The 269,225-nt window shown below is 45.3% G+C and overlaps 2 protein-coding genes across 3 annotated transcripts; one reads left to right on the forward strand and one right to left on the reverse strand.

The window, feature by feature from the left end:
* The first annotated feature begins 1,682 nt into the window (after nucleotides 1–1,682).
* Nucleotides 1,683–12,363, forward strand: PGPEP1L (pyroglutamyl-peptidase I like). Its single transcript, XM_044444988.1, has 5 exons — nucleotides 1,683–1,862; nucleotides 5,053–5,105; nucleotides 6,446–6,562; nucleotides 8,916–9,145; nucleotides 11,625–12,363. Exons 1-5 carry the CDS (start codon nucleotides 1,829–1,831, stop codon nucleotides 11,791–11,793), a joined length of 603 nt encoding a protein of 200 aa, XP_044300923.1. The 5' UTR covers nucleotides 1,683–1,828; the 3' UTR covers nucleotides 11,794–12,363.
* IGF1R (insulin like growth factor 1 receptor) lies at nucleotides 12,334–208,679 on the reverse strand. Of its 2 annotated transcripts, none has more exons than XM_044444981.1 (21): nucleotides 207,214–208,679; nucleotides 178,446–178,991; nucleotides 63,509–63,821; nucleotides 59,753–59,898; nucleotides 55,655–55,799; nucleotides 52,186–52,400; nucleotides 49,665–49,791; nucleotides 46,800–47,038; nucleotides 43,657–43,824; nucleotides 42,050–42,254; nucleotides 38,588–38,874; nucleotides 36,185–36,321; nucleotides 35,451–35,610; nucleotides 34,692–34,794; nucleotides 32,629–32,699; nucleotides 31,358–31,587; nucleotides 29,772–29,882; nucleotides 27,881–28,040; nucleotides 27,188–27,317; nucleotides 24,821–24,955; nucleotides 12,334–21,364 (listed from the first exon to the last, which is right to left on the reverse strand). In XM_044444981.1, exons 1-21 carry the CDS (start codon nucleotides 207,305–207,307, stop codon nucleotides 20,998–21,000), a joined length of 4,089 nt encoding a protein of 1,362 aa, XP_044300916.1. In that variant the 5' UTR covers nucleotides 207,308–208,679; the 3' UTR covers nucleotides 12,334–20,997. The 2 variants fall into 2 exon arrangements, with proteins under 2 accessions (XP_044300916.1, XP_044300914.1); XM_044444979.1 differs by having other exon boundaries at nucleotides 34,692–34,797; nucleotides 207,214–208,678.
* Nucleotides 208,680–269,225: the final 60,546 nt, after the last annotated feature.

Genomic DNA, 269,225 nt, shown 5'->3' on the forward strand with positions numbered 1-269,225 from the left:
TGCCGGGAGCCGGGGGGCACCCGGGGCGCGGGGCGCCGCGTCTTCCGAGCAGGGGCGCGTGGATTCCTCGACCCTGGCTCGCCGAGGTTTTTACCCCCACGCAAAACAGGCCATGGCGCCTGGGCTCGGACGAGGCAACGGGCCCTGGACGCCGGGCAAGGAATGAGGCTGATGGGGCCTGACGTGCGTTACCAGCTTAAACGAGCCACCTTGGTTGGTTTGATTGCAAATAGAAGCATTTTATAAATAGAGCCTTGATCGGGGTTGTGTGCAAAGTGAAATGGCAGGAGAGGATAATCCCTCGACAATGGGCTACCTGGCACGATTTTGCAGGCTTAATTGAGTGCGTGCTTTTCGCACACACCCTGGCAAAAGCTCTGCCTTAGGTCTTACACTGGATTGTTTAACTTCATGTGTTTTTATTCCCATCATCCCACAACTGGCTTAGCCCTATTAAACATTATAAGCAGTACGTTCATTTACTTCTAAGGATGTTAGTTGATAAAGTTTCTTTATTAGAACCAAGCAAAGTTCCACAAAACTGTGCAAGCTTTTGAATTCTACAGAACTCCATCAGGCTACATGGTGCAAAGAGGGATATAAGAAGAATAGTAAAGCCCAAAGATTGTGACAAGATGTTTCATGGAGCTGTGAGAGCAGCATTATTAAATCCACTCTCAAAATGGAGATTTGCAAACTGAAGGAATTAGTCATGGATAACTATAGCGAGACTTGAATTGCCTTCCGATTCATGCAAATACGATCACGGCTACTTTGATTTCCCCTGAAGAGGTGTGTGTTTTCCCTGCTGCCCAGCCAGCTAATGCTGAGCCAAAATAGGTTTTCGAATGCCTGAAAGTTTTCTTTCCCTATGAAAGAGGCTTCCATTGTTCTGCCTCATTCTGAGGATTTTGTACAATTTATTCCTTCAGTATTTTTGAGTTTACCGAATCCATGTGAGGCAGCCAAGGCTGCTCTATGTGTTTTCATTACACAACTCTTCATTGTTTTGCTGCCTGCACCTCGCAGTCTGAAAGGAGCTTTATGGGAGGAATTAACTGAGCTTTAATCGAAGTGTGGAAAGCTAAACAATCTACAGGCTTCTAGAGAGATGATTGTACACAGGAAAGTGATAGGTAGCGAGCTGCATACAGCAGTGCCTGATACCATGGAAATATGCAAGGACTCTTACCTTTCCTGCTCCCTTGTTCATCCCCATCAATTTGAGCTCCTTGCTAAGGAGCTAGCATGGACCACTAGCAAGGATCTAATACTTCTTATGGTCTTGTAGGTGCCGGGAATATCCCCCCCCCCCCGCCTTCCTTAGTCGTGCAGAATTTTGCCTGGCAGATCCGGACCGGCAGTCAGTCCCTCCTTGCATGATTGTACAAGCCAATATTCTATTGAACCAGGTGGCAATTATAAATCCTAAATATATAAATACATAAGTTAGCTTATTTGAGCTACAGAGGCATATAAAAATAAAATGGATGGCTTGTTTCTAATCAAGTTTCAAAGTTAGGCTTGCAATCAATAGCTCAGATTATGTAGTTAAGTCATTCTGCATGACTGAGAGGAGAGAAAGTAGAATGAGTTGTGTAATCATCAATATTCCAGGGACTTGTGTAATTAAAATTATCTCACATCATGTGAAATGAGATCACTCCGTGTTTGGTGAAGCATTGCTCCACTGACCAATAGGAAGATGGACAATTTAGAACAGATGGTAAAAGAATATAATACCCACAGCTGCAGTCAGGCATGTTACCAATGAAGAGAGAGCTGGTTATTGGGGTAGGAAAGTGAAATACTTTCGGTTCTAAGCTAAATGGATGTCAGTTCCAACACTGTGGTTGTTACAGGTAAGACTTTTACATACGAAAATGTCCGCTTTCAGGCATGGCATGTTCGTATCTTGGCCTATTCTCCAGCATAAAATCTTCAAGGCAAAGGGGAACCTAGCATCTTACCATTAGACATAGCACTTCCTGATGGAAAATAACTAACTACTGCAATTTGCTTTCAAAAATAAGCATGATATGTTAGCAGGGTAAAAAAGAGAAGAAGAACAGTTTATTCACAGTTTGTAGTTTATTCCTGTTACTTCTGAAAATATCTGTTGACATCTTTTCCTGTCCGACCTATGTAGCCTCTAGGTAAAACTAGTTAAGCATTACCTTAAAAGGACCACAGAGCAAGACTGCTTCCCAATTCCACATTGGGGTCCAAAATTAGAGCAATCACATGTCAAATTTCAGTTTCTCGGTGCCAAACCAAGAAAGGGAGATAAAAATCAGAGGAAACCACACAGATTTCTCATGTCAAAAACAGGCTGCTTGTTACATAAACTGGGGTGCTGAGGAAGCATGCTTGAATATACCAGTTGCCAGATTTGGAGATTTCCATGCCAGTCATAGTTGATGCTGAATCCCAGTTTTAGAACGAGCTGGTTAGAGAGGGAGAGCTTTAAAAGGCTGAGACTCTCCTGGAATGCTGCCGCGTGCTCTTGCCCTCTCTTAGGCCGCTGGCTGCTGTAAAGGCAATAATTACGTAGAAGCTGGACATGTGAGTTACTGGATAGTTTTCCACTATAAGCCAGCTAAGGTCACTGGATTGAGTTTGAAGTAACATCAAAGAGAACGTGAATCTTGCCACTTTCAATTAACACACAATTTTAGATCCTTGTGTTTGTTAGAAGACATGTAAGACAGGCAGAACCAGTTCGGATGGCTCCAAACATAACTTTGGCTGGTTAAGATGGGGAAGGAAGAGAATCAGAGAAGTTGCTTGGCTTCCCATAAAGCGACTAATCTGACCTTTAACAACAATAATCAGCGACAGACTCAGCCCAAAACAGTCTTCCCTCTTCACCCTACTTAATGGACCCTGAACAGGCACCCCCAACTCAGTGTAGATTATGTAAATGTATTTTATTTATAAAATGGAGATCTAGGACTATTTTATCTCTGTAGTGCTCAATAGCTGGAGCACTCTGGGAGATTTATAGCACCAGCTTTCCTAGGGTGGAGTGAAGCAGAACTATATTTATACAGGACTTCTAATTAGTTTTGCAAACGCTGCTGGTGTCTCTTTTACCATAATACTTCAGGTAGGGCTGGTAGGCCAGAATCAAGAGAGCTGCACTTTAAGTTCCATCCATCCCAAGCACTCGCAGTGTATCTTTCTCAAACAGACTCCATACCGCATACCAGGGCTGCTTTTGAAGCAGACAACACTCGTAAAAGCGATTTGCATGGTGTTCTGGCATTCAGAACAGGAAGACCAGCGCTGTGCTCAGCCAACCTTTTGGGGGTGCTCCTTCTGTTCTGGCTGCTTTGGGAAGCAAAGTTGATCTAAATGGAATTGCTTAAGGCTACGCAAAGACAGCAACCCCATCCCAGTGTAACGCTCCTCTGCAGGACAATATCCATTCTCCACACTGTACTCTGTGGCTATGAAACCTGTCCTTAGACGGTGGGCTTTTTCACCAATCTAGTGCCTTTCGCGCATTTTAGATTACAGTTCTCAGCAGCCTGAACTAGCATGACCTGTCAGGGGCAGTATTTGTCTAAAACGTCTGGGGGCATCAGGTTGGGGAAGGCGGGATCCCACACCTTTCCACTGTGCTCACCTGGACTAACGTTATCCCTGTGATTCAGTAGGGCATGTGCAAAAGCAAGTCCAAGAATGCAGGCCTTATGCATGGTTATTGGAATTACTGCTTAGCGTTGGAAAATACCTCCTCCCTACTCCCTGTTTTCCATTCCAGCGTGCTTGGATAAGACCTCAGAAGCACCACTGAACCGGTTGCAAAACAGTATAAATCAGTGTGGCGATTTCTTTGAGTTGGGAGAGAAGCATCTGCCCATGTGAAAAGCTGAATCCAAACAGAAAGTTCCCTGCCTTCCCTCCCTTTCAGAAAAGATTCCGGCGCCACCCTCAGGGTGGTTCCCAGGGCTTCAGGCTAGGCGGAAGATCAGGCCTGTCTTAACAGGTCCACTCATCTCTCCTGTCCTCCCCTGGCCAGGTTAAGTTACTCCCAATCTCTTTGCCTGCCAGTTCTGAAATGCCTCCCTCCTTTTCCGAGGCTGGTCCTTGCGCGCTCTGGGGGAATCCTCACGAAGCCTTCCTGGAGCTGCAGAGCCACCTCTGGCTCTGTCCCTGAGCATCACTGACCAGACTGCAGCGTGCCAGAGCTGGGCATCTTGAAATTACAAACCGAGAACACTTTGTATTGCCGTTGTTTCTAATTTGATCTACACGGGGCTTATTGTCGAAAATCATTTAATTTATATGATGAAATTTCTTTCTGTGAAATGAGTGTCTAGACGAGGCTGCGTGTTACTACATGGGCTTTTAAGATGCAGTTTTGCAAGTGTTTGAAGTAGTCCTCAAGCCAAAGGCAACTTGTAGTCCCAGTCTGGCACCCTCCAGATTCACGGAAGACCAACTCCTCTCTCCAATTTTATGATCCTCTCTACAGGAATCTTGCATTATTCTATATTGTAGGAAGGCAGAATAAAGTGAGTGATTTAGTGATGGATAACTTCACTAACCTCGTTAACAACATTTTAACCTGGTTAGCAAGCATTGAAACTAATTATACCAACTTTGTACGTGCATAAAAGTTATAATTCTGGTGTTGACTGCAGGTGATGTTGCAGGAGTCAGAGGCAATCTTGGAGAAAGCTTTCTTTCTAAGCTAGCAATGGGGAAACTGGCCTCCCAGATGTTGTTGGAGTCCAGTTTCCATCAGTCCTAGCCAGCATAGCTGATGGGCCGGGTTTACGGGAGCTGTGCTCCAACAATCATCGGAGAGCCACAAATTCCTCCCCTCCTGTCCTAGACAGAGGAGGTGGTGCTTCTCAAGGTGAGATTTTGTAAGTATTGGTATTGCCTGGTGGCTAGCGATTTGAGGAAAAGTTCTTGCTTTTCAGTCAGAAATCCCACCCTGCCCCTTCTGCACAGGTTGCCCGTAAGCCTCAGGAGAGACGAAAACTCAAGAGTTTGAAGAGATTGTAAATGTAATCATACTTTTTAATTTGTGTGCAGGATTTGGTCCCTTTCGACAGCATCTAGTGAATTCCAGCTGGGAAGCAACAAAAGTAAGGAAGCTTTTCTACTGATGTCTAAAAATTAACTGCTTGGGTGGGGAGTTTAGAATTTAATCAAGTATTAAACAAGCAGTAAGCAGTTCTCAGTTACATAATTATACATGCAGATAATTACTAGGAGATGACAGGTAAGTACATTGCAGAGCTGCATGGATAGTTATCCCAGACTTAAATGTGTTTCAAATGTAGCAAAATGGAAGGAAATTGCTTTTAATGTAATTTAGAACTTTGGTATGTTTAATTGTGGGCTCTTTTAACTCATCTTACATAATTTGCTGATATCACAGAAGCTTGACAAAAAATCTACAAATATCCCCAGACAAAAACACCTTTTGTGTCTTCATTTGTGTGTGAGGCTGCCTCTTGAGCTTGCTGCACGTAAAATGCATTTTCTTCTGGTCAGATGGGCTCCACTCTTGCTTTAACTATAGGACAAATTCATTTCAGCATGAACAGCCAAAAGGGGGTTGTTTTGCCATCCATTATTCTTGGCTTTGGCTTCCTGCACGGAAGGGTGGGATAACTGGTCAGCTGACCATTGTCTGACCAGTCACAGGAGAGAGTCTCATTCAATACAGAAAATAGAACGTGTGTGAGAAAATGAAATGCTAATTGTACGCTGGCATAGATTGTCCTTCTGGAAAAACGGACACACAACACTGCATTCTTATGCTAGATGATGCAATCGCCTCTCCAAGACCATTTGTGGCACAGAAAAAACACAGTTGGCAGTGTTCCCCTAATGTGTTTACCTCACCTACAAGAATTGTTTGCTTGTTTGTGTCAAACAGTTTATTGAGCACAGCTAATCAATGTTTCCGCTGACAAGGAAATTGTAACAGTTTCCCCAGGAAGCCCAGCCTTCAAGAATAAGTTTGCCCAGTCACACACAGCATCAGGGAAATAGACATTTGTGGCAGCTTCAGTGGCAGCCCGGACTGTTCCGTGCAGGACCATTAGCTGGACACTGGGAGGCTTCCCAGCAACTCTCAGCCATCTGGGCTTGAGCGTGACATTGGTGGGAAGTGTCTTGGCTAAAGCCCTTGGGGCAGAGCCTTTCTCTCCAAATATAGGTTGACAAAGTGTTTAGCCCCCGATATCTAATTGGAAATAATGTATACATTGAAGCCACTCTGACTACCATTTACTTGATAGAAATATACAAATCAAGTCAATTAAAGTACACAAGCACAGCTTGGTAGTCTATTGCTAATCATCAATAGTAACATGGACCATCTCCTCCATCCTTGACATGCTCATAAGTGCTGGATTTTGTAGATTTTCACTGCAATGAGTCCAGCATTTTTTATTCTCTCTCCTGCCCATCACAGAAGCTTTTTGACCTTGGCCTTGGCCACGATGTAGACCTGCACATCATCGAACTGCCGGTGGCTTATCGAAAAGCAAAAGAGCTTGTATGTAAAGCGTGGTCCACCTTCCAGCCCCAGGTAAGTGACAGAAAAACTAGAGGGCTTTATGTGGAATTCAGTCACACTAAAGCACAGGTGAGGAATACAGTTTGCAAATCCAGGGTGGTGAGCTTCTGGGACAGCCGATATAGCCTGACTGCTCAAGCAGTTTCGTCTCCCTCGCACCATGTATCAGCTGGGCCTGAACAAGTCCTCTCTGGGGAAGAGCTGGGCGGATGACACCAGGAGTGCCTACGCCAGGCTCCTTTACCTCCTTCCTGCCCAGGTACTATGTAAAGTGCGGCCCAGACGATGGCACCTGCTGAAGGGGAGGAGCACAGGGGGAGGCAGAGAGCCAGCGGGAGGCAGATGTGGCTGCAGTGGCACCTGGAAGGAGTGCGGAATGGTTTAGATCTGGTCTGGGCCTTGTGCCAGCGTTACCATGTGCCCGTGCCCCTGTGGAGTGAATATTTTGTCTGGCTTTTGGCAGTGGGTGCTCTTGAGTGAGAGCAGGGGGCTCCTGAGGGGGCAGGGCGACGTCTTAGCCTTGGCTCTGGGGAGAGCCGAGTTTGATGGACAGCAGCCATGCTGGAGGCTTGGCTGCTTTCCCTGAAGGCACACCTTAAGACGGTGGCCTTAACTGCAGGAATGGTTGGGCTAATGGTCCCTGAGGGCGGGCAGTGTGAGGATTGTTTGATGTGGCATTGTTGGGATGGGTCTGGTCAGGAGGGACAGAGCACGGAGAGCGTTAGAGGTGGGATGGGGGCGGGAGCAGAGGGGAACGGGCACTCCAGTGGAGTACGTCTCTTAATTTGCGGGTCCCCAGTGGCGTGGCTACTGGACCTTGGTGCCTGGTGCTGCTTCTAAGTCTCTCACTCATCCATGATCTGATCTGGGGACAAGAGTGCTGATCTGGGATGCCACCAAGTGGACTCACTGTGCTCTAGAAGAATACCGTCTTTCTCACCGGGACCAGGGCAGGCTATAGGGCCTATGCCCTGGGAAAGGGCAGTGAGAAGGACTGCGGATTTTGTTGATTTCCCCCTGCTCTCCAGCATCCTTCCGACCGAACTAGCTAAGATAGTCTTGAAAGCAGTGCGGGAGAAATCCAGGAGATACAGCATTCGCACCAAGATAGCCTTGACTGGGCTGGCCTGGGATTTTATGGCCTCCGTGGCAGGCTTGGAGCTGCCCCCGCCTGGTTATTGGCCCAGTGACTAGGCAGAGCCTAATCTCAGTTTCATCCTTGGCTCTGGATATGAGGGGGGTGGTCCAGATCTTGAGCAGGCAGGGTGGAAATCGCTCCATTGCCTCGGCTAGACCACGATCTAGTGAGATTAGTCTCCCCTGCTGCGGTGGGGAACACATGAAGATGGTCCACTCCTGGAACCATTTGGGATCCAATGGATTCTCAAATGCATTGAGGGAATTCCCAGGTGTCCCGTCAAGCTTCTTGCCTCCCTATGGCCTGGTGAAACATGAGCTGTTGACAGAGTTGCTCTGGGGCAGCAGAGTCCGAGTGATCCCTGAACCTCTGGTGAGCTCTGGGCAAGAAAATGGGCTGAGAGCCAGTGGCATGTAAGCCATTGTACAACCAGCTGAATATGCACGAGGGCACACCAGTGGTGTGCTACTGTGCGGTAGTCGGGTGGCAAAGAAGACCTGCTTTGCTGCCTCCACCACACCCTCAAGTCGCTGTCCAGTAGTTGTCACCTTCTGCAGCAAAGTCCTTGCTGAAGCCCTTGAAGGTCTGCCATGGTAATTGTGTGAGGCACTTCCAGGAGAAAATCACCTGGCTTTGCTGCTTGAACCTGCTGAAGTGTCCCGTGCATTTCACTGCTTGGTTCCTCTGCACGGAGTCCATTTCAGCTTGCTGAGGGCAGATTGTGGAAACAAGATGTAGTTTACTTGTTCTCTTCCCCCTCCTGGCTCGCCTCTTCAGCTAAGAACACATCGGACAATCTGCTCATGGCATAATTTCAAAACGTGTGCATTGAAAGCCCACTGAATTGAAATAAATCATTCTGAATTGGCAGGAAGATGTTTGATGAAACTTCAGGAAAGTGAGGAAATGGCAGGTGCTATTTTTATGACAACAGAACTTTGGTAAAACAGTCTTAAAGTATGTATAGGTTGACTGTTTGACAAGTGTTTGTGTTTTGCTTATTTCCAAAATGAACCAGCTCATGCTGTGATAAAAAAAACAGTGTACTCACTGTGGTGAAGTGTCTGTATACAGGATTGCTCTCACAGCAGACTTTTTCTCTTTGGACTAGGTTCTTTACTCACATTTCACATGATAGGTGGGCATAGAGCAGGAGGAACTTTAGATTTTAAACAATGAAATCAGGTCTTTAACATTTTGTCCCCTTTCTCATTGGTCATCCAACAGCTCATGGTTCACACTGGGCTGGCTTCTACCTCAAAACCAACTATAATTCTGGAGCAGTGTGGAAAGAACAAAGGCTATAACGAAATGGATGTTTGTGGGTTTTGTCCAGAAGATGGTTGTTGTTTCTTAGAAGGCCCGGAAAAACTAGAGTCTACAATTAATATGAAAAAAGTCTGGAAAAATGTTCAGGTAGAAGGGATAGATGTCATTTTTTCCAGAGATGCAGGAAGGTAAGTATTTTGTGCAACGAGACAACATAATAGGTTGTGGAAGATTTAATTAAAAAATCAGGAAATTTTCTCTGAAGGATGACAGTTGCTCCAAAACAAAATGGTTTTAAGAATTGAAATGTTCTGAGAAAGCAGACGAGCTGGAAGGCTTAATATGAGCCATGCTATCTAACCTGTGAAAGCTGAAGGACAGGTTTAACCGTCAACTGTGGGGTTTTGAGTGGAGAACTCACACATGCGGGTTATACCCTGCACAGAACAGTCATTTGGAAAATTTTAGAGCTAAGCAGATTTTAGGCGGGAGATTCCTCTGCTCCCACTCTAGGTGTGGCTTTTGCCCATATCCCTTGCAGCAGGGGAGTAAAGGCGAAGCGTCCAGGTGGGGAGGAGGCCAGGTTGTACGAGGTCACAGGTGGCCACTCCAAGAAACAAGTACTGGTAAGTAACCTGGTTTCTTGCAGTCTCTCTTACATGCAGGACATTTGGGCCTTGAGGGTGGATGAATAAACAGGACCAAGTGCTCTAAGCCGCCATGGAGCCCTCTGCTCAGTGGGTTGTTGGGTACTTTCTCTGCCCGACACCTTTAGTCGTGACCAGTAGCACCAAAGATTCCTTCCAAGCTGTCACTTGAAGAGCGCAGCCAAAGGTGTGGGCACTGCGAGGCCTGGTTCTTGGGTTACCAGTGGTGGCAGCCCTGGCGTGCAGCCCATCAGGCTGTGCTGGAAGAAGCTGAGAAAGCATCACGGCCGGTTTTGCAGAGGCTGTTTCGTGCAGCTGCATCGACTGTCCTGAGGTCTGGTTTGCATGACGGGGCGTGGCGGCATGCCGTTGTTTCGTCTGTCCAGTTTTGTAAATGCTTGATGGCGAGTTCAGGAATACACCATGCGTATCTCTGAGAAGCAGAGGAGGCAGCCGGAGTAGCAGTGCAAGCTTGGGAGGCTGCTTTGTAAGGGCTCAGAAGGAGCAGTGAAGAAAATCTTGGGCAAGATCTGAAAGGAAGAAAATGGGAGAGAGAAAGGAACTATGTCTTGGGAAGAGACAGGAGTTGTTTTAGAGATTTTTCCCCCAAAAGAGATGAGAAAATGTTCCAAATGTTAGTTGCTGCAGCAGGTTAGGAAGTGCACTTTTGGTAGAGCTCGTGACTAAAATTTGGTTTAGTTCTGGAATATTCCAAGTGGATATTCTGCACAGGTTTGTAACTCGCATGTGTCACAAAAACCACTGAAGAAAATGTCTTTCATCTTCAGATTAGTTGATACCATAATATTTAGTTAAGGTCAGTGACGTGTCTGAGTTATACACAAGTAAACAATGAAGTGGTGAGGTATTTTTTTCCTGGCCTCCTTTGGCGTGGCATAAGGAATTCAGAAAACTTTACTGTTTCCTCGTGCCCATGCTGGGACAAAGGGAAGAGAGGAGCACATGAGTTGGTGTTTACGCTGGCCGGTCCTTGCAAAACAACCGTGCTTAGGCGTTAGCTGTGACTGGGGCCATTCCGTGATCCAAGACTTCAGGCTTCTGTCTCTTTTGAAGCAGAGGGCCCCAGTTAAGGCTGCCACTGGGGAGTACAGAAAAGAAATGAATAATGAAGTGTATGCAAGCTACTGGGTTTGTCCAAATTCATTCTTAGGTTCCCAAACGTTAACCTAACATTTGACCTCAGGCATGTGGCAGATCTCAAGGTAATGTTTTCATCCTTGCATGCACTGAGGCGTTGCTCCTGCAAAGATGTTCCATCAGGGCCAGTCGCAGGAGAAGATCTGCATGCAGAAAGCAATGCATATTTTATTTTGCATCGGGTTTGATTGGATGGCCTTATTGGCCATTCTAGTTATACCATTCTATGATTTCTCCAACTGACAAGAACAGAGAGCAGAGCTCTCATGAATGAACACTTAATTGAGGCTACCAATTCTGAAACTGTTTTTCCTATGTCATTTGTTCATGCAAAACAATGACATGCATGTCAATACTGCAGGATTCCCAGATCCATAGGGATAGGCTCCGAGACCCCAACAGCAGATGCCTGACACCCCAGAAAGTAGCATTTGTGGGAGCTGGGGGCACAGAACACCTGCAAATGTGGAAGAGCTGTGAATATCTCTGAACGGCTTTGTGCCCACCGAGTGACAAAACAAGTGAGACTGGCTAGTACGGAGGCAGAGTGTGGCATCCCCAAACAGTGCAGAGCTCCCTAGAGAGAGGTGCAGTTCTTTCCACTTTCACAGGGGTCCTGCGCCCCAACTCCAGCAAATGTGGAGGGCCGACTGTCAGCCTTGGTGAAGTGAAACCGTGGTAATGGACGGTGGATAGATACCCTGCTGTATCCTGGTGACTCAATGCACTGAGATGGTGTTAAGCTTTTGGTAGCCTTACTATTTCTGATGCAATGTCTTCAAGAAAGTCATTACTACCAAGATGGTGCTAGCAGCTAGCATGTATTATTAAACCTTAAATATATCCTTTTCCCACATTGTAGGTACATCTGCGATTATACCTATTACATTTCACTTTACTATGGTAACGGAAGAGCAGCGTTCATCCACGTGCCTCTTCTATCCAAGTGGGTAACAGCAGAACTTCTAGGAAGAGCACTGCAGAGCATCATCTTGGAGATGTTAAAGCAATGCAAACAAGGAAAAATATAAACCCAAAATTAGAAGTCTTACACGAGACATTCGTTTTTGTCCACGAGTCACGGGAACATTACCGCCAGCCACAGCTTCACACTGAAATCACTGCAGCCCCTCGTGATCTGGCGATCAAGTGTGTGTGCACTGCCCCACGTGGTTCTGCATGCACTGAGGAAGGGCATGGAAAGCAGAAAATCAAAGGCGCTTCGCGTGTGTATCAGAGGCTGTAGTAAGAGTTTGCTAGGTGGGGAGGCATCACCTTCCCCCCCCCCCCCCCGTATAGGTGTGTGCATCTCTGTGTGTATTTGTGTGTGCGTGCGTGCATACACACAAGTGTGAACAGTTATGGAAACAGAAACAAAGCTAAAGGGGACCTTTGTAAAGCAAGCTTCCCTACTCTAGTTTCATGGAGAAAATGTTAATGATTGCTGCAGATCTGGAATGATCCAGATGGAGAACCAGAAAACGGATGGAAAAGAAAAATGTTTTCCTGTTCTGATCTCAGTGTACTTTAGAAGTGTCTTACTGAATAAACGGCAACACAGTAGGCACAAATGCATACAGAATCCTTTTTATTTAACTTAATCATGTAGTACTGTAACTACTAGAAAAAAGCAGAGTAAGAGAAACTAAAAGAGCCTTAGCTTCAGCCATTCAAAATAGACAAAGGTTCTTTTTTCATAATGTAAAGAATCCAGAGTATATCGCAACAGGAATAAATTCTTACAACAGAATATACAAAAACATTTTGAATTTTTTTCATCATCTACTAATTCATTTTAATATAAACACAGGAATTTCTTTAGGAATAATTTATACACAGCAAGTCTTTATGTAATAAATTGGCCATGTTATTACTGTTTTATTTTTTTATTTTTTAAAAAAACTTACTTTAAACAAGCTAACTTGGAAAATGTTGTGTTTGCAAATGCATTCAGTTCCATAGCACTTTCTAGTTATTGTGGTTTTTGATTTTAACTGTTTTTGTCCCAGAGGTAGAAGATCTCTGGCCAGTCCTTTCTTCTCAAACCTCACTGATTCAGAAAACAGAAAAAAAAAAAAAGATTCTCAAAATGGCAACAAAACCACACAAAATCCTTCAGGGTAACAAGGGGAAGCCTTTTTAATTTGATGAAAGAAATAGGATCTTCGGTATTCTAATTTAAATAATTATAATAAATAGGGACCTTTGTTGGTCATTTAAAACAAAGCTTTAATGTTGCTAAATATCTACATAAATTGCATAGGCTGCGTTCTAAATCACCTTTTAATAGAAGCGATAAGCTATCCGTAAACACAGTTGTCTGTCATTCAGTGATAAGCACTGAAAACAGCCTTTCATTATGCCACCTACTATGCAGTCAAATCCTTCAATCAACCTAGGCAACAATGATGCAGGAACTTAAATAATGCAAACAGAATTACAACCCCAAACACATTTTCTTGAAGTAAGCTTCATTGATTTCAGTGTCATTTACTCCCAAGAAAATGCACTTAGATCTGTTGCTAAAGACCACTTAGCAGCAATACTTGTTCTGTTTCCTTAACCAGTGAGGTTTTCCCCAACTTGCACCCACACAGTAAAACTGAAATGACCAGTTGAGAACGACAATCCCACCCCTCCGTAGGACTCTGGAAGACCAGGCTACTGAAGATACAGAACATATTCTGGGTTTACTGTGGACTCGGGGCAATAGATGAGCCATGATTTAGAAGTTGGTACGGCATCCTTTTTGGCATAATGTAAAGCTAATTCATAAAACCAGTACCCTAAAAAGAAAAGAAACCTTCGACACACATCCACACACAGTAAAAAGTGCCCTTAAATTATCTTTAGGCATTTAATAAACTACAAACATCTTTATAAAAATTATTCTATGTACTTACAAAATGCAATGAGACATGTAATTAGTTTTGGTAAACCAGATCTTTGTCAACTGACTACCCGTAATCTACTGGACTTAACAGCCCTATGGAAAATGCTAATGGATTGCTAGTTAACAAAACAGATACAAAATTAAATGATAATCATACACATGTACACACTCATTCCACATGCACACCTAATGAAAGCCATCTGGAACTTGTGCAACACTTAATAACAGCCAGGTAACCCAGTCCAGCAATCCCTTCCAAATGCTCCAACACATACACAAAGCTCACTGCCCCAGCAAGGATTTCCTCATTTACTCCAATGGAGCTGTCATCTATTAGGATGAATGGAGAAGCTCGTGTGTGCAGGGTCTCCATGTACACATGGGGCTCTGGATCAGGGTAAACATGGTATAATGAGAAATAGCCTACTGAAGTCCTACTTCGCACACTTGACTCCACAGTAAAGATGCTGAGACTGAAGTTCAGCTCCACAAGCTCGAAATAATTCCTTGTGAAATTCGAAGCACCGATGTTGCCATGCTTGTAAGCCACCCTGAACGTCAAGTCAAATTGTGTCTTTGTAGATCAGTGCTCCTGCCCCACAACTGCTTTTGCCCTGCACTGCATATTTTCTTCAGTTTGGATGGACATCATGGTTCTTAAAACCTACTAAAAGAAATTTAAGTGCCTCAACTCAGAACCAACTGGACTTCCGAACCGAGATGCCAACCTAACAGCCTACTGAGTATAACCCTTGCGTTCTGTATCTTCAGCACCTCCAACAAAAAGTGTTCAACCTGTATGAGCATGCTCTCATTTTAGTTTGTGCCAACTATTTATTCATTTAAAAACAAAAAGAATGGAATTGCAATGTCTAGCATTCCATCACTGGGATACTCAACCATGGGAGGAGTCGACTATTCTAACCGATCACTCCTTGTTCACCAGTGATAGAATACACAGCTGACAAACAAAAAAGAGAGTAACAAGAAAGTGTTACTGACTACTGGAATGGAAAGATTTTTTTAAAAATATAACTATATAGAACATTATACCAACAACAGGAGTGTCATTCATACAGCCACGGATTGTGTGAAACAATCCTCAGCAGTTCCCAGAGATCTAAACAGCAGTTCCATCTTATGACCAGTCCTGGGATAACTGGTTGTTTATCTTTTGTATCAACAGGAGCATCAGTGCTAACAGATTTTGACAGTTTAAACTTTACTGGAAACCCTATTCTCAAAGAACAGAAGTACTGTGCACTGGAAGCAGCCTAGCTCTTCTCTCGTGTTCTGCTTTCATGTCTAGCTGTTGTCTGAACAAGCTTGGTTACAAAGTCAGATGTTTAGCATGCAATACTTCCGCACTGATAGAAGGTACCCTCCTCTGAAGCCAAACCACCTTCTGCACACCACTGAAAGAACTCAGTGACAGATCGCTCTGCCTGAACAACTTTTGGGGGGAATAGGGTGCATCTGAAAACATTAATTCAAAAAAGCCATGGAGTTCTAGGACTGACTGCTAAATGAGAAGTTAACAAATCAGACAGTGAGGGTTCTTTTAAAACTAAAAACGTGAAGTTGCTTATCCGAATGAACGTATCCAAGTTGTCATTAAAATTAGTCTCTGTCCTGGAGTGTTAGAAGGTAACCAGCCTACCAACTATTTTTTAAAAAGGAAGCCAGTTATCTGGTAAATTATACATCCTTCTGCCCCAGTAAAATTCATGTCAGGAGTTGAAGAATGATTTAATAGAAGCTGCAAAGAATGGCTTTTGCAGAGAAGTCCTGCCTCACCGACATTCTTTGAGAATTTCATCAACCTGTAGTTGTGGATAAATTCAAACTTATGACAAATTCTTTCAGAGGCTCCTGAGTAAACGTAGCAGCCATGGAATAAGAGGCAAGATCCTCTTATAGACTGTTGATGTGTTAAAGAATAGAAAGCAGGGCACAAGGAAGGAAGGTCAATTTCCCCAATGGACCGTGACGTCAGTCCTCCCACAGGTCTGCATAGCTGCTACTTAATCAAAGATCTGGAGTCAAGGTAAATAGTGAGGTAGCCAGGTTTGTTGACTGACACCAAGTTTTTCAAAATGGTGAATACTTTTGCTGACTACAAAGAGCTCCCAAACAAATGTCTCCAAACCTGGTATAGAGATAACAAAATGGCAACTGTGATTCGATATAAAATGGTGCACACTCTGATAAAAAAATCCTGAATATATGTATAAGTTGATGCAATCTTAACTCTCTGTGGTTTTCAAGAGTAGATCTTGGGGCTTGTGGTGGCCAGCCATTTGCTGTACCCATCAAAGAAGCAAATTCAGTACTATGGATTATTTGGAAAGGAGATGCCTATATCACAGCAAATACCATTCGGCTTTGTTATACATCTAAGGGGAAAGTGCACTTGAAATAATGCGTACAATTTTGGTCACCCCATCTTAACGATGTATGTCACCATACATTGTGAAATGTGTGGTGCCAAAGTAGGCGACCCAAATGATCAGGGGTTGCAGCATCGTCCCCTGAGGGAAAGCTGTAGCTAAGCTTCTGTTTAGCCTAAAAACATGGGATAAGGAGGGCGACAACAGGTTTTAAAAACACGAATACGGGAAGTTCTCCATCTTCTGCTGCCAGATCTCTGGGTCACCCAATGAAATTGGTAGTAGATTCTGGACATGCACGAAATACCAAATTCAGTGACAAGGTGTGAGGACTATCACTGGCTTGCATGGCTTTAAAGGGGGACTAGATGCGTGTAGGGAGGGCAGTTCTGTCAAGCTGTGGCCATAACAGTTCAACAGAACCTCTTGGTATCACTTGTCTTTATGGAAAACCACTCAGCGCGCTAGGACTGGAAGCGAGCAGCTCAGCTGGACAGGGCTCTTGTCCAACCCAGCGAGTTATGCTCATGTTCTCAACAAAATATGTAATGAATCAGTTAAGCCGATATACTTCTCTACCGGATAGTTGCATCTGATGAATGAAGGAGCCAAGATCATCTAAGTTTCTTATTAAGAACATGAGTGGGTATGTATGACCTTAATTCAGGCCCATCCAAATCTAAAATAAATTGTCCATCCCACGCAAGGCAATAACCTTGCAGGAAAAGCCACCCTTGTGCCCACATCACGCCAACATTGAGTTTTTGACATGCATCAACAGTAAGGTTTACTATCAAAAGGACTGTGTAGGAAAAGCCAGGTAGATATTAAATTCTGGGACATACAGACACACCATTCCAATACAAAAAAGAGCTGGGAAACCAAAATGGATTTCTAAAAACCTTGTGAGTGCAGAAGACAATGGTGGAGTCAAGGTGGTTTGATTCAGACGGGCCGACTTGCACTTGAGTCACACGACTGCCCTACACTCGAATGCTTCTGAAATGTGTGTTCAGACGGGCACTATCACGTTAGTGTTCTCTCCTAATACTTTTAAACCACCTACGTACAATTAAAAATAATAACTTGGACAGTTTTAAAACAAAACCCTTTTAGCCAGCTGAAAGATCTGAGGATCCATACAGTTATGAAGAGTACTATGTGCAAGAGAGGAGAGGCACACTGCAAAACCAAAAAGACCACCAAGAAGAAAGTCAGAATCAAAGATATTAACAATGGAGGAGCTCAGCAAATGAGGCAATCCCCTCTCGACAACATCCACCCACACCCCAGAATTAAACACGGGGGCTAGACAATCACGCGCTCTCAAACTAGCCAGGTCACATTCAGATGCCATTAAGGAATACCTGCAGATTTGGGACTGCAGGCCAAGCCAGGGAAGCAGAATGTTCTTCTCTAGTGGTGAATCACTTGTTAGTTTCTGAATTTGTACAACTGTTACAATTTTAATTGGCTGATTAGAATCTACAAAAGCTTTTGACAAAGCCCTTCATTAAAAGCTGTGGTTCCAAACCTAATTTGGAGGCATGGAAAAGGTCTTCCAGACTACCGGCACACTAGATTATCGGTGCAGAATAAAACACGTGCAGGTGTTCAGGCTAAACAGGAGCACCTCGTCCCCAATTGGCACAAGTGATTCTGCGAAGAGCAGGCTCCTGCTTTTAAGGGGATCCCATCTCATTGTTTGATCCTGATCTCGCCAAAGAGCCAAACCTTCCACACTTCTGCATTAGCAATTATTCTAACAGCCCTTTGAGAATTTGGGGCATCTGAAGAACAGATCTGCTTGGCCCCTTTTCCTTATTTAGCAGTGACCACCCAAATGTAGTTGCTGGCTAGCAGATGACCATTACTGGAACGTTTTGTCAGCCTCGGCAGGCAGCTGGCTCTCCCTTTGGAGGGCCCGGCTCTGCCATTCCCCTCTTCCCACGCCTGTTCATTGCAACAAGACTTGGAGCAGCTTTCAATTTTAGTGTCAACTGGCCGCTGACAGCTACTTGCAACTCCATCCAGAGAAAGTACACTGTTGTGTTTAAAAGCAGCACCCACCAACTCTTTCAAGTGACCTTTTTGATTTGGCAGTGGCCTCCCTTCTCCAAAACCGGGGTGAGTGTGGTTTGTGCAATGAATGAGGTTACCGGTATTCAACAGTATATTGTCGGCTGCTGAGAAATGTGAGATGTATATTTTTATATATACACACAAAAATAAAAGTGAGGTAGATACATGTTTGAAAAAAATAAAATAAAAACTGTCCCCTGTCATAACTTGAAAACCCTTATCTCAGTATTTAAAATTTATTATGGGGCATCTCTACAGTGATTTAAACTGATAGCACAAAAATAAATAAAAATCCTACATAGAATACCTTTTTTTCCTTTTTCTAAAAAGGGAAAAATAACTAACTATGGGAGAGGTGAAAAGAAGTTGGTAGGACTGAAGCTACAAAAGCGAGAGAAAAAAGCACTACAAACATATCTTTATCTCCAGTCACATCTAGCAGTTATATTCTTTGTTCTTACTCAACCCTCCCCCCCCCCCCCCCCACAACAAAAACATGAGTAAATTCAACCTTCCATCCCAGAACAACCCTTCTTGTCACTGCCAGGCTTTGGTCAGATCAGTGCTAATATATAACTTCAATGCAATTAACTACAGGTGAATTAACAACTGTTAAGGCACCCTGATTTTGGAAACTGGGGGAGGGTCCCCTCTTTCTCAACAAGATGCATGCAATTCAACTAACAAGTCCCGGACAAATTTTGTTTTGGAAGTTTGGTGTAAACTTTTGCAGAGCTGCCCCAAGGAACAGTTGACCCATCCTTGTGGCACCCCAAATGCTCAACACCTTTTGCGGCCTGGCTCCATTTGGAACTGTCCACCATTTTAAAAATAAATTTAACTATCAAGAACCCTCTTTTCTAATTTGGTAACATCCAGAGGATATTAAAAATCAGCAAAGGGTTCATGACCATGTAAAAGTTACTATTGGCTAAGAACCAAAGACATGCGTTGTTCACAGGATGGAAAGGTTACCACATTCCATTTCTTACTTTAAAAATGAGCCAAAAGCTCTGTATTTGCAGCTCAACAGCTGTTGCACCCAATAGTGAAAATACGTATTATGTACTTTTATGTGTGCGGTGGGTTGTGTGACACAACCAGGACGACAAGCAAACGGAAAGCAAGGTGAAGCTATCTATCGCACATCAATATGAACACTGAGTAAGAATGTACTAAATAGTTAACTTTTTTCCTGACCTGAGTTTCCGTCATACCTTGCACTGTAACAGACATGGGTGCTGAATGGGCAAAGGGTGAGGCGAACGAAGCAGGGCTGATTCACACGCAGTCTTGGAATAATTGCCAGAAATGTATCCTGCCCCCGTTCAGCCCCACAAAGAGTGCTTTAACCCAAACCGCCTAGATACTGTTTAAAAAACTAGCAGAAAGGGGAGAGAAAGAGAGAGAGAGAGCAGGAATATATTTATAAAAGGCATTAAACAGCTGATGGCAAATCATGTTTCAGGTATAGCATCTTGGGAAAGTGGTGGTGGGTGAAGAATAGAAGTCACACATTATAGTACAAAGCATAAGAAATTTGTTGGGAATGGGGGGCGGCAAGGGAGAAAGGGGTAGACCTGAAGATTTCTCATAGATTAAATCCACAAAGATAAAGAACAAAAAAATAGCAGCTTTTTTCTGTACAGACATATAGATGAGTATCTGAACTGTAAAAAAGTTATAAAAGTGACACAAAAGACAATGTGTATGCAAATGATCCATGGTCTAACATAGAACTGCAAGACCCTTTGAAGTCTTAATAACAGAGAGAAACAAGGTCAACAAAGTGTTGTATGCTTGAATCCGTTTAATTGGCTATTCTTCTCCATTTTTGTGTTTCGCTATATTTTTTCCCCCATAAGCCTGCCAAAGCCAGCAGGAACCAACTCATGGAAAACCCTTCTGTTTTTTTCTGTTTATTTCCTTTTTGGAGTGCTGCTGAATTTCTGCACAAGATATATCATTTTCCCCCTCTGATTTGGCTCATCCGTGCCAGTTTGTCCAGAATGTAAGGGTGGACCGGTTATTCACCCTCTACCCCTTCTGTTCTCAATCGCATTAAACAAACAAACAAACAAACAGGTTTTTGTCCAGTCAAAAAAATCTACTAGACAATTTGATCTTTCTTTAAATGCCAGTGTATGATTGGAGTGTATTGGTCTGTATATTTCATTTAATTGGAGCATATGATTATTTTGCTCCTTCCATGCCTACAAAAACGAAAACAAAACCCCTAAAAGCAAGTTCTTTTTTTGGCAAAATTTGGCAGCGTTGAAAACGGTTACAACCTTGGACAAATAATGGCCCTTCAATCTTTTATATGATCCTAAAAAGGTTAAGGAATAATATTAAAAATCCAGTCTGTTTTCTTTAAATCCTGTTTTGTTTTTGTAACAACCTACAGTGTTAGGCAGGTACTTGCGGGGGAACAGAGAGCTGCGTGGCCTGCAGTTTTCTTTGATGTGATTAAAAAAAAGTGCCATAGAGTTGAACTTCACGCAGATATGTTTCCCATTATGAAGCAGAGAGAAAGGAGAGAAAAGGGACACACACATCAGATTCTCAAGTTTTCTGTTGCTATTAAGTGTTACCAATAAAGTTTTAGAAGGCTGACTGTGCGCCCCACATAGAGTTCTTTTGCTTGAAACAATCTTCTGCTTGCATATTGAAAAAAGAAACAGTTATTTCAACTTCTAACTGAAGAGAGGATTCTCCTCTGTGTGCAGCTATGACAGTTCCGAAGATCCACTGAGGTACAGTAGGCATTTGAATATATTGTTATTTTTTCCTTGCTTGCTTGCTCGCTCTCTTTCCCCCACCCTCCCCCTGATGCACACGCATGTGTTTGCAAAACCTGTTTCCAAAGGTCAGCAGGCCGAGGACTGGGGCAAAGGTAAGGCTCGCTCGTTCTTGCGCCCCCCATTCATGTGCGCGTACAGCTGCCGCTCCTCGAAGCTGGCCCGCAGGACCACCACGCCAGGGCCATTCTCTGCTTTGTGTCCTGAGTGTTTGTCAGAAGGCTGGAGGGTAGAGGAAGGATCCAAAGGAATGCTCTCCATGTTCTCTGTCTCCAAGTCAAGCTCTTCTGTGTCCGGTGGCTTGTTCTCATCGCTGTAGAAGAAGGAGACCTCTTTGAAGGCTGGGTCAAGCTCATCTTTGATGCTCCCAATGATTTCGAGGAAGGAGGGCCGCATCTTGGGGTTGTACTGCCAACACATGCGCATCAGTTCAAAGCTGGGAAGAAAGGAGCAGAAGACAGCATTCTAGTTACTCTTGTTTCTGATGCACACCCTGGCTGGGAAAAACCGATAGCCGACCCGCACCCTGCAAGCCACCGTCACAAAGCCACAGTGAGACGGAGACCTAGTCACAATACCCGCCCCAAAGGGATCACACCAGCATAATCCAGATGGCAAGACCACGTTGCCACAAGCAGATGCCTGCAGCAAGCACAGACTTCCGGGACACTTCACTCGGCTGCTGCCAGGAAATGGAAAAGGCAGGTGGCTTTCCTCCTGTCCAAGGGTCTTTCTTGGAAGATGCTTGGCTGCCAATGAACACACAGCCCACTTCGTTCACAATGGGGCCAATTGATTTGTGGTCCTGCCTAGATTTTGGCCTACAGCTCCCATGAACCGTTTGCACTGGCTCTACAGCTAGGGCCGAAGGCTGCTGTAGTCCCTGTTGTGACGGAAGAGGGCAGAGCCAAAGGCAACCACGCTTGATCCACAGCAACTGGATGCTCTGAATCCAGCATTTAAAGAATATGACTGTGCACCGAGGAGCCAAAGTGTCTACACACGAGCAGCCATTTTTCCACTGAAATGCTCTTACTGAAAAAACAAAAGGAGACCTGCGTTTCAGCAGACTTGAGGGCTATTACTCAAATTTTGCCTTTTCAGACCAAGAATGCTATGCATGGAAAAACAGAGTCAGGGCACAAATGTGAGAAATGCTTTTACGAAAAAACAATCTCAATTCTAGCATCAGATCCAACTCATTGAGGTGGTGAATACCAATCCCCTCTAAAAAAAAAAAAAAACCCTGACAGATAAACGGAGGTTTTGGAAGCTTCCCTTACTTGGAAAGCAGCTCGCTGCTAACGGTGGCCCTCGCTCCGCTACCTTCCCACCTGCTCACAGTCGGGGAGAAAGCCTGGGACATAAATATCCCGGACCCGTTTCTGTTACTTCACTGCTGTCCCTCCCGAGCTGACGGTGCCGTTTCTGAATAAAAGTGCGAGCCAGGGCCAAGCAGACGGGCGGGCAGCTGGCCCGCTGCCCCGTGGCCAGAGGGGCACTGCTGTGAAGACGCGGCAGCGAGCCACGCAGGGCACAAGTGGCACTGGTGCCAGCGAACTCACGGCGCTTCCTCCAAGCCACTCCACCGCTTCCCATAAAAGGAACTGGAGACCATGCTTACACTGCCTTGGAAACAGAAAGCTTTTCCCGAGATGGAGGGGAAGTGTGCTCTCGCTTGCAATGAGGGGGGAGCAAAGCAGGCCAATGGCTCATGGCACCCAGTTTTCCATAGGGAATTCCAAATGGAGGTAACATCTTAGTTGCCTCGTATGTGGCCACTGTCAAAGGCTATCATTACCTTCATGGTCATTCAAATATGTATACTGCTTTCCAGAAAGGCACCAAAGCAGTGAACATGCGCTACAAGGGCATCAAAGCAACGGTGAATAGAAAAATAAAAGCAAAAAATATTTGGCACAGAACCGCACACTTGGTTGTGTGCTCCAAACCACAACCCTGGCACAGCTGAGTGTTTCACCCTGAGGCTGGTGATGTGTAGATTCTCCACCATGACTCTTGGGCTCAAACGCCCAGGACTCAACGTCAGCAGCACAGATGTGAGTATGTTGGGGATTTGGACAGCATTCCGCATTCAGGAAAAGGATTTGGTTCAGGCCACAAGCTAAGCCATGCTTGGGCTGAGTATGGGTTGACTGCTGAGTTGCTCTTGAAACACGGGTTATTGTGTTCTCTGAACCCAGCTAACAAGCCATGGTGAACAACTCCCGGTTCACAATCCAAGAAAACCCATGGATTCTCCTCAAGGTGTTGCTCATGGTAACAAATCATGGCTTGTCAGCACAGCTGGACCCAGACAACACCTTAACACTTAAGCAACTCTTGGTTCAGATTAATCCTTAATCAATACTTAAATTAGTGTGTTGACTGAACCCGATCATGATGTGTGGCTCCATCCTTAAAAATTTTAAAGCAAAGATTAAATGCATTTATTTTTTCCCTAACCATTGCGCTCCCCGCAGTTTGTGCATTGTGTTTTGTAGCATATGAGAAACAGTGCGGTGCAGTGCGGTGGTTAAGACTGTAGGACTGGGACTCGGGCAATCTGGGTTCCAGTCCCTGCTCAGCCATGCAGCCCACTGGGTGACTTTGGCCTGGACACACACCCTCAGCCCAGTCTATCTCACAGGACTGTTGTCGTGGGGATAAAATTGAGAGCAGGAAGAGGAGAATTACATATGCTGCTGTGAGCCTGTTGTAAGAAAAAAGCAAGATACAAATCTAATAAATAAACACCTATATTCTTGTCATGGTTTTAATGACATTTTGGATGTTGCCCTGGGAAGACAATTATGTCGCAAAAGGCTGTTGCAGCAGCGGCAGCTCAGAAATTCCGCCATGCCCAAACTGTTTTCTGTACACGCAGCGCTAGCTGCAACAGCGACGTACTTGGTGGGTGGGGATGGCATTGAAACACCTGCTGTAATCAGTTGCTTATTCTATGAACGATTCCAAAGAGTAATTACATAAAGCTTGGCCAGCCGCTGAAGTAATTTGATAAGCCTATGAAATAAATAGTTTCTTCATCCAAGAAATTATGTCAATGTATACCTATTAGTAGCTCTGTGTTAAACTGCAGTCAACAGCTATTCCCACCCAAGTTCCCTGCTTTTATCAATTGTTAACTTGCTTAGGAATGCCGAAGAAAGCCAAAATGTCTAAAAAACGTAATTCAATTCTTGGTTCTGTGGGGAATATTTCAGAGTTAAAACTTGGAAAATTAAAATGGGAAGCTATTTTTGCCGCACAGATCTCCACCCACCCCACATGCGGTCCTTCCCTTGCTCCCTCATCAAATTATTCCCACAATGTCAAGCATAATTCCAAAGCCATCTGAGGCTGCTGGAGTTTTCCCATCCTGGAAGGGAAAGAATGCAAGGTGGGGGAATCCAGTTCCGTGGCAGTCTCCCACCGGCCTTCCTCCTGCCCAGCCCAGCCCAGCCCGCAAGGAAGCTGCCAAAGAACACTGCACTGTCACCTGACACCAGCCAAAGCCTTCTGGCCAAATAAGCTCTTTCCTAGGAATCCCAAGCAGCTGAGCCCCCTAACCTACTGCATCCCTCCAGCGGGCCTCCAACAAAAAAAGCAGTGAGACATGGCATTTCTGTCCAGAAAGTGACTTCATTCAGAACTAAATCAAACCTGAGCCTAGTTAATAGGAAAACTCTACTCAGGGATTTGGGGACTGTGGACGCGACACGCGAGGAATCAAAGGGTGAATGAGCAGGCAGTGTCATTCCCACTGTGCCACGGTGCTCATCCCACCCAGCGCGCTGAAGGGACAAATGTGCAAAGTCTCCTCTATGCACAGAGGCCTCCCAGAGGTCCAGAACTGTGACAAAGTGGGATGGAAAGGTCTGGCAATACATACAGCATATCGGGACAGTTGTCAGGCTTTTCCAGGAGACCACCCTCCATCACGAAGCGAAGAACTTGCTCGTTGGACATGCCTTGGTAAGGCTGCTCGGCTAGCGTGGCAATCTCCCACAAGACAACCCCAAAAGACCTGGAAGAAAAGTCTCGGCGTCAGCACACTCAAGCCAAGCCCTGTGGACTTAATTTAAGCAGAAGTGACAACTCCATTCCCTTTGTAATGCCAACCTGGGGCTGTTCTGTGGACCTTTTCCCCATCCTATGCCTAGATCAAGTACAAATCAAGGCACAGTCACTAAAAATGTAACACAAGAACATTGTCACTAGTGTGGGGAACTTGCGCACTTCCAGAAAAATAATGCAGTCGCTGTTTACATTATCTATATGCAACAGATCTGATGATCGACGCTGTTGCAGAAAGATAAGCAATTTCTGCAAATGTTACTTGTTACAAAGTGATATTCATCAGAACTTAAGAAGATTTTTTAAAAAATGTTGCAAACTTTCCTGGAACATTATCTTCTCCCCAAAATTGCAGGGGAGGGGGAGGGGGGAGTTTCACAGAGCACGGGTCTTGTGCATTCTTGCAGTATTCTTTAATATTAAGTATGACTGCAGCTATTGCAAGGGAAGGCCTGTGAATATACTGAAATACGACAAGTAACTAATAAAGGTTCTTTTCAAGTAAAGCTTTGAATGTCACACATAAATCACATTAAGTGTGTTATTGATTTCCCCACCCCCACAGCCAATCAAATGTTTCAGTTCAAACTACTTTTGGCTGTGGAAAAAGAAGTCTCTGAAGTAAACATATAGCATGTGAAATTAACTTAGCATTTTGTTTATGGATCATAACACAGAAGGTCTGCAACAAGAGGAATTCCTGCGCTTGAACCCCATAATCGCCACCAAGCATCGCTGCCGCTTGCTAGAACGGGATATGCAATGGTCGGACAGTATGTCACCTCCAGTGGAGGCGCATCAGGGTGAGAGGGTAGAAAATGCAGAGAGGGCTTGAACCAGGTACAGCCTGAGGACCAAAAGGCCAGAATGGGATGCCCCTCATAAGGAAAGACTGTTTTCCTGCATATTTTCATATATGCGGATGAAAAGCTTGAGACACTGCATGAGAGGTGCTGCTGATAATGGGCCGTAGAACAAAGCTTGTGTGCTCACAAGCATCCATCAACACATTGCTGTTTTTTCTGGGAAATGCTGAAGGTACAAAACTGATTTTCTTTCTCCCTTGGAATAGATGGAATGGAAGTGGACCCAGACGCCTCAAGAAGCCATCCACACCTCACAGGGGGCACGTGCTTTTTCTGGGATGGCAATACACCCGCTGCACCACAAAATGGAGCGAGCGGAGAAGCACTTGGCAGGGTTCTGGTTCACTTTTGGCCGCTGTGAAGGCCTCCAGAAAGGGAGGAGCCGATTCCAACTTTCACTCATGGACATAAGAAGAAAAGTTATGATATCGGCTGCTGTGCTGACAAAGATCTACCAAGAGGAAATGAGCTCCTGCCCTATTTTGCTCATAAAAAAACAGACATAACTTCCTCATGTGCAAGGAGACTTTACGGTCTGTGTAACGTGTTGCAACACTGGAATCCCCTTCGATGCAACATCACTTCCATGAATGGCTCTTTGACATACATTCAGATGTGGGAATCAATCCTAACCGAAATTCCTGTGGTAGATGCTGTAACCTCATTACTCTGGGGTCTGGATTCAAATCATCCTACCCCAAAATGTCATTTCTGCCTTGGATGGAGGTTTATTTTTACACTGTCAGTGGAATTTGAAATAAAAGCTATGTAGCAGAGTTCCAAGTTAGCCTTTCCAGAAGAGAAGACTACAAGGGAGCAATGGATTCTCCCTTCCCAAGAATTCTGCAATGGGAAGCCAAGTGGTTTCAAAAATACACAAGTCTATGTAAGGAGCACGACTGCCAAGCTGGAGTTTCAAAATGCTTCTCTGGGGTTGTGGGAAAATAGTACAAAAGCAAAATGACACAATTTTTAATTTTATAGCTTTAAGTCTGTTATGTCAAAGAATTTAATCCAAAGATTTTTTTAAGTCTTGCTGTTTCCAGCTAGGTTTCTGGTTCTTCCATATACTGCAGCTGCCAAGCCAGGCCTTAAAATAACCATACAGGTATTTGTTTAGACTTGCTCTTGGGGCTTTAGCATGCAAGGAGTTCCAAAGAGGAGGAAGCAGTACCCTGAGAGTACAGAACTTGTAGCAAGGACAGGAGAAACCAGAGTCATTAAGACCTGACATGCTGTTTTCTTTGAGCCATCATCAAGTTGCAGGGGCCGAGGGAAGAACACTTCCTAGGGAAGAAGAAAAGCACTTTCATTACCAAACATCCGAGTGTGTCGTGAACACGCCATCCTTCAGTGATTCCGGGGACATCCAGCGGACAGGAAGTAATCCCTTCCCACCTTTTCGGTAGTAATCTGTCTCGTAGATATCTCTTGTCATGCCAAAATCTACACAGCACAGAAGGGACAAATATGCTCAACAAACCACAGTAGGAAAAAAAGCAAGAGCACAAACAGCTGAGGAACGTGGCAATCTACCTCTGTACAGTGTCTGACACTGCAGAGCAAAGCCAGCTTGTGTTTCGAGAGTCTCTGTGCGGAGGGGGTGCCTTCGTGAGCCTTTTGCATCTCGAGTCATAGGGAAGAACAAGGAGCCAGACAGAGAATGGCAATGCTACCCCACGGAAAGGGACTTTTTGCCCAACATACCTCTTAGTTTCTGGAGCTTTTACAAAGCCCCAATTACAGGCTTATGAGCCCTTTCTATGCAGCCACAATAAATGGATGTAAACTTCCTTTTGTGTGCTTTTTAAAACATGAAATAAAATTCTTAGGATAACGAGAGATGCACCAACTGTGTTGATAACAGCATGCGTAAAGACGCTGTTCTAACAGCAATATTAGGAAAGCCTACTGTGAGCTCAGTTTTGCCAGATTCACCCTTTGGCGTTAAGCCGCTGCTTCTCTTGCACGCTTCATGCGGGGGAGAAAGTGGGGAAGGAAAAACTCACCTCCAATTTTCACAGTGAAGTCCTCTGCCACCATGCAGTTCCTGGCCGCGAGGTCCCTGTGGACAAACTTGTTGGCATTCAGATAGGCCATGCCATCTGCAATTTCACCTGCCATCTGAATCATCTTCTTTAGGGCCGGAGGAGTTTGGACAGGATTATTCTGAACAAGGAAGGACAGGAGTCAGGCACAGCATCAAGTGAGAAAGCAGCTGCTTTCTTCCTTGCTCTTTCTTTTCGTTAGGGGCGATTCCTCTCCCTGGCGGGCCATCCTTAACAAGGGAAGCTTAACAGTGAAATAAGAACTCTTCAAGTCCACCTAATGATTCTCCCCTCTGCTCTCTCCAGCACTGATTAAAGAAACGAGCTGGCAAAGGAAAATGGAGGGAGTGGGAGAAGGGAGGAAGCAATCCCCTTGGGCACCCCCTCAACCACAGAATATCTTCTTTCCTCGAGAACACGAGTTGTGTTTTTAGTGGCCAGGGTATTCCTTGCCACCCTTTCAAGAAAGATCCAAATAGGGTAAGCAAAAAGCCACATGTAACAGGGAGGAAAACATACACCTGTGAGTTTTTCTTGGAAGTTATTTTAAAGAATACACCCATGCAATCAGGGCCACCTATCACATTTCTGAACAGCTTTTCATAGGTAAGGCACTGGAAGCACAAAACTGGGCAGGCTGTGATGAAGTTTATGTCGTCAGATGATTATTTAGTTCATGGACATGATGTGCAACTCATCTTGAGTTGGGTCACTTTCCTCCAGAATTTACAGGTGTGTTAATGGAGGCCCGGGTGACCTCGGGGCATAGAAAGCCTTCACCAGCCTCAGCCAGCACACCTAGTGTGCCCTCTCCTAGTCTAGGCAACGCTATCTGCTCCAGCAGTCTCCCACTTCAGATCATTCCAATGCATTACCCTTGAGGCTGTCCTTGATGACAGCTCAGAAACTGCAGTTAGTAACAGGAACAGTATAAAAATGCCTTACATAAATACATCAAATAGTTCAAGGGGTAGCTTTTAAACCTGCCCACAAACAGAAATAATCTGCTGATCTTCCCTTCTGTAGCCCTACTCCCTCTGGGGAGCTGGGTGGCAAAGCAGAGAACGGTCCTTCTCAGCTATGGCACACCATTTCTAGGATTGCTTCTCCATGTAAGCTTTCCCAGTTCTACTTGTGCCTTGTTCTACCTTGTTCTCCTGTGGGTGCCAGGCAAAAGCTTCTATTCTTCCAGGCCTTTTAAGCACGGCAAGTAGTTTAAAATGCTTGGGTGCCATCGCATTCTACCAATATGGCTCTTTGCAACTGCAACGTGTCTCAAGCTGCTATTGGGGGAGGGGGGGGGCAGGCAGGTGTTTCAAAAGCCCACAGCCAAATCTTTTAGTTACATATATGGAAGATGAATGCTCTTGAGAGATCAGAATGAAAGAGCAGACTTCCAGTTCAATAAGAATGATAACTCCATAAGATACCCAGCTCCTATAGCATTGGGTATCCAAGTGTATCACTCACAGATCAAGACGGCTATTTTCCAAGTATTTCTTAACCTGTATTAGATATATCCCTTAATAAACAGCAGAGTGCAAGAACCCATGGATAACCATTTGCTCCAAGACCACCTGGCCTTATGCATTTTGAAAGGAGACCCTGCGATTTGAGACTACAGCCTGAGAAGATGTTATCTAGGCATTACCAAGAGACAAGGTGAGACATCCATGTTTCACATCCTTGCTAACTGCAGAAGTTTACCCAAAGCAAAGCATAGCACAGCCAACTTTTCCAACCAAAAGAACAGAAAGAGCTCTCCAGACACCACTGCCGAGTGCCTGAACTGGGGAAATCCCAGATGGTTTCCAAAGAGCATCTTCTCTTGCAAAATATGTGCCGCTCTCACCTCCGTGTCTGGTCGAAGAGACCGCAGATAGCTCTTCAGATCTCCACGAGTCATGAGTTCCATGATGACCAGCGTGGGCTGGCCTTGAGACACAACTCCCAGGAGTCGCACCTGGAAGAAAAGTGCTCTGATTATACCTCTGAAGGACATCCTTGCCACCTTATCCCTGCTATTTGTAAGGGTGAAGCTCGCCCATGTGCACCACTGGGAGAACAGGTATTTATTAGAGACCAAGTCCTGCTAGGTCCAACAGCACTTACTTCCATGGTCTGTGCAGACGGTCCTGGCCTTCTCCAGCCTTTGCTGTCCCAGGGAAGATATAGGGGCACCCCACACCCTCTCCAGGAAACTGCAGCCGTGTTCACAAGCAAGCTGCTTGTCCTGGAAGCGGCCTCTCTTTAAGTAATGGCTACTAGAGAAAAGATGGCCAGCTTCTTTGCCAGGATAACTGCAGTTGCTGAAGCTTGGACACACTGACCGGGGGGGGGGGGGGACCATTAGCACCATCTGCTCCGGAAAGAGCACAAGGGAAAGGTCCAACCACTCCCCTTTTCTCCCAGTCAGCAGTTCAAGGCAACAAAGATAAATCTGAGTTATGTTCCTATCTGCAGTTACAATCAGTGAACTTTGTGGGATCCACTTTTCAGTCAACAGGGGTATCATGGGACTGTTTAGCTGCACACTTTACTCAGAAACTTCCCCAAGACAGAATCTCAGATCACGCATGGAACCCAAGGGGAGGCTGCTTCCAGGTGCAGAGACCAACCAACCCCATCGCAGCAAGGTTAAGGGCTTCTGCAGCCACCATCAGGATGTGGGATTGCGCAGCTTTCTGCCTACATAGGCAAGCCTGAAGTCCCCAGAAGGACCAAGAGCAACCAGAAGCTGAGTGAGATTTCCCTCCCGCCCCGTCCATTACAGTGACCATTACAGTCTGAACCCCTCTGGATTCAAGCCAAGTTGGTTGTCCTGATAAAAATGCTCTTTCTTCTTTAGCTCTCAAGGGGAACATCGACCCCCAGTGGCAGCGAGATGCTGAATGCTCAGTCTGACTGGGAGTGTACCATTCAACTGCAAGCAGTTGCCACATCAGTCCAGATAACATCCTCACTTCCAATACTTCAGGCAACTGAAGTTTTTCTTTGCTCCATCAGAAGGCATGCTAAACCTTCTCTCTAGATTCCATATGGCCCATCTCAGTGTCAGCAGCTTCTTCCACTGCTTGACAATGTATTGGTTTATCTACTTCCAGAGACTCTCTCATTACTGTGGGCTTTGAATTTCTACTTTTTAACCTACCCAATAGTCTCATGGACAGCACTATATCCCAGCCCACAGCAAGGATGCATACGCCACGAGCAGCCTATCCTTAAAGCTAAAAGGAAGAAGGCTAATATCATTTCCTATTTAGCGCACTGCTTCGTGTTTGTTCAGGCTGTATACCAAGACTTCACGAAAGCACTTGTTCCCCTGCCCAAAACAGCATTTTTCAGTATTCTAATAATGGGGGCAGGGGGAGGATGGAGAAAACAAACCATGCTACGCACACCAGCAATCTGGGGTTAGCACAGTTTACAGCAACTTACTACATGATGGCAGTTGAACTCTTTCATCACCGAAGCCTCGTTCAAAAACTCGATCCGTTCTCGCATGCTCGCTGACTCATTGACTGTCTTGATGGCCACCCTGGTTTCTGGCTCGCCCTTAACCACACCTTTTGCTATCCCTTCGTACACCATGCCGAAGGAGCCCTGCCCCAGTTCTCGGCACATGGTAATCTTCTCCCGGGGCACTTCCCATTCATCCGGCACGTACACTGCAAAATCACAAGCAACCATTTCACTTCTGTTTGGAACTAAAGCTTTAACAAGAGGACAGAATGAAAATAACTTCCTCCTCCATTACAACATAGGAGAAAGCTCTGCAGTGTATTGGCCCTATTTTGAAAGACTGGATGCAGGGGCAGGGGGAAAAACACTATACATGGGAATATACAGGGAGTCTGAAACCCAAAAATGGGGCCATGAACCCAAAATGGGGGGCAGGTTTTTTAAAATAGGGAGTAACATAGTTAGAAGCTATGTCTATTCACTTGCTTTGATGTATGAGTGTTCCCAGCAGCCAGAGCCATGGTCAGGAGCCCTATCCATCACCACATTTCACCTCTCCTGTGTTTTTAATTTTTTATTGTAACTGAGCAACGAGAAGCATCCACAGGCACATCTGACTTCAAGAACAAAACTTCCCCTCCAAAATGCATGCACATTTTTTTTCCTCCTGCTATGCCAGAGAGGAACCACTGTCTCCCACATGAAATCCAAGTGAATAACCCACAGATGTCCTGCTCACAGTCTGGAGGATGTAATCTCCATTCCAGGTCAACAAAATAAGCACCACCTCAGATGTGTGCAGGAGAGGGAAATAAGATGACAAAGAGTAAAGGAAATGGCTGTTAGCCTTGCTGGAATGATTGCGAGGAAAAGTTTAAAAAGGAAGAGTTAAAAAAGGAAGCTCACCTCTGTTTCTGCACCCGCTCTGGAAAGAAGAGCTCCTGAGCCCCCCTCCCCCACAAGTAGCAAGAGGCCAGGACAGCCTTTCAACTTGCTGGCTGAAATACCAGCTCTTTGAAGAAGCAACCTGAGCAGTTCAAGTATTATAGGATAGGCCTAAGCCCTTGAGAGAGCAGCCAAGCAAGAGGGGGCTTCATCTCCCACAAGTTCCTCTGTCTGGCTCAAGGACCGAAGGAAACGCTTGTCTCTGTAACCATTCCCTCAAAGCTTTCTGTGATTCCACCTGAGGACATGCACCTTACTGCAAAACTTGCAGCAGGTGCCAGAAGCCAGGAGGAGCAACTCACCATCTGAAGCGCTGAAATATTCAGGATTCACAGAAGCGTACAGCACGCCGTTTCCAAGCCTGTCACTGTTCCTGTTGAAATACAAGAGGGCATTTCCTGACTTCAGCACCCGCCTCTAAAGAGAGCGACGCTTCACCTTGACTCAGTTCTCACACTGCGAGCTGTTCCGGGACTTGCTTTTCATACACACACTCCCTGAAGCAGCATTTGGCAGGTGCTTGGAGGTGTTCTGGATCAGCCGGCCAACTTCCCACACGTGCCTAGGCTCAGGGACAGATCCCCGAGGCATTCCCTGCGTGTCGCTGCGTTGGTCTACAGCAGCAAAATCAAGACTGCAGAACAGGCCTGCCCTGAGCCCCTTGCTCAAGGGACTGTCAGGAAACATCCCACGAATACAAAAAGGGGAGACCCTCACAAAGCACATTCGGAGGCAAGGAGAGACACACTGTAACTCCTCCTACATTTCGCAACTCAGACGCTCCCAGTTTTGCCACTGCTTCTTATTTACCCCAGTTGTTCTCTGGGCACAAGAGCTGCAATAATCCCCAATACGCTGGGGCTTCACATTCTCCCTGCACCAGAATGTTAGAGTCATGAGGGGATTAATATAAATATTGGTACGGGCAAAGAGAACAGGTGCCAAATGCTGCAGGGGGGAGTTCCCGGGGCAGGGAGCCAGCCCGTCACCCTCTCTTGCAGGCTGCTCCATTGCGTCCCTTCTCGCTCACTTCCTGCCCCCCCCCACCCACCACCCCTGTCCATCTGCAGTCCATCTGCCTTCCCCGTATCTCCCACTAGTTTTACCTACTAAGACAACTTTTGGTACTCCTGCAAATTTTCACATTCCTGCTGTGCTCTAAAAGCACGTCCTCCGAGAGCCCATCTGCCATGAATGACTACCAGTATGGAAGGAGGTCACAGATTGTTCCTATGCATACTTATTAACATCTTCTCACACATTTCCAGCAAGGAATTCAAGGTGCCACCATGCAATTCTCTCTCTGTCTCCCTATTTTAATCCTCACCACCCCCCATGAGTTAGAGAAGACCAAGAAGTTGGATGAGTCACTCTTTCTTAGGCCTGAGTGGAGAACACCTAGCTCGGCCCCCACAGTCTTGTCACACACGCAACAATTCATGGGCCTATCACACCTGGGGAATTGTGCCAGATTTGCTTAACAAAATTGACACTTGGAGGTCATCGCCCGAATGCCACCTCTGGAGGAGCTGGGAGAGCAGGCAACAAGTGTAGGCCCCCATCTGTGAATGATCTCCCCAGAGAGGCCGGCCTGACACCATCCTTTCGGCCCCAGGGCAGGATGGCCCTCCATGCCAACACTCTGAAAGGCATCCCAGGACAATTCCTGGGGGCCTGTGCCCATCCTAGAAGGTTTACAGGAATACCCTGTATCACATGCTGTTTTAGCTGCCTTTAAATCGTTTCTAAATGCTTAGATTTTGGAAAATGTTTACAGTGTATCATTGCATCGTCTATTTGAGAAAATTTAACTTGTGGCTATTGGGAGCTATAGAAATTTATTAAATAAATAAGGCACCCAAGGCGGGGTTTTTTTTTTTTTTTTTTTTTTTAAGGCAGTGATGTTGTGACAAACTGGCAACTTCAAAGGAAATTGTATGCAGTGCAAGCAAAGAAAACGTGGGGGAAGACCTAGAAAAGAAAGCAAGAGATCCACATCTGCTGGTTACATTATGTGGAAGTATCTGGTGCCAACAACTCAGTAAGAGAAAACACAGAATGTAATAGCAACAGCAAAGCTAACTTCTGCAAGAATAGTGGGAAGCAGCAGTGGTCCCACCGAAAAAGAATGGAGGAGAAAATACAGGAAAATCATTTAACATGGTGAAACAGACTGTATATCCACACTGGGCCCTCTTTTCCTCTTACATGCAATCTCCTTAATCACTGGTATCAGCTGTCACCCATACAGCACAAAAATGCCTGTTTGTGTATATGGATCTCCTTCACTCAAATGGAGTTGAACCCATAAATCCACACCGACTGAGCCTCTGTCCCCAGGCCAAAGCCTCATATTGCTCCTCACCTCTTTTTGTTACAGACATACAGCATGATCAGAAGTCCTCCGACAATCAGCAGGACCGCGATGGGGAGAACTATGATGAGATGCAAGAAATTCCCATAGTCGGCTGCTGCAGCAATCAAAAGAGAGATGAATTTGCAAAGTGATTATTCATGTGCCTGTATTGTTTGCGCTGCTCAGCTAGGCGTGTGTGCAAGACACACTGCATCAGGCTGCTTAGAGCGGTACAGGCATGCTGGTTCCCTCCAGGTGCCTGGGAATCATAGAATCTCAGAACAGTAGAGTTGGAAGGGGCCATGAAGGCCATCGGGACCAGCCCCCTGCTGTTGCAGGACAACAAGTTACACCATCCCACTCAGAATGCAACTCCCATAAGCCTCAGCCAGCCTGGCAATGATGAGGATTATGAGATTTGTAGTTGAAAACATCGGGACAGCACCCGTTTGCCCATGAGTGCTTCAGGAGAAAAGCACAATGCAGCATTTTTCTTCAGGAAGGTGTCCTACCCCACTCCCACCTGACTCCTGCAAAGAGCTTGAAAGCAGCAAAGGGCGGGCACAGCTATCTGCCAATCAGAAATATGATGCCTCTAAACATATACTTTCTATTCCAAATGATGCTGCTAAATAGCAGAGCTCCGTCCTCCACGTATGTACAGAAATTCAGTAAAAGCTTTACGTCAAGGAATGCCCAAGCGAAGGGGAGGAAGGTTGCATGAACGAGCTTCCATGGTGTGCACAGAGACCATGAGGAAGAACATACGTTTTGGCTGAACATAGAATGAGATTGGCTCAGTCCAGGATCCATTCCCAGCCAGAGAAGTTGCTTGCACTCTAACAGAATAATTTCCAGGGTTCAGATGGGTCAGTTTGGCTCCTCCAAGTTTCTTGTATTCTTGCCTGGAAACACATTCCCGTTTTTCCTACAAAAATGTGGGGAGGGGGAGAAGAGAGAAAGAATTACATAAATTGCTATCCCTTTTGTTACATCAATTGTTATCCATGCAGAGAGAGCACTTGAAAACAGCAGCTCTGGTTTCTTCTGAACTCTTTTCGGCTGCTGGGACAAACATTTTTCTTTTAAACCTTTTATTATTGACATAGGTTTTTGAAAATGCAAAGGATTGGGCAATCCTAGAGGAAGTTATAAAAAAGGGGGAAAAAACACATAGTTGCTTGTAACACAAAAAATTCATTTAAGGGTAAATGCAACACACACTGGCAGCATGAGAGAGACAGTGCTGTCCAAATGATCCCCGGCTTTGGTCCTTGGCCATGTGGAAATATCCATATTATCAGGCTTTTCCCTGCTATAAGGTGCATTTCCCCAGGGAATTCACCGGAATGTGAGGAAGCTCCTCTATACTGAGTCAGGCCACGGGTTCATCCAGATATGCACTTTGCCACCCAATTATGACCATGCGCACACACGCAGTGTGCACACACAAACGAGACATCTGCAATAGAGTGAGAGGAAAGCTCTGTGGCCCACCTTACCTCTCCATTTTGCCCATATTTGATTTCATACATCAAAACCAGCCCATTGGGACTAACTGGCTCAGGCCACTTCAGGTATATCGTGTTTTCTTCCTTGGCCTCCCACGTTACTGGTCCTGGAATGTTATCAGCCCCTTCTGTGGATGGAGATGCAAGAGCTCATGTAATTTGAGACATGAATGGCACAGCAACCTCGCTCAGCTGGCATATGCCCTTAACCCCAACCTATATCAAGTGTCACATATTTAGAGGGAAAAAAAGGAGGGGAGACAATGTGCTCTCAAATGGTTTCCGCCGCCCATGGCACAGAGCAAGGCAAGAAACGACAGTGCATCTCTTCCTAGGGCAATCCTTGTTCACCAGAAAAAGCCAGCCACACAATTCCTAAGGGCACACACAGTGGTAAATTTTAAACCGTGGGCAGCCATTGTGAGAGCTGGGCCGACAAGCAGAGTCCAAACAGACAAGTCGTGTGTCTGTCCATATCAACAAACCCATTCCAACCTTGTTCTGCTCTACCCTGGGATGATCTGCTGCAAAGCTAATGGATCTCAAGTGCTGATTCAAGACCAGGCCACCCAAAAATACTTGACATTTTGGGGGTTGGCAGGAAAATGCATTTTCTCCCAGCTGAGCTCAAAGAGAACAGCAAAGTCTCAGGAAGCAGAGCCCCTGCGAACAGAAAATGTGGGATTGCCGTGAGCCCTGGTTCCACCCCACCCCTGCAAGCAGCCATTCCAGAATCAGATATTCAACAAGGGCGCAGTCAGAAGCCATGCCGTGCACGTGCATCGGGAGGAGAAGCCTCTGAGTGGGTCTGCGTGGCACGACAACCCCAAGAGTGGCCGATGAACCACCTGGGGGAAGATTTTGCCTGGAGCTCTCGGCAGGCTCAACACAGTTGGGCACAGTGGTGGTCCAGAAGAACCCCCTCCCCTCTTCTTCCCTTCAGTCCTCCCACAGGCAACATCCTGGGAACCCAGTCTTCCTTTCAGAACCACCAAAATCCATTACATACTCACTGCAGCTTGTTATTAAAACAAAACGAAGCCAAGCCAAGCCAAGCCAACCAGGGGAGGGGCCATTTAGAAAAGGCAACGTCAGTGGCCCCTGGGGGCTGCCAAGCCTAAGTGGACCGGAGGGGTGCGCAAGCTTGGGTGGGCACCCAATCCACCACCCCACCATGCAGTGCCGACCCCGGGCTGCATGTAAGTATTCCACCCATGACCACCACGGACCCTTGCAAGGAAGGGGCAGGAATGATTTGGCAACACCTATCCTCTCCTGGCCAATGAATCCCCAGCAGACCATGCTTTGCAAAAAGCAGCTCCCCCCACCCCGACTTCTGCAGTGCCATCCCCTGCTTTCATCAGGGGAGATCAATGGCCCCCAGTTCTGAAATCCCCACCACACTGATAGCATCACAGAAACCCTCAAAGCTGGGCCAGGTTCCCACTGCCAGGAAGGACTCTGGGCACACAGCAGCTCAGGCCCCGTGAACTCCTCCCACTGCCGCCACCTTGGGATCGTATCAGCTTGGAGTAAACGGCAAGCGCAGGTGCTGCTGGGGCTTCTGATCACCCGCTGGGAGGTGTTGCCAGGAAGGGGGTGGCCCTCCTAAGCACCCGTCCAGCAGGATCCATGCGGGGGGCTGTGGGGGGTCCTTGTGCATTCAGAAATGTGAGGGCAAGCCAGGGTCACACGGGCATCCAAACCCTCCATTCACGGATTCTGCCTCAAAGGCTGCTTTCCCCGAAGCACCTGCAAAGCAGTCCTGCATCCAGCTGGGTTAAAGATATATATCCGGTGTGTCCCATTTCTTGCTCATTGCCGTATTTTTTAAAGGGAAGGTGCCAACCATAGGCAACTCCTGCAAGGCTCCCACTGAGGATGGTGGGGGACAGCTCACAGGCGCTGCAACACGGAATTATTAAAGTTTCCCTGTCAATCAGTGTTGACAATCTAAACAAAGAACAAGAAAGAAAAATCCCTCTGGGAAAGGGGGTGGGGGGCGCTCAGGTACTTCTGGGTTGCGTGGCTTCGCCTTTGACCACCCTTGCCCAAGCGTGGCTATAGAGGAGGTCCCTTCCCTCCGTTCACAATGACTGCAAGCTCTTGCAGGACCGGAGAAAGGACAGACAGCTTTGTGGGCCTCTGGAATCATGCAGTCACACCTTCAGCGGGTTGCTGAAGCCTTTTCTGATTTGTCAGAAGATTAAACTGCTGCCATTTCCTGCCTGAACTCCATTTGCATGCTTGTAAATCTATCTATCAGCTGATGCTTATGATGTTATATCAAAGTTTATGTGCAAATGCAGAGATAAGAAGCATTTTTCTTCCTATGGCAATGCCGTTTACTTAAGGAAGTGGGCCAAAGTGCCCAGTCGGGCTTCGAGACAGTACCTGCAGGCATGGTTCTTGCGAAAACAAAGTTAGACGCGCTGCAGCCCAGGAGTGCGGCTTCATGGTTGCAGCTGTGGATGTCGATACGGTAAAGCGTGAAGGGCAGGAGCTGGGAGATGAGTGTCCGCTCCCTGCCCTCCACTTTGCTTTCCGAGAAGAGAAACTCCACTTCGCTTTCCTCTGTGTCTGATGCATTGGCAAAGTGCTCTGGGACCGTCAAGGTCTGGTTCTTGCTGGCAGAAGTCGTATTTGCAATTCGGTACAAGTCTCTCCGCTTCCGGTCAGGCCTGGATAGGAAATCGAGAAAGGCCTGTAAAAGTGGGGTAACTTTAAGTGGGGTGGGGAGTGAGGAGGCAGTTCAAAGTGCTGCCACTGCTTGGATAAACAAGCACAAGAAGAAATATTGCAACATGAACAAATGGCAGGCATCTAAGCCATGTAAGTAACACCCATGTCAGGATAACCCTACGTTCCAGGTAATGTCACTCCTGAGTCAAATTACACTTCAGAGACACACTGAAGCCTAATCAAGACAATTGACTGGCAAGGAAAACAGAAAGGAGAGAGTGAGGTCAGAACACAACTGTCAGAAAGCAAAGTTAGTTCAAGCACCAGTGAAGTTCAGCAACAGGCAATGCCTGTCGGACAATCCCCAATAGATGCCTGAAAGAGACAGATGGTCAAATACATCCCAGCAAAGTCTCAAGCTAGGGACAACCTATCTTGGACAGCTGGGACTAAATACTAAGCCTGTGATCTCTCCCTCCCTTCCTCTCTCTCTCTCTCACACACAGAAACTAGGTTCAAACAATATGATAACCCACATATAAGGTTTAAATATAGATTGGAAGGTAAACTGTTGTTGAAATGTGGGTTGGTTAGTGTGTTTGGGTTCAGCCACAGCAACAAGCCATAGCTTGTTCTCTTGGCTGGGTTTAGGCCACATGATAAACCACTTCTAAGCAACAATATGGGGTTCAGAACAGTCAATGTTCAACTGATGCTCAGCACTTGAGCAAGGGCTGTCACACTGGCTAACCTCCAGGCCTCATGAACACATACGTACGCAGTTTTAGATTCTGCGCTGCTTTAATAACATTGCAAAAATAAGCAGATCCCTGCAAAAACATGAGTGTATCATGGGGGTTGCACTCACACAAGAACTGCTTTCTCCCTTTTGTGTGTGTGGTATGTGTGCAATGAAAAGGACAGACAGATGTGTACAACAAGTTATGAAGATAAATTCCATGGAGAAATTTTATCCAGGTCACGATCTCACATTTTCCTGTTCTTTGGGGTTCTTAACCATCACTTTGACTGCACAGCTCATTATAAGCCGTTAGCCTCAACTACTACAGCTCTTACAGCATTGAAAAGAAAAATGCTCCAATTATGAATGCAAGCTGAGCAAAGAGGAAGAAATAAGTAGAGGCAGTCAAGATTCGTATTAGCAATTTGTTCCCACTTGTGTTAATTCCTCTACAGAATGTCAAGATTGCTAATAACTTGATACCACATCCCCCCAGGGTCAAGATGCTTATTGTGTTTGCTTACTTTCTCCTACTTGGTACCTGCAGAAAGAAAACCTCGTTCCAAACACATGCGGCTTTGAAATTAAAAGATTCTTAAAAATACATATCGGAATGAGCAAAGGTATTCAGTGTTGCCAGAAAGCTTCTACCAATGATTGACAGACCTGCCCTGATGTCAGCCATGAACCAAGGTGGGCAACAAATTTATTTCTAAAGAGCACAGCAGGAACAGAAAAGGGGACAGATTAAGTGACTCAGAAGAATGAAAGGTTGAGAAGGATGGAAGGGAGAGAGGCAGCAGCAGGACAAGGATAACATAAAAACAAGCCCACAAAATGGTTTTGCTGAGGTTGGGCTACACCAAGCTAAAAGCTGTTTTAAAACATAGTTTTGCTTTACTTTTTTAACATATATTTTCTCTTGCGAGGCAGCTGACACCCCCCCCCCACTCTCCCCTCTTCTTCCTTTTACCCTTTTATGGTGGCTTAGGCTGCGAATCAGCAAAGATGCCCAGTGAGGATTGGACCCTGGATCTCCCAAGTGCCCGTCAGTAACCCCAATACCACACTGGCTCGTTTAGTATCACATTGTTACCCAAATGAGGAGTCTTTAAAACAAGCATTGTTTGTAGTAATCTTAATTTGTGTAGTGCTTTTCAAAATCTCCCTCAAGCCAAGCAAATTATTTGTTGATTCAGTTCAGGCATCTGTTAAACTGCTGTGAAGAAACTGTGTGGAAATCAGCAAGCTCCTCATCTGTGAAACTGACAGAGGAACTGGTGCTTTGATTATCCTGGACTCTGTTCACAGGCAATGGTCAGGAAGGACTTTGACCAAGGAATGAGGACGAGCACAGTATCTTTCACGCAGGGAGACACAAAACTGCAAAGCTGATCCCCCACTTCTTGGTGGAAGCCTATGGATGTTGCAAATGGCCGGGCAGGGTGCAAATCCTGCTATTTTAGCACTGCCTTTTCACTTCCAACCCTAATTCACAGTTCTTCAGCCTTACCTTTAAAAGCTTGAGTGGCTTGGAATTCAAAGGCCAGGTGGAGCACTGAGTCCCAAAGCAATTTGCTCCCACGGTAAGGTAAGGCTTACATCTTCTTTGAGCAACTCTTCCATCTGATTTCACAAGGCAGATGCAGCAGGCCTTTTTGGCAGTGGTACCCTAAAGAGGCCCAAAGCCCCCCACCCCCAAATTGGGGAACTTTCTTCCCAGTAAGGCTGCCTGGCACCAACACCTGTATCTTTTCAACACCAGATTACAACCACCTTCAAGTGACTGTTTGAAAACTGTTTGGATATACGTCAGCCTGTGTGCTGTCTGCATATAAATACATTTTTAATAATGATTATATTTTGTCAATCAGCCAGAGCATTCCTGTTGGGCAGTGCAGAAATCTAATAAATTAACAGGTTTCATAAACCAGGCATGATTATCTTTTACGCACCAGTCTAAACCTTCCTATTTGCTTAGGTATTTTATGGTTTGGCTGACATTTCATCTGCTGCTTGTAATGACATTTATGTACCTGTTTGTTGCCAATACTGTTGCTGTTATTGCTTAGGCTCCTGAAAGTGCAGCCCTATGCAAGTTTGATCAGAAAAAGCCCTACAAAACGGTCCACCATCAGAAAAAGCACTGCAGGCTGAGGCATGCTAGGAATTGTAGCCTTTGTTCTGCCCCAACTTGTCTAAGATGGTGCCCTTTTTTTGGTCCAAAAAGGCAATTTTCACTTTAAGGTCTTTTTTAAAATAGGTATCACTGGGTAAATGTCCTTAGATTCCACTATGATGAATGGTGGCGTATCAATGTTGTAAATAAAACACAAAACAAACAAAGCATTACTTCTGTACTGGGCAAAGCAACCACCATAGCCTCGAGCCCCGCCAGGTCCCCAAGGAGGGCTGCAAAGGACAAGCCTCACCTGGGCAAAAAGATGGCGTTGTGCAGAAAATTCTCAAAGACTTTGCGGTACTCGGCTTCCTCCTTCTCAGCCTGCTTCTCCGCTTCTGTCTTCGGGCAGGCACAACAAGGGCCCTTCTCTCCCACAGATCCCTCCGGCTTGGTGGGCTCAGTGGCTTCCTCTGTGTCTATGGTCCCATCAGCGTGCCTCCTAATCGGGACTTTATCTTGGATGGAAAAGAGAAGTATGCCAAATATAACAAACTGAACTGACGACAGAACTGCCTTCCTAACACCCTTTACAAAGGTCCTGAATGCAGGCCAGGCCGCTTCTCTGCCACACAGTATGGAAGCACCAAGCCTTCCAGGAAGCAGTGGGCAGAGAGCAGCCACCGCCCCCCAAATGTGGCCAGGCAGACCCTCCCCGCCCCCCACCCACAGCTTTCCCACTCCTGAAAGAAGCAGCACTTCCGAACCAAGGCAGCTGCCTTATGCCCACTCAGGCCGCATGTGTCCATCTTCCCCAGCACTGTCTATGCTGGCTAGAAGCCAACCCCGCCCAAGTCTTTCCCAGCCCAGCTTGCAGAGGCTGGGGACGGTGAGCCTGAGTCCCGCTGCGTGCAGAACACATGCTCCAGCGCTGCGTGGCGCCTACCCACGCTACTGCTCCACAGCAGGACGGGATTATCCAGGCTGCTCCCCAAAGGCCCCGACTTTAAATGACTGCCATCCATTCATCTCGGGCAGCAATGGGGAGAGGGGGCCAGGCAAAGAGGGGGGAAGGCGTTTTGGGCTGCAGTTCTACCCAGGGGAGCGCAAACACAACCATGCTTGCCTTCGTTCCCCCACCCTTCAAACAGCGCCCACTTTTCCAACATGAATGCAGGGAGAGATACATTATGTGGCCACTGAAGACCAAGGCCTGGTCTTCGAGCAAAGCAAAATGAGAAGCCAAACAAGCAGAATGGACAATATTAACTTTGGACTCTAGGTGAATGAAATCACACATCTGAATATCCCTTATGTATAAAGAAGTTCATCACGAGAACCTAGAATCTCTCCTTCTCTGACTTATTAAGAGTTCTTCTCCTTCTTATACAGAAAAGGCAGTTTCTGATATTTTTTTTAAGGGTGGGGGTGAATGCAGCATGTAGCACCTGCAGGCAGACATGGTTCAGCCCACTCCACCTCTTTACAGGGCTCCACACGCAAGCCAAGCCCTGGTGGTCTGGTTTGCGCAATACAATAGCCCAACATGGGTTACACTGCATCCAAGGTGCAGTGATACGTGCAGGCTGCCATTTTAAATATGGAACTTCTGACTTGGGTGGACACAGCCAGAAGGGGTAAGTAACCAGCACTTGAACCTACCACAGCCCTCAAAGAACAACTGCCGGCCAGTTTCACATGACACTGTGATTCCTGATAGGACGGTCCATATTCCTATCTGCAACTCATCAAGAGTAAATGAAGCCTGGAGGAAGGGTCGTGTCAAAAGAAACAGCCGAATGACTTGCAGTTGATACTGTGAAAAGATCTACATTCTAGGCAAATTTAGGAACTGGCCGGTGCTAAGCTGAGAAGGAGCCACCTCAAAAACACCCATGCACATTCCAAAACTGGCCTCACCTTTGGAACAGTAGTTGTGCCTGTACAGGTAACTGTCCTGGGGCTGCTGCTGCCACCGCACAATGTAGTAAGACAGGTTGCCATTCGGGTGTGTGGGGGGATTCCATTTCACAATCAGCTGAGAGGAGGAGTTGGACGCTGAGATGACATCCAAAGGAATGGAGGGCACTGGGGAGAAATGAGAGCTGTAAATATTTCACCCAACAGCATACAGTGAATGGAAGTCCACAAACCTGCTAACACACTTTTAGAGTTACAGAAGTCAGGGGGTGCGGTGCAGAAAATCTTGCGCCTGCTTCAGAGTTCAGGTACTGGGCCACCAAACACTGGACTTGGACTGCCAGCAAATGTGACGAAGAATCAAGGGTGATGGGACTGCAGTGCATCCAACATCTGTATGGCCAAAGGTGCCCCATCTCTGCCTTAGAGCAACATAGGAACATTCTAGGACTATATGCCCAGAATGCAGGAATTATCCTCCATTCTAACACACTGCTTTAAAAGCAGCCGACAGTAAACCGTGTTCCTGGGAGCTGAACGTTCCTCAAAACTTAACAGGCATTCTTTACCAAGACAACCAGTTAAGTTTCCTGGATGGAAGTCATGTTGTTCATGATGGGATGCCTCTCCCAGTCACAATCAACACTACACTCGACAACAACTCAACTCCAGGTATCACCTCCAAGGGAAACCCACCTGGCAGCAACAAAGAAAAGCACTTTCCCTGCGACAGCACCATAAGTATGGAATGGAATTCCCAGTGAAGCCCAACTGGCCCCAACTCTACTATCTTTTCGGTCCCAGGCTGGGACATTTGATGCTGACATTTGATGCTGACATGACATTTAATAGCATTACATAGCACATGAGAGACAAGGAATGTCGGCTCTTTTTAATATGTCTAATTGTATTAGCTTGTCTTAGCTATCTAAGTCATTTAGATTTGGATTTTTAATTCTATACTAAAATTTTAGGATATTATTTGTATTTTATATTGTATTGTATGACTTGCTGCAGCTATACTTTGGGCAGTACTGGAATAAAATTAATAGTAATAGCCTTCTAGTACAAGCACAGGAGAGTTCCATTTGTTGCATTCTAGGATGCACTAGCTTCTTTTCACACTGAGGAAGAAAAGTGTGGCCCAGAGATCTGGTCAACACCCCACACAATGAGAACATGCAACTTAAAAGTCCCCCAGAAACTCCCTCCGCCAGCAATCCCTCTGCAGTGCACAGAGATTATTCAGCAAATCAGCAGTTGTGCAAACAGACCCTTGATGGAGGAACACTTCAAAAACATGTCATCAAGGCATAACCGGGTAAGCAGTTTAACCAAGTAAATTGTGTAGTATCCAAAACTATGGAATGAGTGAGGTTATGGACCTGGATGTAATCACAACTGACTTTTCAAGAAAAAAATGGAATCCAAGCATAATGAAAGATACTGAAGGGAAATAAACAAACGACTCATGCTACCTCAATTATGGAAAGGAATTTAACTGCTTTGTGCTAAAAGCAACCCTGCTGTGCACCTAAATTGTGCAAATCTGCATAATTTATTTAGCTTCTGCTCGCTGGGGTGGGGACAGGGGTTAGAAGAAGAAAGCATCACACACTCTCATTCTCAATTTCGATAAAAGCACGAATTGTATTTATCTGCCTGCAAACTTCACAAAGAACATCAGGGATCAATCCCCTCTTCCTGGATCAATACAGATGGATGGCTACCTAAAACTCCAGCCCCAAATCAGATACCATTTCCACTCTCAATTAGGGAGACTTTGTTCGAGATGATTAAATGCTGTTGGGTATTTCTTGGTGTTTGATTAATCAGACAATTACCACCTCTTCACACAGCCCTTGCACTGGATGCAATCAGGTTCTGGCAGGCCAAGGTGGGGTGACATTGCTCAGTGAAAGCAGCTTTTCCTAACCTTGGTGCCCTCCAGAGGTAGGCTACAGCTCCCATCATCCCCAGCCATGCTGGGGGAAGCTACATTAAAGTCATCAGCAGTCTGTGGGAGCCTTCCATTATGCAAATGTGCAGCTTGCGGGTTCAAAACAAGGCAGGGAAGCAACGAACACTAAAGTAGCCATAGCACGTACGTTTTTCAGGCAAGGGGGTTTAACAGCTGCATAGCAATTGTTCCTTGATGGAGCTAGATGACGCGTCCCTGCTTCTCTCCTTATGCATCCAATGCCACCCAAGTGCAGCACAGAAAGTCTCAGGGATCCAGCTTGTCTTCTTAATACAGCTGCTATTATTTTGAATGGAGCTCCAAATTGCTATTGAATCATCACTTGGCAAGCATTTGGGAAGCCCAGAGGCAACAGACAACTAAGAATCCACTGACTGTTAGCACCAGGAGGCGAGCTAAACTCATGGATATCAACAGAAGGCCGGCAAGAACACAGAAGCATGAACTGGCCAATGTCTCCATGGGCTCTACTTCTGCCCTTCAATGGCCTCGGTATAGAATTCACCCCTGGAAGAATCCCAGACTTGGCAGCACTCCTACATCCTGCTGCTGGTGTAGGAATGTGGTGCAATGATTAGAGAAGGACTAGAGACTGAGGGAACACAGATTCTAGTTCCCACCCAACCACAGTACTCACAGCAGGACTCTGGTCCAGTTACTGGCTCTCAGGCTAGCCTGCCTCCCCCACCCATTGCAGGGATGGTCCGAAAAGAAGAGGCCTGGCCTGAATTCCTTCAAGGAAAGGCAGAACACAACCTGAACAAGTAGGTGCCTACCTCACTAACATGGCCAATTCTAAAACCCACCACCATCTATTGTTATATCAATGCTATCTTTGAAATCCTGAATCAGAGCTAACAAGCTTGGACTAGACATTGCAAACCATGCCTTCAGGCCATCCTCTGGAAAGTTTGCGCAAAGCTCCCCTTTGTAATAGAAGGAAGGAAACCCACCAGGACTTGCTAGGAAGATACCAGACTTGCCTCTCTGTATCTACATCCATGGCCAAAACGTAACGAAGCCAAAAACACTTAGATTTATTACATTGAGGACATCATGCTTATTTTCAGAGCACAAAAGCCCTTTCTGTCAAATCCAGGCCAATCTAACCAAGGCCAAATCCTATTTACCTTGACTGAGTGATGCCACACTGTTTTCTTACCTGCAGCTTTAGTTCGGATGTAGACGATCTCGCTCTTCGCTCCATGGGCATGATAGTTCTCCATCATGGTGAGCATAACAGCCTTGACATAAATAGCATACTGAGTCCACGGTTTAAGTGCTTGCAGCAAAATCCCAGGATTGTCCTCCTTACTGGGAGGCAGGTCCACGTCCACCATGTTCCAGCTGTTAGAGCCGCAGGCGTCCTGCCCGTCATATTCCGTCACGTTCTTGAAGGCTCTGAAACGGACAGCCCAAGAGGCTGTGAATTTCAACTCTAACAAAAATGCTCTTAAAACTTTTAAGGGAGAACTCTCATGCTGTCTTTTGCCCAGTGAAACTCATAATAATGAAGCACTGGCTTTTATGGAGGGATAAAGGCAAAGAATCCCAGCACTTAAGGAGTTTCTGCTTCTCAAATTTTATTTTATTTTTTTTAAAGGGAGATTCAGGAGAGGGTGTCTCTGTAGTTCCTGAAATAACAAGGGAGCCAGAAGAAGCAGCTTCTACTACTCTTTGCTTCCAACAATGGGAAGATGTTTATCGTAAGTATAGTAATAATGATAAGGAACACAAGCAACAAAGTTTGCTTTTCAGTCACTCCTTGGCTAAAGCAGATATAAAGGAAAGAAGGCTTTCCACTCTCTCTTTGTCATTAAGATGAATACTAGCAGCCTGAAGTCAAGGAATTGGCTAATTGGTTCAAATTAAAACATGGCATTCAACTCTCTCCTCTGCACAAGCACATCTTGGGTCAGTTTGCTTCTTCCAGAGTGCTAGATACCAATGCTGAAATGACAGTAAGCAACTAACATGGGCAAAATTTCCTTTCTGCACTGCAGTTCCCAAACTTGTTCGGTCATGAAATCTTTCTGAAGACATTTTTTTTCCCTGCAAAACCCTAACTCTATCTCTGATGTTTACTAAGTATTGTGAACACACAGTGTTCCTCCTCCTTTCATCTGCTCCTATTGCCCGAGTGCTCTGCACAATGCAGTCGATTTGGAAATAAAGAGAAAACATTTTAAATTTAACGAATGAATAAAGTGATTATACGGTAATATCCCAGATGAATTCTTTCAATTATTCCCAGCACTATGCAATAGAGTCCTAGGAACCAAATGACCTGATGCAGTTCCTTGTTTGCTGCTTGGATGCCAACTGACAATAGAACAGTTGGGCTCATGTGGATTTAAAGTCCGTTTTAAATTTGAATTTTGAGATTTTTTGCAGAACCCACAGAACACAGTTTGGGAACTGCTGCATGAGGGATTATCAAGGTCTATAGCCCATCAATCTAGCTCAACATGAGGGTTTTTACTTGTGTTTCCATGCCTTAACTGTATGTTTTTTAATTCTACCATGGTTTGCCACTTTGAATGCAGTTTTTAGCAAAATTTAATTTGTTGTACATTCAACAACCCTACAGCAAGAACCTCGCAGATGTAGCTACAACTATAACTCCAATAAGCTCCAGGCAGCATGTCCCTTACTTAGTGTAATACAATCCCTATGCTGTTCACATATAAATATTAAAATCGTATAAAAATTCGATACTCAAGACCATTCTTATTCCAGTACTAGTACAGAACAACACCAGCAGCAGCAATGTAGAGTAGCTTGATTAACAGCAATTAATTGTAAGCCAGGGAAAGCCTGGTGGGGCACATGCATTTTCAGAAGGCATTTCCTGAAACATCTGCATTTTCTGTCTCCTGAACTGCAAGGGGGAGGGGCTTTGGGGGGGCACCACCACCAAGAAGGTCTGCCATCGAGGTGTTAAGCGGAGGCCTTCAGAATAACAAGCAAGGCCTCCTCTGATTTTAAAGGGGGATCAGGAATATCTAGGGAAGCCAGTCTGAGAGATGCCCTGGTCCCAAGTCATGTAGGGCTTTGTGTGACAATAGCATACCTTGGAATATGACTTGGTAGCTAATAGCAGCCAGTGCACTGGGAGGACGTGAGCTGGTCTGCACAGGTAGTCCCCCAGTTGCAGCTTCTGACCAGGGACAAGGGCTGCCCCACACAGAGCACACTGCAGTAGGTCATCAGCAGAGAGGCCCCTGCAGCGGCCTTTCCTCTCCAGGATGCACCAGAGATGACGCATTGGTAATGGACACTCTGGGCCATTAAGGTTACCTGGCCAACATACAACAGGGACAGACCAAGAAATTCCCCAAACCACACCCCTTTTTCAGAGGGAATGCAGTCCCATCCAGAACAGGCAAAGAGCCAAATTCCAGGTCTTGGGATCTGCCCAGTTTGAGTGCCATGTTTTGCAGAGACAACAAATAAACTAAACCCTGAAGCAGGAGGATTAAAGCTGCCATAATCACAGGATTATAGTCCAAACATTTGGAGAGCACCAGGTTGCAGCCCCTGCCTGACAGCCACTAACGCTCCCGAGAGTGCAGCCTTTGCTACTTCTTATCCTGGCCGAAGTGCACAGCCCTTCCAAAGATTTGCTTCCCCTGTCCTTCACCCAAGCTGTCCACTCAGCTGCCCTTCCATCCTCTTGGTCCGTCTTCTAATATTGTCTCCTGGTATCACGCAAAAGTTGCTGATTCTGCCAATGAATCCTCTTGGCAGCAAACCCAAAACCAAGTCCTACACCAAGGAAAGAAAAATGAAAAGGACCCCTTAGCCATCACAGCTGCAATTTGTTGCTGGGTTGGGAACCACTTCTTAATTACAGCTTCTTAGCACAGCTGGATTCCCACAATACGACAACCCACATGCAGCAACAAAGCACGGTTCAGTCCATACTCATGTTTCTCATGTTGTGCAAATCAAGTCCATGCCTGCCTCACCACCACTCCCATAAACTTATGCCTGTCTGTGCCTTCATCTAGATCTGCATACTCACGCCTCTTTGTAGTAAACCGTGAAGCTAATCAGATCTCTGTAGTCTTTCGGGCGATACTGTTCCCACGTTAACTTGATCCGGTTCTTCATTGTAGTGTTGGAAACGAATCTCAGAATGTGGCTTTCGCCTACAATGCAAGACACTCAATTAGTTGCAAGTGCCAAAAACACTCTAGCACAAGCCTGGAACATTCTGACCTCGTAACATGGCGGATCAGTGTTCTGTTTTTGGAAGTGGCTATGACAGGGAGCGCTGCATCCAGGGCCTGCTTGCAGCCACTGTTGTGACAGATTGTCATATTTTGGTGCGAAATAAGCTCTTTCCCTACTAAAAAACTGTCTGGTGTTTTGTCTGCGGAGTGTGACTTGAGCCAGGTGTGCAAGGAAGCTACCAGCAGTGTGGCAAATGCACACTCCTATGAACTGGCAGCACATAGGGACTGTTTTCCTACACCCACGCATAGAAAACAGAGTCTTCCGTGTGTTAGCACCTTAAGTGCTGTTTCAGAGGAGATCGGCAATGCCTTTGTTTTCTTTTTGATGTCAAGTTAAAATGTTTCTTTTGTTCAGGTGCTTTAAGATTTTAATATTTCTGAATTCTAATATACATTAAAATGTAAATTACTTTTTCTTTTAATTGATTGTTTGGTATGCAAGTTAAAGGGTCCTTGTTGTTTCATTTGTTCTTTCAGGCATGACTGTATTGTTTTACAGTGGATTTGTTCAAGTTGTATATACCACCCTGGAATTTTAAGATCTAAGAGTGGTTTATAATTTTTTTAAATAGCCAGAAAACTATAGCAGGGGTGTGTGAATCAGCCCAACAACCATCATTTCATGCAAAAACTGTCCATTCATTCAGTGTTGCTGGTTCTGCAGATGAATCTTTTTGGTAGCAAAAGCAAGTCCTACACAAAGGAGAGAAAAATGAAAAGGACCCCTTAGCCCTCGCAGGTGCAATGTGTTGGGCTGTGAACCACTGGTTATTTGGGGCTAGAAAACCACGGTCAAGCTTATGTGGTTTGCTGCTTCCACTGGAAGAAGGCACCCAGTGAAACCTTCTCATTCAGCAAAGAGCCTGGATTCTTGAACTGAGAATTCAACATGCAAAGTATGTCAGACAATGGAGGGGTTTCTTGGCGGTTTTCTTTTGTGGGGTGGGGGGATAAATTGGAAACAGCCAAAGAACAGAAAGCCTTTAAGCCTTTTGTATCCTGACAGATACAATGCCAGCATCTGAAAGCCCATTTGGCTTACTTATGAAATCTCTGTTTTTTTGCAGAAAGGCAAACAAGTCCGAAAGCATTTTTCCCCCCTCACAGGGGTGGGAAAAAAGCTAAGACTTTTAAAGAAGTGAATCCTGGCATGGGACGAGAGCTAAGAGAGCTCCCCAGTTCTGTAAACATCAGTGCAGAAGGGGAAAGCTGCTTTGTTTTTATGCCACTCTTTCAATGCACACCACCAAAGGTTGCTCTGTGCTTAAGGAAAAGGAGGTGGCTTCAGTTTATTTGGACAGATGCTACTGAAACGAACAGAGGAAGCCACATCCACAAGTGTTGTGGTCACATCCGTGTGCCCTGGGACTCAGAATTCATTAAGAGCCAGAATTCCTTAGGCACCCACATACAAGCTACGCCTCTCAGCCCAAGTTTCCCCATCTGCCCCACAAGCAGTGTGTCTGCCCTAAAAAGGCAATGTGGAAAAGAAGGAGGCTTTTATTTATGTATTTATATGCTGCCATTCCCAGCCCCTCTCCCCTAAATAGCGCTCAAAGTAGCTAGCCTTCAAGCACAGGTTAAAACCAACACTTCACTGAACATTCCGCAGAAAGTGAAACACAGAATTGCAGCACTAAAGGAAGAAGCAGCACCCAAAGCATTAAATGTCGCTCCAAAACAGGGTGGCCAAAGCACTACCTGAGGAAAAGAGCATGAGCCTGTCCCTGGAAGGAACACAGGGCCAGTTCACACGTAACCATGGACAGCTGTGGATTCTTCTCCACAGAAGGCTTAAAGGAGCAAACCAGCCATGGCTGGGAACACACGTGCATCAACACGCCTGACTTGCCACGGTGCGCAATTCCAGAACTGTGAGTTGGGCAGTCCTGTCTGCTCCCTCAAAGCCCCACAGGGGGACGCTCACATAAAAGCACAATCCCCAGCAAGCAGGAATGCTGTGTGTGCCCAAGCACTGTGTGAGAGCTCCAACAGGCTGCCATGTCATGGGAACCAAATCAGCCACAGGGCTGAGCAAGTCTCCTTTGGTGATGAGCTCCAGAGCTTGGGAGTGGCCCCCGAGAAGGCCCTCTCTTGCACCTCCTGCCAAATGTTGAAACCTTAAAAGCCATATACCCGTAAGGGGGTTTCAACACTGCAAAGGAAAAGCCACACAGAATTGCATTTTTATTCCTGTTATCATTCCTCCTTTACCCCCCATTGCCACAATTTCTTCGATGAAAGCATGATATTTATCTCAAGGTGACACTCCCCTGACTGAATGCATTCACAAAACTTCTTACGTACAAGAGGCTCTCTCCCCATTGTTCCTTGGATTTATATCGCCTTTGCTTTGCCGCCCTTTGGTTCCAGTAACCTCCTCCATATGGTAAATCTCAGAGACGCACAGCCTGGGATTAAATGCAAAGTACATCTTGCCCTCTTTGATGGTCAGGTTATGATGGTTCCAGTCCCACAGTTGCTGCAGGTTTTGATTGTCCAGAACATAAAACGAATAATTCCTATGAAAGAGGATGTTGTGAAGCAGGTCAGTCTCTGTCAGCAAATGCATCAATTTCCTGTTTTGTTAGCAGTTTCCTTACAAATAATCAAAATTCATATTCTGCTGGGAAGCACCTGAAGCTGGAAAACAGCACAGAAGAGGGGGATGGGGGAAGAGTTCCATCTTTGCTCCCATGGAGAATCCTTTGGGAGCGCCTGGAGGGACAAGGAGGAATGAAGCTCATCCACCACCCCATGAAAAGCTGCAACCTTTTAATTTAAACATCATTTTATTATTATTATTATTATTATTATTATTACTACTACTACTACTACTACTACTACTACTACTACATTTCTATGCCGCCCCTTGCCGAAGCCTCGGGGCAGCTTACAACACAATAGAATACATTGAAATACAATAGAACATCATAAATTACCACTAAATACAAAAACCTTTAAACATGGTCCAACAGCACAACAGACCATGTTTCCACCACAACCTATATTCAAGCCTGGACTGTGAGTTCAAGGCAGCAGAGAGGAAAATGGATGGCAGGCAGACAAAAGGGGCGGTGCATTCAGTCCTGGTTTCCTATCTCTCACCACTGACATTCGGCCCCTAACTGATAACTGATATGAGGGAAATGCAGCCCTCTGCACAGAAAAGATTGAGCATCCTGGTCTCATGGGGTAGACAAATGGATCCCCTTCAGATACTCTGGACTATAACTCCCATGTTTCCTGACCAGTCTGGCAAGGGCTTATGGAAGGTGCAGCCCATAGCACCTTAATTTCTACTAGTAACTTAGAAAAAGCAGTGGGGATGAATCAGTGCTGGTGACAACTCTACCATGGCTACTGTTAAAAAGTCAATGGCTTTCTTGCCCCTGGGATTTTCTCCTTGTGCTCCGTGTGGGATCTAAAGATGGAAGTCTTCAAAGCAGCAACGAAGACGGGGTCTGCCTTAATTGAGCCAGAAAGGCAGGCCCCAGAATCTGTAATTACATTAGGGTGAAAAAACCCAATCTTGCTGATGCCCTGAACACCAGGCAAGCGTCGTTATTGAAACAGACAGTGGGATTTTTCAAGCGTGGAAACGAGAGCTGCCCTTTACAGCTTGTTCCATCACACTGTGGAATTTTAAGAATTTAAAGCTGACCAAAGCACAGCCTGAGAAAAAAGGGAGGTTTGCAAAGAAACCCTCATGCTGTAACATAATCCTTTCAGGTCAGATAAATCAGACACACACAGTGCCTTTCCCATGACCTTGCTACCACCTTGTTCAAACAGTTTTCCCAAATTCTTGTTTATTAACTGCCACCACAGCTTATATCTGAAAGGAAACATAAGCATGGGGGAGACAGGACAAAAAGCAATTCCCCAAATTTCCCTGCCCAAAAGAGTTCTGAGAGGCTTTCCCTTTCCCCCACTGCTGATGAATCTTTGTTCACACATATAATACAAAAGTGAGAGATGTCTCTTGATCTGGGTCCAAAAGGAATTAAGTATGTGGCACCTGGATATATAAATATGCCCCTAAAGAGCACACATGCCTATCAGTGAACGATTACCAAGCCTTCTTTCTTTGAAGGTGTGGCTGAAGTAGTATAAATGCCACTATTATACACAAGCCCAGAGGATGTTTCATCAGGTGCTAAGTTTAGTCCCTGAGAATGTCACTGAATTAAAAGCTTCTAGTCCTCATGGCTGTGGAGATATACTCGGAATCGCCTGGGAAAGTTTCAGAAGCTCAAGGAGGCTGAACAAGGTTCCCAACAGTTTGGAGAAGGGCATTTGTGTTTCACAGAGCTCCCCTGTGGACTGGCCACAGTGCATTGGTGCAAAACACGCTTGAGAGGCTGAACACCACAGATCCGAAGTTGGAAAAGTTTCTGGTGCTGAGAAAGACCTCTGCCTGCGCCCTGGGTACCCAGCGCATCTGGAAACAGACAATGCTGTGCCGGAGGAACAAAGCTGCCTGACTTGGTACATACGCCAGCTTCATACGTTTCTATGCTGGTGGCAGTATGAAACTGGTACCAGAACAGAATCTGAGCGATGCAGGCAGAGAAAGCAGGTGGCTGTTTCTCCCTTTAAGGCCAGAAGTACACTCAGCTGCGAGTGCCACTTTTTGCTCCATTTGCCATCCTTAAGCATGTCCCCAACGCACCCCAGATTCTCTCATGCAACACTGCAGGGAGTGCCTTGCTGGACCAAACCAACATGTATTCACTCCAACCTTCTGTTCTGCATGTGTGACCAGCCAGGAGCAATTGCTTCACTAGCATTTCCTTGAGCAAAGACCACCATTTGAAGAGGAAGGCACTAACAAAGAAGGAAAAGAAAGTATTCTGTTGACATGCTGATCTACGTAACATTAAATACCCTCACCACAAGGTCTAGAGATGTGTTCAAGACCCTTTAAGTCTTCCAAAACTCTTTTTCCCTCTGTACTGGTACAGAGCCTTTTCACACTGTATGTTTGTAAGTAAACACTGGACAAGCATAATGTATAAACCCAGATGTTTTAAGCACCTAACTACATATGTAAAATGTGAATGCAACAAATGCGTTCATGCACAGCTAGATGTGGCAGAGAAACTGGACTACCTGTAACTGCTTCTTGAGTATACATACTGTGGCAAATCCAGGTTGTCCTATGTAATGAACCTGTTCACATGTAACATAGGTGAACTGCAGGCTAATTCACCTAGGATTTTGCCATAGTATGTGCTGGGAACGTTCCACCACCATTTCATGTATGCAAGCTCCAATCATTCTTACCTGATGCCCGACCCTGGATAACTATAGGTTAATCATGGGTTAAATAACCCATTCTTGGTTGTTACGTTAGTTGTGGACTCTTTAACCACATGATTAACCTGCTCAGCACATAGCTACCGCCAATCGGAGCAACTGGAGCTTGCATATGCAAAATGGTGGTGCAATGTTCGCAGCAAATCCTGGGTTAATTAACCAATTATGTGCAAACAGGCTCGATATCCCTCATGTATCCAGACAGATTCCCAATCAAACCTGCTGGCTGAAAGCTTTCACAGGAGGTTTTCATTCACAGCCCGGAGTTTGCTGAACCATTTACAATAAGAGAGCAAGAGATAAAGCTAATTTGCACCTTATCATTTTTGTTTAAGCTTGTGTAGGTCATTCTAGCAAACCAAGAATATTTGCTAGAGGATCTGTCTCTAATGGCAACATATCCAGGACAGACGACTGAAACAGAATCATCATTATACGCTGAGTAGATGCTCACCCTTCCAGTTGCTCCTCTCCATTAATATATCTCAGATTCTTCAAGAAAGAGAGGGACACCAAAGCATGTGAATGCCGGATCTTCACATAGCCTGTCACTGTTTCTATCAAGCCCATAAAGTTCTCCAGTTCTGAGGCAATGTTGTCTGAAAAAAGAATTCAAGAAAAATACTAGCAAAAAGGTTTTCTCATATGCACATTTAACTTAACAAGGTGAACTTCAGCTCTCCCTGTTCAATATGGATGCCACGCTCAGCAACCCAACCTCTCCAATTTACCTATGAAAAGTGAGGCAAGCGGAATGCAAAACTAGATACCGCTACAATTTTGCACTGTTAACTTTTCAGTTAGTACGACAGCCTTCTTCTCCCATGAATGCTCGCTACTACTAATGCCAGTGTCGAATTCTGAGCTTTCAACAGCCAGAGTTTTGGCAAGACTCTCTAACAGTTGTAAATCTAAGCATACAGGAAGCTGCAACTCTGTTATGCTCTGTGACAGATGTAAGGTTTACCATATTAATGCTGGTAGAAAATGCCCTTCTGAGAAGCACCATGGCCCCGTGGTCTTAAGTTATCTTGACCATTCTAGACAAAATAAGCATGCCTGTTCCTTCAAACTGGAAGGCTTGGAAGAGCCATCTAGGAATGAGGAGTCCTTTAGTCCAACCAGAGATGCCTCGGAAGGCTCAGGAGGAGGACACGATCACCAGTGTCATCCCCCTGTTTAGTCAAGGACTTTAATTCTTCAGTGGTACCTTTTTCCTGAGCAGAGAGGTTAGCTATCGCTAACCGCTGTGGCTAAGCCCCACAGTTTCTGTTGTGCCAGCAGGAGCCACCTTCTGCTTGACAGAAACGGGTGGCTTTGCCAGCAATTCCAGAAATGAGTGGAAAGGGGCCAGCCAACGAAGGTCTCTCTTGACCTACCCAGTTTCCAAAACTGGTGCTTTTCTTGGTATCAAGTGCTACTAACTCCACACTGTGCTAGGTGTTCAATGCTGCCCAGAGGTGCCACGTGGTGATCATGGGAAGTAGAACTTCTTTTAGTAGTGGCACTGGGGCTGCCAAAGAAACAGCTTCTTTGCGTGATTGAGAGACAGTGGAAGCTCGAGTATCCCAAGTCATTTTGATGAGGCACTGACAGACTCGGAATCCTCTTAGTGTGAGTGAAATTTCTCTGAGACAGCCATTCATGGGGGCCATCTGTGGGAGGGGGGCAAACAAATGTGATGAGCAGCCCAGCTCACGTGGGAATGTTCACAACAGAAAACTGAGCACGGTATAGGTTCTCCACAGCTCTTAAGCAAATTGCTCTAAGTTCCTTGTGGGAACTATTCCTTGTAAGCTTTGCTATAGCTCAACATAAAGAAAAATAAATGATGTTATTTCTAGGGTTGGCAAATGACTCAGGCCAAAAAGAACGTTTTTTTCCCTAACATATCGCAGCTTTTAACAAGGTACCTTATCTCGGACATTTTGTTCTAGCAACTCTAACTGAGACAAATTATGAGCTAACTTAAAGACACTATATTAAACGCTATTTAAAGATTGTGAAACAAGTGATCAAAGAAAAACAAGGGCACAAAAACACAGAGCAAAAGGCACCCAACTTGGATTCACTTTGGCAGCGTTGGTCCCTCTCCTTGATCCAAAAACCAAACTCACAATGTTCCACCCTGGACCTTTCCCCTCCCACACCTCTACTTAAACAGAGGTGCAGCGTGCATTTTGAGAAAGAAAAAAGAGGAACACTTCTTAAAGATTAGCGTCAGTTGGAATCTTCCCAGAGGATGAATCACCACTCCAACAAATCGTTAACTAAACACTCATTTTCTGTTAAGACACGTACTGGCCCTGGCCAGCACAGCGCAGAGGAGCGCTGGGGTGGAAGTGATGGCGCCAGTATTTAAAGAGGGCACCATGTACACTGCAAAGAAAATTTTGCCACCAGGCAAATACCTTAATTCGCAGACATGCCACCCAACGTCTGCGTGATAAGAGGTGCCAACTTCAAAACGCAGCCTTACAAAAGAACCCAAAATGGCCACACCTCCTCCCTCTCTTTTCCAGGTTTGCACCCAAAGCCCTTATCTCAGGATCCACCTCCAAGGTTGAAGTGGGTTTCATTTCCCTCTTCCGAGAAATCTTCTAGTTGTCACATGGAAAAATCTTTTCTGTGCTGACCAGGAAAAAGGCCCTCCTAGCATAACAGAGGCCTCATTTGCTGGAGTTTTGTGGCTGTTCTTTAATTTTTATATTGATCTCTCCCTGTGCTGCTTCTTGTTTACACTGCAATACATTATTTTAACTAGTTCTATTATATTGTATTCTTTTAACTGTCCATAATCCACCCAGAGAATGCTCATTATTGGGAAGATTAAAACTTAGAACAGATAAATTATTGTTCTGGAATGTCCTAAGTCTATACACTCAAAATAAATGCAAATTTCAGCTGCTACAGTGATGTGAATTTAGAATATTGCATACACCTTGCTTTCCCTACCCTTCCAGATATTCATTTGGGAATGTGTGCATGCTGGGTAATAAATGAAAAACTGGATGGAGTGAGCCACAGCCACGTTTCCAAATTGTGCCAATCATTTGTTTCCTAGACTAAGAGCTTCTAAAAAGCAGCTTGCATTACAACCAAAGCAGAACTTTAACACTATATTAATAAATGACTGCAAAAGCAGTTCAAAATGTGAAACACATATGAAATGCAGGGAGTTCAGTATTAGTATTGAAAGGAGCTAGGAATAAACATGCATTTAAAACTAGTTTAAAAGCTGCTGACAGTGGGGGATGCAAGCCCTAAGAGAGGGCCACCCCGAAACTGCACTGTTTCCACCAGTCCAGGTGACCTGCATGCCATACCTGCAAGCAGAGACTCTGCGGCCGACCTGAGGGCCTAGGCAATTCCATCCGAGTGCTTGCAGACAAGGAAGCGTCCTGCTGGATTAGACCAAAGTCCCAACTGGCCCAGCATCCTGTCACATAGCAGCCAGCCACCTGGCCAAGGGGAGCCTGACACCCTCCCTAGCAACTGGTGGCATACCTCCTCTGAAACTGGCACTAATATATACCTTTCATGGCCCTTGAAGGCCCTTTCTGACATGCAGTAGCAGTCCAACTCCTTAGGGCTTGGACAGTGATGCCCAGTTGAGCCAGGAAATACCCCTCCAGTCAGAGCAGCTGTTACCCAATCAGTGTCCTATACACCAAAATCCCACTTCCTCAGCCTGCTGGGTAGCTGCATTCTGCACTAACTGCTGATTCCAAAACCACTCAAAGGCAGTTCCCCACAGAACACATGGCAGGAATCTAGTGGGATCTGGGTGTAAGCGAGGCACGAATGAGTGAATTTTGGACTCCTGCAGCAATCAGTATGGAAATACGTGAGCTCATACAGAATCATAGAATCATATAGCTGGAAGGGGCCAAGAAGGCCATCGGGTCCAACCCCCTTCCAGCAGGACACTTAGTTACTCCATCCCACTCAGAGGACTGTTCTTGAATGCCTCAAGTGCAGAAGAGTCCACATCCTCCAAAAGCAATATATGTACCCAGGCCATGAACTGAAGCAATCCAGCCAAAGCCAAAGCTTCTCTTTTGCCTCCCTGATCTAAAGAAGGAAGATATGAAGTCCCTCCTGCTGGCTAGGCAAGAAATGATGCAATTAAAAGGGTTGGTAATTAAAGTGACATAGCAGGCACTTCTAACTAGCCTGCGATACATTACAGTCATTCAGCTATTTTCTAGATGTACTGAACTACTGTTCCCACGATTCCCAGCCAGGATGCCCACTGGCCATTAGGGTAGGGAAGACTGAGCTACCTAGGCTGATTAAGCAAAGGAGTGTTCAAAACAGCCTTGCCATTCCTACAAAGCGTCCCATCTTTTTCCATGCAGGTTCCTAGAACTGGAGAAGTGCATCAAACCAGAGAAGGCAATGAGAGCAATGTAAACCACACACGTGCACATGCAAGCAGGCAAGCAAGCAAAACCAAGAATTAGTTCTTCACACTGGGGACTACAAGGTGACCTCAACAGAGCTAGCAAATGAACACTCAACATTCCTCCACAGAGGAACATCTACATACTGCCACGACGGATGTTGATGAGCAGATTCCCTCTGATTTCTGTGCATCCTTGTAACAACTGTGCTGATGTGACCGAGTCGATGGTCATTGTCTTATCGTCTGCACACACTTTTGGACAGGGTCCTTCACAGGGACTGCAGAACATGCTGGGTAAGAGAAAAGGAAAATCAAAAGATCAGCAAACATTGGCAGATCTGCTTTAAAAACAGGTTTGTCCTCAACCTAATGGCCCCACTGTTTTTCCATGTATGAAGAACCCAAGGTGGCTAACATAGTTTTCCTCCACTCCATTTTGATCCTCATGACAACATCCCTGTGAGTCAGGCTGGGGATGAGTGACTGGCCCAAAGTCACCCAGTGCTCTTCATGGCCCCATGGGGACTAAAGCCCAGATTGCCCTGAATCCCATCTTAAACATTAGCCAGGTATGCACAGGGACCAGTGGTCTGATCCCACCATGCTGGTGATAATGAACTCGCTGCTCAAGTCTTTGAAACACCATGAAGAGCTGCTCCAACAGCTTAGAACAGAGCAGCGCTGCACACAGACTGGGCTCTGAGCCTGGCAAACTCAGATGGGATGGGGCCTTCTACCCTCAACTGCAACTGAAATGAAGTGAACGTTCATATTTGTTCTTTGTTGCCTCTGCCTCCTTCCTCAATAGGCTAAGACCACAATCCTAGGCATTCTCTTAGCTGAGACTGCTGGAAGCTGTAGAATGCTTTGCTTTCTCAATGCACACAGGACTGCACCTCAGTGCCATCGAGATTAGACTGGCAGTGGTTGGGGCAGGACCTGCCTCCTTTTTGCTTCGTCAGCTGACGCCGTGGCAATTCTGAAAAGCAGCTGCCCACATGGGCCGCTACATGAATTGACAGGCGTGTGTTCCGAAGCACGGCTAATGCACGCCAGAAATTGCTCGTGGAAACACACCAAGGATTTTTAGTGCTTCACTTGCAGCGACTGGTGTTCCATCGCAGAAGATTAGAGAAGAAGAAAAAGCACAAGCATGCGTATCACTGGCTCTTGATTTGCCACTTCCTGCCCATCTTTCCTATTAGCACACTGAAACTTGGATAAGATAAGCCATGCTTTGCTTTTTATGAGTGTTTTTAATCGCTTGAAAACACAAGTGGTCAGATAATGGTGAGGAAAAACATTTCCCAGTAAACATTTGGTTTCCAGCTAGGGGCAGAGATCACTGCTTTGCACCTGTATGTAAGCTTGAAAATCTTAGGGGAAAGGGGAGGTTTGTTTGGACAGCTTTGTACAAAAGCAAGAAAAGCCAGGTGTCACTGGGAACTCAACTCACAGCCCGCATAGAAGGTAAAGAAGAAGGGGGGGGGGACCAAATCACGGCTCTGTAGAATGTTTTATGTTTTCAAACCAACTACTGATGAGAATGCCAAAGTTCTCAGAAAGAGAAATCCAATGCCCCAAAACTGCATCTGCTGAACTCTTCCTCCGAGCACTGAGAAGGAGAGCTAGTCATGGATCTTCCTTCCCAGCTGTTGCAGAAAATGTCAGCTGCGAGCTCACAACTGCACTCCGTAGAAGTTCAAGAGGGAGAAAAGGGGGCACTTTGGAGGATGGGGAGAAGAGAATACAACACAAATACAACGTATCCTATAAAATTATCTTGTTTCCTCCTCACTCACCAAAAGAGAAGTCAGCTAGACTGGCTCAGAGGCTTCCACAGAGGAGTGGAGGTGAAACTGCCTCTGACCTCCACTCACCTTGCCCAGCTCCTGCCACCATCTGTCTATCAGGTGGGCAACACATAAAGGTCGTGTCCTCAGTCAGGCATGGGACAAAGACATGCGTTCTGGCCCAGGAGAACTCCTGTCCATGAGGTAAGTTCGACTGTGATTGCAGCATCAGACCAGATCTGCCCCTCTGGAATTTGTCACCAAAGTTCTTTGGCAAAAGTTTAAACCAAGCACTTTGGAGAACTCAGAAAATGCAGCGATGCCAAAAGGAACTGAGTGTTAAGTTCTCACACGACATTTTCATCGGTCAGTGACAGTGATAAGAAGGAGTGGCAAGTCCACACAAAGCATACACATATAGACAGACCACGCAGGTCAGCGATAGAGAGACAAAAACACTGATCATGGATTGCTCAACTTAATCGATTAAAAACTGGTTGCTGCATGATTTAACATTCTTGATATCTGAAAATCCACTGTGCATAAACATCACAAAGGAGGAAGGACCTCAGACTAGCCTCTTCTTGGACATGTTAGTTTTCTATGTGGAGGAATTTTAATCATGAAAATGTTCAAAGATGATTTGTTGAAAGCCCAAATCCTGCTCTTTAACCAAGAGGCCCAAAACAAATAAAGAGTTCCAGAGCAGATTACAAACATTAATACTAAGGCAAGTTTATCATCTAGAAAGGGTGGCACAATGAAGGCGTGATCAAGGAGAAGAAGGGAAAAAGAAAACTTCCAGTACCAGTTATGGTTCCTAATACAAGCAGCCCCTTCATGCCACCCATACAAAGTGGAACAGTCCATAAATGATTACAGCACATGATCTGCAGTTTGACTGGGCTGGCCCTCTCTGATCAGTTGCAGGTGGGACAGCTGCAACCGACCAAATGCCAGAGGGAGAACAGATTCCTTGAAACACATGTTCTTTCTTTGATTTCCATAGATTCATAGCCATCTCAACTGAAAAGGTTCAAGGCACCTACAAGTATATCCAGCCACGAACCTCGGATGCAGATACTCAACTCAAAGCTGATTTCAAAAAAGGACCTCGCATGAAATTAACAGAGACTGTTCACATGCTGAGGCTGCAGGACTTTAAATGTCAAGACCTCAGGAAGAGATGTACTTAGGAGCAGCCTCAATCTGCATCAGTGTATACTATCAGCAGAATGGGAGGGAGAGGTATGTAAAGAGTTGTTTGGGTCCCGTCCAGCTGGACTTCTCTCCACCATCAACTGCCCTGCAGGAGCACTGCAGGAGAGGGAGACACTCAGTAAGCATACTAAATATGTGCCCCAGCTTTTTCTGCCTTGGGGCCATCTTCCATCAAAGGCCTGTGGGAAGGATACTCATAATTTTGATACAGACAGAGTTGTGATTTTAGCATTCTTATTATTTGTAACCTGCCTGGGTAAGAGTTGTCTCTTGCAAGATCACATACAAATAAAACGCAATAAATAATATAAATGCACAACTGCGGGGGGGCAGAAGTGTTTAAAGCTGCATGATGCTTCCCCAAATGATCAAAACAACACCCTTCTCCCATAGAAGGAACTCGCAGGGAGAGGACAATCAAAGGCAGCAGAGCCCAGGGAAAGCCCTATCACATTGTTGTGCCATCACTGATCATACAATGAGGTTTAATAGGTAACAGGTGGAGTCAACCACATAGAGGTGCATCACACAGAGGTGCTTAGCACACCTGCTAAGATCTGTACCGCCTTATTTCTGAACGGGGCATCTATTTCCCATGCTAGCCCAGACTTGTGTGTACAGCCAGATTCCAGATCAAAGCACCTGCTAAAGGCCCATGCCTCAAACATGCTAGTCTTGCTCTACTCCAGATAATGGTGACCAATATAAGCAGCAGCGCAATAGTCCATACCCTTGATGTGTTTTTGCACACACGGATCATCATATCTGAGGACAGAGGCAGAGAGCTGCACTCAAAAGTTGACATCATTCCCCACCCCTGCTTTGCAAATGACGAGGCTATGTGCACTTGTGGTCTGCATGTATACATCTGTATGAAGTGTGCTACCTCTGGGTATCATTGCGCACGAATCCGGGGGGACACTCGGGCACACACTCGTCGTCGTGAATCACAAAACTCTCGAATTCATGCAATTCCGAGGCTGGTATCCTGGAGCAGTTCTCCTTCGTGATGCAGCGCCAGCCCTCAAACTTGTAAGTGTTGGGCGGGCAGGTGGGGACGCAGGTTCCATCGTGATAGTAGTTCCGACAAGCCACACATGCCGAGCTGTTGTTCGGAGCGGTGCAGCTGCCCAAGCACTCCGGGTGGCAACATTCGTTCTGCTCTGTGCAAGCGTATTTGCCACAAGCACTGGGACACACTGTGAAGAGACCAGAACAGTTTCAATAAAGTGATACTTGAAAATGACAGATGCAATACCAGAGGTCCCCTATCTGTTTATATCTTTCCTTACCCATTTATTCCACTCTTCTAGAGCATTCAGAGTGATTTCACAATATAAAAGTTTTTTCCACTCCTTCCTGACTTGAGTTTGTTTTGCAAATCAGCAACACCACCAAATATAGAATGCAATGCACATCACTAAAAGCAAACACATTAAATGTGTCTTTTTAAAATTAAGTACGGCAGTTTAGCGATTCAAAAGCAAACTAAACAGCAGTGAAATGAAACATTAAATCCCAACTGTAAAAGAGAAAGGTTTTCAGCTTCTGATGGAAGGAAATCCGAGAGAGTGATGGATCATGCCAAAGGCGTATTCCACAACTGGGAACCCCAATAACACAAGACAGTGGCAAAGCAAGCAAAATTCTGAAATTCAGTTTAAAGGACAAGAAAGCCTGTTTGAGGAGGAAGAGTCCTGGAATACATAGGCCTTTAAAGGCCAAGCAATCAAGGGCATTGATACACAATTGGCATATGCTTTGATTGACAGGTTCAAGTCAAAACTCTGGAACTCTATTTTGGACCAACTAGATTTTCCCAATTTTACATGGCAGTCCCACACAGAAGAACTGGAGCTGTCTACCTTAGTTACACTAGGCACACAGGCTAAGATATACAAGGTTTGCCTTCTCTATCAGAGGCTTCCTCTCCCATTGCCTGTGCCATTACCTATCAAAGTCTGTTCTGGTCAGCAGAGTTGAACCTGTTTGACTCAGACTCCAAACCAGAAGCAACGGAGGTGCTGAACAACTCCACTGAGACTCTGCTGAGTAGGAGGGATGCGAGGTTCCACAAGTCAGGCAGGGGGACAAGCAGAACAAGATCCTGGATCCACACCAATGCCTTACAGCTCACGCTACATTCCAGGTTCAAATTCTAACCCAGACATGACCCAGCTTTCTGCACTTATCCAGAAGTCATCATCCCAGCTATATGCTCTGTCTCCAGTATGCAACAAAGGACTTTCTCTGCCAATCTTCCACAGGAAGCTGCCTTGTCTCTGCCCATTGCCTGCTACCACATTCTAGTTGCCAGTCAGTGCCCCTGGTAATTGTGTGCGTGCAAAGCAAGTGCTCTGTCCCCGGACCATGTCCCCAACCCTTACATTAGCCCTCCGTTCCTCAACATTCCTTTGCTGACGTTTTCTCCCTTGGGAAGTTTGAAGGTTTGGAACACTGCTGTGGGAGACAGTGACTTACTTATTCTTTACATCAGGCAAGAGAGACTTAAGGACCATTCTCAGTATTGCTTGAACAAGTAGTTCGAAGAGCAAACTGGTGTTCGCTTGATGCTACAAGGACTCTGCTCAGATACCAAACTTGTTGGCCTGCATTGAGCTGGCCTGATCTAAATGGATGTAAATATTAGAAGCTTCCCAGGCTATTAAGGGGCTTCCATAGCAGCAACAGTGCATCTTACAAGCAGATGGATTGGTGCGCCCCATGAGTGGCAAAATGGTGCCAAAATTTAATATGGTGACCTGATTTTCCATTTGCACAAGGAAATCAAGCAAAGCCACACAGGCACATGCCTTGCATCTAAAGGCTTGCCTGATGATACCTAAAGAGCACTGTGTGCCATGATGAGCATTTATTCAGGTCTTCACTTTGCAAAAGGCAGAGGAGAACGTTCACAAATGCCATGAACCGATCTTCTCCATCAACCCACAGATAAATGGCACATCACCTCAAATCACAGAACACTCTTTGCATCTCACATGTTTCAGAAAACCCTGAAGATGTAATTAAATGGGAACTGGTTGTTCCTAACACAAGTGACATTTACTGTTGTTCCTAAAAACAAATTAGCAAAAGCAAATGGACAGTTTAAATAGCAGGAAAACTTTCTTGTCTTTCAAACACAAAACTATGCCATGGGACGTTCTCCTAGTAAATTACAAACTTCAAAGAGGCCACGGCAGCAGGTATCTGCTAAAGCACAAACTTTTCTGGAATATTTAAAAAAAAAAAAAACAAGCAAAGATTTCTCTGCACCTTTTTGAGGTCCATCACACTTTGCTGAATTTGCCTTAGAGTTTAGACGGGCTAATTATTCCCACCACTTTCAAAACGCCGTGACTGCAGCAAGGCTGAAATGGAGCAATTGGGTGAACAAACAGTCCATCAAATGGAACAAAAAATGGAGCCAACAGGGCAAGACTTCTGGCAAGCAAAGGCTACAGCCTCCGCCAAGGTTGGCAACGTGCCTTTTGCACGCGGGCAGATGCTGTGTTGCCAAGTATGGAGTATTTTTTATTTTTATTTTTAAAAGATCCTTCCCTTTTTTGTAAAATGATATTGGAGTCTTCCTCTCCTGCCCCCTTCCCCCCAGCCTCACAATCCTGCTCCCCCTCCCAAGAAAAACATCAACATCCAACCAAGTATTTCAGTGAAAACAAAAATAATTAGGGGATTCAGGTGACAGCCAAGCTGTGTACATAAATGCTGTCTGATTTCACTTCTGAAAAGTAAAAGGGATTTGGGAATATCAACTTGTATAACTCTTGGAAGAGTCTTTCCTTTTCAGACAAGGTTTCTGTAACTGCTTGCACAACAGCTTACAGGAAATGCCATTTGAAAGTTTTAATTATGCTCATTAAGTGCCTTTTCAAAGATTCTAAACGCTTCAGGTGAGTTATATACCATGTAGAGGACCTTCCTTGTTTCATTTTGTTTCTTGTCTCCTGAAAGTGCCTAACGGCTAAAGCTCTCTGGGCAGTTTACAAAGGTTAATTGTCCCACTCTTGTAGACTAATGAACTTTGAAAAGGTGTTAATACAGACAACCTTCTAAGCCAACCTACAGCTCTCAGAGTAGTACCCACTGACTGATGCCCACCTGAGTGAAGCCATGCCTGCTAGCATGCTATGCATTGCCCCCCCACAGCACCCCCCCCAAAATCCCGAGGAATGATTTGTGCACTCCATGACTCTGAAAGGGGGCAACCCCACTGCAGTGGGGGGCAGAATATATCTCTGTCCCTCTGACAGAGGGCTTCTCATTGGATGAAATGCAGTACTATGTGCCCCTAAAGATATTGTTGCAGGTTTCAGCCACATGGACATATTTCTAATTAATTATAATTAATGTACTTTTAAAAAAATACCCTGAGATTCACACACATAGGGTCCCCCTATTATGCAGACCAGTATTCAGGTTTCCACATTTCACAATGTTGGGGCTAGGGCATAGATAAACACACACGCACATGTCATTATTGATAAGATACTGTGGACAAGAGACATTGGCTTGCCTGAGGAGCCAAGTAAAGTTGTTGGCAGACAAAGAATTCAGACCAGGAAGGTCCTACATTCATAGCTCAAGTTTCTTCCCAGCCTGCTGCATTTGCAGGCCCTTGTTGCTCCTTGACGGGACTCAAACTCATAACCACACTTGTCCAAAGCAGAGGGAAAGGTACCACGCTTACTCCACTGCAGCTCACAACCAGAAGAACAAACATTTACAGAGACGCTCCGAAGAGTGGCGATCGCCCCACCATCTCTCCAAAGTAACCTGCCAAGGCGCTTTCAAGTGATGCCAGCTTCTAACGAATTCAATGCAGCCAACATGCAGCGCATTCAAACACCGGGCTGATACAGACTGGCACTCCAGGGACATGGGAAAGGTGGGGGACTTCTGTTCATATTGTTTTCCTTTATCATGACAGACAAACTGCAGCGACTAACACAGGGGCAGTTCCATGGACATGCCGTGTGAGGCAGAGAGGCCAGGAAGAAGAACAGTGGGGTGCTTGGGGAAAGGACAGGGAAACAGACAGACCTCTTCGACCTCCGTACAATCAGCGGGGAAAAGGAAGCGTGGTGCCGTCGTTCCCTGCCTGGCATGCACTCCGCACAAGCTGCCATGTCCTTCAGAGTGAAGGAGGTGCAGAGCAGGGCCAGCTTCCAGACACCTCAGAACCCTTCCCTTGGCCACCATGTTGTAGTGATGGGCGTGATGGGTGGACCTTGGGAAGTCCAGGCTCTGGCACCCACTCGGCCACAAGTCTCACTGAGTGGCTCAGGGCCAGTGGCTGCCTCTCAGCCTAACCTACCTCACAGGTTTCCTGCTGTTAGGACAAAAGGGAGAGCAAGAACAGAGGGATCACAGAGGCTCCCATGGGTTCCCTGCAGGGCAAAGGAGGGTTAACAAATATCATAAATACAAAAAATAACAAAACCTATATGCCACGAGGTTATTACGCCCTGTGCCCTCTCCTAAGTTAGGCTGCTAAAATCAAGCAAGCATATAGGAAAACAGGAGACATTTGAAAAGTACATGTACATGAGTTCTGGTCCCAGAAACCAATTTCTGGGCTATGTCTGTGCAAGCTCCATGCCGCCCTTCCTACGACTCCATTTTGACCTGGCTGCAGTTGCTGCTACCCTTGCTAAGTTCTAGCAAAAAGCAAGATTGTGTGTGCCCTTCCCTGGATCGAGGTATCAACCAACTTGAAGAGGTCCAGCAAGATCAAGACTCCACACCTCCCTCCCTCCATTCAAAGCCTCAGTTCTCATAAGTGGTCACCACAGGAAGACTTGTCAGTCCCGCAAAGAAATGCATCACTAATATTTAACTCAAACATATAAACTACTATCATTAAACTAAACCCAAAGGCCTCGGAGATATGCTATTTCAACATGTCATGCCACTTTATTTTATAAGTCCAAAATAGGCTGCTCATTTGGTTTATCCAAACACAAAATGTTTTGTTTTTTTTAAATTTTGAATTCAGGTTTAGATCTGCCAGTATGGGAACAAGAAATTTGGGGTGGGGATGGGGGTAGATACTTGATGTGTTTTAGATGATTGTGTACTATTTTAAAATGCACTTTAGTAATAGATTCTGTTTTATGTTCTCTAATGAATACATACGAATGAATGAATACACAAACAAACAGGCCACTCCTAATCAAGTTAAGAAGCTAACTGGAAGCAACACTTCAAATACATTTAAAAAAAAGAAGTAGCCACAATGTTTGCACAAATTCCTCTCACAGGGTTAAGAAATCTCATTCTGGATTTCAGCGACCCACAGTTTTGTATTTATTTCTCAGCATGATGTTGTTGCCAAAATAAAACCTCCATCCAAGTTTTGGAAGTAAAATTCATCTCGGTGACAGATGCTCAGAGCTCTTTGTGAGAGTCAGAACGGCATAAAAACCAGGTGAGCTGCTAAAAATGTCAAGGGATAGACCATTTTCATTAAACAAAGCTCAGAAACTCATTTTCTTTCTCTCTATGTCCATGCCTCTTCCCAATTAAAGCTACATCACCAGCATGAATTAGAGTGAGCACAAGCCTCTGTGTGGCTTAATTCACCCAAACAGACTATAGAAGCTTCCTAGCCACAAACCACATCAAGGTAACTCTCTTGTTTGGGAAGAAATACAAGAAGCTGGGAGTCCTCTAGGCTTCATTAAGAAATGGCAGGCAGAGCTCCGTTACACGCAGATGCCCAGAGCACGTGAGGACACTGACTGCGAAGGAACCAGTTTTTTTCCAGAAAGGCATAGGTGAATGCTTCGGGATAGTTCATTTAAGCAGGCATACCGTAACTGGGTAAATTTCATCTTCATTCACGCTATCAAAGAAAGCAGTTCCTTTGGGAACATTCTGTGGCAAATGCTGAGTTGTTCTTTTGGTAATTTTACACACACACACACACACACACACACACACACACACACACACACAGCGTGTGCTATTTCCAAATCTTCTTTCTTGTGGGAGCTGAGAGAGAGATTTCTGCCTACAGCGAGCTTCAGTTAGGGGACATTATGGAAATGATAAAAACAAACAAACAAACAAACCTTTTTGCCTGGTCAACCAGGTATTCCGATGAGAATATTCCCATGGAGCAAATAAATACCTGGGGAACAAGTGGTCCTTGTCAGCTTTACCTACACAGGGGTCCAACACCTCAGTCAGCTTTGTCCGTTCGCACAGGCCTCCCAGAGTCAAAAGGCAAGCAGCAGCCACGTGGCCAGTAATCTTCTCCCTGGCCCATGACATTCATTCCCACCATAGGCAGTGAGATCCTTCCTTACCCAATACAGCAAAGGAGGCAGAATCACAACTTGCAACATGCAAGACAATGCAAGGTTTGTTCCCTCTTCCCATGCACCAGTGGCCATTGCAAGAGGCAGAGGAATACGACAGGGGAAGGAGGTCCAGTCTCCCAATCCCATGCCATGGTTTTCCTCATCCCTTCCCATCCCCTTCCCTCACATTGGATTGCCCTTTCAGGCCGTAATTGGCAGGCAGGCAGGCATTGCCTTCTTTCGCTTGTTCCATGTAAGCCATTTTATTGGACATTTATTGTCCAGGAAAATATTTTCTCATCTCACACAGGTTCTCTATCATTTTTTCCTAAACTGAAGCATGGAGGGGTGGAAAGGAATCACTCACCAAACATATAAGCCATAAACTATTAATAGGATTCTCACAGGGGTCTCCTCCAAAAATATCAACTGCATTTTAAAACTTTAAATCAGTCAAGTTACTTGAAACATGCAGAGGGGTATGAATTATCCCTTAAAAGCTGGTTAAACCTTTATTGCCATACTGCAGCTATCGGAAGTGGAATTCAGGGGGCTTTTTATACTTAGTCACTCATCAGGCTCTTTGCAGCGAGAACACTTTGTTGCTGTGTGCCTAGGTCTTCTGAAGTTTGTGGTCTTCTCAAGTTTGCAGTTTTCCAAACAAGGCAGATTTATGTCCAGGAGAGAAACAAACCCAGGGCTGCCTCATGCAAATACAAGCCGAATTCAGAGCCATGGGAATTTGGAACTCAGCTCCAATAAGAGGCTTCTGGCAGTCCCTCTCAAACCCGGTCTCAGACCATTTATGTGTAAACGTCATGCCACATGTAATTCCACATCAAAATGTCCAACCTTTAATTCCATCACTTGTTTCTGTATTCTCCCTCTCTGTTTTGGAAACTTAAATGGTAGGACTTGCATACGATTTCTGCTTTTATATTTTCTGTACAGCTCAAGGTTATGTGGGGTACTAGCAAGTAGCATGTGGAGAAATGCCAAAACTTACTGCCAAGATCAAATGATCAAGAATCAGGCAACTGGCAGCCTGAGAGGTTCAACTGGACCACTCTGGAGGATTTAATGCTGGGGTCTCCAACATGGTGGCCACAGAAACTAATGTGCCCACAGACACCTCTCTTCCGACTTGCCAGGGTCCTCGCCCCTGCCTAACTGTATTTGTATGATATTTATTGTGTGAGCCATCCCAAGGCTATACAGCAAGGGGACGGCATACAAAAACTTTAAATAAATAAATAATAAAAATAAATAAATTTAACGTATGGGAAAAATAACTGGAAGACTGGCACACTGCAAAATGAAGCACCTCCAGCACCATCTTAATTTGGATTCCGAAGAGTGGTTTTATGGTTTGGCGCTCCAGCCCTGTCTCTGCCTTATACTTCAGTTTTTGGGCAAGTCACCCAATTTTCCCTTCTGGGAAATGAGTGTTTTCAGACTTTCAATACCTACCACAGTAGCTGTTTAATAAGCAGACAAGCCCCTTCAGGGCAGCCATTTTGTAAGAAAGTCCCAAGACACTCTCAAAATTGTAAATGTGCTAAAAAGACCTAAAAAGATTGGAGACCACTGATTTCTAACCAGATCCACAGCACAACTTCAAAAATAAGGGATTCCTATTTAGGCCTCCAAATCTGAGTATGAACTCAACAGAAAGGGCTGTTTCTCAGCACAAAAAGCAAGATCACAGTTGCTGCTCCCTCCCAGTGCCCCACGTCGTAACTTGTTTGGGTCTCTGGGTAGAGTCCATGCTGAAGGCCTTTCCATTCTTCCTCAGGACAAAGCTGGTCCTGCTACTGTTGTTGTTGCTGCTGCTATTTTTTGGGGGGATGCCACAACCACATGGCCTAAGGATTTACTGCAGGGCGGTCATATTAACCTTCAAAGCTGCTCTTGAAGACGGTCCGGGAATTAGAACAGGTACAAAATAGGGCCACTCAGCTGGTGACGGGAGCCGCTAGAGTTGTCCACAGAACACCTATCCTGACAGATCTTCATGGCCTAGGCCCAATTCAAGGTGCTTGTGCTGACACAGAAAGCCCTAAACGGCTTAGGCCCCAGTTATCTTAAGGAGCACCTGCACCCATATGCCTGGGCCTTTGAGGTCGACACAGGGGGCCCTCCTGTGTGAGCCACCCCTTAAGGAGGTGAGAGGGATGGCCGCTAGGAGGAGGGCCTTTTCTGCAAGTGCTCCCCATACCTGGAATGCTCTCCCCAAGGAGATTCACCTGGGACCTTCCCTACAGTCTTTTCAGGGTCAGAGGAAAACCTTCCTTTAAAAAAAAAAACACATTTTAATAGTTAATCCCATTTAACCTTTGTTTTGTATGTTTTGCTGTATTTTATTCTTGTTTTTAATGTGTTATAGTTTTTATTGTGTTTTTATTTCATGTTGTGAGCCACCCAGAGGTGCTGTGGTACAATTTTATTTATTGGGCAGCATACAAATGTTTTAAACAAACAAACCAGGTTTGCACAGTCCTGCAACTGAGCCATGAGGACATGCAGAATTACCCTCACCAGCCAAGTCATGCAAACTCATGTGAGGATAACTAGTCTCCATGGTTAACAAACCACCCAGGACTCATGGGCTGCTTAGGATTCTGGGGTGGCTTGGTTACCACAGCAACAGGCCACCCTTGCTGGGTTCACACAACACAGCAAGCTGCACTGGCAAGACCAATTAGAGAGCCAGTGTGGAATAGTGGTTAAGAGCGCTAGGGACTGGGACTCAGGAAATCTGGGTTCTCATCCCCATTCAGCCATGGAATCACAGACTCTTAGCCTAGCCTACCTTGCACGGTTGTTGTTATGAGGGAAAGACTGCTAGGAGGAAGAGAATTTTGTAAGCCACCCTGAGGTACTTGAAAGGAAAAAATAAGGGATGAAGATGTAATAAATAAAGAAAATAAGAATTAGGAAAATCCCCTCAGCATGTATGTGGACAGGGCCATTCTTTGTAGTTGATGGTGTGTGTGTGTGTGGGGGGGGCACGATGCAGCTCCCCTGCTAGAGGATGGGGGGGGGCACTCACCAGTGCCTGGATGGGACACTGCCTGATTCTGTCTTGGTGTGAAGTTTGTGGTTTAAACCCTGACACATCTGGAAAATGGATCGGATAGCAGGCAACAGCAATGGCAGAACATGCTACAGATGAGACAAGCAATAGTCTGATAAGTGCAAAGTGGTTTCTTTAGCCTAGGTTAGGACTTTTCTTCCCAATACACTATGCAATTGCCTGTCCGTAGATGCAGGTATACAGCCGGTAGAACGTGAATCATCTCATCCAGCGTGTATGCGCAACAGATTTTCATGCTTCTACGTAGGTTTCCCTCAGCACCTTCCCCAACACTCCCTCCCCACCTTCCTTCTAGATACCTGCTGTTTCCATGGAAAGTCTGGGTGGTGTGGTGGACTAGGATTTGGGAGAGCCTGGTTCCAGTCCCAATTCAGGCATGAAGTCCACTGCACAACTTTGGGTCTGTCCCTAACATGTCTCAGAGGGTTGCTGTGAGGATAAAATAGAGGGTGAAGACCATGGAATCACCTTAAGTCTCTTGCAAGAGGGGAAAGTAGGATATAAATGCAAGTTAGTAATTACTAAAGTGATGGAAACAGAGATCAAGCACACTTTTAGCCACCCCTTTCACTGCTTGGTTGTGCTCCTCGCTGCCCCATTCACCCTTGCCACCACGCCCTGTAACCTTCCTTTCCCCAAATCACAGAAGGGCCCAAGAAAACAGATTGTACCAAGCAACCGAATTCAGATGCACGGCTCCGTGGCCTCTGAAAGGAGGAGGGGAGCCAGCACTGCACCAGCTCAGAGCAAGTACTGGCAAGTGTGTCCAACCTCAGAACATGCTTTGCAAACAATTAGGAACCCCTGAAACAAAACAAAAACAGCCCTGGGCTGAAGTCATCATGGGGATAATTAGCGCTGGAGACATACCAGTCCTATTTTGCTTGCAAATTCAGTTCCTATTAAAAAATCAGAGCTGAACACACCCATCCCAGCCTCCCTTTCATCCAAGATTAAGGCAACTGCTCCCAAGCAGAGAAGGATGCTGTCACAGTTCTTGCATGAGGGTCACGTGGCCACTAAAGGGTAGCTCCCCCTTTGGGGGGATGAGAGGATGGGAAGTGGAGAAGAGGCTGTTCTGAAGGCAGGAAAAGAGGAACCAGCATCCAGTATACGCATGCTTCCCTCGCTGGATCAAGCCAAGAGCTAGGCATGTGAAGGATAGAATTTTACAATTGCTTTCAGCGGTGTAGGCAACATTACAAAATTTAAAGCAAGCCATTTGAATGTCTCTGAATGTTTCAGATGAAATAGCAAGCTGAGTTTCAAAAATGTTTTTTAAGCCAAACCACACTTAACTCACCCAAAAACTGTAAAACCCAGTGACTGAAACTAAAACCAAAAGCATATACACATCCTATTATTCTGTATATGCAAGAAAGGTGAAAAGGGTCTTTCTTTTAATCCACACAGCACCGTTTCCAAAGAAGCAGATGGACCATTCTCTTCCAGAGAGGAACTCACTGATGGTCATGTTGGCCATTTCAACAGGTAATCTCTCCAGCAGAGAAACGAGCTGGTTTGATCAAAAAGGGCACCTGTTACAACAAACCCCAAACAACCCATTGGCATCTCACAACCAGGGTTAGGCAAGGTGGTACCCACTGGCCTCAGGGCATTCCAAATGATGATTTTGGTTAATTGGAATACTTTAATCTTCAACCCCTAAGAATGACTCACCCCAAACCAGATGCCTCGGCTTTCAGAGCTGAGTTTAAACGCTACCCATTTGTATGTTATGTGCCACCTCTGGCTCAAGTGAAGCCTGCCCTTGTCCCACAGTGGTTCCTAGGGCCCAACAAATTGGAACACCACCTCCAAGCGCTAAAACTCCTCTGCTTAGCCAGTCTAGCCAGCCCCACAAGTGGAACAGGTAGCATTTCGGAGAAAACCACCCTGGCACGCCTAGATTTCAACCTTCTACCTAGCAAGTCAATTTTGCTTCCAGGACTTCACAACTGCCCATATGCTTCTGAGCCCAATTCAAGGTGCTGGTTCTAACATTCCAAGTCCTACATGGAATGTTTCTCTGGACCACTATCCACCCAGAGTATCTGAGGCCGACCTTTGCGGGAGGCTTGGCTGCTGGCAACATGGAGAAGGGCCTTTTCAAAGGTGACACCCCCCCCGCCCCTGTTATGCAACAAGTCCTTCACTGAGGCCCACCTGGCACCAGCCTTAACGCCTTTTCAGCACCAGATTAAGACTGTCCTCCACCACTGGACATTCAACTCAACTGGGGGCTTTGTTAGCTGTTTAAACAGGTTTTAAGATTTACTTTGATTAAGCTATTGAAATTTTTACATGTGTTTTAAATTTGGCTTTGCATTTTTGTGTGGTAACCCTTTTATTATTTTTAATGCTATTTGTATTTTATACTGCTTTTTAAATGTTGTTGAACACTGCCCAGAGAACTTCAGCTATTGGGCAGTATAGAAATTAAAACAAAATGTTTTCCCATCACTGGTGCCAACGCAAACCATGCCCATTAATTCAGCTCCACCACTATCCACAAATCTATATAGATGGCACTTCTGCACCAAGCAGACAATGTCCATGCCCACCACAAATGCAGCTGTTCATGGGTTTTACGATTCAATCTTCCACTACCCTGAAGCCCCATCCCCACCCCACAGGAACACCCTCAATGCAAGGGGATCTTCACTGCTGCAGCAACTCACAACTGTGGTGTCACCACTAGGAGGTTATTGGTGTTATTAAGCTTTTGTGTTTTTAATTTGCCACATTTACATGAGCCACTTTACCAGCTGGCATGCCTCTGTCTCTTTTCCACATTTGAATCTGTAGAAGTCCCTGCAGCTAATTAATTCTCTCCCTTCCCCCTTTCCAGTCACTTCAGAAAGGTGCTCAGGGCAGTTAACAAGTAAATCCAGATTAAAAACAAAAATTTAATTAAAACATATCATATGGGAGCTGACTGGCTTGTAAGAACAGGGCCTCTGCTGCTGTGGCCCTCCAGGTTTTGAAATATGCTTCCCAGAGACTTGCCTGGTGCCCACATCACGCTCTTTAAACAATTTTCCCAAGTAGTTTAGTTTTGCACTGTGTTTTAAATCTTTGCATTGCTGCTGGCTCCTATTTGGCAATTTTTGTGTTTCTATTGCAGCTTTAAACTTTTACTTTGTGTTTTACTGTCCTGTTATTTTATGGTTTTAAATACTGTGAACTGCCTAGCCAGTATAGAACTGTAGTAAATAAATGAATGCATACAAACACAATTTTGATGCATGGGGGTTCCCAGCTTCAAAATGGAAAGGACGTGTTTTGGCTTGGCTGTTGTTGCCTCGGCAATCAAAGTGGCTTGGAAAGGCTCCCACCTCCCTTTCCTGAGCTTCATGAGATGGGGCAGGATTGCGGGGGGGGGGGGGGGTACTCTGTCCAAACCAGCAAAGGCCAGCCAAAATTTGTAGACCCCCACTGACGAATGTAGGCTGCAGCCCACAAAAGCGTAGGACGACAATGGAACTGTTTGTTAAGCCGTGAGCACTTCTTACACTTGCCTGTATCTGCTGAAGAGTTTTTCAGAAAGGAGCAAAGACTTCCCGGTCAGGGAGAACAGCTTTTCATTTGCAGTGCAGAGTTTACTGGCAACACAACTCTGTATGTTTTGTGCTGGAAAGACCCTCAAGTTCTGCTTAACACTAATCCGAACTCTGCTCCAAAGAAAGTTCAATGGGATGACCTGAATTCTGCATGCAAAGCCAAGAACTGGTTAACTCTGCCAGTTTCTATTTTGCTTGCTTGCATGCTTGTCAGTTAAGTCCTGGGGAGGGGATAGAAGATAGAAAGAGACTAAAAGTGTTTAAAACAAACAGAAAGGTTTTTTCTGCCACCTTTAAAGGTTTTTTTCAGATTTCAAGCAGCCACTGCCCACACACTTGTGGGTGCATACTGGTTGCCATAAGGACTAGCAGCTTGCAGTCAGTGAAGAAATTGTGCTGGGGGAAGTTCTGTTCCCATAGAATCAGGGTGCACAAAGACCTGGTCTTCATACAGTTTGCAGCACATTTAAGTTCTCTTAGGTGCAGCTGGTTTGTGATGGGTTTTCATACTGTTGTCCCTCTTCTTTCTTGTTCACTGCTTTAAATTTCATAAGGAAAGACACGTAAAATAACCATAGTAATTTGAGTTGTTACTGAAGGATCATAAAAGGAACCTTCATCTCACACACCTTGACGGGCACAAAAAGGGCACCATGGTCTGAGTTATCAATGAGAAAGAACAGACAGAGATGTGCCACATTTTCACCACCTATGAGAACGATCAAGACGAATAAAGCAAAACATGGCCACCCAGGTTCCCCAAATGCCCTTTTTCCTTTTTTGCTTTTTATCAGCCCAGTTTGCAGCCTTTCCTCTAAACAGCTGCTATTGTTGGAGGGTTTTTTCTGCTTCACAAGATGATCCCAACCCATCAGGGACCAGTCAAGAACACGGATGTCACTGGGCCAAGCAGCCCCCAGAATGCTGGCTATGTGAAAACGCTTGTGTAGCATTCCTTGCCTTATTCCTTTGTGTTCACTCTGAATGGTGGGGTAGAAGGCATGTGTTAACCTGCACCCCAAGTGCAAGGATTAAAAGCTGAGTAACGGAGGGAGGGGAGGGCAAAAGTTAAAGGAGACTAAGATTTATGTGGTGCAGTTTGCATTTGTGTACAGCTCTCTGTGTAATGTCACACTTTCTGTGCTCCAAATGGTCCCTTCAGAATGCTGAAGTAAGAGTATTAAAGGGAACCATCAGTACATGCAGCATATCAGACGGTACCAGCTGATGTTTTGAAATCCAACCATAAAGCCCTTTCAAGCCTAATTTCTTTATCTACACCATTAACTGTGCTTACACAAAGTCCTCCAGGTTGTAGCAGCACGCAGGTAGAGTTACAAGTGATACTGCGGCCTGCCTATTTCACTGAGGACTGAAAAGAAATCAGACAGGGTGAAGCGAGTGGAATCCAGCCACTGGTACAAAAGCCTCTTGACTCCTGAAGGCAGCCCCCGCCCCCGCCCCACTCCCTGCATGTTGGAAAGATCCGATTACAAAAAAGCGCAGGCTAGCTGATAATTTTCTGCCGCCCGTTTAAAACAAAAGAACCCTACCATGCAAGGCTTTGCAGCTAAAAATACAGGGACAAGAGATGATCTGGGCTGGGGCGGCTGTGTTGGCGAGCTGGCCTCACAACACTACACGAGCGTAAGCATCACTTCGATGGCTGAGAGAGGAGCGCAAAGGCGCAGTTCTTTCGTATTCTTTTACGCTGACGCTTTGAAGGTCTGGGCAGACCACATGACACGGTTGTTTATGAGTCTGGAACAGGGTCACATGATCCTCCGCCGCCACTTTCCCCCTCCACTCCACAAGGGCTTTGGAGCTTCGCCAACCCAAACAGCAGTGACCTGCATGTAATAAGACGACGGGTAGGAAATCAACGGCAATGGCACTGTCTCAACGCATCTATCGGGGTGCACCATGGGGCAGCTCCACCACAACACAAGGCTGCAGGAATGACGGGGCCTCACCCCTGCGCTCCTGGAAATCGGCACTGGGTGCTATGTTAAACACTGCAATGCATTTCAAAAGGGAGAGGAAGAGTGGGCAGCACACACAGAGATGGTTTTGCCAATGTCGCTCACACCTGCTGCAAGACACGTGTGCACAGCATCAGCTTTACAGTTACAAGTCTGCAATGCCCGTTTGTACACACATGCGCATGCGCTCTCACAGACTACAAACACCTGTACAAACAGCTATCAATGTACCAATGCTATACTATGTATTCTTTACGAAATTACAAAGAATCTGCTACAAGCTATTTGTACTAAGGTCTTTCAGAGCGAGGGAAAGCAATTTTGCCCATTGCTGGCAACAGCTAGAATTATCTGGTTGGGTGAAAAGAGAACATTTTACACAGAGGCAAAACAACAATGACATATAAAAGCAGAAAATTGGATTAATGCACTGAGGGTAAGGGAATGTTTAGCAGCTGGAAAGTACATGGAGCAAAAGGGTGGCTGCTTTTAAACCTGCACCGCTTACAGATAAACTGCAAACACAGTGGAAGCAATCCGCCAACCAACAACTTCGTTTCATTTCGGAAGCTCACCAGAATCCTTTCCTGAAACAGAATGGACAATACACCTAAAGACCGTGAACAATGCATGCATGCTTGCTTGCTTGCTTGATTTATAACATTTCTATGCTGCCCCCATCGCAACAAAGCCTCGGAGCGGCTCACAAAAAATACACAAGTACATAAACAATAACTATATAACAATTTAAAAGAAAAAAATTTATCATCCCCCCCCCCGTGCATTCTCAGCTAATTATGGATTTTAAGGTTTGCAATAAAACAGCTCCTGGCAATGTACATACAAAGAGTGCACAAATCTGCCTGTCAAAAAATTAAACTCTAGTCACCAACCGGGAAATCTTCCTGCATGCATTTAAAGTTAACATATTCTTATGCAACAGCCAGCAAGAGAGGGAAAGAAAGTGACCCTCTTTCAAAGCAGTGGCAGGTGGCACAGTGCTGAAATTAGACTGAAGTCAGGACAGATTAACAGACTCACAGCCTGGCATTTTCTCCATCAAGACATACAGCTAAGAAGCATCCTTTCACACTGGTTTGTCCTTTTCACAGATTAGGGGTTTCATTTTTTCTCTCTGTATATCAGCCAAACGAACCTACTGACACAGAACGCTGCTAGCAACAACAGAAGTAAAGCCCACGTAAAAAGGAACACACCTTGTTTGCCCTTTCAGAGACGTAAACAAGTGTGCAGAGCTGAGTGGGCTAAAAGAATCTGTGGTGAGCCATCACCCATGGACCTGTGTGGCTAAAGCTTTGACAGGATGACTCTTTACAAAACAAGGCTGCTATATTCTTTATACAGTCTCCAGGTTATGAACCTCTGGTTTACAAGCAGCCTGTACTTATGAACGAGAAAACCTAGAAGTCCCACTTCACCCTCGAGTGGCAAGCAAGTGCCTGTGGCTGCCAGAGAGCAAGGAAAAGGAGGAAGGGAAGAATATTCCTGAAACGCTTGTTCAGCATCTTCAGATTTATATATTGGAGCAAGCGATCAGGATCAATTGCACCTCCAAAGGCCTGGAACAAGATAGAAGTGGTGTGTGCATGTTTAATTACACTCATGCATACATTGATTGGCTTAGCTAGGAGTGTCTGTTATCAGCAGCAACTGTACTGTGAATGACCACTGCTAATAATGTCACAATTACTGCCAATACTTTCTACACAGAGGTTCCTTCTGACCTCATTGTTCACAATTCTCCTTCCCAACCACCATATGTACTGCATATAAGCCTGTAATGTTCTTGTAACACTTACGCATCTGATGAAGTCCACAATGGCTTCAGCTTACTTTTAACTACTCATCTAGAACACCTGCCTGCATTTTTCAATTCATGATTGCAGGAAATTTTACAGAGATGTGCAGAAATAATTAAATGTCAAGCTACATGTGGGGTTTGCAGGCTCTTGGTTCATTATTGTTGCTATTTTTAAAAAAGAATCCCAGCCACTTAGAGATGACTGCTGTACAGAATAGAAATCCTTGCAGTTTTTTAATGCCTTCATAATCCATTCAACACATACTGGTTTCTGATTCCAAAAAGGTTATTTTCCAGCCAACATTCATTTCATATTCATAAAAAATTTCAATGACAAGGAACAGAACAAAGCAGTAAAACCCATAAACAACCTTGAACTGCCTGGAACACACCTCAATACTGTGGTACCCCCCCTTCCCTCTGCTATTGTTACATGTGGTTATCAGACTGCTTTTTTAATCTACCGGATTTTCTTGCCTCGTTTATTGTCAACATTGTTCTTAAAAAGTCTAGACAGAACAAAAAGTTCCATTAGCTTGCTTTTGCCACGCACATCCCTACTGTAATGTCGGGTTAAAGCCAAACCTTGGAAGGGTGGAGTGGGAAGAGACTAGGAAAAATAATGCAAATATGCAGCAAAACACTTTTTAAAGAAAGCAAGGTGCCCTCACAGCGGCCTTGCATTTGACTCTGAGGGCACTTTCCTATGCACATTTAGATAGCGGAGGTCCTCAGCATGCTGGGAATTGTAGGAGTTGTTTCTGCCTAGGCATGCACATGCCTGAGCCATTAAGTGGCTTGCAATTTCTGCATTTTGCAACCTACTGAACTATGCTGATGTTGTAATTCAATTTATTTGCTGATTAGTACTGAGCATTCGTATTAGCTTATGTCAACCACTCACAAAGCTTCACACACTAAATAACTTTTCCACCAGTGCTGTAAGATAGACCAGTGCATTATCAACGCCTCCATATTGCAGGCAGAGAGATGCCAAGAAGGCAGCTTCGCCTTAGCCATTTTTAGACCATGCTCTCGACCACCAGCTTTACAAGGCTGGACAAGGAGGAGGGAAACCCTTCTTTAACAATCATATATGCAAATGAGCTTCCCTGGAGGGGAGGAGGAGGAGAATGCTATTCTGAGCATTCCAAAATATAACACTTTGGCTGCTGGATAGTTTTGTGGTGGATGCTAGAATGCATGGACTAGATGGATGCAGGATCCTGTACTCAATGAAAACAGAGCGGACTGATTTGCTCATAAGGAAGGAATTAGGGTTTAGGAAATCTAGCCATTCCTCTAGCTACTAGATTCATATGGGAAAGGGTCCTAGCTGAGTTTCTGCACCCTCCCAGGACCAGTGTCAAGGACAGGCAGGGCTGGGGCTGTGTTGAAGGTCCAATGCCCCCCCGCCCCAAACACTGCTCTTCATCACCTGCTTGGTGCTCTGACTGGGCCAGTGACAGTGATGACAAGCAGAGCAGGAGATTCCCAGTGCCAATGACCCCCCTCTTACCAAGCAAACAGGTGCTGGCAATGCTGAGGAAGGGGAGAGGAAGGGGAGGATGAGGAGCAGCAGCAGATGCTGGCAATGGTGCCCATGGAGAGAAGAGGGTGCAAAGGGGGCTTTGCCAATGAGCCGCCAGCCAACACTGGGCCTCCCTTGCAGCTCGTCTTGAAGCCTGCCTCACCCATCCAGAGAAGGTATGAATGCCACCAAATTCATGCCAGTATGACTTGTGGCCATACTGGCTTCTCCACTCATGTACCCACACGGTACATCTGTTGTGCAAAACCAGGTGATTTACTGAATACTCTGGTAGAGAGTTAAGATGTTTTTCATGCTGAAACTTGAAAAGCCTGACGTAATCCTTCCCTGTCTCCTCCAGTCTGGCGATCATCATTCTTATTTTACAAAGTTAAGGAAGTCGCTGACCGTGTGCTCCCTTCACTCTTGGCAAAATTACTGTTTCCAAACCAAGATCTAGCAGTAAATTTTCTTCTTGATAACCATCCCAAAATCATCATGGATCTAGTTTTTTTAGGCATTAAACATTTTTTAGGAAGTTGCTCACACTGTAACAGGCTTTTATACTGAGCAAATCAACCCAAGAACTGTTTCCTTTCTTATAAAAACAGCATCAGTTGAACTCTTTCTTTTCACGCATTCAAAACTGTGATTGGCTGACCTAGGACTAAATCTGCTCGATTAATTTCTGACATACAGGCTTCCAGAGATGCTATTAACATGCCACTATGAAGCCTGGTTTGGAAAATTAGTGCTGTATGCTAATCAGAAATCAGTTGATCACATTCCTAATAAACAGGCTAGCTGGCATTTGATAAGAAATGCTCCAGAACACAAGGAGGAAAGATGCAACTGATCTAGTCAGGAAACTGAAATTTAGGACAAATACATGTGCAGGCCAAAGCAAATATTACTTTGGGACAAGGCTGTGAGCTACCTCTTTTCATTTTAAAGCAGGAAGGGGAACTTCAGGCTGGATCAGAAGCTGGGGGGGAGGGGGGCTTTAAGCCTCCCCACTGTCTGCTATAGCCCAGATCCTGGTTCCGGGGTTACCCACCACAATTTCTACACAATTTCACAAAAGAAATTGCTAGCATGCAGGGAGTGGATTGGGATCATGCCCACAGGAGGGGGGAAGAATGGGATAAAACCCTCCAGCATCCTCTCCTTATCTACTCTAAAACAAGAATAGGAGACAAATATAAGCCAGCAGCTCCCCTTTTAAAGTGAGATTTGTTTGGGTCCTGCATAACCCTCACAGCAACCCGAGCACTGATATTTTCTTATGGTTCAGTTGGGCTAAGACACAGCCTCTGCCTGTGAGAGCTTCAGGGAAGTCCTACCCTGCAGGTCCCATTATTATGGAACTGTGACAAGTTTCGAGACAAAGGTATTGCAGGAAGAGGAATCGTTAGCATTCAGCTGCATTTAAAAAAAATTGGCAGGCTTGGGAAGGAACTATACCACATCTAGCTTTCTCTCTCCCACTATTTTGTGAGAATTTAACTGATCCTAACAGATGTGATTTTTTTTCTCCCAGAAGCTGATGCAGCTGCCTAAGTTCTTTTGCAGAACAAGAATGATATCAGGTCAGCTACAGGGGTAGGGCTTGATTCTAGGTTGTGTGACTCCAGCTAGTGGAATTAAATACCCCTTCCATAACCCTAGAACAGGCCATTTAATAAGCCACAAGGTATCACTCAAAGCCAATCAACTAGGCAAATTCAAAATGCCAGCCTTACAGTGGGTTTCCTGTCTTCACCATTCTCCTGCAACAGATTAAATCAATCCACCAATTTCTCTTATAAATAAATGCCTAATTACAGTGTATAGCATTTATTAGAACTTCTCTAGTTCAATGAACACCTTTAGTACCCTCAAGAAAGTATATGAAAATCAACTAATCTTTCCCCAAAATTCCAACTACAACCCTCCTGTAAAAAAAAAGAGGAGGGTTGCAAATGAAACACAGAAGCCAACGGAGCAATTTTGTTCTGCGTGAAGACTCCATTCCACATGTTCCAGGCAGCCTTGTCACAAATAATTCATATCCGCTACTTCGCCATACTGAAATACAGCCTCATTGTGCTGCCCAGAAATAAGAAACCTAATTCAGGTCATAGCAAAAGCTTTTAAAACACACACACACCCTACATTGATTTGAACACAATAACGCCTCCTACTTTTCTACAGCCCACTACAAACGCAAAACTTTAAAGAGGAAAGCAGTGAAACCTAAAACTATATGGGGGGGGGGGCAAACCACCCAGCGCTTTGTTTTCCCTGCCTGCCAGCAGCCCAAATGGTTCTATGCGCATTTTAGCAGCCATGCTTGTTTTCGGCGCTTTATTAATAACCTGATTAGGCTTCCAGTCTACTCTAAGGAACTCCTTGTTAGCATTAGCTGAGAGGTGAGCAGATAAAGGAGACACAAACAAACTGGAACAAAAGCCTCTTTCGCTCGCTTTTCTGTGCCCTTCCCTTCCCTGCCCCTTCCAAAATCTGCCGCTTCCCCGATGCAATTACTCAAGGAAAACACTGCATTTAGAATGGAGGACAGAACAAAAATAAAACTGGGGAAAGGTGTGAAGTGGACAGCTACAATCTACAAAGCGTGTTTTCGAAACTGTTTTGATGCATTTCTTTTCAAATGCGTTTCGGGTGTGTGCGCGCGCGCGTGCTGTTTCGTCTGAAGCCAAGACGTGACTTTCTTCCTTGGAGCCCTTCCTATTTTGCGATATGCGCGGAGACCCTCCTTGTTTACTGGAAGGAATCGTTTTCCTCCCGCCCAGCTCGCCGCGCTGCCCGCTCGCAATCCCGCCGCGCCGCCCGCCCGCCCGCTCGGCCCATTTGGAGCAGTCCCGCCAGCCCGCCAGCCAGCCAGCCAGCATTGTGCAGCCCGGCTGGGAAAGGTGGAATTTCCGAGGGAACCAATTGGATGGCACGGAGGGCGGTTCCAGATGACTGGCATGTTATTCAGAGTAGAAAGTAGTAAACAACCTCTCTCTTTGCTGGCTGGAGACGGGAGGTGAGCACAAAAGGCACAGTGATTCCCCCTCCCCAACCTCTCCCTCGGAGCGGCTCGCTACAAGACAAAAGAAAGGAAGCAAAAGCCGTTTGGAGGTGGGGCTGGTGTCACGAGAAAAAAGAGGAGACCTACATTCACACAGCAAAAGGGTTTTTAAGAACCCCTTCCTCCCCCTGCCCGACTTCAAAGGCTCTTTAGAAGCAATGTCCGGTACTTTAGAAAGAACGCATTTTGCATGATTGCCATTTTATTCCTGCAATAAATCGTTGGGGGGGGGTTCCTGGTTAATTTCTATGCAACTACAGTATCTTCTCCCCCTTCACATCTTTTAAAATAAAACCAATGTCACTCTAAACATTTTATGTATACAATTGTTGGGCACACACATCCTGCATCTGAAATTTTACAAAAGATCCAATCTAGGAAATAGCAAATCAGAAACAGCTTTTTTGCAATAAAATCATTTAATACTGCTTGAACAACTTATGTATATTCTCCTCTCTCCCTCTCTCTCACACACACACACGCTCACTTACCCCCCTACCCTCAATGGGGTATTATACAAGATAGAAAGCTTTCTTAGGAGCACGGGAATAAAGAATGAATCTACCAGAAGCAGTCCATAATGCACCCAGCTCAGCACAGTAGGGCTACTCTGGATGCTGCTTGGCTAGAGTTTTTCAGGATTTCAAGAAGGTCTCCCAGCTGGAGGTATCCAGGATTGAAACTGTCACCTTTTGCATGCAGAACGGGGGCTGTCTGGCAAAGACCGGCCACCAAGGAATGTGCAAGAAAGTAATGAGCTGCTGTAACACATTTGAGCAAGGGATGCCTGCGTGATTCGGCCTCGTGAAAAGAGGCCCACAGCGAGGCTGCGAACTTCGAGGAGGAGATGCTGCAGGCTGTGTCTGGGAGGCAGAGACACCTGCACCATTTGCCGTCCAGGTAAAACTGCTCAGGACAGCTAACTGCTGGGCACCACAGTCTTTGTGATCCAATTCGAACAGCTGCTCCAAATGAGATCGTGGGTGAACAGGAGGTTACCAGCTCAGGTATTCCACCTGGCCCTCGGGTTTCTTTGCATCTAGTAAAGTTTGAGGTACCACTTCCCTTCTTTATGATGCCCTGAACACCTTACCACCGAAATTCAAGAATTAATGGAGACCAGGGGTCTAAGCAAAAGGAAGAGGACAAAAGATGGCAAGGACACTGTCAGTGAAGTACTCCTTGGGTTTGTTTGTGCACACTCAATGTATTCCTTGAAATGGAGCCATAAACAGCACAAACTTGATCAGAATCAAATATAAAGTGAAATAACAGAAATGTGACGCAACTAGTACCTGAATATACTGACTCATCTAGGGGACGGGAAGAGAACAAAAGATTCTGAACATCTACATTAAACAAATAAATCAAACAAGTTGTATTCCAGAACTTTGCTTTTGGGGGTGCCACCCCCATGAAGGAAGCACATCATGTTCTGAATCCCTGAGGCACAGTTTTATTAAGACCACAACCCTACTTGCTCAAATACTAGAAAATATGCATGGTGCCTATAAGAAAGGTTTGAATTAGCTCTCTTGCTTAGATTGCATGATTTACTTTTAATGCATTTATTTAGCCAATTCCATATTCTTTAAAATGTCATTCCACATGTTGCACATAATCCCCCCTCCTCCAGGAAAAAAGTTATTACGATGAAAAATATAATGAGCCTTCGCAGCCAGTCTGAAAGATTTAGCAGGATAGACTGACTTAAATCAAGGATAATTAAATCAGCAGGAAATAAAGTTCAGCTTGAATCACTGCTTTAAATCAAGTTTCCCACGGAAACTTTTTCAGATGTTCCTTCAGTGATAGTGCAAGCCTGACCATGAGGTCATGTTAATTTACCCACTATGTTAATTCTTACAAGCAGGCTTTCCCTGCATCTATTTTGCATGCTCCCTTTGCTAATTAATGTCATTAAAATTTTCCCATATGCAGTCTTTCTTATGATAACCACCAATGACAATCTAAGGATAACAGCAGAGTCCTGCAGCTGTCTCCTCAGAAATAAGTTCCACTGCATTCAGTGGAAGTTACTGCCAGGCAAGTGGGTGTGGATGGAGTGGTGGTCAGAGCGCCCTGGGAGATCGAGATCGAGGTTCCCAGCTCTGAAGCTCACTGGGTGACTCTGCGTCACTCACGCACTCTCAGCCTAACCTACCTCACAGGGTTGCTGTTCTGAGGATACAACGGAGCTATGCATGCCACCTTGGGTCCCTCGCAAGAGCTAGAAAAGGCAGGGTACAAATGCAAGGTGGGAGCAGCACCAGGAGTAGTAGTTATGTGGTACTGCAGCCTTCGTATGAGACTACAGGAGGACTGAACGCTGGACTCTGTTGCTTTTAGTATTGCTTTTTTCTGCTTCACTCTGGTTTGGCTCTGCTTTGCCATCAGGAAAATAAAAGTTCAAAATGAAATGTCCATGACTGACAAGTCAAAGCAGGTTGGGGGGGATCCCCATTTTTAATCCGTTTTTCCATCCTGCAATACTGTTCTTCTGTCTTAACGGACTCCTCTGTCTTGATTGGCCCAGTTCCACCATCAGACAAACACAGGGGAACAGCAATCCTACCCAGCCAGGCAGAGAAACGGGAAGCCCAGGACTTTCAAGAAACAAGAGCTCCTGGTTAAACTGCACAAAAATGTCCATGAAAAAAGGAACTGAAATGGATGTCTGTGTTTGACTGCTAGGTAACTTCTTTGTTATAAGAGTGAAAATGGAAGTTCAAGCAAATTTCTGGTAGGATCTCATTGTAAATATCCCTTTCTAGTTTAAAAAAGAATTTCAGTAGTTTTAAATTGAGTTAAATTTAGAAAATAGCATGTATTTTTTATTATTCTTTTCAAAAGCCATCGAGTTACAGGCCTCCTGGGCAGAGCTCAGCTTCCAGGTTGTTTGCAGGGGACTGGTGATCACACATAATTGCCCTAGTTCTGAGAAATGATGTCTTCTACTTTGTCAGGCTACCTGCCTGCACAGCCTAGCACTGCCTTCTCTGACAGGCAGCTGCTGTCAAGGCAAAGCTATTCCCAACCACGTGTTGGTCCTGCAGACTCCTCTAACATGTTTATTCCCTATCTTTCTGCTCCAGTGACACCAACTGAAGTCAAGTCCCTCCTAGCAACAGTAAAGAAGCATTTCAAACTTGTGTACAGGTTTACTGAGTGTCATGATCTAAACAAATCCCCAACAGAGCCCCTTGCCAGGCACTAACCATGTCCTTGCCTCTGCCAGGACATCATGCAATGAAAAATAAGCGCCTGAATCCTAAAGGATTCCCTTTAAAACACTATAAAGTGAAATTATCGCCTGCTTTCTTGATTCAGTGGAAATTCAGGGGAATTTATCCACACTGAGTACATGCCTTTCTCCGTGATCTGGAAAATGCTTATGAAATCACACTTGACGCTGCCCACTTACTAATCTTGGAAGGATAACGGATTGGCCACTGAACAATGGCTACATGCCTTTTATCACATTGCACTGAGCACCAAACCACAATCCACTGGAGAGTCTTTTTGTTGTTGTTATACATCCAAAATAAGAATCTGGGACAACCCAGGGTGGTTTGGTAACTCCAACCCAATCTAGAAAAATAGCAAACAAAGAGCATGACGTGTATACCCCTGGTCCTTCCAGGTTTATGGCAGTCCCCAAATTCCAGTATTTCGGCTTAGCATTCCTGAACCAAGCTGAACCCAGGATCAACTCGGCTTCTCAAAAGAACCATTCCAGCTAAAGGGAGGGATAGAAATCTAATAAACAAACAAACAAAATAATTTCCCCTGCTATCTACAACCAGGGACCTCTTTTACCACTTGACTTGGTTACTGGGGTAACACACACCTTCACAAGTGCCTGGAGGGGCTGAGGGGCTGTGCCCCAGGGGCAGCCATGAAGCTGTGTAGGGATGCCACAGCAATGCCTCCCACTGGCCACCCTCTCCATCTGCTCACACAGAGAGATGCTTTCCAGGCTGTCCCAGTGCTCACACAGAGGAGCAGAATGTGCCAACCCCCCCCCCCCCGGTCCTCAGGCTGGCAGACACACCGTGGGCAGGCATGATGGCCTCTCTCACACACCTGCAAATTCATGCACTCTCTCCTGTTTGTCCCAAGGGCTTCTCAATGGTGCACAATTCACGCTGGCCAGCTAGGCCTCCAGCGGGCTCTCTGCCAGAGTCACTCCCTTGTAGCGGTGCATTTCAGGCTGTGATGGAAGGCGGACCTTCTGAGGAGCCTCAACACCTCCCCAAAGCACTGCCTGAAAAATGACAGCCGCACCGCCTCCAAAGAGGTAAGCTGTGCTCGCTCTCAATCACACTCCCTGGGCTGTGAACACTCCAACTGAAGAACCCCCACCTACTCATTTAACGTCCTGCTGGAAATGTTCTAGCTAATCTCATTTACCTTGCACACTCGGAACGCCACAGAAATTCTTACTTTCCTCCTCCCTTTACAATAGTTAAACCATTCCTTGACACTGTCCACCTTCACACTGCTTAAGACAACATTACACACAACATCAGCATTTTAAAAAGAAGTACAAGCGCTCAACTCAAATTCGGTTTTATTTTCATACTGGCCATATCTTACAACGGACAGACGTAGGTCAACCAAAACACATTTGTTTATGAATGAAGACTGGTCGCTTGTTCACACTTGAGAAATGTTTTCTTATTTACAACAGATAAAAGGGAGAATTACCTGTGCCACTTAACACAGAGTCATAAATTGATTCTTTTTATTTAATGTTTAACCAAAACCAAACACACCCATCTGTGACAAAGAAAGAGGGCCACTTGGCTTGAGTGTTCATGGCAACTTACTCCGTGTTCGCTTTCTGAAGCTACAGGATATCCTCCCACCTGCCCCCCACAAATTCACCTCCAGTGCAGAACCGGAGTATTTTAATAGCACAAAACATATGTTTCACTTTTGAAATGAAATTTGCTTTAAAGTTCTAGAGATCCCAAATCTCCAGATCCCAAAGTTCTAGAGATTTCAAGAATGCACTTCTTTGTCTTCTCGACTCCCACCTTTCCAACAAAGGTGAAGTCTATCTTGCTCATTAAGGTTCACTTCCTCTATTTCACCAGCATTGGTCAGGTGTCACCTGGGGGGTCGGGTGCTCTTACAAAATCAGCATCACTTGCAAGGGGGACTGTACAAACTGCTCAGGCTTAGAAACCGCCATCCACTTGCACACCTGTGGCAATGTAAGCCAGAGGAAGCTCAAGTGCTTTGCTTGAAGCCACAATTTTGCTGAGCTAAGTGGATGCATACACACTGCGCCAGGGAATATTTTTCTGGGCACACGATGTGTGGCTTTGCATGGCTTCTCTCTGAGTGCTGATGTGGATGCATCTGCCCTGGGTTTTAACCCAATCCCAAGCGATGGAGAACAAAGAGGGCCAGTGCAGTAAAAGTTCCAGGTGCAAATCTCAATGCAGTCATGAAAGAGGTTCACACTTAGGTGGACCTGAATCCAGGACTACTTTCAGTTCCAGCAGCCCTTTGAAAAGGCTGGAATCTTGCATGTGAAATGTTTCGAAAGCTAATAACCCGTCCCCAACCTGGCACCTTCCAAGAGTGTCCGACCACTGCTGATGCTGGCTGGGACCAACAGAAGATGAAACACTAAATATCTGAAGGGCACCAGGTTGGCAGAGCTTGGTTTACTTAGAACTTTAGTATTTTTCTTCAAAACATCGTTTCAACTGCAACCTGAAGAACAAAGCTGTATTTTGAATTATTTGATAGCTCAAAGCCACTCTCAGTAAAAGATGCCAAAGGTCTTCCTGAGTGAAACATTTCTTCCCCTAACTAAATGCATTTATCCCTGAGGGGAGATTTTGAAAATTCTTTCCAAACTGGTTCTTTATTTGTAACAGTAATCAAATTTTCATCCTGCCCTTCTTCTGCAGAGCTCAAGGAAGCATATCTGTCTTCCTATACAATTAATCACCCACAACCCTGTAAGGCAGCGTCTGGCCCCAAATCACCCAGTAAAAGCCTGCTCACTAACCCAGGTCTGTCCAAGGAAATTTGTGGCACCTCAAATTTTCACTCACTAAAACAGATCTCTGAGAAAGGCAGGATATAAATTGAAAATAAACATGTCCACTCTTCATTTGGCACCTGTGTGTTCGTGTTTGTTTGTGCACTGAGGAATTAATTATTTCCCTGAAAATTAATGCCGGTAGAATGGACGCTGGTTTTGGTGCAAGGGCCAGCTTCTACCGTGCCAAGTCATAATTAACTGTGGACTGCCAGAAGAGGGAGAAAGCTGCTGATCCATTTATGATGGGTGTGCGCAACCTTTCTCTTTTGAATTTGCACAGCCACACATGGTTTTGCAGTGTTCGGGGTGAGAACTCAGAGGCTTGCTCTGCTATGTACAGGGAGTCCTTGAGTTACCAACATCCGAGTTACAAACAACCTGTACTTAGAAGCAAACTGCCATAAAGCCTATTGATTTTTTTAAAAAAATCCTGTGGAAAATCATCGCCACCGCAGAGAGATGAAGTGAAAGGGTAGAGAGGGGGACCTCAAAAGGATCACCACAGAGAAAGGAAGAGAGGGGGGGAGATCCCCCCCCAGCATGCCTTCCTGCTCATCTGGAGAGGGAAATCTCTCCAACATTTTCTCACTGCAAAGAGGAAGCTCTCTCTTTGGGTGTGAGTTTGGGTGGGACAGTTAGAGATATTTGCATTTCTTCCATTTTCATGAGGGTCCTGTGCCCCTAGCCCCTGCAAATTCGGAGGGCCAACTATACATGATCCAGCTTACATACAAATCCAACCCAAAGTCACATTTCCATTTTTTCAGGAATGGAACTTATTTGTAACCCAGAGACTGCCTGTAGTTACTTTTCAACAACTGGAATCGCAACCCAAGAATAGCTGAACTGTTGTCAGAGGACAGAGTACCCACTGACAACATGTTTGTCTCTTTCCCTTGCTACCTCCCAAAGTAAAATCAAAACAGTCAAGGATTCCATTCCTTGCATTTTCAAGGGAAAAACAAAATGCTTTCAGGAAGCTCAGTTCCTTCCACGCATGACAGAGTTGGAGGATGCCAAGCCTGGAACAATGCCAACCTCAGTCTTGTTATGGGTGGGTGGGTGGGTGGGGGATGAGTTCTGAGAAATAAACCACCAAACAAGGAATGCTTCCTAGCAAAGCTTTCCTCAGCCTGGTATCCTGCAGAGGCACCTCCTCCCATTGCTCATGCTGGCTGGAACTTCTAGGAAACCTGAATCCCACCGGGTTGGAGAAAATTGCATTACATCCATTCACATTTAAGGTCAACAAAGGGGTATGTAGCACACACTTTTGCAGAAAAAGACAGAACAAGCCAAAGACAAAGGAAGCATTTAAATGTATCACAACCCAAACATTCAATTCTGCATGGATTTAAGAAAGTGAAGTGTCCTCTCATGCTCGAGGAAGCAGGATTTATTCTCATGTGTGCCCCAGACCGTATGCTACACCATTTTGCAGTTTTTCAAAACAGCACCTCAAGAGAGGCACAGTCATGGAGTGGGTGCCTCTGTCCTACACTTCCCCAAACTGTACAGAAGGCAGCTGAGATGCTTCACAAGACAGGTGTGCAGAGAGCCGATAATCACAGCATGCAAGTGCAAAGGACAAACAAAGCCAAATGCATCGGTCCTCATACTCATTCCAGCAAACCAAGCCCCAAACAATCACATTTCAATCCCCTGAAACTGCTACAGCTTGCAGGAAATTCCTGTTATATTTTAGAAGTGAGACAGGTCCTGATGCATATTTAGGGGAATAAAAGAGGAATTAAGTTGTTGTGCTAATGTCTAGACCACTTTCGAGGACCATACAATCACACTAGCATCCATGGCAGCAGTCACATTATCAAACCCAATTTTTAGCCACCAGTATGAGATGCAGATTACAAATAACATTTATACACTTAGGAGAAGGCAGCACTGAAGAACTGGATTTTTAAGCCTGTCTAAACCCTGAACTAAAGAGGCAAGGTACAATGCATACCAAAGGGAACCTGACACCCAGGGGGCATGGAGAATGCCTCATGGCTTGTTCCAGATGACCTGACAGAACCCACCCAAAGGAAGGTACACAGATTACCCGCTGCACATCTTCATAAATAGGGAGGGGGGATATGGGAGGGAGGATATGGTGAACGTGATCATTTAAGTTTGGCAGGAGAAGTCACGATTGCAAATGCATTTCTAGTCTTACCTTCACAGGAGGAAGGTGAAAACACAACAACCTCCCTTTGCATGAGGGCATTCACTGGCAGGTTCGCGCAAGTAGTCAGGGTTGAACAGGAGTTGAGGATGGGCTGGTGCTAAACCATGCATGGGTGTCTTGTACAAACTCGCTACACCAAAAAACCAGGACTTGTGAACCACAAACAAATCACAGTTCACAACCCAATGCTATTAGTGGTTAACAAACCATGGTGTGTTAGCATAGCTGGTTTCACACAGCACAACAACTCAAAGTTCAAGGACAACCCACATTTTTATTTGCTGTTTGTACATTGCTATTGTACATTGCAACAGTTGTTACATTGTGGTTTTCTGTTTCTGTTTTTTGTTACATTTTAAATTGGAAGGAGAACTTTAATAGTTAAATTGCTGCCTTGCTGTAAGTCGCCTAGGACTCTTTGGAGATGAGGGAGGTTATAAATGTTTTCAAAATAAACATCTGAACTCTTAACCCATTCTCTATTGAGTAGAGTCTACAGAGGTCAAAAATAAAAACACAAATTACCAACAGTTTAATATCAATGAAAAGGATCTGGGGCGACACTAAGACTACTTTTTAAAAACTAACAATAAAAAATTAAGTTCAAGGGGTATCGAGGCATGAAAGGGGCAAGAATCATTCAAAGGAGGGAAATACTGCATAAGGAGTAAGTATTTGTAAAAGAACTAGAACATCAGTGTGGACACCCTAACTTCTGAGAAGACTGCTTCCATCTCCTTGCCTTTGCTGCATCTTTTGGTTTTCGTTTACAGCATTTTGTTTTGTTTTCTTTAAGTCAAATAAGCACTCAAGCCAAGCTGATGAGGCTTCGCAACGCTCCCTGGAGTGGATTGACAGAAGATAAATTCTTCCTTCTGGCTGCCCAAGATACACTTCATGGTAAAGTTAGATAAACAGGACATTTCTGTAGAAATCCCAGCTTTGGTGAATTCCAAAAAAGCCAACCATTTCTATTTGCTTGATGAGGCATTCATGAGATGAAGGAGTCATCCAGGAGCCCAGTATCTGCAACAGCTCATAAATAATCGGAAGTGTGATGTTTTGTTTCTTCACACATGGTTAAAATCACTTTCCTAGCATATGTGGGTCTAAGATTAAACACCTCCAACTTGCTTTATGGGTGGACAATATTCTCAGGGCTCAAAAAAACCACAATCAGCAAGGACAGGAGGTTTCTAAACGTGATGTTTTCCTTGCATGCATGTGCTCTACCAAGCTGTTATTGGTAGGGAGTATTTTACATGGTTCCAATGTTGGAGGAAGGAAAAGAAGAGCCATCCTCATACTGATCTTAGCTTGAGGCTGGTTCAGGTAGAAGGGGAACTGAACTCTGCCCTAAAAGGTCTATGAGGCCAAGCCCTCCCATTTGCGAGCTCTGCGCCATGTCCTTCTGAGATACATCTGTTCCACATGCTCAAGTTGTCAATAAATAATGCAGAGATAATCACATAAAGAAGGGCTGCCAAATGAGGTAGAGGCTTATGTTGAGCTAGGATTGATGCAAAAGGTTGGCAGGGGCCCACTGAAAGATCTCCTTGAAAGATCCCAAAAGGTCCCCTCCCCTTTGCCACTGCAGCCTTGCCATGACCATACAGTGGTGGTGGTGGTGGTGAGAACAAAGAGCAGGAGAAGCCCCGGTCTCCATGGACAGCAACCTTCCGCCCGTCAATCACTGAGTGAGTGTGGAGAATGAGGAGCAAGAAGAGCCAGTGAAAATGGCCATGTGAAGGAAAATGACTTGCTGGCAGAGAGGGCCCATGAGGCAGGTTCAGCAGGGGCCCTCAACACCCCTGCAGCCTGCACTGCATTCCGGATTCAATAAACTTTCAAGCAAATCTTTAACTCCTAAAGCACCCTTCCCCTTTCAATGCCCACAGAAGAGGCACAGTAACCAGGTGGTTCCCAACCCACCAAGAGCATATTTAAACTAGCATTATAAATTTCAAGCCATCCGCTACAGCAACCCATTCTTCACTCAGGTTCACTTAAGGACCCTCATTGTTTGTTTTGGCTGCGACAGGCCACCATGTTTAAGAAAAACAGGTTATGTTTTTGGCACCGGGCTCTTTCTGCAGAACCTCAGCCTTTGAAATCGTGCCCTTTTTGGAAAATGTTTTTCTCCCTTGAGGCACTGCGTCTTCTCCTTGGAGGGGCACACCACTGCCACTCCAGTCGGTCCTCCTCAGTGCCACTCCTTGGATTTTGCTGTTTTTATATTCAGAAAGAAACGGGTGAAACAGTCCCAAGCAGCATCTCAGTAAGGATGGGCTGGATAGAGAGGAGCAGCCCAGCTTAAGACACATGAAGATACACTCATTCTAACAGTGAGTGCCTAATTTGTCGATTCGGAGCGCTCACCACCGGATATGAAGAGTCCGTGACATTTGTTTTTAAAGATTAGGCAACATAAAAGGAAAAGAAAGGAGGGAGAAGGGGCCAGTCTCCCAAGGCACCTTCTATGTCGAAAGGACTTATCCAAGGACACCCAGCAAAACATTCCAAGGCTAAGCGCAGAAACACTGTCTAAGATTGTTAGATAGCTGATAGTTATAGTATTGATAGTGATCTCGCTTGTAAGGGCAAATGCAGAACACAAGTATATTCTTTTAAACCTAGCCCACAGAAGGAACGCTTAAGAGTCCTGCCTAAAATTAAATTGTCTTGTCTCATTAAGCCCCTTAAGCAGAATTAGCATTTTTTTTTTTGACAAATGAAATGCCTTTTGAAATGTTCAAAGAGCTGTGTCCTGCTTCGTGCTGCTCACTTATCACTGAAGAATCAGTATTCCGGGTGGCTTGGCGTGTGTGGTGCCTTTTGGGAAGCAGGCGGCTTTCCAATACGCCTGCTTGTAAAATGCTGTACGGACGGCACATGGCAAAAGCCACCTTGCACCATTCTGCAAAATTCTGGTTCAACCAATGAAAAGAGCCAAGCTGAGGGCTTTGACGATCCAACAAAAACAATTATTGCCCAAAGTGGGAGGCCTATGAAACAGCTGGAATGTACACATGTTGGCTCATTCCAAGCACACATCTTCCTCTTCTCCCATAAAAGTGAATAGATCCCCTTATTTTTTCCCATATGAACTTTTCACTTGTACCAGGTGGGATGGACGGAGGAGGGGAGAGGTATATAGAGAGAGAGGCGAGCACTGCGCTTGACATGACACCAATGCTTTGGTAAGGGATAAAACCGCCTGCCAATTCCAGCCAGTTTTCTGTAAGATATGCACACAATTTGTCTCTCCGGGCAAAGAACCCAATTTCCATATAGGCTAATAAGGAATTAGAATTCTGTGCAGATGTGAGTTAAGGATATTTATTGCCGAAGCCCCTAATTATGCCATGGAATGTACAGCTTTGGGGTTGATGGATGATTCTTTCCCTCATCGCCGCCCTCGTGCACTGCCATCACAGTTCTACGGGAAAACAAATGGTGTACATGTACACAGTGCAGAAACAAGGGGGTCAGTGCACCTGAGCAGAACGTACTGCCAAGCACACATAAATCCTAATATCTGGCAGTGTGCTCACTTGTTTTGTAAAACCAATGCACTCAGCCAACACAAGGGATACCACTTTTCAACTTACAATAATGGCTGCCCTTTTGGTCTGTAAGCACATTTGACAATCTGAGCAAGTGTTGTGGGCACCACCACAAAATGGCTGCCAGGAGAAGTGTGGAAAATGACTGGTAACCTGCCCAAAACACTGGGTACAAGGCAAACGTGGGGGGTCAGTCCCAACACAAAAAAGGACCAGTCCATTCTTTTCCATGTCAACAGAAAGCTATTTCAGAGGAGCTGCTGCTGCTGCTGATTTATTATTATTATTATCATTTAGAGCATCATGATGGGTGGCAAGGAAGGTGTCCAGGGCATAATACCTACTGGCTCTTTTCACTCTTCCACCACCCAGATTGTTAGAATGAGGAGCAGTTCAAAGTGTGCTTAAGGTTATCCAGGTGTGTGTTGTGCAGGAGTGCGCGTGTGCACATTCACACACATGCAAACACCTCAGCAAAAAGAGGAGCAGCAATGCCTGACAATGAGGTGCAGTAAGGGAGCAATTATCAAATGTGTTCCTAGCCATTTTCAATGTGAATTGGACATTCATGAAGGACCATGATCCTGGGCCATTGCTGGAAGCCGCAAAATAGTGCTCTGGCCCTAAAAAGTCTGGATGCTGTATTCCCACAGAGCACCAATATCTCTACACAGAAGCTTCAAAATGCCTACTTTCCCACAACGGACTTGGTGAGCAAAAGCAAGACAACTTCAACTTCGTCTGTCTCTGTCTCTCCCCCCAAGGGCACGCAAAGCATGTCTCAACGGGGAAGCCAACACTGGCTTTCCGGATTGGTTAGCTGTGACATCACTTTATTATTGCGCTGTCTCATGCTGGCGTCTCAGGTCCCACCCCTCCAGTGCTCCAGGACCTCACACAGCTCAATGCAGGCAGTTCAGAGAAGAGGCAGCAGTTTCTCAGGTGGCCAAGCTGTAAACATGTAGGGGTTTCCCCTCACCTGCTACATGGGGAGCTTCTGTGGAGGAGCAACATCCCGGCAGCCAAAACTTACAATTTTTTTCCACAGCTGCAAAAAGATGAGAAGGGATATATACAAACACTCAAAGCTCAAGTCAGAAAAGGTTAAAAGGTAAAAATGGGAACAATGCACAATCCAACCAAATGTGTTTGTGCGAACCACACACTTCAGAGTTGCACACATTTTCTTCACAAGAATATATATAGGCTAGGCTTATATGAGGAAGTGCCCCCATGAAGGCCTGCATTCTTTCAACCCGCTCATCATGACGAATAACCAAGAATAGCTGTGTTTTTTGTCAGGGAAGCTGAAAATAGATTCGGCATATGATCTTACAGTTTCTACATTTTCCCTTAAAGACTCTCCCTTGTTGTTCTAATACAGCCAGATGTTTCTCCTCACCCAGTCACATGCTAAACTATGCATGTATATAAGTTTTTCCCCTCCTGTTAATCCAAGAGTAGGCAGCTTGTGGCCCTCCAAATGCATTGCCTGCAATTCCCATCACGTCTCACCACGGACTAGGATGGCTATGGCTTGCGGGATCTGCATGCCAAAAATTGGGAAGGCATCGCCTTAAAAAAAAAAAAAAAGGCTTTCTTCCATAAAAATCTATGGGGGGTGGGGAGAGAGAGACTAAAAACAACAGCTCCTTCTTTCCAAACATTCCGCATAAATACACAAAGGTGGTTCCAAACTTATATTCTTCCTGCAATGTCCCTTTCAACAGATGCTTTTCCACAGAGCTGAGTAGCAAAGTAAGCCATTTGCAAACCTGGCTGACAAAGCCTGGAGAGATTAGCCAGACTAATTCTTAATGGCCCATCCTATGCCACTCATTTGTGGCCAGAAATGAAAAAAGGCAAGGCATTTGCACAATTCCCCTGCGTATCACCTGAAAGTGATACTCCATCACCAAAGGTAACCAAGCATGCCATTATTCACAGGGTTGTTGTGGAAGATTGTTACTTGCTGGACTTGCTGCACAATTGTTGGGAATATGGGAAGGAATGTCACAGATTCTGCAACCAGCTTAAAGTAAATTTGGTGTTTTAGATGCTCAGTGAAGACTTTCTATATTTTCCAACAACCTTTAACAGAAGCGCTCTGCCTTGATTTCTTGTTTGTCAGCTTATTTGATGTTTTAACTGATATTTCATATGGCCTTTGTTCTATTTGAGTGAGTTGCTTTATCTGTTGTGTTCTCTGAATTCTCTTCTTTTAATATGTTCATGTGGGCTTTTACACAAATGTATTTATAGAAATATGAAAACATACTTTGAAACTAAGGGGCAAGGAGAATTAAAGATTCAATATGCTTGCATTACAAAACATGGCAGTATTTATACAGTCAAGTAAACATGTCCTTGGTTTAGAAAGCAAGAGAGCAGGGGGCTACAATTTTAATCTCCCATTTGCTGGCATCTACATACTCATAGAATTTCTCTACTTATGTGGAGAATACAAAGGCTTTCTACTTGGGACTGCCCTTGAAAGCTACCAAAAACCTGTTAAGTTCCAACCCTGAGGTTGCCCCCCAATTCAGGAATGATCTCTTCACCGAGGGACATTAGATGCCAATGTTTTCATCTCTTCCAGGCCACGTTAAGAACACCCTCTCAACTCCCAGGCATTTAATGCCCTATGGGGGGGGGGTCTTTTTGATATGACTTTTTTTTTTAGTGAAACTACTTTTAGCAGCTTAAAAGTATTTTAAATTCTGTATATTGAAATTTCAGTAGGAATATCTGTATTTGTGCTTAGTAATTTCAGGAAAAAGAAGACCAAGAAAGAGACATCTTCACTCCATAAAGGAAGCCACAGTCTTGAATTTAGAACATCTAATCAGGGCTATTAAGGACAGGATGTTTTGAAGGACTTTCATTATTAGGGTCCCTATAATTCAGAAATCACTTAACTGCACGTAACAACAATGATTTTTAGGAATTGCTGTAACTGCCCAAAGAATTTCAGCTATTGAGAGGTACAGACATGGAATTTAAAAACAGACCAAAAATGTACACGATGCCCAAAATCTGGATACCCGACCTGCAGGTGAAGCTACATTTGAAGTGACTTTCGAAACTGCAACTCGTCCAGAATGTAGCACTGAGGATGCTGATGGGCACTTGCTATTATACTTGTTCTGTAAGAGTCACAGAAGTTACCTTTTTATTTCCAGGCATCAAAGTGAGGACGATGACCTTGAAGTTCTAAGTGGCTTCGGTCCAGGTTCAACTAAGGGGGATGAGAGAAAAGATTTTCCCTGCAGCTTCACCTAAACTGCAGGAATCTGCCTTATGGGGCCTGGTTACCCCTTTCATTCACGGCATTTCGCTGCTTTTGCATTTACTCAGACTGGTGCATAGGCATAGAAAGGTGGGATTTAAATAATAATGTATATACAAACAATTTCACCCAGTAGCCTTGCAGATTATTTTGGGTTTGCTTTTCAGCCAGAGCTCCTTTTGCTCCCCAGCTAAAGTCAAAAGGCACAATTGACAGAAAGCTCAAGTGCTTGGGAAATACAGCAACAAGCTCCAGGAGAGAGGACCTCAGAGCTCAAAGGGGACATTTAGAAGGCAGAAAGAGAGACTTATGGCTAACATGACAGGGCAAACATCAAATAAATAAATAAATACTAATTCAGAAGGCACTCTGCCTTTGATAGCACAACAAAATGGCAAGATGGCAAAATAGCAAAGCCATGCAAAAAGGCACTTAACGCAACAGCCACTTTTCACAGAACAGTGCATATACCCAGTGGAGTTCCCAAAGATATACAAAATATAATGCACCAATGATTACTAGCAAGACTTTTTATGGCAAAGTAAAGCAGGCTACAAAATAGCCACTTAACTAGCTGTGGCTGCCAATTCTCTCCAGAAAGAGAATCTTCTGAAAAGTTATTCTGGATATTCTTTGCCACACGAGAGGCATGGACAGACCAATCAGCTAAGGAAGCACCCAGGAATTCTTTGCAAATGGGTCAGTGGAGACAAGCCATTTTTCATAAGCCAGGGGGCCTTTTGTGGTGCTTCCCCCACCCTGCAATTTCGGAAAGCTCTGCCCAGTGAGGTCTAACTGGCACCAACATTGTTATCCTGCAGCACCAGGTTATGTCTTGTCGGTCCTCCTAGGAGTTTGTCAGCATATGATAAAGCTTTAACAGCTCCTGGAATTTTTATTGTTCATTGTTTTAAATTGTTTTTATGAGCACATGGTTTTATTGTGTTTTATATTGTATTTTAAGGCTTTGATCTTTTGTAAACCATGCAGAGAAAAGAGCCATTGGGCAATATGATAAGAACATTTGAAGAAACACTTCAGCCTAGGAACTGCAAAACAAGAACCTGGAGACCTATTGATGTTCTTTTGCCCAGGATCAGTTAGATGGATTAGGAATGACAACTATGTTGGAGAGGTTTCCAGATGCATTTGCCAAACAGAAAATATCCTAAGAGGCTTATTTGACCGGGAACCAGACAGACACACACATACACACACTATAGAGGAAAACTAGACAAAGATGTACTGAAAAGCAAAAGTTTTTAGCTTTGGAGCAAGTGAACCAATTCCTTAAGGGATGGAAATCAATCATGAACAAGTTTCTACTGTAAGGCTATTTACACAAACCCTCTTGCCAGAACACAGAATTTACTTTCTGGAAGCTATGAGTAAGTCACACGGAGGACAACTGGAACAAAACATAAGTTTCTAAGGGCTTGCGCATTAATCCTTTCCTTTGGCAATTCCTTCTATCTGGGATCTGTCTTCATCTTGTTTCCCCCTTTCGCACTATTGTCCCATTACTGAAAAACAATTAACTCTTCAAAAAGAAAAACAGATCAGAAAGAACAGCGCACCAAGTCAAAGACTGATCCGCTCCCACTGGGTTCCCTTCCCACCATGCACAACCTGATGCCTCCGGGAAGTCCACAATGCAGCGGTGCGCCCCCATTCACTCTCCCCAGCTTTACTACCAGAGGTAAGACAGCCGGCTATGAATCTGTTTCTCACCACCCCACCCAAAAGAAGGAAAGCTACAATTGCCAGGACTCTGAACTCTTCAGTCCTATAAAGTTTTCTAGTTTCATGGTGTAACTGTTAGGTCACAAAAACAGGGATTTGATCTCAGAAGCTCTTCAAGATGTACTGGGCAAGAGAGTAGACCAGTTGGCCCTAGGGTCCTTGGTTCCCCCTCTTTAAACTGGGAACTGAAGAACACTGGAAAGCACTTTGGGTCAGCAGAAGTAATTTTATCAGGCTTGTAAACAGCTACTCGGGACAGGGAAATTGGAGGTTTGCTGAAGCCTCTTCACACCACTGCTACCCATAAACGGACTAAAGCAGCTGGACATTAGCAGTCCTTCAATTCAGAGCTAATCCTTTGTAGAAATTTGCTTCTGAGACAACCCTATCTCCAAACAACCGCAACATTTAACGTCACTTCAGAATGGTCTGAAAGTTCTTGTAGAATCCGCTAGTTTTAATGAAGTTTGCTTTCTTTTTCTTTTGAAGAATAAAAGGGAACCAGAGCTTTCCCACCCTCATCCACCCCCTAGAAAAACATCAAATATTTTGTTCCATAAATAATTGCAATAGGATGCTGTAGCTTTTCCCAAACAAACAATAGCTCAATTGTGTAATGTTTTGCCATGGGCAAAGCGAGTGGGGGGAGAGGAAGGGGGACACACAAAGGATTGCTTTGAGAACTGGGGCTTCTCACTACTGAAATTTCTCTTCCCCATCCCCTTCAATGCTACCAAACTCCCCCTCCTCAAATCCAGCTGGAACTGTGTTTTCTTCTTCAGAACAAGCAAAGGAAAAGTTAGGGTAAGAATGCTTTAAAAGAAATAGCTTGATTTTAGCCCTCACACACAACCCACTTTTTATCTGCTTTTTAAAAAAAGATTCAACAGAAGGTGGCTTCCCCTATCCAGAAAGAAACCCAGAATTACTTTTGCCATTATTGCTGCATAGTTCATATTCAAACCACAACACCTTTCCTGCCAGCACCACTCAGAACACTGTTCTGGAATCAGAAAAATGCCTCCCTGTTTAATTCTTATCATTTAAATATTTTAAAATGGCTTTTCATCCTTGCCATGCCAGGGTGGTGCACAAAAGCATGCCCAAAATTAGCCACGCAAAATAAAACAACATTGTAGTGAAATAGCCGAGAGACAGCTAGAACATTAGAACAGTCCGACATTAAAATGCTTGAGCAAATAAAATAGTTTAATCTGGCACCAAAGGGACCATGTTGACGCCAGTCACAGCATCAGTGCCAGTGGTGCCTGTATGGGAAGGATACACAATCAGAGCAACTCTCCCTCTTGGGTTCACATCATCTGCTCGCCCTGCAGGGAGAGGATGCCAAAAGCCTTTCTCAGGAAACGGGCAGATGGACCTTCCCCAAACAGGGAGTTGTTGGAAATGCAGCAAAAGCAAGACCACTTCTTCAGTGTGGATCACAGCAGCCAAAACCAGGACTCAGGGCTGTTGAGGCACCAATAATCCAGTGCATGAACCACCAACTCACAATACATAAAGGAGTCCCCAGGTTGTTTAGCACAGCGGGAGTGTGCTTGGAGGGAGCCGGCCTCTTTTTCATTCATGCCCAGCCCAGGTTTGCTTAAACCCCAGGCTGTTCTTCTGGTGTGCAAACTGGATCACAGGTAATGCAAACATGGGTCCCATATCAAAGTTCAGAGCTGATGTACGATCCAACTGTTTCAGAGAATACACACTCATTAATTGTCCCAAAGCAGCCTGGCCATTGTCCCAAAGCGCACACCCACCATCCCCTCTGACTCCACACAGAAGCTCAAGAATGGCAACCGCAGGCGGTCTCAATTTCCAGGACACAGTTTGAAAAACACACTCCATGTTGCATTCCAAGATCCATCCAAATACGGGGCAAAGGGTAGAGGGGCAGCTCACGGTCCAATGATCCTGGAAGGTTGGTGCGTCACCAAATACAGTGTCCCAGGCCATTTCTCAGCCCAACGAGAAAGACCAGACTTGATTTCGACAGGTCGTTGCTTGTTGTGGGAATGGGAAAGGTTTCTCCCGTTCAGAGCCATGTTCATTGGAGGCAATCCACTGAGGGTCACACGCTGGCTCTATCTATCTATCTATCTATCTATCTATCTATCTATCTATTAAAACATTTTTATGCCGCCCCATTCGCCGAAGCCGAAGTGACAAAAGCAAGCAGTACCGCCCCTGTTCTCTCTCTCTCTGTCACCCGCTTTGCTTTCCTATTCCTTCCTCTCTTCACAGCAGTCTGTCAGGGAAAGGATATGTAACTTTGGGCAGAACTAATCATTTGCAAAGGGCTTCTGAAGTGAGGTCAAAGTTCCTTGGGGGACCTTCTTAAGGCCGCACATCAGAGATTCAACAGACAATTAACAGGAAAATGGCCCTTTCCGTGATGGCACCTGGTTTGCAAGCACTCTCTCTGAAGGGCTTTGCCCTGTGCGCCTTCTGAAGTATTTCTGGCAACAGGTAAAAACCTCGATTTTAAGGCTTTTAACTTTTGTTCTTCTGATTTATTATGTGTGGAATGTTTTTATACTGCTTTTATAGATCTGTTGGTGTTAACTCAATTTAATGCATGAATTATTTTATTGTATTTAATATTCTGCTGAAAGCCACCCTTCATAATTGAAGTAAAGGGATTAAATAATAAATAACTAAATAAATTATCATCAAAACGCACCAGGCACACACCAAAACAGCTAGAGCAAATCTATTAAAAATGCAGCTACCAAGTAGCCTTCCGTCCCTCCCAGTTTCCAAATTTCAATTTCTAGACTTAAAAGCTTTAGATAAAGCAATAAACTCTTATCTGCAGTTGCTCTTCTACTGCTTTCTTCCCTGGTATCTCTTAAGTTTATTTGCTTAAACTTTGCAATTTGCTACTATACATGGCTGTTCCACTTTGTCCTTATGCATAAACTCTCCACTTACCCAGGGCCTTTGTAATCAATTTCCCATTCATGGAAAGGTTAGAAAATCAATTTCCAGTGTAAGGGAATGCAGAGCTGTACAAGTATTAACAATGGCCCAGTACATATTATTGTGAAAGTGAGAAAAGAACCAAAAGGTAGTCTTTAAGCTATAAGGCTCAGTGGTGGGGAACATGTAAAGAACATACACATGTATAGAATCTCAATTTGCCCCATAGTAAAGAGCTTGGCCATTACTTGTGTGTGTGTGGGGGGGGGGTGCCAGGAAGCAGGAATAACTGATACTTGCCCCACTGGCGCCCAAAACGCTAAAGATTGAATGATTGATTGATTTAAAATATTTATAGGCCGTCCTATTGGCAAAAAAGCCTCAGGATGGCTTACAATATAAAATATAACATAAATAACGTAAATAAATTCCGACCCACACTGGCTGCAGTTAAAAACATAGAAAAGACAATATTAAAACTTATTAAAATATCACTGGAATAAAAAGGTCTTAACCTGGCGCCGAAAAACAAATAACGACGGCACCAGGAGGATCTCTCTGGGGAGCGCGTTCCATAGACGGGGCGTCACCGCAGAGAAGGCCCTCCTCCGGGTACTTTGCCTCCTAATATCTTTCATGGAGGTTTCCCAGAGAAGAGCCTCTGCTGCCGATCTCAAGGGATAATCCCAGGAAGATGCAGCCTGCTCCCTCTCCATCAATTCAGTAACCCTCAATCTGCTGAATTTGCAATGCCCATGATGGGAGAAGAAACCCAGGGACAACTTCCCTTTGGAGGGGATGCTTAGTGAGGAACATCAAGGCTAAACAGGCAGCTGACCAATTTGGATCCTTCCATAACTGTTGATTGGTCAAGAAAAGAAAGAGCAGGAGTGGCAAAATTCTACAAGCTCACACACAACTCCAATCAACTGAGGAGTGGAGGGAGTCTGAAAAGATGACCAAGCCTCCGTTGAAGAAGCAAAAAAGGAGAGAAAATGCAACACAGTTGATCAGCAAAAGGGTGCCCTGGGTATGGAATGCCCACCCCAAGGAGACTTGCCAAACACCAGTTTTGTCTGTACGCATGCTAGGCAAAATTCCTTCTATTTGCCTAGACATTCTGATTTATTCTCCTTCCATCCATCTCTAGTTTGAACTTTAAAGCATCCTTTGGGAACCCATCCCAGAATAAATCTGATACAGGGCCACAGATACATTCTCTAAAAGAAGCCAGCAGCCTGTCCCATAATGGTGTTCCACGGAGTACGCGTAATCAAAACATGTGTGCATGTATAAGGCAAACAGAAGGCGAGGAGTATAACCAGCCCTGCTGGTGTTGCACTATTTCACACAAGTGCACAGGAACAAAACACAGCAAGCTCGCTGGGATTGTGTCAGACTCAATGAACTGGCCGTGTGCAGGCAATGTTTTGAATATTCAATCCCATTCAGGAGTTCTCATGTCATGAGAACCTAGATATCAAGGGTTACCTGAGGATTAAATAACCCTCACACAAACCTTGTTTTGTTGTAGGGATATATGAGGGTTGTTTAACCCTCAAATAAACCCTGGCAGCTGAGTGTGCATTCTTCTTGTGGGTTCATTGTGAGGCAGCTGTATTGTGTGAATTGCCATATTGTGTATGTGACACAAAGTCCAATCTCTGTTTAAGCTTTTTGTTTCTTCTCTCTGTTCTTGCAAACATTCTCTAGCCTTTTTAGCCGCAAACACAGGTTTTAAAATATGTAGAAACAAGCTAGTCAAATCCCTTGACCCAGGAATTCTGCAGAATGAGAATTCGAATGTGCAGACTTCATAAAATTCAGTTTTCCGTGGCAGATAGACCAAAACAGAGACGTTGTTGTTGTTAGTTGAGAAGTCGTGTCCGACTCATCACGACCCCATGGACAACACTCCCCCAGGCCCTCCTGTCCTCCACCATCTCCCCGAGTCCACTCAAGTTCACACCAACTGCCTCAGTGACTCCATCTAGCCACCTCATCCTCTGTCATCCCCTTCTTCTTTTGCCATCTATTGTTCCCAGCATTAGACTCTTCTCCAGTGAGTCCTTCCTTCACATTAGGTGGCCAAAGTATTTGAGTTTCATCTTCAGTATCTGGCCTTCTAAAGAGCAGTCAGGGTTGATCTCCTCTAGGACTGACCGGTTTGATCACCTTGCGGTCCAAGGGACTCGCAGGAGTCTCCTCCAGCACCACAATTCAAAGGCCTCAATCCTTTTCTGCTCAGCCTTCCTTATGGTCCAGCTTTCACAGCCATACATTGCAACTGGGAAAACCATAGCCTGGACTATACGCACTTTTGTTGGCAGGGTGATGTCTCTGCTTTTTAGCGTGCTGTCTAGATTTGCCATAGCTTTCCTCCCCAGGAGCAAACATCTTTTAATTTCTTGGCTGCAGTCCCTGTCTGCGGTGATCTTGGAGCCCAGGAAAATAAAATCTGTCACTACCTCCATTTCTTTCCCATCTATTTGCCAGGAAGTGAGAGGACCGGATGCCATGATCTTAGTTTTCTTAATGTTGAGTTTCAAGCCAACTTTTGCGCTCTCCTCCTTCACCCGCATCAAGAAGCTCTTTAGTTCCTCTTCACTTTCTTCCATGAGTATCATCTGCATATCTGAGGTTGTTGGTATTTCTCCCAGCAATCTTAATTCCAACTGGTGATTCATCTAGCTCTGCCTTTCTCATGATGTGCTCTGCATATAAGTTGAATAGACAGGGCGACAGAATACAGCCTTGCCGAACTCCTTTCTCAATTTTGAGCCAATCAGTGGTTCCATGTCCAGTTCTCACTGTTGCTTCTTGACCCGCATACAGGTACAGAACCCCTAATAAATGTTTTAAAAGTGTAGTTCCTTTGTCCCAATCCTTAAATAGCACGTAGAAGGATTTGCAGCTTCAGAGACTACAGATAAAAATAAGTTTATTGCACTTAAGGAAAGAAAATACAGTCACTTATAATGCAGTACATTCAGCCCTATTTTCAGAAAATAATCCTGGGGCCAGAGGGAGAGGGATGTGGTATAGGGCTGCACTGCTGTTTCCAGTTTTTCTACCAATATTAAAGACTCTCCAAATTTCCTCACAACCAAGAGTCCCCTCTCCACATACTGAAAATGACTGGGCCTTTGACAAGCCTTAGGCAATTACATTATCAACCCTTTGTACCCCTCCCATCAACCCCGTGCCAGGAGACGATCCCTGAGCATCTCAGAAGTGTCAAAGCACCGCTTCAGGGACCTGGGGTCCTGCGCTATACCAGTGTCACATTCCCATTCCGTCATGCTATCCTGCAGTGTGAGAGTCGGCCACCACCACAAGAACCTTCTTACCATCAAATCTTAAGGGAAGAAAGGGGTTAACACCCATATAGCCAGCAGTTACAGTGCGGGTCCCCCCTACACAGTCCAAGAGTTCTCATGGCATCACTGCAGGTACCGCAACACTGAAACCAACCTGTGGATGCCATCCAATACTCTGGCGTAAGTGGGATCCTGAACATTTGTTGTTGCCGTTGTCTGCCATCAGTTCATCTCCAACTTATCTTGACCCTGTGAATGAAAGCTCTCCAAAATATCTTAAGCATTTGTGTGTCTATTTTTAAATTCCATATCTGTACCTCTCAATAGCTGAAGATCATTCACCGGGTAGCAGCAATTCCTAAAATCCATTGTTACATGCCATCAAGTCATCTCCAACACCCTTCAAAATGTCCTGTCCATGACAGCCCTGCTCACCTCTTCTAAATTCAAGGCAGTGGCTTCCTTTATGGAGTCCATCCATCTTCTACTTGGTCTTCCTCCTCGTCTTCTACCTTCCACTTTCCCTAGCATGGTGGTCTTTTCTGGTGTGTCTGGCCTTCTCACTATGTGCCCAAAGTACGACAGCCCCAGTTCTGTCAGTCTGGCTTCTAGGAACAGTTCTCTGCACTCACCACTTCCTTTCCGTGTCATCCATAAACCAGTCGCCCAGGGGCATCACATTCTTCTATTGTTTGGTGGGATGTCCAAAATGGAACACGTTTGTTGACTGAACATACGAGTGCTGATGAGCAGGAGGCAGTGCAGTTGCTTCTTCAGGTATGGCCCCATCAATATATGGGCAGAACAACTCATGAACTGGCACTGTATGCAGACTGGGTCAGAAAATGGAAGGGAGCAGCTGCTGAGGGGGAGAAGAACATGCCGGGCCCAGGCTGGGGCCCTGGATCTAGCAAACTAAGCAGCACCACACATGTAATTATTGACAAATCGTCACTGCCCCCAGATGGACTGCACGGTCGCATTCCTGCCAAGCAGGCTAAGAGATCTATCTTAACAAAAGCTCTGGCATTTTCCATCTAAGAGGGATTTTGTAGAGAGAGGCCTTTCCAAAACACTCACACTAAAGTGAAAGAGAGGGAAACTGCTCATAAAATATTTGACAAATCACAGCAGACTTCAATTAGTATCCTGAATGCATGCACAAGCAGTCATTATCACAACTTTGAAGCTCATTCTCTTAAACATATTCTCGTTTCCTGTCACACAAATCAGCCCACTTATTCACCAGCATCCCTGGTTGTTATTTACCAGTTTACGGCACCGTGACTTCAAGACATCTCCCCCTTCCCCCTACACACTCCATTTTTATGGTTTTATTATTTCCTAGAGCGTGCATCCACTTGGAAGCTAGAACAGCTGCGGAGCAGGAGGCCTCGTACAAGTTCTTCCCCTCACCAGGCCCCCCTGACGGGCAGGGCCATCTGAAGAACAACAACCATTTGCAATCTCTGCTGTGGGAGCCTCTTAGGTTCCTCTGCAAACACTGTATTTATTGCACGGAGTGGGGGACAGGTTCAACCCCTTCTCTCCCCCCACACCAAATACCCTATAAATATCCTTCCAGTCGACTGGTCCTGAGAAATGAATGCTGAGTACAGTCACTGCTGGGTTCGTAAGAGTTCTGTTTTGTTTTAATCACACATTATGGAATCCTTTCTATAGGTGGAATGGATGCCAAATACAGCAAGAATTCTTGCCTTCCCTATCACATTTTGTAAACAGACAAAAACACAAGGACCTGCAGTCCATGTGTTTCCCCCAAAGTGAACGAGTCTAGAGCTAACTATTTGCCACGTTCCTGTTTTGCATACATAGCTGGATATCACCTGAAGATTACAAATTTGAACCCAGCAGCGAAGTATCAGATTCCAATAGGCCATCAAAGAGATGGTCATATTTAAGAGAGAAAAGAGATGAAACTACAAAATCAATGGTGGGGAGAGGTATGGAGAGGAGACAAACACACATATTTTGAACATCTAAGCTAAAGAAAAACAACTGTTTTGAAACACACAAAGAAGCATGATAGTTCCTTTCATGGTCACCTACCAGACCTCCCCCCCTCCCCCACACACACAAAGTTAGTACTCCCAAAACATTTGGGATATATTCAAATAAGCAGCATTCCTTCCATGCTCAAAATAAAATGCATCACTCCACTTAACAGAACACAGCAGAAAGGTGAAGTTACAAGAACATAGTACGGAGGGATAATGGTTGATCCCAGAACTCAGTTCTCCACATCTAACAAGAGGTTCCAGACCATAATTTCCGTAATTTCACCCAGCCAATCGTTTTCAAAACCTGAAAAGCTTTCAAATGCTCACAGGGTTACTGGAACATCTCTCTCCATATAATTAAAAGGCCCATGTTAAAACACCCACAAACCAACATCCAAAAAGGTGCAAAGGCATGCTCTGTGGAGTCATCAGCATGTCCGAAGGCTTATTTCAGCAGAGATGGACAATCCAGCAAACTGGATGCTCACAGGAACCGAAGCATGTGATCATGGCAGCCCTTTCGCAGAAGAAAAGCTTCAAGACCAAACAATTCACTGTGGAACCTCATCAGCTATACTAATGACCAGTTTGTCTGTCCATCACAAGCCGCCACCCTCCCAACCCGCCCCCACACACGTTCTATTCTACCCTTCTTTGTTTATAAGGCTATACCTTTAAAGTTGCAGGTATTTGGCCCTCAAACGACAAATAATGAAATATTAACAATGTATAAAGCACTCATAGGCAACCTTTTTGCACTGTGTATGCATCCAGCAAAACTGTGCTGGGTGCTACCACAAAATGGCTCTCACTGGGGCCATGGGTTTCCTGCCCCATAGACTGAGTACAAAGCAAAGGTGGAAATCAGGCCCCAACCCTAAGCAGTTCCTTTGATTCCACAACTTTCAGAGCCAACAGAAACTTATATTCTCATATAATGCCAGTCCTCTACCAGCTCCACTGGCTTCCAGTTAAGTCCGGGCCCAATTCAAGGTTCTGGTTTTGACCTATAAATCCCTAAACTGCTTGGGACTGGGATACCTGAAGGAACATCTCCTTCCTTATATGCCCTCACACCCCTTAAGATCTGTGGGAACCCTCCCTGAAGGAGGTAAAAAGGACATCTACTTCGAGTAGGGCCTTCTCTGCGATGGCACCCAGATTGTGGAATGCGCTCCCCAGAACGGTTCACCTAGCACCGAGCCTATATTTTCAGCACGAGGTTATAATCTTTTTATTTAAATATTATTTTAAAATTTAGTAATTTTAATAGTTTACAGTCACTTTTATGTATTTTATTGGTTCTATATTATTGTATTGTTTTATTGATTGCTTTTATTTGTCACAAGCTGTCCTGAGATGATTGTCATAAAGGGCGGCATATAAATGTTTTAAATAAATAAATAAATGTACCACACACATGCAAGCACTCTGCAAGAAAATATGTTTTTACAAGAAAGAATGTTGGCAGGGAAGGGCACTTCAGTGAGTGAGCCACAAGGAAGGTCTCCATGGCCGAACCCCTCTGAGCAGGGGTTCACCTAACTCTGCTCCAAAGGACTCAGAAATGTAATTGGACATGAAACCTAGAGAGAGAAGCAGGGAGCGGGAGAGATTAACCAGACACCTGACTGCCTGGTGTGCAGGTGCAAATCAACTCCTCCCTGCTCACCTCACATCACAGAGATTTGCATTGCTCACATTCAGATAGAAAGCCATCTGTTGGCAGAGCAATGTGGCACGTGGTGGTCACTCCCCAAGCAAAATGTCCTAAGAAACTTCCAGCAACTAACCCTAGCCTGTGGGATATAGAGGGTTACACTTGGAGTAACAAAATTAATAAGAGATCCTTAAATAAGGAGTCTACTCGGCTTCCCTCAGCAGTTCCTTTCCTTTCTCTGGCCTTTTAAGAAGCTGGTTATGACAGCTCAGCCTCAACTCAAAACTATAACAAAGCCATCAAATTTCCATTTAGGCCCAAGAGATAACACAAGTGCAGGGAACCTAGGTCAAGTGCTAGACAAGCCTTGTTGTAAAACAAAACAATGCTGGAGAAAGCAGAGCAAAAATCAGATAAATTCTAACTTGCACTCCAAGTATACATTCAACAAGATGAAAACACTGAAGAAGATGAAAACAAGGAAGGCAAGCTTGTACACCTTACACAGAATATAAGCAAGGCAACGGGTGCTGCAGGCGGGCTGATCAAGCAGACAACTGCCTAAGGCCACTGAGGGAATGTGTGTCTGCGCAAGATCGGACTAATGAGCAGTTGTTGTTAGGTGTTGTTAGAGATGTTGACAAAGTTTTGGTAGAGCCAAGCTGAAAAACAAACTTCAAGGGGGGGAAATGTGTGACCCTCCAAATGGCATGACTTATTCTCCAATTCTTAAGGTCCAATATGAAAAACCTACATGGAAGTCACAGGCCAGGGCTTAGGATTCCCGTTCCTGATTGCAGAGATGTAGGGAGGGAGTGGCATGGCCCAGGGCCTTTGAATCTGAAAAGTATGTAGTTTCTCCTTCCGATTTTTCTCCTTCCAATCCCTTTCTTACTGAAACTTAGACAAAGCCAAGCTTTAGGCAAGCCTAAGATAAACTCACAACTACCACTTCTTAATAATCAAGCAAATTACTTGCCCAGTATCAAACACGGGAGTCTCTGGCAGAGATGGGGCATGAAAACCATCTTCCCAATATTTTAACTTTTAAACTTAATTTTAACTTTTGTTAATGGCCCAGAAAGCTTCAGCGATTGGGTGGCATATAAATGAAACTAACAAGCAAACATGGAACAATGCTGGTATTTCTCAGGATTCACATATGCCCCCAAAAGCCCACTGACACAATGAAAAAAGGCACAATTGTTTTGAGGGGCAAGCTTGGGAATCAAAATCTGGGGACCATATTTAGCCGTATTCAGGTACTCAATACCTCACCTGGGCTGTTGGCAGCACCAACAATGGCAAACAGAGCTATTTCCACAACATTGTGGGTATACACACTTCTCCCTCTCCTCCCTGCCCCACTCAGTGGTTGCCATGCAGGTCCTTATCTATAAAGGGGATACAGCGCAAGCTTCAAAGAGTTTATTGTTGGTAATTAGGTTTCTCGTCCTATGCAGTCACCACTGTTAGTAGGCTCAAACAACCAGCTTTCAACTGGACTGCCCATCTCTTTGTTTTTCTGTTGTGATAGAGGCTCAATTATGCCTGGGAACAATAGCGAGTCTCTTCATTCCCCCACTGAATAGGAAGAGGCGGGAGCCATTGTCGGGGAAAGCTTCAATGCCACCATGAGCATGGAAGGGGCTGAAGTACCACGAACAATGGGTTCCCAAAGGAGCAGCACGGAGGGAAGGACTGTGACCCCAACCCATAGCCGCTCCCCTTCTGGACCATTCCTCATCATCTAAGCAGGACCTGAGCTTAAAGGCAAGTCAGGACCAAAGAAGCTACCTGGACTGAATCATACGCTTGGCCCATCTGGCCCAGTGTAGCCGACACTTACTGGCAGCACTGGTAGTGCAGAGTTTTAGGAAAGAATCCTTCCTTAGCCCTACCTGGAGGACAAGAATCATACCTCTCCAGTATGTTCTTCCTTCCCTAGTGCAAGTTAAAAAAAAACCCTGCATCTAGCAAGTCCAAAATCCTTATGAATTTTGCAAATAGATGCCACCTGCTTAACTTATTCTCAATTTGCTGGGCAGGGAGGCTCTTCACACCCTGTGCCTAAACACAGCCGAACAACTCAGCCGCCTCTCCGGTCATCAATACACTTTCAGTGATATCTGTGCAGCTGAAAGGTGGGGGGAAGCCAGTACCAGACTTTTTAGCAGGGCAGCTTTGGGAGGGAGGAGGCAGGAAGCCAGAACAGGGGCAAACATATTTCTCAACACACGCACGCAGGGGAAGCAAGTAGAACTGTCCTTCTGAAGAGGCATTCAGGTTTAACTGCAGCATCAGGAATCAATTAAAAGATGAAATAAACGCAGCCATTTATTCTCCAATTTACAAACCACTGAATGAAACCGAGTGCAGGGCTGTTATTGTATCTGGAGATTGAGCTGCAGAACCAAGGGGTGGAGAGAAAGGGTGGAGGAAGGATGGCAAAAACTGGACTAGATTTCTCTTTGAGAAAGCAAAACAAATCTGCTCAGGGGGAAAGAGGAACTGTATCCTCTCAATCAGATTCATTTCACTGCCCCCGCACCTCTCCACCACAGGGCTAGTCAAAAATCTGCAGCTTCTGTTATTCAGCTTGGACATTTCAGGAAAGCCAAGAGTTACACGTAAAACTGGGGCGCCATGGCTAAGAGGGCTGCAATTTGAGGTGGTCGTATGTCATTCATGAGGAATTCTGGAAGGGTGGTTTTTTTACACAGTACCTCCTATATTGCTTTAAAGAAATTCTTTTCAGCTGTTGCCTAAAGTCATCAAGAAATACAAAGCATAACCTTTCAAAAGCAACAAGGACAAGATTAAGATTTTGAAAGACACCAAAACAACTTAAAACTGGTTTGTTCAGAGGAAGAGAAAGAGGTTGAAAGCACAAGTAACAACAACAAGAAGAAAATCATATCTCGACACAGAAGGAGCAAGAACTGGTGACTGCAGGAGAAAAAAGTGAACACAAATGAGAAAGACACAGAAACTCTCCACGCACAGCATAAAATTCCAAGCACTGCTCTGTGACAAGAGGGGCCACAACCCATGCGAAGTTTTGAAGCCTGCTCATGTGCCATCTGCTCTGCTATTCATTTATAAAATCCATTTCCGGCCTTTTTTCTCTCCCCCGACCCCACATCGGGGATACAAGATGATTGAAATAATCTTCCCCATTTTATCCTCACAACGACCACCCCAGAAAAGAGGTTCGGTGGAGGGTCAGTGAAGCGGGGAGCAGAACCAGATCTCCCACACCTCCTCTGACTCTGTAACCACCGTGCCACAGTGGCCTTCAAAGCCTTTGGTTTTATTTTGTTGCTTTACCCCACAGCAACGCAGGTCGTTTTAGTATTTTCATGTATCTTGTAACCCTGGTACCCATTACTGGCTGTGAAGAGCTTAGACGCAGGTCTGTTTTCGGTTTAACACAGTGTTAGGACTACACCCCAAATGAGCCAAGAACGGTGTGCTAGGATGATGTGCTTGCAATTTACTAATAAAATAGGCAGGCAAGCAAATAGCTGCTAGCCAGGGCACCTTCTATTAGGCAAAATGGGTGAAAAAACCAGGGGCACTTGCCAATCCAAGTGACCTTCCTGACAGCTACACTTGCAAGGCGTTTACATACATGCCACGGACAGACAGCCACATACTCAATCTCCGAGTTGAGTCAACTGAACACTGCAGATGCCAGTCAACGACAGGGTGAAGGCACACTTGTGAACATGCAAGAGCCAGCAATGCCTCCTGGCATTCAGAGAGAAAAGATGACAGCGGAGCCCAAGGCCCAAGCTTACCTCTTTCAGGGGGGCCTGCATTGCAATAGGAATGCACAGGTATGCACCAAAGACAAATTAAGCAGGGCCATGATTCCAAAGGGCATATTTTAGCTTAGTAGCGACAGTAACTATGCCTTGAGAGAAGCACTGCAAACCATCAGAATGGGGAGACAGTTCAAAACCCAGAAAACTATCAGTGGTGAGATGGCTGGAGAGAGACCCTGGCAGGGACATATTTGGTGCTCTAGCCCAAAGTTCTGCACCCCAATACAAATCTATACCCCATTTTGCAGCATGCACCAACTCTGTACAACATGAAAACTAAACCAAAGTATCTCATAGAAGACAGCAAAAATATCCAAGCGGTTATCTATACTCTAACTGTGGGTAAATTGGCTTTTTTTCCAAATATAACTGCCAGAAAAGGATCAACAAATCATGAGATTTAACACTCTCAAAATGAAGGCATGTCTTACCCTGGAAATGGTTATATTAGCAGAAAGCAAGAGAACAATTTCAGACTGGTGAAAGAAAGTAGCATTTTGTGGAGTCAAACACTTTCCCCACCAAGCCCTAAATATACTAGTTCAGAATTTAAAAAAAAAAACCCAAAACCTAGTATGGCAAAAAGATGGAGTAATGATTTGTCCAGTGGGCAGAGGGACATCTGAAATCCTTGAATGATTAAATATAAGAACACGTTAAATAGTGTTACAAAGAATTTTTACATACCCACCGATATTAACACTGAAAAGAAAGCAAGGTTTGTTAACCTTGACATGGTTTCTCCTTACCCAACTCTCAACCTCGCAGTTTCTTTCATAAGTGCAAGGCCTGTGTAGTTTACACATCAAGGAATGCTTCAGTATGGAAAACTCAAGATGCTAAATTGAACAATATAACAATGAACAAGACTTAACGGAGATATGGATTTTTTAAAAAATAAATCAACAAGCTCGCTGTGGAAAATTTCCACTAGCAGAAGAGTCTGAAAAGCTGGCACATTTCATATCTAAACTTTTGTTCTTATGTTTGGTCTGCTCGAAATAGTATGATTATGTTTTCCCCATAAATGCAGCCATATCCTTTTCTTTATGAAAGGTCAATATAATGAGAAAACAATTGCTGATATATTTCTATTCTGGAAGAGAGAAAAATGTGTAGAACTGCTCTTAGGACAGAAACATGGCTTGCATTTTTTCCCCTGGCCTCTAAAGAACTTAACAGAATACCCAATGGGTGGTCAGTTTTTAATTTCGTTAAGGAACCAGGAAGCAATCTGATCTTAGTCAAGTTTAGGGGTTTGAGAACAAGCTGTACGCTTCCTCTCCCAGAAATCAGCTGTTCCTTTTCCTTTAAGAGCTAACTGTGGTTAAAAGTTGCACTGAAGTTCACCAACCAGGGTTAGCTTTGATCTCTTCCAAATTCCAATGACATCAGCGCTGTGCATTCTCATCTCCTTCTTTCTTCTCATGCATCCAAATGTCTCCCTCACTTCATAACACTCATTTTACAGCAATGCCAAATCAGACAAAACTATACCCTGCATCCAAAGCAGAATGAAAAACTCAGAACTAAAGGCAAGCTATGGTTTGGGTGAACTAGGGGTTGCCAAATTCAAACACAAGGCAAATTCTGGTTATCATGGACAATGGACAGAAGGAGGGTGGAGGTGCTGAAAACATGTGAGCACATGGCCTGTTTGTGATGTTTCACCTATAGTTTGATCTGAATTGAACCAGTGTGTGCAACATCTGGTTCAAACCATATTTTGAAACTAGCCATGGTTTCCTTTAATAGTGATGCAGATGCAACAGTGCATCGCAGTTGGCTCTACAGGACCTGAAGAAGTTCCACAAATCGGAAGAAAAAGAATCAGGCCAGTACAATGTTTTCATTCTTTTACCACACATAACAGAATCAGGATGCCTGTACCATCCAAACAAAAAGTTAAGGCACAGGATCACATGAAACCCAAGAAACCAGCTTTAGGAAAGAGAATGGGTCCTAGAAGGTGTAAGATTCTGAAGACAAACCCAGACTTACAGTACTAAATAAATAAATACACAGAGCCAAACATAAGCCATGTTTAAATTCCACTGATTCTCAACCAATAGAGCAGCAACTCTAGGACCCAGTGTGATGTAAAATTTAAGGATGCTATTAAGGCTGGAAGTAAGGTAAAGGTTTCCCCATGACATTAAGTCCAGTTATGCCTGACTCTAGGGGGTGGTGCTCTTCTCCGTTTTCTAGCCGAGGGAGCCAGCGTTTGTCCGCAGACAGTCTCCGTGGTCACTGGCTGGCATGGGATGAGAGCCAGTGTGGTGCAGTGGTTAAGAGCATGGGACTGGGACTCAGAGGATCTGGGTTCAAGTCCCCACTCAGCCATGGAGCCAACTGGGTGACTTTGGGCCAGTCACAGACTCTCTGCCCAACCTACCTCACAGGGTTGTTGTTGTTGTGGGGTAAGATGGAGGAGGAGATGTAAGCTGCCTTGAGCCCTTTGTAGGAAAAAGGCAGGATATATATCAATCAATCAATCAATCAATCAATCAATGGCTAAACACCAAAGTGCATGGAACGCTGTTACCTTCCCACCGAAGTGGTACGTTTTAATCTACTTGCATTTGTATGCTTTCGAACAGCAAGGTTGGCAGGAGCTGGGACAGAGTACGGGAGCTCACCCTGTTGTGCAGATTCAAGCCGGTGACCTTTCGATCAGCCAGCCCAGCGGCTCAGCGGTTAAGCCACTGTGCCACCACCCAGGTATAAATCCCCACCTTTGCCACAAAGCTTCCCTGGGTGACCTATATCTTGGTCTATAGCAGGGGTCCTGAAACAGGGGGCCAGTTGAAAAGCGGGGTGTGGGCCGGCGAGGTGGCAGTGGTGCGCACGGCAAGGCGGTGGCTTGCTCGCTCTGAGATCATTTTCTCTGAGTGAGTCCAAAATGGTCTCCAAGTGAGCAAGCCGCTGTCTCGCCGTGTGAGCATCAAGGTGGCGGCGAGTGTGTGTGCAGCGAGGCAGGCGGTGCTGGCAGGCACGGTGAGTCCAAAACCTCTGAGGTGGGCCTGATAAATGGCCACGTGGGCCGGATGAGGAGAGAACATAGGGGTGGACGAACAAGCATGCACACTCCCTCCAATGAGTTCCTTGGCAGTTGGATGGGATATAACCGGAGAACAAAATAAAACAGGAAGTCCATTTTCTTTTATGGGTTTAGTGTATAATATTATCCTCTAACTAAGCCATGGTCAAAAGCATCATGAACACCAGAAACACACAAAAATTAGATATTCACTTCTTTCTTCTCAGGAGGAAAGCAAGTTGAAGGGATTTGCCAGGGATTGCCAAACTCAGAAACAGTTATTCCTGGTCCCTGGCAGAATGGTTCCACAGAGGCAAAGCACTGGGTCAGTGAAGTTAATGTGGGCACAGACGACCACTCTGTGAAGCGGCGAAGGCACTCTGCCCACTGCAGCAATGGCCACCACAGGGCTGCCCAGCTCTTCCCCGCTTTCTAACGAACGGGGGGAGATCAGGGATGGAGAGGCCCCATGAAAGCAGGCCCGGCTTCCCCCACTCCCTCCCGGTGCCCTCAGCAACAAGAGAGAGTGCTCAGTTCGCGCAGGGGGCCGCTGGTGCCCCATGGAGAGGTTTTGACCAAGCGGTCACAACAAGCAGATTTCAAGGTTGCCAAGAGGGCTGCAACCTGAGGCACCTAGCTAGGGAAGCCGAGCAACCAAGCGAATGGGCTACAGGTTCCTGGGCAGTCTGCAGCGCAGAAACGCCCCCTTCTTCCCCAGTACACAAAGGGAGGAAAGAGACCACCCCTCGTTTCGCTACTGCCACCCCTTTCGAGGTGCCTCACTGACGTGCAAGGATTCCAGTGCCTGGAGCAGCGTGAGCAAGCAGTGGGCCTCAGAAAGGGGTGGGGAGAGGGAAAACAGAGAGGCACCAGCTCCACCGGCCCTGCGCGCTTTCCCTGGAACACACCGCAAGCCCGCCTAACCGTTCCTGCTGAAAGCTTGGCTTTTACGGCAAGCCCCACTTTCCCCATCCTCTTTTCTAACTCCGTGGGACAAGTCAGCACAAGCAGAAACCGCTGTCAAGGGGAGCAGATGCCCTGCTGTTCAGTCGATCGATCACACTTGAAGTATGTGTACCTTACAGAGCAGGGCAGATCCTGCTCCTTATGCTACAACCAGGACGTGAGACTTTTGTTTCAAATACGTTGATTAGTAGCAAATCCCTTCCCCCATTTCTTTTTCTTTTGTTTCCAGTAAAACTACAATTGCTACAGACACAGTCTTTCTTGCTTGCTCTGTTTCTTTTTGTCAAGGCTTCCCTTTCCCTCCTTTGTTTTTGTTATCATTGTGCGCTCTCTCTCTCTCACACACACACACCGAGTTGTAAACGATGCTCTGTCCTTTAAATAAATAGTCCTGTTATTTTAGTGCTATCGCCTGGTCCAAGAGGAATTGAAATTACTTGAACAGGAACACTCCTGAACATATACAGAGTACCAATCAATTATCATGGAATATCAGCAATTTTCTCCCCATACACACCTGTGGTGATAAAAGAAGAGTGAGATGTCCAAAAGATTGAGTTAGAGCAAGATTCCAGACTGACAACTCCCACACTGAAGAGAAACACCATAGCACACCTGCATGTATAATTTTATTTTATTTATCTGTTTTTATATAATGCAAATGAAGGCTGTTTCTATGCTGACCATTCCAAACAGGGGCTGATCACAGATGGCAATTCCCACAGTCAATATGCAGCACAACAGAACCCATGTTCAATGCACACTTTGGATTTTACAAAATATGGTTTTCTATCCAGAAACTCGTAAGCCTGCATTGATTATTCAGTCATCTTGTTAAGATGTCAAAATATTTATACTTTCAGCCTTGGAAGGTTGGAGTGAGGGGGGAGGGGGAAGGCTGCACTGTTAAAACTCAGGAGTAGTTACTGCAGGCATGTCACACCTCACAAGATTTTATTTATTTATTTTTATTTATTTTTCAATTTATATCCTGCCTTTTTCCTACAAAGGGCTCAAGGCAGCTTACATCTACTCTGCCATCTTATCCCCACAACAACAACCCTGTGAGGTAGGTTGGGCTGAGAGTCTGTGACTGGCCCAAGGTCACCCAGTTGGGCTCCATGGCTGAGCGGGGACTAGAACCCATGTCGCCTGAGTCCCAGTCCCATGCTCTTAACCACAAAAAAGGGTAAAGAACTCTGTACTCACAGGGACTTGAAAACTGAATGCATGCGTAATAGAACAGATTCCTCTAGGTAGAAATCAACGGATTAAATTTCTTGTAAAACACTGTGACATGGGTCACAAAAGAACTGCCTAGGAAAACTTACATAGATTTTAAACCTCAAGATAGCTAAGTATCTCTGAATACTGTGAAGATCTCTCAGGGATCAGGACTTTTGTGCAAACTCTCCTTTGCCATTTTTAAAAAACACATGGTACAGTCCTTTCTGGAGTTCAAAGAGCAGCATACTGCATAAAGACAGGGGTATATTGAAGAGGATTCAATCAAAGGGCTGAAGGAATGGCTGACCCATCTCCAGACCTGATTCAAAATGCATCAGTGTTTGAAAACATGAGGAAGGAGGGTCCTTCTGTAACAGACGCTCTAGCTGGCTTCCTGGCACTCTAAGGAAAAGGCAGTAAACCTGTTTACAGGCCGTGGAGAAGGCCTTGTGCTGCCGTACAAGCATTTTAAGGGAACAGCCTTCAAAATGCTCCTGCGAAGCCATGAGGGATGCATTATCCAGCAAAATCATTTTGCAACACAGTAAAGGTCGCAAACTCACAGCCAAGTACCACAGGCAGATTTTGAAAAAAAGAAAGAAAGAAATGGCCATGGGACACAGTCCAGTGATCTAACGCAACTTAAGTGGGCAGGAGCATCCAAGGTCTCTTAAGAACAGGATGATGGGCAACTCTCCTGCTCAGAAACATCAAAAGAAACAGAGGACCACTGTGAGTTTGCCAGGTTTGGCAACCAATCTGCATTTAAACCCAATGATTCTTTTGGTTATTTCTATATTTGTTCAGTAATGTATTCACAGAACTTCAATACTGCTTCATAGAATAAAATCTCCATGTGGCAGTCACTGAAGTCACACAAGTCAGACAACTGGCACGACCTCAAAGCTAATACTAGCTATTCCAGTCTTCCCCAGACAAGTCTTCCCCCTGTAGTCCAAGATGTTTTGGACTACAACTCCCAGCATTCCTGGCCATGCTGGCTACTGCTGGTGGGGACTGCCACCCACAACATCTGGAGGGCACTAGAAAGGTTGATCTACTCTGACCATCAGTGATTCCCCAATGTCGTCCCCACACCTGCTATCAAGTTCGTTTTATTACTCGTTGATCAATGAAAGGTTTCCCCCTGCCAAATTAAACAGTAAAAAAGAATACCCCCCTCCTTTCCAATTATGCCATTGCCCATGTTACGTTCCAAGTTTTACGTATTAAAACAGTGGCAATTTTACCTCTCACTGCATGTCATTAAAGAAAGATGACACAGGCACAGACAAATGGGGGAAAGCAGGAGGTTAAGGAGGGGAAGCACCTTTTTAACCAGGGCCTTATGTATTCAATGCACCAGGGAGGTACAATCTTTCTTCCTGACAAAAGTTCAACACCTCAGATGTTGCAGGGGACGTGTTGGGTGAGGCAACCCCAAGGTACCCTCTCAAACCCATAAACCTCTATGGACAAGCCTTTTTTGAAGGCTTCCTCAACCCTCTCTATTGCATTCATGGAGTTTTGTGTGGCACCATAAGAAGGTGAGGTAGCTCAACTACTGTGCCCTTCCCTTCCCTTCCCTTCCCTTCCCTTCCCTTCCCTTCCCTTCCCTTCCCTTCCCTTCCATTATTGCAATTTACAATTCTCGTTCTACAAGGAGCTCACCCAAATCCATACCAAGACTCCACATGGAACTGAGATCCAACGCGTCTTTTTGATGGACCACAATAATGCAAGCTGTGTATGCAGAACAAGCCTGCATGGGATCCACCTCGAGCCACCCTGCAAAGACTATCCCTGCTTTCCCAAATTTCAGTTTGGGAGAGACTGGGATAGAGGGGAAAACTGTTTCCATGAATTAAGCCTGACTTTCTCACACACAAGAAGGTTTCTTTTTGCAAAGTCCCCATGATTCACCTCCTCTCCAGGCAGCTTTAAGAGGCTCTTAAAAGTGAACAGCAATTATCAAACACAGATGAGCTGATGAACATGGGATGTGGAATGCAACTGGGCATGGCTCACCCCAGAAAGGGTAGCAAACCCAGTGGCTGTTCTAAGAAAACTTCCTCTTTCATTGCCCCTTTCTAGAAAGTTAAAGCAAAGACCACCTTCCCCACCCCCGATTTTCTCTGTACCCAACCCCCAAACAACCAATGCCTGGAAGACAAATACTTAGTTTAATTTAAATACTAAAAAAAAACAATCAAACTGATCCAGTTAAGTTTGGGAGGTAAATACACCAACGAAAAGATTTTTAGAAACAACTTTCTTATTTTGTCTTCTAATGAACAGCCTCTAAAAAGGAAATGGCAGATATAAAGAACTGTCAGGGAGGGGAAGGGGAAAGGGGGAAAAATAAGACATCTTCCTCTGGAGGATGGCACTCTGCATTGCTCAGCATGGATGAGTTAGTCATTATCAGCTTTTTATACTCCAGGCACACTCACAAGATTTAGCTTGCAATCGTGTGCCCATCCCGACTGAAACAAGTCTTGCAACTCCCAGTAATCCCCAGTCAGTCCAGATGTGCACAGGTTTGCACTCCTAGTTAAAAAGGGGACTTCTCACCTTTAAAAATGCATGCTTCAGAGACTAATGGCAGGTGGGACAGAATGAAGGTGTGTGTCTTTCATCTAAGGTAGGAGTAGGCAATGCAAGACTTGTCAGGACATTGGGGATTACAGCTCACACTGGTGCCAGACAGCATCTCTAATAGTCAAGAGTTTTTAGGAGCTCGAATTTAAAATACTGGGAATACACAAGGTTACCTCCTGCTGCGTTTGACCTAGGGACTTCCGAAGGTCCAGGCTGGGGCTGAGTACTTTCAGGGTCCTTTCCAGGCACACACCGGAATACAAAGGTACATAATGCTATCTTGAGATGTATACAGCTTGAGTGGTATAGTGATACTCAAGAGTTACTAGAATCTGGGTGACTTGGGTTCCAATCCATGGGGTTCTCTAGATTAGTTGGGGCAGTCATTCTGTCTGTGCAAATCACCCAGAATGGGTCTCCCAATCTCCCAAGGGATTACCTCCAGGAGCTCTCCTTAGGGACATGCCTGGGCTCCATCCTCTTGCAAGGAGCTTTCTGAAGGTGAGCCCAGCTACTCTCTGCAGGCTGCTCTTCGATTGGGGCCCCACCTCTGCTGATGCCTTGCCACGGGGTTGGGAGCAGCAGGGCTGGGGCGCAGCTGAGCATTCCTCACCCTCGGAGACCCCTCCGACTGGGCGTACATCTTGGTCATTCCCAGGAGCCACCTGGCCTTGAGGTGATCACCCCGCCTCCTTCATCTCAGAAGTTTGGCCTGGCCCATCCTCCCCAATCTCCCTGCAGTCTGTTTCACTTTCTGATCCCAAAGTATTTCCTGGGACGCAGCCAGCAGAGAACGACTGTCCAAGACGGCCGTCCTTCTCACTCCAAACACTAAGTTGCTGGGAAATAAAATACAAATGAGAATAAGATGAGGAAGGAAGAGGGTCATTTTCTCTCAGAGTAACTACACAACCAGATTCAACACCAGGCACTGGAGGGCCGTACACCTGAGCATTCAAGATGGACTTCAACTTCCAGTTTCATAGACTCACAAATGTAAAACAAAGCCAATGTTTACGCATATAAGAAAACATACTTTTTAACAGGGGAATATGCAAAAGTTAGTTCTTCTGCACCAAAGCAGAAAAGATATTCCAGAAAGCTTTCACACTTCTTCAGGCAAAAAAACACTAAAAGAGGCAGGAGGAACACAGTAACTGGGTTCAGATGATAGACCAGACCTTGTTAAGGATGATTTAACCCATGATAAAATGTGGCACACAAAACCGCACATACCACCCCGCTCGGAGGTTATTATGCTGCGTGAACATGCCAAGTGTGTGTCGGCACAAGCACGCAGCCCTTGCACTACCGACAACAGACCATACTCAAACTGGCAACTGCATGTGCTTCAACCTTACCTGGGTTAAATAACCCCAAGGTAGGTTGTCATGTCATGCTAACAATACGATCTCCTGTCAGCAACTGCAGGCAAGAGCAAAGCCTATCCCAAAGAAGCAGCTCATCTTTCTCCTTTCTTTTTTCCCTTAGGAAAAATAAGGCAACAGCTCTGTTTCTGAAGACAGAATGTCTCCAAAAACAGTCTGCAAATTTATGACTAAAGTGGATTTCAAAAGCTGCAATATCCTTTTAACCTGTCACAGAAAACAGCTTCCTAATATTCTGTGACACATAACTCCTACAGAGAATAGCAAAGCAAAATTTCAGCTTGATAAAAGGATACACTGCATCCAAGTTACTGGCATCTGCTGCAGTGTGTGGACATGGTTCTGGGGAAAATGCACGCTATCTTACTGTATGCTTGACTCTTTGTTCAACTGGTTCATGTGGCAGGAGATAAATTCCCCTTCAGAATGGAAGCTGGTCTTGCCACCCTGAAGGCGACTGTGGGGAGATTGCTTCTGGCAAGCTCTCCCTATACCAGGGTTACTGTGTTGTTTATTTTTTCATCACTACTCTTTTCCTGGAGTGGTTGCTCCTTCAGAACTCCAGGACCTCTTGTGTAAGACCAGTTATTGGCCTCCAGATCTAGCTTTAACCCCCAGTTTGGCAATGGGGTTGCTTTTATCGCCCCAATAGATTACCCAACCAACGAGGCAAACATGGGAATCACTATTTTTAATGGATCTCACAGCAGTTTTCGATGTTGACAATATGGCACAGGTGGGAAAACGCCAGATTTATTTGTATGTCTGTGGGTGATCTGCACTGAGGATTTCTAGCTATTTAGCAGCTAAAATACCCCCCCAAGGCTCCCCCCATTCCACTTCTAAATTAGGGTGCTGAGATGGAAGACTACTTAGGGTGAAAATGAGGAGCGAACTTTTGCGTGCCAACAACTGTTTGCTCAGTCTTGACACAGGAAAGCAGTTCTTGGATTTAGAGATGCCTTAAGTCTAACCCTCTCCTGCGCCACTGCTTGTACCGCATCTGTCTGCTGAGAATCGGGTACTGTTCTATGGTATTCTGACCCTACAAGGGAGGCCAATTCCAGGAGGTGGTACTGCAGACCTTCCTGCTGCAGCATCACACAAGAGCCCTCCCTGCTCCCCACGCTTCTTAAAATCATAGGAAACCCAGAAATGAGATCTGAAACAGCGCCACCAGTACACTTCACTTATGGCTCAGGTCAGGAAGCAGAAGTGTTGCACTGGTATTCTGAGTTCTGCAATGGATTTGGTGAGGGGTAATAAACCAAAGCTCCATGCAGACAAGATGGAGGCACAGCTGGATCTTCAACAGCCAATGGTGATGCTCGATCTATCAGGTTTTATGCCACTTAACTGAATTTTATTATTTTTAACCATGTGCATTGTTTGATGTGGACTATAAATTGCTCTGGAAATTTTTATTGGAAAATCAGAGTGCAGATTTATGACCACATAAATGATCCACAGAAAAAAGAAATCCATTTTTGTTGAGTGATTTTTGTTGCTTTCATGTTTTTGACTTTGTTGCAGATATTGAAACGTGTGTGTTAAAATAATCAGAGGAATAATTTCCTTTCAAGCAGAAAAAAAATTGAATTTTCAGACTCCTCTTTTAGAACAAGCAGGGTTGACACAAGGTATCTGAGGTTTTCACTGCATGTGGTGCAAAAGCATTGTGCAAGCAGGCAGAAGTGTTTAAATTATACACTCACAAATATGAATATCCTTCGTACAAAGACACACAGACATAAGATAACTCTGGTTATATGAAGAGTTCTCACAGCAGGTATTTTACTTAAGTCTGCAATATGTCAGGAAAATTTAACTTACCCCGGCCCAACAGTGTTATTTTCTAGGTGTCACTAAGTTTTAGCCATTACAGAAAAGGGGCACAGCAAATGGAGAATATAAGGCACAATCTCATAGAAAAGGGAAGTCAGGAAGGTCTCGCTCTTGGCTCCCAGTTCTCCCAACCGTTGACCTTGAGACTTGCCACTTTACAACACACGGACATTCATTCACAAGAAGCCACTTACAACAAGATTTCCTGCCAGAGGTGTTGCTGACATGCAAAATTTCATGGAACCAACAGCTGAATGGCATGGAAGGTATCAAATTAGTATCATGAACTGGTTTCTAGGCATTTAAAAGGCCCAAAATCTACATGAAATCTACCTACGTGCATATACTAGGACTTATTTAAATTACATACAATGCAGAGTCAATCCAATTTTCTTATTCCCCAGTTCATTAAACATAAAATGTATTTTTGCTTCAATTGAAACTTGAACAAAACCATCCAAAGCCAAAAGGAAATGCTGTTCCTTCACACATCAGGATCATTGTCACTCAAGGCAAAAAGGGACACGGCAACACAAGGGAAAGACTTAACCCAGGGGTCCTCAAACTTTTTCAACCGGGGGCCAGATGCAGGTGCAGCAAGTCCAAAGCCTCTGAGACGGGCTGGATAAATGGGCATGGCGGGCCAGATCCGGCCCGCGGGCCGTAGTTTCAGGACCCATGATTTAACCCCTCCCTCCCTCCCTGACAGTAATCCCCACTGAAAACTGTCCCCATGTGGCAAGTAAAACTTCCACCAGCACCAATGAACGCTTGGAGCTCTGCAGAAGAGATGTGAGACCCTAAGAAACAGATTCAGGGAGATGGCACCAGGGGTGCACGCCTAGCAACACCCAACTTAGAAGAACTGCCCAAATTGTCTTTTGGAGACCTGACAGCTTCTTAAACTACAAGATGACCGGGGCACCGGTATTCATTAAACGGTAGGAAAGGGGCAAGAGTGCATAAAATTGCGGCACAACAGAAAGTGCAGCGTCCGAGAGCCAGTGGCATGCGGCTTAGACTGCTGGACTGCCCACACTTGGCCATGAAGCTCCCGGGAGGCTTGGGGTCAGTCACTGGCTCTCAGCAGACCAACTTCATGGGCTTCTTGTTGTGAGGATAAAATGGAGAGGAGAAGGACCGAGAGCTGGGAGTGAGAAAGAGGGCTGCTTTGAGCACATGTTCTGCTCGCTGGGCTTCGAAAGACTCAAGAGGGAGACAGGGAAGGGGGAGAGGAGCAGGAGGAGGCTTGGGAATGTGACCGTCCCGGGACTCTGGGGTGAGAGAAGTGAAGAGGCTCACTTCAAGGCAAGACTCTCCAGGTGGGCAGGCAGCCTCTGGGAATAACCAAGATCTGCAGCTGGTGGAAGACGACTCAGAGCAGGGGAGTTCTTTGGACTTAGATGAGGAAGGCACAGCTCTTGACCCCATGATGCACTGTCAGCTTAGGAGGGCGGCCCAATTACAGAATCCGTGTGTGCAGCGGAGCTGTGCTTGTTTTCAGAAGGCCCTTCCCGAAGGGACAGAGTAAAGCATACTCATAAGGAGAGGTGAATGCTAGATTGGAATCAATAAACCACTCTGTGCATGCTCAGGGTTTCATTCTGGGTGTTTCCTGCTTTTGGTCAATGAAGAACATTTTGCAAGGAGGAGCCCTATGACTTTTGAATGTAAAAGGAGGAATCTCTTCTCGTTACAGCTAGCTGCTTAGGGTTCCTCACCAGATGCGAAAAAGGTGCAATGTCTAAACAATACTGGCAGCTCTGATCAAGCCACAAAGGAATGCCTGCAGAGATAGTCTAGTGGTGCTAATGCTGAGCATTTGGGGTTTGGGGTGCTCTGAAGTATGATGGCCACAGCCCCTTTCCCATGGCACTCTGCAAATGGCCCACATTTGTTCGCAGCTTTGCCACAATCTGCGCCACTGGCCAGATGGGGAAAACCCTGATACTTGCTCCAGCCGCTGCTTAATGGCTTCAATCTGGCAGTAACAGCAAGGAGGAGCTCTGGGCTTGGCAGAAGGACCCCGCTACAGCCTGTGCTTTATTTTTCCACGGAAATTTTCCATTTCGTAAGTCCATTAATAAAAACAAACGTTTGCCAATTGCCAGTACAGTATTAGGCAAGCTTGGCATTTTCAAAGTTGTAATGAGCGTTTCTCAGGTGACTCTCCTTAGTAATATAAGAGGGAGCGCTTGCACATAGCAGAGCAAACAGAACTGAGCAATAGTGATCATGAAAGTAAAGGTGTCCCAACAGCTTCGGTGCAAGAAAGATCAAACAGGTGAGTGGCTGTCAACTCATCCTGCACACACCTTTGGGCTGCTCACACTCATCAGCCTATCAACCGTTTTTGGCACTCTCCCCACAACCCACTTATATTTCAATAATGTAAGGGTAGAACATGCTATTGATTTATGTTTTTAGAAGTACTGCAATAAAATATCTACATAATGCAACACTGGAATACATTGGCTGTGACTGAAGCTTTTTTTTCTTCCCAAGACATCACAGGTAAAACCCTTGTGGTGCACTGGCAGCAATATTTAATCTTTTAAAAGTTTCGCTGCTAAATGCAAAGAAAATAAGCTTGCTAAACTGAATCTCCCTAGGGCAGAGGAGAGCAACATGTGGCTATCCCAGTATTTTCATCTGCAGGCCTAGCAGCAAAACCAACCATGAGGAATCATGGCAGTTATAGAGCCAAAGATCGGGAGGACGACGAGTTGTTCCCCTCTGTTCTGGCACGCATGAATTCTTCTGATACAAGCAGAACAGTTCCTTATGCAAACGGCACTATGCAAATCAACCTGATTTGCACTGGAAACATTTCCAAAATATTTTCCAGGCAACACACATCATGGGCTACAGGACAGGCCTCAGAGGAGACCCAGCAATAGTATCTATTACTTAGCGCTCAGATCATGTGAATGTAGCATCTATTGAACATTAATTCCTATACTTAAAATACCGGACCTTATTAGCACCTGCATATTATATGCTAGAAGACTAAAAGCCGGGCTTGAATACCGAGGGGCCAAGAAATGGGTTATTCAGTTCATTCTCATATTATGTAAGAGGTTAGGCTTAGACTAAGAAACCTGAAGCTGGGAGAAAACAGCTATGCGGGGGGGGGGGGGCTATTATCAGCAGCATCATTTTGCAGCAAAATTTAAACAAAGACCTGTAACTCCCAACCAAAAGGGACAGTACAAGTCCCAAGACCTGAGCAAACAGGTCAACACTGAGCCTGCTTCCAGAGCCCGCAAGTCATGAGGTCCACGATCCAGAAGCTGTTCCAGCCATAACATTCTGAATGAAACATCATTTCCAATTAATTTAAATCACAGCTTCATAAAAAAGTGCAATAAAATAAACCATGTCTGTTTGAACCTTGCATGCCTACTAGCAATGCAGAGCAAACAGGGGTTGGCCATGAAAAAATGATCGCTAATTTGAAAAATTAGCCAAACTGTTTGCTTGTTTACAATATTTTTACCCCAACCTTAACAAACATCTCAGTTTTAATAAACGTGGAGGGGAAGGATGTGTCCAGCGTTCCCGAGCCGCTTGGCTCTTTCCCTCGCAGCGCCTGCCTCTGCCTCTCACTGCAGACCAAGACCTGCACGTTCACAGCAGCCACCGCACTCTTAGCTCGGCATCTCTGCCCCTCTGTCCATCCCGCTAGCACCAGTTCTTCAGGTGTTCTGCTCAGCAGGTAAGGAAGGGGGCACAAAGGCCAGAAGGGGCTAATTAGGTGAGCGAGAAGGCACTGCTGCCACTACATCAGGGGACGAAAAGGTCTCCGCACAGGCGAACAGTGGCAACCGATCTCACACTCCAATCCTCCAAGGCATGGGTCCCCAAACGAAGGCCCACGGGCTGGATCTGGCCCGCCATGTCCATTTAACCAGCCCGCCCCACAGGTTTTGCACTCGCTGGGCGCGTGGGTGAGCATGCTCAGGCGCACGGCTTGCTCGCGATAAGATCATTTTGGAGTAGCTCAGAGAAAACGATCTCCTCGTGAGCGAGCCGGGGCCTTGCCGTGTGCACCAAGCTGCAGCTTGCTTGCGGGGGGATCGTTTTGGACTCAATGGGAGAAAATGATCTCCTCGTGAGCAATCCACCTCGCCCCCCCCCCGCCGCGACACCGTCTTGGAGGCGCACGCTCACCGCCGACACCTGTCAACTGGCCCCTTCAGAAAAAGTTTGAGGGCCCTGCTCCAAGGGGTGCTTGTTCCAGCCCAGAGAGGCGAAAGTGTGTGGACGTCCAGATGAGTGGGCATTCAGGAGCCAGCCTGAGCCCGCCCTGTCTTCGGGGATGCAGCCACTAAGAGGCTGTTTCTCCTCGCTATTTTCTTGCCTCTCACGGGACGGGCACTTTGCTGCGTTGGTAGTGCGACGGATAAGGGCATGCCAGGAGGCGGAGGGATGCAGCTATACTGGCTGGGGCAGGCTAGAGTGGCGATTCGATGTGGAGGACAGCAGGCCGGGGCAAGTTGTAGTAAATCTTTCCTCTTGGATGGACTGGATGGTTTTTGTGCGCAACCCAAACACCCGTGTTTTTCATGTGTCAAGGACAGCAACGGCAAAGCCAAAAGAGCAAGGTGGCATCAGGCAAGCCTGTATGCCTGGATGGCTCCACTGTGGGGACACGGAGTTCCTGCATGTGGAGCAGGAGGACAACTAGACAGCTCCTGGGGGGCTAGTTAAGGCTGCGGTGCGTGTACCTATCGTTCTGAATATGTAAGCCACTTGCCAATGCTGTCATGTCATCCAAACCCAGCCAGCAAGGGTTATGCCAGGGTTAAACGCTGCCTGCTTAACTGTAAAAATGTGAGGCCTCTTTGACTCCCAAGTGCCAGGTTCATACACAAAGTGTCGCAAATGCACCATGAAACATGAGGAGCTGGTCCCAAGCCCCGTCCATTACTGTGGTCTCGAGTAGTGGTGGGCAGAGAAAGGAAAATCTGTCTAGTTTGATTTCTTGTTTTTCCAGCAGCCTTGTTCCATCCTGGTTCTGCACAGGTTTGTGTTCTCCCCCAAACAGAAATTTATTTATCTATTATATTTAAATCCTGGGCTTTTTTCCTTCCCAGGAACTCAAGATGGCTTGCATTAATTCTCTTCTTTCTCTCAATCTTATGCTCACAACAGCAACAACAACCCTGTGAGGCAAGTCAGGTTGAGAGCCTGTGACTGGCCCAGGGGCACCCAGGTGGCTCCACGACTGAGCAGGGAGTAGAACCCAGTTCTCCGGAGCCCCAGTTCTGCATTCTTAACCACTCCACTGCACTGGCTCCCAGTTCACCCCCGTTTCTGTACATTTTTTTTTCAAGTGTGTTTTTCAAATACATGCATTTTTCTTTGCTCCTGGACATGCTGATGCTTTTTTATTGCTGTTCCTTTTTGAAAGAATACATCACACACACACCCGTGAGCCCCCTTGCAGCCAGCCCGGAAAGAACCGTGCTGGCTGCTCTGTGTGTTCAGGAAAGCAACATGGAAATGGACAGAAATGGTTGTTCCAAGGGGACAGGAGAGGCCGAGATGTAAGTTATCCTGTAGCCACTTCAGCCTACTTCCCATTCTAAGAGCCTCTTGCTAGATGGCCAAAAACTATGCCTAGTGAAACTGTAAAGCATGGAGGGAAAAACCAACATCACCGCTCTCCTCACTCTGCATTTCACGAATACAAGCCTCCAAGTTCGGAGGATTAAGCTATCTCCATAAGAGTATACCTTTAACAGGGCAAATTTTGCACCCATCCACAATTTTCTCACTGTCAAGTCCCGTTTCTCCTTTCCTTTTTAATGAAGACAGGAAAATCTGGCCAGTTGTGGAAAAAGAGCTTTCAGAAAGTCAAAGCGAAGGAAAGGAAGCTACTGCATTTCATGATATCTGTGCTCTCCTTACTCCTGGTCCAGAGGGTTGCCAGGTTTTAAGATTGTTTCACGGTCCTGCCAACCCTGTTTGGCCATAGAAGCCGCTCTGGAATGGTCCTATATGCACTACACTCGGATGAGTAAAGCTTGCGTGTCTCAAGAAACAAAAGTGGGTTGTCTCCATCTAGAAGTGGAGCAGGTTTGCAGAAGTGTTTTCCCCACTTTCCCCTTCCTTTTAACGTGGGCTGAAGTACTGGGTGATGGGAAGAAGCACAAAAATGATTTGCTACTTCAAAAACACACCAGCCAATGTAAAGTACAAGTACCCCATTTTATTGCCAACAGTGTTTTTGCTTTTATGCTGGCTGCCAACACTGAAAAATAAGAAAGTTTGGTTTGAAATCAGCAACTCTCATGCTTTAAAAAAGAAACATTCTTTCAAGCATAATCACCAAATGGAAAAGGAGTTACAGAACTTCCTACAGGTAGCATTTTTTACCACCTAACTTTGATTCCCAACAGGTAAGATGGTGCCTTACATGCAATTTGCATGGCAAGATACCGTCTTTCTTGGATTCCTTTCTATTTGCTAGCAGCAAAGCTATCCCTTAAACAAACTGCACAATTTTGTGACTACCTATAGTACATACTGGGTGGCAATTAATTTAATCCTGAATCCCCTTCCCCTCTCCTTATCTCTATCTAGCTATACCCCATCTATATCTATGGGGTATCTCTATCTATATCACTGTCCCAATCTCTATCCTTCTCTCTACCCCAAAGCCTGAATTTTTAAAAAGTCTGTTTATTTATACTGTACAACAGGAACAAAGACCATGGACTACTATCTCTAGTATTATCATTATCAAATTGCATTAATGCCCAACTTTCGTTCTCCTCTCTCCATTTTGTCCTCACAACAACCTTGTGAGGTAGGCTAGGCTGAGAGTCCAAGATTGGCACAAAGTCACCCAGTGAGGCCCACGACTGAGCAGAGACTCGAACCCAAAGTCCCACACTCTAAGCACTATATGACACTGGCTATATGACAAGGCAGAAATCCACCCTCTGTAGGAAGCCCTACATTTAAGCCTCTGTTTGGCTCCTATTAAGGGACTAGGCAGTGCTCCCACATTTTTAGTTTGATCTGGAAATATAAAGGCTAGAAAATTGCTGCTGTTAATTTTAAAATGGAGACACACAAAGCTGAATCCCACATCCAATGTTTTGCATTTTTTGCTTCCTGTGCTCCTCAGAAACTGTGCTAGTGCACACATATACCCCGCTCTACCTAGATGGACTAAATGTTCCCGTTTGTCCTATGAACACAACACACTGCATTCTTTTCCAGTTGCTGCACTCATACCTTTGTTTTTCATCTCTCTAGTAAAAGCTACTCTGAAATGGCTGGATGAGGCAAGACAGTTTTTGCCTAGTTCAACATTTTAGCATTAGCTTTTTGTATTTATTTGCAATTTCCTACTTCACTAATTGTTACCCTACCAGCAACTCACAATCTCGCCGGAAAGTAAAGTGATTGGGAGCCAGGGGTAAGGAATTCCTGGAATCTTTGTCCCTGACAACTTTTTTAATCCTGCCTAAAGCCCCAAATGGCTACAGCAGGCACAAGTGGCAAGACACTGAAAAAAAGAGCTTTGTGGTACAAGCAAAGGCCCTGAATACAAATAGCCTGAAAGTCCACTCCATTTCAAAGACCACCCTGGAGGAAGCCAAGGAAAAGGTAGCTTCCAGACCATTTAAAAAGGCATGTGAGAATGGACTTGTATTTCAGATATCACTTACTTGGCAGATGGTGACCACCATCTCCAGAGAACCAGAGCGACATGTCCTGGTCACTGTATCTGGAACAAATTAATAGATAAAGCTACTGCAGATAAAAGTGCAGACTGGAGCATTGGAAAGTTGTAAAATGAAAGGAGGAAAATAAAGAACAAAGTTTAATGGAACCATTGCGTGATTCCTGTTACTCACTCAAGAGTCACATTTTTTTTGCTCTCAAGAAGTAATTTAAGCCAAGTGAAATTAAAGGTAAGAACAATTATTTCTCTGCCCCATTACTTCAAGTAATGATTGCTTTCCTTGATAAGAAACCATGGGCTGACTCGTGGTTGTTTCTCCCACAAACAACCCTGAGTGCCTGTGTCCGGACATCACAGAAACAACCTATGAATGCCTCCTTCACACATAGAAAATCGTCAGTCATTGCAGCCTTTATGTCAAACAAAGACCAAAATCTACACTGAGAATTCCAACTTGCCCATACAAGTAAAGCTAAGCTTTATGCTGGGCCAGACAAAGTTTCCTACACAGGAACATGGTGCAGAAGACAAGCAGGAGTCCATTAGACTGGGCAAGAGGAAACTAAGAGCAGCCCATTATCAGCTCTTCCATCATGTCATCATAAGGTTACTGGAGTTCTCTGCAAAGCATAATGAAATATTATGGTAATGACATATACTTTCCCCAGCATGTTCCCCCAGGTTGCCAAACATGTCTTCTTTTCAACAACAACAACAACAACATGTAACGCTATCTGTGCACTTTAGGCTACAGAGATTCAGGGGAGAGTGCCATTGTCCTGGCCTTTATTCCCACCAGTTCATTTGGCTGCCAGTTCTTGACAGAAGGGCTCACTGGTGCTCCGCCCACTGCATTCCTTCCTTTGGAGTGTCTTCATAAGCTTATGCACTGAATTCATATTTGCCTCCAATTTATATAGTTAAGCGAACAAAGCCAGTGGGGCATGGATAGCGCAGAGACCCAACCCACCTTCCAAATCAGCCACAATTATAACCTTCTTGCCAAAGGAAGGCAACATGCCACCAAGTGCCAGGTCTATGCTTACTGCTCTTTAGAAGGCCAGATCCTGAAGATGAAACTCAAATACTTTGGCCACCTAATGAGAAGGAAGGAAGGACTCCCTGGAGAAGACCCTGATGCTGGGAACAATAGATGGCAAAAGAAGGAGGGGACGGCAGAGGATGAGGTGGCTGGATGGAGTCACTGAAGCAGTCGGCCTACGCTTAAGAGGGCTCCGGGAGATGGTGGAGGACAGGAAGGCCTGGAGGAATGTTGTCATGGGATCGTGATGGGTCAGACTAGCAACAATAATGAAAATGTCAGGGTGAGGCTGCATGCGACACAAAGCATGAGCTTGCCAGGCCTTGCTCCTGACTCCATGAAGCTTCTGGCTCTTCTCAAGGTGATGGCACTATGTTGTACCTGGTTCCTTCCCGCAGCCAATACAGCAGAACAGACATGTGTCATAACAGCTAATGCCACTTTAAGACTTAATCATCATACCAAACAATGACCACAGAAACTGAGCCACTATTTGGGGGGACATGAATTGACAAATCATAGTTTGCAGAAAGCTGGCAAGCCAGACTCCAAAACCAGAGTTAAGGGGAATTGCAAGCCATGGCTTGGCATACTGGCTCAGTGAAAACTACCCTGGTCACTCTATTAGCCTAAAACCAACATTTTATTTAGTTTAGACTATTCTCCTGTGCACCTCAATTAAATTTGGTTGCTGCAGGCATCACATTGAGCCCAAAAGCAATATATGGATGAACTTCGATGACCAGCACCACTATCTCTGGGATTCATTCAATTAGTTTCCAGTGTGGTCTGAACCAGCAAACTATGTTTGACTCAGCCACTAGCCAGGATTATAACCAACATTTTAAACCTGGATTAAAGACCAAAGTTAGGCTGGAATTTGTGATTTCAGATGTTCCTGAAAACTGATGTAATGGACGCTGTAAGCACTGCAGCAGGGCTTGTTCCTAGCCTGAAAAACAAGGCTTTATAGGATCAAGATCATTACCTATGAACCAGGCTAAAGTCCAGTTGTTTTTTTTAAAGGCAGGTACAGCTGCTGTTCCTGTTCCAGAGGCACACATACAGAGATGGGAGTGCCAAGAACTCAAAATAGCAACACATAAATGGTTCCAAATCAGGCTTGGCTGATATTTATGTATTTATTTTAGAATATTTATGTGCAGCTTCCTTTTTAAAAATCCCAAAGCACTTTACAACAAGTCATAAAGCAATGCATCATGATGAACAGTCCAACATTTAGACAAGCAAATGGCTGGGAAAGGCCAAGATAAAGGAATGCCATCTTCAGAATAGTAAAATCTCACGACCTGCACTGCCTGTTGTGTCGGAGAGAGGAGGTCATCCGAGAGGAAGGGTGCCACCACAGAGCAGTCCGCAGACAGGTTTCTCTGGGAAGCAACACAGATAGTGAGGTTTGCCCTGTACACTGCAGTGGCCTAATCATGGCCTGGATGCACTTCCAAGTTTCAATTGGAAGGTTGGTACCTTAGTGGCGGAGCACCTAACTGTGGCACAGAAGACATCGGATTCGATCTGTGGCATCTCCAGGTAGGATTCTGTCCTGAAACCTGGAGAGATATTGCTAGCAGCCTGTGTCTTGGTCTGATTCCGTGCACAGCAGCGTCCAACTTTCTGGGGCAGCCGAATGTTACTCTGATCCATGCAGCATGCTCCACGGAAAGGAATGCTGCAGGAGCCTCGTGGAAATGAGTAACTATTCTGCTCTCGGGCAAACCACTTCTAGCTCAGGGGAATGTGGGGGGCAGGGCTGCCATCCAGATCTTCTGCATCAGGCACCAGAAGAGTCTTGGGCCAAGTCTTGCCTGGTGTGTTTATTTAAAACAGGAGGGTCCATCACATGAATAAGAACTATAATTCCAGGGCTCTAAAATTAGGGAAAATAGTAATTTTCCTATGATACATCTCTACTTGGGCGGTGACATCCTCCCCAGTTCATATGCTGGGGGTGGGGAGGGGGGAAGAAAAGAGTTAGCATCCTCATAATAAGAGCCGTATTTAATTAGAAGCCTCTTTCATTAACTCGAAGAAGCTAATCATCATGCACTGGAAAAGGTGTAGGCAGGAGGGTGGGTGTTACTTATGGAAATCAACTATCTATTCATTCCAAACTCCACAGGAGTAATTTGTCATGTGGGAACAGTTCGGGGATGTTTCATTCTTGGGAGGGAGGGAGGGAGGGAGGGAGGGAGGGAGGGAGGGAGGGGGAAAGGGGGAAATATTTGCATCTTGCTTCTTCCAAGACACCCCAAGCTGTGATTTTTCTTGCCTTACAACAACCCTGTGAGGCAGTTCACAAATGTCTTGTTAAAGGCTAACAGTACAATTCCTGGCTCAAGCAACATTATCCAAGACAAGGCTCACAACTCCATGTAAGCACAGAGCAACCAGAAATAAAATCTGCAGCTCCAAAACGCCTCTTGTCCAGCCCCAATCATAGCTCTGTATCCTCAAGAACCAGCACTGCCCATTCTCATTTCTTTATTTCTCAGCATTATTTCTTCTGCACAAGACTCCCGTTGGTGGGTCTCAGGGACCCAGTAAAGCAGATCCGGTCACTACACCAATAATACATACAAGTTTTCCAGATTCCTTGCAGTAACCAGGCAGTTCTGGCTGTTTATTCCATTCACAGGTAACACTGAGTCAGGATTTATACGAAACATGGTTTGTTACCTTAGACATGAATTGCCTAGAAGACAAGCAAACGAACCATACATGGTTCTCCCCAGAGCACTTTCACTTGCAGGCTACTAATTCCTGCAGCCTCTATGCCATGGCAGAGTAGCACAAACAACCCAGGGATAACCTAAGCTTCAGGTTCCAACATAACAAGCCATTGTTTAAATAAACCCACAGAAAATCAGTGCTTCTATTTGTAGTTTGCAACTGGTTAATGTGGTTTGTTTGCAGAAGTTACAGCAAACTACACTATGATTTGCACACTTGAACAGCTCACTGTTACACACAAGCCAAGACTGCTGCAACAGAACTAAGAAGCTGCACCAAAGAGACAGGCTCTGCCAAAACATCACCCTGCTGTTCACACTGGTATGCAGGACTCAAGAGCCCACTTCCTGTTTCACTGCTAATGTACCAAGCAAGTCTAATTTGCAAGGCATCCACAAACAGGACACACTCCGAAGTTATAGAACGGCTGCAAACTGTGCTAGAAATGGAAAGAATGCTCTTTAAGGAAGGCAGTTTTCCCACTGCTCAGCCTAATCAAGAACTTTGCATGAATTATGTGCATGAATAAACTTTGCATGAATAAACTGGCACCCTTTTTTATATTGTTGTATTTATTGAATTTTGTTTGAAAGACGTCCAGAGATGCATAGAGATTGGACAGGTTAGAAATATCACAAATAAATAAAATAAAATAAAATAACTAGCTATCCCACCTGTATGCTTCCAGGCCCAATTTAAGGTGCTGGTTTTAGCCATTAAAGACTTCTGGGGCTTGGGACCGCACTACCTCTTGGAGCACCTCAACCAATCACGGACTCGGATACTATACTCGGGGGCCTTCCTTCAAGTGCCCATTCCAAGGCAGGCTTGCAAGGTGGCAACAAGGGGAGCGCCCCCTCTGTGGTCCTCCAACCCCATTTATATTCCAGCAACCTTCCTACGCAGCCTACCTGGTGACAACCCTTTCAGCACCTGGTTACGACAGCCCTCCATGTCTAGGCTTTTAAAGATATACTTGGCTTTCCAGAGGTTTGAGGGAGTACCCCTCCCAAGTGTTCCTACTTTTACAGGGTCATTCTTCACTGCATGTTTTAGCTGTTTTAAGTTTTAAATGTCTCCTTGATAAAAAAAATATCACTGTATTTTTATGGTATGTTATTGTTTTGCTTTCATGGATTGCTGCAAACTGCCCAGAGAGCTTTGGCTATGGTGTAGTACAAGGATGGAATTAACAAGAACAGCAGCGGCTGCAGCAGCAACTCAAAACGTTCAGACTTGAACTCAGGAATCCAAAAAGGCCTACTGCTCTCCCCGCTCCCACCCCCGGTCCAATCCACCTAGAACTTTGCCTCTGTAGCAAAGAGCATCCAAGGGGACTTGGATGTCAAGGGTCAGGTGGGTTGCCCCATGGGAAGAATATGACATCCTTCCCAGGGGGCAAAACACTAGTCCTGTGTTGCTGAAAGGGCCTTCAGCAAGACCTTTTATGCACTTCCAAGCAGCCCCTGACTTTCCTAAGGAGTTACAAGCCATAATCCTGTGTGAATGTCCAAGGGAGGAGGTCCCACTCTGTCCCATGGGGAAGAATTACCCATTTCTGATTTGCTATGTATACAAACTGTCAAGCAATGGGTGTTCCTGGGGAAATCAAGAGAATTATGCATTACTGATGAAGTTGAACATAAAAACAATCTTTAACACTTACGAAAGGCCATTGTGATGCTGTAAGTACATTCGCATGTTGTGTGCATGTGTTTAGTAACAGGTTTGGGCACAGGGCCAAAGCTACAATAATGGTACCAATAAGTTATACTATAGCACTACGTAAACTGCCCTAATGCTTCATTCAGACAGAGAAAAATGAAAGAGCCCTCCGTGGCATAGCTCAACCAAGTATCTTCTCACCAAAGCTTTGGTAATTAACCCTCACTGGCATTTTTAACTAATCTAGTTTCTTCTTCTATTATTATGCATTTATATCACTGTCTTTCTTCCTCTAGCAAAGCAACTCAAAGGTTCTCCTCCTCTCCATTTTGTCCTCACAACAACCCTGTGAGGTGGTTAGGCTGAGCATCTTGGATTGGCCCAAACAAACCCAATGGGCCTCATGGTTGAGTGAGGATGAAAACAAATACATCACACTGGATTGTACCCTCACCACTTCATGGCCAATACATGACCCAAAATGGCCAACACTGCCTTCATAACTGCACCTCTTGTATCACAATCCTGCCACATCAAGCTTAGTTCACCAAATAAAAGAACACAACAATTATGCTCCACCCTTCCAGTGAATGTATTCAGAGAACATGCAAAATAATGGTAACCAACTTCTGATAATCAATAAAAGAGCAACTGCAACAAAATTGTTTTTATAAGCAACATATACCTATATTTTTCCATGACTAAGACAATACTTTTTCTTTAAAACATTTACTGAAAAATTGAGCGGTTTCTTATACACAGGGGGTCGATAGGAGAACCGTGGGTGCGCTGGGGGGGGGGGGTGACGGGGAGGGGTGCGCTGGGGGGGCCTGGCGCAGGTGCGGATGCACTCAGGGGGCTGCGGGCATGTAAAGCAGCAGCTTGCTCACTTGGAGATGGCAAGAAAAGTGGGTGGCATCCTATATGGGGGCGTCTTATAGGCGGGAAAATGCGGTAACAACAAAACACAAAAACCTAACTGGAAGGTGAAATGATGGCAGCAAAAAAGACTGGGCGTTACACATGAAAAGTTTGTAGAAGTAAAAATGCCTTCAATTTTTGGGTAAAAAAAGAAATGTTTTATTTAGTATTTATCTGTTTGCAATACTTCTGTGCCACTCAGGATATCAAGGCATTTGGGCAGGGATGGCAAACAAGCCCGATTCTGAACGGGAGGAAAGCATCCCCGTTGAGAGGGAGCTGAAGACACACATTAATAGCCTGCAAGAACGAAAGAGGCCGTTCAAAGGAGGGGGGATGCCTGGGGGGGTGGGGATCCTCCTTCACAAAAAGGACCGCCCTCCACTATCAGAGTAGGAGAGACACATGCAAACTGCAGCACAGCCTTGCACCCATCCCCACTCTTTTTAAATGCCTGAAGCTAATGAGGGCTTTACCCTTAAAATGGAAGAAGGAAAGCTCTCTGGTGAAAAGAAAAGCAAGATGGAGGTCAGGAGGATAACCGACACAAGGAGAACTAGCAAGATTTCTTTCCAACAAGGCAGGAGCTGATGCCCTTTAGAGCAGAGCTGGTGGGCATGCCAACCCAGGAGAGCACTCCTCAAAATCAGGCGCTGTTTTCTTAATAGCCTGAGCATTCCACCATTTTGTTGTGCAAGTACGACAGTTAGCATTCCAAGTATGATTTTGATGTTCTGAAGAATCTTGGTTTTCTGCGTTAGAACTTCTTGCTTCTAGTTATCAAAAAGGTACAATGACCAGCATAAGGTCTGGAGAAATGACAAGACTTCTACGTTGAGAGGGGACAACCCAACCAATGTCCTGCACTGGCCCTCCCCACCTGGAAACAAGCACACAGATCAGCTACTATTTTGTCAAGTAAGAGAAACCTGCCCTGTTAGAGGCAACAAGCAACACGGACGGATCCACACCTGCCAGGTTTTGATTAGTGCAATCTTGAGGAGGGAAGAAACTGCTTGAAACAACTTCTAAGTTTTGTGCTGCTGAACACTCCACATCAGAAGCTGTTAGGGCCACTCCTGTTTGCTCAAGAGAAATGGCAGAGTGACCTGAAATCACAGTAAGCTTTGCTCTGAACTCATGCAAACATCAACTGTTTCCTGCCATCAGCCAGGCTCCCTGGTGCTTTTGTTGGGTGTCTGGCTGCAGATGGCAGTGCAGTTGTGCGGCAGGCTGCCCACACACACCCAGCGTATTCGGACACAGGACTTTGCAGCCAGGCATCAGTTCCAAAGCATGCATTGAACAAAGGCAGCGGGGGGGGGGGGGAGGGGGGGCAGAAAGCCCAAAAAAAACAGGGGGTTTTAATCACTATTATTAATCGTAGTAGCAGTGGCTTTTTCCTTTTTTTTTTTTTTTTTAAACACAGCCGCAAAGAAGATGAATTCACAGGAAGGTTTGCAGCAGGTTAATTAAGCATCTTTTTCCCAGAATGGTTGTGGCATTAACTCTAAAGTCTGCAATACAGCATAACCTGCTTTTGGCAATTGCTTCCTCTGGTAATTGCCACGTGGGGAACTGCTAATGAAGTCATTCCCAAATAGTGTACCAGGTTCCACGTTTCTCTTTACGCCACAAAGGAAAATACAGCACACCAGAGGAATAAATTAAACAAATACTGGCTGGTCCTCCTACGTGATTCGCCACTGTGACCCAACTTCCTTCTAATTCACCTGCACTGGGTATAAGGAATACGCTGCAGCCGCAACTGAGGTATGCAGTGCTTTGCTTGCTCCTACAATCAGGCGTCTCGCTCATAAACGGCAACAGACACACACTGGATCAAGTCAGCTTCCGAAGGAGTGTAGTCCTCATACACTTCACTGATATTAATGGAAATGCCCAAAACTGGCCTGCTTTTGCCCACAAGACAAGCTGTGCTAATGATACTGGTCAAGAGGCACAGCAGCTCACTTTGCGGTCAAAAAAAACCCAGATGCTTTAAGGGCAGAAAAAGATCCTTAGCGAAACAGCAGCCCAAATACAAATATTCAGAGGAGGCAAGGAGAAGGGACAGAAAGAGAGGATGTCCCATGTTTAAACCAATTTAAAAGCTGTAGCTGAAAAAAGAACGAGGTTAGGGGGATTTTGCACCATGAGTGCATCTGGGTGGAGGTCAATGCCAATTCAACCAAGCAAAAGCCTATCAGGTTGTTCTCTACTACAAGACTCTTTTCCAGACTATTTTCTAGAGGACGTTCTGGCCATTAGCAGGTGACAGAATCTCAGTTTTCAATCAAGATTAAAGTCCCAGGTTCCCTGCAGGTTCTACTCATGATAATGCATTACTGGGCAGAGGTAGACTCAACTGCTTGTTTCAATACAAGTACAGAGCATTTTATACTCTCCCGTCATGTAGTGCAGAGTAATTAATGACAGAATGCAGACATTACAATGAAATTCTGAGGTCATCATATACAGAACAGTTAAGGAAGATCAGCCAAAGATACAAGTGACAATACTTCTAATTGCAGTATATTGAAATTTCAGTTGAGTAAATTCCAGAAACTTGAACCCATCCCCGGGTCTGCTTAGACATGTAAATTCCGGCTATTGAGGAGCCATTCATGAACTCATAAACTCATCTGTTGCATAAGCTCATCTGTTACCAGGAAGACTCAGACCTTGAGTAATGAATCCCCACCTTTCCAGTTGGCTACAGCGTGGGAAGTAGCTCTGGCCTAGTAAAATAGATAATTCCTGGTAAACTGTGAATTCCTGCAGGGATTATGCAGCAACATTGTAGCAGTGATTGTGTATTCGACTGAATGGACTGACTGTTCTGGCTTACAGAAAGAGAAGAGCTGAGAGCCATTTTATTTATTTAAAACTTTTATATGCCATCTCTTATGCATGGCATCTCAATTTTCTTAAAGCTACAGCAATATTAAACAGTAACATGGCTTGGAAAGCCAATGCTTTTGAGAAAGAGTGCAGTTTGATTTTATAACACAAAAGCACGTATAAGCAATGTCTTTCTGCCAGGATTTATCCAAATTTTCCTAACACAGCCAACTACTTAGGGGAAGTCAGGAGTTCTGTCCAGGAACAGAGAGCCAAAAAGGTCATGAAGAGTAACTGCAGATCAGACAGGTAACTGCCCAGATAATGACCCGCTATCCAGTGACAAGCAGGTGCCCTCTAACCTATTAAGATTTTCAATCTTTCAACAACTCTAAATAGCACGGCATTCCATCCTGAGCTAACCAGTCCTCCATAAAGGCACCGTGCCTTCTTCTGCAGTGTTCCACCATGTGCCAGAAAGGAATGTACCACCACAGCAACCCTGTGACTTGAGGTGCTGACAACTATGAGCCCAAGATTATGCTGTGTGTTGAAACAACCTTCCTATATACCCACAGCAAGATTTCAACAAAAACAAAGATCAACCAGATAGGCTTCTCTTTTTAGACTCCCGCTGCATACTCTCGAAGAAATGTTTATTGAAACCTTTTGCTCCCTCGGCAACAAGGAGCATCCTGTTCCCCCATCCCACAGAAAAAGCAGCAAAGACAAAATCCTACCTGGGAAAACCACTGTGAATCTCTAAACAAAACAAGGAGGACAAGGCTGGTCCTAATACTTAGCAGCACCCTTTCCAGACTTCTGCCAAGGGGCCCAAGCTGGCTGCACAGTGATGGGTAACGTGCGGCCATTCAGATGTTGCAGCGTGAACTGCAACTCTCACCATGACTCAACACTGGCTGTGTTCACTGGAGGTGCAGCCCAGCAACATTGGGGTGGCCTGGTTTGGGCTGCGAACAACCAAGGGGCAACCCTAGAAGAGAGCGTAGCCTGGAAGGAGAGCTCCTGAGAGCTCCTGCCAAGTTGAGATAAGCCAGGTAACAGCTCAGTGCTCAAGTATAAAGACGGCCATCCACTGAGAGTCATTTTAGCCCTGGTTCTTACTCTTGCCATGATGAGAGGCCACATGCTTTGCATCAAGAAGGTCCCAAGTTCAGTCCCTGACATCTCCAGATAGAGCTGGAGTAAGTCCTACCTGTGACCCTGAAGTTCCATGGACAATACTGATTAGATGGTTTGATAGAGTCCAAGGCAGAAAGTTTCTCTACATTCCAGTCTTCCTTTTCCAAACAGCCAAGGTCCTTGGTTGGCTCCAGCTACGTTTGCTCTTCATTAACGAGCTTGGGATGGCTGCACTATGCACCGATTTGATATGGAAGGCTGCCAAAGGCCTACTTTTTGGAGTTACATTCTGAATGTTAAATATCTCAGTATTAGTGGGCTTCCACCTCACTTACAGCATTATTCCATATTAAAGCATTGTAAATTAACGAGTAACTCCTTATTTTATTTTTTTTATGACCCACCCCCATACATCAGGGACCACTCAGCCTGATGACACTTTCTGCTGAACTCAAAAGCTTGCACCATCTTTTGCAGCATTTTGGTTATTTCTTATAAAGGTGCCACCTAATTCTAGATTTGTGGCCTTGAGTTATTCTGCTTCCTCCTGGATTTTGGATCAATTTCTCATGCATCAGTATTTGCTTTGCTTTTCATCATATACCCTGCCATTTTTTGTATATGCACAAGCCACCCTGAACATTATCCAAAGACAGTGTAAATGCACTAAATGACAGTGCACTAAATCACAACTGCAGAAATGCCTGTGGAACACCTGCAATGTGCAGGAAAGATCACGGAAGGAAAAGGGCATCTCTGTCTTGCCGCAGGGGATGGTCAGGCGCTTCTCGTTCCTCAGAAGCCAAAAAGCGCAGGGGTGGTTTATTTGTAGTGAAGAGATTCTGCTGCACAGCAGTGGGTGTAGCGCATTCATGCATACAGCAAAGACTGCCAGCAAATGGAAGCAGTGGCCAGAGCTCCAGCATAGGTAAAGGTAAAGGTTTCCCCTTGATGTGAAGTCCAGTCATGTCTGACTCTAGGGGGCGGTGCTCATCTCCATTTCCTAGCCGAGTGGCCGGCATGACTAAACACCGAAGTGCACAGAACACTGTTACCTGCCCACCAAAGTGGTACCTTTTTAGCTACTTGCATCTGCATGCTTTCGAACTGCAAGGTTGGCAGGAGCTGGGACAGAATACGGGAGCTCGCCCCGTTGTGCAGATTCAAACCAGCGACCTTTCAATCAACCAGCCCAGCAGCACAGTGATTTAAACCACTGCGCCACCTGCAGCTCCGGCATGCGGTGCCCCAAAGCCCCAGATGGACAGCCTTCCCTCTCACTCCCTCTGGAAGGGTGCTGCTCCACAGCAGAGGGGAGAGAGCAAGCACCTCATGTTGCCCTTCGGCTTTCTTATCTACCCTAGATTCCAGTGGCATGAACAGCAAATCTATGTGCGGGTACAGAGATCAGTCCTAGTGACTAAAGGTGTACTTATTCACCTATTCAGGCAATTCAAAATTAAAATTAAGGCATGTTAAAAACAAAGTAAGCCAAGACACACCCTTGTAGAATCTCTTTAGTATGCATGCCAAGTTTCAGGTAACTCAGGTGTAACTGTGCTGGCAGACAGACAAATGCCCTCTTCAAGTATTATACATACATATACATTATGTATGTATTATGTATTTTATGCATAATGTATTTTACTGGATCAACCCTGCACTCAAGAGTGCTCAAGGAAATCTACACAATGTCTAGAGTAGCCTTCTCCAACCTGGTGGCATTCAGAGGCATTTGGAGCACAACTTCCAGAATAATCCAGCAGCTTCCATCCATTGGCCACAAATCCCACTGACTGGGAATTCTGGATGTTGCGGTGCAAACACGTCTCGAAGGCACAAGGTTGAAGAAAGCCAGCCTGGAGAACCAATGTGGCAAAGCTGTTAAGAGTGCTGCGCTGGGACTCAGGAGCTCTGATTCTAGTCCCGCTTGGCCATGGAGCTCACGGGGTGGCTTTGGGCCAGCCAAAGGCTCTCAGCCCAACCTACCTCACAGGGCTGTGGTTGTGGGGATAAGATTGAGGGGAAGAAGACAACTGCCTGGAATTCCTTGAAAGGAAAAAGGTGGGAGATAAATGTAATAAATATGTTAAAATACAAAAATTAAGATATACGAAACTACTGAAAAATAAAACATACTTTAAAACCAGGGACTGATGCTAAACGTAAAAAGTGTAATTAACTATCAAAAGTCTGTACAGAAGCTAAAGGGCATTAAAAGGAGGTCAGCCATTCCCCCTACAGAGGCATCCTCAACCAGGGTGCTGCTACACAAAAGGCCCTGGTGGCACTGCTCACCAACGTGACTTCTCAGGCAGCTGTGGGAAAGTGCAGCGCCTCCCAGGCAAGCTGGCTGCCTGATGAACCTGCCCCTGGCTATCCACTTCGGTCCATCCAAATCTCACTCTGGGGCCCAAACAGTGACTATTCGTCGTAAGTACAGACTGGCTCTTTGAGCTGTCACAGTACCCTCAACTCCGACTTGCAGGTGCTTTAAAAGGCTGGTTCTGGTATGAACATACAACCTCCCCCTCTCCCTGACCCCCTTGCATATTTCTTGCAACTTGATCAATCCAACTTTTGGCCCAATCTTGTAAATTACAGGTGAGAATAATAGCAGCAGCAGCAGAAGAGTATTTAGATGTTCGATCCAGGAGCAACCTTATCACTTCCTTCTCCATCCTGAAAGCCAGCTGAGAAGCTCAAGCAAAGTTGCCAACGGCTCTCAGAATTGTGTTTAAAAAGCTCACAAGCCACAATCAATCAATTACAGGCTTATGAATTAGGCTGGGAGCCAGTTCTGTGGCAGACAGGTGGCTCTTACTAACAATTCACGTGAGAAGATTATTTTAGGAGCCCTGTTCTTCCAAAACTATGTTTTAAAACCATGGCAGTTTACAAAATGAAAAATGTGACTTAATCAGGAGAGAATATTTCAAACATTATTCATCACTGCTCCTTTGAGCTCTTAGCATTCAGAATGTTTATTGGACAGAGGACAGTCTTTTGTAAAAAGCATTTTCTGGATGACATAGTAAAAATCTCTGAAGTGGAATGAAAAGGAGATAAACTTTCAGGCTTATGAAATTCACTCTGTAAAACTGTATGTGTCTCTTAAAATTGAGAGGGATGGAAGGTTTGGAGGGGTAGAAAGAAGCAGTTTATAAATGTGTCCTCTTAGAGCACATCAGGAAGAAGGACTTTCCGAAATGTTTTCATGTCTGCACCTCAAGCTGCGCTGAAAACAGACTCTTTCACAGCTTGGGATACAGCAAGGGAAATAAATATCTAAGGCAAACTTTCATTTCAGTGACTCAGCCCAGCCCAGCCCAGCCCCATGAGAAACTTCCTGTCCAGTAGCCCTCATGCACCGTCAGGAGTACACAGGTTATTTCCTGGCGGAGTGTCACCACCTTCAATTAACACTGGGATCCTGCTGCTCTGGAGTAAAGGGCCCGATCACAAACTCAATTCCCATGTGCATGCATCAACTCAAAGACAAACACTTGTTGTTTTGCAAGCCAAGTGGAGGGTGTCTAGCAATCTGAATCATTCACCAATGCCGGCATGTCACCCACTGCAGTGTTCTGCTCTGAAAGAGTAGCTAGAGCAGAGGTGTCCAATCTCTTCCAACCGGAGTTTTGCATACTCAGGGGCCGTGTGCAGGCAGAAGGCAAAAGCAGCAGAACCAAAAATACTGGCTTATTTCAGCTTAAAGCTTACAGAATTTTTTTTGGAATAGGTTTTATTCTTAATATGCCTAAACAAAAAGAAACTAAGAAGCATCAATCATCGAAAACATCAGACCTACTGGGTCAGCCCTTCACACTTTTTCTTTTTATGTTAAACTGTAAACATAGTTAAGTCTATGCATAGTCCCGATTCTCTAGCCAATAATAAAAAGAATCCCAGGTTTGATAGAAGTCTGTATCTTCTTTCTCCCTCAGAGACAAAGTCATTCTATCCATTTCCGCACAGTGCAACCTTGCAGAATTTGGAGGAAAGCTGCACAAAAGCAGACAGTGGACAGGGAAAGCAGGAGGAGGAGGAGGAGGAGCTGCCGCGGCCAGGTGCTATCTTGGAAACTCCAAAAGGCTGCATCTGGGCCCCAGGAGGGCCTGATTCTACAACCCTGAGCTAAACAAGTGCTTTTAAAAGGGAGTCTCAAGCAGAGCCTGATTCCAGTTGGCACCTCCTGCTACTCCAAGCCGCTGCTAATCTATACTTCCCTGAATATGGACAGCCCATTATTGCTCTTCTGGCAAACTGCCACCAAAAGAGCTTCCTACATGTCACAAGGAAAAGATATAACCCTCACTCATTAGGTATTTCACTTCATATGCAAGAGCAAGAGGCTGCTCTTCATTAATTCAAGGGTGTTGGTGTGTTTATTATGATATCCTGCTTTTACAGAGATTTCTGTAAGCTAGCTTGGGAAAGCTTTTGCCTTGAAAGATCTTTCTGTTTAGTGAACAGGGCAAGCTCCTTGTTCTAGATCAGTATTTACTACACTGCCTTGCAACAGCTCTTCTGAGTTTCACAGATGAATCTTTCCGATGTCAAGAATCGAGCTTGGGACTTTTCTGCATGCTAAGCCTGTCCTGACCTCAGGTCACTCCCTTAGCAGAAGCTACACTCCCTCAGTGAACTGCAGACAGGACCAGATGCACGCTGGGAAAAGGGCAGGAGCAGACACGTTATGGACTGCTTTATCATCCACTTCCACCAGAGGAGGAATAGAAAGCATTCCATTTCTGAGTGGGATGGTGTGACTTGGTGTCCTGCACCAGCAGGGGGCTGGACCCAATGCTCTTCATGGCCCCTTCCAACTCTACTCTATGAGGTTATGATTGAATGTTTTCTGCATGGGGGAAAATGCTTCAAATTTCACAGCTCTGAAACAGAATATGTTTGATTCACTACCTCAGGGAGCACTGCAGAAGTAATGCTTGAGAAAAACCTGTCAGGACTACAAGGCCCCAGATGTCTAAGATGCTTCCAGTTCTGATCCTGCCTTGGACTTTCGTGGGTGGGGTCTGGTTAGCTGGGTGGGAGAAGAGCCCATCCTGCCATTCTCCATTACCTTGTGGGTTCAGACAGGCAGTCGCCTAGAGCAAGTCAAAATTCCTCATAGGTGAGTCAGCTCTCCAGAGAGGGAGTCCATGTGACTCACCCAGTTACGTGCCAGCATACAGGTGAGAGCCCTTTGGTGGGCTGGTAGGCTTTCATATCCATTTGGGACTTCAAAGCAACTCACGGATTATGTGGTGCATTCCGTTCCTGAGGATAAGGTGTGTTGCAAATTTCAACAGAGAAGTAAAAAGCAAAAAGCAACACGTCTGACTTTAGTTTGGGAGTATCGTTATGGCCTCTCCTAGACTCAGCATGCAGCACTGGTGCCCTGCATGCAGGTTCGATCCCAGGCTTCCCAAAGGAGCAAGCAATGAAGATGCATTCGCCTCTCAAGGCATCAGCTCCCAGTGGAGAGGAAGAGGTCTAGGGCAGCTTTGTTGATGTGCATCAGCAAGGATGCCTGCATTTTGGGACTCTTCTCTGAGGTACTCTTTTAGGACATATTCATCTTCCTAGGACAGCATTCATGAGTACTGTCATGAATGAGGATCTTCACCTCCAAATGTGCCACCACTCCACTGCTTCACTCAATTCCAAACAGGTGACTAACGACTCGACATAGGAAGCAACAACCTTGGTCCAACCCAGACTGTATCCATTCTGCCTGTAAAGACGGACCAGGAATTCCGGGGATGCGGTGGCATGAAAAGAAACAGGCCACCACAAACCTGGTTACCACAACCTAGTCCAGCAAGTAGAAAGGATGAGATGCAGGCCAGTCCACTGGGACAAGCAGCCACGCACTGCTGCCTCTCATCAGGGATAAACAAGAAAAGCTGCTACATTTTCAAGGCCTGTTGGTGTGGATGAGTTCGCAAAAGGTCTGATCCAGTCTTAAGGTAATATTCACAACTTATGATCACGCATAATTGTTCACACATACACGTGAGCTGCCTCCTATATGCTCCTTCACCACTGTATTTTTTTAAACTGGTTTTTTAATCCTTGGCTTTTTCTGAGTTAAATTTCCAGCTTGCTTTGTCCCTCAACAATCCAGAGTTCCAGGTTTGGACATTCTATCGAACATCTCTGGAATGACGATTCCTGTATTGTTTACAAGAGCAGTTACATAGCAGAAATGGCAACCGGAGCGGCATGGAAGCACAGCTTGCTCGCTGGTACGCAGCCCTGAGAGTGCATGGGTTAAACAACACATCACTTGCCTCTGTATCCAAACGAGGTCAATATATCCCTGGTTAAAGTTTCACTGGATTATAACTAGTGATGTGGTCAGATAACTTGTAAGCCACCTAGGAAGGCCTTTTGGCAGTGATAGGTGGCATATAAATTTGTGCATAAATAAAAAACTCAAGACAAGGATGCTGGGTTACAGAAATTGAGAGTACCCTGCTTGAATCTTTGGGGAAGAAAAATAGAGGGAGTTTTCCTCTATTCTGAGGATAGTAATTGTGGGGAAGGGGGAGTGACTGCACGCAGATGATTTTCATCCCTGTGAAGTTGTTTTCATGCATATTGAATGCCCCTATTTGCTTAGTGTAATCTCAAAATATTATTCCTGTCTTCAGCAAGCAATTTTCCTCCACTCTGTTTCACAAATCAGTTCCTTGCACTTTGGGAGAAAAAAGGAGCAGGAAACATTTTACATAAAATAAAGCAGACAGGGGCCCACCTTTGATTTTAGGCATTTCTGAGCTCAGTCAAATAAATTCAGGGGAGAGTAAAAGAAATGTTCTGTAAGAGCACATCTTTGACATGATCCCCGTGTAAAAACTATCCTCCATCCTTTTAAATTATAATGTTTCTCCTGCAATGCAGGTAATATTTTCTACTTCCAAAGCTATCATTATTCTCCAACTAATTTATACTTTCATAACAGGTGCTCCAAAGAAGGGCTCAAAAACTTAATAGACTTGCTGGCTGATGGGGGCAATAATAATAATACCTTGCATTCATAAAATTCTTTTAATCTCACAAGATCCCAACGTGCCTGACAAGACACAGAACAAAATTAACTAGGCAACAACAAAAAGCAACACAAGCCTCAACTGTTTCACGCTTTCGAATGGGTTCATCAGCTCACCCACTTAGGAAAGTGAACAAGGAAAAGCTTCTTTCTGTGTCTCTCTTGCAAAGATACACGCAATACTAGTCCCCAAGGATACACTTGATGGGAAACTCAGGACAAAGGAGAACTACTCCTGAACCCACAAGCAAAGAAAGAATCACCACCACTTTGAAGAGCTTTAAAAGGAATTACTCAAATTCAGTAAGGATGCAGTGAGCAGTGGCAACTATTCATGATGGTTACATCTTTCTTTGGTTAAGAAACGCAGTACAAGTTGCTGAGGAACACAACCAAGGAGTTGTCCCGTATTGTGCTGCAGGCTTCTCATAAGCATCTGGTGGACAGACAGGCCTTTGCTCCAATCCAGCACAGCTCTTATATGGTTCACATGCAACACAGGAATTCAGAGTGAGCACTCTCAACTCTTCCAGCTGGAGGTGCCCCACTGAAGGGTTTGTGCCTAAAGGCTTCATATATATAAGCCTATATTCATTTTGGCATCAGGTCAAAACCTTTTTATTTAAAAGTCATTTTAAAAATTAGTAATTTTAGTAGTTTAACAGTCACCTTTGATTTATCTTTACTAGTTATATACTATTTGACTGTATTGCTTTATTGATTTGTTTTTATTGGTTATTGGTTTTAATGTGGTAAGCCGTTCTGAGCCGTTGTTGTAAAGGACGTCATATAAATGTTTTAAATAAAATAAAATAAATAAATATATGTTCAAGAAGGTATTTTAATTTGTCTGGACCTCATATGAAGGGTACCTTTATTTTCTTGGAAATTGCATCCATAATACTGAGTTACTTTGGTCACAAGCAAGCACACTCCAAATAGCCTTTTGCATGAAAAAGTTTTTGTTGCTAAAGCCTCCATTTCTTTTACATCTGAAAAGGGATCTTTACCAAGGTTGACTAATCCAAAATTTAGAATTTAGGAAAACGCATCAATGGAATGGCTGGGAGCACTCAAACTCTGGCAAATGCTGCTCTTAGACCCTTAGGTCATTCTGGGGTGGTTCAGAACCAGCACGCCTGCCGCCAGGTATTTGACCTATGTTGAGGCTGCCAATGGCACACGCCATTTTGCGTGCGCAAGCATACCTGTGCCAGGGGAACTTGGCAGGCCTGGGTTGTATGACAGTTACGCAACATGCTCCGTTCTGGGATGTGCTTGCATCGCATACCGCACACTCGCTGGGTTCACACCACACGACAAGCCTGAGAGCTGTACTTGGAATACAATGCCAGAGGCACTGGTGCTCATCCTGGGTTATTTAACCAATAGGCCACCCAAACCCAACCAATGGCTAACAGACAAAATGTAGGCATTCTACTTTTCAAGGAAAAATTATGCTTCTCTCCAATTCAGTGGCTCATTGGCAGCACAAAGTTATACTGATTCCCAGCACTGGAATTCAGTACATGTTGTTTCCTCAAAGTAAGGCAATTTCAGGAGGTTGTTACCACTCAGTTCTTCCATGTCAAACACATGGGGGGGGGGGGGGGAGAATACACAATTGGACTATCTAAGAAGTGGATGTGGGGAGTTATTTTCTCTTCTTCCACCCATCCAAACATATCATTCAGGTTTAAATTATTGATTTAATTTATCGGCCAGATCCTAATTGCCTGTTAAAGCACAGCATATACAAAATGTGATTTTAGAAAACTGCTATAACTGATGTACACATGATTTAAAAGAGGAAATAAAGCAAGTTTCTTTATTACCCATTTCTCTGGAAACTTAGGTGCCATGTGCAGCTTTCCATTCATGCAGGTAAAATGATAATATGAACTTCTCATGCTGAGTTGCTTTTAAAAAAACCGACAGCCTGATTTCACAGAGCAAAGGTAATTATTTCACATTAGTTACTTAGTCGGCAGTAGTGAGTGAACAATTTGAAATAACAGGATATGGATTAATATAGTTAGAATATTCTCTAAATGGAGCAGGCCTCCTGTATGCCCAACACGACTCATGCTTTTGCCTGTCCAGCTGTTTTACCACCCCACCACTCACTGGGCTCACAAGACACTGGAAGGCCTCTTTCCTTCAAATGCATCCTTTAATAAGCAAGTAAAATCTGAATTTTCCTGATGGTCCTGCAAGGAGGGTCTGGTTTGAACTGCATTTATGATAAGGAAGAAAACTACCATCCATCCTCTTAAATGGACTAAGTTAGTTCGTGAATTTCGAATGCTAAAATAGAAAGGGAATGGGCCAAGGAAAATTCAGAGAAGAGTTTTCTCTTCCAGGAAACAACACTGGCCCCCTTTTTGGATTTTTTTAAGGAAAAAAAATAAACAACGTTGTCAACAGGATTCAGCAAATCTGCTTTTTATCAATGGTGGTTAGTTTTATCAACTGCTGCACTAAGTGCTATTCTGCTTAAGTGAGGCACCAAGCAGCCTTAACGGGACGCTTATTTGCAATTCGCACCGTCTCTTTTCCCATCTTGAACACTAGCTTGAAAGAGGCAATATGAAGGCAATCTACTGACATGAGGCTTCAGCTTCAGCAATCCAGACAATTTCTAAACACATGAGTTCTCTTGTATTACCATTCTAGTAAACAGAAGACTATGGAGCTTCAGAAAGACAAAAAGGAGCCATCTTGACTCTAAGAAAAATTCCAGAATTCACATTGGTCTTTGACAGATCAGATGAAAACAGCATCAAAAATGTTAATACTTTCAAGATCCTCATATCTCTTCGTGAGACAAAATGTGACAAAAAGCAGGTTTGGCAAACAGGGGGGAGGAAGGAAATGGGAAGAAGCTTGATTTGATATTGACAGTGTGAAGAGGGGTTCTGCAGACATTCATATTAAGACCTACAGTTTATTTGATATTTACAAGGTTGCTGATGGACTATTTCTAATGTGAATTCCCCTCCTTCAAGCTTAAAAAGACAAGCTCCTTTTCCCCAAAATACTGTTTTTAAGGAAGTAAGGTACAAACTTTCAAGACGCGAGATGCTCCCATGTTTTCAAGCATCACCTGTGAGCTTTCCTCCCAATCTGTTTTGGACAATTATAAAACAGCTTGCAAAAAGATTTCTCAGCACAACAAGGAAACAAAAAACCACAGGATAAAGCACAGAGATGCTCTCAAAAACTAACAAATTTCAGTTGATTTATCCTATCTAAGCAGAACATTTGACAATTAAAATATGCAGATGAACTAAATGAAGCTGTTTGTAGGTAGAGGTCTTTTATGGACTCCCTGTCCATGAAAAATGAGCCTTGCCCATAGCTGTTTTTGACCACAACTCCCATCAACCCTGGCCACTGGCTGGAAAAAGAGGAGAGCTGTAGCCCAAACTGGCCAGTGCATTACACACCGGGTTAGAATGTCAGAAAAAGAGGAGTGGTGGGAAACATCCGGCCCATTTCTTGGCCACCCCATCTATAAACATAATGCAGACCTCTTCCAAAGCCCAGGGAGGAGGGGGACTTGCACTAGCAGTTTGCCTGCCTGCCACCTCTGTATGCGGGGGCTTCAGGATAGTGTTAAACATAGAAGCACCTGCTTTCAGCATTACTACCCTATTACAAAGTACAGATGAACAACATGCAGAAAAAAGACAGCAAGGAGCTTCCAGTTCTGGTTTCTGCAAAAGCAGTGCTATGAAATGGCAGCAGGCAAACCCCAAATGATTAAGCCCCACAAAATGGACTGGCTTAATATAGCAAGTTCCTCTCTGTGCAATGCAGAAGAAGGTTGTATGGCTGAGCAACTCACATGGTCTCTATACAATGGCTGTTCTCTTGCATGCTGCTTCTACAGAGAAACTAAAATGTTAAGCAGCTATATGTTTATTTCAAGAAATTGAGCAATGAGAAGAAATAAAGATTCTCCCATCCCCAGTAGCCTCAAGTTGTACTCCAACAAACCACAAGGTGCTATCCAAAATACCCAGAAGGAAACAGGTTCCTTCTAACCAAACCCAACAGGGTTACTAGAGTTTGCCTCCATCCCATGGAGTTGTGAGATTTCTTTTAGACCTGGCTTGCTTAACAGGAACACTCTGCCCCTGCCTAACCGGTACCCCATTTGCCTCTGGGATTGGCCAGAGAGCCCACACATTCTGCAGAGCCAGAAACCAAGAGCTACCCCTGGTTCCTCCCAATTATCTATTTATTTAAAGCATTTTTATCCCATCTATATCCAGGGCAGATCTCAAGATGGCTTACAAAACCGAAAGTGTAACAGCACATTAGACAGCATAATACCAATATGTAGTATTATAATACTGATATTATAATAAAAACAATTCTGTTATATCATAAAATCATTCAATCATTAACATGCTGGGTGAACTGGCACCAAAAGTAATAAGCCAGTGCCAGACGCACCTCTCTGAGAAGCAGGTTCCACAGCCAGGTGCTACCACAGCAAAAGCCCTTCCCCAGGTAGCCACTCTGCCAACCTCTTTCAGAGAGAGCTCCAAAACAGATTTGGATTCAACAGAGGAAATCAAAGTTCGGGCAGGTATATGTAAAAGGAGGGCTTTCTTCAGATATCCAGGCCCTAAGTCATTTAGGGCTTCAGATGTCAAAGTTAACACCTTAAATCAGGCCCAGACTTCAACTGGTGACCAGCAAGGCTGATTGTTATGTGGTCTTATCAGCCAGTCCTAGTAAGCTCTATTCTGTAGCAACTGAGGTATCCTGACCATTTTCAAGGGTAGCCCCATGTGGAGTGCATAATAATAGACCAATTAGGAGCATGGATTACTGTCACTAGGCTTTGCCTGTCCAGGTACGGACGCAGTTGATGGACCTGCCGAAGCTGGTGGAAAGTGCTCCTTGCCACAGCAGCCACCTGGGCCTCCAGAGATAACTCTGGGTCTATGAGCACTCCCAAACTGTGCACCCTGACCCTTAGGGGGAGCGCAACCCCATCCAGAACAGGGCAAATATCACTCACCAAGACAGATGACCGGCCTACCAATAGTACCGCCATCTTACCTGGATTAAGTCTCAATATCCATCACAGTGACCAGGCACTGATTCACAACTGTCACTGCCTCACCTGGACTGAATGAAAAGGAGAGGCAGAGCTGGGTGTCATCAGCATACTGATGACAAAATTAGTCCAAAAGCCATTCGAAAGAAGAGATACAGAGAAACACAGAGAGCATGTATGCCACTGGAAGCCGAGCTGAGCAGGCAGAAAATGATATCCCCGTTTCGCAGGTGGGGAAATTGAGTTGGAAGCTAGGAAATCTTTAAACATGTGGTCCTTTAAAAAGTTTTAGGACCAAAACATGACAGTTTCTACAAAGGAAACCCAAAGGATTAGGTTTTATCTAACATAAATCATGGATTCTTTGAAGATAATTCTAGCATAGTACATTTTTTTGTTTTTATTTCTGAACATTTGTATTTTATAGACTGAGGCCAATTATCTGATGTAAATCAAGATAAAGAATTGACTTGCTCTGAAAACCCAGACCGAGGCACAGCTGCTCGGGAGGTGAACCGGTGCCCTGTGGACCCCTCCCTCCAGTTCAAATCTATCCTGGCCCAAGTTTCCTTGTCTTGCACACACATAGATGCATGCACCTGGTGTTTCCAAACTTGCTGGTTTATGTGTAGCACCATAAAACTGAAGAGTAGCACCAGTGCCAGTATTAACTATTGTTAAATAAACACACCAACAAGCTTTGTGCCTCCAAATATCATTGCTAAGAGAGAGTCAACTTTCTGATACCTGGTGCAGTAACTGAGAAGAAGAAGAGGTGCGTAAGATGGACATTTTTGTACAGAACAGCTACTAAATGTGGTGGTGCAACACTGTGGTATTTATCCGGAACACAAGTGAAATCCAAAGCATCCCTTCCCTCCCCGTTCATTCAGTGGCTTTGTTTGTGCACAACATTAAGACACAATTACTGGCTTACACTAATTTACTGACAACGAACATACTGGTGCTTATTTCTCATTCACTCCTGGTCTGGGCCTCTCTTTGCATGAGAGGGTAACGCAAGCCAGAAATTAGGAGTGTGAAGAAACATCCAAACTTACGCTTCAGCTTTGTCCAGCCAACAAGCCGGATTTGCTAAGCCAAAAATAAACCAGGGGTTTATTCTGAAAATCCTGGCTTGCTTGGGAACAACAAAGCAGGGGCCCAGCCTCAGACAGTACAAAGGACTTCCCTTTTCTGGCTTTTTCTAACTGCTCATGAGAAGCAAGGAGCAAAGCAGGTACATTCACATTACTCCAGTAGAAGCCAGCCATTCTGGCTTACCTGAAAACAGCTCCTATGTCAGTTTCTCTCTATCACCGGCCCAGTTTTAGGTAAGCACTCTTCACTGTGACACTTTATTTTCCAGGTTTTTTTCACACACACACAAATCTCATCCTTATATTTTATCGCATCAGTGGTACTTTCAAGAAAGCAGAAGTTAATTTGGGGAATTTCCTGCATTAATATTTCTTTACCATCTCATTGCTCTAGGGAAAGCCTAACATTGAAGGGGAAAAAGGAAGCAGAGATACATTTTGCCTTGTAAATTGATTTTCCTGGTATCAAAATACCATGTATTATTTAAATTTATTTTAGGTGGCCTTTTAAGGCTGAACATTTTGTAAAACACTTATTGTAAGTGCACCTTTAAAACACAGCCATCTATTTCCTTTGACCTGATGTTATGCTACGACATGTTCTTTGTATCTGTCCTCCTCATTTCCATGCAATTCCACTAAGGCTTGATATAATCATGCTGTAATCCTATTCTAAGTCTGTTAATATTTGTCTTCCTTTGTCATCTCCCTGGGCCCAATTATTGTGGAACATGATTAATAAGTTATCATACTTTAAATAGTGAAAGAATAGACGCCTCTGGGCTAGACATTTTTTTAAGTATGTTAGCCCTGTGAACCAGTATTTCATTATCTTTAGATCCTTTCACTCCCAATTTTTAAAGGGAGCTAAACTGATACTGCAGCTAGAATTTACTATGGCACAGCACCTATTCTCACGATGAGATACCTGGGTAAATAAACCTATTATAGTTCTCTTCTTTCCATCACTTCATATAATCTTGTATTAGTTTCCACCACATATCAGCACAAAGGAGAATCTTCAATGAAGATTTGGCTCCTCCAATTTATGCAAGCTTTCTGGGCCAGGAAATGTTTCATTCCAATAGGACATCATCTTGGTCTTTTGGATTAAAAGGATGGATAAACCACTCCCCCAATCTTTTCAAATCTGCTTCGAAAACAAAAACAGAGCACAATTAAGCAACTGTCTTCATATTTTTTAAGTCCTAAGTACTCTGGCAAGATATGCCTGTTTATGCACCCCATTGTTCTTTATCTCCCATGCCTTAACATGCTGGCTCATGATATTTACAACCTGTTTGGGTTTCTTCATTAAAATATTGCAAATATTCAACTGGCTTTGTGCAGACTCCAATATCAAGCTCATTTTAGTCATCAATGAAGCCAAGCTTCACAATTCAGTCTTCTGCGCAGTTTCCCTGTATGCTTAAACTTTACTCTATTACAGTCACTCTGAATAAACTCTGAATGGAATGCCTTACAGTCAGCTACTTCACTGCACATGACCGCGTGTGGTCCAATTAAGGCAGGTGGGTAGCTTCTACCCACAGCTAAATACGTTATCTCTACTGGATATTCAAGTACCACATGGCTTGTTTTCATGGGTTCACAGGTCTGCTCTCCTCACCCACTCCCCCCATGAATCCCTGGAGCTTGTGTAGCATGAAAAGGTGAAAATTCACTCCATCAGCAACACCTTCACCACTGGTCTGCTCTTCTCTGGACTTGTTCTCATTTTTATCTCCTCCAGGTGGTGGGAGGTTCCTCTGCGACAGGCTCCATATGATGCTTTAACAGCATCTGGTCGTCACGAGGCTTTTGCCAGCAGGACGGGACACCAAGGATGGGTGCAATTGCAATGGATGGGCCTCATCACAGAGAGACCCTTCCTCATAGTAGCTCTCTCTGTGAACATGCACTTTCTGCACTGGCCTTGGTGCCAGTAAGCCAGAATTCCCATCGGGAAAAAGTCTGGGGCTGGGGAAAAGTCATGCCTAACAGAATGAAATGAATGAAACATCTCTTCTACCAGCTCATACAACTGTTCCTCACACCATGCAGGGTAGTGTGCAAAGCCGCACAGTGCCATCTGGGTAGGAAACCAGGGGAACAAACCGTCCTGTCTGACACTTTTGGCTTCCTGTGCCCATAGGTCAAAGAATACACCTGGTACATTTTTGCTGGTTCTCGCATTTGAGGAATATTAGTTCATAATTAAAGGCTTGCGATGCTTGCAAGGAGGACTCTAGTTGGAACTCCTGTGCGTGCAGATCTTCCCTTGCCATTGAAGTTCTGGGCAGATCAAGTAGCAGGCACTAACATGCAAGAAGCTACAGGGAGGCTATGCCTGGAGACAACTGCCAAGTCACCAGTTCCCATGGCCAGAGAAGCAGCAGACATTGTGCTTATCCTGCAATTACTTCGATGTTTTGTTTGCTTGCTAGGGGTGAGTGGCAGCACAGAACATCTCCAAACATGGGACACTGCGATTGCTGTGACAGGGATAGAGGAGTTGGGCTGCTTTGCAACCGTGCTGGATTCAAGACACAACTAAACTTGGAGGCGTAGCCGCCTTCCTCCAGGGTAACCTTGTATAGATCAGAGCCACCCGACTCCATGCAAAAAAGTACCCTGCTACTTCTGCAAAAAGTGGGTTCCTAGGAAGGGCCAAAGCGCAGGAGGAAGCAGGGTTGTCGCGAAGCCGCATTCAACCCATCACGACCCCATGGACAAAATTCCTCCAGGCCCTCCTGTCCTCCACCATCCCCCGGAGTCCACTTATGCTCATACCAGCTGCTTCAGTGGCTCCATCCAGCCACCTCATCCTCTGCCATCCCCTTCTTCTTTTGCCATCTATTGTTCCCAGCATTAGACTCTTCTCTTCTCCAGGAAGTCCTTCCTTCTCAGGAAGCAGGGAAAGGGGCTCGAAACTTTCCCAGCTGCTATCTGGAGGACTAGATGACTAGGAAAAAGGTGGCAAGATCGCAAGGAAAGTCAAGTCGTCAGGGATTTTGTGTGTTTGCTTTGTTTTGTGCTGTTCTTGCCAAACGACTCTGTAGACTTTTGGAACAAGCATGCACAACCCGCAATCGCAGTATGAAACAGCAGTGGGCTTAAACAAGCCATGGCCAAGCACCCAGCAAAAAGCCACGGGTTCGCTGTTTGAGTTTTTCCATGATTAACAACATTTCAGCCACTGTGCTCACTTCAGATGACACGATAGGTGACCACAAATTGTTTGGCAGCCGTTGCTGGGCCATGAGAACCAGGTCAATGGCTCTCTGAGGCTTCAGGAAGAATTTTTCCAGCCCTGCCTGAGATAGAAAGCATCAAACCTGGAAGGTATGTAACACGTGAGCTCTAAAACTGAACCACAGTCCTGTCCCACAACAGCAGCCAACTACTGGTTCGGCTTGTGTGAACTGAGACCTTCTTTGCCTGCATCTCTCACCTACTATTGATCTTGTCCAGCACACACAGCCAGGAAGTTGTAAAACAGCATGATCTTAGCCCCATCAACGCACCCTTGCCAGAGGGCTGAGAAGCCGTTTTGGGTGGTGTGCCCAAGTTCCACAAGGCCTGCCCAGCTCTTCCACGGACACCCCACCCCACAGGTGTGAATGCCTGGATGCTTCCAGGGAGCAGTGGAGCCGAGCCACGGCGCAGGGAGCTGATTCTGGTTAACTTTCTTCCGCGATGTCCAACTCGCTCCCCAGAGACATCTCCAAGCAGCGTGCCACACCCATACCCTGGATCCACGCAAGCCGTGCCGAAACCCTGCGGAGGACAAGGACTCCGCGACGACAAACAACTTCCATTTTAGTGAAACAATCCATCTGGATCCCTGTGACTCACAGCCACGGCCTAAGAATGCGTCACTGTTCAGGCCAACGGTTGCAGCCGCGCGCACAGCGTGTTTTGTTCACATGCATTCCTTAGGGATGACACATCTCTATCCAAGGCCCTCCGACGGATGGGGCTTGTGGCTTCTTCCCACCCCCCTTCATCCGCCCAGTACTAGAATGACTAAGCTGGCAAAAATTCCTAGCCAATTATAAACCCACTTAAAGGGGCAGACAACCCCCACTTCCACCCCCCAAATACCTCCCCCAAATCCTCCACCTTCCTATACTGACATTTTTATTCATAGAAGAGGGCTGGGGGAGTCCACTGCTTCCTCCCATGATCTGCCTGAAGAGTGGGCACCCAATGCCTTTTTCTGAGCACATGCTACAACTCTTCGTGGATGCATCCTTTCTCCACAATCCAATTCATCATTTTTACCTTTAAAAAAAAACCCTATTTGCTTTTATTTGCTTAACTAGAAAAAGGCAAGAAAGATCAGCCCATTAACGTAAAGCAGCAAATAAAAATCTGGATTCAGTTACCAATGAAAACAGGAGATGAAGACCCTTCACCAAGGTGGAAGAGAAGCAGGCCTTTAAGAAAGCCATCGCAGAATTTAATTAAAAAGGAGACATCTCTTTGGCTGCCCTGAAAACCTTTTTCAAATTAAAAATTCTGCATGGAGCAGTGGAGAGTGGTTCAAACTGAAAAGGTCATTTTTCTTAAATAAAGCTTTTTGCTCCCCCCCCAACCCCAACCCCCATACCTGAGAACTATGGGTTGAACTTTTAGAGAAAGAACACTGCGTGAGTCACCAAAAGCCCTTCTGGGCAGAGAAGTGTGCACTTTACCTGTGCCTTTACTAGAAGGTCAAAATCTTCTGATCCAAAGGTGGAGAACAGGGAAGGAGAAGAAAAGCCAGAAGAGACTATTAAGGACACTTCAATACAAAGTCACTTCACACAAAAGCAGCATGTACCCTGCAGGGCTGCCGCAGGTTTCCATGACTGAGCACTCAACCAGCAGGACGAGGAAGTCCACACCACACCATACCAAAAGGTCTCTGGGTGGTTTACAGCTATTGGAGACAAATGCACCATCTATGAAAAGCTAGCATATGCTTGGCAAGAGGCAGACATGTTATCCCTATTCCTTCAAGTGGATCATCTGAACATTCAAGCCCCCACCAAGACCAAGAACTGTGCAGGTGCTCATCTCTCTCCTGGGAGTCCAATCTGACCTTCCTGAAGTACCCTCATAGGCACATCTCATGCCCAGCTTTGGTACATTTGCCCCTGCTCAAAAGCATCAACTACCTTTCCTAAGGCTTGGTTACTGGCAATACAAGTTTTAACCTAAAATACCAGAGAAATCTGCCCAACTGAATTTAGTCTCCACTGAATGGGAGGGGGGGGGAGAGAGAGAGACTGTCTTTATTCCTGTAATGTGCTAAAAAGCCAACGTAACTGCATGTGGGCACACAGACTAGTTAATAAATAGAAATGCTCATGGGCTAGTTAACATCTTCATGTGAAAGACTGCACTAAAATAAGGCAAGGTCGATCTCACTTCTTGCTCTCCAAAGGCGTGTTCAGTCCTATGCCATCTGAGATGGAATAAAGGCCTACAACTTCCAGCATGTCCATGCTGCCTGGGGCATGCTGGTAGTTGTAGGCCACCTCAAATGGCACTGGACTGTGCCTTAAGAAGTAGAACGTGGTGCACATCTCATTCTGAGACAGGCAAATGACTACTGAAATCATCTGTGAAGTTCCAAACTCAGTGAAATCCCAAACTCAGGAAGCCATTGCAAGCCCAGGAAAACACCACTGCCACCATGTTATTTATTTATTAAATTTGTATCCTGCTTTTTTCTTACCAACAGACTCAAAAGCAGTTTATATCCCACTCACAATCTTATCCCAACAACAACTTTGCGTGGTAGGTTGGAAGTCTGTGACTGGCCCAAAGTCACCCCGTGAACTCCATGGCTGACTGGGGACTACAATCCAGATCACCTGAGTCCCAGCCCAGCACTCTTAACCTCTACACCACACTGGCTTTTACTACTGAAAGATTGCCTCTGCAGATGTACTGCCCTATAAGATGGAAACTTCTGTGAATAGGTGGATACTGGCTTATCTATCCATTACAAGAACATTCTCATGCGTTGTTAGTTCAAGTGTAACACCAGGAGGGCTCTGCTGCTTTTAATTTTTTGCTTTTAAAGCGACTGAGCAGGACATAAATGCTGCTGTGAGCCAAAGGGAAATAGGAGCGCCTGCACTGGCAAAGTGGTCGGCCATTTCTTCGGCCATTTCACAGCCCTTGTGGTCCCATGGACCTTGGAGGTAGAGAAGAAGTCTGGTCCTATGGGGAGAATTGGCTACCCAGAGGGCCTCTTCCACCATTTGGCCTTCACCCCATCAGCCCACTGGCAGCAGGGTTCTTTCCCGCAGGCCTGGCAAGGAGCACAGCTCTCCCTAACATGATCCTCAGCAAGGCAGAGGAGAGAGGGGGGCCATCGCTGGGTGGTGGTCCAGCCTCGCAGGAGGGCAGGAGGGCCATGGATGCCATTGGCTGCATGGGAGGGCAGCAAGAGGGGAAAGAAAAGGGACCTCAAAACAAGATGGGAGAGATGGCTAGAAATATTTTTTTTAATTTGTTTGTTTTCTGTAGAAAAGAATGAAATGGATAGGCAGGAGGAGGATGGAAGCAAGAGGCATGAGAGAGGCAAAGGGTCAAGACAGAGACAGAGGAAGAATGAGTTGCGTACTTAGCACAAAGCTGAGAGCAAAGGGGACTCCCAGTCTAACATGATGGTGGTCAAAAAGGAACCGAGAGTGTGGCTATGCCCCTCCACTACCCCCTCCTGGGAACCAGAAGGAGAAGGGCACTCTCAGCCACTGAAGTTTTTCCCAGTACAGATGCAAAAGCCCACATGTGTGATGCACACAGGCCACAAAGAAGAACCCAAGAACACATTGAGTCCTTCCAGAGCAGAATCTGGAGATCCTCGCTTTGCTGTTTCCAGGAGCTGTTCTTAAAAATGCTAATCCTAAACCAAGCTTTTGTCGCCCAGACATTTATGAGAAATAGCATTCATCTGGCTTTACACTTGACATTTCTCTGACATTTTTCCCTCAATCCACCCTCCCGCCGCCTTGTTGCAAGCCATTTCTCACATTCCCGACTCTTATTGTCAAGTGTGCCACCAAGTTAAAAATGCTGCCACAGGCAGGGCCCACCCCAGGCCCAGGAATACAGCCTTCTCCATTACATATCTGCTTTTCCCCCATCATGACCTAAAACTGGAATCACTCCACACTGCTTCACATTTTTCTGAACTAGCAGGGGAAATCAAACCCCTAGAATTTTAATCATCCAGGGAGCAAAATGCAATTTTAGGTAGGGTAGTATTTCCAGCCCATAACATGATTGATAACATCACTCCATTTAGCTTCTGAAGTCCTGCTTTGTAAATCTTCTGCTTCCCCCGCCCTCGGCCCTATTCCCAAAATAGCAAGCATCAGAAGTATCCCAGGAATCCAATGGCTGAGCTATATGATCAGCAGAATTCCATCCTAGAGTAATGGACCATATTTCCTGACCATATTATGGATTTCAGGGTAGCTCTCATTCAATCCAAGCTTTCTTTTGTGGTGGACCATCCTCGCTCTAGGCTTTCTAAGGGCAATGACAAAATCCTGGGGAGAAGCCATCTATGACTACTAGTCCCGATGGCTCTCTGCTGCCTGTAGTATCTGGGTGCCTATGTACCCCAGTTGCTGGGGAACTTGGGCAGGAAGGGGCATTTGCACTTACCCTCGTTGAGCTATCAGTGTGAACAGAACACTAGGTTAGATAGACCTCTGGTCTGATCTATCATGGATTTTCTTATGTTCTCAAGGAGCCAAGATAGGAAAGAAAACCCATTCATTACCCAAGAGTTCTTACTTACAGTTTGGCTGTTTCAGGGACCACCACCCAGGAGGACACTGAATCAAACCAGAGAGTCATCTCACCCTGCATCTTGATCAAGCAGATGTCTCTGGTAAGCCCTCCGTTGCAACCTAAAGGGCATGGGCAGCTCTTTGGCTGCTGGACTTTGTGGGACAGGGACAGACCACACACTTTGTGTTCAGAAGGTCCAACATTCACTCCCTAAATCACTCGCTAGAAGGGACAGGTGACCAGCAATGGGAAACTCTGGAGCACAAAGGCCAGGCAGGGTTGACTATACTAAACCTACACAGATGGGCTGGTAGAAAGCCACTTCCTAGCTTCCTAGCCATTAATGGACTTATGCCACATGAATACGTTATTGGGCAGGGTGTGCACACTCCCACTACTGAGTAGCTTAGCAGCCAAACAGCACATGGCTTGTTGGTGAGTTAACTGCTAGGTGGCTTGGTACAGTTCTTAAACAAGCCTAATTTTGCAGGTCATCCCTGAGAACCTGTGACTTTTGCAATCACAGCTGCTGATATAAAGCTTCACACTCTCTCACTCCCATCCCTGCATGGGAAATATTGAGTTAATTAACCCATGATCTGCTCTTACATGTGAACAGCCTCATTGCCTATTACCTCCACTTCTAGCACCAAATCCCATAAAATGAATCACATGGCAGCAAAGCAGCACTTCCCTCTAAATCCCCTACTACCCACACATTTACTTTGCAGCCATAAGGACTAGAAACTTGAGTCATTTTCTCTACAGTCCGGCCGACTCTTTCATCACTTGGCAGCAGTCAATCACTTTCCTCCTACACCCTGCTCACGCTTCCTTTGCAGCAAACTGGAATTGCAGGAAGAAATACACTGGGCAGGAGGAGCAAGGGAGAAACACAAGGCACGCCACCAAAAGCAAGCACCTTGAACTAAGAAGCCCAAAAGAACCTCAGGTGCCGTTTGTCCTTGTCTTGGCCTTCTCAAGGAAGCTTCTTAGGCAGACAGCCCCAGGAAAGCAGGAATGGACTATCGCCTAATACAGGCTCTTCAACCAGGGCTTGGCCCATCAACTGCAACCAGTCCAGGGCTCTTGAGGGAAAGCTACTCCCAGACCATGCTAGCAATCTGAGTCTGGTCGAAAAGCACATATTTAATCAGTGCAGTGCAAAACTGGTCAAATTGCCCCCTCATGCACTCAAACACAAACCATTGCCACTGGTCAAAACACGTGGCATTTTGCACTAGCTGAAACTCTGAAATAATATGCACAGCTTGTTGTAACAGACAATCCTTGTTTATTTCAAGAATGCAGAGCAGAAGAAGAATGCTTTAAAGGAGATGCAGTTGGGAAACTGCCACCATCTGCTGATCAAGAAACAAGGCAGGGCCCCAGATCCCCTGCACTCCTGGTTGCAGTGGGGATAAACCAAACCGGGGAAGCAAAACCTTTGAGGCACCTTTGGCAATTTCAGGAACTGTCCTGGGCATCACCACTGAATGGCTGCCATGGAAGGGGAGGCGGAAAGTATATAGCTCGCCAAAAGGACTGCACACTGGGCACAGGTAGAGGCGTAAGCCTCAACACACTAATAACTCCTTCAACCCCTCAACTTTCTGTGCCAACAGAAACTAATTTCACAGCAATTTTGGCTGTCAAAAAGAGTCTAGGTTTTTCTTAAGTGGAAGGGGCAGGATACCTTGGAGGCCTGGGATGTTCTGCTGTGCACAAGTGCCATGTTGCCTATGCAAGCACGACTTCTGCTCTTTATTATATTTCTACCCTGCCTGCGAGGAACCCAAAACAGCTCACACAATCATCCTTTCCACTGTATCTTTACAGCGAACCTGTGAGGTATCTCACGCAGATCATCAGTGGCTGACCCAAAGTGAGTGTGGAAACATGATCAACCGCCGAGTCCATACTATCAAGCTGGCTCTCACACTATCCCCTTCTTTCACAGTCAGATTAATTCCCTTGAGAGGACTGGGACATCTCCTCCTGGTTACCTTTTACTGGTTGGAACACAATTGCAGCTTGTTAATACAGATACTGCTTTGGAAACAATGCGACAGCTCCTGGTTACCAGCTTACTGAAAAGCAGAACTGGTATTCTACTTGCAGAGAGATCATCCAGACGTTTAAGATATCTGGAACTAAACTGATTCCCCAAGGTACAGCACACACCAATCCACAAGGAGCTGTTCCCATCAGCAGCAACCATACTCTGGAAAGTGACTGGACACAGACCAGGAATGGAACCAATGTAGTCCATTCAGCCCAGTCAGATGTTGCAATACTTTCTGGAAGGATTCATGGTTGAAAGCATTTTAAAAAAAAGAACAGCTGAACTCTAGCAAGATTAACTAGGCAGTAGCTCCATCAGCCTCCAGATGATGATTTCCCACTAAGCACTCCTCTAAAACTCAGTTGTGCAACTCAGCTGGAACTTCATCTGAAGAAACAAGGGGATAGAAGGGCACCTAAAGCAGACATTCCAGAAATTGCTTTGCTATCACATGTTCAATTGTCCATGAATTCATGAATTAAAAGAACCTCGAAAGTCCCTTATTCCACCACCACTCCAACCAGGCAGGAAAATCTGCTTTTACAGCATCCCCATCCATGGTCGCCAAAACTCCCTTAACAACCTCCAAAACAAGGAGAAGCCGCCCCCCCTCCGCAATTTTCCTGTAGTCAGTCCTACTGTCAAACAGCTCTTTGTTCCACCAGGAAGTTCTTCATGTCTTGGCTTAAATTCCCTTTCTTTAATTTGAACCTGTTGGTACAGCTCCTACAATTTGGAGCAAGAGAAAACAGATTTGGCAACCCTTTGGAGATTTGAAAAAGATATGATGTCATTCATTAGGCTGACTCCTTCACTCTTCCCTCATAGGGCTCGCATCTAGGCCTTTCTCCGAGTTCAGGAGTTCAAGAATGGGGAAAAGTAAACACAAAGAAACTGAAAAATGCTGACATCATAGTACACAAACACACTCATCTGGCCTTACTTGGAACTCACCAATGCAACCAGAACGCAAATGATTTTGTACAAGGACCTTGCCATGTTGCTGCAGGAACCTGATGCTTGACCACAGCTTAAATCCTTAAAGCTGTTCTAACTTTACCTGAGAATAAAAGTGAGGCCCTGTCAAACGCTACTGTGCAGAGTCCAAAGATGATGTCGCTTGCATTCTGGACAATTTAATCCATGACATATAACAATCAAATGGCCAAGAAGAGATATACAGGCTCTTCCAGGTTGAGGTGTGGAAACTTCTTTCCCAAACTTGCTCAAAGAGGCAAATTTCCTCAAGGGGAACTCAAAGGGAGAGGAGCTCCTTCTTTGTAACCTGCTCTCCACTGCACTGTTAAGCAGCTTAGCAGAGGGCCCAGCTGAGCCACAACCTCCATGCTTTCCCTATGGGGTGATGAGCAGAGCTCGGCATAAATCACTACCTTGTAAGAACATCCCACACCGCATGCTTTCTGTTTTCTGGCAGGCAACCTCAGACGCACTTGATCTAGAGCGGTCTCTCTAAGGGAACAAAGCAGAGAACAGTGGGATGATTCCCCCAGAGGGCAATTCCTGGTGGTTTCCAGGCCTTATGCACTCCCCACCTTTGAAACAGCTGGAACGCCCCTCCTAAGGCTCAGGCAGTGGCAGCAAAGGGCTTGAGGCTAAAACATGCCTGCATTTCAGCTGCACCCCCACCCCACCAGAATGCAATGCAAGCCAAGCCCAGAGAGATTCTCTGGAATGGAATCCAGCCCTTGGGCTGAAGGCATTTCTCCTCCCCATCCTAGGGGCAGTGCGGTGTTTATTCATCTGCCAAATGGAAACCTCCTGAAGATCCCAGGTAGGGAGGGCCAGAACACCCAGAACACGGGGAGGCGGGGAGGTTCTCCCCTCCCTCCCAGTCTCCTTCAGCTCAGCACCAAACTGTTCCTCCGCAGGAACACAGTGTACTCTCTTCCTGCCCCACTGAAATCCAGTCTCATCCCACTGAAACCAAGTCCTAGCCTGTATGCATGCTAAAATCCAAACTGCATTTGTGTGTAGCCCCATCCTGGGTTTTGGTTCTCACTAACAGTAACAGATTCCAATTGTTTATTATTTATGCCTATTTATCTGCCATCACTATGCATGCATACAGGAAAACAAGTCCCTGCCCAGAGGAGCTTACAATCCAAACTGTTACACAGGAGAAAACAGAGGAAAGGGTAAGCAAGAACACTGGAAAGTGACTTTGATATACTGACGCACATTCAGCTGCTCCTTTTAAGGTTCTTCTACAGGTTTCTCTGACGCTCCAGAGGGCCAAACACACAGGCAAGATGCAGCTTATAAATAAAACAGAAGGAACCCATTCAGGAGCAAAGCCTGCCTTCCCTTTTCTAGTCATGCCTGCATACTTTACATAGATTCAATATTTTCTAAAGGACAAAGAATACACTCCAGAGGCCAATGGAGAAAAGAGAGCAGAGAGTCTCGCGGCTCACTCAGCCGTTCTGCAAGGCTGACAGCGGAAGACTTTCTGCTGACGTACATTGCTACTGCTACTGCACCACTGACTTCCAACGGGGCCCACTCACTTCAGCTGCTCAGCAGCACAGACTGGTTCATCCAATCCCTTCACCCATTTTATCTGGCGTCATTAACCCTCAAGAGCAAAAGGAGGCCTGGCCACATCATCAGAAAAAATGCTACTCCCCCAAGGGGCAAAATTATGGAAGGCGCTGGAGAGTGAATTCTGTTTTAGCCCCCGCCCCCCTTTAAAAGCAAATATTCAGCCATGTCAATCTGGGCTCAGATACAGCTCCACCACGGACCCACCTTGTGGCCTTGAGACCCATTTGGAAGACAAGATAGTACAGGAGTCCCCAGTCCTTTTAGGTCAGTGGCACATTAGGAAGAGAGAGGCTGCGATGGGACTCTCACAAAATGGTAGCTACAGCGGGTGAAGGGAAGAACTTGCACAAAGCATACAATGTCCCAACATCGCAATCGCTCAAATGCTAAGGAAGTAAACTGCTGAGGATAAAAGCACTGGGGATTTGTTTGCATAAAGCTAAGAACAGGGCAGAGGCAGGATCTGAGCCCCAGAACGAAAAAACACTAGTTTTACCCTTCAAACAAACAAACAGAGAGCTGGAGGGGAGCCAGACTCCCAGTTCTTTATAAAGTAGGAAAAACTTAAGTAAAAACCTGGAGGGCAGGCAACAGCAAGGTACCTGAAGGCATCGTATGAGAGACCTCGGGGACCACTAAACATACCTGCTCTGCAACTAGCGACCATTTGAGAGTAGCCTGAAGCTCACATGCAAAATTAACAAGTATTTCCAAAACATTTTAAAACCACTGCTTCTTATACACTTCTGTTACCTAGCTGGAAATTGGAAGGGGTTTCAGTGCTGTTTGGGTTTATGACTGAAATTTATACCCACCCTCCAATCAAAGTTATCAGGGCAGGCTTTTTTTAAGTTTTTTTTTTTTAAACTCACAAGCAGGTGAGCAGACCACATTAGGGGTGGGCAACAAGCAACTCTCCAGGTGTTCTGGCCTACAACTCCCATGCTCCCTCACCAATGGCTATGTTTCTGAGGCTGATAGGAATTGTAGATCCACAAGCTGCAGACCCCAATCTGAACTCCGCAGGTCTCTACAAATAGTGCCAAAATAGAAGGCACAGGCCAGATTAAAGCGGATCAGCAACTATGTCCTAACTCTGGGAGAAGAAGTCTTATCTGTTGAGGCCCACATAAAGAACCCAAATATATATATACCTAGGGGCCCAATACAGCCCACAGATTCTATCTGAATTGCATTCCTTAAGAGCCCAATTAGCTCCAGAGGATATCAGTTGCCAAATCCTGCCATAGTGTGAACCAGACTAATCTTTACAAGGACCAAGGAATCCTAAAAGTTTTGTTTTGGGTTTTTTGGGGGGAGGGGGGCTTTTTACAAGATGAGAGAGTAGGGTGGGAGAGAGCTCTCAAGCCATACAAAGGCATGGTGCTCTTTCACAAAGATGGTCCCATTAACATTTTAATTCAACGCTAAATAGAAAAGCCTAAGACTTGTACTCTAAGAGAATTTACTTTGATGCCAGCTTTCCTCCAAAACATTGTCCTAATTTTGCTTTATTTTTTTTAAAGAGCAGGGGCAACAAGCTGCTGGCAACAATCCCAATACTTTGCTTTTCCGGAAATCCGGAATCGCAACATCATTCTCCAGTTCTACTGCCAAGAGGAGATGTAAGCGGAACGCACTTGGCATCCTTCCTGAAGCCCCAGAAGAAAGCGGAGTAAATATTGCAGGATCCGTGCGGTGACTGCCTGTGGGAACTAACCCGAAAACAAGGACTCGAACACTTAAAGGAAAGGGGTGGGGAAAGGCAGCAGGAGACAACCAATTTGCTGTTGTTGTTAACCAAAACAAAAAAGTTTTCACTTTTCCATCTAATTTATTTATTGTTATAAAAGCATCGCAAAGTGTTTCTTGGCTGCTGGAAGCTGCCCACTTCTGACAATTGTTTCCATGAGAGAGTTTTCCTGAAGGAAGCAAAAGCTTTTCTCCTTTGTTTGCAATAACCGGCTTCTGCTCAGTGACAAAATTAAACAAGCCAGCTTGCTCAGAAAGAACTAAGTGTTCCCAACGCAGCTTTTTACCCACCCACTTGATATCCTTTAAAGGAAGGCCTCCACAAGGACAAAGGGATTCAAATACAGGCTTCCCAGAGGAGGAGGTACTTGCATCCCCCACCCCACTCCTGTCAAGCCAACCAGTCGAAAGCATAAATAAAGAAGCCACACAAAGAACTTAAAAGAGCTGTGCCAGATGAGGCCAAAGGCCCATTTCATCCAGGATCCACAGTTACCTCAGTGGAAAGACCACCAGGAGAACACGAGTGCAAAACCTACAGAAATGTATTTTCTTCTCTAGCATCATCCACAGTGTTTTCCACAACCTACTAATACAGCAGCAGCAGGATGGAGTCCTGGCCCCGTGGAGCTTCCAAATAAAATTCTGGCAATGGGGAAACCAAGGGTGATGGAGAAGAATCGGGAGGAAATACTGGTATGCACAGCCCGTACAAAGCAGTACAGCTAGCATCACCCAAGTGGACTGGAAGAGTTCGGGCATAAAAGAACACAGGAACAAATAAGAGAGAATTGTTTAAGGCAGAGATGCAAAACCTCAGACCAAACCAGGTCTTCCGGAGTTTGCCAGGTAGCCAGAACATTCCCACCAACCACTTTTCCAGTGGAGAACGGCCTCCCCATCATGGCTCACCTGGCACCAACCTTGTCATCTTCTCAGCACCTGGTTAAAACAGGCCTTGATGTTGAAACTTTTAATGCTATCCTTGCTTATCCAGGGACTTGAGGAAATACCCATCGTAGGCACTTTTCATTTACAGGGTTTACCTGTTTTAAGTTTTAATGCTTCTTTTGATAGGGTTTTTCATTTCATAGCCCTGTTTTTATGTACTGTTTAAACCGTACAAAGAGCTTTGGCTACAGGGCAATGAAATGAATAAATCATCACCAATCATTCTGTGATGTTTCAGCTGTCACACCATTTCCCCCTAATTCCAAAAGGCTGAGATGCCTCTCCTGAGGAACTGTGCCAGTCATTTTGGCCCTACCCTTTTGCCTCAGACACCAGTCACCACTGCAATATGCCCCCGACACCTCCTCCAAACAGGAATTTGGTTGTTGACCTGAAGAACAATTTGCTATGCTTCAAGTCAGTGGGCAACTTTAGAGTGGCTGATGCAGGCAGGATGGATGCATGAAAGGTAAGAGATGCAGTGTTTGGGCAGACAGAACCATGCACCCGAAGACCAAACATCCCTTTGCATTCTGATAGGTATTGCTTTCCTTGAAGGTGGCACGCCAAGGCAAGGCAGAATGTTACCGACTCCCGGCACACACACTTCTCGAACTTAAAATTTGTAAAGTCAGCACTCACATCCTGTCCCCCAACCTCAGAATCCCAAGAAATTCTGAGAACTTTAGTACTGGACCCACATCTCAGTATCTGCATTAACCAGACCATAATCTGTTGCCTATAAAAGAACAAAGGAAAAGTACCAACTCAACATTCTGTTAGACCACCTAATCTGACAAGATTAGTGAAACTTTCCCACATCATTTATCCCCAGAACTTAAAATTCAGTGGTATGGTGCTTCTAAACAGGGAAGCTATGTAAGCTACCACCCTCTAACCTGACCTCCCAAAAAATACAATCAGCATCACACTGCCTTCTTGCTCCACCCCCAGGACCACAACACCTGAAATGGGCGCATCATTTTTTACAGCCACACCAATAAGCTGGCCTGTAAAAACCTCCCACTGATTCCGTGGGACTGTGATGCTTAAGTGGCATGTAAAGATTCCGAGTGAATAAATGGCTGTTCCCCCCGCCCCACCAAAAAGCGAGCATTTGTCTTCCGTCCTTCTGTTGTGCTCCTTGTTCCATCTCTGCTAATGTGCTCAAACAACCAAGCAGAGTAAACAGGAAGCGCTCTTTTTAAACAATCGAACATTTATACTTCCCTTGTTTTCCCTGAAAAAGGGCAGCGGTTCCCCTCTAAGCACACTGCTGGCAAGGACCAAGTTTTCCTTCTTGCAGTCGAGACTCATTACCATCAGCCCTTTTAATAATACAGATCTAAAGATTATTCTGGGGGAAATGTCAGGAACAAAATACGTAAAATGTCGATGAGGACTGCTGTGATATTTCCTGCTGCTCTGCCCACTGTACCATAATGCTTTAAATCTAGTCCTTCATCATCACATTCCTAACTATTACGTTATTGGCTCACTGTCTTGCTGTGCCAGTCAGGAAAAAGAGTCCCTATCAGGATGTGTTTTTAATGGTTCTAGCCATGTGTATTCAAAGGATACCTTAACAAAGGTGTCACCTATACTGAAATTTTGGTGTCCTTTACAATTCTATTCCTTTGGTCAACCCACTGGTAACACCGCTGCTTTCTTTTATGGACCTTTCCCTCCTTTGCCAAAATCTTTGTATTGCAGAGAAGTCTCATCTCAAGAAACATGTGACAAAGTGCAGAAAGACTATGAAGTCTCACTGTAACACAGGAGCTTACAAGACAGGGACCGCTGTATGGTCTACACTAGCAAAAACAAGAGAGATTGTCCTAGAATTTGTGGCAACCCAACCAACCCTCCTAATCCCGTTGCTTTGGAGCAGTTGCTTCAGATTCACTCGCATGGCCAGCACCCAAGCAAACCTGCCTTTGGCTCACATTGGGTGTCTATCACCCCCGGAAGCAGAAAGACTGGACAGGACAGGATGAGCAAATGCCCAGCGACTGGGGTGTGTTTTGGAACTTATCAGCCCAGACTAAGCCTTTAGCATGCCAAAGAACCCCAAAGCAGCCAACACCAAAACTAGAAACTAACCAGGAAACAGTTGTGGTCCATTGCATTAGTTCCTGAAAGAAGAATTTGCATTTTCTTGATGCAATTGCCTGTGCTCAACCACAAACATGGCCATCCTTTTTCCATCTGGTATATTATTAAGCACTGGAACACCTCAGAATTCACAGCTGACGATTCGGCAATGCTTGAAACACAACAAATTGCATTAATACTGGCCAAATTATGATTATGGATGGCATGGACTCAAGTAATCTCCATTCTCAGGCCCATTCCATTAGACTCAACTAAAGAGGAGTCAGGCATCAACATCCAATCAAAGGGTCTCCTGCAAGCCACAAGCCACCCCAAGGGGAGAGAGTACCACATCCAGGCAACACCTGGCGAAGTATACTGACTAAGGATGGGTGTGGAATTTTTCAGTCCAATTACTTCAGCCAAAACCCACTTGATAGCTGTTAGCAAGGGCTGCAAGCTCCCATTATCAACAGTATAGGGACGCTTTTGGTCGATCTCACAGAGCTGCTGGAAGGATGACTGATCTGGACTGCTTTCAGCACTTAGAATATGCCATATTAAATAAAGAGTGACAACCCAATTCACCAAAAGGAAGAGGATGGAACCAGCCTATGTCTATGGAGTTGGGAAACTGGGACAAACAGCTGGAAGACATGAAACAGTAACAATGTCTCATTGTCAGGGTGGATAAAAATAAATGATTTCAAAAAAATTAAAAACAGATTGTTGTATTTAAATTACATTTTTTAAAATACAATGCTTTTTGGGGGGAAGTCTATCTAAAGACAGTTTTCTATTTAAGATACATTACAGTACATAGGTTATTCATCATGAAATAAAAATCCGTTTTTAATTATGTAGCATGGGGCTGCATGTCCCTGCAAATGTTTCTTCTTTTTTTGGGGAAATGAATTCCGTCATTCCATTCACAATGCCATGCTCTGGGCAATTTTCTATTTCAAAGGTATTATCACACATGCTTGGTTGTACAGTTCTCAAAACTGGATTTGTGTCTGTGGAGATCACATGCTTCTTCTTCACAGCAAAAATCTTTTAAAATCAACACACAGAGTTGAGAAAAAGATCTTAATTCCATCGGTCCTTTGCAAATCTACACACACGTTACCTAAATTTGCTTACAAATGCTAAATATCAAAAAAAAAAGTCAATGAATAGAAGATAGCTGGGTCTGGAATAGATCTGCACAAGAAGCTAAGTGTGAAGAGGGAGGATCAAGCAGTAGAAATGAAAGTGAACCCTTCCGGAGCAGAATACTCCACAAGTCTGTGGATTTTTTTTGTGCATAGCCTGGAAGTTTATCATATTATTCTTTCCCTGGAGAAGAAAATCTATAATGGCTGTAGGCCATAAAAGAGACCCAATTAGGGAATATTTTAAAGATCTTCCTCTACCTATGGGTAATGCAGGCATGTATGTAAATTATGTAGAAAACCATGATTTAAATCTAGTCTGACTAGTAATTTAAATTGTAATTTAAATCAATTCAATTTAAATCAAATCCACCGTGCTCATTGTTACGAATATCTTTCCCATATTAAAAAGCATAATTTTAGATTCAGAGCTATTCACCAAGCTTATCTAAATTTCTAGTACAAAACAGAAGCAGCTGTTCCAACAAGTTAATTTGCAGCGTTTCAAGTGCATTACTGTAACAGTGTTGTCAATACCCCTGGACGGCTACCTGAATGGATGCAATAATCATTATCCAAATGATAGGCTTGTTTACCTCAACTCACCCCTGTGCCAAAGGAGGAAAAAGCAGAGAGGACCAGCTTAACAGTCTGTCTTGTTTTTATCGAGGCAAACTCTGCCACAGCTACGTACAAGACAGCAAACAGTAGCAATGAGGACAAGTCCACCCCAAGCACATGCGCTTGTAATGGTTACATGAAAATCACAAAGCGTGTTGCAAACACTACTCATCAAATTGACTCAAGAGACATCTCCATCCACAGCCGCTTTGATAACAAGTGAAAGATCACTCTGGCAGAATGAAACCTGGGTGTAAGAGTAACACTGGCACGGCCATTTTCTTCACCACCATGGGAAAGCCATTTCTATCGGAAAAGTCCCTTCTTCCCAAGGAAGCATAGGCCTCGTATGCTATTCCCACTGCAACTTTTGGGTAATTCTGCACCTTCTACAGACACACGAGTGCCTCTGACATCACACAACCCATGCAGCCAATCCAAGCAAAGAGACAGTGAAAACAGGCAGGCAGGCAACACCGGCAACACCGCTCAGGAAAGATCACTCCCAATTCAACAAAATGTAGCCATCCAAATACAAAGGCCTCCTTCTCACTTGCTCCACTAAGAATGGTGTGAACAGACTGTGCTTAAAGGTGGGCTTTTCTTGGATGATACCAGTTGAAGCAGCTTTCTGCAGAAGGGCCACCTGCTTGGGTACTTCTCCCAAGAGAAAAAGCAGTTCTTTGCAGCTTGCCCCCATGGTGTGCTGTTCTTTTCATGGAATATTCTAGCATTCCATTTCCCACCAGCACCCCAAAGTAGTGCTAACCCCAAGGGTTCATGATAATAGCCACCAAATGAACTAAACATGCATGGTTAACAGACTGTCATACAATAAACTTCTCTGTCCTTCCCTAAACTTTGAGTCAGTTGGAGGGTGTGCAAGATGCAAAGTGCCTTATACTGAAAAAGATTTCTGCCCTTGCCTATAATGATTTAGACTGTGCTCTTTTTACAGAGGAATCAATGCACTGCGATTAAAAAGCAAGGTTAGCAAAGGCAAACTGTTTCAGTTACCAAAACATCCAAAATTGTCCCACTCACAGTCCAAACACAAGCTGGAGTGCATTTTTTTTTCAAATATGTCTGTAAACTGGGCAATATGCAATCAAATTTAAAATTTTTAAATTTTTAAAATTTTTAAAATTTGAATAGCTAGCACTTTGAAATTTTACCCAAATACATATTTCCATGTGCGTACATGTAAAAAAAAACCCAGCCCAGAAATGTACACTTTCCTTCTAAATGTGAACAAAAGCAGGAACAAATCAAACCAAGCCTCAAAGTGAAGCTTAGAGAATTTCAGCAACCATCAACATCCCCGATTCTCCCACCCCTAGGAAAAGAGAGTTACTACTTCTTTTTTTAAGGCTTAATATAAAAGTAAGAAGTTGAATTCAAAGTGGAACAGATTTAACAATCCATCAATTCTTACTTTTCTGGCAGTGGTTAGAAGTCCAGCAGCGGTAGCTGTATTCATTGTTAATGGAAGTCTTCTCACACAGTGGCTTTTCCTCAGCTGTCCCTGGACACAAATCTCCACATTCCTTTGAAGGTTTATTCCCCACAATATAGTTGTTGGAGACAGCATCCAAGATCAGAGACCAGTCCACTGTGGAAAGGTAACACAGGTCAGAATTCTTCTCAATCCGGATAGCACCCCGAGTGATGTTCCTTAAGTTGTGCAGCCCAATCTCTTTAAGGTTTGTCATCTCAAAGAGGACCAACGCATAATTGTAGAAAAGGTTCTTGCCACGGATCACTGTGAGGTTGGGGAAAAGGTCACTGAGGGTCTCCAGGCCTGCTACACGGAACAGCAGCAGATAGTCTGTGATCATTGTGAGTTTCGGATAGCGGTAGTTGCTGAAGTCCTCTCCTTGAGGTATCAACAAGATCCGGAGAAACCCTTCAACCACTGTGCAACCTTCCAGCTGCTTCAGCTCATCCACACTGTTGCGAACATCAATGTTTGGCCCACAGACTGTGCAAAAGAGGAAAAGAGAGCAAGAAACATGATTACCTCGTTTTAAGGAAAGGTTTTCAGAACTATCAACATAAAGCTGTTTTCTTCACAAATGCACATTAAATAAGGTAGAGTTAAAGTTCAGACATATTCTGAGTAGATGTTAACACTAGTAGAATACCCATTCCCTCTGCATTCAGGGAGTGGTTAAAATACATTGTTTTGATTTAGCTTTTTTAGAACTAGTATGGTTTTTAAGATTGCTTTTGATATTTCACTAGGTTTGCATTAGTTTCCCTTTTTTCCCCGTAATTTTTGCAAACCATCTTAGTTGGTTCCAGGTAAGTGGTACAGGTGTTCAAGTAAACACAATCTAATAGGAAGCAATAGAAACCTTCTTTCCTTACAAGTTCAAACACTGGAAGCCACATTAGTGTAATGCTTGAAAGTGCTGGACTGGAAATGGGGGAACTGGACTTTACTCTCCATTTGGCCATGAGGTTCACTGGGTGTCACTGACCCTCAGACTAGCTTACTTCACAGAGCAATTGTAACAATAAAGGATAAAGTGGAGGGGAGGATGGCCATGAAAACCTTCTCAGGTTCCTTGCAAAATGGAAAACAAAGAGGATAAAAACTCAGTGCAAAGTTAATAAAACAAATACTTTCACCTTCCTGTATCTCACAGAGGTAAAAGAGGTCCAAGACTGGAAACAAACTGCTGTTTTGCCGTCTTCAGAGAGATAGACAAACCAGCTTTATGACAACTATCCTCCCCTTTCAATTTTCCATTCTTTCTGAAATCCTCAAGGTCTCAAATGACAGAGAAGAGGCAAGTGAAGACGATCTTGAGAAGACCCATGGTTCCACCAGCCAGCCGCACTGCTCCCTTAATAGTAGATTGCACCATGAGACAATGTACTATTAATTGCCCTTTGACTGAAAAGGACCCTAGATTGATTGTTATAGTCTGACATTACTCTAGTTGCTCTTGCCTTGGAAGCAACTGGATCCTTCAAGGCATAGTACATACTAAATTAAAATCCGCAGCATACATTTTGCACAAGAGTAAATGCAGGCTTAGCAGGGCCAAACCCATAATTCCTATTACATCCTGTGAAATTAAATGATACCTTCAAAACTGGAACATAGCCAAACCTGTAAAATCTTTGTATCAAAAAAATTCAAGCAGCCAAGTAATACCTGAATGAGCCCAACGGAGCCTGTTTGGCCCATAAAAATGAGGCAGAAAGGGGGAGAGAAGCACCCAAAGGAGCAGCTCTATCCTCTATACAAATAATCCCACCACAGAACTTTTCTCTTCTGCCAGCTCCCCCACGTCTGCATGCAATTCCTTGTTCCCTGTGGCTACCAGCTGAGCGCTGAAATACAAACCCAGCATTTCCAGAGGGGTCACACAAGCCAACAAGCAGAAGCCAAATCCATGAAACCCTGTGGAAAGGTCTGGGCCAGTCTTAAATGCCCACCGAGGACAAGCGATTGATTCCAAGCCTATCAAAACAAGGCCCTCAAACTTCCAGCAAAGTAAGGCATGAGGCAGGTGGCATTTCAACTTTTATGGGGGAGGCGGGGCTTGCGGCAACAAACTGGGCAGTTCGGAGGGTGAGCAGGAGATGGTTCCCCCTTGTCTGCCCACTTCCACTACAATGGACCCAGGGTTGGTTATCGTCATCAAAACCTGGAACTCTGGACTTTTGGGGACCAACCAGCCAGGGTTCACATCCATGGTTTGGTGACTGTGGGTTATTATGGCACAATAAGCCATATTTAGACACATATAGAAGAAGTGTCAGATCTGAGGAAGTGTCCCTCAGCATTCCCCCTCCACCCCACAAAAAGCTACAAGCAGGCAATTGCAAATTTTAGTGGAAAACTTGTTCAGACATCAGTTTGCAAGTTCGTCCAAACACATGGAAATGAGCTTAACGGTAACTGGTTTACAAGCCAGGATAGTAAAACAAGGGCTTCACATGTTGGCTTGTTTCCCTAAATCAGGTAATAAGATCTGCGGGGTGGGGGGGAGGCTGCACATCAGTTCCACTCCCATTATCCAGCAGCAAATGCAAACCTTCCCCCACACACTAACCACTCTGCTGAAGCACAAGGCCTGGGGGGAAACTGAGAATCACTGTTTGTCCTGGGCTGAGCAGGTTTATTTATTATTTATTTATTTATTTAAAACATTTCTATGCAGCCCCCATCACAACAAAGCCTCGGGGCGGCTCAGGGGAACCCCATTTAAGGAGGAGGGACCCTTCCAGGCCAGTATTTTGCAACTGGCTTTAATTGATGGACCTCAGAGTTCTTGTTAAAAAGTAATAAATCAGATTCCAGAAGGCTAAATTTATCCTAAGCCTTCACCAAACCATAGTAAATACTAGCTTTGGTTTGCCTGGGTTCAGATATAAACAAATAACTGCAGCTAATTGAAACTGGTGGCATAAGCTTCACTTTTTTTCTTTCATCCGTGCCAGAAGTATATGAACCCTGAAGTTCTGTGCTACGGCTAAGCATTATGCACAAGCCAGGCAACTGACAGCCACGACAAGGAAGCCTCTCTCTACGGAATCCCATTTGGGCTCTGTTTCTTGGTCTTGTCACAGTGTGAGAGCATCGGGAGAACAAGAAACGATATACCTAGAAAAGTAATTATTTCTTTTTACAACTATTTAATTGGCCTTCACTCTCTGGTCCCCTGAAGGAGAGCTTCAGCTCACCACACATCAGGAATGCTGAGGCTTTAAAAGAAATTCACATGAAGATTTAATATGTTTTGAATAGTTTTACCATAAATCACGCCTAGCATTTAACATCTGTCCCTTTTTGCACCTGGGTTTCTCCTTTTGTCCTACCTTGTTTTCCTTTAAGAAAATGTAGAAAATAGCTAGCAATTGCATAACATGTCAGTTCTTATTTTTGTCCATTTTGCACTGAAATTAATATATTTTAAAAGACAAACTAATTCCAGTTCAAAGAGTACTTAAGTTCCTTTTTGGCTTCCATGTGTTTTCTTTGGACCATATTTTACACACACACAGAAAATTGGGTGTGTGTGAGAGAGTAAAGTGATGTGACTTTCCAAAGTACAAAGCCAAACATAATGCCCGTCATTCACCATTTCATGTAAACACTCTGTAGTTTCCTTCTTACCACTACTTAATTCAGGTAATTTCTGTTGCTACACTTAATATTCAGGCTTTTTTCTGATGCGATATTACACCGACCTGTGAAAATATCATTTTGGTGAAGCATTCCAAACACAATTTTCTGTTCTCAACTGACATATTCTCCTCGTCCAGACAGACTCATGTCTAAAAAAAGGATACTTGGCATGCCATGAGTGTGACAAAGAGATTCCCAAGATCAGGGTAGCAGAAGTACACGTACACTATGAATAATCCACCTTTGCTTTTGGGGGCGGCGTTTCCCAGGCTCATTCAGTCACTGCCATCCAATAGTGCGGTCTGCCAAGCATCTCATTCATCAAGCCATCAACCTTTACACACCAGTATTATCTTAGATACATTAAGCTCAGTCTTAGCTACACCAAGTGGCAGCAGCTATTGGGCAGTATAAAAATGAAATATTAAACAAACAGCTCATCAGGATTTCAGGCAAGAGTCTTCCTGGTCCCACCTGGAAATGCCGAGGATTGAATCTGCAAATAGTTTGTTCCACCACCGGTTACAGCTTTACAGTTTCTTGACGCTGTAGTGTTTAAAGACCCAGGAGAAGGGGGGAAGAGACAACAGTGATGCAGCTGATGCAAGAACAACAGAGATGCTTAGCTTTCCTTGTTAACAGTACATAAGTTACAGTTGCACAAACATCACTATTCAGCTCTTGCCTAAGGAAAAGAAAACAACTCCACTTGGCCTTCTATGGTAATGTTTCGTTAGAACAAATTGAACTTCAGCTCATATTAACCACAAACCTTCACTAGGCAGGCCCATTAAAAGACCAAAACTCACAAAATATTAACAGTGATTCTCTATACAGATGAAGGGAAGGAACAGGGAAATTAAGTGACAGGACAAGTTTTGCAATCATCAACTAGGAGTAACAACTAGAGGAGTTCATATCAGCCTTAAGAAAACAATCTGGAAAGTCACTGCCCCTCTGGTGCATCACTATCAATGTTAGCTTAACAGGAAAACAGGAAATATTCGCATATTATGGCAAGCCAGCATTTATGACCAGTGAGATATGTGCCCTGTTCTCTTCCACTTTGCTCCTTCCACCTGCAGAGGCAGGTAAACCACAAGAAATAAGGACCTCCTTGTTATGCCCAAACAGGAACTTGGTGTGATGCTCACAGACAAGCTGCCAGGGGCCAGGAAAGGAGCAACAGGAGCAGGACAGAGGTACCTGGGCCAGAGCAACAGAACTTTGGCCTAGAAAGAGTCCAAAGTCCAAAAGCAAGGATGTGATCCTGAAAACGCCAAGAGTCAAGAACGGGAAGACTAACAGAGATGCAGATACCATATGGCAGGGTAATTCGACAAGATTCACAGCAAGAGTCAGGAAGATGCAGGAGCTGAGCCACAGCTTGCAGGAAAAACTGTATTGCTGAGGCAATGCGGCAAGGCAGTATACATAGCCAGGGTCCAGATGCGGCAAGGGTCAGGAAGGGTGCAGGAGCTAAACTGCACCACCGTTAGCTAAACTGCACCACCGTTAGCTAAGCTGCACCACCGTTAGCAGAAAGACCTGCACTGCTGAGGTGAGGCAGGATTTAGGTCAAGTAAGATGTAGTCCCAACCAGAAAGACCCATGTTCTGAGGCAAGAGTTTGCTGTTATACATCTCTTCCCCTGGAGCTCCCAGCTGACACACATGAGAAGGCTGAGAGCTCCAGCAGGGCTTGGGACCAATCCTGCAAATACAGAGGAAGGTGTTCCAGTTCTGACAATCAGGTGAAGCCCGAGCAGCCCAGATCCTGGCAAAAGCCAGGATTCCTAAGCCAACAGCAATCCCTGGTTTTATGATGCTGATTTGTTTACAAGCAACAAATCAGGGTTCCAGATTTAGATTCACTGCAATTGTCTCCTTCTGTGGCTCTCTTAAGAAGGAAAAAGAAAAAAGAAGCAAGCGCAAACAGGCTAAATGCAAATATAGCTCCTTGCATACACAATTTTTAACAGGATCCCTCTCTTCCTCCCTACACAATAGATGAGGGATTTTTCTCAAAAGTTGGCAGTACTTTTGCTGCCAATATTCTCCATGCAATCCCTCTTGAAAGGGCCATACCTTAGCTTTGTTTCAGTTCTGTTTATTCACTCCATTTATTACGTACACAAAACAAAAGCGTTCTAAAAACAAACTCAAACACATTAAAGTCACAGCTCTCATAAATCCACAACAATAAATCAACAACAAACAAAACAGCACAAGACCCCCATGAAGCATGGAAGCGATCAAAACAAGAGATTATCACCACACCCATGGCCATCACATCCTACACAGAGCCACAAAATACTCTGCAGAGGAAAAACTACCATGCCATCATGCAACAATTAAGTACGAAAACACTTAAACAATTAAAAGACCTAAGAGAACAGGAAGGACTTGATCTGGCACCATAAATGCATTAGGGAAGGCTCAGGTAGCCTCTCTGGAAAGGTCACCATGGAAAAGGCTCCTTCTATCAAAGCCAGAGCTTAGTAGGCCCTCTCACACTTGGGCTCTGCATGCAAAGATCCCGGGTTCAAATCTCTGCATCGGCAGTTCTGAAATCTGAAGCCACTGCTCTGAGCACTTCCCAAGGCAGACCATGGTCACTCAGCTCACTGGGCTAAAAGCATTGGCGTGCTTATTGGAGAGTCCTCAAGCAGGGCAGGGCGTGCACATCCCCCCACACAAACCCTTAAATGGCTGCAGTGCCTCCAAGTCTGGGAATCCCACAGCAGCAAGGAAGCCCTGCGTCCCCTTTAAACCAAGCCACACAGTAAGGAGATTGCATTCCTGGATGACCCCCAGATTGCAATTTGACATTAAGACAAGCTGCTTGGTGATTTGCCTTGACCGACTGCACCCCTTGCTCTAAAAGGGGAAAGTTCTTCTTGGCTGCCATGGCATGACCAAGATTTGGTGGCCGTTCAGACAGCGACAGTTTGGGAGTTGGCAGGGGACACAAAACAGGTCCAGGAGCTACTTGCAGCCCACATGCTGCTCTCCCCAGCTTAGTGCAGAAAAGCAGCCAACTAGCATGCATGAACTGGCCCTTTCCTTCCTCAAATGGATCATGCTGTGCTTGCATGCATGAGCTGCCATCCCTGCAACCTACTCTTGGCTGTAAGCAGTTCTCTCTGGAAAAGAACAGTCCTTCCTCCCCAGTATTTAGCTTTGAACTCCTGTCTCGATCATACAGACAGACACTTATGTTCAAAAGCCAATGCTCAGGCAAATACTATGCATCAAGTCTTGTCACTCTTTCATTTGTGGTGAAAGCACATTGGGCAGAAGACTGTGTTGTTGTTGAAGTATGTATATGTGGTATGTTGACTTCACAGAATTCTTTAAGAGCTGTGCTCCTGCTTCTTACCCCTAGGCCAAATTGCCCTACTATATTTGATTCTGCATTGTTTCCTATGTTTGTGTTCCAGGCAGCTAGCATCATGTTTTGGTGTGTTATCAACCTCCTCTTGAACACCTGCATAATTTTTTTTTCAATTCCTTCCTCTTCAGCATTGGTTGTTGGAACATTGACTTGAATGATGGTTATGTGGATAGGTTTCCCACAAATTCTGATTGATATTATTCAGTCGGACTTTTCATTATAGCAACTTACTGCTTGTGCTACGTCTTGACTCAGTATTAGAGTCACCCCATTTCTCCTGAGTTTGTCATTTCCAGAGAAAACACTTGGTGTTTCTCTGACTGAAAATGTCCCATTCCACTCTATTTTAATTCACTTACATCAAGCACTGTGATGCTTAACCATTCCACTTCCTGCTATACACTTTCCAGTTTGCCCCTGGGTCCATACTTAGAATAACAGAAAAGTAGAGTTGGACCCAATGGCCTTCTGGCCCCTTCCAACTGCCTGCTCTTGCAGGACACTAAGTTACACCATTCTGTTCTCACATTCCATGTTCAAATTGTATGTGTTGTGCAGCACTGGACTGTCCTTTCACCTCTGTGCATATCAGCCTCTAGACTTCCTTTCGGCTTTGATCCAACTGCATTATTAGCAACAGAGCTATTTGTACTTGTCCACTTGTCCTCTGTTCTTCCCCAGGAGCTTGTTGAGTGCATTCCAACCTGGGAGTCTTATCTTCTGGTATTACTCCCCCCACCCCTCTTGTGAAGAACACAAGGTTGCTTACATAGCTCCATTTTATCCTCATAACCACCCTGTGAAGTAGGCTGGGCTTAAGAGTCAGTGACCGGCTCAAAGTCAGCCAGCCAGTTTCATTGCCAAGTGGGGTCACAGTCAAACAATCTCACCACCATGCCAGCTTTCTGATATACTGACATACAAAATACACTGAGAAATTGCCTCTAGTGCCTACTTAACTGACTAAACCTTACTATTTTTTTCTTTCCATATCATTCAATTTACTTTCGTGCATTTTCTCTACTGGGCTTTGTTCATATTTACTTTTCATTTAAAAGTTAAACGTGACGACACCTCGTACCAATGGAAACTACAATCATTCATTGTTGCCGATTGTTCTTTACAAGATTCCCCCACCAGGGAGAGAGGGAATGGGTGCGTAGAACCTGACTCACTGGTTTACTACAAGCAGTAAGTTCTGAGCTGGTCACTCAACCCTGTCCCATCACGCTGAAGTCCTGAAACATTGCAGGGCAAACACAGTAAAGAAAATTCTGCAAAGCTGCCTTTTGGGCATTTTCTCAGAAAAAAATCTCAAGTATTTATATGAGGTTCAAAACCATCTCTCTCCAACCACAACTGGAAGTGGTACGGTCCACCACACCTTCCATGCCTACAGCTTTCTTCTGTTAAAAGTCCAGAGTGGGCAAGAGGAAAGGGACAGGGGCAACTCCCTGACAAACTAACAGAAATGACTCAACTCCTAAGATCTGTTCCCTTTGTAGCCTTGAGCTATAGCAACAGGAAGCCCAACTTTCAAAGTCTTCAAAGGCTGCCTTTCAATAGGAAAGAAAAGAGAAACACCCCACATCAGACCCCCTATAAATCTTGGAAGTGGCAAGTCAGGAAATGGGGGGAAGGAGGTCTAAGCGATGAAACAGGGAGCCTCCCACCGCCTGGATCCAGCAAAGTAGTAGGGTCCGGAATTTCAGACATTCCAAGCATTTTGCATTTCCCCCTTTGGAAAAGAAGCATGCAGCAGAAGGAGCTCTGAATTAACCCTCGTGCTACAGGAAAGGAGGGGGCTTCTCTCATGAAGGACAAATTTATGACCTTATGGAGGATATTCAGTCTGTCCCTCAGGGAGCAGCGTATGCATTTTACCAGTGTTACCAAAACAGGAACTTCAATCAACAAGATTACACCACAATGACGTATGAATTTAAAGCATTTCATTCCTTATTGGAATCCCATTGTAGCCACAAGGCGAGGGGAGAGAAAGACAGAGGAAAGGCGCAAGCAGATGACCGTTTAGAAAGTATGCAGCACCTTATGAAGAATAACTTCTTTGTAAGAGAGGGTGTGGGGGAAGCCTCATTCAAGGCCCATGATACAGAACACTCCTGTAGCCAGAGTATCTTTAGCAGAGCAGCAGAGAAATTCTGGTATGTTACAGCAAGACTAACACAAAGGAAACCAAAAGCAAGGATGGTTTGGAAAGTTTCCTATAGTTATTATTTCTCTCACACTTCTGAGTTTCCAAAGCACATGCAATACTACCATAATTTTTAACCTTATACTTTGTGACCGGACTCTGAACGTGAAATGGTATGGAATAAAAATAATTAATCCTTGCCGTTTCTGTACGACTGAGTATATATAGTGAGATGTCAGCGGATACCCATTTGCCAAAGGGCAACATCTTAGTGCTCCCCAAGTTGCTCCCTCCTTTCCAAATACAGTGATCGGGGTCTCTTACTAGCAGCCAAGATTTTGGTTTCTGTTGACACTGACAAGTTTGGTCCCTTGGGCACGTTAGTTGTCCTCTGCCACATTTCTCAAGGTAGCCATTCTGTGGGGGTGCTCAGGACAGTTTCTCAAACGAGCTGCAGCCCCAAAGGTTGCCCATCCCTGCTCTGAAAGCAGGTCGTTATTATTAGCATAAATGGAAATGAGGAGGCAAAACAGAAGATGGAGGTTGGGGAAAGAGGGTCACCTGAGGAAGAGTGTCTGAGTTCCAATCCACACAACTAGCAAATACTCCATATTGGTCACAAATCTGTCTCAAAACCAGATCTGGCATTTATGTGAAGCTTTATTCATTGATCGGTGCATAAATGTTAAGAGTAGCAGAAACATCTTCCCAGCATTTTATTTGCACACACCTTAAGCCACAGGCCTGAAACTGGAAAGAACACATCCATATCCTAAATGCTATAATGCTGGTGGAAAAAAGACTTGATCAACAACTACTGAAAAACAGTTCATTTTTAGTATCAAGATTTGCTTCCCAAACTGAACAGGAGGACAAACACTTCTGAAGTTACGCCAAGGACCATGGTGTGCCAGGACTCCTTACCAGAGCCTTACAATTCAACTCTGAGATGCACCATCTGCCAAAGCAAGCTAACTCTCCCAAAAACATAGAGAGCTTTTGCAATCTCCAGAGCTCTTCATCGGGCTGTAGATTATATGCAAAGCATGGGTGGGGATAAAGGCAGCTTGATGCTGTAGTCACAAAGCACCTATTTGACCACAATCTAACAGAGCGTAGGAGGAGATGGAAGTTAAAGAATCCAGCAGGTCCCAAGCTGCACTTACGACTGCTAAGAAACAGAACGCACACACACAGTGGCCTGGTTGAAGCATAGAATGCGTTTATATATGCCACGGATTGGTGCTTTACAACCATTAATATATGGTATGGGTTGTAGGTGGTCACAATGGGAATACGGTCATATTAATAAGCCAGAGTTTGTTAACATCCCAAGAAGAAAGTGCATAGTTTGCTGGTAGGTAGTCAACTCTGGAAAGCTTAAAACAAGGGTTGCCATTATGTGAGAAACCAGAACTATGGGCTGTTTTGTCAGGATACTAAGTTGACAGGTAAGAGCAATTTAAAAAAACAAATGCTCTATAGGCCTCTACAAAGAAATCTGGGATACAAGGAGGAAGAGGGAGAGGGCAAAGTGAAACAACCCAGGATTTAGGCAAACCCTGGATAAAGCAGCCAACCATGGGTGAATGTGATGTGCAAACCAGACCAGTAGCTGATTTAATTTTTAAAAAGGGTAAAATCAAGCTATTACACAAATCTGTCTCTAGGTTTAACAGAAATACAAAAATTCCTAGGTAAAGAGACTTGAAATTTCCATTTCATACGGGGAAATTATTTTTAGATTGTAAACTAGATTTTAAAAGGGTGAAATGTAGCCGAATCAGATAGATGGAGAGAACGTAATTCTCAAAAAGTCACATCTTCAGTCAGTAGATCTAATCATAACTTTCAACTACATGTTGAAATTGTTCAAATGACATTTCACAATCCTGATTTGGAAGAAGACACCATGTTCCCCACCCCCATTTCATTCCCAAATTTCCCCAACTCCTCATGAGGCAGTTAGGAAAACCTCCACTGGTAACCCCAAACCTGTTCAAACTGAAGTTCCTTGCGTGTCTTTTTTAAAAAGAAAGGTGGGGTAAAAACCAACCAAATAAATAGATGTGAGCAGACAAGTTCTTTTCAACAAACATCTGCAAATTCATTCATGTCAAAATGACCTCATGTCCCCCCAGATAACTCAGTTCAATTTCTGTTTGTTTGTAAATGTAAGAAAAAGATAGCTGAAGAAAGCTGACAGCCAAGACAACTTTGAACAGACAAGACAACTCTGGACAAGATTAGTGTGTCCTCTTCCAACCTGGTAAACACTAAACACCTCAAGTAACTCAGGTAGGTGGAGTCGCTTATGCTTCTGTAGGTAAAGATCTGCACAGCTACACGAACACTGGAATTCCTCAGCCATCTGTATAAACAAAGGAGCTATCCTAAGAGAAAGACATGGGGATTCCACTTCAGCATAAACATCCAATATTCTGCTAAAAGCGTGGAATGGGTCAACACCCAGGAAGTTTCCAGAGCAGATGGTTCGCCAATTCCCAGCCCCCTGGCGCAGAGGCGAGCAACACGCAATCAGTGAAGATTCATGCAGCCCTCTGTCAACCCCCCACCTTCACATTTTTTACTTTGAAACCTGGGGGAGGGATGACATTTGTAAAGCTACAAAGAACCCCAAACAACCAAATTTAGCTTGTTTGCAAGCTAAATTTGGCCTTTTTGGTGCTTGGTAGCCACTGACAAGCTAAATTTAACCATTTTAAACAAGCTAAATTTAACCATTTTACCCTCTGTAGAGCTACAAATCAGTTTACTGCGCAATGCCAGCAGCAAACCATCAATTACAGGTCTTGTGCAGGGGCACCCCACAGACGACACAGTGGCCTACGGCAGGGGCTCTGGCAGCAACGCCTGCCCCCAGACCTTCAGAGGTTGTCCACCCCTTTGTTTGGGACTAAAGGAATTGTAATCTAGGCAGGGGAAGCTCTTGTACACCCAAGCCCACTCTGAGCAAGACACCTGATGGAAGAACACACCTTTACATGGGAAACAGCTTCCCCTGCCCTGCACCTTTCCCCACAGAGAAAGCCACCTCGCCCATTACCTGCCCTCCCAACACAAAGAATGAGCAAAGAGCTAAGGAAGAACATCTCCTGCTGTTTTCTTCTATTGCTTATCAACACCAACTCTTCTTCTTGCCTCCGTTCCAAGTCACTAGCTGTCTCCAGCAGTAAGGCCTCACCTGAGGCACTGCTGGCCAGATGGGGCAAATTATGCTAAAGGTTCCACATCAGAACAGCTACAGTTTGGATGGAAACCGATAACCTTCGCTTCTAAAGTGATCAACATATGATTTCAGGAAACTGTGGCTTGATGAAGGAAGTTGGTGTCACATTAGCTGTTAGCATGCATCCGACTGGTGACTGGATGGGGAACCACTTTGGCAAGTTTTGCAAAGTGGAAAGTAGAGTATTGTAGTCACAACCACACGCAGCGGCCAAACATTGTTCCTTGGAAGTTCACTTTGCAGAAATTCCCAAGAACAGAAAATGGCAACTCCATTCAAACTGGCAAATGAACATTTTCAAAACCAGAGCTATTTAAATGTTAGTTAAGCTGCACTATGCCTAAATTTCCCAATCGGGGTTATGACATGCACTTTTGCAACATTATATTCTCTTCTGAGGAAGAAGAGAACGGGTGGTGGACAACTCTGCAAATATCCTGAGGTGGCGGCTGGAAAGCCTGCCTCAGCACGCTCCCCGCAGCTGGCCCCGCAAGGTCGGGCGAAGCCTGCGTCAACCACAGGACTGGAAGAGAAACATCCATTCCACCTCGTGCCCCAGGACAGAATCCTCCACACTCAAGTGTCTTTAGGAAACAGTTTCCAGGACTTGCGCAAGCCTGCTGAGTTGAGCAAGTGCCACAGAGACCTTGTGGCAAGGGTGCAACTGCTTCAGCACGCAATCAGCTCATGCATTGATACATGCGTGTGCACTACACTGCCGGTCAGTCCTTTCTGCCGGCACCGTTAAAGCGTGAGGTCACTCAGTGCACTGTGAAGCAATGACACAGACCGCACTGCAACGAGCAAAAGCTGGCACCAACCAATAGCCAAAAAACCCATTTTGCCTCTTTTCAATTCCAAGTAAGTAGACAGAGGTGCACCCAAATTAAAATGGAATTCCTCCCTTTCAGAAGAGGCTGCCATCTTGTGACCTTACCCCCCACCCCCAAAAATGGGCTTCCTTCCTCCAACCATGCAGGAAAATCTTCTAACAGAAGAGGAAAAAGTTCTTCTTCTTCCTCAAACATAGTAACTGGAGACAAAATACTCCGGTGCCTATACAGCAGGCATATGTGTGCCATTGCCATTCTTCATCATCCTCTCTGCCACCTGGACACATGCCAGTGTAAAAAGGTGCTCACCTGGATGAGAAGCAGCCTCAAGCCCCAGAAAAGCTTCAGAGAGGCCTGCAAATGGGGGGGGGGTGTCCCACCTTTGGGGAACCCAAGTTATTTTAGAGCCACCTGGGGTCCTCAGTTAGGGAAGATAAGAAGATATGGAATATGAGCACCTGTGCAGCACCAAGTTCCATGTACCTACAACTTTGTTCTAACAGTCCTTCCTTGGGTACAACCAGCTGGCAGTCAAAGTTATCCAACTGTAGAAAAGTCTTCTTTAGTGAGATTTCACAGTGACATATTTATTGGTTTTTATTACTGTAGTGTCTGCCCTACGAAAGAAGTGACATGGATTTGGCAGTAGTTCCTTCACAAGGCATAAGGTGGAAGGCAGGAGGCTGGATGGAGGAGGTTTCAGTGTAAACGAATGGGTGTTTGTCATCTGGGACTTTCCGCAGCCCCCACCTCCTGATGACCTCTCCCAGCGGTTTCATATAGATGTTAAACAGCAAAGGGGACAAAATGGACCCCTGCGGTACTCCATGGCATAGCTGCCATGGCGCAGAGCCATAGTCCCCCAGCACCACCTTCTGGAAAAGGCCATTGAGATAGGAGCGGAACCACTGCAAAGCAGTGCCTCTGACCCCCAATCCCGCTAGCCTATCCAGAAGGATACCATGGTCGATGGTATCGAAAGCTGCTGAAAGGTCCAGAAGAACCAATAGGGACGCACTCCCCCTGTCCCTCTCCCTGCACAGGTCATTGTACAGGGCGACCAAGGCAGATTCAGTGCCATACCCGGGTCTGAAGCCAGACTGAAATGGGTCCAGATAATGGGTCCAGTATGTCACAGTACATGTTGGCATTCATGGTTCCCTCAATGAACCATGAATGTCATGGTTCTTGTGCATCATCTTTAGAAGAGGCTTCCTTCTGGGACGACAGCCCTGCACACCAATTTGATGCAGTGTGTGGCGTATGGTCTGAGCACTGACAGGCTGACCCACCACCCCTTCAACCTCTGCAGCAATGCTGGCAGTTCTCATATGTCTATTTCCCAAAGCCAATCTCTGGATATGATGCTGAGCACATGCACTCAACTTCTTTGGTCGACCATGGCGAGGCCTGTTCTGAGTGGAATCTGTCCTGTTAAACCGCTGTATGGTCTTGGCCACCATGTTGCAGCTCAGTTTCAAGGTCTTGGCAATCTTCTTGTAGCCTAGGCCATCTTTATGTAGAGCAACAATTCTTTTTTTCAGATCCTCAGAGAGTTCTTTGCCATGAGGTGCCATGTTGAACTTCCAGTGACCAGTATGAGAGAGTGAGAGCGATAACGCCAAATTTAACACACCTGCTCCCCATTCACACCTGAGACCTTATAACACTAACGAGTCACATGACACTGGGGAGGGAAAATGGCTAATAATGCCCAATTTGGACAGTTTCACTTAGGGGTGTACTCACTTTTGTTGCCAGAGGTTTAGACATTAATGGCTGTGTGTTATTTTGAGGGGACAGCAAATTTACACTGTTATACAAGCTGTATACTCACTACTTTACATTGTGGCAAAGTGTCATTTCTTCAGGGTTGTCACATGAAAAGATGTAATAAAATATTTACAAAATGTGAGGGGCGTACTCACTTCTGTGATATACTGTATTTCACTCCTCGTCTTTTCCCGTTAAGACACCCTTCCACAATCCGTTGCCTTCCAGATGAATTGAGAGCTGAAGTGCATCACACCTGGAAGGCACCAGGTTGGTGTCTATACTTGGGAGGAGAAAGCTGCACAGGTGCATAAATCACCCGCCTCCTGCCACACGTACATCTTAAAGCGGGATACATACGAGCCCTTGCTGGCCACTGCACAGGAAAGCTGCAATAATTCTGCATGGCACCCTTTTCTACACTCACGACAATGAAAATGCTACAGGTCCAAAACTGAAGCAGGGTGAACTTCAGAAACTGAATCACCAGGTATTTTGGAATTCCCCTTCTTTGCCCATTAGCCATCTTGGCAGGAAGTCCAGAACAGGTGGAGTTTACCTTCTGCCCACTGAACCTTTCCCATCAGCTCATATTCATAGATCGCAGATGTACAGGGCATCAGTGCAGTTAACAAAGAGGTAGTTCACATCTCTTCCACATTCTACCCAACTAACAGGTACTTCCCACCACCTGTAAATTCCACATTTCTGCTAACCCCTGAATTGCTGCTCTGGAAAAAAGCTTGAAGCTATGCATTGTAAGGCCTAGCCAGTGATCTGAACTGCTTGGTTCCCAAGTAGAATAGAAATATGGCGAAACTCCAAGTTACTCAACCCTGTACAGGAGCCATGCCAAAGCATTTTACGCCACCTCTTAGAACTCCTGCCCAAGAACTTGAATTTTCCCCAACCCAGGTAAAGGTAATATGAATTTATTTTCCTGGAATATTAAATAGAGCAATATTACAGAAAACGTTTACTCCATTATCTTTTGAGAGGATATAGGTAAAATGGTATTTCAACTGTCAGGTTCAATTGTCAGGTTCTTCTTCTGCTTGACCATAAATGATTACTGTTTATCATAAGCTAGACAGCCTTTCCCAACTTTTGACTACAATATCCATCATTCCAAGACAGTCAGCAGCCATACTGGCTGGAGTTGGTGGGAGCTATAATCAAGAAAAGGTTTGTAAGAAAAGTTTAACAATACCTAATGGAAATTTAGCTTTCTTAAGAGCAGGTATATAGAAAACTCAGTGTGAGAGTTTCTTTTATTAAAAAAAATTCTATACATCTTATATTTTCAAAAAAAATCTCAAGACAGTCTTAATGAATAAATATGTTCTTCAAACCATTCTACATTTTTGTTGCATTTCTGAAATCCAAAGAACTAAAAATTAACTCTGAAAATGAAATGTATCACTCAAGAATCCAACCAAGGAAAACTAGCTTTACTACATTTGTTTTATAACTACTATTTATGCACAATACAACCTATGCATTAATTAACTGATCGCTACTAAATCTGGCTTTTGAAACCAGACGAAAAATGCAGTATGTTAGATTCAGAGTACCCTGATCAAACCCTGATAAACGTGAACTCAAGCAGTCACTCAACTTTCATAACTGCAACCCCACCCAAAAAAAACAACCCCCCAACAATTTGGAAGCCAACCCAGACAATGCATTAATGTCATGGCTGTAATTAACATGCTAGATTTCTGAACTAAAAACAAAGTTTTTAACATAAATAAATTTTAAATGATGAGTGAGGAAAGGAGCACCATGTTGACAATTGCAATGTGCAGGAAGGAAGGAATCTGCTTTTTGCCCATGTCACACCCCCAGTGAATTGCACTCAGTAAATCTACTAGGCTTCTGCTGGCAGCATTCGAAGCTTCTTCCCTGGGATAAAGACTAGCTTGGCAAAGGGGTAATTAGAGGGCAGCTGCTTTGATTTTGGGAACCGTACATGTTCATCTCAAGCACACAGTTGTAGGCATGCATCCAAGTTAGCTATGGGCACAGGCACCAGTGCCATGAAGGACTTGATCCGCTGCACATTCACACAGGAACATTGTCCTACAACTCCCAGCATTCCCCAGCCAGCCATGTTAGCGAAGGAATGCCGGGAGCTGCAGGGCATTTTTCTGTCTGAACATGCATGCGATTATGCTCTAAGCTGCTTAAGAAACTTGGTTAAGCAAGGAGCCTGATTAGCAGTGGTGTCAATGCAACCTTTGAAGCATTTCAGGTTTCAAAAAAGAAAATGCTCTCCAAGGAGGGGGAGAGTATGGGAAAAGGCAGCGGCATTCCACAGTCCACTCCCCATTTCATAAAACAGAGGCAGGATACACTTTCCAATTCAGCACTGAATTCCACTATGGAAAAGCTCTGGAGGACCATATTCCAGCAACCGGAGGAGATAAGGAAGTAGGCAGAGGGTGTGCAGCCCGAAATACAAAAGACAGCAGTATACTGAAGATTAAATCTCAGACGGTAGCTATGAAGAGTTATTCAACATTGTCGACTAGGGAAGAAAGCGCACAACAGCCAGGGAGCCTCCAATTTAGTGCTGTTTGGTAGAAAGAGAGTAAGAACATCTGGGGACCCCCAGAAAGTTCTATCTGGACTGCAAGTTCAGGTTTGCCACCCCTGTCCTAAGACATCAGAAGCAGAACTATGTACTCTCTTATCTCTGTAATGCCAGCCTAGAACACCTCCCTCCCGCCCACCCAGCCATTTGAGGCACCAGGGACCTCTGTCAGTCCCATGGCACTGCAGGCCTTTCTAGAGTCTTCTCAGCCTGGTGCCCTCCAGATACACTCGGCTACAAGTTCCATCACCCCCAAGCTGCCCAAGACATCTGGAAGGCACCAGTTTCAGGCAAAGCTGCATGGCTAGAAGCTGCCCCACTGCAGCAGAAAGCAAGCTTTGCATTCAGAGGGTCCCACCCCACGTTGAACCACCCCAATGTCTCCAGATCAAGCAGCTCTCTCAGCAGACCCAGAGGCAACTCCTAGCAGTAACCACCCTGGATCCCTGGCAATTAGAAGTCATAAGGCTACACTGACTGCCCAGCACTGCTATAAAAGAATCCCCTTATATCTGGGAAGCTTAAAAAGCTGGATTGCCACTGCTTTGTGTTTCGGTTTTACTGCAGAATTGTTCAAACAGTGAAGATAGGAAGGAGTCAAGGAGGTCGGCGGTCTCTGTGCTGAAGCACGGCAGTCCTCCGCTCCAGAGGCACAGCCCCTCTGCATCCGGTGCCAGAACCACTTGTCCACTGAGCTACGCAAGTGCAGTGCTTGGCTTGATCCTCCGTCCAAAAATGGTCTTCTCCAACATCGTGCAGCAAACTTCAAAACATGGCCAATTGAGAGGAAGTGAGTCACAGTATCTTTCCGCCTAAATCTGCATAGGATTCCACCATTAAAGTATTATTACCTGTATAAATTCCCAAACCGCTAGAAAAAAACAACTACTCATTCCTAATAGCATACACTCGGAAACCCCCTCCAACATGGTGTGTTTAGGATTCCCAACTAGGGAGTCACCAGTTATGAATATCTGGGTTACAAACAGCCCATACTCATGAATGCGTGGACTGCCATAAACTATGTATGACTATCAGTAGGAAGAAGCCATGACTATCTCTAGGGGACTACGCCGTGTGTTTGCCGATGCGTCCGTGGCAGTCTGGCTCCCTAGAGATACAGTTCGGCTGTCTGTTCCACACCATCAGTGTGCCCAAGCCAGTGTGTTTTGGGATGCATGTAGGGGGCATGGTTCCCCTTTGGTTTTTCTCTAGCATTTGCCCTTGTAACCAGGCCCTCCGCTGCTGCAAGGTCATCTTGGTGAGAAAAAGAAGGCTGTACAAGCACCCACTTCAAGAAACTGACTCCAGGGGTAACCTGCCCTTGCCCAGCAGTACAACCACACCCTGACTCCAGCACCAGGTCCATCCCCATCATCATCAGTTAATGTTAGGCTTAATGTTACCTCAAGAATGTTCTAAACTGTTTAAAGAACTGATTCTTTTATTTGTTTCTTACAATACTGTATGTCTTCACACATACATACAGATTCTTTCTCTCCCCCTAAGTACCTGTAGTTACTTTGTTATTACTGTATTCAATATTGCAATGCTGTGGTTAAGGTGTTTTAGTGAAAGTGGAAGTGTTTGTGTTTTACATGCATAAAAAGGTAAAATATGTACATATACCAAGACAAGCATTTCGCTTGCTCATGTGATCCGAGTAAACGCAATAGATGATGGGTCCTCACACTATGGCCTGCGGGACGGATCTGGCCTGCCAAGGCCATTCAGCTGGCCCGGGCGGGCGGGGAGGTGGTGGCTCGCTCGCTCAGAGATGGTTCTGGACTCACCGGGAGATCTCCGAGAGAGCCGCCCCTGCGCGTGCCTGATGCCGCCTCGTGTGCGCCCGACTTCCCCCCACCGGCCCGCACCCCCGGCACCCCCACCTCACCGGCCCACGACGGTCACCGCAGCCTTTCAACTGGCCCCCATTCAGAAAGTTTGAGGACCCCTGCAATAGATACAAATGCAACATAAGGACGTTCTCAAGAACGGGACTCACTCTTAACCAGGGAACTACCTCTATTTGCATTAAAATGTTTCCTTCTATCAGATGTCAGGGAAAGCAAAGAAGTGCATACCGAATCCAGAATACACACATTTAAGGTTTTATTTTCTTATTGGAGAACATTAGCAGTACTGTCCAATTAGTCTCTTACATGAAGGTACAACTATGTGGACATACACTGGGAGCAAGGCCCGTCGGGAAGAGCAGTTAGGAGCGTGGACTCAAGAGCTAAGTTCCAGTCGCAGGGTTCACCCAGTGCGCCTTGGAGCTCACCAAGTGACCCTGGGCCAGCCACAGTTGTTGTTGTGGCGAGGATAAGACTGGTAGGAGAAAGAAAATTACATAAGCTGCTTTCAGTCCCTTGCAAGGAAATAAGGCAGCAAATATAATAAATAAATGCTCAACTGGCTCCAACAGGACAAGGTTTGCATCTTACAGTGCTTTTCTGTAGGTTTCTCCTTACAGTGCTTTTATTCCAGATCATCATTTCTCCTATAACTGAGAACATGCCCAAGTGAGCCTTCCCCCTTTTCTCTCCCAATCCTTTTCCATCTGCGTTGAGTCTTTTAGCGCGGAAGCCTGAGGAGAGGGCTGATCTTCTTTTCCTGCTCATTAAGGGGAGCCCTTTTCAGTTCAAAAATAGGATAAACAAACCAAACTTTGCTTCCAAGCTGTCTGTTTTCAACAGGTGATTTAAGAAGAATGATTCTCAGCCTTGCTAAATTACTTGAGAAACCAGAATGCTGGTTAAAGAAGCAACATTTAAAGCATCTTGGCTAAAATCCTCAGATCAGGATCCACAGAGCTATTTCTTTAAGACAAATATTTAGGAAAGCTTTTACCTGGCTTTGTCGTAACGGGCATGTGATTTCTGACTAGCCTCCCTGAGCCTGACATGATTAAGTATTTTAAATGAATAAAACTTATACCATGGACTTCTGTTACTCGAGAGAAACTTTTATTTATCCCTTTAGTTTTAGCACTGAAATAATCTGCTTGCGCATGCACACACAAAAAAGAAAAGTCAAGGTGGCTTATAAAATAAAACCAACTATAAAAAAGCACCAAAGCATTACGAACTAGCACCAAACTGCAGCAGCAACACCCTGTCAAAGTGAGCTTTCCCATCTGAGCAGAATTCCAATGATCTGTGATGCTACATTTCTGAGCCAACACAACTTGCAAGGGAGGGACACACCAATCCAACTGGAGCTCAAAAGCCTGGTGGTCCATACAGGGAAAGATTTATGGACTCTAAGGGATCCAGCTGGCAGGGCGTACCAGCTGACCGCCAAACCCCATGGCACCATGAGAAAGTATAATCTCAACTATACAATTCGTTTTGACAATAACCTTTCTGAGATTCAGAACAAGACATTAAAAGCTGTTTCTCTGCAAGATACTTTTGTTAGAAAACTTTGATTTCCACCTACTAGAAAACATAAGTCTACTTTTTTAAAAAAACGAACTACCCAAGTATTTATCACATATGCATTCAGTTCTTCCAAAATTTAATTAGATAACCCATAAAAGACTGCTTGGATATGGGGAAACACAAACCTCTTCATGGAACACACATCCTGCACAAGCCAGTAAAAGCAAGGATTCAGATTCAAATCTGATCACAGACATATGGAGTCCAGAGATAGTTGATGTGGATTATAAATTCAATTATAAGCAAACAAATAATAAAATATAGTTAGCCTTGGGCAAGCCCCCACCCCAGGTTCAGCATCTTCCACTCTTCCCCACCCTCACATCCATAATTCAGACATTGTACTTGTTATCCCAGGTGCTGGTCATGATCATATATACAAAACATGGTGAATTCTTCAAACAGTTCCACAAGTGTTAATGAGGAATTAATAACAGGGGAGTAATAGTATTTCTCTTGTTTCTAGAGGTCTTTAATCTACTTTTGTATCCCACGTGCTATCTAATGCTTAGAGTACAGTGATCATGTTAACAAAATTGGTCTCTGTAGACTTTGTGAACAGAAAAATGCTATCTTTTATCTGGATCCAGAGCCTCCAAGGAAATTCATTCCGTTTGAGATTTCCAGTAACACCCAGAGCAGTTGTTCTTAAAGAAACTGGTACCTCTGCAGAAACTTGCAACATTGCTGAAGTTGTTGTCTTATACAATAAGGCTTCAGTCCTAGGCAAAGATTTCTTCTGAGTCAACACACACATGAATGGGCTCTAAAAAACTCTGCCTAACCACCCATCCACTTTTAAAAAGTCACAAAGCAAACTCCACCTATGCAGGCCGACCAAGGGCACAATTCTATGCATGTCAGCAGATAAAAGGCATGCAATTTCAACATGCCCTGGCCAAAAAAGGCCCACAAGTCCCGGCTGGGACAACCAACGGCAGACCCTTCTTCAGTCAAAACATGCACAGGATTACATCTTAAGCAACTTCACACGGGGCAGCTTCGAACTTCGTACACTCCCTGCACCCTTTCAAATGCCCATCATTGTTCTTCAAAATTAACTGAGACAGAAAGTTCTCTTACTTCTCAAGCATAAGAAAACCTCAGCAGCTTTCGATTTTTGTTGGTGAAAAACATGCTAAAAACATTTGGCATTTTTAAAGTAGATTTAAAACAACCCTCAAAAGTGCCTGTGAGTATTTGGTAGGAGTTACCAAGTAGGATTTCTAGATAATAAGCACCTGAAGTTGAGGTTATCTGTTTTGTTTTTAATGCACTATTTAACATTTTTACTACAGAATAAGTCAAAAATCGCACCTGCATTTTAAAGCTCTTTAAATAGTGCAAGCAAAAATCATTTCAGCCCCTCTCAGTTCAGAGATAGGTTCCTTCCCACGGCTAACTACTGTGCTATTAGCTAGGATGACAAACACTTCCAAGTGAAGTTTAGTGCAGATCATTTTCTACAAAATAATACCTCCAAACTATAACCACAAGAATGTTTTGAGCAGGCTGTAATGCAACTTTCTTTTAAGGAAGCATATTCATATGATGAAATAGGGAAAGGCATTCTTTAATATGTAAGATCTCTGTGATGAAATCCATTCTTTGGAAGAACAGATGGAAGGAAACAAAAGCAAACCAGTATTCTCTGTTCTCTGTTTAGCCAACACATTTGCACAAGATTTGGTACATGTTAATTTTTGCTAAGCTTCTCTTTAGAAGTTACCAATATTCATGCAGGATTAACTAAGCAGGAGAAGAGGAAATACCCAGAGAATCATGAACTGAGCAAGTTTCAGATATATTTGCAATGTTCCATCCTCCCCTATAATAAGAACAACACTCCCTCCATCTCTTTTCTAGTAAGAATGTCCAAACGGATCAGTATCATTCCCTACAAGACACCCATTATGATCCTAAACGCACAGCTAAAAGGGAATCCAACAAATTTCAAGGGCAGATGCCTCCATTTCGCAAATGAGGTGAGTATTCCAGCCTTACAGCACTAACCTATCGTCAACAAACCCCGCAATGCACTACATAAATTTGCCTTTAAACTAGTCCTTCTTAAGAAAAAATTAATGTCTTTGTTCAAACACTACAACCAGAACAGTGTCTTCATAAAACATTTAAAAAACAGTACTGCTCACAGTGTTCTGCAGAAACAGAAAGTCTTCTGCTAATCAGAGCACAATGACTGCTTCCTTCAAGCTATCTATTTCAAATCTGTTTAACAGCCACCACAAAGAATAAAAGGTACTAAATTAGTACAGTACAGAGAGCAAATCCATGTATTAAATTCAGTATATTTTGCTTTAAAGTTTTCTGATCAACACATAGCTAAGCGAAGGATGGAAGCCTACAAATACCCAAATCCTTCATGCTTTCTACAGATTTTCTACTCCCACTGTCCTTGCTTGTGAAGATGTACCCCAATCACCTGTGGTGAGAACTGCCTCCAGGTGGCCCTGTTAAAAAGCTTTACAAAAGCATTTTCCCCTTGAAAAAACATGTTTCCCTTAGGGCACAGACATCTAATATAACATACATGGATTGTTAATTTCTAATTACCTTAACTTTTGCAAAATTATTTGCAAGACTCTTCCCGTTCAACTTCTAGGTAACACAACACATTTACAGCATATTTTATTGTTGTTAGTTGTGAAGTCGTATCCAACCCATCGCGACCCCATGGACAACATTCCTCCAGGCCTTCCTGTCCTCCACCATCCCCACTGACTGCTTCAGTGACTCCATCCAGCCACCTCACTCTCTGCCGTCCCCTTCTTTCGCCATCTATTGTTCCCAGCATTAGGCTATAGAGCAACCCTAAAGCAGGGTGGGTAAAAATCAAGGATCATTTAAATCAGATTTTTCTAATTTAAATTGATTTTTTTTAAATAAAATGCTTTTCCAGGAAAAAAAAATCTATCTAAAGATAGTTCTCTATTTAAGATACATTATAGTACAAAGGTTAATCATCATGAAATAAGGATTTGTTTTTAATTATGCAGCATGAGGCTGTATGTCCATGCAAATGTTTCCTCTTTTTTGAAATGAATTCCATTAATCAATTCACAATGCCATGCTCTTCCAGAGACTTCTGTAACATGGTTGGGCAATTTTCTATTATCACACATGCTTGCTTGTACAGTTCTTAAAACTGTGGATTTGTGTCTGCAAAGATCACATGCCTCTTTTTCACAGCAAAAAGCTTTTAAAATCAACAGAGTTGGAAAAAAGACCTTAATCCCATTGTTCCTTTGCAAATCTACATACAAAGAATCAGCCCTAAACCTCTTAAGTGCTAAGTTAAAAAAAATATCAATGAATAGAAGATAGCTGGGTCTGGAATAGATCTGCACAAGAAGCTAAGTGTGAAGAGGAAGGATCAAGCAGTAGAAATGAAAGTGAACCCTTCCGGAGCAGAATACTCCACAAGTCTGTGGATTTTTTTTGTGCATAGCCTGAAGTTTATCATATTATTCTTTCCCTGGAGTAGAAAACCTATAATGGCCATAGGCCATAAAAGAGGCCCAGTCTAGGAATATTTTAATAAAGTTCCTCTACCTACGAATAAGGCAGGCATGGGCGCAAAACCATGATTTAAATCGATTTGATTTAAATCAAATCCACTCTGGGTTAAACCACTTCAAAATGTTGAGTTATCCCACCCATTCTGAAAATGCATTTATTTAGACACAAACTCCATTAATTTCAACTGAAAGTATGCAAGAAAAGCAGTTAAGACTTCACTGTTCTTGTTCTCCTCCTCCCAGACCTCCTCCTCATGGCCACAGCATCTTTAGATGCATACCTAAAATACTTAGAAAATGCTAGCATTTGCTTATTGCAGTGTTATAGCCAATTATGATGCCTCCCATCTTGACTACCATTTTCTGCATCACTTTTCTTGGTCTCTGATCCATACTGCTACCCAAAGTCATGAAAAATTCAGAAGTGATTTAATTCAGGGCGTCACAACTCCACTCCTCAAACCCACTGGCCTTCCCAAGGACCAGGTTCTTTAATGCTGCCTGAAACTCAGCATAGTTGAGGTACATGGTGGTACTACTCACTCAAGTTTTCCCACTGGCCAACCACCCCCTGCAGAAATACTGCTCATTCGTTACTCCTCCTTCAACTTTTGATTCAGTTCTATAATATTCAGTCATGCTCCTGACTTGTTTTTATTGTATGTTGCCTTTGACCCATGAATTCCCACTTGACAATATTTACTCCTGCAATTAAACTACCACCACCCCGATCCCCAGTTTCGTAAGTATCCACAAAGTACAGTCTACTAGAGACCTAGACAGTCATAATAGCATCTAACACTTCACTAGGAGAGCAAGCATTATCTTAGCATCCCCAACTTGACAAAATGAAAACTGACTGGTTTACAGAATAAGCAAGCTGCAAGAACCAAAGCTAGCAAGACCAATCACAGCATAGAATTAATTGTAAAAGCCTTACTGATGGCTTGGAAAGAAATATGCTGTTCCTCTGCTTCCCAAGATCCCTCAGTGGCAAAACCATTTTACACTCCAGTATCTAAAGTACACAGGGAATTACCCGATACGGTCACTCAAGCTAACCATATTTGCTTTATCAGGAGGTACATTAAGAGATATTGATGTTGATACTAAACACACGAGTAATTACAGCTATAAGGGGTTTGCACTAAGTATCCAGAGATTGAGATCTGGATGAACTGAGCTGAAACATGCTCTCTTAAATGACACGGTTCCAGAGTAGAAACAACAGGCTGGGGGGGGGGGCTTCCCCAGTCACACAGATCAATGAAAAATGGAGACAGCTGTGTGGAGCACAAGCCGGTATACTGTCAAAACCAGCAGCAGGGTGGAAAACACCTTCAACTCTCTCCACTACAATAACCCAAAGTAAAGGTAGGAATTTAAGTTTAGGGTTGACCTCAACCTTCCCAGGCCTCCTGCCCGCACCTACATGCAAGAAATCTTACAAGAGATTTGTACCACCAAGCACCTGCAGTGAAACAATTTCTTGCTATATCAAGATGTCCCAGCAAAAGGACTTTTTTAAGGGAAGACACCAGATCTTTCCTCTCTTTCCCATTTGTACTCTAATTACCCTTATGCCTACCAATCCCATTGCAGCAACTTTGAAAGTGCACTAATTGAACACTACACACACCGCCTTCCCACATTATCTTGGTTCCACCGTTTGTGTCTTCCTATTTAGGAATGCATGGCTTTTTATGACCGAAAATGGAAGAGCCGACTATGACACATTCTATGTAAAAAAAAAAAAAAAATCACATAAAAATTAAGTCTAGATGTTCCTTCACTATGATGGGGAGGAGCAATCATTCAGTATGGAGAAAGAAAAATACTTAAGAACCCATTTTTTCTGAACAAGAGCAGCAACCATGCACACAAAAGAGAAAGGAGGTGGATTTTTACTGAACTAGAAAGATTAATTTTCCCCTAGACAGAATCAATTATGTTTTTAGAACCATCTACAACTTTCAACTTAAGGACTCTTCCATCTAAAACAGTTAAATTCTACTTTCAAAATTCTAGTGAATGGATCCCTTATTGTCTAGTTTAACAGTTTAAGGATCCATTTTAGTAGCCATCCAAACTCATCCAAAGGGAACCTTTATGTGGGGAAGGGAGGGGGTCCGGCTGCTAATACTACTGTTAAAAAAGCAACTGCCCAATGGGTGAAAGTTTGCATTTAATAGCACCATCTTAGCGATACCACCTGACAGAGAACTGTTCCTTGGATGCATTAAGTATGCAATCGTAAACTGGGAATAAGTTCCATAGAACTTACTGGCCTTACTTCCTAGGACAGGTACATAATATCGGATATTTCAGATCATTGTTTACTACCAAGTTGCCAATTCCACAAACACAAAGCAATTGTAACCTGTTATTATCTACTTCCCTTCCCCAAGTAAGGTGTTCTAGGATTCTCACCCACTGCTCCTTGAAGAGGAAAAAAGGCATCTTAAAAATTAAGAAGGACATCTTAAAAATTCACAATTTTCAGCTCATATGCGAAACACCCGACATGTACTTAGCAATATCGTCTCCCTCAACCATTGCAATGATTAGTTCAAGCCTCATTATGTCCAACAAGGAGAGGGTTCTCCCATACGATTATTTCCCTAGAAGAATTTGTCATTCTTTCAGATGAAGCACATTTAAGCTAAAAAAGGGACTTTTCCATTTCCTTTATTCAAGGGCATTTTATCACCCAGTCGCAGGACCAACAAGAAAACCGACCACAGGTATGTTTCTCCATTTTTATGGATTTGCAGATCATAGGGTCAAGCAACGCTCTCCCTCTTGGTCTCGCACGCATATCCCCGATGCCCAAGCAAGATGAGCCAGAGACAAGCAAAGCACCGAGCTAAAATGGTTGCATGGAAGGAGAAGCCCGCTCAGCACCCCCATCACTTAAGAGAAAACAGGAATTTTTGGTAAGGGACCAGGAAAAGGTTAAAAAAGCCTCTCAGACGAATAAGAGCCACAGCCCATCAACGCGGAGAGCTGCGGAACCGAATCCGCACTGCAAGCTACACGTATTTGTGTGTGTTTACGGCCAAGCCCGCACCCCCCTCCGATTTCTTAAGGGCCCAAGCGGGCGGGCAACGGGTTAAGGAGCCCCAGTCAAGCCTCAATCGGGCTTTGAAATTCGCCCCAATGCAGCCAAGGCTGCTCCCTAAAAGGCGATTGGAAAAGGGGGCACGGCCACCAGCCGACCGAAACAGACATCCCCGCTCAGCATTTGCAGAGCGATGCGCACCAGCAGGGCGCGCACACAATGAACCACGTTTTGGACACGTTTAGACACAAAAGAAAACAAAACGCAGGCTGGGCAGGGAAGCACCGCCAGCCATCTCTGCCGGCTCTCCCTACCTTCACACTCGCGTCCCGGTGCTCTCGCGTCCCAGACCCCCCCAAACCGCCCCCGCCACGCCAAAAAACCACCTTAAGCCCGTATTATTTTTTCGCAAGGCTCGCCTTTCCACCACCATCCCTTCGGGCAACTCCGGGCAACCCTCGCGACAAATGGAAGCTGCTCTAAACCCGATTCATTTTCCAGGATGATTTATCCATTATTGTGCTTTTCTTGGCATTACCCAAATCAGTACTGAATGCCATCCTTTTCCTCTGTAATGATCACGGCTCGCAGCGCGTAAAGGACACAACGGGCTCACACAGCCTTTAAAATGTTTGCTACGCAGTATGGAATTTTGGGATATCTGGCGGATGGGTAACCATTTTTAATACCCACAGATATTGTCTCAGATTTGAATATTCCTGGAATTCACGTCAACAGACGAATTTTTCTAAAGCCAGGAATAAAACGGTTCGGAAAACTGATTGTGTATTTAATTAACTGCAAGCCACAAGGAAAAAGATAGGGGGAGGGGAGGGATTCCAAGTACGTGTTTCGAGAATCTATCTCAACAACTTAAATATAAACGCGCGTTTTAAGTCACTCCCTTCGCCCCTCGCTGCTACCGCAATGCGAGCGACGAACGCACGCCCACCCGAGCGGACCCCCACCCCGAGCTCCCATTAAAGTAGGAAATCCCCCAATACTCACTTTTTCCATTTGCTGGCCACAGGCAAAACGCGGTCAAGATCACCAGAAGCCCCCCAAATAAGGTCAGGGACCCTCCTCCAGCGCCAGGCTTCATTCCTCTTTTTGGATATTTTTATTTTGGAAACAAAACTGCCTTTGCAAAACAAAAACAAAAAAATCCAACAGCTAAGTCCTCAGTACTTCTCCCCTCCACAGGAAATATTAAAAATAGTGGGGAGGGGATATCTAAGCTTTCTTCAATCGTTCAGAAGGTAGAAAAGCAAAAACGGCTGAAAAGAGAGAAAATACTTGCAGTAAAAATAGGTTGGTTTTTTTTTCCTCCCCCCCTTTTTGGGAGACAAATTTCTGTCCCCTCTGGATGAAACCAAGAGGGGAGGGGGAGTCAAAGCCTGTTTTGGTGCTTGCAAAATAACAAACTCCCCCCCTCTTCTCCGGAGCTACCACCTCTTCCTTCTCCAACTACTACGGGAGGCTGGAGAAAGGTCGGTGTAGCTGCGTTCAGCGTTGCCTGCAGTCATCCAGAAGTAGCAAACATGTAACACGTTGGAGCAAACAGTCCGCATCTTCGACCTCCATCTTTTCTTCGCTTCCCCTCCACCCACCCCAAATAAAAACACCAAGGCTTGTGATATACGTACGTGCGCTTTCCCTATAAAGAAAAAGGAGAATTCCACGGACCGGGGGCGCAAGAGCAGAGAGCGCGCTTCAACGCCAAGATAAGAATAATTAATTTTTTTAAAAAGGTCCAGAGATTCAAAGAGCGGTGAGGTTTCCCAAAAAGGCAGGTTTCATTTTTTTTTAAAAAAGAACTGCAAGAAATCTGAGGTGGCCTTAAAGGGATCTCCCAATATCACCACCCTTTTTTATTTTTTTTTTTTTTTTTTGGCTTGGGAGTTGGAAACAAAATGCGGAATCAAAATGAATGGAGGGAAAGAAGAGGCTTCCCCCTCCCCTTCTCTTCTCCCCCTCCCCTTTTCCCAGGCTCCTTCCAAAAGGGAAGGGAATAAAGAGAGAGGTCCCAACACACGAAGGCGAAAAGGGGCCGAGACGGATTCTCAGCAGGGTTGTCTCTCGCTCACCATCCTTGGACGGCGCCGATGTGCCATTTGCAACGAAAGGGAGAGAAAAACACACACGAGCGAAATCCACGAAAAAGCCCCCCCCCCTTTATTCTTTCTTTGCAAAACGCCCGCTGGTCGCCTTGGCCGCCCGAAAGAAGGAGCAACAGCCGAACGTTCCTCTTCCTTCGCTTCTTTCCCTCCGAGGCCAAGCCCAAGGCAAAACTCCCCAGTTGCGAAGTGGGGGGGAGGAAAGGCGGCTCTTCTCGAGCGCCCAGCGGCGAAGGCGACGCCGCCAGTGCCGGTGGCGGTGCGCGGCTGGGGCTGGATCCGGTCGCTGAAGGTCAAAGCTGGGTAGCGAGCGAGCAAAGAAGCAAACCAATTCAGCCACCCAGCCCTCCGCTGGAGCGCCTTCCCCGGGCTTGGCAAAAATTTGGAGGGGGCGAGAGCGCGCGTTCTTCCTCCGCAGGAATCCTCCGCCTTTTCTCCGCCTCCTCGTTGCAGAGGCTGGCCGAAGCACAAGATCTCCTGCTGTTGCGGAGGCAGCGGATCCCGCAGGGTCTTTCCTTCTGCGGCCTCGTTTGGGGGCTCGGGGGCCGTGCGCGCGCGCGTCCCCTGCCCGGATGCACGTTAATCTAAAGATAGACTTGTTTACATGGTATTATCTAGATTGCTTCTTTGCGCCAAGGCCAAGCCCAGTTGCCAGATCGCCCAACCGCTGCTTCTCCGGATTGGGGTTCGGGGAGCTCCTCTGGGGGAGCGGGGGGGAATCTTCCTGGGGCGGGTGGGCGCACGCGCTGCAGCACGCCTAGCCCCGCACAGCGCGATGGAGAGAAGGAAAACAACCAGGCGAACGAGCTCCCGGGGTCGCGGGCAAGCACGGCGCAGGAAGGAGGAGGAGATTTGCAGCAACAAAAGAGAGAGAAAAGCAAGCCCGAGCGGCGCGCGCGCTCTGTAACCAAAGCAGTCGCCGCGCTTGCAAGGCCCGGGCAGGCGCGCGGTAAGAGCAGGAACCCGGGAATCTCCGGCGCCGGGGATTTGGAGCCTTTTGCTGCGTGGAAGAAGGAGCTCGAGGACTAAGGCGGCGGCGGCGCTTGCTTACAAGCCGGCGAAGAATGAAATGAAAAGCAAGCTATGCACCCCCAAGCAGCAGCGGCACACGCAAACACACAGCCGCCGAAGCTGTGCGAGTCCCCCCCAAAGGGCAACCGCCGTGATGCCATTGCACGCGCGCAGTGCCCCGAGAAGTGTGCCCGATACTCACGTGCTTTGAGCTCGGAAATAGCTCTTGGGTCCCCTGTGGATTGCAAAGGGAAGCGCGCTATCCTATGCGCGTTGCAAAGGAAAATGAGACCTACAAGGGTGGCTGGAGCGTGGTGGGAGCCGAGAGGCTTTTCTCTCTCTCAACGTGCATAGGATTGGGCCCGAGGAGAGTTGCGACCCGGGATTCGTGGGAAGAAATGGGGTAGCGCAGACACCCCGCTGTGCAAGGTTACTCAGAAGTCGGTGCTGCGGGGTTTAAAGCAATTCACTTTCTTGCAAGAGTACGTGAATGCACGAGACCACCTTTCGGTCCCACCCACCATGTTCCCTCCATACATTTTGACCAACAATTTTCATCAGCCCCGACTAGGCTAGCCAATGGACTGGAAAGCTACAAATTAAGATGCAAAACATCCGTAAGGCACCGGTTAGGGGCAGCTGAATTAAATACTGCGTTACTCTGTGTTCCGATATTCAGGACTGCATTCCCACCATCCCTCCACTAGTTATGCTAACCGGGGCTGATGGGAGTTGCGGCGGAAGCCTCCCTGCGTGATTTCTCTGTGTCTGGCTACTCACAGCAAAGAAGCACAGTCAATTTCTTTAAAAAAACAAAAACAAAAAAAAAAACACTCTCTTCAAGCTGGTTTGCACTAGTCCAAATTCTTTCTTCCCCCATAACTAAGGCAGTGATTCTGTGCACTTATTTGTGAGGAAGTCCCAGACATAATTATTTTACATTATTTTTTTAATTAATTGTGTTTTTGTCCATGCTTGAACATCCTGAGAAGGCAAGCTTCGCTAGGGAAGACCATCATGTTAGGGAAAGTTGGAGGAGGAGGAGGAAGAGGAAAACCATCACCAAATATGAGATGGATACATTTAGTAAAGGAAGCCACAGCCTTGGACCTCACAGGAGCTGAGCAGGGCTGTCACGGACAAGACATTTTAGAGGGCACTCGCTCATTCATAGCGTATGTCAGAGACGGTGGCAGCTTGCTGTCCTCTATCATGGAACTCAAAGTGCATGGATGGGGGGGTCCCAGCCAGTCCCTCCTGATGCTGTCTGGACCCAAACTTGCCTAGCTCCAGCAGGTGACCGCATCATGCACCCGCCGATCATGCCCTGTGAGGATGTCTTCCCACAGGTACAAGAACCCTCTTCTCTTCTGCACATGGTTACATTATACATTTGGGGTCTCTCTTACCTTGCTCTGACAGGTACCTGACTTCAGACAGACATGTGTCTCTGAAACATTGCCAGTTATTACATATCTACCCCACCTTTTTTCCTTTCAAGCACTCAGTCTCAAAGCAGCTTACATAATTGCGTCCATATCTGCCCTCCCGCCCCTTGAGATCGGCGGCAGAGGCCCTTCTCCGGGAACCCTCCGTGAAAGATATTAGAGGGTGAGTACCTGGAGGAGGGCCTTCTCTGCGGTGGTGCCCCACCTATGGAATGCGCTCCCCAGAGAGGTCCGCCTGGCACCATCATTATTTGGTTTTTGGCGCCAGGGCAAGACCCTTTTATTTAAACATTTTAATTGTTGATTGTATTTATTGATTTTATATCTGTGCCGAGATGTTTCCAGATTTTTAAGGTAATTGTATGATTGTTTATTTGTTTTGGAAGTCACCCCGAGGCTTTTTGCAAATGGGGTGGCATATAAATGCTCCAAATAAATAAATAAATAAAAATCTCCTCTCAGTCTTATCACAACAACAGCCCTGTGAGGTAGGTTGGGTTGAGAGGCTGTGAGAGTCACCCCATGAGCTCCATGGCTGAATGGGGACTTGAACCCGGATCTCCCAAGTCCCAGCCCTGCATTCTCACCCGCTGCACCGCACCGTCTCTCAGAAACACAAAGCCAGTCCCCCTCCGCCCTGCTCATGAAGTATCACACTGAAAGCTGAGCAAGCTTTCACCTGTTAATGGTACCTCAGGATCTCCCACTCAGACAAGCTGCTCGCTCCAGAGCCTAATAACGCGAACGAGAGGCTGGTCGGGTCTGCTGCTGCATCCCAGACGAGTGGCCGCCATTTCCACATCCCCCCTCTGCACGTGGCAGCAAAAGAACTAGTGTGACAGGAAGGAGCCAGTTTCATTTTGTGCTGCAATAAAGCCTAAAGTTGGCATTACCTGACAAGCGTTGCAAGTCTTGCACCCATAGCTTTGACATTAGGCTGGCCAGCCGGCCTGCCGCTCTCCTCTTAAATGGAGGGCATACATCTGAGCATATTCTGCCTAGAGAATGACCCACAGCTGCTCTTTCCTGTCAAAACACGCATGAGATTGTGCTTTAAGTCATGGTAAAGAAGAAGGGCAGTGGTGGCAGCTAGGGGTGAAGGTGGCTGCAACCATGTTTTGTTGCATTTTATTTATGTTAGCATGTGACATCTGCTGCATGGTTTGGAAGAGAAGCAGAGTGGGAACTTGCAGCAAACCAGGACACACAGAGTCAACAGATGGGGCAAATATCCCTTAAGTGGCCCAAACGGATTGACTTTTTTTAAAAGAGCTGTACTATTATTATAACACCTATAGAGCACTAGAATTTCCCCCTAAAACCACAATGGCCTGGTCTGGATATAACGATGAGCCAAGGTTCTGTTAGCATTACAGTCTTGAAGGCACTTGGATGACCACTGGGATTTGAGCTTCTGCCATTGAACCTGCAACACCCTGTCCACTAGGCAAGAAAAGTGGAATGGTGGCAGCCGATGCCGGAAGGCAGGGTGCTGGAGGAAAGGCCCGTGCGCCATCTTGGCCTCTACCCCCAAGCCACTCGCTATCAGTGTGAAGGATAAGTTCAGCCTTTCCAGCTGGCCTTTGCGCATGGCATGGGAAGGGGTGCCAAGCTGCTTTTCACCTTGGGCAGCAAAATGCCACCAGCAAAAGGCGTAGCATTAGGTGTCACAGGTATACTAACGCTCGCTGCAGGGACGACTCTCCTCAACAGTGCTGTTTTTTAATTGGGTTTTGCTTTGTTTTTTTCACTAAATAATCTCATGCCAATTGGGTAAACAGCCTCCTCGGTGTATCTAAATTAGCTTTACAGACTATTTTTATGATGCACTGTGGAAAGGTGACGTGCTTAAGCCAGGGTCCCCAACCTCTTTGGGTCAGTGGGCGCATTTGGAATTCAAATGCTTCATGATCCTCTGAAAACAGCTGCAGGGATCGCCCAGTCATGAAATGGCTGCCCAGAACAGGCATGGCCAGTCACAAAACCCTAATTTCCCAGAACAGGCAACTGGCATGACCAAAGGAAAAGGAACATGCCCAATAATCAAAGAACAAAGCAGAGAGTAGGATGGAGATCCCAAACAGAAAACCCAAGTAAAGATGGTGCCAGAAGGTAGTACTTCATGCTTTGCATCTCCACATTGCAGACTCCATGCCTAAGCTGTAGGGTGGCCATCTGCCCTGCAGAGGACAGTCCTCTGTTTGAAGGCTTGTTGGAAGTCAGTCTTCGATTTTTAAGGTATCTTCTATTTCAAGCCAGGTTTATAGATAAAAGAATCCATAGGAAGAGAGAATGGGCACTCTGCAGATGTCCATCATTCTTCCAACAGTGGTGCAACGTACTGTACTGTATAATTATTTTGACTTTGCATTCTAATAAATTAGCATATGCAACATTTATGCAAATTTGTAGCCTTTTCTTTGGTAGGCAGGGCATATACAATTCCTCTTTTTTGGCCATCATGACCAACCATTCTGAAAGGGTCAGGAAATAAGCAGAATGGGAATCAATGATCGGTTTATCTTTCATGTATGTTAGATCCTCTCTCTCTCTCTCCCTTCCTGTCCCAAAGTTTAATGCACTGGATGCAAGATTTTGACCTACCACAGAGGTTTCAGGAATACATAGGTTTGCATAATACTGCTCCTTTTGGGCTCAGAAATACTATATCCATAGCAACTGCAACCAGCCAGAAGCAGGAGCAAATACTTTATGCCACATAAAAGGATGCACACAAACACTTGAACACCACTTATATTAATCTGGAAAGGCTAGTGTTTCCTAGTATTCTGCTAAAAAGGATGCTAGAGTCACCACGATGAAAAGGCAGGGAACGCCTGGCGTTTGTGCCACTCAGCATTGCTGAATGACAGGGTGGCAAAGGGCAGAATCCTGTGCATGTACAGGCAGAAAACAAGTCTTGCAGCTCCCAGCATTCTGGATGCAAGGCAGCACACGACATTTTCTGCCGAAACATGCATAGCACTGTGCCCAGAAAGGTATTCAGAGTAGCCAATTCTGAACAGATTGGCAGCTTTCTGAATGGCCCTGTTCTTCTTTCACCTTTTGTAGCACACAGGGATGCAGAAATTGCCCTGGGATAGAGTGATAGGAAAAGATCCACCTTCTTTGTTTGTGTGTGCCAGGTTGAATTTAACGGAAAGCAGAGCCAGGAAAAAAATGCTGGCAATCCATGGAATGGGTGCAGAGTATGTTTGCACCTGAGCTCCCGCCTTGCTGCTGTTTGTACACAGCATCTTGAAGCCCCCAAATCTGAAGGTGGCACCCCATTATGAATAAGTGTGTTTATTTATGCCCTGCCTTTCTTTCAAGCAGCTTAAAAGAATGGCCAGCCCAGTTTTATCATCACAACAAACCTGTAGGGTAGGGTAAGGTGAACAATGGTGACAGGACTCAGAATGACCCAGCAAACTGCATGGCCAAGCAGGAATTTGAGCCCAGGGTTCCCAGTCTTTGTCCAGCAGTAATTTAACTGCACCACACTGTCTTTTGACAAATATGGTGCCATCCTGTGCATGTATAAACAGCAAAAATGTCTTATAACTATGCTGGGAATTACCCAGCTTATGCCTGTCTGTGCACACATTGTGCCCTAAGTAGATAAACCTGTACACATTCATAAAATGAGTTTGTCTAATCTTTTGAAAGCTGTTATTAAAAAGTAGCAACTACCATATCCTGTGACAGTAACAAGAAAAGTATTAAATCATTACTAACACATGCAAATTACCAAAACCTATGGATAGGCACCTAAAACTCTCCTTAGGTTGAAGCGATAGATAGAACCAGCTGCAGAAGGAAGAAAGAAGTTGTATCAGATTCCATGTTTAATGCCACAACATCATGGTTATGTTTGTGTCACTGTGGATGCAGATGGAGGGGCTTACACAATCACAGCGAAGGTGTTGCACAGCTGCCCCATTTGCTCTTTCTCAACAGAGTGTTCATGGTAAGAGAAGAGAAAGCAGCAGCTCTGGAGAGACATGGGGTGGGAAGGGTATGAGTGGAAAACTACCATGCCTGGAACCTCCAGCTCCCCGTGCATTTCTGTGAATGGTGCCATAAAAGCCTAATCTAGAAAGTGGCACCGGTGCCATAAAAGCCTAATCTGGAAAAGCAGAATAGCTTAAGGAAAAACTAGCTAAAGAAGGACTGTATATGATATACAGCATATATGGAGGGTGGTTTTATCATCAGAAAAAATATAGGCATCTATACTCGACTGGAATTTGGTCAGAAGTTTAAAGGGTTTTCATAAAACCATGATACTGTAACACAATCACACACACACCATTTATTATATTTATATCATGCCTTTTGATGTCTAAGGAACTCAAGGTGGTTTACATCCTCCTCCTCCTCTCAATCTTATCCTCACAATGACCCTGTGAGGTGGGTTAGGCTGAGAATGAGTGATTTGCCCAAAGTCACCCTGTGAGCTCCATGCCTGAGTGGGGACTAGAACCCGGGTCTCCTGAGTCCCAGCCCAGCACTCTTAACCACTGTACCATATATAGAAAATTATTGCTGTGCTTGCTGAATAAGTTTGTGCATAGGCATACGTGCTACACTGACACTGACATTGTGTGCAACTGCTTGAGGAGGTCTTTCTGTGAGAATCGGGGACATACAGTCCAACACGACAGAAGAAGCACAGAAGAATGTGGCATTCCATGCAGGACACCTCCATTCTTGGAATTGTCTCCTATGCCTGGCATGAAGGATCCTGACGCTTTAACGATAGAGCTCACTGCTCTTCATATTTGTGCTTCATTTCTTCCAGATAAACATTTATTGTCATGTACAGGTGTCATTGCATTTTAAGTATGCTTTTCTCTATTACAATGTTTGCAAATATCTTCTGTTGTCAACACTTCTCCTAACTTCCTTGGTTTTGGGCCAGTGCTGAGAAGGGTCTTTGAGACCTCCATCTTTTGTCCACTTGATAATCAGAGAACTAACATGAAAAGCAAAGGAGGCCACGTCTGAAATCTTGCTCATGATGTTGTGGTATTTTGGTTGGTCTTAATAAACGCATTGCCAGACCACAATTGTTGATAACACCGGAACCTTTCAGATTTTCCAGACAAAGTTACCAGCTGGTGCAGAACTCAGAGCACCATCAGTCCTGAAAGTTAAACTGTCTATATAAGTTGCTACATCAAAGGAGTTGAATACTACTCTTTATTGCAAGGTAAAAAAAGCAGATCTCTATGACTGTATGAAACACAGCAAACCTGTGTTAACAATTCTAGTAATATCACCTGTTGACTGGAATGAAAGATGGAAAGGCAGAAATTAATAAGTGTTGAACAGAAAGCCCTTTACCTCTTTTGCAGACAGTTGGGCACATGTCAGACATGGAGACAGAATCTGCTGTTGGTTTGTAAAATTCAACAATGAGTTCTAACCCTTCCCAAACAAACAAAAAACACACAAGAAAACTTCAGTGTCCATGTTGACATGGGCTCACAAGTTCTCTTTAGCTGGAGAATATATACCATACTCAGTGGAGAATACATTTTATTTATTATTTATTTGATTTATATGCTACTCCACTAGCCAAAGGCTCTCTGAACAGCTTAACATCATTAAAATCTATAACAGCATAAACAATATAAAACAGGCACAACAATACACTATTACAAGAACCAGTAACAATAAAATCATAAAAAACAATAAAAATTGGATAAAACCAAGATAAACAAGATGCAAATAATAAATAATATATATACATAACCCCAAAGGTAAAACAAAACCATTAAAACTTTATCATATCTACAACTAGCATTAAAACAAGTTGGCAACAGCATATTAACATATAAATTAAAACTTCAATAAAAATCAAGAAATCACCTAATCAAAATAACTGCAGAGCAGATATGTCTTTAGTTGGTGCCTAAAGGCCAGAAGAGTAGGCACCAACTGAACATCCAACGGAGTCAAGTTCCAGAGTGTGGCCATGGTGCTCAAGAAAGCTCTCCTCCTTCCAAAGCGCCCCCTCGTTTTGCTGTGCAAAGGAACACAGAGGAGGGTTGCAAATGAGTGCCCCAGTGCCTGGGCTGGTGTACATGGGGAGAAATGTTCCCTTAGATATACCATACTGAGCTTAAAAATCATGCATTTGGGAGGCCCTCTCAAAAAAGACCAAGTGATTTTCAATTTTTAGGTCGAGAAAAGAATGCATTTCGTTTGATTCCTTGAGGATGGATAGCTATACAGCTTAAAATGTTTGCTATCCCATCATAGCTGGTTTCCATTTGTGGTGAGAACTGGGCGAATCCTAGCATGCTGTGAAGGACCTAGCCTTGAACAGCACTGCAGAGTTGATAGTCATCAAGGTGACATCAGGTTTTCCTGCATAGTTCAGTGTATGCATGTTTTGTGAGTTCTGTATGACTCCATCTTTGAGAAATGGATTACTCATTCAGGTACAACGCTAGCCAGAGAGAATATTGGCCCCAACACGAAAGGGAAGGGAAGAAGACTGAACCTTTGTAAGTGCCTCAAGAACACTGGATTAAGATCATCCTAGCCAAGAAACTGTGCAAAGTTTTGTGGATTCTATTAAACTGATAAAACATTCACTAAGATGGGAAAGAGCACTTCCAGCCCATACGGCACCGGTTAAAAAAGGCAAGTGTTTCCCCATTCAGGGAGAATGTATCATGTTAGATTCGTTTAGTTGATCAGTCAAATGCCTTTTAACCAATTATTTGGTTAATTGTTGAATGCATCAAAATGCATTTGTACATAACCAAAACCTTGGTATAGCTGCCCTTTTGCCAAGGAAAATATACAACTTTTTATGAACAAAGGAAGCAATGTTCATTTTTAGCATTTTGCTTTTATTCTTTTTCGTAAGAAATATCAATACCAAAAAGTTAACTAAAGAACTCTTCCTTCTCAAACCCAGCCATTAATGTTTGAATATTTAATACCTTGCTGTATAATCTAGGGATTCTTACTATGCTATGAATCATGACAAGATTTTAAAAAGCAATAAATCACAAATGCAAAAATAATATATTTTTAGAAAACAAACCAAAGGGCATTCTTGATATTTTTCATAATTTCTCTCTTAACCAAAACTAGCAGATCTATATAAAAAAAATCCTAAAATTCCTATATACCTTTCCTAAAGCTCTTCTAGTGCAAACTTTTTAAAGAACCAGTGTATATTTTTTCTGAACTTCTCCTAAGTTACACACTATATGGAAGACATACAAGGAGCCTATTTTCAGGTACTCAGTTTCTGAAGATCATCTTGGAGGAAGCAAGTGACAACCATTATCCTTCAGTTTATCCCTAGAGCTCCTTGAAAATGAAATTTGACCCCAGACTGAAAAATGTTCAGCACCCTGTCTATATTACTACTAGCCAGGTGTCCTGGGGAAGTTCACAACCACAGCACAAACAAGAAGCCATTCCCAGCAACAGTTAAATCTAAAAATGTTGCATCAGAGCAATGACCATTTATTTCTAGATACTCTGGATAAGAGCCATTCATAACCCTAACCACTATGAATATATTTGCCTCTTTTTAAAAAAGATGCTTAAACTAATCACCATCATAATTTTCTGGGCATTGAATTCCACAGATTTAGCCCAACTTTTTATTCCGTCTGTCCCTAACTTGCTGTACTTTTCATGGCACAATTTTAACACTTCCCAAAAGTGAAGAATGTAACTCCATTTGTTTATATGCTAACATTAAAAAGAAAAAGTTAACGGAGTGAGTTTCATGAACTCACAATCCACTACCTTTCACTTCTCCTGAAGTTATTGCCAATATGTTTCGGCCTTGGAGGGACTGAATGCTTTGGGTCCAGTGGTTTGTAGGATGTCCTAGGTCCGTGGGCTGGCAGCTCAACTCTGCTTTTCTTTTTCAGTATCACCAACCTCCTGCTGATGAGCTTAAAATGGTTAAAAGCACAATCCATGTTTAATCTGAAAAATAGTCCTGGGACATTGTGGGAGTTGTTGGGTTTTTAATGTCCTGAGCTTTATGGCTGCAATCCAATGCATAGGAGTAACCTCCATTGAATGCATAGGATTTACACAGTAAGGTCTTTTTTTGAAAAGAATGTGCTTTCCTGTGGAAGTGATGGCAATAAACCTGTAAGTGACCTTACTGCCAGAGCTTTCACCTCTCATTCAGGAGCAACTGTGAACCCTTAGGTCTGTTTTTTCCAGGCTTCCTGGCATGGGACTCACACTCCCATGAAATAATGCCAAGGCCAAGGTGGCTGAGAAACCAAAGCACTGTCTTGTCCATACAAGGGGCCAGCTTCTGTTTTATTGCCCCTGCAGGTGGAACTGCCATCCAATTCCCAGGAAGTTGCCTCCCCATTGCCCCCCTCCCTGGCCACCTGTTTATCATTTTCTTGTGGTTCCTTCTTTTCTCTGAACCTGAAATTGGTCTGCGCTACACCTGGACTCCTCTCCTGACTCCTCACTTGGGTGAATCAGCAAATGAAGTGCAGCCTAGTTAAAGCCACTGAAGTGTTGCAGGAACGCAGCTCCTCTCTTCTGGCTGGCTTTTGAAAGAATAAACAAACTCAGGGGGGTCAAACGGAAACAAGATGCTCTAGAAGGGCACATGTGCCTGAAGGTGATGTCTGGAATGATGATCCTGCTGCATGCAGTGAGATTCTGACCACCAAGGGCAAGGGAAAGAGAAGCTTCCTAAAATGGGGAGGAGGAGGGGGATGTAATCCACTCCTCTCCATCACTTTCCCACTCCCACTCCTTCCTTGCTTACAGTAAGCAAGATGGGATATCACTATAATACATCCCAAAACAGCTGGACTGCTGCACCACAGATGTTCCCTGAGCATAGAAAACTAGCAGGTCAGGGAAGCCAGTGTGATATCATGGTTAGGCTCTGTCTTGAAATATTGAATGCCCAGATGTTGGCCTGTAGCAACCATAATTTTATATTTTCAATTTTATATTGTTATTTTTGTATTGTATTGTATTGTGTTGTAAGCTGCCCTGAGGCTTCGGCAAGGGGCAGCATAGAAATGTTCTAATAATAATAATATTAATAATAATAATAATAATAATAATAATAATTCCTGACTATGGACTGTGGTGGCTAGGCATGGTGGGAATTCCTGCAGTTTGGAAGCAAGGAGCATCTTTCAGCGGAAAGGTTAAATACAACTTTAGAGAAGCTCTTGGAGGCTGCATGCTGGGGGATGGGGACACCTCAAATTGCAACCTATTTTAGCTTAAAGCTCTTTCTGCCATTAAGCTGCAGAAGACACTTTTCAACCTACTAGAATAGGGAAAGGGCAACAGAAAAGCTGGGAAACCACTATGGAATTGGCAGTTGTCTCCAACTTACTCATAGGGTTACTATGAGTAAGCACCCCTCAAAATGTCCAGTCTCTCACAGCCCTGCTCAGTTCTTGTAAACTTAGGGCTGCGGCTTCCTCTATGAAATTGATCCGTCTTCTATCTGGTGTTTCTTTTCTGCCCTCGACTTTCCCTGGCATGATGGTCTTCTCCACGGACTCTTGCCTTCTCAAGATGTGCCCAAAGTGGGACAGTCTCAATTTCTCAATGTTTGCTTTCGGGGAAAGCTCCACCTTTTTGTCTTCCTGTCAGTCCAGGTATTTACAAAGCTCTCCTCCAGCACCATGTTTTGAATGCATTGATTTCCTTCCTGTCAGCTTTCTTCACTGTCCAGCTTTCACCTTCATATAGAATGGCCAGGAATGCAACAAGTATTTTGTCTTTCTGTCTCTCCAGGGTATGAGCATGGGTTATGCAATGGTTATTTAACCGTCAAATAGCTCGGCAGGCAACCCATTGGCAACCCCAATGGAACTTTCTTATCCATATTGGCAGAGAGCATACACTGAACCATGCTTGCTCCCTGTTGTAATGCAAGTATTTGGGGTTGGTCTTGTATGGGTAATTAAGACCTGTTAGTTTTACAAAAGATCTGCTCCCGATGAAGATAAAAAGTGCTAGAACAGGTTTGTTGAGCTGAATCAAGGCAGCAGGCTGATTCTTTTTTTCAAATTCTCCTTGAGGGTGAAGCTATAAGCACCTGCCCTTCAAGATGTACCTTTACGTCTCAGCTGAAGATACACAGGAGGTGCAAAGCAAAGTCCTGGCACAGTTGACACAGTTGTCCTGGCACAGTTGACTGGGTGATTTCTCAAGCATAGCATATCCTTGTTTATCACCTGAGTTTGCTGCTATTTGTATTAATGTTCATTTCCATACCATCCAATAGCCAAGGCTCTCTGGACAGTTTACAACAGTTAGAGTACTGAATTCCTTCATGCCTTTCTACCAGCAAAGAATGGAAAGAAATTCTTCTAACTTCCATCTGATCCTCAATACATTGCTTTGAAAACCCACAAGCATTTTCTCAGAAACTGAGCACTCCTGTAAGCATTCTGAACTTTTTCACTGTTAAGCTATTCCATGCGAGTCTCATTTTGATCACACTGTTTGTTTCCAAGGTTCTGAATTGCTTAGCAATGGGCAGGAAGTGGCAAATAATATGTGGAACCTGATCAGAGGTAAAATCGAAAAGAACAGGAAGTGGAAGGGGAGTGAAATGATTTGAATGCTAGTCATTAAGTCATTAAGGCAATATGAGAATTCCTCTCCATCAGATCCCTTCCCACTTTTCCATAACATTTGTTAAGAACACAATTGTCCCTGAATGCATTTAAAACTAAGAATGTATTTTTACATCCAATTCCAGGACCTAAAGAAGGGGAACTTCTTTACTTTTAGCATACTTTTCAACCAAGTTTAAACTGTTATATTTTTAAAAATTATATGCGCATAGTGCAAATGGAGCAGAAAAAGATTGTTCAAGCCACCTTGGGTTCCTCCGAAGGGAAAAAAGGTGGGACACAAATGTAATAATGATTTATCATTTGTAGCCAATGGTACACAGATTTCTTGTTTGATACATAACTTTCCCAGCATGCCTTTGCTCTTAAAAGCAATTTTAATAAAATGTTAAAGTAGAGGCAGAAATGAATGAGGAACAACAAACAGAAGAATGAACATTAAAGAAATGAAGTCTTTAAAATGGAGGAGAAATGAGGAGAGGAGGAAAAGAAAAAGAATATGGCATATACATGGCCCCAGTAAATGCAAGACTAGCCAGTTTAAGCCAAGAAATGAAGTGTGAACAAATATAAAATAAGTAAAAGCTCTTGTGTTGTACATTGCATTTATACCCACCTTTCCTCCTCTTGCAAGGAACCCAAGGAGACTTATAAGTCTCCATTTTATCCTCATGACAACAACCCTGTGAGGTAGGTTGGACTGACTGTCTATGGCTTCCCCAAAGTCACTCAGCTGGCCCCGTGTCTGAGTGGGGACTAGAACCCGGATCTCCTGAGTCCCAGCCCTACTCTCAAACCCTGTACCATGCTGGCTCTGCAGTCCTACACCCACTCATGCCATCTGCATTGAACTCATGGCACTTACTTTTGACTAAACCTGCACTACTGATTATTTGTCCTTAGCTAATTAATTGATGGATCAAATCAATTCACATTACTTTGTATATTTTCCAAACTTCAATGGAGGTACTTTTGGGGGAAGGAATTATACAATTTAATAACAAAGAACTCCCATTACTGATAAAGAAACTCCCTGTGCTTGGGACATATCAGACACACAGTAATTTGGTTCACATGACATGACAGCCCAGCATTCATGACAGGTCGTGGTAGATCACCAAGTCGTGTGAACCTCGGCTGTTTCTTGCAGTGTGGCTTGTTCACCCCATGGTGAGTCCCATGAATTGTTTGGGGCACTGTGGGTTGTTCGGGGGCCAACCAACCCACTGCAGTGTATTGCCAGGATAAATTACTGGCTGTTAGTGCACAGCCAGAATGCTGGCTTGGTTCTTGGACTCAGGTGATCTGGGTTCTGGTCTCTACTGGCCCAGAGAGCAACTTTGGACCAGTCACAGGTTCTCAGCCCAACCTAACTGGCAGGACTGTTGTTGTCAGGATAAACTTGAGAGGAAGAAGGTAATTATGTAAGACGCTTTGTATTCTTTACAAGGAAAAAAGGTGGGATAAAAACATAATAAACCAATTTCCCATCCCTTTGCTTTCCTACCCTTGAATTTGCACAGATTTCCCCTCTGTCTGCTTCCCAGAAAAAAAAAGATGGACAAGTATTCCTGAAAGGGGGTTTTTTTTTACAAGAACTTCAGCTAGTGGCAAAATGGGGCAGAGCACCACTTGTACCCGTTGGGCCCCCACTGGGTCCCAGTTATGGCATCCACCCTTCCAAGGGCCCCATTCACTCCACCTTCCTGGGTTACTAAATAGAAATCCATCAGGGATCCACTGTGACTCCAGCAGTAAGATGCTCCAGCAAGTAGCCACGGAAGCAGGGAGGAGCTGAATAAACAAAGGGGGCTGTCATTTATTTAATTTCTATATTGCTCATTAACCAGGACAGGCTGTCTTCCTGGAACAGCCAGAGGCCTGGGGAAGTGTTGAAAAGATGGAGGACAATGGCTTGGTTGAAACCGATGGGGTCGCAGTGCCAAGGGGGGCTGGTGTGTCCCCCACACCTTTGCCACCTCCCTTCCTTCCCACTACACTCTCCTCTTTGGCATGTAAAAGAGGCAAGGCAATTGACCGGTGGGGGGGGACTGCCCTTACCAGAACCGCCCCCTCCAGAAATCGCATTTGCAGGATGCTGATGAAAAACGCTTCGCTTTTGCCACTCTTGCCAAGCAGTTCTGTAGCCAGCTGCCACATGGATAAAATTAGTCACCTGGATTCAGGTGAGGTGAGGACCTATGAACTGAAAGAGCCCTTAGGCGTTTGTGGTGTGTCACACTCCTGTACGGGCACTTTCTCTTTCTGTGACTCTTCTATAAGCCAAGAAATGGCCACTTTCTGTATTCAAGAATAATTTCATTTCCGATAATGATCCATGTGGACTGAACTTATATTTTTCTCTCAAACCAGGTTCACAGGGGGGTCACCACCTTTGCTATTGTCATGTAGGATCAAGTTGTCTCCAACTTATGGCAACCCTGTGAATGGAAGTCCTCCAAAATGTCCCACCCAGGAAAAGCCCTGTTCCGGTCTTGTAACCTCGGGGCTGTGGCTTCCTGTGCAGTGTCAGTCCATCTCATACTTGCTTTTCCTCTTCTTCTGCCTTTGACTCTTCCTAGCATGATGCTCTTCTCCAGAGAGTCTTGCTTTCTCCTGGGGTGCCCCAAGCACAGCATCTTCAGCTTTGTCATCTTTGCTTCCAGGGAGAGTTCTGGCTTGATTTGATCTAGGACCCACTGTTGGTCCACAGAGCACCATATTTCACGTGCCTCACTTCACTTCACTTCACTTCACTTCACTTCACTTCACTTCAGTCTTTCATACCCATTCCTAGTGATCAGGAATACAAATGTTTTCCAGTTATGGAACATACTTGCTGGGGTGAAGTATGAAATGCCAAGCATCCCTCCCATGCAGAGTTCAGAAAGAAATGTAATGTTACATTGTGGGATGTCTCAATTTCTTGCCACTTTATCTTTCCCCTCATAAGTGAATCTAACTTCATTAAAATAAGGTAGGGCTGGCAGGAACCACATGAGCTTCACCTCCTGCTCCCTGCCCCTTTGAATTTTTCTGCAGGAAGTTTTTAATCTGAAATCAAATGTCTTGCCATACATCCTTTTTTACAGATAAAGTTGTTCTTAGGGAACCGAGTCTCTTTAGGAAACACATGCAGGGATATTTTGGAACACATCTAAATTAGTATATGCAAATATATGCTTTGTTTTACCTGGGGGGCTGATCTGCGGATCTTTACAGGACATAGCAGCACTCCTGGTTGATAATCTTTAATTTTAAAAATGCTAGACAGCAAGATGAGATATGTAGAACTGATCCCATGCACGCTTGTTCAAATGTGGGTTCTAGTGAGCTCATCTGAACTTACCCACTAGTAAGGAAAAGTATGTTTACAGCTCAGAACACTTGTAACTCAGCTGGGCTCAATTCTAACATGCATAGGATACACTGCAAGATTTCAGCTTTAGCCAGAATCTGTATTCCGTTTCTTTCCCCTCTTACAGTAGCACAACTGAGCTCACAATGGGTCAGATCCAGTTCTATTACATCAAACTGTAATCAACTGAAATTAGAGGAAAGAGATCCCTCCCTTCTAATGAGAACAAGGTGCAGATTGGCTCTTTAACAAAACACAAAACAACAAACACCAATTACTGCCTCTAAACCAATTAAAAGATTAGAGTGTCTCTCTATAAATACATATACTTATTGGAGGGAGATTTAATGACAAAAACAATTTTTCTTAACCAGACACATACATCCAGAAAGCCACCCTTTGTAAATTAAACAGAATTAAAAACTTGATGTAAAATTGTGATCAGTAATTAGCACTTTCTTTACTGGAAAAAAAAGATTTTTCAATACATCCATTATTTTAAATTTGTGATGAATGTAATGATGCTACATGCAGATTGATCAAGTGATTCTTTTTAGTCCTGCACACACACACACACACACACACACACACAGAGAGAGAGAGAGAGAGAGAGAGAGGGAGAGAGAGGGAGAGAGAGGGAGAGAGAGAGAGAGGTTTAAAATATAGCAGAAGGCTGTTTATAGACATTTCATAATTGTATTAGTTTTGCTACCAAATAACTAAGTGCTTATTAGAAGTCCTATATTAAAAGTAAAAAAATAAAAATGCCTAGAACTGGGTTTAGTTATATTTGCACAGCTGTTTAGATGCCAACATTCATTGTTTGTTCAGTCTCTGAAGATTACTTTACGTTTCTGTTTGATGAGTCAACAACCCAGAATGGACTTGTTTGACCACATGCGGAGAGATGCAGATATATGAATGAGAGACACAAACATAACTGCAGAATGAATCAGTGAGTGCTGCTACTGTCTTGAAATGGAAATACCTGGGATACAGATTTTGAGTTGCTGTTTTGCAGCACTCCACCCCCAAAAGAAAGCTTTCCCCCAGCACCTTTACTCAAAGGAGTTTGATGGGATTCCCTCCCTATGGCTGCATCCTACAGAGATGCTACCTAGTGAGTATCTCCCTTAAGTCCTTTGCTGGACATTCACGTGCGAAGGATTCTGCTGCAAGTATTTTCAGACTGTACCCTTCATCCTGAACCTAGAACAAATTATGGTCCAGTTCTCTCTCCCCTGCCTCTAGTCTATAACAAAATCAGGAGGTATTACACAGTCGTAGCTGATCACCTGTACAGCCTGATAGTTCTTGAATTTATACAGGGCATCACCTTGATTTGGACAAAGGTAGCTGCAACTTTGCTCTGAGCTCTGAGGTGCGATTACCAAGCCAAGCGTGCATCGATGGCTCTGGAGAAATTCTTTGCAGTGTGCTCTTCTCCCCAACTGTACTCCCTCCAACTCCACCCAGCGTTCTTCTGTGCTTTTAACAGCTACAGGATGGGTAGAAATTCAACAGATGAAATTCCTTCCATTTCTGCATTGCCAAGTGTGCATGTGTGGGGGGAAGCGAGCTGCAGCTGCTGCATTTTTTCCCATCCACTGAGTATTTTTTTAGGCACAGGAGCCCTGTCGCTATGAAAAAGGTGGCAACCCTAGTTCCTGGAGAATTCGACCACAGAAATTCAGTCTGCTCAAATACAAATATTCTTTGACTCTGAGATTAATTTTATTTATAGTAGTTTTACTATATGCTTCAGTCAGAAAAAGTGTCCAGAGTTGCTCACAAAGAATAATAGTGAGACAGTGTCCCAAATATTAAAATGTGTTTCTACATTTATCTCCTATGTTCCAGACTAAATTTTTAAAAGCAACGCTGATATTTGGAAAGGCCGGATCCTGGTTAAAAAAAAATATACAGCATCTCTTTTTCCAAGTATCTCAAACATCACACAATGTTGTGCAAGCTTGCAAGCTTTCCAGAACTCTTAATTAAGCAAGATGTTAAACAAATCCAAGCGGGGGTGCGGGGGAGGAAAACGTGGATGCTGTACAAACCATGGAATTTGTGTCTGCTTACAGTTTTGAGTTGGAAAGCAACAGGGGGCACATGCTTTCAAACTAGGCTTTACCAAGGACTGGGATGGTGTCAGGTTGTACCTGGGACTCCCCTAAGGGAAGAAGAAACAAGCAAAACATTTCTGAAAATATAAAATCCAGCTGTTGTTACTCAAAACCATCCCAAACCTTAGGCAAAATGTACAGGTTCCTGATACTGAAAAACAGATGTAATGAACAGCTAGACAGTTTTCATATTAACAAAGCTGGAGATCATTTTAGATATGGTCCTCGGTTATAGAAAAAAAGACAATAAGAGCCATATTGGGTAGTTTTGCCTAATGGTTGGATTATAGCAGACAAGCTCCTTCTCAAAGTTCACATCTGCCTCAGTGATTATATAAAAGACCCGGCATATGCCAGACTGCCCCAATTACTTTAATTAATTATACAACACCCAAACAAGAATTGGGAAGCTCTCCTTCCCAGCAAACATCTGCTGTAAGAATCCATGAGTATTTGGGGGAGGGGGATAAGCATCCGAATCCTGATTCTGTCTGAGCAAAGTTCCACTCCAGTTTTTGCAGCAGCACATATTTTGCTTATGACATATGAGTTACCCTCTCCGTTCTGCACAAAACCCGGAGCAGATTTCCCATCCAGAACCTGGCTTTTGATTGAAAAACCCCATTCATCCAGAGCAAACAGAGAGAAACAGAGCTACACAAAAGTCTACAGGCAGTCTGAGCTGGGCTATAAATAAGCACTGTTTATTCTACATGAATTTCACTGGGCTGTGCCAGCAAGTCACAAAACACCCGTCTCGTGTCCAAGTGATGTTGCCACAATCCAAACGAATGCATGTTTAATATACTCAGTTCCATTTCTTTTGCTTCAGTAAATGCTACTATTGGCTGATAAAGCTGCTGGGTTTGGAGACTGATACTGCAGCCAAAGATGTAATCTGATAGCAACAGCATATAAAAACGCTAATTTCATACAAACCAACGTGGAATAGTAAGGACTGTGTGTGTGTGGCGGGGGGGCGGGGCGGGTGTTCTCTTGTCTGAATTGAGCATTAAAAGGGTTTGTGGTGATGCATGGGGAAAATCTTCCTTAAAGCAAATAACAGTGCAGGGAAACAAAATTGTATGCATTTCAGGTATATGTACAGTTACTGAAACCAGCCGACATGTTGATTTCCAGCAGAGCTCTGTAAAATACTGCAATAGGTTTTCAAGGACCAGAAACTTGTGCTTCTGTCAAATAATTAAATGGATACAAATATCCTCATAACCTTTTAAAGAACATTTTAGCGGTCTTTTAAAATGTGGCCCATTTTTCTTAAAGGCTAACACTGAAGGAGTTTATTAATCCCTCTTATGCTCGCTGTCTCTCTCACACACACATACACACACTTTGGAGGAAAAATCATCATTAGGGAACAAGCTGAATTTTGAGCAAAAGCCTGCGCCGAGGACCCAGAGAACACGAAAGTCGCTGAGGAGAAGGAGAGACATGTGGAAAACTGACTTTCATATTACTCATCAGTTGTTTATACAACTGTGCATATATTTTAAGTGTCTGAACACTCTTCTGCCAATTATAGACCACTGGGAATGGTGGAGGAGTGGTAACAACGATGAGTGAATTTATTATGCTTGAAGGACTTCGGTTCAGTGGTGAATATGGACAGGAATGGAGTAGCCAGAATACTATCAAATTGACTTTTCTCATACCGATCAATAAACCAAGGTTAGCGATGCCACCAAAGAAGAGAGCCTGAGAGTTCCCAGACCGCCTAGCATCCTGCTGATCCTTATGTTGTCACCTTCAGTCCATCGGAGCTTTTTTTAACATGCAGTCAGGCACAAAATATGCAATTCCAAAGGAACATTCGTACAGTTCAAAAATCCGGATCATGCAAAAACTGAATTATGTGTAAAAAAGGACTCATAACGAAGAGAAAAGGCTGCCCTGGAATGCTGAATCCTGATCAAAGAGAGCCACTTACATAAACAGCACTGTGCCTTTACATATGTCCGATTAAAAAGAGAGGGAGAGGGAGGGAGGCTGGCAGCCAGCAGGTGCTGGGTGCGTCTGCCCAGTGCAAACATCACCTAGTATGTATAATAGCAATTCTTCCTAGATAATTACACCCAAACACTTCCCTGCTATTTCCATATCAATGAATGTATGAATGAACCAGGGGCATATCAACACTGAAAATGTACTTTGTGTTTGCACCGCTTCACCTGCTGCAAAGGATCAGGGGAACGCTGCTGGTGCGAGGCGCTGGCTGGAATAAGCCTATAAAACTCTATCAGCGAAAAGTCCAGTGTGAGACAGAAATGCGTGCGAGAAGGCATTCTGGGGAGGATCTGCTCCAATTTCTAGGTGGGCGTGAAACAAATCCATTTTCTTAAGGAGAAGCCAGCATCAGCCAGGGTTGTACCCCCACACTTCAATGCATGCAGGACTACATTTGTAAAACAAATTTTGTAAAACAAAATAGAGATTTTTTATGCCAGTGCAACCATGTCAGCTTCCATATAAAAATCCCTGGTAACTCACCAGGGTCATCATATAAGCTCCAAAACCTTGTCTTACATTTTTAGAAAAAAATAAAAATATCAAACCGTGCAAGAAGAATCTGCAGTGTAGATTTGTAAAATGTGCTTTTCTCCAAAGTTTGCCAATAACTCAGAATGGCTACCAGGGCTCTGTTGTGTAATTTGGAGAAAAATCATCAAAGATGCTAGTGTGGCATCATGGTTAGAATATTGGACTGGGACCTGGGAGGTCCAGGTTCTAGTCCCCAGAGCTATGATGGTCTAAACATAGCTGCACCTGTAAAGGTTTGTTCTTGGATAGATTGGCAATGAAAGTGCAAAGTCCCCACCGCACCCTCTGTACTTCAAGAACTTTTGTCGCAGAGTTTCCCCACCTCTTGGATTCATGATATAAACCTGTGGTGTTCTAGTCCCCACCAGGTGACCCCAGGCCAGTCACGGCCGCCTTGCCTGACCTACTCCACACGGCTGTTGTGTGAATAAAGGGAAGAGAAGCAGGAGGGCTCCATAAACTGCCCTGGGTTCCTTGCAAAAGGGAAAGGACCAGATAGAAATGTAATAATAAATAGAATATCATACTGACCCTGTACAAACCTCTGATGTGACCACACCTGGCACAGGTCTGTTCACCATGACTGAGAACAGAAATTGTAGAGCTGCAAAAGGCGCAGAAAACAGTTACCAAAACAGCTCCCGGATTAGGAAAGGTTACTACATTTGCTGGGAACAATAGATGGCAAAAGAAGGAGGGGACGGCAGAGGAGGAGGTGGCTGGATGGAGTCACTGAAGCAGTGGGTGTGAGCTTAGGTGGACTCCGGGGGATGGTGGAGCACAGGAAAGCCTGGAGGAATGTGGCCCATGGCGTCGCGATGGGTCGGACACAACTTTGTGACTAACAACAAAAACTACAGTTGAGACTCTTTAGCTTGCGGGGGAAAGGGTATGTAAAGGGGAGGGGATTGAGCTGTAGAGCATAGTGCATTGCATGGTCCTTCTGAAGATGCCATGATCCACAGAAGCCTCTTGAAGGCCACGCTCTTCTGTGGTTCCTGCATGGGGAAATGCATGTCTTTTTAATTTAGGGCATCTTTCAATTGTCCCTGAAGCAGAACCATAAGAAGCTCCGAGCTTCCATCTGAGGGGCTCCTCAAGCCCTGATTTATTTTGATGGCCACTTTTGTCCAGGGAGGAGGGGAAGGTGGCTGAGCCACCAATAGGAATCGGGGTGCAGGTAGACAGCCCCCCTCCTCCTGGTGGCATCCCCTCCCCAGCGCTGTCCTTCCACCCCTCTGAGGTGCATTCGGGGTCTCCGAGAGGCAGCTGGCGTGGTTCCTCACATGCTGAAAGGGGGCACAAGAGCTGGGCTCCTGGAGTCACGGGCACTGCAATTGGAGGACTTCGGCACCGCATGTCATGAGCTGAGCCGGCTGGAGCCGGGGGTCAGACTACATGCCCTGGGAGACCCTTCTGACTCGCTCTGTTTCTATGCTTCTAACTCTGAAAAAGCTTGTGACTGCCCAGGCACTCTGCGGGATGCTAAGGAGGCAACCCGGCGGCCTCTTGACCTTTCACATTCTCTTAATGCGGCAAGCTTTTCTGTTTTCCATCTTTTCCTTCTGTCGATGTTTTATGGTTTTAAATTGTTTGCTGTTTTGCTGGGTTATTTTGGCCAGTCAATGTTAATAATAGATCGTTTTAAAATCACTTGTTGGGTTAGATAGGCCTTTGATCTGATGCAGCATTCCTCTTATGTGACTTACATCCCATTATTTTCAATGGGTCTTCTCTGAATACGACTAACACAGAATCCTTCCAAGAGGAAACCAGGGCTGCTGATGTGAACTACGTGGTCCAGAGTTCATATCTAGTTTGAAAGGATCTTCTAGATTTTTGAGAATTTTCCTTTTGTAAAGAAATATTCAAATCTGCTTTTTAAAATAGAGTGGCAATTGCTCCCATTTTCTCTTGTGCGTAAGATTTAAAAAACAAATCCCCAAACAGAAAAGCAAACCCAGCAATTAACAGCAGGTGGAGGCACGATTGCCCATTTTGGTTCCAGCTCATAACCGTGCTTCGTTTGGTGTTCATGTCCCTGATTCCTTTCAATAAAAAGGGGGTTCATAAATGTGCAGACACAAGCCCATCTTCCATGAAGGGTGCACAACCCAGTGGAGGTTTTGCACACTGCTGGTGACTCTGCCATTTCAGCCCTTGGCGGACTTTATCAGGGGGTGCTGAGCAGCCAAATCAGCCTTCAGGTTTCATCTCAGATGCCAGCCTGGAGTTCTACATGCTCGTTTCCTGCTTTCCCACTATATAACCTCTAGTTAGTGCTGTGCTACATGAAATAACAATTACAGAAGTAGGGAAAAGGTTTTGTTTCAGTTTTGCAAATAATAATACCCATTTTCCCCCAGTTAAAAAATCCATGTGAAACTGCTTTTAAAAAACAAAGGTGAAAGTGGAGGATTGCAGCATCATATGAAAAACCAGTGAAACATCACAGGTAAGGAACAGGGCAGGACCCCATAAACACTTTGCATGGAAAAGCATATTATAAGCTGCAGGCATTTTACCATGGGGCAAGAATAGACAAGCCCTGTAGCTATTTTGTCTTGTAAGCAAACTTGCAAAGGACATTTACTCTGGGGAGACAATTCTCACCAAACGCAGCCTCGAAGCTCACCAGGTGAGCTGGGCCTAACCTACCTCCCAGTGTTGTTGTGAGGATGAGACTGAGGGGAGGGGGATTATGCAAGCCACCCTGAGTTTCTTGAAGGGAAAATATAGTTAAATAAAAAGTCATGGTTTTACATGGAATAAGGCCAGAAAAATGTGTTTTAAAGTGATTCAGTCTACAATGGTACCTCGGCTCACGAACGCCCCAGTTCACGACCAAATCAGGCCGCAAACAGAAATTCTGGAAGAATTCTGCCTCAGGTCGCAAACTCTGCATCGGGGACGACACGATGGCGGCCACTTTCCCCACACGGATACTCCAAACAGCAGCCTCCTCGCCACCCACCACGAGGGGCAGCCATGAGGGCTGCTCACCAGACTCTTCCCCAGATGCTCCAAGGATACTTTTGTGAGGTTGGGGAGGCAGCCAGTGTGATTCCCACCACACCGACCTCACAAAAGCATCCTTGGAGCATCGAGCCAAATGTTCTGGTGGGAGATTCCCTCCCCCTTTGAAGAGCCCTTACCAGATGGTTTGAAAAGTCCTTCTAGCAAAATCACTGGAAATTGTCTCCATCATTTCTCCTCCCTCTTGGCTTCAGCCCAGCAGACTCCAAGTTCCGGGGCTCTTGAGCAGCAAAGGCACAACTAGTGAGGTGGCTTCCCCATGCTTTGGCCCCCTGTGAGGAGTGCGGATGTCTTGGCAGCCATTCCAGGCACTTGCCATTGGTGGAGCTCCTGCTGACCCTCAAATACTTGGCCAAAGTAAGCAAATGACTGCTTTAGCATGAGATCACAGTGATAGACAAGGATATGCCTAAACACCATGATGTGCCACATCTTTCTCTTCGAAACGGGGATCAACAAGGGACCCCAGAGGCAGTTCATACAATTCCAAAAAGAAACAGCATTCCATCTGTGAAAAATCATTTGGAAAAACAAAAACACTGAGATGGCAATTAAAATAAGGATATGAAAGCAGAAGCAATCTAATTGCATCCAGATAGTAAAATGTTGAGGGCAAGCTCAGATACAGTACAGACAATATAAATCTCAAGCCTTTAATCAAGCTACTTTGGGGTACATGTCCAAGGTCAATATAATCAACTTAGTAGTTCTGTTATAAGCTAGCATATAGAGGCATGTAACATGTATAACTAATGCTATGGGTCTTTTTTACATTTCATTCAAGCATTACCTTGTTTCAGTTTTGTGCCTCCCTGACTCTCTTCTTTAAAAGTGTGGTTTGGGGAGGGTTTTTTTTTTTAATTACACAAATTGTATTAATTTTTTAAAAACTCTGTGGTTCTGCATCCTGGTCAGATAAGAATCCAACATTTTCCCAAGGCTGGTTTTCTTTCTCTTCCTTGCCAGTGGTTATTCTCTGCACAGGTCTATTCACACAGTAAATATTGTACACTCTAGTGAAAAACAGGCTGTGTTATCGGGCGGGTTCTAAGATTCCTTGGGATTTCTCCAGACACCAGCATAATCTGTCAACAGGAGGACGTGTTGCCAGGCTTGAGCAAAAGCAACCCACAGTTCCCTCTTCAGCAGACGTTCAAAATAAAATAGAACCTGAACAGGTGCTCTGTGCATAATAGTAGAATGTAAGGGATTTGATTTACCACAGAAAAATGCCTGCGCAATTACTTTGGAATGAGACCTATTCCAGGCATTTCAAGAAGGCTCTTTCAGCCTTCTCATAGCTGATGCTTACCAGATAAAACACTGAAGCCTAATTCTGAAGGCTTCTCATGCTGCCAAGAGGCCCTCCATCTTTCCATTAGCTCCAGCGTTCGGGACTGAAGCAGCCCTGCCAATCTCTGTGGCCAGTTTTCAATGCAAGGAAGAAAGCTCTAGAGCTGTTCTTGCTGTGGGCAGCCTGGTTGATCTGGGCACTGACAGAAGTTCTCCTACGAATGCACTCTGCACCGTTTTGAATGCTTCAGACTTGTCTCAAGCCCACACAGAGGATCACTGCAATGGGGCGGGGGGTTGGGGGCATCTATTTCTACAGCTGATTTAACCTACTTACCAGCCTTGGAATCAGAGCAACCATCGGAAGGAATTTCAGTGCTTGTGAAAGCCACTGACCTGTTGGCTGAAACATTTGTTGCTTAGTCGCACAGTCGTGCCTGACCCATCAGGACCCAACAGACAACACTCCTCCAGGCCTCCCTGTCCTCCACCAACCCCAGAGTCCACTTAAGCTCACACCCACTGCTTCAGTGACTCCATCCAGCCACCTCATCCTCTGCCGTCCCCTTCTCCTTTTGCCATCTATTGTTCCCAGTATCAGGCTCTTCTCCAGGGAGTCCTTCCTTCTCATGAGGTGGCCAAAGTATTTGAGTTTCATCTTCAGTGTCTGGCCTTCTAAAGAGCAGTCAGGGTTGATCTCCTCTAGGACTGACCGGTTTGATCGCCTTGCGGTCCAAGGGACTCGCAGGAGTCTCCTCCAGCACCACAATTCAAAGGTTGAAACATTGTACCTAAACATGTATATATATTTTCAGTTAGGTGTCCATCCAGCAGCCATTTCTGGGGTTTAGTTGTCCTACAAAGAAATTTCATTTTTGTTTTGTCATCAGTTATACGTCGATGTTCATTCTGGCAACAGTGGCTGAATCTGAGCAAATTGCGTGGGCCAAGTTGTGTCCTTCGCATCATCTGTGTTGCCTCATCTACACATGGCAGGACAGTATTGATGGCTCCCTGCTTTTACAGGGAGGAACTGGTCCTCTTTTAGAAGGGGCATGAGGAAAACTGAATTTTCTATATGCAGTAATCACTTTCTGCAGTCCTCACTTCAGTAACCATCAGTGTTTCTTTCACCAGCCATCGACTACTTGGGGTGGAAATTTGCTGTTGAATTGTTTCATTGATATCTGACGGTGCAGTCTACAGCAAGGTGGGGATTGTTAGCTAGTAGAGATACTTTCCTTAAAGTTTCAGTATGCAATTCCTTATTTAAATCACTACCACCTTAGGATTCCCCTTTATCTTTCTTTTTTTGTAACGGCCAGTTGATGGATTAAAGATGCAATTTCTGCGTGCTTGAGCATCCTACTGTCAAGGCAGGATTTGTGAAAGAGAGATTCAAACTTATTCACACTTCCCAGTCTAGCAAAATTCTCCCCAAAGGACACTGAAACCAGTTCCATTTAAAACTGTGAGATTCAACTTGATTTAGAATCAGTCCTGTCTGATCTCTGCTGTCTTTTGGCTCCCTAGCTGTTGGCTCACATGCAAGGACCTCATAGCATAAGATACTGTGCCAAACTGAGCGCTCCATACCAGTCCCTGTTGGAACATTAAAATCCACTGTTATCACCAAAGTTACAGCCAGGTAAGAATCCCCTGCAGTGAGCAAAAATTGTCCCAGCTGCATTCAGCAGGAATCAAAAAAGGAAATGTCAAGGGGGGATATAAACATTTATGAATATATACACAGTACTACTTAACTGTAACTGTGAAAACCCACAACACCAAGATTTCAGCTAGTATTGTTGATCCTTGCAAAGAAATGGAGAGAAAAAGGAGTATCATGTTAGGCCATATTAGGTGGAACAGCTGGGGAGCAAAAGGGGGGGGGTCATGATTCCTGGTTAAATAGACTAAAAGCTGCATTTTAAAAAGACTTCTCTCCAACCAGCCAAGTTCCGTGAAGGAGCTAAGAAACACTTTTCTCTGTACTACTTTTTATCCAGCATCCGACAAAGACTCAATCTTAACTGCCTGTTCATAGGTCACAGCTGCATTTTGAAACTGTCTTGCACCAACCTGTGTTTGCTGTGAAGGCAGGTTTCAAGTTTCAGGTTTCATAACTCCTGTAGATACAGGAAAGCCCTTTTCTGCGGGCTTGAAAGTGTAGCGGGAACAAGTACTAGAAACAATGGCCCTGAAATTCCATTTTGATGCATCCAGGTCGGTGACATTCCTTTAGTATTTTTATACTTTCAATTGTTGTAAATGTTGTTTCTCTTCCTCTTTGACCTAGAAAATTTCTGAGACAATAATCCAGCTACACCTGTGCAGAGTTAGGACTGGTGGACACACACACAACTACAGTAAGGTATTAATGAATCTTCTAATGATCAGATATTATTGTTAGCATTCTTATTAAAAGTAAATTGTCGGGGATAATGTTTTTGCATTCATTTAAGAAGGGGTGGACCAGCTGCATAACTGAATGATGGAAAGCCACACAAAGTGGTGTTGGCCACCAATCTGGAGGGCTTAAAAGGGGATTGGACAAATTCATGGAGGCGGGGGGCGGGGACTCACGGTGGCTACTAGCCTTGCTGGCTACTGCTGCCTCCGTTATCAGAAGCCACATGCACAGGATTGTTCCCCTTTACAACACAAATAAAAGGGAAGAGATCCATGTGTAACCCATAATTTAGACTTTGGCAGTCTTGCAAGACGTAAAAACTGATCCTTCTCTGCAGCACTCTGAATAACTTCCGTGTTAGGAAAGGAGGGTTTGCAGCCAATTATTCTCCAGTCTAATCAGAGATAACTGGAGAAGCTGTGACCTCCTCTCCAGAGACTAAACATGCTACATGAGCCTTCCCCAGCCTGGAGCCTCCCACATGCCCAACCAGTGCATCTTTCCTTTGCTAAGTAGACGAATGTTTAGCAATCTCTGGGGGGGTGGATGTGTAGTGTTTAGGAGGCAACTGGAATGCCTCTCTGTATCTGAATGTGCAATCCATTATTGCTTGGAGAAGGTGGTGTGGGCTGGGCATGCACGTACACACACCTGCACACACTTGCCATGCTTTCAGAGGGGGCAGGTTTAAGTGCCTGGAGAAACATAGAAACTGAGGAGTCAGAAGGGGTCTCCCGGGCCATCTAGTCTGACCCCCAACTCCAGCTGCCTCCACTCATGGCATGCCTACCATGTGCATGTCCAGCCTGTCCTTGAACACCCTCACCGATGGGGCCTCAACCACCTCCCGTGGAAGCCCATTCCATACCTTAGGGGTCCTAACTGTCAGGAAGTGCTTCCTGGCACCCAAATTGAACCATGGGTCAAGCTTTGTTCCATTGGAATGTGTTCTGCCCTCCACTACAGGGGAAAAACAGTCATGGCTCACCTCTGCGTGGCACTCCTTCATGTACCTGTATGTTGCTAACAGGTCCCCTTTGAGTCTCCTCCTCTCCAGGCTGAAAAGACCCAGTTCCCTCAGGCTCTCCCCATATGGCTTACCCTGCAAACCAGCCACCATCCAAGTGGCCCTTCGCTGCACGGAGAGGAGTGAGAAAAGGCAATTTGGAGGCAAAACATGAGCCTGAGTTGTCTAAAGGGCAAAATGCATGGGAGTGGGGGAACCTACACCTTTCTCTGGGGAACTGGTGAGGAATATCTGCAGCCCTGGAGAAACCTCTCTTTGCATCTCTCTCTCTGCTCACTGTAAGTAAAGCAACTTTTACAAAAAAGCCCCAACTCCCCAGGGTTTCTCCTTCCAAAGAAAACCAACCATGAGTAGAGCTGAAGTGAGACATGGGCAAAGTATACCAATAATAACCCCTGTTATGTAATAAACACCAAGTTCCACCACAAAGATCCCCAGCCAAATTCACAGATCCTGCTGTTTTGCTTCTCTTTTCATCAGGGTGTTCTAGAAAATAAAAAGCCAACTCCATGCTGGGAGATAAAGAAATAATCACCTTCCTGACCCTAGAACTTTTCTCTAACCCCTGGACAGCACTGGGAAAGGGAAGGAAGGAAGGTGCTGTAGTTGGTAGTTGCACAGGCTGTTGCTCTGGAGGGAGAGAAAACCAGACTACAATTCCTCTAAGCTGAGCGCTTGATCCAAGGTTCAGGACTGAGAAGGGGAGCTGGCCCTCAATTACCATGGTCCCTGAGCACCCACCCATGGTGAAATGGTCCTGAAGGCACACACAACGTCTCCCACACATTTGCCTTGGGTCAATGGGGTTCCTGCGGGGTGTAGACACAGTGGGTGGCCGGGCACAGGAGCAAGGATGCTCTGCCAGGAAGTTCTGACAAAGGATGCCCCACAGATCCCAAAGAGGACCTGGGCATGCCTTCCTCAGCAGCGCTCCGGCTAATGAAAAGGCCTTTGAATGATGCTCCAATCAACTTCATTGTGGCTGCTGGAAACGTCTAATTGGCGATTATGTCATATGCTGCTCAGCCACCCACGACCCACGTAGTGGGAACGCAGAGGAGGGAGTGAGGTCTCCTGATGGTCTTTGACCTTGGAAATAGACCATGAGTGATCAAGGAACATCTCTGCACATGAATGGAGCTTTCCGAGAGGCCCCTTCAAGGCCCCCCTAGGTGTGCCTTTTAAAAGAAAGCAGAGAAATTGGACCGAGTTAGAAACAGCATCACTTCTGATCAGTTTGGCTTGCATGAGAAGAAATTAGGGGTGCTGATTCTACCTTCTTAGGCTGGGATTCAGGATGTTAGGCCAGGACCAAATCTGGCCTCCTGGGGTGCCCTGGCAGGCCACGTCTCCTTTTCCTTGACCGCCTAGCCTTTGCTAGTTTTCTGGCTTTTGTGCAGCTCTTTCCTCATTTCTGCAACTGAGATGCTTTTCCAAACCCATAGCTACTATCAGTAAGAGCATTAAGCTTGTGCCCTTGGTGTTTGGAGGCCCTATCCTTTTGGCTCAGCCTGTCCACCACTAGGAGGTGGCCCCCAAAGCTTCCGTGACTTGCAATGCCATGCCTGAGCTGAAAGAAGCTGAGTGGCTCAGCTCAGCTCATGTATAAAAGGGGAGATTTGCAAGGTCTCCTGCAGGGAAGCTTCCAAATGCTGTTCTCAGTGTGAACGCCAAAACCTGCCGTCTTCTTCAGAAGATGCCAAGGATTTTTACCTGGGCAACAAACTGAGCAGGCCTCTTGGTCACCAGGTCCCCTCTAGACTGAGATTTAAATTCCCATTTAAATTAAATTGCACATGAATCAACGTTTTAGACATCAATGCAAGCTGCTGCCCTCTTTTGTCCTCTGCTTTGACAGTGTTATGTGGCCCCCCTCCAGGTCTCTGCTTGGTGCTGTGTAGCACCATCTCCTTCCTCTTCCCTTCCCCTCTGGACTGAAGACAGGTTTGCTGCCATTTGTTGGTTGCCTGCCTTGCCAGGGCAGAGGAGAAGAACCTGCTGAGGGCAGTCAAGGCAGGAGAAGCAGCCGTGGCCACTGAGAGGGAGGGACAGTTGGCAGACGCTACTCCCTGCCTTTGCTCACTTGCTCTCTGCTTGTGCAGAGAAGAAATGTGGGGGTGGGTCATCTGGAGGCCATTTTTACAGAGGCGTGTCCTCTATTTGAAGGTGTCTTCTGTTTGCAAGGCTGTGCATTGCATTTCGGTTTAAACATACTGACTGGCTTGAGTGTAGTAGTCATTGAACCATGCCTAGCCAGGTTAACAAACCATAATTACTCTTTGCCAGGATATGTAAGCTACTGGTCCCTCTTTTGGCAACTCATAAGGCATCCTGATTTTGCCTCCCCCCACCCCACCAAAAAAATCCCCTTGGAACCAGCCCTGCACAGGAGCCAGCTTTTAGCACCTGATTGCAGGCAGGGTTGGTGTCAAAGGTAGGCATTGTTGGACATTTGCCAAGGACCCTTACACCAGCAGGGCCCACTAGCAGCAGCCCCCTGTCAGGATCTGGGCTGCCATGGTGGCCAGAACCAGAACAACCAGTGCCATATTCTCAGGCTTGGTCCCAGGCCCTGCTGGAGCTCCCAGTCTACTGACAAGGGCCAGCAGGGAGTCCTGGTGGAAGAGCCATGCGAAAGCAAGCTGCTCCCTCCATGACCGGCCTCAGGGTAGCCTGCCCTGCTCTGCTGCCTTGCCGTTGTGCCTGCCTCTTGCCTGACCTGTGTGCTGCCTCACTGTTTGCAACCCACCTTGCCCTGTATCTTGCCTCGCATTTCTCCCACCTTGTCATGCTGCCCCAGCAGTGCAGGTTCATCTGCGAGCATCTTGCCTGGCCCTGCTATATTTACATGCCTATTCCTGTTGCCTCCTGCACCTTGCTGTGTATCTCGCTGTGCCAGGGCCCCTGCTGTGCCACGTATTCTGCCCAGGTGTCCTGCCTCAAGGGCCTGCATCCCGACTGATGCTTGCTGTGTATCCTGTCCAAATGCACCCCCATTTGTCCTCCTGGTTCTCAGCCCTTGGCTCCTGACCACCACCTGAGAGGTATCTGGTTCCTGAGACTGGCCCGTTAGGTTACTACAGCTTGGACTTTGCTACCGGACTTGCCATTGAGCCACGTGTTTGGGCTCTGTTGCACCTCCGGTTCTGTGGCCCTGCTCCTGGTGACGGTCTTGCCTTTGGATGGCACCCTGGACCCTGACACCCCCTGGAACTGCAACCTGCCTTTTCACTTACCATGCTATGGCCCAGGAAACAGTGATGCCGAGAAGGGAGAAATCAGGTGCTCTACCTGCTTGCTCTCTGGCTCCCTCTGCCTGTCCAGCAAGCCAGTGGGAGCCAGGAGGAGGAAGAGGATGAGGAGCAAGGGCCAAAGCAGCTGGTGACCATGGTGTGCAGAAGGAAGGCTGCATGAGGGAAGAGGCCCAAATAGGTTGTCCAGACTAAGACTAGAGAAGGTGCTGCATTAAAGATCAGCCAATGAAGCATTTTTCCCCACTGGATGAAAGAGAAAATTATGTTTTACCCACAACAAAAAAGAAACTTGTTGTTCTTTGCTTTGGTTGCCCTGTCTTCAAGATGGGCAACATGTGATTATCTATCCAGAAACAAAACATCAATACCAGCTGGTGTTATGAATGAACATTTCAAGGTCAGCTGAAGACTGGGAGCAGGAAGGACAAGTTCCAAAGATGGACCCAGTTGGACGTTTCTTCCATTATTGGTCATCTTGGTAGAATCTAAGCAATGATGCTGTTATGGCTAGAATCCCATCATCCAAAGCCATTCTTGTTACAGGGTAGCTAAAAGAAACAGTCTGGGCTGGACCTTTAAGAGTGTCTATAGGGGAGGGACAATTCTTGAAGCACAGTTGGTCCCATCATAGTAACACACTAATAGGAGAAGCCTTACCTGCTGGAACCCTACATCACACTCAGCTCTGAAAGAAACCCCCATCCTATATGAGAGCTAATGTGTTGTGGTTAGAATTCTGGTCCAGGAGTTGTGGGACCTGCATTCAAATACCCATTCAACCAATCTGGATCTCTGGACTGGGGCAAGTCAGGGTGCATGGACCTTTTGGCCCTGAGGGTCTGCTGCAGGGTCCTCTATAGGAGGGTGGAGAACCTTCTTCTACTCAGAAGTAAGCAGGCCAGAATCAAGCAGCACTTTGAAAGAGCATCCCAAATGCTAAGGTTCTGAGTGTCTTCTTTGAAGGAAACACTTCCCTATCCTAAGAGCCACAGTTCAGTGGTGGTTCTCCTATCAAGCAGGTCCTAGTTCAGCCAGTGGCATCTCCAGGTAAATCTTGAGAAGCATCCTGCTGCCAGGTCCAAGGGTCTGACTACGTAGCAGGAACTGTGGTGGTTTAAGTAAGCCGCAGCTTGTTGCAGAGTATGCTAGCCGCTGCTGTTGCGAATACTCAAGCCACAACATGGCTTCTGGGAGGCTTGTTGCCTGGGCTCTGCCCGCAGCAGCTGGAAGGTTCGCAATGGCAGTTGGCACATGCCCCAAACCACTGCAGTTCCTTTAGTGGGTGCTTGTGAGTGGACCCCACACGAGGCCGCTTCCTAGGTGCTCACAAGTAAGCTGGCCAGCCTCGGAAGTGAGCAGGACTGAGTTATTAGCTGCTGGAAGAGGATATCTGCTGGCAACTCGAATCTGAACCCTCCCTGTCACTCCATTTAGCCCGAGGGTTGCAAAACTGAGCTGTGGCTGCCACCTTAAGCCAGCCAGGAGCTGGGAACTGGGAGTCAGGACCAGAACACAAGCAGGACTGGAGGGCAAACTTCTGTGAGGGGCTGACTTCTGCGGTTTACGGTAGTCTGTGGCTCCCACTCTCTTCCAGAGCGAGCACTTATCTCTATGCCTCCGCTGCTGTTCCCATCTTAATTTTTTCAGGGTTATGTTTAGGCTGCCTTCCTGACCGAGTTCAAAGCCACAAGCATACACACCAAACCCAACCATGCCTAGTAACGCTCCACAAGCTTCAGTCATAACACGCTTTGCAAAAGAGCGGTGTTATGACTGTGTTACTATAACTTTGATATTTTTCAGAGATTTGCATAGGTTATCTTGTCATATGTTTGTGCGTCAAGAGTTGCTCCAACAGACAAATGGCCTCATCCAAGGCATAGCCAAATCAAAACAATGCAAAGCAAAGCAAAATTAAAAGAGAGGATGGGCAAGACCTAAAGCAAAGTTTTAATGTTCCAGTATGCTTGCTGAAATGGGAGTGTACGTGCTCCTATTCTCATGTGCGCAGGCCCTGTGCAGCATTCACAATTTGTGGATGCTGTTGGATCTGGGAATTCTGCAAAGGGAAAACATACATGTGAAACTATTTAATCTGTCATCTTCATCCTTAATTGAACTAACTTAACATGTATTGACAAAACCTTTTAAAGGCACAAGGCACAAGATGAAAGTTTATCTCAGCCAAGGGTCAAATATGGCTCCTAAGAGATTTGGGTGCAGGCTACAAACTATTTACAATCCAAATGTTTTGCCTTTAAAAAGGAAAAAAAATCATGGTCTCACAAGTGCTGAGAAGCCTTAATGCACACCGAGGGCTGAATTATGGAGCTGAATGTATGGACGGACTTGAGCAGAATGGGGGTTGGAGAAGACAGTGGAACCAGTTGTCAAGGGAGGTCGTGTGCTCTTCCACACTAGAGACATTCAAGAAGAAGACAGACAGTCATCTGAGTGGGATGGTGTGGCTTGGCTTCGTGCACCAGCAGGACTTGACGGCCTTCTTGGCCACTTCCAACTCTGATATTCTATGATTTAGGAGGGCCTTCTGCACTCATATGATCCTGCGATGCTAAAGCAGTGGTAGGCCACCTGTGACCCTGCCGATGCTATTGGACACCAACTCTGGTCAGTCCTGGCCAGTATGGACAGCAGGCAGTTCAGCACGATCTGGGATGGAGGCGGCACATATCCTATCCCTAACCTAAAGCTCTGATAGTGGGCTAGCAGGTGATTCAGAGGATCACCAGCATCCTATGGAGAGTGGAAGACGCACAGAGACATGCATGGTTCTCCCACCCTGTTGGCCAACTTCATTCCCAGCTGCTTTTCCTTAGTGGAGCAGCACCCAGCAGGGGTGCTTCTGTGCCAGTCGGCGGGGACGGGGGCGGGGGGTGGAGGAAGGGGAGCTCTCTGGAGCTAGCATCCAAGACCCAAGCCGCGGCTTCAAAGAATCCTATGGGGTTGGACCCGATGGCCTTCATGACCCCTTCCAACTCTGTGTAGCCGCTTTAGATTGTGCCCTAAGATAAGCCAAAGGCTCCCTTCCATGCATCTCATGGCTGTCAAATTTTGGAAGACTGCCTAATGTTTTTCTACATGTATGGTATCCATTTACAAAATGAAAGCATAATAGACATTTTCTCTGTCATAAATGTTGCAGAGTTAACACATTTCATTTAGAGAAACCCTTTATAATCTTCGCTGCATAGCCGATTCATTTTGCAAATTACATATGGATGCTTCTCTTGTTGAGCACTGTTTATGGGAGCTTCCAGACAAAGCATTTATTGTGCCATCACCTCACCCAGAGAATTGTGGAGGGCTTCAAAGCCATCTTCATCTCGTAATCTTCCCCTGGCTTCCCATACTTTCTCTTGCCTTTTTTTTCCCTTAGTCTAGAAAATCTGTTGAGGAAAAAAAAGACAGAAAAGCTCTAAGGTCCCCAGGCTTCTGGGATCAGTGGGGACGTTTGGAATTTTGAGGACTCAAAACATTTGGACTCTCACAAAATGGCTGCCCACTTAAAATGGCTGCCACAGTGGGGATGGTGAGTCACACAACACTCATACGCCATAAGGCAAATGATCTCCATAATGAGACCAAAGTAGGGAAAGGACTTGTGAGAAAACGTGAGAAAGTACAAGGCAGGGGTGGCCTTGAGCTTCAAACTGAAAATACCCTTTCACACCCAAGTACAGTCTGATTTGTAGCCTGCTAGAAATGCAGCTTAATTTTTGTAAAGCAATCTTACAAGAAATAAAATCAAAACAAGGAGAAGCAGACAACCTGGTGGACTCTAAGAAAAACTTTTGCGGGCACACAGGTTCCCACCAGCAACCTGCTGGACTGCTCCATCTGGAAGCGCCATCTTGGTCAAATCTGCGTTGGCACTGCAGAGCCAATTTTGCAGGAAGGCCTGTGTTGTGACTTGGTCCTTCCCTCTTTCCTTCTTTTTCCAAACTTGACACAAACCTTTGCAGTGCAGTTCTTTTACTGATAGAATGAATCCCAAGTAGCCTTGTACTGCAGATGAGGGAGAAGCACCTGCCCATGTAAAGAGTTGGATGCAAACTGGAATGTTTGCTCTGTCCCTCCCTTTCGGGAAAGCCTCTGGCCCCACCCTCAGGGTGGCTCTTGCTGTGTGAGGGCAAGATGGTGGTGAAGACCCTCTAACTGGGCAGCCTGCTTTTCCCAGTGCCTCCCCACTGGGACAAGGGCCGGGTCTCACAAGAGAGCACCCTCTGAGCTGGAAAAGGTGCCTGCCAATATTATTCCAGGCCTCCTTTGCACAAATCAAACATCTGAGAAGCCATGACCTACTGCAGCCTTCCTTAGGTCTCCAGATGCGTCGGACTACAGCTGCCATATTCCATGCTGGGTGCAGATGGTGGGAACTGTAATCCAATTTGCACCAGGTTAAGGAAAGTCCATTCTAGCAGGGATTCCTTTATAGTCTGAGCCTTCTCTCGCACTGAACAGTGGGTTAAACGAGATGGTCTTGGAAATCCCTTCCAGCTCTAGTGATTCAGTGGAGAATTCTTCAGGCTGGGAAAGGTCAAGATTGCAACATGTGCAAAATGGGTGCCATTTACACAGTGTTATACAATTTAGGCCAACATTTGGGGGGAAGGACGGGGTGTCTTTTACGTGGCTCACATGACTCAACAAATGACGGCCAGCTGTGTTCATGCCATCAGTGTGGCAGTTTGGTCAGATGTTTTTATCCCATTTGACTCTTAGTTACTTCTGAGTGACATCCAAATTGGAGCCAATAATTACAACTCTGTCAATGTCTTGGATCTATGAGTTCAGCCTTAGTTTCTTAGTTGCTGTGTAAAGCAAACACCGTCCTTTGGGGTTATCTTGGCAGGAATCATCTTTTTGTGTCAAGAGCAGGTCCCAAAGGGGGGAAAGTGCCTCTCTGAACAGCATATCCGGGCATCAAGAAATTACTGAGAATGCGTGATACTTCATGACACATCAAGATACGGAAGCTTTACCTCCAGAACAAGAGAGGCACCAGTTCCCCTTTGCCCTGCACTAGTCAGACCTCACCTGGAATACTCTGTTCAATTCTGGGCACCCAGGCTGTTCAAAGAAAAACTAGAAAGGGCTTGGAGAAGGGCAACAAAAGTGATCCAGTGCCTGGAAGCCAAGCCCTACAATGAGAGACTGAGAGGTGGGCATGTTCAGGCTCGAGAAGAGAAGCCTTCAAGGGGATATGATAGCACTCCTCAAGGACCTCAAAGGCCGCCACAAAGAGGAAGGCAAAGATCTCACTCCTCGCTGAGTGTAGGACATGGAACAATGAACTTGAAGTACAGCACACCAGATTCAGGCCAGACACCAGGAAAAAAATCCCTCTCTGTCAGAGCAACATGACAGCGGAACCCGTTGCCAAGAGAGGCTGCGGGCTCTCCCGCACTGGAGTCATTCAGGATGAAGCTAGGCAGCCATCTGAGTGGGATGGTGAAAATTGGTGTCCTGGAACAGTGGGAGGCTGGACCTGATGGCCTCCTTGGCCCCTTCCAACCCTACTATTCTATGAGTCTGTAAGAGGTGCGTGTTTCCAGCTGCTTCTCTATAGGCAGAAAAAAACTGAGCCCTGCTGTGCATGGGAATTCTAGACTTTCTGATTGCTTCAGGAAGCCTGGATGGGTGGGGATTTTCAACTATTGCCCAGAGAAGGTATACCTAAGTCAGAATTCTGCATCAAGATGATGCAAACTACCACATTTTCCGTGCTAGGAAAAGTTGAATTATACCATTTGCATGCACCCCCTTAGTTTGCATCCTATACATTATTTCCTTTTTGCTCATCACAGAAAAGGCGGAGAGCTACGTGGAGCACTTGAGTTTCAGCACTGAGATAGCTCATGATGTCATGGCCAGGCTCTGAGTGGTTCATGTCAAAGTGACAGGACCAAACCCTTCTTTAAAAACCTGACTTAGGAGGGTGAACGTTGCTGAAAGAACATCTTACATTCGAAAGAGCCATTTGCAATGCTATGTGTAGCCCTTACAAGCACCGCTACACAAAGCCAAATGAGTCCATGCAACCAGCCCAACTCAGCCCTTTCCAGATGTACTGGACTACAGCTCCCATCATGCACGGCCAGCGTGGTGTCTCATAGTCTGCCCTGCCTCATGGGGCTGCAGATTCCCTTTTGTTACAGGTAGCACCAGATCTTTAAGGATCCTTGGACAAGACTGACACCCACAGCTTTGGTGAGTCACCATTGTCACCAGCTGTTTTGCTCGCCGTCTCTTCTGCGTCGTTGCTCCCGCTTGTTTGCTCGGTAGGCAGCATGCCAGGGAAAAGGCAGCAGTGGCCTCCCATGCCCTTCCTTCCCACCTGCACTGCTGTCTGGACCAGAGGAGAGGCAAGGGAACTTACAGGAAGGTTGAATTTCAGGACAGGTGACCCAACTCCAAGGAGCCGTTTCAGCAGCCCCTCCGGCGGGTGTGGGGCCTGACAGGCCTGGTCACAGAAGCCTACAGGTGGAACACGAGGGAGATAATCCTCCTTGGACCTGTGTTCCTCAGAAATTTTGTTCAGAAAGAATACAGCTTCGAATGCTAGAGATAATAGGATACTGCTGAACTTGCGCCAAAAAACTCCTAACAAAAAAGCTTTCACATGTTACCTGATCTTTGTTTTGTTTTTGTTATGCTGGAGGTGGCAGGGAATGAATGTGGGATGTTCTGCATGGCAAATCTTTATTTCTGTGTCTTTACAAAATCATTCAAGAAGCAGCTGACTGGAAAGACTCTCAGCCCGAGACTTTGGGGAGCAACTGGAAGTCAGAGTAGGTAATGCAGGCCCAGATGGACAAATAGCCCAAGCTGACTGATCTTCAGCAGTTTCCTCTGCTCCTGGAGGGTTGCGTGTTGTACATGATGGATCCCCTGGTGTGGGCGCCGTTTGAAAGTGCCTCATGGGCACTCTCACACAATGGCTGCCATGCAACTGGATCTGGTTCATTCACAAAGCAGCTGCCATGGTGTTCATGCCTGGTTGCAAAACAAGGCAAACAATTCACTTGTCCTGGAACCAAATCACATGGCCAAGTCTGATCTCCAGAGCAGAGAACTGCTGCTTTGAATACAAATGCTAGTTTTTCTACAGGACAGCGCTTTATGCCACAGCGTACGTGCCTCCCACTTATTTATTTGTTTTTAGAAAAAGCTTAAGGAATAAATAAAATCAGGAGAAGAAGCAGCAAAGTATTTGTGTACAGCAAACCACCCTTGAACAGTGGCTTTATTCTTCTGCAGCCCAAAGCATGGAATAATGTAAGACATGCGGTTATTTTCTCCTGCAAATTGGAGAAATACTATTGTGTTGTATTCTTCCAACAGGAACATGGGCGAGTTTTCACACAGATTCTTGTTCCTGTTGATACAGGGTTGCTGGAGCGGCTTGACAGTCCTGGAGGATGGTAGCATCACGTCAAACGCACTTTCCATCTTCACCATAATAAATAACTGTTTTTGATAATGAAAGTTTGCGACACCACACTACATTGCCATTATTGTCTGTTTGTGATTGCATGGAGGGAGTAAGGTGAGGAATCTTGCCCAAGGGCATAGCGGGTAGTGAAAAAACAGTGGCAGAGGTAAGCACTCACTCCCAGCTTTGGCACTCAGGCTTATTGGAGAGCAAACCCTATTCTTCTACTTACTGTTTGAACATCTAGATGGGCAGGGAAAGACCATCTTTTCCTTCCCCGGGGATTCAGATCAAGCACTTCTTTTCCTCTGGAGCACCCGATCTTGCCAGTTCCCTGGCTGTGCAAATATTTCACACTGTTGGTTCACTCGTCCTTCTCTGAGATCAACACGTTGTGCATCAGAACAGTGTCCACAAGAGGTTACTCCATGAGGTCCATGAAGGCTTGGATGCTCGTATATAAGGTGTTATGAGACTCTTGTCCGTTTTTGCTGCAAAAGACTGACATGGATACACCTCTGGACATTCTGTCTGTCTTGTGGAACAGCCCCAATGATAAGCAGGTGCAGCCAGCAGTACAGAATCCTTCTGTGGTGAATCACGCATCCTAGGAACTGTTATAGAGCAACTTGGCCTATTTTTACTGCCAGCCCAGTATCGCTGGCTTGGACCGGCAGCCTCTCCCCAGCATCGCAGAATCACAGAGTTGGAAGGGGCCATTAAGGCCAGCCCCTGCACATGCAGGGATCCAGTCTCCCCCAACAGCAAGAACACCAGCACCTTTGGGGAGCTGGTTCCATCGCCTGATTCCTAAAGTTCAGTTGAAATTGGCTTTCCTGTAACTTAAGCCCATGCTTTCACACCCTACAATCTTGGATGACAGACAACAGGTTGTAGTGCTCTTCTGTGGAACAACCCAACAAGCTGTCATATCTCATGAAGTTTTTTCTTCTCAAGAGTCCAGGCAATGGGCTTCTCATATCATCTGCTCATTCCGGATCTTTTTGACACCAGGTGCTGTGGACTGAACATTCTGCAAGGCTGGCACCCTTTTGTGAAGTGATTGTCTCTCCTTTTAGGGCTTGGAGTGTCAGAGTTCCAGGAAGTGATGCCCTGCAGTGGAAGGGAACAGGTGGGTGGGTGGTGTGTACATGTAAAGAAAGAAAAGATACCAATCTTGGAAGAGTGAGAGAGGTGGGGAGAGAGCGAGAGAGAGGGAGATCCGATGCCTTGCATGAACCTTGACAGTCTGCCTCTGCTTAGGTTCTGCTTGTATATTTGTTCAAAAAGCAAGTACCACAACTTTCTCCAGACTGGTTCTGCTCCAGAGGAAACCAAACACAATCCCTGAGCATCTCACTAACTGAGAAAGTAGGCAAGGCAGTAGTATAAAAATTTAACAGCTGCAGGCATTGGATCTGTCCCTTAGCTCAAAGCAAGAACACAAGGAGCATTTTACCTTAAACCTTGCTGAGAATTTTGTTTTTCCACCAGCACCAGTGCTGAAATATGAAAAGTTCCTTCGACATACTGCAGTGTGATGAGACAGTGGGAGCTGGTCTCCAGTGACCGATCGCGAAAAATCCTGAGAACGAGTTCGGGATGGCACTTGGCAGGAGGAAAGCACCAAAACATACAAAATCAACAATACTTGGATGTGTTGCTCAGTCTTCCTCAAACTAGTGCCTAGCAGACTTTTGGGATTTCAACCCCCATCATTCCCCAGTCAGCATAGTTGTATGGATGTTGTAGTCCCACACATCTGGAATATTGCTTGATAGTTTTACAGGGCTTTTATACTGCTCTCCATGTAACAGGATTCCTGAAAGGTGAATGATAAAGGAAGAAAACTAGGATCAAAATGCTAAATTAAAGCTTTTAAAATCGAATATTAAAGCAAAATCTTGTTTAAAGGAGAAGTATCTTCAGAAGGCACCAGAATTAAAACAAATTTGGTGTGTTCACAGACGGGGAGTTCCTTGGAGAGGGAGCCTCCACAGAGGAGATATTTATTTATTTATTTAGAATTTTTGTATACATCGCATAGCCTCGGAACAGCTTACATAAAATAAATCAACACAATACAAATAAAAGCCAGATTCATCCTAGATATGATTTGGACACAGCCGCCAACGGGCAATCCCCATGTGTCTGACTTGGGGGACAGTGGTAGCAGCAGCACTGGTAGCAGCGGAAAAGTTGAGAACTTCTTCAGCCAGGCGTAGCCACACCCGAAAGCCATTTTCGTGATCATGGCGGGGGTCAAGTCACACAGCCTGCAGGCGGTCCTGTTTAGCTGAATTATACCTTTTGCTTAGCTCAGTTGTCCTCATTAGAGCCTTGAACATGCCAATGCTGGAGGCCAGAGAATCTGGTTATGTGCATGTGTATCATTTCTGCAGCCCAGGGAATAATAAACACCGGCCAAGAGTGAGGAAGCTGAAGCTGAGAGAGGGTCAGGGAAAGGATGCATCTCTGTGTTGCCTTGGCATCCTCTCTCCTCTCCTCCCCCCCCCCTTCAAGAGGTCACCAGGACTGGACACAGAGACAGCAGAAAAACAGTGCGTCACCTTATTTTCTCTACAAAGATCCCCAGTTTATGGTGGAAGCCATTTCTGAAATGTGTGTGTTCTTTCTTGGTGATGTGTAAGTTACTCAAGACTGCTTTATCTGCCTGCCCCATCTCATCTAGGTAGTTAAGTTATTGCAATTGCTGGGCTTTGTTGCATGGTTATCTTTTAAGAAGTATTTCTGCGGCTTATATACTTTGTTATTTTAGATTTCGTTTTTATGATTATGTATACCAACCTAGACATTTACAAACTGAAGGAGGACTCTAGAAATACTTTAATAACATGCAGTAAATATCAAGGACAGCCCTGGGATAACACCTGAAAAGCTGTGCTTCTGCATGCAGGGAGATTATTTTTTCTATGTGCAAGATCATTTGTCCCTGCGATCTCTTACTAGTGCAATTTCAAGGAGTCCAGACTGGGCACAATGTTACCCATTTTCCTCCTGTCAGTGTGTGTACCGACCTTATCGAATTGTGTTATTCCTGAACCAGTGGGTTAGCTTTCATTGTGTCCGTGTGTCTCCATTCATCTGTTTCGCTGTTTAGTACCACTTGTTTGCACAACACTTTCCAGAATTTAGGGGAACAGGTCTGTGCCCCAAGGAACTTACAGTCTAACATCTGACATGGGAAAATGCCATACAAGGGAAAATGAAGGCAGAATAAACAGGGGAAGAATATTCCATTCTTTCATACATATGTATTTAGGTTTGGCTATAATCTTAGTCACTGGGGGAGGGGAGCAATTGTGGAAGAAAGCGCAAGAGCAAAAACCCTGGAAGGAACAAAAGAATGCATATCATCACGTTAAAAATGTGACCACCCAGGACTGCAATGGCCCGAGTCTTTCCTTTTAACAAGCACTCCTCGTAGTTTCATTAACCCGGGCTGGCTTGAATAGCAGACTGTCTCTGTGAGTTCAGAGCGATTCTGTAAACGCCGTTCTCTCATGAGCCGAGGGAGGGGTGGGTGGGAACCTTATCAAAAAAACAAAACAAAATTCCGGGCCACCTACCACGAGCTCCTCTTTCTCTCTGGGGCTTGTTTCTTCGGCAGTGCTCAAGCGTAAATAAACTTGTTTACTGCCATCTGAATGTTAATGATAATGAACCCTTATTTGTTTTACCACAATGACAAGTAATTTGTGTCCAGTTGGACAAGAGGGAGGGAGGGAGGAAAAGCGGAGAATGCGTTTATGGGTTATGGTTTCCCATAGACGCCCTCTGCCGCGTCTCAGAGGCTCCCTGGCTCCCTTGCTTTTGCTGGGCTTTCGATTGCTTCCCATGGAGTACACGAGGCAGCAGCACTGCTAAGCAGCGCCGTGTTGGTTCACATGTGCTTCTCGCGCGAGGGCCGCGGGAACAGCGACGACAGTGCCTGCATGGGCAGCCTGTGGTGGCGTGCATCATTTCGTGGACCGGGATGCTCAACTGAATGACAATGTCCCCCCTAGCATGGTAAAGGTGGTTTGTGGCTTCAGCTGCTAACCATCACGGGAGGGTTCACACATCAAAGTGCCGCCCATCAGTGGGTGGAAAGACTACGGATGTACGAGCGTTTGTTAAAACCATTCTGTGTTTTGTGGCTCATCCTGGGTCGTTGGTTCGGTCTTCCATTCATTCACAGAACCAGAATTTATTTATTTATTTATTTATTTATTTATTTATTTATTTATTTATTTATTTTTGGTGCAATGAACAAGAATTTCATTTTGTTTTCCTAGATGCACAGTAGGGCAAATGTGGAGTTGTGTACATGTCTCCAAGACTTTTAAAAATGGAACAAGCTACTCCATGTGGAATCTGCAGCTTAGATTCATAGATATCCAAACTCATTTGAATCCACCATGGATTTCCTGGAGAGGGAACTACCATTGCAATGGCTGCAGAATCTCAGTCAGGGGGGCAAATTTGATCCTCCTAGGGGCCAATTCTGCATCTCCTGGTTTCCCTAGATGGTCCTTCCCGCTTGCTGTGACTAGGCCTCCGTTTATTTATTTATTTTATTTATTAAAACATTTCTATGCCGCCCCTTGCCGTAGCCTTGGGGCGGGTCACAACATAATAAAATACACAATAAATTAAAACAATAACAATTGAAATATATACATTGGAATAAAATAAGCCGCCCTGGCCAAATAAAATTCAATGATATTAACATTTAAAATGCTGCTTAAATAAAAAGGTCTTCGCCTGGCACCGAAAAACAAATAACGATGGCGCCAGGCGGACCTCTCTGGGGAGCGCATTCCATAACTTAGGCGCCACCGCTGAGAAAGCCCTCCTCCGAGTAACCACCCTCCTAATTTCCTTCACTGAGGGCTCCCGGAGGAGGGCCTCTCCCGCTGATCTCAGGCGGCGACTGGGCATATATGGACGTAAGCGCTCCTTCAGGTAACCAGGACCCGAGCCGTTTAGGGCTTTATAGGTCATCACCAACACCTTGAATTGGGCCCGGACTTCAATGGGGAGCCAGTGAAGCTGACGGAGAACTGGAGTCATGTGGACATAACGTCCAGTCCCCGTCAGCAGCCTGGCAGCTCTATTTTGAACCAGTTGAAGTATCCGGACCGTCTTCAAGGGTAGCCCCACGTAGAGCGCGTTACAGAAGTCAAGACGGGAAGTCACCAGTGCATGAGTCACTGTTGCGAGGCAGTCGCATTCCAGATAGGGGCGCAGCTGATGAATCAGCCGAAGCTGGAGGAAAGCGCTCCTCGCCGCTGCTGTTACCTGAGCTTCGAGTGAAAGCTCCGGGTCGAGGAGCACTCCCAAGCTGCGAACCTTATCCCTAGGAGGGAGTGCAACCCCGTTCAGGACAAGGTTCAATTCACCTTCTCCGAAGCCTGAACCGCCTACCAACAGGACCTCCGTCTTGTCTGGATTGAGCTTCAGTTTATTGGCCCTCATCCAGCCCATTACCTCGGCCAGGCACCGGTTCAGTACAGCCACTGCCTCACCTGGATTGGTGGAAAACGAGAAGTAGAGCTGGGTATCGTCAGCGTACTGATGATTCCGCAGCCCACACCTCCTGATGACCTCTCCCAGCGGTTTCATGTAGATGTTGAACAGCAAGGGGGACAAAATGGACCCCTGCGGTACTCCATGGCATAGCTGCCATGGCACAGAGCCATAGTCCCCCAGCACCACCTTCTGGAATCGGCCATTGAGATAGGAGCGGAACCACTGCAAAGCAGTGCCTCCGACCCCCAGTCCCGCAAGCCTATCCAGAAGGATACCATGGTCGATGGTATCGAAAGCCGCTGAGAGGTCCAGGAGAACCAACAGGGACGCACTCCCCCTGTCCTTCTCCCTGCACAGGTCATCGTACAGGGCGACCAAGGCAGATTCAGTACCGTACCCGGGTCTGAAGCCGGACTGAAATGGCTCCAGATAATCAGTTTCATCCAAGAGTGCTTGGAGTTGTCCCGCCACCACCCGCTCTAACACCTTGCCCAGAAACGGGATGTTGGCCACTGGTCTATAATTAGTGGCCATCCCTGGATCCAGTGACGCCTTCTTCAGGACCGGTTGGACTACCGCCTCCTTTAAAGGGGCAGGCACCCGACCCTCCTTCAGAGAAGCGTTAACCACTTCCAAGATCCAGGTTCCAATCCCGTGCTTGGAATCCTTTATCAACCAAGACGGGCAAGGGTCCAATAGGCAAGTGGTGGGACGTACTCGTCCAAGCACCTTGTCCACATCATCGGGCCGCAGTAACTGAAATTCATCCAATAATTCTGGACCAGACGGTGGCATCGGTGTCTCCCTTAAGACCTCTGACTCAATAGTGGAATCCAGCTCGTGACGAATCTGAGCGATTTTCTCCCTGAAATGCCTGGCAAAGTCGTCACAGCGGGCCTTTGAGGGTGGAATTGGATCTTCTTTTGGGCCTGGGCGGGCCAGGCTTTGCACCACTCGAAAGAGCTCCGCTGGACGGCATTGTGAGGAGGCAATGGAAGCGGAAAAAAATCTCTTTTTTGCCGCCCTCACCGCCACAGCATAGGCCCAATAATGGGCTCTTAAGTGTGTTCGGTCAGATCCATCCCGTGATTTCCTCCACCTACGCTCTAGCCGTCTCCCAACCTGCTTCATCGCCCTCAGTTCAGGGGTATACCAAGGGGAAGAGCAGGCTCTACCCGGTGGGAGAGGGCGCTTAGGAGCGATCGTGTCTACAGCCCTGGTCATCTCCCCGTTCCACAGTTCAACCAGAGCCTCGACAGGAGCACCCGTCTTGTAAGCCGGAAACTCCCCCAGAGCCTTCAGGAATCCATCCGGATCCATCCGGCTCCGGGGGCGGACCCACACAATCGGGTCCGCACCCTTACAGAGGGAGAGGTCGCTCTCGAGCACAAACCTCACCAGGAAGTGATCTGACCATGACAGGGGAGTTAAGCATAAATTCCTCACCCTCAGACCACCCTCTTCCTGCCCCGTCGAGAAAACCAGGTCCAGCGTGTGACCACATTCATGGGTCGGGCCGGTGACATGTTGAGACAGCCCCATGGCCGTCATGGAGGCCATGAAGTCCTGAGCCGCCCCGGTCAGACTAGCCTCGGCATGGAGATTGAAGTCCCCCAGGACCAACATCCTGGGGGCCCTCAACACCAGGTCCGAGACTGTCTCCGTCAGCTCAGGCAGGGAGATTGTTGGGCAGAAGGGTGCACGGTACACCAACAAAATCCCCAATCTGTCTCGGTCGCCCGACACCAAGTAGAGACACTCCAGCCCTGGTCTCGAAGGAACAGGAAGTCCCGTGAGGGAGATGGAGGCTCGGTAAACCAAAGCGACCCCCCCTCCCCTCCCCTCCGGCCGTGAATGGTGCTGGACCAGATACCTGGGTGGGCACATTTGAGAGAGGGCAACATTCCCCCCCTCTCCCACCCAGGTCTCTGTTATACAGGCCAGGTCGGCCACCTCATCCACAATCAAGTCATGGATGAGGGCAGATTTGTTATTGACCGACCTGGCATTAAGCAACAGCACCGTCAGGCCTGAGGGGCGACTGACAAGACTCCCTGGCACCCTCTGGCTGGGAGCAAAACCAGAAGTAGGGACAGGTGTCAGCCATCTGTCCCTCCTTCTTCTATGCGGACACGTTAAACTCCCACCGCTGTTACGTCCTCTGCCCATCACCACACCAATGGCAGCACCGGTGCGCTCCCCAGGAAATGCAAGCGGCAGCATGGCCAGGGACGACTCCATAAAACAATATAAAACACTATAAAATTATAAAAACATTTAAAAATTCAGCGCTCAGCAGGAGGGCTTAATACAGTGAAAGTGAAAGCCCCCTGACCAGCCCAGCCCCCCACTCGGCCCCCCCAAATGGCCCCCCCAAACGGCGGCAACCGCCCTTTGGCCGATGCCCTTCAGCCGCCGGCCCGAGGCTGCCGGCCCTGGCCTCCGCGGGCGCTTTGAAGCCGCCGAGCTCCCAAGGCCCGGCCTCAGCCAGCACGCCTCGAACGTGTGCAGGGGCGTGGCAGAGCAGCCAGGTGGGTGGTGGAGTGGCGGAGCGGCGCGGCGCGGTCTTCGCGGCGTAGGCTGGGGCGCAGTAGTTCTTCTCCGGCGTCGACTGTTTATTGAACTTCCAAGGTTAAAGGAAAGGAGCTTGGTGATTTCCTGACTTTTGTACAATCTTTTTGTGGTTCTAAAAGGTTGAACTGACTCTCCAAACACTTTGTTTGGAGAACCTTCAAGAAGAACCTTCAAGCTACATTACAGCGGTGTATTTGTCCCTGCTCCTTTTGCCCTTCTGGCTCCATCCAGACTGGAACACAGTCCTCCAAAGCTCCTCTGAAAAGAAATCCAGCCCTTAGGCGAAAGACATCTTTCTGTGCCCCTCTCCTACTGGGCCAAACCATTGGTCCATTAGGGTAGGCAACCTGGGGCCCTTCAGATGGTATGAATCAACTCCTGTAATCCCTAACCACTGGCCATGCTGGCTGTTGCCAGTGGGAATGGTAGCCCAAAATATGTGAAGCCCATTACATTGCCTGCCCCTACTCCTTGGCAATGGGTTCCAGAGAAGGTCTTCTCCATCCCTACCTGGTGATACCACAGTGTCCTGCTGATGTCCTGTATACCAAACCTGAGACCTCCCACTTACCTGTGGCTCTTTCTAAAAGCAACACGATAGGCCATACTTTGCATATGACCTCAAACGCAGTGCAGGCCAGTAGCATTCAGATGACACATTCATCCACCACAGAAGTTATGGTCCACCAGAGCCAGAGAGGTCGGCGCCTCCCTGCACGAGGCCAGTGGTGTCAAAACTTGCCCTTCCCTTGAACTTCCCATGGGATGCTGAGTAGAAGGAAACAGGTCCTGGATACATGGGAATCAGTGTGCTGCTGCCCACTCAGGTGGGGACTCACGGGTTGGCCTGTTCCTTGGGCAGTGAAGGCTGCTGGGCTCTGTCCAGAGCGACTGCACCAGCCTGAGCTTGGAAGGACTGCAGAGGTCAGGCTTAGGCCTCACTAGGACAGCAGTCAGAACCTCTGCTTGGTTTGGCCAGCACGTCCTGCTCGATTGGTCACTGTTGTTATGGGCCATTGAGTCTTCTCCGACTTATGGCAATCCAAGGTATGAAAGCCAACAACATGTCCTGTCCATGACAGCCCTGCTCAGCTCTCAGCTGTGGCCTCCTTTACGACATTAATGCTTCTCATATTTGGAATTAATCATTAATATTACCTGCCTTAGAATCATAGAGTAGTAGCGTTGGAAGGGGTCATGAAGGCCATCAGGTCCAATCCCCTGCTATTGCAAGACACGAAGTCACACCATCCCACTCAGGTGGCTGTCCAGTTTTACCTTGAATGCCTCCAGTGTGGGAGGGCCCCCCACCTCTCTAGGCAACTGGTTTCTCTGTCATATTGCCCTGACGGTGAGTAAGCTTTTCCTGATGTCCAGCCCGAATCTGGGTTGTCACAGCTTGACTTGATCATTCCGTGTCCTTCACTCCGGCATCAGCAAGAAGAGATCTTGACCTTCCTCTTTGTGACAGCCTTGGAGGTACTTCTAGAGGGATATCATGTCCCTCTCAGTCTTCTCTTCCCAAGGATGAATATGCCCATGTCCTTCCAGGATACTGAGCTGACTTATGATCAACATTACAATAATGGAATCACAATAAGCAAGATTAACAAGCATTTGAACTTTTTTGCATCAAGATCCTTCCCATGGGACACTTGATAGAAGGTGTCAGTAATTAAGAGTCCGGCAGGAATAGGAAAATGTGACTGGAGTCATCATTCTCTACCATCCTCTTGCTCTGCTGTTAGATTGGCAGCACCAGCGTCCTTCGAATTCTTCTCGGCATTTTGGCTGGTGTCCAGGTGAAAGCTACACATTTTTTAAATAAACAAGCATGCACTGTACCGTGCTTATTGGATCCTTAATTATGAAGAGGAAATTTTGCAAAATCAAATTAAGGAGGGAAAAGGTATCTGCAGTTTGGAACCAAGATATGACCCCTGGAGATTGATAGAGGAACACAAGACGACCCTGTGACTTTTGGCGTCTGTATGGAGGGAAAAACTCCTGTCACAGATACCCAGTGGGACAAAGGCAGGGTGAAAAGGGGGGTCTGTGTGGGAGGTGCAGCTCCTGAGCACTGCCGTGATGCAAAGCGAAGGGCCAGCTGGCCTCAGCATGGTTTTGACTGGTTAGTCCAAGATGTGCAAGAACCTGTGCCTTGTAATATTGTAGGGGCTTGTCAGAATGTGGTGTTTTTCAGGGAAAGGATCAAGGATTTATCGGCTTAAGAATGCAGTGGGCACATCGGGCAGTAATTTATGCCGGGATGTCTCCAGATTTTATGTATTTGTATAGTTATTTATTTGTATTGGAAGCCACCCCAAGGCTTTTGCAAATGGGGCGGCATATAAGTGTTCCAAATAAATACATACATACATACATACATACATACATACATACATAAATGGCATGGAATGCCTTGGATGAAAACAAGCTGTTTCCAGCTAAAGGCAATGGATACAAATGGTTTTGGAGTGGAAATGTTAGATCTGGGTTTAAAAAGAAGTGTTCATTAAGGTAATGTTTACTTTTTGTTGCTTCAACCATTGTGGTCATATCATCCCCAAATATACAGAAACACATGCATATGCACACACATAATAAAAAATGAAAAATAAAGAAAACAGGAATCTCTGTTAAAATCAAACCTCTGCAAACCCTGCAGGAGACCATGTTGTTCTAGCTGTTCACAAATCTTTGTTCCCTGGGCAAAAGCATTAACTGTTCTACTGATTCTTTATGGTATTTGGCTGGATGGATGTTCATCATCATCATCATCATTCTGCTTCTTTGATTCTTTGGTGTTTTACACATGTGCATGTGTGTGTTCACCTGTACATGCATGCACACACACACAGAGAAAGAGAGAGAGAGAGAGAGACAGAGAGAGAGAGAGAGAGTGGTTTGTATATACACACCACACACACTTATTAGAGGCTGTTCTATCTCTCCCAACCACAACTGAAGTAGATCTCTTAAGAACTTTAGACAGGGCCTTCTCTGCACCTGCTCCCAGGCTCAGGTTCCTTCATGACCTTCCCCAGGCCAGCAAAGATGCTTCTATTCAGAGCACAGAGAACAAGCTGACTTTTCCATGTGCCACGGTTTGTTTTTGACTGATAGTTTTTATTGATGTTACTGCTGCTTGCCGGCTTTGATTTTATGTTTTGCATTTTATTACTATTTTATTAAATTTATGGTTGTTACATTATCATTCTTAGCTGTCTTGGGCAACCCTTTGATGGCAAAGCAGGGTGTTAACAAGCATACAAATGGTTTCAAATATTGTTTGTTTGTTTGATGATTGCTCTGAGCTCCTTTTGGCACTCCCATTTTGAAGTGGAAAAGTGAGGTGAATTAGCAGCCTGTCAATCAATAAAATGGCCCTGAGAACTCAAAGTGGCTAAAAAGTCTAGATCAATGTCCTTCAATAACAAGATATCCCCCTTTGAGTGCAGACACGCCTGCACAGATGCAGCGAAACCTTCCAATGTTTAACTAACTGGGAACATACGACTTCGTCACCTTGTACTTCAGAAAAAGGCTAAATGCAGTCTGAAAGATGGGAACTTGTTCTACAGAGCAGAAACGTGCTCGTATTTGTTTCCATGGGGACTCCTCATCGGGGGCCTTCTTGGCCAAAAACAGCAGATGTCCGCCCGAGCCAAATGGAGAAGCTCAGAAGCAACATGTGTGCAAATACCACCCAGCAGGAGATCAATCGCACACTTGCGGCTCCACAACCCAGGAAGGATTGGTTGTCATGTGAACAACCCATAGTGAGCCTGGTAGACAAACTGGGCATCCCGTGGATTGCTGGTCCACTCCTTCCTCCACCCCCCCCCCACTTGTCCTTTGATGGGTAACAGTCCTGAGATTGTCTCTCTGTTTCCCACTGCAACTGTGAGCCAGTTTTGGCTTGCTACAACTTTCTCCCATTTACCGTTCTTTCCTGGAGGTTGTGAAAGCCAGCTTTTGGGATCGCCACTCTGACAGCCCCTTCAAAGTGCCCAAGCACTGCCCAGGAGAGCCGTCCTGTGGCTGTCATAACTTTTTTAGTGTTTGCATGAAATATTGTGCAAACCCCACACTTTTATTCATCTTTTTGCATTATTATAGCCACACCTGCACAGTTTGGGCAATGTCGGGGGGGGCGGGTACGCCTCTGCCAAGGAGGTTGCTGGGAAGCATGCAAAATAAAGGTGCAATTGGTATTTCTCCCTACCCTTGGTTTTTCTAGGCAGCTGTCAAAAGAGAAGCTGTCAAGAGAAACCCAAGGGTGGAGGGATTTTGTACATGAAAGCGGGGTGCTTGGGGGTTCACACCACTTTCCGTGCAAGATTGTCATCTTTTCTCCCTCTGGCTAGCCCACAAGCTGTTGCACTTTTGCCACTTTTCCCAAGTGTCTGGGCATTTGGGAAAGTGCAAAAGTGAACCACCGATTTTTCTTGGGATGAGGAGTGCTGTCAAAACTTTGAAGTGGGCTTTTCAGTGTGCACTTTTCAGGTGATTCATTATATTTTATAATTATGTGGAAATGATAGAAATGATAAGAAATTATAAATTTTAAATTGCAATTAAAATGATAAATTATGAATTTTACAAAATTATAAAACTATGTAAATCATATAACATTATGCAACATAAATTATATGACACATGCAATATATATATATGTTTCTTATGGTATTGCTTTGTTGACTCTCTCTCTCTCTCTTTTCCCTAGGGACTTATTAAGCTGAGCCATGTTTGAGAAATGAATTGGTTGGGCAGTCATAATTCCTTGGGTACCATGGACACTCTCTTCCATTTTGCATCCTGCATCAGCAACGTCCATCCAGGCACAAAATGGGCATGAGAAATGGTGGGGAATGCCCTCAAGGTCAGGTCTGAAAATGACTCCTCCGTGTCAAGTGCACGACTGGAAAGAAATCAGGCATGTTTCTGAGCATTTGCAAAGAATGTGGAGGCCTCTTTTCTCCCCCTTTTGGGAAACGTAGCAGTTGAGCTGACGGAGCTCTTACCAGGCAGTGCCCTCTCTTGGTCAGAAAAGGAATATAAAGACACCATTCCTAATTATAATGATGCTGGTAAACAGCCTCATCACTTGTGCTTCCACACCAGCTATGTTCTCTCAATAGAACCAGCTACGTTCTCTGTTGCATAGAATTATAGCATACTAGAGCTGGAAGGAGCCAAGAAGTCCATCTGGCCAACCTCCTGCTGTTGGCAGATCACCAATTTACCCCATCCCACAAAGATGTCTGTCCAGTTTCTTTTTGAATGTTTCTAATGTGGGAGAGCCCACCACCTCTCCAGGCAGCTGGTCCCACTGTCGTATTGTTCTGACAGTGAGGAAGCTTTTCCTGATATCTAGCCTGAATCTGGGTTGTTGCAACTTGAATTGATTACTCCATGTCTTACACTCTACTACCAGCAAGAAGAGATCTTGACCTTCCTCTTTGTGACAGCCTTTGAGGTACTTCTAGAGGGATACCATGTCCCCACTCAGTCTTCTCTTCTCAAGGCTGAACATGCCCAGTTCTCTCAGTCTGCAGAGAAACCAGGTGATGTTGCTCCCAAACTGTTGGACAACTCTAATGTCTCTCTGTCTTACAACGTTTCATGAGTAGAGCCAGCATGTCATAAGTGGAGATGGCTGGAGCCAGGGGTCAGATTAGATGACCTGGGAGGTTCCTTCTGACTAGCTCTGTTACTATGTTTCTACATTTCTGTCAACTGATGTGTGAATTAGCAAAGTTTTATTGTTACATCTGGCAAGGAAAATGGTTCATGAGAACCTGGCGTTTTGCATTTTCCGCTTGCATTGCCATGACACCTAATCTGGCATCCATGGAACCCTTTCAAGAAAAGTCACAATTCTGCCCATCAGCTGCTAGAAGAGGGGGCTAGACTCAACCCCACAATTCTCCTTTCCATTCCAAACAGCTGATCAGTGGGATTTAACATATATGCTTGGGTTGCTTGGGTGTGCTCTGTTACATGGCCCTCCATTTGTGGCCATTCCTGTTACTTTCAGCAGCAAGAACATTCATATTCTTAGAAAAATTCAAGCACAATGTTTGTGCCTCAGGCCTTGCAGCCCAGCCCAGCCCTGCTGCGGTCCCAGCTGGTCCTCCATAGTTTCCAAGAAGGTCATGCCTCCCTACATTGGCCCCACCCACTTTCCCCAGCTGTGGATCCTTTGCTTGCTTCCTGACTGTTGTGCAATGTTCTCTCCCATTCGTAAGGGTCAAATGCCTCTTCGAAGCCTTAAGGCACAGTGCTATGGATATTTGCACAGAAAAAAGCGCTACAACTGCCAGCATTCCCCATCTACCCTCGTTGTTGTAGGACTGTCTCCTGCTAAGCATAGAATCACATCTGTCTTACTGAGTGTTGAGCTGAATGGTGCTGGTGTATTTGCCCTGTGCCTGGGAGGGACGGATTCTGTGCAATCCATTCTGCCTGCGTCTGCCACATTGTGAGGTGTGCTTTGTTCTATTTCCTGCTCTTTGGCAGAATCAGATTTCCCCTGCAAATTTCCTGAATGTGTGTTTGTTCACAAAAACGTGCAGTTCCCTCAAATGTACAAATGCCCCCCCCCCAAAAAAAACCACTTTCATGATTTAGGAGGGAATGCACTAAAAATACCCAATTTCCCCTACAACAACACTTGCATAAAATAATGTTGCTACAATGAATATCAGCTGCCAAATTGCCAAGACCTGCAAGGAATTGGTCCTTACAGAATCAGACCCTGGAAATAAGTATTTTAATAGTGTTTCAGGGGCAAGTGCGTACCACAGAAAACCTGGGAATCCACAAGATCATTAATTTTGTTAGGGTTGTTACTGATGCTCATGAATGTCTATGTTCATATACTATTTATGTTGAGAGACCCACACAGCTGAATACAGTTTTAAAACGTGAGATGCAGTCATGAGATGGATCATTCTTCTCATTCAAATTTAGCAGCCGAGGCTTTTTGGAAAACATGTTTTGTGTAAATCTGTCTCTGAGAATGCTCCTACCACCTTTTCAGTATGCCTTTATCTTTATGGGTTCAGAACTGGGTGGGGTGGTGGACCAGGGAGAATAGGAGAAAGCTATCCAAAAGCTTTCTGCAACACCTTGAGACTCCCCCATGAAAGCAGCGGCAGCTGCATAGGCCATTCTGTCGTGAAGCTGGTACAGGAATGTGACATTTTATACACCACAGCGAAACATTCCTCATGGCACCCGCTGGACTTTATTAAGCTGCTCTGTTCAAACAAGCAAGATATTTAAGTTCTACGTCACAAGTCTGTTTATAGCTGGAAGCATTCTGTACACCTGGGACTTCAGGAGTGCCCTCTTTAAACCAGCCTTGCCTTTGAGTGGGAATTGTCCTCCTTTTTGCAAGCAGCACTTTCTTTGATGGATGTCCTCTTGAGCTCGAACAAAATTGCCAAGGCTACCCAGCACTCAAGGGAGATTAAGTTCATGGTGCATTTAAAATTTACATCTCACACAGAAAGCATCTGGGTCAGATGTGTTGGACATGTTAGCTGGGTGAGGCAGGAGTTGCAAGGAAATGCATCCAGAAAGCACCAGATTTGCAAAGATTTATTTGGGTTAAAATCCTACAGATTTAGGAACATCGCAATGCTTAACTTGTCCAGTTAGTTTGGTCTTCCAGGTTACCTCTTCTTGCAGTTTAAATGTCCTGGTTTTATCTCCATTGAGGCATAGATGGATCCCTGATTTCCTTCATAAATATGGCTGAAATGATAAGGGCATGCAGAACACAGATGGAAGGCAGAAGGAACCTGGAAGCTGCTTACCCTGAGTCAGACCAGTGTTGTTGGCACGGGCTGGCAGCTGCTCTCCAGGGATTCCAGCATGAGTTCTGCCAGCCCTGGCGGGAAATGTCAGCAATCAGACCAGCAGCCTGTGGCAAGCACACCAAGTGCTTTGAGCCACCGCCTTTCCTCCAAGGAACTTTCAGTCTATGGCAAGACCACATATTTAAATATCATGGCGCACTTCAGTCTTTTTTTAACCGTCAAGAAGCCCTTTCTGCATTTCCTTTCCAGGAGTCCCCAGAAAGCTGCAATGTTGCAGTGGATGGACATGGACAGACCTAGTGACAGACCTGTGTTGGATAACATGCAGCCAGGGAAGATTGCGGTAGGGAGGAACCCGTGTCCCCTGTTACTTCCTCACCATGGAGATCCTGGGTGGGGAGAGGGCAGATTAAAGCAGGTTGGGAGGACTGAGCTCCTAGGCTGGCCATGCGCCCTATGCTACATGGGACGGTCCTCTCCCAGAAGAACCACCCAGCTGACCTTTCAGGTTGTCCATCATCCACGAGCTCCTGGGCAGCACACAAAGCAGGCAGGGGATTTTTTCTTACATTTTTATTTAAACTGGAATAATTATTTCTGAATGTGCATTGATACATATGAACTAACACATGCATGTTTTATGCAAATCATTGCTCCCCTTTGTCCTCTTTTTGGTGATGCATTTCCTCTGCATCGGTGATGTGCAAATATCCGCCTTCCCTCTTCCCATGTGCTGTCTTGGAAGAGGCACTGCTTCCTGTGTGCAAGAGAGCAGAAGTCACCCACAGTCTTCGCAAGCAGCCTTGATAACATGCAGTTATTTGAAGGTCCAGCAATTCCATGCTCCTGAACACTGGCAGGCACTAGAAATAGGGCCCTCCCAGTGCTGGCCCCTCCCCAGTGGAATTCCCTCCGGAGAGATCCGCAGTTGACCCCAGCAGTCAAGGTTTTTGCAAAGGTTTTCCTCTGGCTTGTAATTGAAATGTTTTTAATTGTATCCGCTGTTCTCCATGCACAGTTTATTTAGGTTTTTTTTAGCCCTGTTTATATTTTAAATCATATTTACTACAGCTGGATGATTTCTAAATGGGCTGTTTTATTGTAAATGACAACATGCAGTATTAAACATGTTTGTTTTATTATTGTAAACAACTTGGGAAGACTATGCTCTTGACAAGCAGAATGGAAAGATTGAAAAATAAACCCATAGATAAATAACACTGGCTTTTTAAAATGGTCTGATCTATCAGAAGTATCTTTGTTTTAAATGTATCTAACCAATTAATCAACTGAATATTATAGCCCCAATTTGTCTTAAACATGCTAAATTTCCAATGTTGAGCTTAGCCAATGCTTTCAGAGGGATGTGTGGGCTACCTCATGCCTTCTAGATACTTTGGACTACAAATCCCATAATTCATGCCCAACTTCAGTGTTGGCTGAAGTTGCCGCGAGTGGCATTTCAAAATGTCTAGATGGTACCAAATTGCCTCTTCTTTCTCCACAGAAATCTTAAGGATAGTTCTGAATGGTACTATGAATTAGGATAACAGTCTCCTTAATTATTGCACTCAGGCTAATTTGTATTCACCAGGAGTGCAATTATATTTTTGGCCTAAAGGGCCAAATTGCATTTTGAAGAAACTCTCTGGGCCACTCCCCCCACTGCCCCCCAGCCTGCACATTTTTAGCTTAAGGCCTTTACTACCAGTAACTAAGTCCTAGTTGAAGCACACTCACCTTTGGGGATGGGAAGAAAACTGCCAGGAAATCAGCAAACAATCAGGAAGCCAGGAATCAGGAAGCCAGGAAATCAGCAAACAATTAGTTGTTGGGGAAAAGAGTGCTGGATCAAGGGAATGGGCTGGCCTTCCAGGGGACAAGACTTGGACCCCAGCTGGAATTTCAGTGCAAAACTATGCGTTCTTCTTCTCTGTAGCCCACCCTATATGACCTCACCCATAAGTAAGCTCCAAAGTACTCAGTGGGGCTTATGTCTGAGCAGACCCCATATAATTGTCCTGCGACCCACCCATCCAGTACACTTTAGGTTGTAATCTTTGTAAAGTGCTGAGTGAACTTTGGCTGTGAGATAGTAGAGAAATATAATGAATGAATGAAAGGAATTAATTAATTAATTAATTAATTAATTACATAAAGGCCTGATCCTAACTTAGAAACTTGCAGAAAACTTTTCATTCATATCCCACACAAGAGAACCTCACCTCAAATACAAATCTACAAAAGAATTGCTGTCCATATTTGCATGTGTTTCTGCTAAGTCTCTTTTTACTATGCATGAAAAGCCTTGAAGACTTGGCTTAGGATGCAGTCCTTTATCCTTTCGGGGTACCATGTAATGCACCTCCCAGCCTGCTTCTGGTGCCATTTCATCTGAAAGGTTATGCAATGTAACCTCGAATGCAAACCTGAGATGAATAAAACGCACCATCTAGAGGAAGAGACAGAATTTGCAGGCAACTTTAAAACAAAAATATGGAAAGTTGCAGCAAACAGACAAGCAGAAAAACAAGGGCCAGCAACCTTGTAGTGAAGTTGAGAAACCTTGGATGTGTATTGGGAAAGACCGAGCCCTTGGAACAGAGCTAAAAAAGTGCAGATTTTAAGCGGCCATGCACCAGGGACATGTTGGGGGAGACCTGCCAGGGCTGGAGCCTTGAGTCTCTCATTTGAAGCCCCGACTCTCTGGAAGGCCATCCGCCCTGTTGCCCAAGGACGCTTGCTCAAATAAAGATACAGCATCCCTGATCACCTCTCGTATCTGAGTCCCTTAGATTAGCCAGCTTCTTGTCCATGTGCAATTCCTCTCTTGGCACACCCCTGGCTGAATTCTCCTGCCTGACATTTTTCTGGAACACATAGGGTGAATGCTGAGGCTTCACCAAAAAAGACACAGCGTACACTGATTTGCATAACATTTGCGCAACACAAACTTATCAACACAAACGCAAGTCTGACTATAAAATAACTAAAACTGTTCAGAGAAAGGAGGCATGGACAACATGCAGCCTTCCCATGGTTGTTGGAGTACAATTCCCATCACCCTCCAGCATTGACGATGCTGGCTTGGGCTGGTGCGAGCTTAGGTCCATGAATATCTGGGGCATGCATCCGGTGCGGAAACCACATCTGAGTCCACTGGAGAAGAAACGAGGAAGGGAGAGAGCTGAGATGGACAAATCCTCTCTGAGGGGCTCGGTCCTTGTGCCTGGGAACCATGTTGAGTCTGGCTGTTAGAAGCCCCACCGCAAAGATTTTTTCCTGCACAAGCCAAAACCCTCACAAAGGACTTTGTAATCCTAAGGATGGCCTGATGGCACAGAATCATTCACCGTGCGGGAGACCGCCTGGGGGCTGCAGGGAGCTACCCTGACTCCCACTAAGGGAGAACAGAGGGCTATACATATAGTAAATAAGAAAGCCCTGTGTCTGGGTATGCCTCAACCCTCCAGGCCATGGGTCCTCAAACTATGGCCCGCAGGACAGATCCAGCCCACCATGGCCATCGAACTGGCCCCAGCCACAGTTCGTCGCCCGCACGCGTGCTTGCTGCGTGGGCAGGGAGGTGGTGGCTTGCTCGCTCAGAGATGGTTTTGGACTCACTGGGAGCTCTCCAAGCAAGTGAGCCACCGCTGCGTGTGCCCGGTGCCACCTCCCGCGTGCCCGGCGGCACCTCACCGGCCCGCGCCCCCAGGCATCCCCACCTCACCGGCCTGCGACGGTCGGTCACCGCAGCCTTTCAACTGGCCCCCATTCAAAAAGTTTGAGGACCGCTGCTCCAGGCACTGTTCCCTGCGCATCCAGCCAGGTATGATGTGTACTTAGCGTGTAACTGGACCCTGCTTGTGTAAATCACATGCCAGCAGGGTCACCTGCCCACCTGAGCCACCCGTAGCTGAGCCTGTGGATGAACAAGAGTACATGAGAACTGCAGGGGTGCCTAGGAAGTTTGTACAGATCGAAGCGCTTTCCCTGAGCCTCAGGCCAAAGGGCGAGATGCCACTGTGGAATGTCCCTCCATGTAAAATAAGTCTACCAAAACCCCTAGCACACCTGAATGCCGAGTCCTACAATGTGGCCACCCACTGCATGGGCCATGCACTGGAAGCTGGGGAACGTGGGCAGCGGGAGTGCTGCTTGTGGGGCCCTGTGGGCAGCCGACTGGCCGCTGCATGAGCCAAATGCGGGGCAAGGGAGCCCCTTGCGCTCTGTTCTCATATCTTTAGGTGTGGATCAGGAGACAAGTAGGAATAGCGGCAAAGGTTGCGGCATGAGTTGCTCTGGGTCAGTTTCCCAATCAAGCCTTCTTTTAGGGCAGCACTTCCTGACCTAGTACCCCCTCGCTCCCTCCCCTAAAGATCTGCTTTCATTTCTCGGGTTGGGGATTCCCTCTTTGGATGGCAGTGTCAGGACGTGGCCAGCTCTGGGGTGCCATCAGGTGGCCAGAACTGGAATGGCCACTGCAGTGTGTGCAGGATCTGACCAGGCGCAGCTGGAGTGCTCAGCCTCCTGATGAGCACCGGCTGCTTGCTCTGCAAGGGCAGGCTCCTCCCTTCCCTGCCACCTTGAGCAGCACAGGCCTTCCTCCTCGCTGCAGAATGGCTCCGCTCCTGCATCTGGCAGCATCCCTCAATCCCTGCTGGACCTGCTGCTGCTGCTGCTCTGGTGTCCCGCTGAGTCAACTTGCTGCAGGTAGCTGCTCTCCTCCTCTTTCCAGTTTTTTTTTAAACCTTTGGTTCACTAGCCTTGTTCTGCTCAGCCCTCCTGGTTACTGGGTTCAGCCTCTTTTGCCACCATACTCTGCTTCCAACTTGCTACCAGCCTCTGGATCGCAGTCAGATTCTGCTCTGCCTTGGCTCCTGCTTCTTGGCTTCCTGGAGGGTGCTGTGAACCAGCCTTCCCCAACCTGCTGGCCTGCAGAGGCATTTGGACCGCATGTCCCAGAATTCCCATCCAGCAGGACCAGAGACGGAGAATTCTGGTGTTGCAGTCCAAACATGTCTGGAAGGCACAAGGTAGGGGAACCCTGCTGTAAATGGTTTCTTCCTCTCACGTGCTTGCACACGTGTTTCTCTCTCTCTCTCTCTCTCTCTCTCTCTCTCTCTCAGCATGGCCCTCTAATATGGGGTACAGTACATATAGCCATATGGGAAGCTGTCCTGGGCATCAGCACACAGTGGCTTCCATGAGAGTTGTGGCAGAGGAGGCATAACCTGCCCAAAGGCTGAGCAAGGAGAAGACTCGAACTTCAACACACTCCTCTAAGCAGAGAAACCAAATTCACTGAAGGCAAGCCCTGTATGCATAAGATGCATTGCTTTGAAGTGCT

This window comes from Varanus komodoensis, unplaced genomic scaffold (genome assembly GCF_004798865.1).
Source record: "Varanus komodoensis strain SLA01 unplaced genomic scaffold, ASM479886v1 scaffold46_3, whole genome shotgun sequence".
In the NCBI taxonomy this organism is placed as follows: domain Eukaryota; kingdom Metazoa; phylum Chordata; class Lepidosauria; order Squamata; family Varanidae; genus Varanus; species Varanus komodoensis.

Excerpts from the sequence above, each read along its gene's own strand:
- PGPEP1L (XM_044444988.1), top strand. The coding sequence starts at position 1,829 with ATGGATGTCAGTTCCAACACTGTGGTTGTTACAG. Across the intron at positions 1,863-5,052 it reads CAACACTGTGGTTGTTACAG|GATTTGGTCCCTTTCGACAG; the intron begins GTAAGACTTTTA and ends ATTTGTGTGCAG. Across the intron at positions 6,563-8,915 it reads GGTCCACCTTCCAGCCCCAG|CTCATGGTTCACACTGGGCT; the intron begins GTAAGTGACAGA and ends GTCATCCAACAG.
- IGF1R (XM_044444979.1), bottom strand. The coding sequence starts at position 207,307 with ATGAAGCCTGGCGCTGGAGGAGGGTCCCTGACCTTATTTGGGGGGCTT. Across the intron at positions 63,822-178,445 it reads TTCTAACCACTGCCAGAAAA|TGTGTCCCAGTGCTTGTGGC; the intron begins GTAAGAATTGAT and ends GTCTCTTCACAG. Across the intron at positions 29,883-31,357 it reads AGTTCAACTGCCATCATGTA|GTGCGACTCCTGGGAGTTGT; the intron begins GTAAGTTGCTGT and ends CTTTTCTTCCAG.